Here is a 246,836-nt window from a genome sequence, read left to right as displayed (position 1 = left end):
TCACCAATAGCAGTCAGGCTTACACTTTAACACAGGCACATCAGCCTAAATATTCTTCATGTAGCTTTGGGACAACAGCATGAAGTGGTAGCAAAAGAACTGGAGCTGATGGCAATGGTTTGTTTTGGATAAATGACTGATCAAAGCCTGAAGCAACACCACACAGCATATAGTGATGCAGCGTATGAAGACATCGTATCTCTGATTTGACAAAGTTGCTTTCAACAACTGTTTTTCTGGTTCTTTAAAAGCATTTCATTTCATTATCCCTTACCAAACTCCATCAGGTTACTGGAAAAACCTATCCACAGCCTGTTCTGAAGCTCACAGAAGATAATAGTTGCCACTGGGTCTGCTGCCTCTTCAGATATTTTTTTTCCTACATGGGAAGGCTGTTTTTGAGGTTTTGGTTACACTGTCTTTTCAAATACTAAAATGACACAAGTTCAAAGAGCTTGACTTGAATACAAAAGTCTGTGCTGCTAAGCACTTCCCCACAATTTTATAATTTCCTAATTAATGCAGGGGCTAACTCGCGTGGTGTCACGACTAAGCCATGGAGGGATGGAATGATTATTGTGAGAGAAATGTTGGAGTCCTGTTTCTAGCATTAACTAATGTAGTTACCGTACCCACAAAAAATTCTTCTCAATGAGTTGTTATTTCAGACTGGTGAGCTCATAGCTGTCTGCTTGGCAAAGCTCAGCTCTGACTTCTTCATACAAAATAAGATTGCTGCCAGGTTTTTCTGCCTCAGACCTGAGCTTCCAAGAAAGCTCCATTTTGCAGAACAAGAGGGACACTTCCATCGGTAGCATTTCCTTCTGTCTTTGACAAGCTTCTCAAGAGGACTCAGAGCCTGCCTTTTTTGGTCTAGCAAGTCATACAAGTTTAAAGCCTAAGGATTTCCTGGAAATATAGTGTTTGCATCTGGTTTAGGGTGTGTTTTCAAGCCAGATCATGGGTAGGATTCAAATGTAGATATGATGGCACAGAAATGTCATAAGCTGTTCTTGTCAGATTTTGGTCCCAAATGCTGGGAAATTGATACCTATCATCTTGAATTGTAATAGCCATGTGAGATTATCTGTGTCCATGTAATTTCTGCCATCTTGGACCAGACTCTTATTAGAGTGGTCATTCTTGTGAAATTTCAGTTGCATCCTTAGGGAAGACAGGTTCTTTCCAGTTTTGAATCTGATCCAGAACCCTAACTGGTGTGTATCTGGATTTTGAATACAAACCCCTTGTTTTTCTGACCCACCACTATTCAGAGGTTGTGATTTATGGCTCTGGTTTTGACCCAGCTCTGAGGAAAAACCTATAGAATTCTTTTGTACAACACACTGGTTTATATCCAGCTGAGTTAGGAGCTGAACTTGCTGCCCGCTGAAACTCTCATTTCGTGGGTGTGTGTGAGTGCGAGAAAGAGGTTGCTGGTTTATGTGTTGCATATTGTGTGTGTGTATGCATGCACTATATTTATATAATAATTTGTTGTGAAGGGTTACTGTTGCATGACCTCTGTTTACAACTTATGCCCATATTTGGAAACAAATTGCCGAAGCTCTGAAAAGCAGATGGGTCTAAAGGATGAGCTGCTAGTCTGAATGGCACTGAAATAGTTAAGTCATGGGCCATGAAAGAAGGATGGGCAAAGTCTAAGTGTCCTTGAAGAGGACTGCTGTGCAGGCATCCTCCAAAATCCACATGCCACTGACTTGTGATGATTTGTGGGATCTGTCTGTAGCAGTTATGAATTTTAGTTGATATTATGAAGTTGTTACTCATGGGCGGTGAGTAAACCCCCGCTTTGGGGAGGCTAGCCCGGTGGCTGTGCCCCTTCCACCCGAGGCTCCGTCCCTCTGCATGCTTGAGCCTCGAACCCTCCCTCCATAACAGGAGGACTGGAGGAGTCCTGGTCTGTCCACTCACAGCCACCATGGAGGACAGCCACCATGGCCTCCTCTCCCAGGCCCCCGAGCACCTGTCCGGGCCCAGCCACATGGACCGAGCTATCACCACCACCCTGAACTGCTGATCCTCCTTGACCTGCTGGGCCAACCCGGCCACACTGGTCCAAGCCCCCGTTCCTCCCCAAGCCACTGGGCTGACCCTGGCCATGCTGGGCCCAGCCGCCACGGCCTCACTCCCCTGTCAGACCCTCCCGCCCACCACTGGCTCGCCGCATTTCCTCCTCGCTCCCCTGCCCCCGAGGAGGAGGAGTGCGCCAAGCGGCAGCAGGCAAGCAGCAGCAGTGTAGGCCATGGGGGTTGCTGGGAAGGGGCAGGGTCACCACTGCCCAGGTGTCCCGCGGCAGGTCCGCGGCAGCTGCACCAGGGAAGGTTTAGCCTTCCCCAGCCTATTATACCTGCCGCCCATGTTGTTACTATGAAAATTGCTATAGCATGAATGCTTCTATTTCTGTGTATTCACCATGACCTACAAGCCTGAAATCCATGTTTCTGCCAGACCAGCAGGACTATCTGCACCTGAATAAGTCTTACCTGGAGAGAACTAAAGAGTGACTGCATCCTACTAGAAATCAGTTCTCTCCACCTTCCCTCTGCAAGGGCTTGTGTCAGGGAAAATGAAAAATCCCCAAACACAGAAATAAGACAGCAGGGTGCTGTTGCTAGCTTTTAAAAACCACAGAAGGGGAGAGGCACAGGAACTTTGGACAAAAGAGAGGGGTAGGGGTAGACAGGCTAGTGTCAGAGAAGAGCTGGGGGAGAAGGTTTCATGTTTCAGAAACCAAGCTATGCACTGCAGCAGATGGACACTAGATGGCCCCGGAGTTCAGCCCAAAGAATGCTCTGGATACTCCTGAGGGCATTCTGCACCAAAAAATTAAAAATTCTGCGCACAATATTTTAAAATTACGCAAGTTTTATTTGTCAATAAATAAATGCAGAGTTTCCAGCATGGCAGTGTGGAGCACAGGCCACTGGCTGCATGAAGGTGGAATATTACCCTGCAGCCCCCCACCCATCACTTACCACCGGGACATGGACTCAGCGGTGAGGCTGCACCTGACCCTTACACAGCAGAAGACCTGGGCCTGCCCCAGAAACATCCTGGGGCCCTGCCCCTCTACGCCAGGTGCACCAGGTGTGGGGCAGGTAGGCTCAACCAGGCAGGATCCAAGTGTAGAGGGGCTCAGTGTGGGGGGATCCAGGTGTGGGGTGAGAGGATCCGGTGTGGGACAATCTGGATGCAGGCAGCTCAGTGCAGGGAGGTCTAGGTGTGGGGGGATCTGGATGCACAGAGGCTCGGGGGGTTCCAGGTGCAGGGGCAATGGGACTCTACAGGGGCTTGTTGAGGCCTGTGAAGGGGTCTAGTTTTGGGGGGCCTCAGTGGGGGGCGGGGGTTCTGGGTGCTAGGGGATTGGGGCTTGGTGGAATGGGGATCTGGGTGCAGCTAGTTGGCTGTCAGTGGCATGGGGGTCTGGATGTGGGGGCTCACAGTGGGGCAGGGGGTGGGTCATCAGGGTGGGAGTTTGAGTGCAGGGAACTCAGTGGAGGTGGTCTGGGTGCAGGGGTGGGGATCTGGAGGCATGGGTTCTGGGTGCAGACGGGCTCAAGATGGAGGGGTTAAGGTTCAGTGGAGTGGGGTTTGGGTATGGAGGGCTAGGAGGGTTCTGGTTGTACCCGGTGAGGCTTGGCAGTGGTGTCTGGGTGTGGGAGGTCCAGATGCAGAGGTGTTGGGTGGATGCTGGAGCAGCTCCCCGTACAGTGATCCCTCTCCCCACAGCTGAGGAGTGATGGGGGCAGGAAGCAGGGGAAGATGCTGAGCTTCCTACAGCTGGGGGAGGTTTCTGGGGGTGGGTCTGACACAGCCCCAGCCACTCCTTACAGGGGAAGAGGAAGTCCTGTCCTCTCCTGACTCCAGTCCAGCTGGGACTAGCAGCTGATCCTGGCTCAGGGTAGGAGCCACTAGCTGGGGTGTCCCCAGTCCCGCAGTGATTTACCTTTCCACCTGCTGCTCTGGATGCCTGAAATGTTGTGACTGCACGGCTAGGGAGTGGTGCGTGACTGCTCTTGCACCTTCCCTTTGCTTCTCTGTCAGAAAGTCATTTTTCTGTGGGGAAGCAAAGAAATCTGCAGGGGGACATGAATTCTGCCCATGCGCAGTGGCGCAAAATTCCCCCAGGAGTATCTGGAGTGGTGAGGAAACTGAGGCAGGGAAATGCCGTGGTTTAGGGTTTATTATTTTTGTATAGATCTGTGTATTTCTTTTGTGGTTAAGTAAAGAGCAATAATGTGTTATGCTTCTGCTCAAAGCATCTGTGTATTCTATGCTACACCTACTAGGTGGCCCCTTGAAGGGGTAAAACAGAAGGCCCATGCCTTCGAGTGGAGTTCTAGGGTGTGTTGGAGCAATGGGGGTGGGGGAGTGGGCAGTCTGAGGGGCCAGCACTAGTTTCAGGAACTGGGGCAGTGGGTTGTTTCGTCTAGGCTGTTAGGAGTGGGTGCCAGATATATCTGCACCCCAAGAGTGTGCTCAGAAAACAACAAAGGGATCCAATTAGTGTGAACAGTGGGAACCCAAGGAATACATCCGCTCACAAGGAACAACTCTACCATTACCGTGTGGCCAAACAATTGGAGAAATAGGGGACACATGGGCACTAGGAATTGAGGGTACAGAGTCAATGAGACACAGTCTGAATGGGTTAAGCAAGCGTTTAAAAAATAAAACTCCTACTCAGCTACAGGGTCACAGAGCACAGCCAGTTCATGCCAAAATGAACTACTTAGGGTAATGTTTTTCCACCATGATTCCAGGTGGTACATTCTGAGCTTTGAAAATCAGGTGACACTAACTGAAAACACTTGCAGCAGAATTAATGAGTCCATTTTTCATCCGTTTCTCCTTTGAATCTTGTAGGCAACTGCAGAGAACAGAATAGAAGGACATTTAGGAGGCGAAAGAGAATTTTAAACCAAGAGGCACAATTTTGTCAGACAAGTTGTTTGATGAGGGAAATCAATGGCAGAATGAGTTTTGGTTTTTTAATTTATTTATGTAACAAATCCCTCTATCAGGCAATCAGTAACACAACACATACACAATATTGATTAGAGCTGTGAATGGGTTTTGGATGAAAAACAGGCTGATTTCTTTGAAAGGATCTCCAAGGTCTGTAAGCCTGAACCTGATTTCATGGGATCCCTTGGCCTGCGCCACTTCCCGCAGCCCCCATTGGCCTGGAGCGGCAAACCGCAGCCAGTGGGAGCCACAATCGGCCGAACTTGTGGACGCGGCAGGTAAACAAACCGTCCCGGCCCACCAGGGGCTTTCCCTGAACAAGCGGCAGACCGGCTTTGAGAACCACTGCCTTAGAAGATCCCCAGTCCCTTAATTTTTTTTATATTTACCATGTGCCAAATTTTGTAACGCATAAAGCTGTCCATTGTCATGTATTATGTACTGTGTTGTGTTAGTGAGTACAGTGCTCCAATAAACACAGTGGCTATTGATTCGATGGTGCTTGCAGGGAGGACTTACTGTCGGGTATTGCAGTTTGCAGTGCAGTGGTTAGAGTTGTGTCTGGGGTGGGGAGGAGAAGAAGAAGGAACTGTTGGAGGTTGTGGGAGGAGGGAAACCAGCCCCAACAAGATGTTGGAACCCACATTCCCCCAGCTCACAGTGAGGAGTCAGGACTTGAGCACTTCCTTTCTTTCTCCCCTGTTGTTGTGTCTGTAGAGTGGGACTATTACCCCACCCCTCCTAAACCCCCAGCAGAACAGACCATGTGTCTGCGGACAAACCTGGCAGGTCTCAGTGGTCTGCAGGAGGTCAGGATCTTCTGTGTAGCGGTCTTGTGCCTTTATACCAGCTGCAAGCCCCAGGCCCATGAACCTGGTCCCCGGCAGTTCAGTTCCATTAGCGCTCCTATGTTAGCAATTGCCCCCAGCTGCAGCTGCCCCGAGTCGTCTGGGAGGTGAGTGTACAGAAAAGACAACACATCGGTAATGTGTCTGATTATCAGTGATGCTGACAGCCCCCGTTCACTTATGCAGGAAGCCCACTTCTACTAGCCCATGTAGAACCAGGCCCTTGGTGTCTCAAGCTGTGCTCCCAACAGTTGCGGCCCCTTCTGGAAATGGGATGCCTTCCTTGTTCAGGTCCTACAGTAAATTAGCGGGAGGACTGGATCAGAATCCATGTGTCCTGATTCCCTATTCCACACTCTCAATACTAAAGAGACTAGACTCTGCTATTGCTACACTCATTAGCCTGAATAATTATTCTAAGATGCAAATTTCCCCCTTTCTGGAAATTAATGAAGTACTGCATTTAACTACTCCTGTTTTTGGAGTATATTTATTTTCAGATGCAAGGGGGACCAATCTGAAGCGCTTTGGAGGGCAGTATTTATAAATGAAGCCGTCAGGTTGGTAAGCGCAAGGTGTAATACTGCCTTGTATTTTACGGCTCTTTGCAAAGTACACTGAATCCTTTAGATTTCTTTTTTCTCAAGTGCAAATGCTTCAGTGCTCTTAAAAATAAATCTAAAAATGCAATCAATGCCTGAAACCAGACCTCAGCAAACAGCGCCTGTAAACAGTGGAGACAATATTTTGGTTAGAAAACAAGTTTTTGTTTTTGAGCATCTGAAGGGTTATTATAAACATGAAGATATTTTTTTGGAAAAGATCATGAGAGTGCCCTAAATTACTGCTGTCATTGCAGGTCCTGTATGAATTGAATAAGCAGCCCTACAATCTGTGTTAGAGAAGATTCCTTCTCACCATGTCTAGTGGACTGATCACAAGGCTGGAGTACCAGTCTCAGCTCTGACATTCACTCCTCCTCCTGTGATTCTGGATAAATCCACTGATATATCTGCTTTGGTTTTCCTATTTGCGAAAAGAGATGATAACTCCCATTGACATCAATGAGAGCTTTTCCATTGACTTCAATGGCCTTCAGATCAGGCCTCTACTCTATCTACCCAGTCCTCATTTCCATGTATGTACTTCCCAGAGGTGTTGTGGAGATTAATTAGTAGAGCATTTCCCCCTCCCCTCCCTATTATCCCTGGTTTGCTGAAATTTTGAAATTCAGAAAATGTTGACCAATTAATTATTAATTTTGTGAAGTGTTTTGAAGATGGAAGAATGCTATATGAGAGCTAGGCACTATTATTACCTTTCCAAATTATTCTGCAGTTTTTGAATGTAGTGGACAAAACTATCCTTCACTTTGTGTATAAATTCTGAATATTTCTATTTTCATCTAACCTGATTGGCTGAGATGGGTAGTTCTTCTAACTGTTTGATTTACTATATGTAGCTTTTAGTTATGACGCAGTGCATTTATTTCAGTACACTGCAGTATTCCATCCAGTATGGAATAAATTACATTTCATAGCACTATTGGTTATTTGAGAAGTGTTAGGCCAAATTCTGCAGAGCTCCCATTTGAGCTCATGGTCTATATTCTGCTTTCATGTATACAGGTGTAAATCCTGAGGAACCCCACTGACTTCAATAGAGTTATTCTGGATTTCCACTGATGTAACTGAGAACAAAATTTGGCCCAGTGAAGTTATGCCAGGGAATCTCTATAAGGAAGAGGAGAAACCTTCCTTGAAACCTCTATAAGGAAGAGGAGAATGAGGTCAATGGTATCTTTAGTTCACTCATGATGTCTGCTTTCTGGCACTGGATTAATGAAAATGCACAGCTAGCCAACACCACATGCTATGTGTAGAGTGTGGTTAACTTTCTCTTGTTAAATGCACAGGAAGTATTTGTTTCTTGGGCTGTTAAACTGGCTTTCTGTAATTTAATCTCCAGTATGAACACTTCAGTTTCCTATGCTGCTTCATTACCAATCCCTTCTTTTTGAGGTATAGAAAACTAAATGTATCCTTCATCTCTGGTTGTTTCTTCTGAGTGTTCTTTTTGAGTCTTTAATAGCTCTGTGTTTTTTCTGTATTTTCCATTAAAAATAAATAAATAAAGGCCAAACCTTTGTTTTCTCAAGCCTGAGGCTATCTGGGGGCCCATATAGAGCATCCTAAGAGCTGCTCTAAATTACTTTGGCAGTCCTATTCTGCCAGGTGGGGATTGCTGGGAATGCACTGCACTCTGGTCATGTCCCTGGCCCACCTTTGACATGTCACCTAGGGTGGCAGGCGAGGAGGAGGAGACTGGAAGCAGGTGGTGTAGAGGTGTCTATGTCAATATAATGCCACCCAGGGATTTGCCCATTGTAGGGAAATCCCCCCGCTGCCCCTTTATGGGGCCTGAGGCTCTGGCCCAGAATTTGGAGTAAATGGATTGGTGTGTCAGTCCTGATGATGCTCTTAATGGGATACCTGGCTTTAGGAATGAATGTGATCATTTAATATCTCTAAACAGAGAGACTTTGTATTAATAAGACTCTAGATCCCTGTCATGATGACAAGTGCAGTATAGTACCAGAATACGGGTTTTGCCAAATTTTTCACAGGTATTGAAAAATTAATAAAGAGAAAATGTGAGAGATACAAACCTCCTCTTTTCCCCCACTCCTCTAGATTATCTTGGCCTTTGGGTAAATCTCTTTCCAGCTGGAAAAATTACCATTCTTCAGCCACTTGTTATTTTTTATTTTTGAGCCTGGTTTCTAGCCAACACTTTTGCTCCCTTTCTTTTCTCTCCCTTTCCTTCCTTTCTCGAGTTAATATTCTCCAACATGGAATTGCATCAAATGCTTTTCATAAACCTATCAGCTTACTTTTTCTGCAAGACTGTCATTAATTTTAATAGGAGTCATGTGGCCAGATCCGCGTACATAGCTTTGAAGATGGACTCCTCAGGCCTGGCCCATCACTGCTTTTCATTTGTCTACCATGTGGCAGACAGTGATATATTTCTGAAGCAACCATCAAAGTACAGTAGATACTGTGATCTCTCTCTCATTAATATTTCAAGGTGCTTTTCTTTAATAGTTCCCTTACCCTCCATCATGGCTCCTCCTGACATCTCACAGCTTTGCTGTAGCTGACATTGCTGTGATCAATGGATTTTTTTTTTTTTTTGAAGAACTAGGGATTGTGTGGGTTTTGTGCCTGATATCCCAATTACCACCACCAAGCGAATGACTGATTTTTTTTAAACAGAATGGAACAAATTCTGACCTGCTGTCAGAAGGTTCAACTCCATTGAACTCAATGAAAAGTTGTACCTGCTTATACCAGGTCTGAATCTGAGTTGCTTAAAACATGAAATAACAGAAGGAGAGCATTTAAACTCATGCATGTGAAGAATGCCCCTCTGTGCTAGGATATCTGAGGCACAACTCACTGGCAGCCTCTGTCCTTTTTATCTATGAAGTTGCATAGAGCTCCCTTCCTCCAGAGCTCCTGGTCCTGCTGCTGAAATGTGTCATCTCTTGTACTAGCATTGACAGTGGACAATCTGCTCCTTTGTGTAGCCTTCCCTCAGCCTTTGTTCCTTTACTGTCCTTCTCTGGCCAAGCACCAGAAGCTGCTAAGGTTCTGTGCTACAGATCTTCCTAGCAGTTCTCATCCCTGCTTTGTTATGCTGCGTGCATGCTGCCTGGCTTATATATGCCCCGGCGGTCTTTGGGCTTGATAGGCACCTGTGGGAGGACGTTAGGAAGAGGGAAGATGTTTTTGGTGAAGCTCAGGAGATGAGAGTTCGGTCCCTAATTCTGCCTCAGACTCTCTTATGTGACTCTTGGCAAGTCCCTTGACTTCCGTGCTTTGTTCTCCATCTGGAAATGGAGATGATGATACTTCCCTGGCTCACAGACTAAACTCATTATCAGTTGTGAAGGCTAAAAAAATCTCACAAGTGCCAAGTCCCCAGTGACTGTCAGTGGCCCTTAAGTGCCTAAGTGCTTTGGTATCCTTTGAGAGAAGGTGCTGTAGCTGTGTGAAGTTGGACTTATTTGATTGTTTTACCTGTTGTCGGTCAGGAGAGGTTTGGGGGGCCAGATGCCAAGTGGGGAGCAAGCTGGATGGGGCCACACATACCTTTATCCATAGGCCTTGCAAAACCTATGCCTGGCTCCTGCGTAACCCCCCAACTACCTTGTTCTTTTTTACAAAAAAACAAAAAACACAGCTGGCAATTCTCCTTTGGTCTGGTTCCCTGGTTGCCACTTGGCCCCAGACCACTCAGCGTATTTACTGGCCTACTTTTAAACACTGATGCCCTATCAATACTTTCTATTCCTCAGGAAATGGACCTGTCACCACAGAACAGATAAAAGCATCAGATAAGAGACTCCGCTCACTTTTATCCTCCTCTCTAATTCATGCTTGTACCTATGTTCTGAGCTGCTGGTGCTTTGTCCTCCTTATCCGTGTCCAGTCCCCATTGCTATCTATCTGTTCCTAAAGGTTAACTTTTCCCTGATAGGAAACATCATTCCAGTGGAGAAAAATTGGGATTGAAAATGTGATTGAGGTATTTAAAATTATGAAGAGAATAGTATGAATCCTAGGGTTGGGTTGGGGTTTTTTTTCATTTTTTTCGAGAGGCCCTCAGATACTATGGTGCTGCAGGTTACACAAGTATGTAGACAGATTTAGGCCGTTTAATTTATCTATTTTAGTCTATATAAAAAGGTTTTTATACTGCACTCATCCTTATAGTATCTGAACACCTGCTAGTAGTGCATTAAGCAATGTGACTGCATTCCTGTCACATGTTGTTTGTTCGCTCATCCTCTCCTAGAGGTATGATGCCAAGGAATCACTTGAAATGATAGACAAGCACATTTAGAACAAATAAAAGGGAACACTATTTTATGGTTTATATAGCTATCTGTGGAACTCTCTGGTGCAGGACAACATCTAGTCTAACACTGGAGCTGGATTTCTTTCAAAAGGGCTGGATAACTTTCCAAATGCTGATAACATTTGTAACTGTGGAAGGTGACAAGGGTAATCAAACCTTGGGCTCCAGGCTGATCACAGCTGGGGATCAGGAAGGAATTTTCTCTTCATAGAATGTTTGGGTGGGTATTATTAGGTGCTTTGGCTTTTCTCTGAAATATCAGGTATTGACTGTAGCTGGTGGTAGCAGTCTAGACTAGATGGGGAAATAGTCTGATGTGATATAGTACATCCTAGTTGAACCTGTTTAATCTTCTACCTTCCTTGTAATGCAAGTATGGAGCCCTGCCTTTGGGCCTGATGCTCTAACTCTTACTTAAGCAAAACTGGGGTGAGAGAAGGCTGCAATATCGGGGCTCCTACTGGTAGCTATAATATTCTCTGCATCTCAGCAACAACACTCAGGATTTCTTCTTGCTTGTCTAATCTGTTCAACTGGGGCATACTTCTGTGGATCTCACAGTCCTTTCTGTCCCCAGACAGTGATTTCTTTCATGAGGAAGAAATGCAGAGTCATATTTGTGAATGCAAATGGGTGAGAGAGCTTATTTACAGTGCAGGGTCCACCAACCAGGTTTCTTCCAACAGCTGCACCACAGCAATACATACAGAGCTGTGACTGGCAAGTAGCACACAGACATGCACACCGCCAAGAGAAACGACGTTAGAGGCCTGCTCTAATCTGCCAGTGACCAGGGAGTGCATAGTTGAGGTTTTACCTGCTTTCCATGGGCCAGATCTTGGGAAGGGCCAAGCATTTCCTTCAAGGAGCTGAGCACCCTCCACACTGACCTATTCTGCACCTTGGCTGGAGCTTTGCAGCAGACGTACAAAGATTTGCAGTATTCTGAAACCTTGTCAGTCCCAAGGATACCAGGATGATTTTTAGTCCCTTGGAAGTTGATATAAATTCTGCTATTGACGTAAGTGGGAGTAAGATTCAGTCCTCAGCCTGTGTTATCATTAACTGGAGATGGGCCAAAGCAAAAATCTGGATCCAGACATTCCTGAACTTGGAACTGAATCCAAACTTTGCAACTTGGGTCCATCTTTAGCCTTAGCATCCAGTGTCCATCTAGCGGCAGATAAGACCAGCTGGTACCATCCCTTTCTGTGGGTAGTGTTTGTATGTGTCTGGGTGCCAGCTCTCTAGAACAGTGGTCTCCAAAGTTTTTGGATCGTGCACCCCCACAGTGTCGCCGAAGAAGGGAGAGGGGAAGACCTGCCGCAGACATGCAGAGCTGCCGCCGAAGAAAAAAAAAGGTGGAGTGCCGTCTGGCGGTGCTCCTCATGCCGCACACCCCCTAGGATCCTCTGGCGCACCCCCTGTGGTGTACGCACCCCTCTTTGGAGACCATTGCTCTAGATGTTGTGCAGATAATGGAAGAAGTCTTTCAAGCACCTGTGGACCAGAGTTGGTGTAAAAGCACAGGGCCTCCATGCAGATGGTTCTGGCCTCCCACGGATCCTTGTCAATTCTCTAGGACAGGGGTGGGCAAACTTTTTGGCCGAGGGCCACCTCAGGGTTGCGAAACTGTATAGAGGGCCGGGTAGGGAAGGCTGTGCTTCCCCAAACAGCCTGGCCCCCACCCCCTATCTGCCCCCACCCACGCCCCGCCCCCTGACTGCCCCCCTCAAAACCCCGACCCATCCAACCCCCCCTGCTCCTTGTTGCCTGACAGCCCCCTCCCAGGACCCCCCGCCCCTAACTGCCCCCTGGGACTCCACCCCCAACCCTCCCTGCTCCCTGTCCCCCGACTGCCCCGACCCCTATCCACACCCCTGCCCCCTGACAGGCCCCCCAGGACTCCCATGCCTATCCAACCCCACCCCATTCCCCGTCCCCTGACAGCCCCCGCCAGAACCTCCTACCTATCCAACCCCCACCATTCCCCATCCCCTGACAGCCCCTCCAGAACCTCTGCCCCATCCAACCATCCCCTTACCATGCCGCTCAGAGCGGCAGGACTAGCAGCCACGCCGCCTGGCCAGAGCCAGCCGCATTGCTCGCGCGATGGCACGACTGTGGGGGGGGGGCTCCCAAGCTGGGAGCTCAAGGGCCGGGCAGGACGGTCCCGCGGGCCATAGTTCACCCACCTCTGCTCTTGGGTTATGGGCAAGCCCTATATAACTGGTCTATGGGGGAGCAAATCCCCACTCTCCCACTGTGTAACTAGAGGCGACTAGTGAGGATCTTTTCACAGCATTGAGATTTCCTCTTTAGAGTCCTTCTCCCATGGATTTTATCACCTGTCCTGCTTTTAGGTGGCTATTCTTTGCATTTCCCTGCAGAGACCTCTCCATCCCAGGCCCTGGTTCCCTCTGACTGAGGAGACATTTCCACCTTTCTGATATCCAGGGTGGAGTAAACAAGCCACACACACCACAGTGAGTGAGTAGGAAGCAGTTAGCGCTAGAGCTGGGAGAATTTCTCTTTTCAGTGAATAGTAAATTAGCTGAAAAATGCACTGGGGGGTAGGGGGGTACCAAAACTATTTGTAAATTTGGGTGAAATCTGGCGAATAGTTTGGGCTGGAGAAAAAATTCAGAAATGTCTAAATAGCTTGTTTTGACACTTCACTTCGAAACACCATTTTCTTAGTAGCCTTAGCACTCCTTATTCAACACCTGCTAACAGAAGAGCCCTATCTCCTTGTTACACTCCAGTAGTGGACCAGTTGATGGTATAATGGTAGCCTTTAGTCTGGAATACAGTAGAACTCTAGATACGTCCCTGACATGCTACTGTACCCTAGGAGAGAATGACAGCTAGGTGCCATGCTCCAGTGAACAATGATGCTTTAAAGCCAGTCAATATTCGAAGCTGGGCAGTGTTCCCTTCGCTGCGCTCTGGGGAGCGGTGCAGCCTTTTCAAACCTATTGGCTTTCTCCTCCCAACCTCCACAGGTTCATATATCTGAAAAGTTGGGGCTGCCCCCTCCATATGGCCATTGGAAGGCTGTAACGTACGGCCCTGAAACCCAGCAAGGTGATGTACTGCAGGCTGCACCATGACATACCTGAAGCATGACGTGTTGAAGTCAGTCAGCTGCTTGACTGGAAGATGTCTCCTGGCAATTATTCCAAGTTTTGGAACGCTCTCTGCAAAATATTGCATACTCTCTTTTCAACCCCTGGAGCTGGCTGCAACATGCTGGCTGCTAGGTCTGGAGGACCCAGTGCTGCCTTTCCATGAATAGGTTGTTTGCAATCCTCAGCCTGCAGCAATTACAAAATATTCAATTTGCTGATTTTGGGAGAAGCAGAGGGTTTTGCAGAAAATCCCCACTAACCCCCTTGACCGTGTCTAGGTACCTCATGTGAAAATAAAAGCTAGCCTTGTCTCCCCTAATGTTTTATAGCAAGATCACTAGCTCGAGCTTGTGGTTGGTGATTACGTAGCCATAGAGTGACTAAGCTGATGATTGGTAAGTATCTTTTTAGTTCAGATAGTTATATATCTCCAACTGCCCCTCTACTTAGCACCTGTTAGGTCCGTTTCATTCATTCATTCATCCATGGTTGTGCTTGTTCCTGCAAAGTATTCTCGAGCTGATGGCAGCTGTATTTTGGAAAAGGCATGCTAATTATTTGTAAGGCATCTGCACAAGACCAAAAGCCACTGATGCCTCAAATAAATAAAACACAACCCCCTTCCTGTGTACCTGTTGATATATTTAAAAAGTCCCTTATCATGCATTAATTAAAGTCCTAGCTTTCCTTACACCCAGAACATATCTGTGTTCTGGAAAGGAAGAAGTTATGATTTGAAAGTGAAAGCATTTCCTAATGCAGCTCCCATGCAGACACTCTCTTTATTACCCCTTTCGCCTCTCTGTCTGAAGCACAATTTACTGTCTGCTCTTGCATTCCTTTACTTCACATTTGGAGTTTGAAGTAGTTCTCTCCTCCAGGTGCTATATTTGTTTTTGTCTTCTGGAAGTATATTGTAAAACCGCCCTGTACATTCTTTTACCCCATACAGCTCTGAGGGATACAAATCTTCTTGTTTCTGGCTTCTTTGAGGATATGTGCAGCTGCCATCGCTGTCTGTGAAAAATCAGGAAGAGCCTTTTGATGGTTATTATATATCAGCATGTTTTCCTTTGGAAGAGTTATTTGTTCAATCTAAACAAACCTACCCATACCCTGTAAAAGGACACTGTCAGGTTAGAAATCCTGGGCCAGATCCTCAGCTGGTATAAACTAGCATTAATGTCAATACCATGCTGATTTACACCAGCTGAGGAACTGGTCCCATATATTCTTAAGTGAACCATCTCCTTTTATTATTAATAACACCTTTAATTATTAAAACTGAATATTAAAAAAATCTCATTTATTTTCCTTAATATAGGTTGTTTGTTTACTTGTTCCAAATAAACAGAAGCCACATTTACTTTTGTTTGTAGTCAGTTTCTTAATTCTGTAATATTTGGGTTGCAAACTGCAGTGTTTGTGGTTTTTTTAAAATTATTTTTAATACAGTATAGCCTATGACATTTTGGATTAAATTGTTATAGAAAGCAAAACAGTTTAAAAATCAAAACCATTTGTAAGAATATTTTTCCTAGAGAGAGTCTCACAAAAATCTTGATGAAAGAATTGAATGTACACAAAGCTCAGGTGCATCGTGTTAATCACATACAGCAAATACCATTGTTCAAATTGACATAAAGATAATCCTGAAATAGATATTCAGTAACAGTCCGCTGTATCAAAAGAATAACAGAATTCTGTTGGATCAGTATTGAAGCCAATATCTCTATTGACTTGAACTATCTTATTTTAGAAACAAGAAAAGGTTTTGCATTACAATAATCACAAGTACAAAGCTTTTGATCTTTAATTTAAACTAGGAAAGAAACAAAACAGAAGCAGAAAACCAAACACAGCAAATTCTGTCTCAGGCAGAAACTGCTTCCTCTCCCCTCAACCCCTTGCCATCTAGAAAGTGTGTGTGTGGGAATGTGTACATAATTGTTCTGCGTTTTTCCCAGACAAACTGTAAAACCCACTTTATATTATGAGAATCTAAATGTTACACTTGTGGTATTATAAGATGTACGAGATTGACCTATAGATTTCAATATTGAACTTTCATTAGGTAGATGCATTTTTTTGATAACTGGAGGGAACATTCAAACTATTGCAAAAACTACAAAAACCAGAAATGTAATGAGTTTGGTATCTCCAAATACCAAAGGTCCAGGGGGCGTGATCCAAAGCAGAGTCAATGGAAAGTCTCCCATGGATTTTGGATTAGGTTCAATATGTGGAGATTAGAAACTTTAATGAGGTTTTCTAGATTGTTCTGGTTTTTGGTATTCTTTAATTAGAACACCTGCTAATATTTCAGGGGGAGATTTCCACTGAAAATCAGTGGGAGTTGGGTGCAGGAGATGTTCAATTTCCAGAGCCAAAAATATCTTTTCAGTGTCCTGAAATTTCTTCCTGCCTTTTTCCACTTGATTATTCATCTAAGCGGTTTTATTGGTTAATGTCTCATTTAGGCATTAAAGGAAACAAACCATCCCTCAAGAGCTTTGATAAAGGTAGCTATTGACTTATTAACATAGTTAACTGGTTCAGAGGTCAACAAAAGCCCTGGTCCTTCCAACACTTGCAAATGTGATTGACTTTACTCCCATGAGTCATCCCTGTGAAGTTAAGCATGCACGTAAGTGTTTTCAGGACCAGGATCAAATTTTATCTGCATTTTGAATGGTCTCTAATGTAGGAGTAGTTGATGGAGAACATGGGGAGGACTGGTGCAGAAGGGAAGGGGCCTGGAGTGAAGTGGCTGATGTCCCTATGGTTCAATTTCACCTGGGGATTCCCTTACATAGGGAGCCAGTTTTTGGCCTCTAGTACACAGCAGATGTGAGCGGAGGATCACAGACCTCATTTGGATGGGCTACCTGTGGGATATTGATGCCATTTTAATGTTTGCTTCTGAGATGTGACCTGTGCCCACGGAGCTTAATGACATTGAATACATTGGCCTGGATCTATTGTTAATAAATGTAAATCTTTCATACCAAAGTACTCTGAGAAATGGAATGGACACCCAAGAAGAACATCCTTAGGGCCAAGCTCTGGAAGGCTGTCTCTGCAGCTGAAACAGGTCACTGCACGGAGGAGGGGAAGGATTTGAGGAGGCCATAGTGGGGCTCTCATGCCAGTTCATAGCTCATATCTGTGTGGTGTCCCTCTGCAACAGGATTTGGGGGATGGGCAGGAGAGGGGCCAGTGCATCTGCTATGAAGATCCATTGGCCATATCCTGCTCCCTCTAGAGCAGGGGCACAATGCCTGCAGTGGCTGTTTGAGACTCCTCCTTAAGATGTGGATAGTATTACTATATTCAGCCATTCTTCATTACAGATTAAGATGGTATTTTGCCAGTTATATATTAAGGAGATGGCTCTTTGGGAGCCAGTTAATCTCATCTTTCCCTCTATACCGAGCCCTGCCTGCCACAGATGCACCTCCTGCTATGACAATCTGTGCAATAATAGAAAAGAAAGAGCCAAGAGTGTCTGAGAGATTTCTCCACCTTGTGCCAAAACAATGACCCCCTCCCCCCGTGCATTTCTATTTATGAATCATGCTCTCTTTTGTTTACAAGGCCACTTAAGTTTCTACGTTTTGCTGCTGCCAGTGAAACACATCAACTAAAAGCTGCTGAAGAACATGAAACATGGCTTTTTGAAGAAATGTACTTGCATTCCTTTTCTGTGAGGTTACACTCTTGTATGGCTGCCCAGCCTGGGGAGTGTGTCTGTTCTTGTTGGCTCAATGCTCTAACAATCCTTCATTCACGTAATCCCCTGTGATCTACTTGAGACCCAAACTCTCTCTCCTTCAGGATTATCCTGAGATCTGGAGGGATACACTTAAAGGTGAAGAGTTGAAATGAAAACCAAGTTATGCTCAGCATTATGGCCTTAATTCAGCAAAACGTTGAAGTCCAAGTGAAAAGTTAAGCACATGCTTAAAAACCTCATGACTTCCATGGAATTTATGCATGTACTCATGTATGTTTTGTTGAATTGGAGCCTGTGAGTTGATGCCCGCACCCACTAGGCAAGGGGGTTATCAGTGGTGAAATAATAGGTTTTGTGAAATCCATTGGCATTACCTGGCTAGCTGAATGTGTCTCATAATGCATCACTCTCTCTGACACCATAGACACCCTGGGACTAATGGTACTGTGTCTGTAACTTCACAGAAGAATGGATTCTGAGCTGTCTTAGAAAACCAGGCAGGAATGCTGTATTTCTCAAAGAACAAAGCGAATTTTAAAGGAGATGAATTGTTCTTTACCTGAGTCCCCTCCACACCCTGGTGAGTAAGGGCATTCAGCCCACAGAGCGGGACTTCACTCGCTTTTCCTTGCTGTTCACCTTGACAGGTGCAGTGAACGTCATTTGACTTGCTGTATTACTGTGTAGACCGATGCTTCAGCTACTGAGTTGGGAGTTGAGGAATTGTGATTAATCAACATTTGATAATATTATTTACTCCCCCCAATGGGGAAGGATAGTTTTGTAGCTGAAGTAAAGGACTGGGAATCAGGAGATCTGGATTCTACTCCCAACCCTGCCACAGAGTTCTCGTGAGACACCATGTAAATAACATAACCTCTCTTGGCTTTGGTTTCCCATGTGTAAAACCTCATTTAGGTGCAGTTAGAGTTATTATTTGGGTAGTGTGCCGAGACCCCTACATAGAATGTGGTATAGCACTGATATTTCTGAAAAATGTGCAAGATTCCTCTGACTTACAGTAGTTGCTTCCAGTTAATTCTCTACTTGCTCTTGGAAAAGTCTTCTCCCTGGGTTTCAGAAGTTAGCCGTGTTTTGATATCTCTTCCTTTAGGAAACAAAAATTCTCTTCTAGTTTCTTTCCACTTTATAGTGTCCTAGTCAAGATTCGTCTTTGGTTTACAGGGAGATGTGCCAGTTGGTTGTTTAGGGATTTTTAAAATTCTGGCAGCAGCCGCACACCCCTAATGAAAAGACAGGAATAAATGACTTGTCTGTTCTTTATTTACCACTTGCTATGGGAATTCAAAACCAAATTAATATTTGGCTCATATTAGGATGCTATTGCTTTTTTTTTTTTGGTTACTTTCAGGAGGACTAGGTGTACACCAGAAATAAACACAATAATTAATCAGGACAGCATGTTAGCCACTGGGCCTGTCTCTCCTCTCACACAGGTGAAGTTACTCCTGATTGACATCATTCATATGAAAGATAAATCAGGCCCTCTATAAATGCGCCATCTGTATAATCCAAACTGTTTGGAGCCCTCATTAGCTTGAACAGGTCATATGAAACAGAAGTTACCTAGCTCTGTACCTACCCTTTCCTCTGAAGCTCTACCCTCTGTTAGTTTATCTTAAACTATCATAATTAGAATTATATATTAAAAACCCTTCTGTTACCAAATAACACTGTAGATTATTAAAACTGAAATCATTTTTAAAATCAAATTTACTTTTCAATAGTGACACTCATTTTAGTATTTTATACTTTGCTAAAGTTGGGTTGTGAAACTAAGCCAGTCAGTTTTCAGGAATCACTTGTAAAATTCTCTGGCCTTTGTTATGCAGGAGCTCAGACCAGATGATGATAATCGTCTTTTCTGCCTCAAAATATATATATCCAGGGGTTTCACTCTCTGCATGCAGGGACTGATCCAAAGTCCACTGAAGTCAATAGAAAGACTCCCATTGACTCCAGTGGGTTTTAGTCAGATTCACAGTTAGCTCCACATTCTGCTCCTGTATGTTAGTGCAGTGGAGAGCAATGCTTAAATGGAATAAAAACCTGGCTTTAGTTTAACTATTGGCTTGAATAAAATTATGAAACATTTCTGTTGCTCTAAAGTTTTATAAAACCCTTCCCCTTCCTCCAGAATCGCACAGAGTCCCTACTGTGGTGGGCTCTGTGCCATGCAGGTATTATAGACCTTCTATGGCACCTCCTCAACTCCTGCCCTCTGCAGCATTGGTTCTGCTGCTGGAGGGCACTGTGCACCCATTTGGGAGTGGCAGGATTTGTCCCACATGCTTTTTAAGCTCACCTGTGCCAAGTGGCTTACCCAAATCTGCAAGCTCAATGAATGTGGGGCAAATTATGGATTTGAGCATGCAAACAGATTACGTGACTGCACATCCAAATACCCCTTTGCTCCTGGAATTATCTGATTTGTGTGGGCCAAGGACAATTTGTTCAGTCACATACACAATTTGTGGATACAGGGGGGCTGTGCACAAGTCTTGTGGGCATAACTTGGGTGAGCGACTTTGACTATTTATAACCGTTTTCTCTACATTAGATCAGAACATGTAGAGAAACACTTCAAATGTAGCCTTCTTCAGTACTCCATTGCAAACAGGAAGGACCCTGTATAGCTATTTATTTCAACAGCTAACCTGCCACAAATGCTTCATCCCTGGCTCATAGTCTCTTAGGAGATGAACAAGATGATCAAATGGAGCATTTCCACCACTAGCTTCTACAGCATGATTGTCAAAGGACCTCATTACGGGCCTGATACAAAATCCATAGACGTCAATGGAGACTTTCCATTGAATATACAGTACAACCTCAGAGTTAGGAACACCTCGGGAATGGAGGTTGCTGGTAACTCTGAAATGTTTGTAACTCTGAGCAAAACATTATGGTTGTTCTTTCAAAAGTTAACAACTGAACATTGACTTAAGACAGCTTTGAAAGTTTACTATGCAGAAGAAAAATGCTGCTTTCCCTTTATTTTTTAGTAGTTTACGTTTAACGCAGTAGCATACTGTATTTGCTTTATTTATTTATTTATTTAATTTGTCTTTTTTTTTTTTGTCTCTGCTGCTGCCTGATTGTGTATTCTGGTTCCAAATGAGGTGTGTGGTTGACTGGTCAGTTCGTAACTCTGTTGTTCGTAACTCTGAGGTTCTACTGTAGTGGCCTTTGTATACAGCTCTAGGGTCTCAACCCTGCTTCTGTTTAAATGAATAGTAAAAAGCCAGTTAACTTAATTTGTGCCGGATTAGGCTTTTGGTTAACTGTTCCACTATTTGATCTTTACTGTGAAAGGTCTAAGAACCTTTAAAGCAGTCATGTAAAGAAAGAGAAGCTGCTCTTACCGTTGTCTTCTATTTTGGAAAACCAGTTGCCTAATGTTAATCTGCTTTCCAGTATAATATTTTAAAACTACAGTGAACTCCATCAGTAAAAGCTCTTCCTACAAGCCTACCCAAGTGAAAGAGTTAGGGAATATTAAATGCAGTAGGAAAACTACTGCAGGTCACTTGTGTTCGATTTTTCTATTGCATGTGTTATAATGCTGCATGGAAACTGGGAGGCTAAAAGGCACACAGTGTTCCTTCTGCCCGACAGTACCTTTCCTGCAGTGGTGAAAAACAGCAAAATATTCTGCTGTGCTCCTCCGACACCACACCTGAGGTAAATAAACTGTAAATAATTTGAGAATTCAAAATAGGGTGCTAAAGGAGTGAAAAGCTGATGGAATTTTTTATAACTTCATTTTTTTTTTTGCAGGGGGAGGGGCAGAATTGCCAAAACGTAAATTAACACACGCAAAACCTAAGTTTAAAGAGACATCAGGCTAAAAATACTATACAGTATTTATAGCAGCAAGTTTCCTTACCTCTGTCAGGAATATGTTAATTAAATCTGTGAATGTTTTAAATGGCTTGCTTACTTTCACCATCTGTGATACTTAGGGCTGGGTTTTGTTTTTCTTTTTGTGGATGGGGAGGTTGTACTTCACTTAGCTTGGACAGTGAGGGCTGAACTACATAGCAAAGTTAGGTTGGTATAAGCTACGTTGTAAATTGAAACCAGTATAGTTGATGCTGATATAACTCCCCATGTAGACGGACACTCTTATTCCAGTGTAAGAGCAGCATTTTTGGTTTAGATTTCAATTCTTGGGAAGGGGTTTTAGTTAAACTGAAAAAAAGTCATTCAGACTCGATAAGAGTGTCTATGTTGGGGAGTTATACCAGTACAACTGTACTGATGTAACTGGTAACATTTCCCATGTGGACCAGGCCTGAAAGTACAGTATCAGTTTCTCTTTTGTGACTTGTAAGCCCTGCAAGAGAATGTTTAACAAAACCTTTCTGTTAACCAAATCTAGATTTGGACTTTAAAATCTCCCTTTTAATTCAAGGATGAATGACCTGACTTAACCGCAGTGTTAAAACTTCTACCCTTATTGATAGTCACAAGCAGAGCAGGTTACTACTTGAATTGAGGGAATTGTCTGTCAGATGTCTGATATCAGTGCCCTGGACAGAACTACCATAGTCAGAGTGGGCCTGTTTCTGTTGTACTAAATGGGAGTTTTGCCATTGACTTCAACAAGAGCATCATCAGCCCTGTTATCACCATAGCCTGAACGCATTGAAGGCTGATCCAAAACCCTTGATGTCAATGGGAACCGTTTGAAAGGGGAAAATGGTAGTCCAGGGTTTTTCACCTTTGCTCTGCACTGTTCCCCATTCTTGTGAGACCCATGATCCCATCTTCCAGTATTTCTTGCTTTACTTCAATCCCTAGCTCCTGGAGCCATTTCATTATCGTGCACAAGTTTTAGTGTTATGGTTTGGGGTGCAATCCAGTCAGTGAGGGGTTGTGTCACCACTTGCCTGCAACCTTGGGTGCCTTACAATTAGGGCTGTCGATTAATTGCAGTTAACTCATACGATTAACTCAAAAAAATTAATTGTGATTAAAAAAATGAATCACGATGAATCGCAGTTTTAATCTCACTGTTAAACAATAGAATACCAATTGAAAGTTATTAAATATTTTTGGATGTTTTTCTACATTTTCAAATATGTTGATTTCAATTAAAACACAGAATACAAAGTGTACACTACTAACTTTATATTATTATTTTTTATTAAAAATATTTGCACTGTAAAAATGATAAACAAAAGAAATGGTATTTTTCAGTTCACCTCAAACAAGTACTGTAGTGCAATCTCTTTATCGTGAAAGTGCGCCTTACAAATGTAGATTTTTTTTTGCTACATAACTGCACTCAAAGCAATGCAAAATTTTAGAGCCTACTCAGAGCCTACTCAGTCCTACTTCTTGTTCAACCAATCACTAAGACAAACGAGTTTGTTTACATTTACGGGAGATAATGCTGCCAGCTTCTTATTTACAGTGCCACCAGAAAGTGAAAGCAGACATTCACATGGGACTTTTGTAGCTAGCATTGCAAGGCATTTACGTGCCAGATACGCTAAACCAGGGGTAGGCAACCTATGGCACGTGAGCTCATTTTCAGTGGCACTCACACTGCCCAGGTCCTGACCACTGGTCCTGGGGGCTCCACTCCTGGCCTGGGGTACTGGCCGCTGGCCCCCTGCCAGCTGGGGTTCCGTCCGCCGGCCCCGCTCTGCCCACTGCCGGCCTCGGGTCCCAGACACTGGTCTGGGGGCTCTGCTACCAGCCTGGGGCTCGGCAGCCACCCCCAGCTGTGGCTCACTGGCCCCAGCCTGGGGCAGTGAGGGGTGCAGGCAGGGGCAAGAGGGGGTGCAGCTCAGCAACTCCACCTTAAAAATTGTTCCAGCACCACTGTACTGGGATATTTTTAAGTCTTGATTTGCTGCTTACATCACTATCACGCCATTTGGAACAGCACACTGTGTTTGACTTTGAGATTAGAATGTACATGCAAGAACTGGAATCAGAATTTTCTGACCGATTCAAGATTTCCAGTGATTTGGCCCAGTGCTTTCTTTTCTAATTAAACCTGAAAAGTTCAATGAAAGCAACTTTGATTTGTCTGTATTTCAGTGGATGGGTACTGAAGATTTCGAAATGCAGCTCATTCAGTTAAAAAGCTCAGCATGGTGGGCATCAAAGTTTGGAGATTTGCGGAGTGTACTTTAAACTACCAAGAGAGATCATGGGGCCTCTATTCTGACCTGCTGGATGCCTCTGCCAGTGAAATTTAACTGTTTGAAGAAAATTGCATTTGCAATGCTTTCAGCATTTGGATCCACATACTTGTGGTATTTTCACACATGAAATCTGTCCTCTGTCCCTCTCAGAGCCGGTTAACAATTGATCACTCAGAAGCCTGTGTGCAGCTTAAAGTATCCAAATACGTGCCAGACATTGGAAAACTCAGCAAGGAAAAGCAAGGGCAAGGATCACACTAAACTGATGAAGTGCGCTGTAGCTCACCAAAGCTTATGCTCAAATAAATTTGTTAGTCTCCAAGGTGCCACAAGTACTCCTTTTCTTTTTGCGGATACAGACTAACACGGCTGTTAATCTGAAACCTGTCACTAAACTGATAAGATCTGCATTTTAATTTAATTTTAAATGAAGCTTCTTAAACATTTTAAAAACCATATTTACTTTACATGCAACAATAATTCAGTTATATATTATAGACTTATAGAAAGAGACTTTTTAAAAATGTTAACATGTATTTCTGGCACACGAAACCTTAGATTAGAGTGAATAAATGAAGGCTTGGCATACCACTTCTGGAAGGTTGCCAACCCCTGTGCTAAACATGCTTTGGCCACAGTTCCAGAGGACATGTTTCCATGCTGATGACACTTGTTAAAAAAATAATGCATAATTAAATTTGTGACTGAACTCCTTGGGGGAGAATTGTATGTCTTCTGCTCTGTTTTACCTGCATTCTGCCATATATTTTGTTTTATAGCGTCTCTGATGATGACTCAGCACGTGTTCATTTTAAGAACACTTTCGCTGCAGATTTGACAAAAGGCAAAGAAGGTACTAATGTGAGATTTCTAAAGATAGCTACAGCACTTGACCCAAGGTTTAAGAATCTGAGGTGCCTTCCAAAATCTGAGGGGGACAAGGCATGGAGCATGCTTTCCGAAGTGTTAAAAGAGCAACACTCCGATGCAGAAACTACAAAACTTGAACCACCAAAAAAAGAAAATCATTTGACTCAGATGATGAAAATGAACGTGCGTCGGCCTGCTCTGCTTTGGATCGTTATCGAGAAGAATCCGTCAGCATGGACACACGTCCTCTGGAATAGTGGATGAAGCATAAAGGGACAGATGAATCTTTAGCGCATCTGGCTTGTAAACATCTTGTGACGCCGGCTGCAACAGTGCCATGTGAACTCCTGTTCTCACTTTCAGGTGACATTGTGAACAAGAACGAGGCAGCATTATCTCCTGCAAATGTAAACAAATGTCTGAGTGACTGGCTGAACAAGAAATAGGACTGAGTGGACTTGTAGGTGCTAAAGTTTTACAATGTTTTACTTTTGAATGCAATTATTTTTTGTACATAATTCTATATTTGTAAGTTCAACTTTCATGATAAAGAGATTGCACTATAGTACTTGTATTAGGTGAATTGAAAAATACTATTTATTTTGTTTTTTACAGTGCAAATATTTGTAATAAAAATAAATATAAAGTGAGCACTGTACACTTTGTATTCTGTGTTGTAATTGAAATCATTATATTGGAAAATGTAGAAAACATCCAAAACTATTTAAATAAATGGTATTCTATTATTGTTTAACATTGTGATTAATCGTGATTAATTTTTTTAATCACTTGACAGCCCTGTTTACAATGCTTTGCTGCTGTAGCTGCCAGCCTGGGACTCTAATAACCAGCCTACCAGAATACAGGTCACACCCTGATGTGTCTGTGTGCTAAACTGCTGAACCAGGGCTGTCCTCTCCCTAGCTGCATGTCCACTGCTCCACAGCCCCACTTTGGCTTCCACAAGACTTGGTTACAACCAGCAAGGGGACCCAACATATTCTTAGGCCTGAATTCCCCCCGAACCATGTGCTCTGCAAATGTCCAGCCCTCTCCTGGGCAGCTCAGAGAAATAATGGACTTTCATTGTGTCTGCCTGAAGAGCGGGATGGTCAGACAATCAAATACACATTCCATTGTCTGGGTAAGATCTGTTTACCAACTTTCCTTCATATGCCTGGTTTAAACACACTTTATTAATAATTCCAGCATATATCCACAACTCTTAATACACACTACATCCATACATCACCCAAGGATATTAATGATCAGTGAGCTATTAGTTTTCAAATGATATCTCATAAGTCATATTTTGTAGTAAAATTATTATAATAGTTTGTAGGGTATGAATGACCAGTGCTTATGGTCACACTCAGCTTACTGAAAAAAGAAAAGGAGTACTTGTGGCACCTTAGAGACTAACAAATTTATTTGAGCATAAGCTTTCGTGAGCTACAGCTCACTTCATCGGATGCATCCGATGAAGTGAGCCTTAGCTCACGAAAGCTTATGCTTTCACGAAAGCTTTCACAAAAGCTTAGTCTCTAAGGTGCCACAAGTACTCCTTTTCTTTTTGCGAATACAGACTAACACGGCTGCTACTCTGAAACTCAGCTTACTGTCTTTTTTTAAATGAAAATTTCTAGCCCTCGTGGTTGCAGAGAAAATCTTGAAAACATGACCAGCGTGCATCCTAGAGGCTGAGAAACCAGAAGAACAAGTTTCTTATTTTTTTTTTTAAACATCTCATGGCTTATCAGCCAATCTCATGGTTTTGGGGGGCTCAAATCATGATTTTTGAATGTCTGGGATTGGCAATATTGTATAGGTTATTCTACTACAGTTTAGGTAAATCAAAGGACAGGAATGGCTAAAATGGCCCAGCGAGTTCATCAACATGGCTCTAGGCCACTCTGCTCTTTCATACAGCGATGCAAGCCATGCAGATTACAGGTCCCAGCATGCAGTGCTCCATCTCTAGCTAAGCAGCTCTGTCAGCCTGACCAATTGGATCAGGATGGGGCATTGTATGCTGGGAACTATAGCTCTGTGCCAGCATGGCCATATTAACAATGGAGTTAGGGACTCTTGCCATCTGCTCCATGGGATGCAAATCTGGTGGAATTCCTGGAAACTTGTTTTAATACAGCACTCGGGCAGAATCTGGGTGCCCCTGATTTAGGATCTGTAGCTACCTGTAGGGTTTGATTTTGTTTTTACTACTTTACACGAGCAGGGGGCAGTCCAGTCACCATTCTTAATATGACCTTATTGCTGGTCACCATTGAACTTTAATGAGGAATGTGTGCTGTCTACATACAGGGTGTGAACTGTGCTGAAATTTTGAATTTAGAAGTTGTCTGTCATTCATGAAACTCCATTGAAAGCTGGGGTCAGGGCAACACCAATACGCCCAAGCAAATGCTGCTTTAAAAAAAAATCAAGCTGTTTTCTCAGTGTCAGTTTTCAAAAGAGGCTTGTTTAGTGCAGAGCTGCATTCAGGATGAGTTTTTAAAATGTCAATAGTTTGAGCACAAAGAAGGCTCCTCTACAGTGGAGAATATTGTGTGTAACCGAAGTGTCAGGACTGGCTAGTGTGAAACTGTGCATCCTCACAATGAGTCCTCTGTCACTTGCATTTATCCCTGCACCACCACAGAGCATTATAATAAATTAGTCCATGTTTGTCTAGACAGACCAAGTACAGCATACACTTTTCGCACATTGCCCTGTCAATGTGCCTCAACCCTCTTCTGGCAGGAACCATTTCTGTAAGGGAGAGTATAGCCCATTCGCCATGGCCATTCAGTGCACCACCTCAGACAGCCAGTTAGGGAGCAAATGATGGTGGTGTTTTTCGTGATGTGGACACCTCTGTGATCTTGGAATTGGACTGAGACTATCAGACTCCTTTCCCTTATGCCACGGAAAACAATGAGAGAGTAACCTCTAAGTTAGAATTGGAGAGTTGAGATTAAAAGGCTCTGAATTGTATTACCAATCTGCAACCTACTGGATGTCCGATTCTCCCCTGAAAGGTGACTGTGGCAGAGATTGTCCGTGTGATTACAGAAAAGCAGAGTTCGTAAGGGAAATCATGACACTCCTTTTGTGGCTCAGTGCACATGGCTGCCAGTAGAAACCTGTGTTGGTATTTTGTTTGGTTTTTATGCAATGGTTGTCATAAAATAGTCAACATTTCCCCACAGTTTCCAGACAGCAATATTGGAGACATCACAGTCACTTCTTATCCCAAGGACAGATGCATACTGCTGCAGTAAGATACCACTGTATGGAAACAATGGTGAATGCTGACTTTTAATGGTGTTAAATGTAAATAGTTCCGAGAACAATAACAAAAATAGCTGTTGGGAATGGCCTATTTTTGAAGCTCTAAACTGGAAAAAGTAAAGGTTTGCCAAATTGCTAGTCACCGAGCATGTGTGATCCAAGAAGTGACTAACTTTGTTGTGTTTGAGAGTTTAAGGCTTATAAATACCACTGGATGGACACACCTGGAGACTGAAATCCTTTATCTGAGCCAAATCCTTGTCTCAGTGAAGTCACTGGCAAAACTCCAATGGGAACAGGATTTAGCCCCTAACCCACAGAGTAGGTACAGCATGGGCTCCAGCTATGCAGGCTTCCCTCTAGTGACCTCTCTGGTGACCTAGAGATTCCACCAGCTTCCATTCCATTTCACCCCTCAGCCTCCCTTTGGCGAGTGCCAGCTAGTGCAGCCTTTTATGGAGGCTTTTGTGAAGAGGACGCTTGTCCAGTAGAACTGGACTGAGATCACAAATACATTTTTGTCACATAAACTGGTGTTTGTGTTGATCGCAGTGTTTTCTGAAAGACTGCAGAAATTAGTGTAGCACAAGTCAAGTGTTTATTTTCAAAAAGTGCTCCATCTTGGCTCAACCCAGAGCACTGCATGCTGAACATGTAGTCTGTGTGTGCTGTGTCTCTCTTCAAAATGAGGACAGTTATGGAGCTCTTTGTAGAATTCCATAGGCTCCTGCAGTTGCATCTCTACACTAACAGACAGTATGATCAGACTTCTGTCTCCATGCTTGGACTGGAACAAGCAAGGAGGAACTATTGATATAAGTGTGAACTAGCTGCTAATGGGAGAGTTGCTGTAACTCTGTAAAAACAGCCTATGTGTCTGTCTGCTTAACCCAAAAGGACGCCTGTTCAGCTAGTCAGCATTCATTCCTGGGGGAGCTGCTTTTCCAACCGCCAAGAACAGTCCTCATGTCTGTAGATCAACATCTGGCAAAGGGAACATTCCCTCGTATTAATTATTTTTAAAGGAAATTGCTTTTCCTTTGTTAATGACTGTCTCAGTCTCCTCCTACTTCCTTCACTTTGCTCTCCCCGTGATGCTGACATTTTGGGGTTGTGTAGTTCTCAGGGCTGAGTGGAGAAAGAGTCCACACTCGGCATTGGCGTAATATGAGAGAGCATCCCCAGAGTAATAAAGGATCTGGCCCGACACCAGAGCCAGAGCTTCAACTCCCCTCTCCAAACTACAAGCAAACCCTCTCCTTCTCCTTTTCATGTAATCAGCAGGATAGAAAAATTGGGGGATGTTGTCAAAGGCACAAAGGGGAGTTAGGTACCTACCCAACCTGTCTTGAGCATGTTATGTGCCTAACTCTCCCTTGAAAACCTCCCCCGTCATCATGATTAACTAGGGCCTTGTAAAACATGATGGGAGGCACACTTGGAAGCTCTTTGGGGAAGGCATGTCTTTTTGTTCTATGTCTATACGGTGCCTAGTACAATGAGGTCCTGTCCCACGATTGGGGCTCCTAAGTGCTACTGCAACACAAATGATTGCTAATGCAGGGACACTAAAAAGAGTGCCCTGATGTTTTAGGAATGTGGATTGTAAATGTTAGACAACCCTTGAAGTTATTGGTGCAGCAGGCTAAAACCACTACTTTCTTCTGTTACAGGCCGTGGCTTTTTATATTCATTGTGGGCAACCAGGAGCACCAATAAGACTCCTAGGACTGGCACTGGGCTAATTCATTTTCTTTCTTTCTTTCTTTCTTTCTTTCTTTCTTTCTTTCTTTCTTTCTTTCTTTCTTTCTTTCTTTCTTTCTTTCTTTCTTTCTTTCTTTCTTTCTTTCTTTCTTTCTTTCTTCAGGAATAAATGTCCCATAAATAAATAATGCTGTCCTGAGGCTATTTAATTCTTTTCCAGCTTATTTAGCAATAATTACAGAAGTCTGTATCCTTGATTTTCCTCTCACTCAAACCAGGTAAATCTGCTGGAAACAAAAGCTTCACTGGTATGGAACCAGTGTAAACAAGAGGAGAATAAGACCCTGTTTATGTCTCATAAGATCATATAATATTGTAAGAAAAAATACCTAAGACCTTGTCCTGAAAGATCTCAAAGAGCTGCACAAATTAAATATGGAGGGCACAGATCCTTAGAAGGTTCAACAGGGTGAAGTCCATGGAGCTATGCTAAATTACACAACTGAGGATCTACCCAGTACAGTGCCCCTGAAATGTGTCTGCCTCTGGGACCACGGTAGTGCTCAGCACGCTGCATGGCTGTGAGGATAGGGAATATTTTGTCCAATGCCAGTGGGCAAATCCCAGCTCTTAGGAAAAGTGCTGTGGGATCCTTAATGTTACTGTGAATCTGTCAGGACTCCAGTCTGTAAGGTTTCCTGCAAAGGACCCAATCATAGCAAATTGCATTTGGAAATAGAGTAATAGGGAAGTGGTGCTCATCTTAGGGAGCATGAAGGGCTGAATCCACCCTGCTGAGAACTGATTCCAGTTGGGGTTTTTTTTATACCTGATTCTTGCAACATGGGAGCACACATGCAACCTCAGAAAAGTTGGTGGCAGAAACAGTTGAAGAAGCCGCTGGCCTTCTCCTATGGACTCCTGAGCTCTGGGACCATCCCACCTTACAGGGTCCTAGATCCAGGGCTCCAGCCTGAGCCCTAATGTCTACACTGCAATTAAACAGCTGCGGAGTCTGAGCCTTTAGCCTGGGCCAGCTGTCAGTTTTTAATTGCAGGGTAGACATACCCGGACAGGTGCTGCAGAGACACAATCCCACGAGGGAAATCCTAAGGGATGGTTGCATGGATTTGTGTGTATGTCTCTTGCCAGGATTTGGAACTATACATACACTCCCAGTGCAGATTATATGAGCTCCTGGCAGGCCTAATGTGTCCTGGGTTAGGGCAGGAGGAAAGTTACGGGGGTGCCAGCCAACATACAGGTGCACTTTACTATTTATACACAATGTATGTCCACCCATTTGAGGGCATTTCTTTGTCAAGAAAGAATTTGGTCTTACCCTGTCCAGCCTGTGCCTGCTATTCAGATTCTACGTTAATGGGATTCTTTGTGCCCTTATTTCTCCAGGGCAGCCACTGACCATAACGTTGATAACACCACAGAGATGCTCAGAGAGTGGCTGAAGAATGTGCAAAAACTGTATCACTATGTGGAGTGGAGGCCGATGGAGGAGCCTCAGTGAGTATCATGGCCAGTGATTTCCTGAATAGTTTGGGGGTTTCAATATCAAGATTATAGAAATCTTTAAACCAATGGTGGTTTAAACAAATGATTGTTGCAGGATTTACATTCAGATTCTTTAAGGGCCTGTCTCAGCAAAGCACTTCAGCACATCTTTAACTTCAGGGGGAATACTCATGTGTTTAAAGTTAAGGACTTTGGCTGATGGGGACCTATCAGCAGAAAGCAGTTCTATTCAGTCATTTCCCATCTGAGCCTGCCTTCCTTGCACACCCAAAAATTCTCAGTGAAAGATACAATGAATTAACGATTGGTTCCTTATTTTCCAGGAGACTCAGGGAAACATGCTTCATCTCCCCATCCCTGGTCAAAACTCTGTTCCTGGCTTTCAATATTCAGTACTTTTCCATCCAGGGAATTAGTGCAAGACCCAGGAAGGATATCTTGAGGGAAACTATCATTTACTTAGAATCATAGAACCGTAGAATCATAGAACCATAGAATTATAGAAGATTAGGGTTGGGAGAGACCTCAGGAGGTCATCTAGTCCAACCCCCTGCTCAAAGCAGGACCAACCCCAACTAAATCATCCCAGCCAGTGCTTTGTCCAGCCAGGCCTTAAAAACCACCAAGGATGGAGATTCCACTATCTCCCTAGGTAACCCATTCCAGTGCTTCACCACCTTCCTAGTGAAACAGTTTTTCCTAATATCCAACCTAGACGTCCCCCACTGTAACTTGAGACCATTGCTTCTTGTTCTGCCTTCTGCCACCATTTTGAACAGCCTAGCTCCATCCTCTTTGGAACCCCCCTTCAGGTAGTTGAAGGCTGCTATCAAATCCCCCCCCCCCCACACACACACACTCTTCTCTTCTGCAGATTAAATAAGCCCAGTTCCCTCAGCCTCTTCTCATAAATCATGTGCCCCAGGCCTCTAATAATTTTGGTTGCCCTCTGCTGGACTCTCTCCAATTTCTCCACATCCTTTCTGTAGTGGGGGGCCCAAAACTGGACACAATACTTCAGATGTGGCCTCACCAGTGCCAAATGGAGGGGAATAATCACTTCCCTCGATCTGCTGGCAATGCTCCTACTAATGCAGCCCAATATGCAGTTAGCCTTCTTGGCAACAAGGGCACACTGCTGACTCATATCCAGCTTCTCGTCCACTGTAACCCCTAGGTCCTTTTCTGCAGAACTGCTGCTTATCCAGTTGGTCCCCAGCCTGTAGCAGTGCATGGGATTCTTCCATCCTAAGTGTGGGACTCTGTACTTGTCCTTGTTGAACCTCATCAGATTTCTTTTGGCCCAATCCTCCAATTTGTATAGGTCACTCTGGACTCTATCCCTACCCTCCAGCGTATCTACCTCTCCCGCAAGCTTAGTGTCATCTGTGAACTTGCTGAGGGTGCAATCCATCCCAACATCCAGGTCATTAATGAAGATGTTGAACAAAACCGGCCTCAGGACCAACCCCTAGGGCACTCCGCTTGATACTGGCTGCCAACTAGACATCGAGCCATTGATCACTATCCGTTGAGCTCGATGATCTAGCCAGCTTTCTATCCGCCTTATAGTTCACTCATCCAATCCATACTTTTTTAACTTGCTGGCAAGAATACTGTGAGAGACCATATCGAAAGCTTTGCTTAATTCAAGATGTATCACATCCACCGCTTTCCCCATATTCACAGAGCCATTTCCCCATATTCTCATCATAGAAGGCAATCAGGTTGGTCAGGCATGACTTGCCCTTGGTGAATCCATGTTGACTGTTCCTAATCACCTTCCTCTCCTCCAAGTGCTTCAAAATGGATTCCTTGAGGACCTGCTCCATGATTTTTCCAGGGACCGGGGTGAGGCTGAGGCTGACCAGTCTGTAGTTCCCCCGGATTCTCCTTCTTCCCTTTTTTAAAGATGGGCACTACATTAGCCTTTTTCCAGTTATCCGGGACCTCCCCTGATTGCCATGAGTTTTCAAAGATAATGGCCAATGGCTCTGCAATCACATCAGCCAACTCCCTTAGCACCCTCAGATGCATTAGATCCAGACCCATGGACTTGTGCATGTCCAGCTTTTCTAAATAGTCCTTCACCTGTTCTTTCACCACTGAGGGCTGCTCACCTCCTCCCCACACTGTGCAGCCCAGTGCTGCAGCCTGGGAACTAACCTTGTCTGTGAAGACCGAGGCAAAAAAAACACCTTAGCTTTTTCCACATCATCTGTCACTAGGTTGCTTCCCCCATTCAGTAAGGGTTCCACACTTTCCCTGACCACCTTCTTGTTGCTAACATAACTGTAGAAACCCTTCTTGTTACTCTTCACATCTCTTGCTAACTGCAACTCCAATTGTGCTTTGGCCTTCCTGATTATACCCCTGCATGCTTGAGCAATATTTTTATAGTCCTCCCTAGTCATCTGTCCAAGTTTTCACTTCTTGTAGGCTTCTTTTTTGTGTTTAAGCTCACCAAAGATTTCTATGTTAAGCCAAGCTGGTCGCCTGCCATATTTGCTATTCTTTCTGCACATTGGGATGGTTTGTTCCTCCGCCCTCAATAAGGCTTCGTTAAAATACAGCCAGCTCTCCTGGACTCCTTTCCCCCTCATATTAGCCTCCCAGGGATCCTGGCCATCAGTTCCCTGAGGGAGACAAAATCTGCTTTTCTGATGTCCAGGGTCTGTATTCTGCTGCTCTCCTTTCTTCCTTTTGTCAGGATCCTGAACTTGACCATCTCTTGGTCACCGCTGCCCAGGGTGTTACCCAATTCTACTTCCCCTACCCGTTCTTCCCTGTTTGTGAGCAGCAGGTCAAGAGGAGCCCAGCCCCTAGTTGGTTCCTCCAGCACTTGCACCAGGAAGTTGTCCCCAACACTCTCCAAAAACTTCCTGGATTGTCTGTGCACTGCTGTATTGCTCTCCCAGCAGATGTCAGTGTGATTGAAGTCTCCCATGTGATTTGGAAACTTCTGTTAGTTGTCTGAAGAAAGCCTCGTCTACCTCATCCTCCTGGTCTGCTGGTCTATACCAGATGCCCACCACGACATCACCCTTGTTGCTCTCGCTTCTAAACTTAACTCAAAGACTTTTAACAGGCTTTTCTCCAGTTTCATACTGGAGTTCTGAGCAATCATACTGCTCCCTTACATACAGCGAAACTCCTCCATCTTTTCTCCCCCACCTGTCCTTCCTGAACAGTTTATATGTATCCATGACAGTGCTCCAGTCATGTGAGTTACCCCACCAGGTCTGTTATTCCAATCACATCATAGTTCCTTGACTGTGCCAGGACTTCCAATTCTTCCTGCTTCTTTCCCAGGCCTCTTGTGTTCATGTACAGGCACCTAAGATAACCAGCCGATTGCCCAACTTTCTCAGTATAAATCAGGAGGCCTCCCTGGTTTCACCCTTATACTTGTGTTTCCTCCCAGTGTCCCACTTCCCCACTTACCTCCGGGCTTAAGTCACCATCTGCTGGTGAACCTAATTTAAAGTCCTCCTCACTAAATTAGCAAGCCTGCCTGCGAAGATGCTCTTCCCTCTCTTTGTTAGGTGGATTCCATCTCTTCCTAGCAATCCTTCTTCCTGGAACAATATCCCATGGTTGAAGCAAAGCCCTCTCTCCTACACCACCTGTGTAACCACGCATTTACTTCCACTATTCGATGGTCCCTACCTGGGCCTTTTTCTTCAACAGGGAGGATGGACGAGAACACGACTTGCGCCTCAAACTCCTTTATCCTTCTTCCCAGAGCCATGTAGTCTGCTGTGACCCGCTCAAGGTCATTCTTGGCGGTATCATTGATGCCCAGATGGAGGAGTAGGAAGGGGTAGCGGTCCAAGGGCTTGATTAGTCTTGGCAGACATTCCGTCAAATCCTGAATTCTAGCTCCAGGCGAGCAGCACACTTCTCGAGTTTCCCAGTCTGGATGGCAGATGGATGACTCTGTCCCTCTTAGGAGGGAACCCCTGATCACCACCGCCCGTCTCCTCCTCTTGGGAGTGGTGGTCGTGGAACCCCCATCCCTAGGACAATGCATTCCATGCCTTCCGGTTGATGGAGTTTCCTTCCGGTGCCTTCCCTCAGATGACTCTTCTAAACCATTCTCCATCATAGTACTTAAGTTGGTACTTAAAGGGACACTGTTGAGTTTAAAAAAGATCATAGAAATGTAGTGCAGGAAGGGACCTCGAGAGGTCATCTGGTCCAAGCCCCTGCACTGAGGCAGAAACACATAAACACAGACCATCCTTGACAGGTGTTTGGCCAACATGTTTTTAAAAGCCTCCAATGATGGGGATTCTACAGTCTCTCTTAGAAACCTATTCCAGAGCTTAACTAACCTTAGAGTTAAAAAGTTTTTCCTAACATCTAACCTAAATCTCCCTTGCTGCTGATTAAACCCATTACTACTTGTCTTTACTTTTTGTCCTACCTTTTTTAACATCCATATTAAAGAATAAAAATCTTCACCTATTAACAAGATTTCAGATTATGAAAGTGAGAGGATTTTTAAAAATCTAATTTAATTTCCATCCTTTGTGCTGTCTTTTTTTTTACTTTTTTGCATTTACAAGGACACCAAATTCACATTTGTATGCAATCACTTTCTCATTCAGGGTCTTATTAGGGTTTCTTTCTTTCTCCCATATCCTCATCAGTAAGGAAGATTCTGCTATCAGAACACAAACTCCAAGCCTCAGAACAATTATGCATATGTGTAACTTGACTCACAAAATTAGTCCCATTAAGTTCAGTGTTAAGGGTTAGTTTGTTGGGATGGGGCCTTAGGTAACAATGGCTAATGAGGTACAAGCCATGAAAGAATCCAGATCGCTCTCCATGAGCTGTGTTGGTTCTGCTGGGTGTAGGGGAGTAATGTGAACAGATGTGACTCTTAATATCTAGCAGGGAGTAGCTATATGAGGTCAGATCCTCAGCTGGTATAAATCAACATCATTGCACTGACTTCAGTGGAATGACACTGGTTTACACCAGCAGAGCATCTGGCCTACTGAATGAGAAGCTGTTTTTGACATCACCCCTTTTTCACCATAGCCATGTGTGAGGCAGGAAACGCTGAAGCACAGTGTGTTCTTTACAGCCTTGTGTACAAACTCCAGGAATAAACTTGGAATTGCTTTTCCTCAGAACCTGCCTTTTTATTTCTGGTCTCCTACCGCCTGGGTCAGTTGAGGTGACTGTCTGTTTTCCTTTTATGCTGAAGTTAGAAGGGCAATGTAATGACCAGGGGTGCTGCAGCATGGACGAGGCCAGGAGACAGTAACTGTTTTTCTTTCATAGGTCTTACCCCGATGAAATTGGGCCAAAACACTGGCCGAGCTCCAGGTTTACCCATGTGATGAAACTCAGGCAGGCAGCTCTGCGAACTGCAAGAGAAAAGTGGTCAGACTACATCATGGTAAAACAGAGGTTTGGTTTATTAACTACAGTTGGGCAGAACATTTTCAGGCAGTCATTCTGCAGCCATGCTCGGAGTGGGGGAAGTGGGCAGAAACAAACCATCTCTGAACTCTGATGAGTCCCCCAAATGGCTGCCAAAAGTTCCTCCCTTCTAAAAGAAGAGCTCTTTGTTTGCTCTGAATTCGGCTTGAAAAACACCTGTGGCATCAGCTGATCTGATCAGCAACAGACAGTGTGTATGAGGCCCCAGTACTGCAATTAGATCTATGTGCAGAGCCCCGCTGAGTATAATGGGGCTCGGCATGGGCCCAAGGATCCACCCACAGAAACCGGACTATGTTTGCCGGGGAATGTAGTCCTGCTGGTGCTGGGTGCCTTTTTTAGAATCCTGCTGGCTATCAGTGAAGTTTGGTGACACCAAAAAGAAGTTTGGCAGAACAGCATGGAAGGGTGGGATCCGAGCCACTTTACAGCAGTGATCAACAGTCTTGCTGTATCAGACTCCAAGTGGGTGGGGTGTGTCTGGTCTCAGGAACCACTGCTGCTATCTCTCCACATAGCACATAACATCCAGCGTGGGCGTTGGCAATGCAAGTCTCCCCCATGGTCTCCTTTAGGGGAAGAAGCAAGTTCAGTCTCTCTTCCCATTTAGTGGCCTTTCCACAGAAGCTGCTAATTAGTGCCACTGCTGGATGTGGTATTTTTATAGTGGATGCTTGTCTACTGGGAAATAGACTGAGCCCATCAACTCCTTTCACACGGGCTCTCAGTAGCCATGAGATGGTAACAACTTACAGTTACTGTCAACCTAGGTTGGATTCAGACCAGTGACTTAAAGGCAAAAGTGTCCCTAGCCCATTGCTAATCTCGCGAGCCATTCAACTACTGCCTCCCCTAGGAAGGGACATTGTAAAAGTTTATTACTTTATCTGGTGTTGAAAAAGTCCTTTCTCCCTTTTCCTTCTCTAGTTTGTAGACGCAGATAACTTGCTCACCAATCCAGAGACCCTGAACCTGATGATAGCAGAGAACAAGACCGTGGTGGCACCAATGCTGGAGTCTCGCTCTCTCTATTCTAATTTCTGGTGTGGCATCTCCCCTCAGGCAAGTCACATCTTCCGTGGGGTTAGTGAACAGCGTTGAGGGGGCTGCCGCATGTGTGAGCTTTCTCTGGAGTGTTGTATTAATTTAGGTGGAATATAGGGGCCCAAAGATGTAAACATAACCCAGTTACTGTCCAGCATTAAACAAGATTTGGTGTTTGGTCTACAGTGATCTCAGCCACGATGGCAAACACACCATTAAAATCTTTTTAACTGTTTATTAAAAATACAAAAAAGAAGGAAAAACAGTTAAAGCATTTGAAATGTAAAGTGTTAAGTGAGGCTTTCATTTTAACAACAACCCTTGTTCCCTTTCTCTTGAGCTGGAGAGAGTTTTAGAAGTAAACCCCTCTTGTTTGACCATCTCTTAGATCAGTGGTGGGCAACCTGCGGCCCACGGACTGCACAGCGTAATCTGCTGGTGGGCCGCAAGACAGTTTGTTTACATTTGCACGGCCGCCTGCGTCTCCCAGTGGCCACAGTTCGCTGTTCGCGGTCAATGGGAGCTGTGAGAAGTGGCGACCAGCATGTCCCTGCAGCCCGTGCTGCTTCCTGCAGCTCCCATTGGCTGGGAATGGTGAACCGTGGCCACTGGGAGCTGCAGGTGGCCATGCAAATGTAAACAAACTGTCTGACGGCCTGCCAGCAGATTACCCTGATGGGCCGCAGGTTGCCCACCACTGCCTTAGATGGTATCAGAGATGGCGATAACTGGCCTTTTGGGGAAAAAAGAAGAAGGCAGTTGAGCGGGGATGGAGATTCTGCTGCTGTTGCTGCTGCAGTCCAATCCCATTTCATCCCAGGTGGTCTCTAGGGTTCTGCTGGAGCTGGTAAAAGTGGTGATGTTATCTGGCTCCCTCTCTCTTTAGTTTGGTCTGGTCAGGACATCTCAGGATCAAAGTGATGGAGACACAGGGACCTGGGAAACGGGGGGGGGTGTCAGCTATGATGGTGAAGCTCGCTCCAGTAGCTGCCATCTCTTCTTCCATATTCTCCCCACCAAAGTCTCTTTCTTTAAAGACCCAAAAAGGGAGTGACGGGTGGAATAGTCCATCTCCTCATTATTTTGTCCACCAATTAGGCCTAGTTTCTGACATGCCAATTTTGGTTCATTGATTTCTTGTTTCTACCGAGCATGATTTTAACACAGTCTGTAAACCATATGAGAAGGCCCTTTTTGTCTGGACTAATTCAGTCTCTCTCTCTCTCTGGTTTTCATACATTTTCCCATAACCTTTGTTATTATAGGTTGTTGTGCTGTCTTAAGAACTTTTGCATCCTTTTGACAGTAAACTCACTATTAGGGTAAATTTGGAGGCCTTGTTATTACAATAGGGCTCTGCTCACACCCCATTTGGCCGAGTTATTACAACAGGGCTTCACTCACCCCACATTTGCCTGTGATGCTGTGGGGCCCACGTCAATTTTGCTGTCCTCCTGAGTTGCCTAGCAGTGCAGGCTGCTCTCTATTCTGAAGGGATGCTGCTCCACCTCAGATTCAAATCAGGCTGATTTGAGCATTAGACAGCCACCTAAGCTTGCTCCTTCCTCAGGGGCAGAGTTGCAAACCTCATTATGGTAGGAGACCCCGGAGGTAAATCAGGGGACGTGTCAGTCAGTTTTTCAGGATCCTTGGAATAAATGGGGGAGGGAAAGCTTTTAGGGAATCCTTTCCTGAGCTAGTGCTGTTCTGACTCTCTCTGGCTTGGAATCTTTCCTCCTTCCTCTGCCTCTGAGCCTTGCCCCACCTCCTTCTGTTGCTGGGTCCTGCTCTCCTGCTTCATGGTGGGGAGCAGCATGGGGTCAACCAGCTGCAAAAGCCATTAGAGTCTTGGCATGGCAGGCAGAGGACAATTGGGGTGGGTGGGGATGTGCTTGGGGATTATGAGGGTTTTTATCCATGTGGGACTAGGTGGCTCTTTGAATACTCCTGAAGGGCTGGGATCTCAGAGGAACAATAAGCAGGTGTGTGTGGTGGGGGAGGAGGTGGGGGCGGGGCAGGGAAGAGTTCTCATTAATCAGCCAGGAGCATGAAGGCCTGCGGAGACAGGTGGGGCTGATATGAAGGAAGGAAATAGAGAGATAAGAGCAGAGTTAACTCAGCGGCCATCCATTATTGTAGACGTCAGAGAACTTGGCTGCTGCTCCCTGGGGTTCTTGGTGCTGACCCCAAGCGGATGTTACAGTGTTCAATGTCATCAACATTTTGAGGGGCTGGGGTTGTGTTATCATCAAACGACAGCAGTGAACAAAGTGGCGTATAGCCTGGATGTAGAAAAGGCGAAATCCTGAGAAGACTGATCATGTTTTATGGGTGAGGTTGTTTGTAACCAAAAAATGCTGTGTAATGGCCCAATCCCACCAAGTACGTAAGAAAACACCAGTACACCCGCAGCTGCACTGATGTCTATGGGAGGTGATTCCTTGTGTTCTGTGTAATCTGGATGAAGTTAAATACCACGGATACATAATTTTAGGCTGGGTTTTCCAGTATTCTGGCACAAATCAATTAAGAATGTACTCTTCTCCATACACTACTCCATTGTGTGAGCATGTCTGCTTGCGCTTCGACCAGATTTATACAGTGCCGTATTCCAGTAACTGATTTAGAGAGGAGAATCAAGCCCTGTTCTGTTCACGGCACTCCTAATAATTTATTCCCTATCTATACTTTGGTATATATTACTAACAAAAATATTGCACACTCTAGAAATTATTATATTTTTAGGGCCATAAGGAGGTTGAGAGATTCCAAAGTTGATAAATGTCTCCTTGTCTGTAAATGAGTTTTGCAAGAGGATTAATTAAACAGAAACATCTTCAGATCCAGAGAAGATCATTTAATTTCAGGTTCTTTAATTGCTCTGACTCATACATATAAATATCTCCAATTCTATACTCCTGCCCTTACCCAACTCTTCGTTTTAATATTTTGAAGAGCCATCCAGAAATTCATTATTAATTTTATTGGTGCTATAGGGAAAAGAAGTGTAGAAAGAACTTCCTGCTCTTCCTTACTCTGTGGCCAGTCTGGCAACTCCTTATTCTCCCAGTGACAGGCCAGACTAAAGACTACTGATTTAAGTAAAAAATTGCAGGATAGCATCCTAAACTTCTTCAATTCTTGAGTTTGCTGTTAGGAATTGTTATTAGTAAACGTATGGATAAAGAAAGTTTAAAAATGCATGAGAATGCTGGTGGTAGCATCCCTTTAAGCCTTCGGAAAGAAGGGATCAGATTCACAGCTGACATCAGCATTGCTCGGTTGACTTTAATAGATCACAGCCAGTTTCTACCAGCAGAGGATTTGGCACAGAATGCTACAACTCTGACAACAAGTTTCCAGTTTTCCATCATTATTGATGTTAGCTGCGAAAAGACAGTAAAGAAAAGAAAAACAAGATGAAAATATGATCTACAGACTTCCTGGTAAATAATGGTTAGAGTGAAAACAAAACATCCACTTTTTTTTTCCTGGCCACTCCTAGTTTTTGCACTTCTAGCCGAACGGTTTCACACTCCTTCTGGTCCGTTTTCTTCTGGGGACAAGTGCAGGAATAGCAGCTAGAACAAGTATTGAAAAGCAGGGTGCAGCAGCAACAAGTGCAGAGCACAACATCTAACTTGTCAGGAAAATAACTGTTATTTGGCAGCAAAACTGACAGCTGGAGCCTTTCCTGATGATGCACGACTTATATGCAGAGCGAGAGAAAAGGCACTGTAAGATGTTTGCTGAACTTCCGTCTGTTGCTGGGATACTTGTGGAACATTCAGGAATTAGGGTTGTTGTTGTTTTATTTTATGATTATTATTTTATTTTAAGAAGATCAGAATTTGCTATGGATCCACACCAGTCCTTGTCATTGTTCAGCCATCTGATCAATGTATTAGGACTGCCTCAGCCTGAGTATTAGGTCGTTATTTCCATCACTGATTGTGTTAGTAGCATTACACGGGCAAAGGCCAGATTTAAGCCACCACAACCCAGGTTGTGAGCCCACAATGATGGAAGGTCCACCTGGGAGGGGAACACAGTAATATTCTAATCAAGCACCTTTCCTAGGCAAACTCCTTTGGTGAAGCCCCCTGGAATTCCAAGTGGACATGAAAGCTGTTCTGCCCTGGGGTGAATCCACCCTCTGGTACAGCTAGCCCAGAGATGCAGGAAGAAGACAAATTGAATACACTCAGTTTCTAGTGGGAGGAATCTGTCTCATTGTGACAAAAAGCCTGTTCTAGTTGCTATTGAGACAATGGGAAAATTCCCATAGACTTCAATGGATGCAGTATCAAGACCAGCGTTGTGTCTGTCTGACAGCTCTGCAACAGAAAGGGGATTTGATTTTTAAGGGGATTGCCGTAAAAGGGGAAGGGCCTGATACTGTGAGCTGCTTAGTATCCTCTTCTCCCATTGACTTCAGTGGAAGTTGAGGGTGCTCAGCACTTTGCAGGATTAGTCTTGGAGATGTGTGTGCAAATGTAGGTTTCAGAGAGTCAGGGAGTAATACCTGACCAGGCTGGCTTCGAAGCTTTTCCGCCCAGGAGTTTTGTGGTGGTACAGCTCAGGTCTCCGTTAGCTGCTGAAAAGGGAAGATGGGTTCATGCTGTAAGGTTTGGGGGTACTTGTATCCAGGGGTTTGGGTCAGCCCATTAGAAAGAGTGGAGCAATTTGGGAAATTCAGTTCCAAGTGCAGATGTCAAACAGCCCCAAAGATTGGGAATGAGAGGACCTGGGATTTTGGCACTGGTCAGGCTCTCTTGAAAAGAGTCAGTAGGCTAGTCATTTGAAATGTCTCACGGTAATAAAGTGCTGGCTCTTCGCATTTCAGGGCTATTACAGAAAGACACCGGATTACTCCCTGATCAGGGAATGGAAGAGGTTGGGCTGTTTTGCTGTTCCGATGGTTCATTCCACATTCCTCATTGACCTGAGGAAAGAGGCCTCAGACAAGCTGATGTTTTACCCCCCACACCAGGACTACACCTGGACCTTTGATGACATCATTGTCTTTGCCTTCTCAAGCCGCCAGGCAGGTATGTTGGTGAGCTCACAGGCTGGGAAGGCTGATCGGTGGAGATGTGCAGATTCCCTTCAGTTCAGAGGTTAATACTTAAAGGCAGTGGGTTGAATTCTACCCTCACTTACATCCCTAAAATGCAGCAGACTTTAGTAACATTTGGTCAATGTGTTTTTCTGCGATTGTATTTCTCAGAAACCTTTTTTAAATTGGGAGTCTCCTCTCTGGACTCTTGGTTGTCACACAGCTGTGCCTGACTGTGACTAACTTTAAGGCTGCTTCTGAATGGCCTGAAGTCTTTTATTCTAGTGACCACTGTCTCCCCTCTTCTCCCTTATCCCATCCCTTTAACTTTCCTGTATGAAACTGTACTGACAGCTTCAGAGACCTTAATCCACAGAACAAGTATGGCCCTGGACAGCAGCTGTCCAAGCCTGCCCTATGCTGCCAGTGGGCCTCAGCTCTATCTTCTCCCGTTCATGCTCCTTCTCCTCTTCTTGCGCTTTCCTCACCACCAGTTCTTTCCCAGGCACCAAGCCTCTTCTCTGTCCTATTTCAGCTCCAATCAGGTACCAGAAATGGTTCCATGTGACCTAAGTGTCCTATCAGAGGTAACAAACTATGGTCAATGAACAGCTCATTCATGGTTGATGGGGCAAGGCTTATCTGTTGACATGATTCCCTGAGTAATTTCAAATCACAGATAAATCCAAGGAGACCACAAGCTGCTTGGGGATCATGGACAACCAAAAAAATACCAACGGACCAACCCATTCATTCACCCACCTTTAATAATACCAGTATGACCTACTTCACAAGGAAGTTGTGACTATTAATTAGTGCTTTGAGAATGGGAAGCACACTGAGATCCTTAGGTGGATGTTGCTATGTAAGTACCAAGCATGATTAGTATGTTTGTCACGTGGAGATTTACAGTGCTCTGTGTGCATGATCTCGGTTAAAGTCACTAGGATTTGTACTGCCAAATGTCTGGTCACCAAATGAAAATTCACTCCCTGGGCATCACTTGTCTCCTCCCTGAGATTATATTTGGAGGAATCCTCGAAATGGCCTTATTGCTTGACTCTCTCCTTCCTGTTAGAAGTGCTGAGTTGAGTAACTGACAGAGCTCTTCTCTAATATGTCTCTAAGCCATTGGGTATGGGAGGCTCCCCCCACTGACAGGTTTTCCCTGTGTGCATCTGTAACAAGGCCGCCTGGAGGGGGGCAGTTTGCCCAAGGAACTCCAGCGGACCTGCAAACTGTGTGGTGTTGCAACCTGGTGCATGGGGTTGCAGGATCATTCAGATTTGATCCGGCCCTCCCTCTGTCATGATGGAAGGACAGCTGGGCCAAATCTGAGTGACTGGCATTGCAACCTGGTGCACGAGGTTGCAGCATCATTCAGGTTTGGCCCAGCAACCCATCCATCATGACAGGGGGTGGCCAGGCCAAATCTGAGCACCACTGCACCCCCGTGTCCCAGAAGTGAGGAACTGGGCCAAGCCCCACAGGATGAGAGCTGCCACTGCAGGGTAGGCTCACTCGCCAACCCTACCACCCCTGGGCCTATCTTCAGTGTTTATGGAACGGTGGGAGGCCGCAGTTTCAGATTTTGCTCCACATCCCCAAAAAGCTCTGTACTGGGACCTTACATCCTGGCTCCCACGATGAAACAGAACAAGCACTTGTTTTTAAATCTCCTGAGGTGTCAGAACACTGGAAGTGCAGCAACGCAGGTGGCTCTGCATTTAATCAGTGAAAATAATTAGAGCTGTCTGAGCTTTTTGTTCTGCAACCTCAAATTGCACAAAATCTACCCAATTTCAGTATTCACAGGAACTTGAATCTCAGCCAAGTTTCACTGCAATGTTCTTTTCAAGTTTGTATGTAGGTTGTAACATGGTTGACCACACACAGTTTCTACATTCACATACAGGATCAAATTCAGCTCTGCAAATTCCCATCAAAGTTAACTGCTAATGCCAGGGCTGAGCCTGGCCCTCAGGTCCTAGCCATCAGGGTGTGCTATAAGCAGGGCTGCAACACAGTCTCTGAGCTTGCAATGGAATCTGCACAGTTCTTGTGCACTGTACATGGAACTGCCTGACTGTTTTGGTGTAACTGGATTAACCAGTTCTCCAGCCTATCAGGCCTTTGTATGAGAGGACATCCCAAAGCGCAGGGGCTCCTGTAAAACACACATCAGCACGTGAGCAAATACATGGTAGTATGCACAGACTTTCCCACAATACACCTGAAACAAGCCTTGTGTTTGTGTGGCTAGGCCAGTCCAAAAGACACGCAGTTGTACTAGGAAAAATGCCTGCCTTGTGGATGAGCTTAATGGTAGTAGCTGTGCCCATATCAAATGAGCATGTCGGAGCCTGGGTATATTTACAGGTGACACGGAAAGGGGAAAAAACTAGGGTTGTGCAGGTGTGTGCTCGCTCTCTCTTTAGATTAATCCAATATTTTCTAATTATTTAGTCTTAGAAATATCAAACCATCAAATCTGATCTGCCTTGTTTTTGCTGGAGAACTCCTGAGGGAGTTTTCCCTAGCCCTTAATTGAAGGCGCAGGGTGCTGATGTTTTAACAAAGAGAGTTATTCTCCTAAGTGTTCAAGTTAACATAAACCACCAACCTTCACCCCCCCACACCTCCCAAAAATTTTTAAATCACCTGAATACTTTCCCATCTCAGTCAGTTTCTCTCATGCCATAAGCCTGCCACTTCTCCAGTCATCCATAGGGTCTTGAAGATAGTTAAGACCCTGAATTTCTAATGTAAAACTCCTGTGGGAAAAGTTCTCTAGCTGGCCCTATTTAGACCTTCTTTCTGCTTTATAACGAAGTAAAACAGGGCAGCCCCGCAGTTCTTTTTGTGTTTCACATCCCCCTTAACCCCTTTCTAATTGTAATGTGGATGAGCCCAGGATCTTCACAGTGGAACCTGTTTCAGGCAACATAGGGCAGCTTACAATGTAATTTTGAATCCATGTGCAACTCAGAGGTTTCTGCAAGATTTCACTTCCTCTTTTTTCCTGCTGCGGGGGCCTACATTACTTGACTACAGATAATGTGATAAAGGCAAGAGATGTCTGAAATGCTTCCCAGAACCTTGTTGCTTCCCTCTTTTCCTGTCTGTGACAATGATTTACTGGATTCTCTTGGTTACAGGACCATAGACAATCTGACAATGCCCCAGTGCAGTGAGCTCTAGCTAAAGGACAAAGCATACTGGATAAGATGCTCAGCTGGTGTATACTCGTGTTGATCCATGGACTGCAATGGAGCTAGGCCAAATTACCTGAAGATCTGGCTGCATGGGAATTTCAGGACCCTAAAGATAGGTTTTGTGAATGGAGAGATTAGTGGGGAGGAGACATACACATCCAGCGACAGTCTCCAGGAGACACTGTGAGAAGGGAACTGAGAGGCTTTTCATGGGCTCATGGGCTTCTTGGAAAAGAAATTTGGTCAGGAAGAAACTCACTTCGCTCCTTGCACTGGGGAGGCCCTAATCACAGCCACTCAGTAGGAATGTTCATTACTTTTTGAAAGGACAGTCTCCTACTCAGCATGACTGTCAGCTTAATGATGTGGAGTCAAGTTTCATTTATCTTCAAGAGCTGTGCTGGGAAATCAATGTCTGGCATAGAAGGCCAGCGGTTAGAGCCAGGAGAACAGCATGCTTTAGCATAAGGGCTGGGATTGTCCAGTCAGCATTTTGAATGCCCAGGTCAGATGAATGGGCATATTCCTGCCTTGAAACACTCAGAGCATAGCAGAAAGGGAGTTCCATGTGTAGTTTCCATTAATGTTAATGAGATCTGCTCTGTTAAATAATGGGAGGAGCGTTGTCTAGTTGTTTGAGCTGAACTGTGGGCATCTGGGCTCCTGATTTCTTTCCCTGGCTCTGCCCCAGACTAGCTTTATGATTTGGTGGGGTGGGAGGTGGAGCTTGCGGGGGACACAAAGTCACCAACTCTCCGTGTTCAGTTTCCCTTTCCGCAAATGTCTCCAATAGTGACACCCAAGTCACAAGGCTCTTCTGAGACTTCATTCATTAGCCCTTGTAAAGTGTCCTGAGAGCCTCCTATGGAATGCTGTATACAAGCATGAAATAGCCTACTACTGCTGTCACTAAAGATGACAATAATGAATCCCTTCTGAGTGGAGAATATACAGTACCTTTAACAGCAGAGTAGTGCTACCCCAGAGAGGACTCTTTATTTAATGATTGGTGACAATCATGAGTAGCAAAACTATGCAAGGCAGAGTCTGGATTAAAGGATCTCTTTGGAAAGGTTGGGTTTTTTTGTTTGTTTGTTTTTGAATAGCTGCCGGCATTTTTCATAGCTACTAGTGTGTTGAAAAGGGGGTGTCTTGGGCCCAACAGGGGATAAGATATTAATGAAACCTTGTTCACTGTTACAGCATTGAACAGTGAAGTGTCATCTGGGGTTTTGTGTCAAGTTATTGCCGGCAACTCCCATTGTAACTGTCACAGTTCCAGGGTAACTGTGCCTGTATTCCCCCGTCTGTGGTCCACTTTAGGAGTGCCCAGTCAGTCTTCAGTTTTCTAGCTGTCACCTGTCACTGGGTAGGGACCCGTGTCTCACTCCCTTCTGACTGGAGGGTTTTAAACCTGCACAGCTCCCTGCCTTACACTGGGATATGCCCAGCAAGCCAGTCTGCCTAACAGCCAGCACCTGTGCATTGCTTTCTCTCTGAGGGCTATGACCAGTGTATTGCCAGCAGTTACAAGTAACCATACAGCTCTTTCTAAGCACGCACCGTTAGTCTGACAGTAAAAGCATTACAGAGAGAACGTATAAAAACCCATAAAAGTTCCTAGACGCATGCTAAAAGTGTAGACTGAGCCTGAGTCATCCTAATCACTCCCCCACTGTTTTAGTTCCTGAAGGATCTGGGGTAACCCGCCCCTAGGGCGTAGTCAGTAGAACACAGTCATATGTACAATCCCTGGCCCACAGTGATGCAGTAAACTTAAAACAGTATGTCCCCCCCAGTTGCAATATCTGTCACAGTGACAATCATTATTAATCATTATTATTTATTTATTATTATATTTTACTCATTATTCATTTGTATTACCATAGCATCTAGGTGCCTCAGTCACAGATTAGGACCCCCATGTGCTAGGCACTGTACAAGCACAGAACAAAAAGACGGTCCCTGCCCCCAGGAGGTTACAATCTAAGTACAGGACAAGAGACAACAGATGGATACAGGCAGACGGGGAGTACAAGGAAACAGTGAGACGGCATTGGTCAGCATGACAGGCAGGGCTCCCAGCACACCAGCAGCCTAGCTGTCATCAAGCGTTTTGTAGGCACCATGGCAAAGGAAAGTTATGAGGCGGGATTTGCAGGTGGATAATGAGGTAAATTTTGCGATTTTCATGGAGAAATGCCTGCCAAGCATGTGGGGCAGCACAGAAGAAAGCACAAAGATGCTCGTTTGAACATTTATGGGCTTTCATTAAAGTTATAGCAAAAGAAGGAAAAGCAGTTAAAGCATCTGAAATGTAAAATATTAAGTGAGGCTTTGTTCTTAATGGTATCCCTTTTCCCTTCCCTTCAGCTGTATGGGGCTTTTAAGGGACAAACCCCTGTTTGACAGTCTTTTAGATGGAATTAAAGATGGTATGAAATTTGTTTGGAGTGGAGGAGGGAAGAAGTTAGTTGAGATGGTCTGAAGCTGTTGTTATTGTGAAGTCCTATTCTGTTTTCTTTTACACTTTTCTGTCTACACTAGCGACCTTACAGTGGCACAGCTGAACCGATGCAACTGTGCTGCAAGATCGCTTGTGTAGCCGCTCTGTGCCGGCGGGAGAGAGCGCTTCCATGGACATGACATAACACCACCTCCAACACGCGGCAGTAGCTATGTCAGCAGGAGAAGCTCTCCCACCGACACAGCTCTGTGCACACCACTGGTGCTGGTGAAACTTATGTTTTTTTAACACCCCTGAGCAACATAAGTTTTGCTGACAAAACAAGACAAACACCAGGGAAGCAAAGCAAAGTCAGGTAATGCAGGTTCTGCCATTGGTGGCTGATTTCCATTTGCAGGCAGGCTGCTGGAGAAACACAGGCCCAGCATACAGTCTGATTAGCCACTGTGGCAAATTTATACTGGTGTGTAACTGCCTCTCTGGTCACAGGCTCATTGCAGTGTTGCACCAGATGGAGTTGTCTTGACTGGCTGAGCCCGACTCTTTAGTGTGAAGATAAAAGGAAAGAGAGAGGCAAGGGGAGAAATAAGCTGGGGAAGGAAAAGAACAGATGAGGCAAGGGGATCAGGATCCTGAAGGTCCAGTGGTGTCATGGGGGGCGGGGGGGCATGATGGTAAAGCTCATTCCATCCAGTCCATGCATCCCCCTTTCTCCCACTGAGTGACCCCTCCAGAAAAGCCATGTCCAGGAAGGTTTGACAGCCCCATCTCAATAGCATTAACCAATGAGACCACAGTGTGATGATTTTTAATTATTAACATTTTCTTCTAGAACTTTTCAGTGCATTGTCAGGCCGCCCTGTGACTTCCCCAACAGCTTGGCAGCTCCCATAGCATGGCTCTTTTACTTAAACAATCCAGTTTGTACCAGTCTATTTGTCTCCATTTGTTACCTCGGACAGCTTGTATGTTGTTCCTCCAGGATGTGCAGCTTGGGTTAGTAGCTTGGGTTAGGCTCCTTCCTGGGGTGATAACTCTGGTTACTTCACTAGAGTCACCATAAGAATGACTTCTGCCCAGGCCAAGCATAACACTGGCCATCACTGCATTGCTAATAATAATAATGCCTACATCTATGTGTTTCTCATATTTTCTCAGTGGCAGTGTTTGTTTTTATCCCACATAACAGGAATTGGAGGGATATTTCCCCACAAAGTGCTACCATTTCAAGGTAGATAAGAACTTTTTCCTTTGTTAAGAGAGATTGTTTGGAACAACAGAGAGCTGCACAGCTGAAAGCAGGGCCGGCTCTAGGCACCAGCAAACCAAGCATGTGCTTGGGGCAGCACAGGTCCAGGGGCGGCATTCTGGCCACCCTTTTTTTTTGCTTGGGCAGTTGCACTCTCAGAACTTGGGGCAGCAAAAAACCTAGAGTCGGCTCTGGTTGAAAGCCTGTTAAACAATGGAGGGAAAGGAGTGTTGATCGGTGAGCCAGATAAGATTGGCTGATTAGATCAGTGTCAAATCCATTAATGTCAGTGGGCAGTATTATTTTACTCTTCCATTTGCCTTAATGACTCCTGAGAGTGGAATGTGGTTTGGCAAGGAATCCAGTCACTATTTACTTGTGGAGAGGAGTTTATAATGGCAGAAACATAACAGTCACGAAAGCAGACCATTCCACTTGACTGAAAATCCTAGGGATTATGGCTAGCCACTAATAATCTAAAACATTGACATGCCAGGTTGTAGCTGCTTTTAATTTATTTTTCAGGTCTGAGCTTGTTTTTTAAAAATCAGAGCTGGAAATATATCAAGTTTCAATTTTTCCATTGTTGTGAGTGTCTGGATTTCAACATCCTTCAGGCAACAGGTAATTGTCAAAGGGCACAGTCAAACCCCACTGAAAGCAATGGACTTTTTTGTTGGCTTCACTGCCCTTTGGATCAAGCCCTACCTCTCTAAAGCAAGGTCTTCATTTTGATACACAGAGATGTATTCACAGCTTATTGCCTAATGAGTTAGTGATGACACTGGGCCATATCGTAGTCCCATTAAAGTCTCTAACAAACTCCCATTGAATCCAGTGGAACCAGGCTTTTGCTCATAGTGAATTGCTAGAGAATCTAAAGTGAATGAAATCATCAATGTATTTGTTTTCCCCTGACCTTGAGATCTAATATGAGGTTGGAGGTTGGTGCATTCTCTCCCACCCCCCAATTTGAGATCCTTATCAGAGGATAAGGAAACCTATGAGCAGGACAAAGCTGTGCAACCTTTTATTATATTTTGTTAATTAAAAAGCATCTTAGTATTCTCCACTTGCTTGTTTCTCTCGATATAGAATACTCTTTGGGCTCTTCCTTTTCCCTCCACTGTTTGGCAAGTTCTTGGCTATGGTAAGAAGTGGAACCTGGATAATAATATGCTTAGCACTTCTGTGGCATTTTTCATCCATAGCTCTCAAAGTGCTTTACAAACACTGATAAGTATCATCATCTCTTGTTTTACACATGCGAGAAACTTAGGCTCAAAGAGACTAATAGCAAAGTGCAAAATGTCACAAAGCAAGTCATTTGCTGAGTCAGGAATGGAATTCAAGTCTGTACCCAGTCAGTGCTGCTTTACAGCTTAATAATGCCTGATAATGCTCTGTCAAACCATTTCTGCCCTTGGCTGACCACATGCTGCTCCCACTGAAGTCAATGGATCAAATTCTGCTCTTGTTTACACTGTGTCCTTTTGGAGTAAGTCAGTAGAGTTGCTCTGGATTTACACCAGTATAACAAAGTAGAATTTGGCCAAGCCAGGGCAGAATGTGGAGCCTTGCCTATATGGGGAGACTTCGGTCGAGCTGTGTATTTTTCCATGCTTGTCTTTGCCAGTGGTTCTGTGCAGTTTCCCAAGTGCAGTCCAGGGCAGAGGGGAGGATGGAGTCCCCTCACCAGCTATACATATTGAATGCTCAGAATTACTGATTTGCTTCATACCAAGCTGCTTTATCCCAGGGAAGAAATCGTAACCGTGCAGACTGATAACAACAGAGCCTTTGTGCACTGTCAATGGGGAGTGCTGTTCCGTGGGTGGAAATGCCTGCAGCCTGGAAGCACTTCTGATACTTGGACATTCCCCTGCTTCTTGGGCCATATTTTCCCCCCAGGCTTGGACATTATTACTAAACTCTCGGACTCGCCCTCAGAGGCCTTCAATATGGGATCCTCTTACTTTGCTGCCGCCTTGCCATTTGAAAGTATCTCTCCTGTATGTTTAGACATTGGGGCCCCATCCTGCTGCCCTTGCTCACATCAGTCCCTTTGACTGTGAGTAAAGGCAGCAGGATCATGCTCAGGTTTTGGAACCAAGGGTTCACAGTAGAGAATGGATGATATTTTGTGAAAAATGAAAATGTGTTTTTAGAAGAGATGCCAGTGCCAGGTGTGGGCTGCAGAATCCCCACTGATATCTCCCACCACCACTCCCTAATGTATTTTGCCCCCATTCTAACCAAGGACTTTTTATTTAGCATAGTCCATTGGAGATGTAAGTCTGTTTGAGACTTCAGCTCTGCTCTGCTCTTTGGTTCTGATCCAAAGCCAATGGAGTGACTCCCATTCGACTTTGGTGGTCACTGAATCAAGTTCTCACACTGGCCAGAACACACAGCAAGCAGTTCACTTGGGGTTTTGGGGAGCAGAGAGCTCTTTATGCCTCACCACCTTTGATCTGTTTGGGGGGGCATAGATTGGTTTTGATAGGAGTCACCACTGTCCATTGCTCTAGGGCTGGTCTCTACAGTGTGTGGGGTCGTGAGAGTGAAATGAGGGGTGTGAAAGTGAGAAGGATCACTCCTCTGGGCTCTGAGATGGGCTCCCCCCCAGGAGAGAACAACAGGCTGGCAACTTAAAAGACCGTAAAATCTGTTTTTATGGGATGTGGAGAAATTGGTTGCCTAGAAGTTGGTCATTAGCTAAATATTAAACAAAATTATACTAGAAACTGCACTGATGGTTTTTAAGTGGTTGCTTAAGAGGGGAGACCTGTTGGGGCTGGGGTCCATAGCGTGGGTTTCACTATAGCCAAATAACCATCCTTTTTTCCACTTACAAAGCCAACAAGCAGCCTGGTAAATTACCTGATTCTGTTTCCATTTTCTCTTTATTCCCAGGCATTCAAATGTACATCTGCAACAGAGAACGCTATGGCTTCCTCCCGGTGCCACTGAAATTGCACCAGACACTACAGGAAGATGTGGAGAACTTCATTCATGTGACAATTGAGGCAATGAGTAAGTCAGAGCCTGCCCCATCTCTGCAGAACCATCCTTGGGATGCCAAGTACTTTCTTGTTGAATGGTGGCCCTTTGCCACCTGCCTCAGTGTTGCGTCTGTGCTTGACCTGCAGAGCGACAAGGTGTGGGAGGTAATATCTTTTACTGGACCAACTTCTGCTGGTGTGAGAGAGACAAGCTTTTGAGCTACACAGAGTTCTTCCTCAGGTCTGGGAAAGGTACTCTGAGCATCACAGCTAAAGATAAGATCAAACAGATAGTTTAGCATCAGTAGTTAGCATGTATTCTAATCTAAGGGACCGTTCAAGGTGAAGTGAAATGCATTAGGTAAAATGTTCACTGGAGTTCTGTAAAAGTGTTGTTGGAAGTGTGGGGGAGAGTTTGCTCATCAGATGCCCAGCTGTGTTCTTGGGAGCTGGAGGGAGCAGCATCCTATGCTAAGAAGGTCCTTAAAGACTGGATTAAAAATCATTGCTGAGATGGTCAAAGCCACCTAAAGGGATCTGGGCATTAAAAATTAATGGGAGCTGGGTTTCCAAATCCCTCCTTTATCATCCTCATGTGATGGCTGTGTTCCTAGTGGTATCACAGTTGGTTAATAGGAGCTGGTTACAGGGCTGGGATCCCCCCAGTTTGCACCAGTCACCGGGAGAATCTTGGTGCTGGAACTAGAGGTGAGCCCTGCCAGGGCTTGTGCAAAATCTCCTTCTCTTTTATTGATCAATGTATTTAACACAATATTACACAATAACAAATAAAGGAAGCCAACCTGCCAGGGAAATTCCAGACTGATGATTAGATTAGATGCAATCGTCAGTCTCCTCCCAGCCAGAGGAACAGTGATTTGGATTGGCTGCTGAGCAGCTCAGGCAAGACTCAAATCAATGGCATGAAGGCGCTTGGTGGAGCTGTGCTGCCCCGGAGGTCAATGCATAGGTTTGGTGGGGCAACCAGTTGTGCGAGGTCATGGATCTAGTGGCATGGTACTTCCATGTGGATCCCATAGGTCTATGGTGTTCAGGACACCTTGCTCCCTGCCCACTTCACATCATCTTACCCCCGCCTCTTGACGAGGCACAATTTCCTTAAAACTCCGTGGGGCTGTCCTCAGGGAGTTCTCAACCCCCTCTGTCCGAGTCCTGAAGGTTGGTCAGCAGTGGGGAGGAGCAATCTGGCCCCAAAATCATTATTAGAGCTGCGGGTTTTACTGGTTTTTTTGCCTATAAGTCCCTCACCTCCTCCTCCCCCGATAAGTCACCACAGCAACAGGAAAGCTCCACCAGCAGCAAACCCCCTCCCCCCCCACCAGACCGTTATTTAAATTTTGCCAGAGCTGAAACGTGAGCTCCTCTGTCATCCCAGCCGGAAAGACGTGCTCCAGCATGTGCATTGATACACTGTTCTCGTGGGTGTTTGCAGTCCCATGGCGTCTGGCTTTCTGCCTCTCGAGGCGCTCCTCTGGCACATGACGCTGATTAGGTCGCAGCATCACACGCCACATCTAGTGCCTCTCTGTGCCAGGGGAAGCAGTGAAAAGTGATGGCAATGAATTTGGCTGGGTTTCTTTGCCACTAGGCAGTTCAGTAACCAGTCACTGTGGATGTTTCTATTCTCTTCCAGTTGATCATCCTCCAATCGAGCCCTCGCAATACGTCTCCATTCCCTCAAAACACCCAGACAAGATGGGATTTGATGAGGTAGGTGTGGTGGGTTGTTACCTCCAGGGTGCAGTCTGGGAGCTGTCGGAACCGCTGTGCCCGCTAACAATTCAGCGGAGTTGGCCTCTCTCACACTGCTCTGCTAATGATACCCAGTCAGCCTCTCCAGGCCCTGTTATCACCCATCATGACAGCAGGTGGCGCCACACACCCAGCTGAATTACCTGAGTGCTTTCCCTAAGCCACTCATGGACAAACAGGAGGCCCCCAGCCAACTTCCCAGCTCCCTAGCCTTGCACCCCTACTGGAGTATAAACCCAGAATTATATCGTCTTGCACTGCACAGGGGTCTGTATGATGCAAGCTCATTAATTAACTAGCTCCCGCCTTGATGTGGGGAAGATATGCAGCACCCTTTGTTTACAGAGCTAGGATTCCCAAACCCTTCACTCAAAAACTCACTGGTTAAGATAAAACATAAAACAAGTTTATTAACTACAGAAAGATAGATTTTAAGTGATAGTAAACAGATCAAAGCAGATTACCCGGCAAATAAATAAAAGCGCAAACTGAGACTAATATACTAGATAGATAGGATTTGAATTAGCAAAATCTCACCCTGACTGATGATACAAGCAGGCTTACAGATTCTTGAGGGATCAGCTGCATCTGCTTTGCAGCTTGGGTCCTCTTTCCCCATTCCAAGGCCTTTGTCTTCCAGAGGTTCTTTCAGGTGTTCAGTTGTGGGAGAGTGAAGACAAATGATGATGACACTCCCCACCTTATATAATTTCTACATATGGCAGGAACCCTTTGTTCCAAGCTAAGTTCCCAGCCCAGTTTGTGGGAAAATACGGGTACCAAAATGGAGTTCAGTGTCATGTGGTCTGGTCACATGCCCTTGCATGCCTTGCTGAGTCATAGCAACCATTGCTCATAGGCTGACTGAAACATCCCCAGATGAGGACAGATCTTTTCCATGGTCCATTGTCTTTGCTGATGGGCCATTAGCACTGTCTAGCTTCTTCACTGTTGTACCTGAAAGGCTAGCTATGGGTGTTTCCAACTTCACAACATCTTTCAATAACACATACACAGTAAAACTTCATAACTTCACATACAATGATAGCACATACAATACAATAAGATATTAATGTTTGGTAGAGTAAGACTTTTAGAATGATACCTCACAAGCTATACTTTGTACAAAACATATCATAATTATATGACAGTGGTGAATATGGGTTTACCATGGTATAGTGCCTGTATGTACTTTTATTTTGTTGTGTGGACATGTGCATCATATAGGAAGCCTTGTCACTCCCACCACAGATAAGGCTGCAAATCAGTTTTCATTTCTATCCCGTCTTCACATGTTCATCAAAACTTTCCAAAACATTGATATGTTGGGTTGAAATTTTCCATGGGATGGATCCTGGTGTCTTTACTTGACTAAAACTCCCCCTGATCCAATGGGGATCCTTTTGAGGCATCCACATGTGAATTTTGATTCCTGCTTTCATAAGAGCTGAGCAGCTGTACTTGATGTCAGTAGGAGCTGTGGGTGCTCAGCATCTTTGGACATCAAGCCTTGAGGTGCCTGATCTCAGATGTCCCAAGTTTGAAAAACTTGGCTGAATCCAACGTCCAGGGATACCAGTGGGAATCTTTCCAGTTACTTAAATGGTCATTAAATCAGGCCAGGCGTGATTTGGCTTCACTTCCCGTCACCTCCTGCAACCACTAAGCTTTACTCTTTCTGTAGGTTAGGATTCCTATGGATAGGTCTCTCCATCCTAGGGTTAGGATTCTTATTAGTAGGCCATTTGGAGTTAGGGATAGGGTTCCTACGGGTAGGGCTCCCAGCCCTAGGGTTAGGGTTCCTATGCATAGGCCACTTGGGGTTAGGGTTCCTAGAGGTAGGGCTCCCCGTCCTATGGTTAAGGTTCCTATGGGTAGGCCGCTTGGAGTTAGGGTTCCTGTGGGTAGGGCTCCCCCCCCGGGTTAGAGTTCCTATGGGTAGGGCTCACCACACTAGGGTTAGTGTTCCTAGGAGGAGGACACTTGGAACTAGGTTTATGGTTCCTAAGGGTAGGGTACTTGGAGCTAGGCTTAGGGTTGCTAGGGGTAGTACACTTGGAGCTAGGGTTAAGGTTTCTATGGGTAGGGTTCCCCGCTTGCGGGTTAGGGTTTCTGTGGTTAGGATACTTGGAAGAAATGTTTGGGTTGCTATGGGCAGTGCTCTCTGCCCTAGGTTTAGGGTTTCTATGGGTAGAGCTCCCCACCCTAGGGTTAGGGTTCCTCTGGGTAGGATACTTGGAGATAGCTTCATTATTCCCGAAGAACTTTAGCACTTACGGGTTTTTTAAAATTTCTCCTGCTTTCCATTAAGAAGCAAGGACACTGTTTTGATGACCTCGCAAAGCTGTTAGAGATGGTGACTGAAGAGAGTCAGGTGTTTAAACTGTAAATACACAGCACTTTGGATCACTTGGGTTATGATGGGGTCTGTATGTAGTCACTGAATATTCTATATTGTTTGTCCTAATCTTCTTTTCCTGTTTGGGAGCCACATTTCCTCTGTGGCCTTTTTGTTTTGATTTTACTCAAGACAGCTGGGAACATGTTTGAAGCAGAACCCAGGAAGTTTGGTGCATAAATCATCCCTCTAGAAACTCCTGCCCCTGTAGTGCTAGAGCTGGCTAGCCACAGTCAGAGGCAAAGTTTCAGCAGAAAGAGACTGGGGAGGAAGAATTCCAGAGAGAGACTGTGCTGTGAATAAACTGGGTTTACATTTTGTGTAGAGCCAAAAAAACCTGCATAGGACGCGTAGTGCCTGCGTGTGTAGCTGCCAGAGACAGTAATATAATCCCAGAGGGAGCTACTAAAATTGGAGGAGCCTTGTTTTTTGTCTTTAAGACGTTTTGTTTTCTTGGGTTGGTCTGGAGTTTCTATTTATATGGCTTGTGTCATGAAGTGCGGATTCTGTGTGACTGTTTGTTTGGCCATCTATGTTTGGAGTCGTGTGTGTTTCTGGGCTGTTTCTTGTGGTTGCACTTAAATTGCCTGATATTTTATTAGTATTACTGCCTTTGCACCAAGCTGGCTCTCAGTCTGGTTTTTATTTGGCCAAGGTTTGTTCCTCAGGCTGAACTTGTTCTTGCCTGCCTGAGGACAGAAACATGGCCCTGACATTCTGTGTTTTACCAAGGAATGTGTGTGCCTGGCGGGTCCTGCAGTCTGCCCTCGACCAGGCAAAATATGTCTGCTTAGCTTGGGCTAAGTGTTGCCCTCAGATCTGTTTTCCGGCCCAGAATGTATCTTAGGAGCACACCTATGATTCTGATTGAATCAGCAGAAAATTTCCAGGATCTGCAGTAATTAAAGGTACCCTGCATTGCAGAACCTGCTTCCACTTGTGTCCAGTTCTTAGGGTGATAGGCATATTGGTAATCCCAAAGATAGATGCAGCATTTGGTAAAGATCTGTGCTCTTTACCACATGCCAACCTCATCCTCCCTTTGAATACAAAAGGGATATATTGTACTGGGTAGAGATTGGCCCAAACAAAAGGTTGGATCCAAACATCAGTGTGCTGGGGAAGTTCAGATCCAGCTCCAAACTGCACAACTGGCCCCTGGCCCTTGCTTTCTAATTCCATATACAACTGTGCATTCAAAGACCATTATGGTTGCAAAGTGAAGCATTTAAAAGTCAGGAAATGCCAAAGTTCATGTTGCCCACACAACCTTGACTCTGCCTCCTGTGTATTTATATTACCCTCCGGTTTCTAATTACTCAGATACAGTTTTCTCATCCAGGCCCCTCCCTCACGCAGTGTTGATGGTGCCTGGAGAATGTGGCACTGTTCATTTAGTTTTTTATTCTCACTGCTCAATGTATGAAGCCCTGCTGCATTCACTGTGCATCGTCCTACCTGGAATCCTCAGCTGTCCAGTTAGGGGTAGAGCTCTGCTGAGCTCTCTGGGACCTGAACCCAAACTGAGCACAGCTGACCCGAATCCAACCTGAGAGTGTTGAGTCGTTTTTAGAACTGACCCAGCCCTGATTACCCCACGAACCTGGGTCAACTTTATGTCCCTGCCAGATTTCAGGTTTCTGCTCCAAATTGGTGAGGTGCTAGAATTGATCCAAAAAAATCAGATTTTGTAGGTTTCTTTTAACAAGGCAAAAGTGCTTTCTTCCCACTGCCCCCCTACACACATATACACACACACATACACACTCTTCATTTTTGAAAATCATTGAACATTCTTTCCTCAATCTTCCCATAAAAATCAGCAGCTGGACTGAACAAATATTCTGAATTTCAGCTCAAAAGATAAATGTCTGACAAATTTATAGTAATCCAAAAACAACGATCTTAAATGGAAATGCTCCTGGAGCTCTAACAGGGTTCAAAACCTGCTGAGCTCCGGCACAGGCTTGTATCTGGACTTTGCACTGAGCCAGAGTGTTCTGATGTCCTTCTTTCTTAACCCAGATTTTCATGATTAACCTGAAGCGTCGGAAAGACAGGCGGGATCGAATGCTGCGAACGCTCTATGAGCAGGAGATTGCAGTCAATATAGTAGAGGCTGTGGATGGCAAGTGAGTCTTTGGAAAGATCTGGTTCTGCATAGCAGAACTGTTGATTAGAAGTGCTACCTTGATTAATTTCAGACAATTCTCTTTGATGCCCTGTGATTATGAGTTATCATTTTTAATGTACTATTTGGTGCAGTTTTGCAAAAAAAAAGTTTTCATGCTGTTATTTTATTCTTCTCTTACTCTGATCAGTCTCCATTAGAGATCTGGTAAGATAGTTTAGGCCCAGAAGTAAAGTGTTCTTCAAGGCAAAGTTCTATGAATAGAAACATTGTCATAAAATTAAATAGGGGTATGACAATGAAAACATTTTTGTGGCATTTACATGTTCCCTTGCAATATGTCCAACCCCACTATGCTACATTATAGTAATGTAAACACTGAGAAAGTTTTCTTTTAGTTGTAACTCTCAAAGCAATGTACAAAATCTCCATTTTACACACGGGGAAACTGAGGCACTGAGGTCAAGGTTGGGGTTTACTAAAGGAGTCAGGTGCCCAAATCCCATTTGAAAGTCCCAGGCTGAGTGACTTTCCCAAGGCTGCTCAGGAAGTCAGTGGCACAGTTAGAAACAGATCTTGGGTCTCCTGGGGTCTCTCTGCCTTAGTGGCCTCTCTAGTGCTAGGGCATTAGAACTTGACCGTGAAACTGACCATAAGCAAATATAATACTGACTGCGCTCGTGCTGTTGTTCAAGGTGAGAGAAATAAAAAAGCAAACAAAATCCCACCATGGTGGAAAGTGAGCTCGGTGTTCTCTAGCCTTCCAGTTTGACGATAGCTGAAGTGTTATTAACAATATTACAATGACCCTTTTAAGACTGCACTTTCTTGAAACTGTTGGGGGTGAGAACCCTAAAAAATCTCTTATGTTCAGCATGATTTAGATCAAATTAAACTGCATTCAGCTACAAATACACAGCCTATTTTGGGAACTTCCCTAACTCAGGGAAGTCTTTTCACTGCTAAACAATTTCACTGGTTTTGTGCCTGAGTGAAAAATAGTAACATCTATAGAAGTTCTTAATACTGAAAGCAGCTCTCTCTTTCCTCAGGGCATTGAATACAAGCCAGCTGAAAGCTCTGAATATTGACATGCTACCTGGTTACCAGGATCCTTATTCTTCCAGGCCACTAACCAGGGGGGAAATTGGCTGCTTTCTTAGCCACTATTATATCTGGAAAGAGGTAAATAATGTCTGTGCGCTGGTGGGTGTATTACACTTGGATGCTGTGGGGGGGAAGCAATGTTTTATTTTTAGATAGTCTCTCTTATTTTGGTGTGAATTGTCCAGGGTCTTAGTAAAGGTTACGATTTTCAGAAACAGGATCAGCAGTTAGGCTCTTAAGTTCACACCTTGGCACATAAGCAACCTGATTTTCAAGAGTGCTGAGACTTGAGCAGCTCCTATTATGCTGTCAGTTTGCAAACAGCTCCCAGTCTGTGTCACATGTCTGGACTGTGGTCATGACCTTTTTCACAAAACCCATAGCCAGCCTGTTTGGGGCAATGTTGTGCTTGGGGAGAAAAAAAAAAAAGCGAAGAAATGTTGTTGCAGGATTTCACCTATGAGTTTTTTTCTGATTCTAAACCTGTGTAGAATTGAATGGCACCAATTTTGATGACCTTCATACTGATCAAAGAGCAGGGGGGCTCAGTCCTGCTCCCAGTGGGGTCCTCGGCATAGCTTCAGAGGGTGCAGAACTGGCCCTTCAATAGCATATGGGCCATTTCAGTCCCATTTGAAAACATCCCTTTCAGGTGGTGAACAGAGAGCTGGAGAAGACTCTCGTTATTGAAGACGACGTGCGCTTTGAGCATCAGTTTAAAAGGAAGCTCATGAAACTGATGGACGATATAGAGCAAGTCCAGCTAGACTGGGAGCTCATGTAAGTAGTCTTGTCCCAAGAGCTTTCACTGCCCTAAACCAGCTGGAAACTCTCTCCCCTGCTCTCACATGCACGGAGCATTTCAATAACATGGATGTACCCTCATAATAATCAGACAGGGCTGCCTGCAGGGAATGCAGCATGGAGGAATAAAATTCCAAAGAATCAATAATGGGGGATAATTTTAAAGGAGCTGGAGTAGTTAAAACCTCCATCAAATGAAGCACATTGCGGGTACTCTTTAATAAACAGGTGCCCACAGTGATATAGCCATGGCCTCCCAATAACCCTGGTCCCCCACTCTGAACTAATTCCCATGACACAGGGTGCATGTTCTCACTGTGAGAACAGGGTATTTGAACCCTTTTGTTTAGTCATTTAAATACATACTCATTCTCACAAAGAGAAGCAAGAGGAGAATGGCACCGTCTAGCCAGCAAACAGACTGAGCTGGAAATCTTTGTCCTGTTTCTGAAAACAATTCCACGTTCACTGCCAAGGGAGCAGAGTTTTCAAACTGGCCAGCTGAAGAAGGGGGAGAAGACCTTCTAGGGGGCTCCTCCCCCAGGCAGTTTTTATAATCCTCCGGCTGTTTGGTGCTTTCTGGCACTCAGGTTGTGTGGGTCCCTGGATCAGTGCCTGTGACAGTCCAAAAGCAAAACGTTTTCTCTTCAGATGTATTGTTATAAGGGATAAGCCGTCTCTGGTGGCACTGATTTATCTGGGCTTCATCCAGAGAAGGGATATGGCTGGGGAATTACCCCAACCCTCCTGTCTGTAGGATGATGGAGTTTTAACAAGAGGCTCCTGAGAGGCCTCCAGCACCTCACTGGGTACGCACCATAGCGAATTCAAATCCTTGCTTGGGTCAGGATGGCGCATTGGTTTTGGGACCTGTAGTCTCCTTGGACTGCAACTCTGGGTTAAAAACACAGGCAGTTGTGGCACTGGAGAATTCCAGGAGAAGCATTTGACTTGTAGGTGCACTTTGGACCTGATCCATGGTCCAGTGATGTCAATGGAAAAACTCCCACTGACTTAAAAGGCCTTTGCTCAGCCCTGGTTGAAGTGGGAATGCCTGATGTCCCAGTTCCAGTATAATTGCACTGCAGAGCTGATCATGGAAACAGGCCTTAGTTTTCACTGCGGTGGGTTTTTCTCCCCTCCAGCTACATTGGTCGGAAAAGGATGCAGGTGCAGCGCCCCGAGAAGGCAGTTCCTAATGTAATGAACCTTGTGGAAGCAGATTACTCTTACTGGACCCTGGGGTATGCAATCTCCTTTGAAGGGGCTCAGAAATTAATTGGGGCTGAACCTTTTAGCAAGATGCTGCCGGTCGATGAATTCCTGCCGATCATGTACAACAAGCACCCTGTGTAAGTAAAAACCCTTCCTTGCTTGGAAAGCCAGCTGGCTTTGCGTGAGCTGTACCTTGCTAACTGATCTTAAACTGGACGTTGCGTTGCTGTTTGTACAGTGCATCTCCATAGCATAACCTAGTAGGCGGAGCAGAGGACTGGATATTATGATTCTTGGATATTGCCAGTGCTGCTGGAGATGTTGAGCAAATCTCCGGACCTTTCTGTGCCTGAATTTATGTAATAATATCCTACCTCGGAGTGGTCTTTTGGGATTCATAAATTCATACTTTTGAAGCAGCTAGTAATCTCTGATTGGAAGTAACTATATAGGTGTATTATTATGATTATGTAGATAGTGTCTACTTTGGAATACCTTACCTGGCATAGGCCTGGGAAAGATCTCTGTGCAACTCAGAGCCTTTCTTTTCAAAACCCTGCTTTTAGGGCCTTTTCAGAATCTACATGGCACCTTCCTACTTCGCTGTGTTGCAGAATCCAGGGTTTTCATTTCAAAGGTGTGTGGGGCAGGGAGAAGTCACATCTTTTAACCAGCTCCCAGCCAGACTTATCAACATTGTCTCTCTCTTTGCGGGGAAAGCTCTGCAAGGCTCTCCCTCAGAGCCCCGGAAAGTGATGTGGGTCTCAAGATACGGGAGGAATCTGTTTTCAAGGGTGGATCGCCTTGTTTTGTAAGAAAACAAGGGTTTTTCTTAATTCTCACCTAAAGCTCCCCCTAACCTTGTTTCCAGAGTCTAGTTACCCATTATGACATCTCCCCAAAAGAATTTGGGGAGCCACATCATTGGTCCCTGCTTCCAACAGGTACTGCAGTGTCCCTCTGACAGTTGTCTTCTAGTCCTGTATACAGTCTTAGTGATCCTCTGATAACATATCTGAGACAGGCCTTTGTTCTCCTCTAACACCCAGTTCTCCTAATTGGCCACACCACTTACTCTGTGGTAGCAGGGTACACTCTTCGGCCTCATCTGCATCAGTAGCAGCTTCTCTGGTGGTAGGGACGCTGGGAGCACTAATGCAGACAGGCTGCCATTGACTAACCATTGGGTTGCCCAGAACAGGTCTAGATGGGATTGGAAGTTGTGGCGCTTAAAACGCCAGTGGCCAGTTGACCACTTTGCAAGCAATGGCAAAGTAAGTCATGTGCGGTAGCGATGCCATAGAGGGAGATTTTAAGACAACTGCTAGTATAGACAAAGCCTTTGTTATTTCTTGGCCTAACTTTGCTCCCATTGGAGTTGATGGGAGCATTACCATTGATTTCAGTGGGAGCAGAGTTAGGCCACCCCTGAACTCATCTAAAAATCGCACCCCAACAGTGCAAATAAGAAATGATACAGGGGCCCAGCAGTTGAATTCCAAATGCCAACTCACATATCCAGGTATCTCTGCAAGACTGGGGCTACAGTCCCAGTAGAATTTCCAGATGGATCCGGTATGCTTCCTGTCCTGTTCTCTCATAGAGTGTTGCTATTCAAATAGCTGCAGGGTCCTGCTTCAGAGGTGGTTGCTCCCTAGTGGCAGGTGAAGTGCATGGTTTCTGAAATACTTTGTCATTCTTTAGGATCCTTTATGTTATTGTATAAAAATCACTTTTCCAAAAGGACTAATAGTGTCCTCACTGTTCAGTTCATCTCAAGCCTTCAATCATTTGCCCAGGTTTCACCCTGCGAGGAGCATCTAACTCTACTGACTAGTCCTAGCTCAGTAGATTGGCTCATAACCCATGGAAAGGCAAAGCAAACACAGTGGTGCTGAGCAAGACTTATTTCTGCTAATGATATTTGTTTTCCTTTCTTTAGAGAGAAGTACAAGGAGTACTATGAGTCCAGAGACTTGAAGGCCTTCTCAGCAGAGCCCTTGCTTGTTTATCCCACCCATTACACAGGGCAGCCGGGTTATCTCAGTGACACAGAGACATCCACCATCTGGGACAATGAGACCATGTCGACTGACTGGGACAGAGCCCATTCCTGGAAGTCCCGGCAACAGGGCCAGATCCACAGTGATGCCCAGAACAAAGATGCCTTGGCCCCCCAGCCATCTCTCGATGCGTCGTTGTCCAGGGATGAGCTATGACTGCCCCCCTTGCTAAGTGACTCTGACAACAACAGCAGAACCTGCCTCACAATTTAGCTTTCATCTAGAAGCTTCTAGAGACGTCAGTGTGGTCTCCTTCTCGCCGTCTTTAGTGGCAAAGCAAATTGATTGGATATGACTGACTTAACCTAACCAATCTCTATTTTTTGGGAAAGGGAGTGGGGGGAGGGGCTTGAACCAGAACGTTCCAGATTGGCAGAAAAAAAAAGACTTCTAAAAAGCGTATCGTAAACTCCAGTCCATTCTCACAAGGGTTCGTAACTTTGAAACCTCTGTGGAGTGGCGAGTTGGCTCCATGGCGCACTGAGTTGACACTAGTAATTACAAAATGTCCTTGAATGACGTCTTTCTACAGTTCCTGGTGTAGAATACTGTATTTATAAAGATTAATATATATAGGGGTTCTGAGGTGGACACGTGTAAGTCCTTTCCAGATAGTTGTCACTGTGCTGCTGCATAACATTAACTGTTGTTGATTTGCGTTTTTTTAACCCCATTCTCTGAGAGAAGCTGCAAGTGTGTGTGTGTGTGTGTGTGTGTTTTAAAGGATCACTGTCAAGATCACGACTTCAAAAATGGCCTCATCTGTGTTGCTATCTACACCTCTTCCATAACATGAGTCCCCACTTCACATTGCAATACAAAATAGTTTCAGGAGTCCTCTCTCCTACGTTTCAATACACCCCTCCCATCCCATCTAGCCATAAGGAAAGAGAGGATGGTCACAGTCTCCTGAGATGTGTCTGCAACCTCCTAAACTGACACCTTAGCTGTTTGTTTTAATAATCTATTTTAAAATCCATTGTGCTTTTTGCCACTTATGCTCTTCGTTTTCTTTTTCTTTTTTTTTTTTAATTTGTTTCATTCACACTGAACAGTGAAACTAAATCAGCCAGCGCTACTTCCTGTTAATGGTCAGTTTCACTTCCTGTTTCTTGGCTACAAACCTTTTGGGTTTCCTTCCCAATTAATATAATAAAAAACTATTTCAGTTTCCTCACTGATAGGTTTGGGCCTAAACTACTTGACAGTGTCCCTTTAAAAAGAAAACCATGAAAATGTTAATGGTGTCAAGTCTGCTGTTCTTTGTTGGATGGCTGCATTAGAATTGTATATTGCAGGACAAAAAAGGCAACTTGCCTTTTATATATTTTTAAATGTGAGGAGTGAGCTTGTTCTGTTTTGGATGAGTTCTGATATACTCAGTATTGGGTAAGATGTCAGCATAGTAAGTCATGTTGTTGTTTTTTAAAGTGTCCCATAAGGCAGGTGATCGTGTGCTACACTTCTTAGATTTAGCTGATGTAGATTTAGATCTTTTTCTGTACAACACAAAGTTGGGGGGAAAAAAAATCCTCCTGGCCTAAAATCTAAAGAGATTGTTTCACTTTCTGGATGAGCTGTACATTGGAGCGTGTGGTTGGTTTTCGTTTTTTTAATAATTGCTGATAATGTTGTGCTCTCTCCTAAAGAAGACATGTTACTGTCTATCAGCAGGTCTGATAATACATAGAACTGGATGCAAGATGATTAGCTGTGTGGAGTCTCAATTTACATGGAGCTCTTGGACTGAGAATGCTGGGTGAGCAGGGCTGGGGGTCTGCCATGCTGCTTTGGGGCATTTTCACAGTCGTGTGGAAATAAGGCACAAAAAGATAACAAAGAGACACAAATGTAACCCTTCTGCCCGTCAGAGTTGGCAGCAACAAGGGCTGGGTTCAATATCTAGGGGATCCATTCCAATAACACAATGCAAACCAGCTCGAGCCCCCACCCAGTGACCTGGGACAAATATATACCTCCCCCGCTGGGCGCCTCCAAGAGGCAATATTTCCCCTCTCGCAAGCACATAGTCTGAGTGTAGCAAAAAGCCTTTTAATAACAGAGAGAAACAATGTGGCATTATGTTGGGGAAACACCACCAACAGGATTCATAACACAACCCATGAGCAAACAAAAAAAACCCACCCCAAGCAAATTGGGGCATGTCCTTTCCCTTTGGTTCTTGAGTCCAGCAACCCCAAAGTCCCAAAAGTCCAATGACCCAAAAGTCTCTGTCCCTGGTCAGGGCAGCCCCAGAGTTCGAAAGTTTATCTGCAGAGCTTTACCTCCCAACCTGGGTGGAGATGGGATGGGGGTAAGAGGCACCTTACATGATCTGACACTGACCGCCCCATAGCTCCATAGCTTTGCTCTGCCAGCTGCCCCACGAACTCCTTCGCTCAGCTCCGCGGCCCACAAGCAGCTCCTGCCATCCACAAACTGCTCCGCGTCGAACTGCTTCACCAGCCAGTCCACAAGGCACTCCAGCCGCCCCGCAAACTGCTCCACAATATATCTTCAGGCTCCCCCACTACTTAACACAACACTCAGTGATTTCAGCTCTTAGGTGAATTCAGCTTGTAGTAGGGTGCTGGTGCACTGTCAGCCCAAAGTGAGCTCAGCAGCCTATAACTAGACTTCTAATGAAATCAAAATTAGCTCTGATATTCCACGGTGGAGAGAGGAGGAAGTGCAATTAGCATGTAAGGCCCTCACCAAGGGGCCCATGCCACCAAGTATTAATACTTGTCCCCAGCCTCTCTCCATTCACACAGTTTTGGAACCCATGACCCTTGCCTAGCGAGTGCTACTTAGTTGATGGCGAGTCCCTCCATCATAATAAAAGGCCATGTACAGTTCCAAGCACAGTTCCCATAATCAGGGTAATAACAATTTATTCTTCCTGCCCCAATAACAGAGACACTGGGGATCCCACAGCAGCCAAAGTGACCGTTTGGGCAGCTATGGTCTCATTCTAGGCGTGGTGGGTGTGTCTATGCAAATGAGATCAGCCCCTGAAGTTCTTTTCCACAACTTGCCACACCTCACCACCAGATGTCAGGGTGGAGCTCATCCTGACACTGCTTACACAAAGATCATAGCTACAACATTTTGGAGCCTGATCTGACTCTCAGTGGGACGCTTGCACTTAACCAACTCCATCATGGATTTAAGATTTTGTGAGCCTGTTCCCCTGGCCCCTAACCACAAACACATGATCCACAACTACCCTATGTGGTGCAGCCTTGTCAACACCCCAAGCTGAAGAAAGGCATGAAACTAGGCTCATGTGGAATAAGGATTGTGGGTCATCCTTGGGCCATAGTGAATTATTTGGGGTTTTTTCCCCTAATACTTAATTTGTAATGAAATAGGTGCCAGAGCTCAAGCAATTAGATGCTGGGGCTTGAGCAATTTTTTTGCATTCATAACTGATGCAGCAAGCCCAGAGGTGCCAGGGCTACGAACTACCAAGCCCTGGCACAAATTAAGTGTTGTTTTGCCCTTTTTAAAAAGCCTCCATTCCCATAATCAGGTCTTTATTCTCCAGCCCACAGGGCAGACCTGACCTCCATTTTGAGCCTGGCTGGCCAGCAGGTGGCACTGTTCAGCGAGACAATGCTTGCCTTCTGATCTGCTTTTTTAAAAGCACCATTTGAAAAATATAAACACGCAGAACATGGTGGTGCTGCAGCTCATCGGAAGGGGCTTTGCTTTGACCCACGGAAGTCAATACGAATCTTGACATGGACTTCAGTGTGGGAGCAGGAGCAGGCCTTTTGTGCAAGCCCACTTGGAGAACATCAGTTTTAAAGTAGCCAGGGCTAGAAAGGGAAAACTGTGCAAGAATTCAGGTTCTTTCACATTTCATTATGGATGTGAACACAGTGTCACAAAGATTTCACATGCTTCCCTCAGAAACGGGGCAGGTTTTGAGTATAGGACTAGGTGGCTTCGCCCAGGAAGCATATGGAAATGCTGATATTAGCATGCTTCTCATTGTGAAAATAGCCATTTCTCTTCAATTCAGCGGTAACACTGCTTTAGACGGGAGCAATCCCTGGAAACCACAAGGGGAAGGACACTTTGCAGACGGAAAGTCCCCGGTTTGGCACATCTCCATTGTACCTGTTCAGTATTTGCATAAGTGTGTGTGTGTGTATATGGGGGTAGATGAGGGTTCTTGGGGCTAGGTAGCAGAGAAGAGAAAGCAACTGTCAGAGAGGTGGAACGGTGCTCTAAGCATTAGCTCTGATAACATGGTCACCGCTGAAATAGGCAGCATTGGTCCTTGTTGCTCACAGAGAAGGAGCATGGCCATGAAGCCAGCTGGCTGGGACATAGTCTCCAGAAGGGAGGGTTACCAACCCTCCCGGATTGGCTGGGAGTCTCCCAGCATCGGCATTGAGCTCCCAGAGGCTACTGAAACCAATCTGGGAGATTTTAATAGGCCGCTAAAAGGCCAGCGGTGCAGAGGGGCTAAGGCAGGCTCCCTACCTGTCCTGGCTCCGCGCCACTCCTGGAAGTGGCATGTCCAGCTCCTAGGTGGAGGGGCGGCCAAGGGGGGGTCTCTCTCCACACACTGCCCCCATCCCGAGCGCCGACTCCACAGCTCCATTGGTCAGGAACCCCCAGCACGCACACACCCCTAGCCACCCCCTCCCTACACCCTGAGCTACTCCCCTGCCTTCACACAGCACCTAGCTACCCCCTTCCTTGCACCCTGAGCTACCCCCCCACCCCTGCACAGCCCCAAGCTACCCCCCTGCCTGCACACAGCCCCAAGCTACCCCCCTCTCTGAACTCTCAGCTACCCCCCCGCCTGCACACAGCCCCAAGCTACCCCCTTCCCTGAAGCCTGAGCTTCCCCCGCCCCCGGCCTGCACACAGCCCCTCACTACCCCTTGAGCAGTTTTCAAACTTTTTTAGCTGCATTCACTGCTTTGAGTAAAAGTTTTTGGTTGCATTTCCCCCCAACCCAGAAAGGCTGGGTGGCCTGCAGAGGTGAGTCAGGGGGTGGAGATGCCGCTCCCTCTCTGGACCCTGCTGTGCGGAGCTGGCTTGATCCCTGCCGGCCCTTTGCCCCCCCCCCGAAATAGAAGTCAAACTATGCCTATGTCCCAGGCCCCCCGCCCCGCCCCTGGTCTGGAGCCCCGAGTCCACCCACCTGATCCCCTGCTGGGCCCTCAGAAAGAAAAAGGTTCCGAACCCCTGCTGTAAAGCACACTTGCTTTCTTGCGTGCTACTGTTCTTTGGCTGTGTTTGGCTGCCGTGAGCTTATTACACTGGTCGCTGCTGCAGGGGTTCCCAAAGCTGGCCGCAACACAGACTCTGGGGTGGTCCGCTGGCAGGCGTGACAGTTGAAGGGGGGGGCAGATGTAGAGGGTGTCCCAGAGGGTGTCCCTGCCAAGCCCAGGAGTCCCCTGCCCCCCCCGATACATGGCATTCCTACACCTCACCCCCCAACTGCCTCATCCCCCTCTGAAACACCATTAATGCTGCTTCTGCCCTCCCCCACAATGAGCTGGCTTTGTGAGCCATCTTGGATCAAACCCCACCCCACACACTTCTGCCCCAGGGGGTGTCTCTGGGGCTGAGCCCCTGAGCTAACTGGGGTAACCGGTTCAGTTTCCTTTCTCAGTGTCTCCCCCCCCAGCTCGTGGGGGAGGGGGAGGTGCTCTCCGCCTGCTGCAGGAGACCTGGGCAAGCTGGTGCTGTGGCGGTCCCAGGGCTGAGCAGAATGTGCCACGCCTGCCACCGGTGAGAGGCAACACCACTGGCCCTCAGCCACCCCTCCTCCCTCTGTGTCACCTTGCTGATGGTAAGGAGGGACATGGTGCTTTGGCTCGATCTGGGGCAGGGTAAAGTCAGGGAGTTTGCCTTAATTCTGCAAGGGAAGGGGTGCGGGTAGGGTTGCCAACTTTCTAATCCCTGAAAAAACAAACACCCCTGCCCCACCCCCATCTCTCTCTCTCCCTCCTTCCCCCACCCCATTGCTCTGTTTCCCCATCCCCTGGGACTCACCTGCAGAGCTGAGCTGGGAGGAGCTGATGCGGAGCCTGTCTGCCCGATTGCCTCACCCCAGAACTTGGGGCACAGTGGGGTGGGAGGTCCCTGGAGTGAGGGAGCTGGGGCAATCAGGGCACAGGCGGGGTGGGGTGTTGGTCCCTGGAGTGGGGAAATTGGGGCACAGCAAGGTTGGTTGGTCCCTGGAGCGAGAGGCCAGGGAGGGGAAATTGGGGCACAGCAGGGCGAAGGCAGGGGGTCCCTGGAGCAAGGGGCTGGGGAAATCAGGGCACATTGGGGCAGGGGCAGACAGGTTACCCCCAGACGGCCCCACTACTTACTTTGGAGCCAGCCAGTTCTCTCCGTCAGGCTGGGGGCAGGAAGAGCAGCAGCTCCTAAACAGATCTGCTCCTCCAGGCTCCACTACAGCTGCTGCTCTTCCTGCCCCCACCCCCGGTGGCAGAGGCTGGTTACTGCAGGTAACCAGATGTTTAGCATCTGGTCAGGATGCCTGGCAACTCTGGGTGCTGGGCATCATGGGGCACACTGCCAGTGGGGAGGAGGGGTGGCACCTGCGCTCAGGCCCAGCTCTGAAGGGCCAGGCTCAGAAGGGCAGTAGAATGATGTACCCCATGAGTACTGGCCCCCTGTTGGTACATATAGTATCCATGTATATAATAATTAGTAATTTTCCTCACAAGGTGTTAATAGTGGACTGTTGTGCTTATTGCCACTGCACAGGTGTGCCACAGGAGAAAGATGTTTGGGAACCCCTGGTCTCTGCCCCAGGCTGGGGATGAGGAGACAAGGAGTGTAAGATTGCTTGTTACATTTTGGCAGGTGAGGCTTCTGCTTGGCAGGCAACGTGTGTCACAGCCTCAGCTGTATAGAACAGACCTTGTTTCTGAAGAAAGGAAATCAGATGGGGGCCCAGGTGGTTAAGACGGCGCTCTCAGCTTGGTGCAGCGCAATCTCAGTTAAGCACATCTGTTGAATGGTGTAGCTGCTTGAGTAGGTAAAGTAAGGTCAGAGTATTTTATTAAAAACAAAACTTTTACTGATCCATCAAGAATGTTTTCAGTTCCTTTCATTACTATGCAGTGAATGATGCAGGGGCAGTAAATGCCAGTTTCAGAAAAAGGAAAGAAAAAGTTTTGCATAATTTCATGAGTCTTATTTTATTAGCTAGATGCCTCAGTGTGGCCCCACCTCTTCTCCCTGCAAAATGAAACTGATTCTTCCCCACAAACTGCTACTTTCCAAACTTACTTACGAGCAGACTAGGAGCAGGAACATCCTGCTGTGACACTGCATTCCCACTTCTATTATAAACACTTTTCTCCCCCTTCCCTTTTGCAGTTGCTCATTACTTTCAAATGAATTCCTTTCTAGAGGCAGTTGTTCATGCTTTGGCTTAACCAGAGGTAAAGGCTTTTTGGAAAGAAGGTGCAAATTTAATGCACTTGTTTTTTATTATACATATCTAAGAGGAAAAAAACACGTGTCTGGCTGTAAGTCAAAAAATAGCTGAAGCTAGTAACTTCAAACGTGGCATGTTTTTGGAGATCTCATTGCAGCCCATTATTATTGGACATGTTAAGAACATGCTGAGTCCTGCACACCACAAATATCAAGACAGCCCCTGCCCTTAAGAGCTTACAGCTCTGATAATTTTTAATGAGCTCTGTGTAGGCACAGGGGTTCACCTCTGCTAAGCTGGTTGCAGCATTACAGCCAAAGAAAACTTTGATTGGGGGTGGGTGCAGTAGTGTTTTGTGGTTGTGTTTTTCATAATCAGACTAAACTTGATCTGAATTTTGAAGTAGCTCTCAGTTCAACACAACCCCCTTCCCCGCCCCCCCCCAGACAACTTTGGAGGTAAAAAAGGGGCAGGAGCGGAGGTGGACTGTCATGGGGACAGAAGAAAAAGGGGCTGGAGCTTTACAAAGTGCCACATCTCTCTCATGTACCAAAATGGATTCCTGCCTGGAGTCCATATGCTGCTTCATGCATCTTTATATATATCCTTCCCTCATCTTACTCCAAGGACTGAGAAAAACATTTAATGAACACATTAGAAGCAAGAGGAAGGGCAAGGACGTGGTAGGCCTATTACTCAATTGGGGGGGGGGGGGGGGAGTGCTAAATGACTTTTTTCTTCCAGTTTTCACCAAAAAGGTTAATAGCAATTGGACGTCTAACATAGTGAATGCTAGTGAAAATGAGGTAGGATCAGAGGCTAAAATAGGGAAAGAATAAGTTAAAAATTACATAGATAAGTTAGGTTTCAGAGTAGCAGCCATGTTAGTCTGTATCCGCAAAAAGAAAAGGAGTACTTGTGGCACCTTAGAGACTAACAAATTTATTTGAGCGTAAGCTTTCATGAGCTACAGCTCACTTGATCGGATGCATGTAGTGGAAAATACAGTGGGGAGATTTTATATACACAGAGAACACGAAACAATGGGTGTTACCTGATCACTCTTGTTACAGTCTGTATGGTAAGGTGAGCTATTACCAGCAGGAGAGAAAACAAAAAACAAACAAAAAAAAACCCCCAAAACCTTTTGTAGTGATAATCAAGGTGGGCCATTTCCAGCAGTTGACAAGAACATGTGAGGAACAGTGGGGGGAGGGGGTGGAATAAAATAGTTTTACTTTGTGTAATGACACATCCACTCCCAGTCTTTATTCAAGCCTAATTTAATGGTGTCCAGTTTGCAAATTAATTCCAATTCCGCAGTCTCTCGTTGGAGTTTGTTTTTGAAGTTTTTTTGTTGAAGAATTGCAACTTTTAGGTCTATAATCGAGTGACCAGAGAGAGTGAAGTGTTCTCCAACTGGTTTTTGAATGTTATAATTCCAATGTGATCTACGCCATCATGTGCCAGCAATGCCCCTCTGCCATGTACATTGGCCAAACCGGAGAGTCTTTACGTAAAAGAATAAATGGACACAAATCAGACGTCAAGAATTATAACTTTCAAAAACCAGTCGGCGAATACTTCAATCTCTCTGGTCATCGATTATAGACCTAAAAGTTGCAATTCTTCAACAAAAAAACTTCAAAAACAGACTCCAACGAGAGACTGCTGAATTGGAATTAATTTGCAAACTGGACACCATTAAAATAGGCTTGAATAAAGACTGGGAGTGGATGTGTCATTACACAAAGTAAAACTATTTCCCCATGTTTATTCCCCCCCGCCCGCAACTGTTCCTCACACGTTCTTGTCAACTGCTGGAAATGGCCTACCTTGATTATCACTACAAAAGGTTGTTTTTGTTTTGTTTTTTTCTCTCTCTCCTGCTGGTAATTGCTCACGTAACCTGATCACTCTCGTTACAGTGTGTATGGTAACACCCATTGTTTCATGTTCTCTGTGTATATAAAATCTCCCCACTGTATTTTCCATCTGATGAAATGAGCTGTAGCTCACGAAAGCTTTTGCTCAAATAAATTGGTTAGTCTCTAAAGTGCCACAAGTACTCCTTTAGATAAGTTAGATGTCTTCACATCACCAGGGCTTGATGAAATACATACTACAATACTCAAGAAGCTGATTGAAGAGATATCTGAGCCATAAGTAATTATCTTCAAAAAGTCATGGAAGACGGGTGAGATTCCAGAGAAGTGGAAAAGGGCAAATATAATGCCAACCTATAAAAAGAGGGAATTACAGACCAGTCAGTTTAACTTCATTACACAGAAAGATAATGGAGCAAATAATTAATCAATCTATTTGCAAACACCTAGAAGATAATAAGATAAGCAACAGCATGGATTTGTCTTGAACACAATGTGTTCAAACCAACCAAATAGCTTTCTTTGACAGGTTAACAAACCTTGTGGAGGGGCAAATGGTAGATGTGAAACAGTATCAAAAGCCTTACTAAAATCAAGATATATCACGTGACCTCATAAATAAACTAGGGAAATACAACCAAGATGGAGCTACTGTAAGGTGGGTGCATAACTGGTTGGAAAACCATTCCCAGAGAGTAGTTCACGGTCAAGCTGGAAGGGCATATCAAGTGGGGTCCTGCAGGGATCGGTCCTAGGTCCCGTTCTCTTCATTAATGATTTAGATAATGGCATACAGAGTACGCTTACTAAGTTTGCGAATGATACAAAGTGCTTTGGAGGATAGGATTAAAATTCAAAATGATCTGGACAAACTGGAGAAATAGTCTGAGGTAAACAGGATGAAATTCAATAAGGACAAATGCAAAGTACTCCACTGAGAATGGAACAATCAGTTGCACACATACAAAATGAGAAATGACTGCCTAGGAAGGAGTACTGTGGAAAGGGATCTGGAAGTCATAGTGGACCACAAGCTAAATCTGAGTCAGTGTAAAACTGTTGCAAAAAAAAGTGAACATCCTTCTGGGTTGTATTAGCAGGAGTGCTGTAAGCAAGACATGAGAAATAATTCTTCCACTCTGCTCCATGCGGATTAGGCCTCAACTGGAGTATAGTGTCCAGTTCTGGGCACCACATTTCAGGAAAGATATGGACAAGTTAGAGAAAGTCCAGAGGAAAGCAGCAAAAATGTAGAAACATGACCTATGAGGAAAGACTGAAAAAACTGGGTTTGTTTAGTCTGGAGAAGTGAAGACTGAGAGGGGAACATGATAACAGTTTTCAAGTATATAAAAGGTTGTTACAAGGAGGAGGAAGAAAAATTGTTCTTGTTAACCTCTGAGGACAGGGCAAGAAGCAATGGGCTTAAATTGCACCAAGTGGGGTTTAGATTGGACATTAGGAAAAACTTCCTAACTGTCATGGTAGTCAAACACTTGAATAAATTGCCTAAGGAGGCTGTGAAATCTCCAGTGATGGAGATTCCACAAAGAGCAGGTTAAACAAGCACCTCTCAGGGATGATCTAGATAATACTTAGTTCTGCCATGGGGACTGGACTAGATAACCTATTGAGTTCCTTTTCAGTTCAATGATTCTGTGAAAGGGCTTTGGCTGCTCTAATGGAAGTAGCTGGGTCTCAGCTTCCCTAAGGCTCCTGCTTGTGTACTAGTCTCTAGCAAGGAACAATCCAGTAGCTCAGAGGTAAGATACTCATTTTCTGTGCCTATTTTCCAAACAGCTTTCGTGCTGGGTGGAAAAAGGGAAGGAGAAATAAATCACGAACATGTATGTTTTCCCCATTTCTGTCAAAATTTTCGACAAGAATTTTCCAAGCCGCTTTGGAGCACCGAAAAGACGCGCTGGTGTCATTCAGCAGTTGAGTTATCCGAAGAGCATTTTTAGATTGTTCTCTTTCAAATGATTTGTTTTTCCACTGTGCTATAGATGTCTGATCTAGACCCTTAACAGCTGTTGAATATTCCAGGGCCAGCTAGGTAACACACACAAGCTAATGCCTAATGGTCTGATTTCAGTGAAATATTAATGGAAGCTAGAACCAGAGGTTTGACGAAGAATCAGCAGAAGGAGAACTGCAAAAACATTTTGTTCATGAGAAATTACTTTTAAAATTGACCATCTTAAATAAATGAAACCATTTTTATCCAACAGCAATTTCTTTCCCTGTAAGAAAGGAAAAGACGTTCAACAACATAACCTTGGCACTATAAAATCCAGATTCGCAGCTCTTTATATTGTGTGGGTGAGGGGCTATGCATTATATACCATACTGTAAAACTCACCAACACATTTATGCATTGCCTTTACTGAAGTACAAAGGAAACTGAACTTTAGTTCTGTTGTAAACCTGACCCAACACCAGACACATCTAAGGCTCAGTTCAAAACTGGACCTATTCATCCCCGAAACACAAATACAACTTGAATTTAAGATACCCAGACCTAGAGAATGAGCTGCCTTTTAAATGGGAATAATAATTCTTTTCATAGTAAAGACCCAACACCATTTAAGACATTTATTGGTACATCATGGCTATTTGGTAATTGAATCTAGGCCCAGCTTTGACAATCAGTGCTACAGAACTGGTAAAACATGCTCCAGACTTGTATAAAATTCAAGATCTGAGTTTATTTTAACCAACCCTAGTATTCTGAAAAGACAATCTGTTCTGTGAGTGTTGCTTACAATCCAATGTGTCATTTATGGCTTTCAATTAAAATCTTTTATGTGACCTTTTAATTACGCATGTGTTCTGAAGGGAGACTTGTATCTTCAAGTTAAGAAATGCGTCATTTAAAGTTTCACAGAGAATAGCAGCTATGGGAGCCTTTACAGAAGGTTAAATTCTTTATTCCATCTGGAAGGATGTACCATATCAGGAAACTATTCAATTAATAGAAGCATATAAGAGAGGGCAGTGGTTGAAGATTATGTATAATAATGCTACAAGTTTATAAGATCTGTGGTAACTTTGGGCACTGAGTAATAAACATGTCTGTCTTATGCCACTTTTAAAACACAAGGTAATATAGTTGCTCTCACTGAATCAATGTGAATTAATGTAGAGTTCTGCACCTGAAGAGGGATTGCACATTACAAAGAAGTATATCAGTGAATTTGGAGAACTTGCAACTGTGCATGCAAAAGGCCTTGATTCCTGTTAAACAGATTAGGTAAGCATAAGGAAGAACACACCGTAGTGGCATTAAGATGTGAACAAAGTCTAGAGAAGTAATGTTGGTTGAGTTTCCTTGCCTTGCTCATGAACAAAATATGACATTCATCCAAAAGCAACTGTGGCCCATTTTCTGGCTTTGAACAACTGCAAAAACTATTTGTCAGTTCTGTGAAACCAACCTACGTGCACACAATTTCATTCTTCCTTGTGTCTCTAGACTAGCATTTTGGGAGGGTCTCAACCCTTCTTTCTTCTTCACAGACGTGAACGCCTCCTGGAGGCAACACTTATCAGACAGGGTGAAGAATTACCAGCCATCAGCTCATCCACACTCTTTGGAAATTAGTGTTCTCATTCAGCTGATGGCTGCTCGGATCCTCCCGCTTGATTCAGGTGGAATTTATTTGCAACAGTTTTCTTCTCCAATGTATAAAAATAAATTTAAAGTTCTTGTTCTAGGTAATACTGGCACAAAGGAGAATCTGCTTTCCAAGGAGGAGATTTAGCTTATGTGGAATTCTTAAGACAAGGTTGGTTGGCAATTCCATTTTTCCCTGTATATGTGACCTCACCTTCCTAGGCCAATGTGCAAAATATATTTCCATAGTGACTGTCCCATAAGTCTCTCTCTCTCGATGTTCATCTCTATCTATATCTATAGTGAACGCACACTTTGCATTCCAGTCTCAAATCTTTCCATGACACCTTCATCTTCCATGACTTTGTAATACTGGATGGTATCAAAGGAATTTTCTTTTTTCTAAACCGAATCTCCTTTGTGTTAGCTCATTCTCTTCAAAGTGTGATTTTGCTGTGTCTGTTAGTCCAGCACCCCCTTTTGGCAGTTCTGGGAAGTGTCAAGCTAGATAGGCTCCGCATCTTCACTTGCCCATCGAGGGAGTTTTTTTTCCGTAGGATGAAGTCAAAGTTGACCTGGCTGTTCATGGCATAAAATACATTAGCAGTGTCAGGGATGACTAACTCTGCAAAGAGAGGAAACAAAGTCAGTGGTGATGTGCTCTACTATTGATAATACAGTTACCAGCATGAAAAGAAATCTCATGTGGGCAAATCCGGCTGCAATGCCCATATGCGACTCTGATTTGGCAGCAGTGCATTTTGTCCTCTCAGACTTTCCCCTTGTGAACAGGGACATGTTATGATGACAAAAAAGCTATATTAAAAAACATTATTTAGGTCGCAAAGTCAAGCCCTTGGAAAGTTGTAAAACTGGCATTTACTAGTTGCCCATGCAACTATAATTCAGATTCCAGTGAGGGGGGGAAATTGGACGTGATCATGTAACTGAAGACTAGCATGGTGCAGATGAGCAAGGGGTCTGAAATAGGGTTACAGCATAGGCAACTGTAAGGCACTTGACAGCTAGGAAATGTGATTGTCCTTGCAATCTTAAAGTGCTTTTAGTGCATTTTGTATGTGTGTAGTTTGGTAGGCTTTGGGTGTTCTTATGAATAGAATTTGGTTTTACCTTTTATGTGCAACTATAACCACCCCCTCCCCAGCTGCAGAAATGTCCAGTGATTTTGATAGACCCCCTTCCCCCCTGCCCTCACCCCCCACAAAAAAATAAAATAAACCCCCAGACACTCTTAAGGCCCAATCCTGCAAACATTAGATGAGTAAAGCGAAGCATGTGCGTATGTGGTTTGTAGGCTCTGGGCCTGGCCCTCCCACTGCAGTTCTGTCTGACTATTGAAACTGTATTTCTCAGAGTGAGCACTGCATCACCTCCAGCTGCTGCCACTCTCAACACATACCACCACCACTAATGCATTTCATTGCAGGGAGATCTACTAGAAAAGAGAACCAGGGCGGTGTCACTGTAAAATAATATACTAATAGGAAAGAAAGCTTTCCAGGCTGACTACATTAGGGACTTCCCTCATAGTCTACCAGCCTGTCCCAGTTTTGGGTACTAAGAGGTAACCATGTCATTACTACCCCGTTAGGCACATATGTGGTGGTCATCCCACCAGTGTGGATGTAGATGTTGGAAATGGAGCCGTTTTCCTACATGCTGTAATGTTTAAATGTTATCAGCATCCAAATGGGAAAAAAGTCATGAAAAATCACAAAAAGGGCCATAATGCAGACTTTAATTTTGACCAAAATTGGCAGAAACCTTCTAAATAAATTGATAATGCACCAATGCACTCAAAATAGTACTGCTTTGAAAAGTTTGGGACATATTTAGCCCCTGATGATTTGTGTGCATTTTCCTGTCCTTTTTTGCCTTCAGTTAGAATAAAAGGCTGTAGTCACACGACAGCAAGAGCTTGTTTGCGCCATGTAATACCTCAAAATATCTGTCATCATTTATTAGAATGGACTGATGTGAGCGAAGATTTTTTTTGTCTGCTATTTTTATGACTCTGTGCAGATAATAAGCCCCCCTACCCCTTAATTACAAAACATATTTTTTACATTATCTATTCGGCCAGAGACATAAGCCTAGAGCACACGTGGTATAACTGTAATTATCATCTTACTGTCACTGAATGCAGTGACAATACATGTAAACTATTTCTACAACAGTAATGATTCGTAGTAGGAGGACTATAGAATATCCTATGTGAATATATTGTGTAAATAACAAAGTATTACTGTGTACTCTTATATAACTCTTGCATATAACTATGACCTACTGAAGGTCTCATGCAATACTCACCAGAGCTATATTTATTCTCAAAACCAGTCTCAGTAATTTGCAGATAGCTGAACCATTTCCACTCCCCTTCAGAATCTGTGTCTGATGCGTTCAGTGCTCTTCTGCTACACTCATCACTGTCACAACCGAGTGCATTGCAGCACACCAAATCTTTGTGGTGGTATTTGCATCTCTTTGTTGCACAGATACTTTCCCAGCTATGCTGCACAAAGGCTCCTGCTGAAAACTGCTCATGCTGTAGGTACTGGGAGCAAGCTTATAAATGACAGCATGCAGCTCGGTTACTGACACCCCACAGCTGATATTTCGCACATGTTCTTGGGATGGGAAGGAATCACTTCTCTTTTGCACAAAGCTGGGGGTGGGGGGGAGTAGTATTCACATGGCATGTATCTCAGACCAACACACAGCTCCAAAACCCAGTAATTCAAGCATTATTAGACTTTCCTGTTGGTTCTACAACATGGTGCTGCTGTGAGAGAGATCTGGAATGCCAACAGGTGCAACAGAAACATGAAGGCTGAAGTAACATGTCTGTTTAAAGGCAAAGGTTCAAAGTGCTCTTACGTTCACAAGTAAGGAGTCTCCTGACAGGAGGAACAGCTTTTGCTTGTAACCATTAGCCCAGTGGTTAGAGTACTCACATGGGATGGGGTAGACTCTAGTTCAACCCGCACCCCCCCCCACCCCGCCTGATGTGAAGGGATTTGAATAGGGATCTGCCCTTTCTCATGTGAGTGCCCCAGTCCCTGAACTAAGGGCTATTCAGGTGTCGGCGGCTTTTCATCTCTTGTTGAAGCTGTTCCATTTTAATTAAATAGTAACTGGGCCACAGGGAGCATGAGACTCCCTCTACAGTCCCCTATTTAGGTGTTCACCCAGGTTCTGCGAGAGTCTGGTTCAAATCTATTTTCACTGCACGTGCGATGTGGTGAAACCCACCAGCAAGGTATATGTAATGACCAGGTGTCAATCTCTGTCCACACGCCATGATCCAGTCACTGCGAAAGTTTGCAATGTTAGATTTAGTCTTTGAATTTGATATCATCTGCAAGCATTGCTTGGTAACGCTGTAAACAGAGTGGGGGCTCCAAATGTCTTGCATTTGGACATTCCCCCTGTGGGCTCTCTCACCAGATTTGATTGATTCTTCATTTGCATAATTGTCACCAACAACAGCAGTGTATTGACATTGCATTCTGACGATAGTGTGCAGCAGCTGATCAGACAGCTCTCCAAAAGTTTTGTACTTGCCAATATCATTGCACATCAGCAGTAGAAGCATCCTGAGTTTAAGAATAGCTGATGTTGGCTCATCAGATGCTGGTGGCTCAACCATTGACAGATTTTTCTCCAGCCAAGACAGCGTGTTGCTCTTTTGGATCTTTCTTAGAGATCCACCCAAGTTGAAGAGGGAAAGTGGGACAGGTGCCAGCTTATGCCTCATCAAACACTGGATATCAACATCTCTGGACTGGGCAAAAACTGTCAGCTTGCTGAATATCTGATGATCAATAGTTATCACTTGTGCTGATTGCTTCTTTTGTTTGATTGTTTTGTTGAGACTACCAAATGATTTCAGATTATGCCTTTCTATGGGCTAAAAGAGGTCTTCTTTAGCCCTTTGCAGACATCTGGTTATGAACAGCTTAATTTATTGTGTGCCAGTCTCTCTGATCATGCACAAACCTTCTGCACTTTCAGGTGGGCCCACAGTAGATGTTGCAGTGTTCAAAAGTGACTGTTGTGTGGGCTTGTTCCAGGTTCAATGTTAAAAAGATCTGTCATTCTTTCAGGCACAACTTTTTAATACCTTGGACAGCAATTTAATCGGCAGCCATGTGTTTTGTGGTAGCTTCTTTGTGGAGATGGAAGGCTGTATTCCACACCTTTGTTTTGTCACAGCTGTTACAGCTGCCTTAAAACGTGCAGTCAGGTAATCCTTGGTCAGAGCCTTATCTTTGGTGCAAAGATGCTGATGGTTCCTACAGTCCTTGTTCAGAGATTGCTCAATGACCATGTCACGGTGTAAGTACCCCACCGAAGAGTCTGGCAGTCTGGTACACTGCTTCCTATCAACTTGGGCACAATATATAGCTGGCTTCTCCTCCTCCAGAGATCTGGCTTCTGCTACATTTACACAACCCATCTGGCATAATTCATATGACTACACTGTCATAGTGGGATCATCTCTGCAAAGGTTTCAAGCTCCATGGACTTGTTTTTGCCTCTCTTTGCTGCTATGTAATCCATCCGTGGTTGCGAGCAATGTGTTACCTAGTTTTCCCAGGATGGAAACGTATCTGAACAGTTTTTCCCTTGGGTAACATAAGTGTCCATGAGCTGGTACAATGCTTGGGCGCTGTTCATCAAGTCTGCCAGAGCATTCTGTGCTTCCACTCTGTTTTCTCTGTGTGCCTGTGCCACATCTTCAAAAGCTTCAATGTGTGTTCGAGCTTCCTCCAAGAGGTGACTCTTCTCATCTTCTGGGAGAACATCAATGTTCAAGGAATTGCCAAGTGCCACCCATTTCAAGCAAGTCATCACCTCATTCATAAGTTTATGGATTCTAATGCCATGGTTATATGCTTTCCCTCTTAGAGCATGGCTGAAGCACCATAAATGCTGTATCACCCATCAAATTTGCTGCATGATGCATGCCTCCCATCTCAAGGTGGTCATTGTCAAATCTGTTTTGATTCCTCCATTTAAATCAACAGTGCTTTGCAGTAGATTTGCAGCTTCACCATACACGACATAGGTCCAGTTTTGGCCCAGAGAGTGGAATATATCCTGAAAATATTTCATCTTGGTGTGCCCGGTGTTAATATCAGTTGCCAGTGAAGGAGTCATTGGACAATAGCCAATATTCATAAAATGTAAACTAGCAGCCAATTTTTTTTCTCAGATCACTCCATGCTACAAAGAATGACAAGTATTGTGATAAATTACATGGTACAAACAAGCTCATACTGTTGTATGACTGCAGACTTTTGCTTTAACTGATGGCAAAAATGTATGTGAAAATGCATAAAGTATATCACATGGGGCTAAATATTTCCCAAATTTTCCAAAACAGTACTACTTTAAGTACATAGCTTCTAAATACACTTGATAATGCAGCTCTCTGCCAGTTTTGGTCAAAATCAGACTACGTTTCTTAGAGTTGTGGCCCTTTTTGCAATTTAACAATTTTTTCGGATTGGATACCTGAAAATGTTCATACATTATGTGATACAGAAAAATGGCACCACTTCCACCATCTACATCCACCCTGTTGATGATCACTAGATAGGTGCCTAGGCTGTGATAGCAACGAAATTTTTCTAGCTGATGGGTTACCCATCATTAACAAGACACTTTTTTAAATCTGGCTGGTAGACTATCAATAAATAGCTTCCCTGCATGGCAGCCCAAGAGATCTCTGCAGCAGCTGAGACTAAATGCAATTTCACAGTCCTAAATAAATCATTCCCTCTTTTGCATAGTCATGAAGTGTCCCATTAGGTTTGCCCTGTGCAGGGAGGAAGGGGCGGGCTGGAATGCCTCCAACAGATAATAATGAAAAGGCTCTCAGAGAGAGCTGCTTTTTCATGCCAGGTATACATCCTTGGGTCTGCATGGCAAGACTGAATGATCCTAGGGAATGAGGCAGAGCTTTGCTAATACAGTGATTTCCTGACAGGGAGGTTATGGTTAGAAATGTGAGAGCACAGCACTCACATCTTGGGTCATTATCCTTCTGTTACAGTTCAAATCGGCTCAATTTACAGAAAAAGCTTGTTTGGATCTAACTACCAGACCCAGAACTCCACCTAGCATTTGACAAATCTGGCTGGGTTCTTTCTGCCTCTTACATCCATCGCCCAGAATAAGGGTTCAGAACCAGAGCTTAGATGACAAGTTTGTAGAAGATTCATCAGGCAGAAGAGAATCCAGTTTGTTCTTTCGCACTTGAATGGGCTTTTCAGGGATTACAGGAGTAACATCTTACTTTTAATTCAGCACATTAATAGGACAGGATTCATAGAGAGCTAGCAGGGGCATTAAGCTGACACTAGTGGAATTACATGCTTCAAATTTAGGCACATACCAAGTACCTTGCTGCATCAGGCTCTAAGCACGAAGGTATAAAAACCATTTTTACGTCATCCCCATACTGACTCTAAACTTTAGAGTCAGATGGCTTTAGCCATCTGATTTTCTAGTAATAATAATACAAAATAATGATCTTATATGGAAAAGGATCTTAATCTGCTTTACCAATAGATTCACAAACTGCATACAGTAGAGAAATCATTTCAGTGATCATTGAAGCATAGCCTTGTTTCGGGTGAAGCACATCTATTAACAGTGTGCAGCCATAATGCACAGCAATTAAGAACAGGAAGTAAAGTATATTGTGCCCCTTTGAAACTGCTGGGAATTTAGGCAGGCTGAAAGCACCTAGTACTGGCCACTGTGAGAGACAGGACAGTAGACTAGACAGACCTCCGGATAGTCTGTTGGAGTGTGGCAACTCTTATGTTCCTGCATGGAGGCTTTGCTTTGCACGTGCCTATCTGATTTGTCGTGCTCACTACTTCATGGATCCGTATTATATATGAAGGCAGGTAAGCTGCGCTCAACTCCACTCTGTACCATGGCAGGGAATCAAAGGAGAGTGAAGTCAGATGGCCAGAAGGTGAGGGTGCAGGGTGAGGAAATACCTGTATGCTAACCCTCTGTGGGAAATGGTCTGTGGATAAAAAGGAACCAGGCCTGGCTGAGTGAGGGGGAGCCAGGGAGCAGCTGCTCTCTGTGCTGTACTGCAAGAGAATTTTCATTGCAAATTGCTGCAGAGACCACTGCTGTTCAAGACAGGACAAACTTCCCCGCGGTAGCTTGCACATGCCATTGAAGATGGTAGGGACCACATAGCTGGTGGAGTCCAGTTAATGGGAAACTGCCATGCTGTCAGTACAGGGGCAGGCTGGGAGGAGTATGCAGCTAGGCAAATCACATGTCCAGAGATCTCAGGGAAATGGCCCGGTGTTCCCTGTGTTTTTTTCGGCAGCATGGAATCTGCATGCTACACTCCCAGCTCTTTGTTCATTCCCCTGTGGCCCTGACTTCACGTCTCTTTACACTCTGAAGCTGGGATCTTGGACTGTACATCATCCTGTTCTGCACTTGCTCATATCCAAAGCGGAGGACAGGCCTATAGTGATCAATGAATCAATCACAGATCTACTGAAACTGTCTGTCAGAAGAAAAATCCACTGTGTTTCTGTAGTTCCTTCATATTCACTTTCTTCCTACAAAATCTGAAGAGCTTTTTAAGCAGCAAGCATCGCTGTTTTCTTACCTTTGTCCTCAGCGATGACCTGAACAAGTTCGTAATCCTCGACTGGGTCAGCCTCCAGGTTGTGTTTTGACATAGCTCTCTGAATGACAGCCGGAGTCTTGTCTTGGCTAGTCAACTGGAAAAAAAAATTTGCAATGAGGGTTTTTTCTTCTTCACTTTACTTGTTATCTAAACATTGTAACTGATGTATAAAAGTCTGCTTTGAATTCATCACTTGGTCTGGGGGTGAGTTTCCCAAAGCACTAAGAAACTATTGCCTCTTAGGAATTAGATAGTAGCTATTAGTGGGCACAAAAATGTGCTACTTACGACTTTTATGCAGGAAGATAGATACTGCACCAACTGTGAGATCAGTAAACAACATAATCAGCTCCCTTGAGCAAATGTGTTGAGAGATGAGGTGTCATTTGTACTTGGCTTAAAATTTCTACATAAATAATTTCTCCATCTGTTGCTCATAGGCAGCAATTAATTTGGAATCTAATGGGGTAAATACTTGCTTCGAAACCTTGTGAAGAGTTTTGGCCTTGTATCTAGTCTGCAGTCTGCTGTGGAAGTGTCACTTGTTCTGAACTAACCTAGGGCCGCATCTCAAGCACACTGAAATCAGCAGAAAAATTCCCAGGCCCATAGTTCATAGCTCTTTGCAGCACCTGAGGGATCAATTCCTTTAAAAAAAAAAAAAAAAAGTGTCCTGCAAGCTGCAAAATATTTATTTGATTCACTCATTCAAAACAAACAAACAAAAAACAAAACAAAACATGGAGTGTTTGTTCCATGGCTTGTGGGTGAGGCATAGGTGAGGTATGTAAAGAAGTCAACATAGGAAAATGGCCCAGCCCAGAGAAACAGGATAGCATGGTCAATAGTGACATTTACATCATTATACATGCTTTGTTGTATATGCTGCCACCAATCCTAGAGCCTCTAAGTCTTGTCAGTCCCTGATATAAGAGACCACCAAGAAGACTGCTCTCTTCTATGGGTTCGTCCTCACTGCCCACAGGATCGGGGGTAGTGATCGATCTATCGGGGATCGATTTACCATGTCTTGTCTAGAGGCGATAAATAGATCCCTGTACTCCGCCTGTACTCGGCAGGAGGAGTAAGCGGAATCGACGGGGGAGCCGCCGTGGTCGACTCGCCGCCGTGAGGACGGCCAGATAAGTCGAACTAAGATACTTCGACTTCAGCTATGCGAATTGCTTAGCTGAAGTTGTGTATCTCAGTTCAACAACTCTGCCCCGCTAGTGTAGCTCAGGCCTTAGTCTATAGCTGTGTGAGATCATTCAATCAGCTGGGATCCCCTGGACATAACAGAGTCCCAATCATGACCACTCTGCTGCAAGCTGGAATGAGGGAGTGATGAAGAAGTGACTTCAGCAGTCCTGTGCCATCAGAGCATTGCTTAGATCCATTAGCTTTGTTACCACTTTGTGCCAGCAGCAGCTACAGGGCTGCGCATCTGGTTCATGGTCTATATCTTGACAGTTTCCCTTTAAAGGGAAATGTTTCACAGAGGATCATCTACACCTGGATGAGAGGGATTCCAAATGGAGCTATAGGATGGAAGCATTGCTGCACACTTGCTGATAGTTTTCATTATAGAGGGAACATTGCTCAGTTCAAAAGCTTGTAAGACCTTCCATTGTACAGTCACTAGTTTTAGGGGGTATTGAGAAAAAAAATTCCCTCCAGGCAGAAAGTTGGCACATGCAATCTCAGTCAAACCTGACACATTCCTCATTTGAGTTTAGAACCTCAAGTATAAAAATTTGTTACTTGTATCTTCCATCCCCAAAACTAACAGCAGAAGTGGTTAACATTTTTCATTTGGAGAAAACTGGGATAAATTTGGACATTTTTCAAAATGAAATTGAGAAAAATATTCTGATATTCTCAGTATTTTTCCATTTTTTAAATTTTCATTCTCAATGTTCCTTTATTGTTTTTATTTATGATTTGAGGAGAAAGGGGGGTTCCATTTTCCATTTTGGTTTTCTACCTTCATGACTTTCTTTCCATTGCCAGTTTTGACTTGTCCACTCAATCGTGTGGTGAGATTTTTTTCAATATCAAAAATATTTATTTTTAAAAATTTTAGTCTTTGATATTGAAAAAAATGTTTTTATTACAAATTTGTGAAAATCTCTGGGGAAATTTTTGATAAACTAAAAATAGATCAGTTTCCAAAACCCATACAACAAAACCCTGTTTGAAATTTTCATGAAACTTATTTTGATTTTTCAACTAATTCTAATAAATACAAATAAAACTTTGAATTTGGGACAAAGATTATGATTAAAATCCAAATCTCATAATGATGGATGCATTAGAGATAGATTAGATACGACAGAAGGATATTGTATCATACCACCACCTTACAATTATACGCCCTTTGAGATCCCTATATAGTTAAGTACCAGGTATTATTAAATAACATCTTTCACTCAAAAGAACTGAAACTCAAGAGGGATGTGGGGGGGGAGGAATGGGTGTGTGGAGCAGTGGGGGTGTCCACTACTAAAATGCAGCTACCTCTAAAAGTGGAATGCAGTGCACGTTTACCAGTAGCATTACACAACAATTTGGGACAAGCAATGAACTGAAGCCAACCGAAACCCCAGGGGGATTTCAGAAGATGGAACATATTGTGAAGATTGGTGTGCACGAATCAAGGACATGATGTGGCCCTTAGCATTTAAAATCTTAGCTGCTTTGATTTGCACCAAGGCTGAGACCTTGCATATAATTGGTTACCCTGAACAAAAACATCTCAGTACTAATAAAAACATTTAACTCCTCCACATCACTGACCATGATACTCTTGTACATGTTGCCATTGTTGTCTTCTATGCTGATCCGGATGATGCACATGTCTTCGTTCTGCTGGTTGTAAACAGGAGGCAATACTGTTGAGGTAATGGATGTGACGGAGATGGAGCGCTTGTGGATCTTGGGATTGGAGGTTAAGGAAGGAGGGGGTGAGATAGTGTTGGTTAAAGATGACACCCCTGAGGAAGATGTGTCCATGGAATGGATGGAGGAACAAGAGGAGGAGGATTCAGAGAGCTAAGTAATGAAAAATAAATTAAGAAAAAAACAACATACAATTAGAAACATGACCATGGAATTTTCATTTCTGGGGTGGGGGAGGGGGGAGAGAGGCACAATCAGGAATTCAGTTACTGTAAAGTCCATGCCCGGTTTCTAAAGTTCTTAGTGGCATTCTCACCTCTGCAGGTAGTAATCTGACAATTTACTATTCACATTAAAAACTTTCCCACCCGCCAACCCTATCCTGTCTGGGTGCTGCTGGACTCCACTACTAAGAACACTTTCTGTTTTCTGCTGCTCTTTGGAGAACAGACCAGCAGGTGGGAGCAGATACAACAAACCAAAGAAAGTTGTGGGATGCCAGACTGCAGAAGGAAACTGGTTTAGGAAGAAGCTCCCGAAGAGCAGGGGTAGGTCAGCAGAAATCAAAGGGAAGTGGGCTCTTTTATTAGGTGAAACACAAACAGTCAAATATCCCCAAAACACCCTTTTCCTCACTGGCAACTCATCCTTTGATTTGAGGGTAGCAGCCTGGTGCACTTAATCTCTCTGATTAGCTGCTGTCACATCTAATGAGCACAGCAGTGGGTGAGAACAGGACTAACTACACACACACTATATTTACAAAGGTCAAGAGGATAACTGTTCTGGTATAGAACAGAGTTCCCATGACCATCGTGGGCCATAAGCAGCACAAGGCAGGCTAGGGGCACAGACACCAGGAGTGGAATGCACATGTGCAATCACTCGAAGAACTCTTACACAGAAATAAGAGAGTCCACACAAGGGCTTGCACCAGTTTGACTGAAGCCGTTTAATTAAACAGGTGCAAGTCTGTGTGTAGACAAGGCGTCACTGTTGGTTTTTCCCTTCTCCAATTCCCCTCTGATTGGCTTCTCATTTTGATACTTTCTTCTCTCCTCCTGCCATATTGGTGGAGTCTCCCCTGGGCCTGCAGCATGGGCAGTATCTACCTTATTATGAATCATTTACACACACCTTTTTGTGTCAGTGCAGCTACCCACTTCCACACATCCCCAGCTTCCCCTGCACAGTGCCTTAGGCTTTGTCTTCACTGCCAAAAACCGGTGCAGTTTTACAGAAGAAGAAGAACACATGCACATTAGCTATCCTGCTGTAAAATCCTAGTGGAGACAAGACATTGCAGTTTTACCGCATGGTGAACTAGGTAAGGTCAACCACAAGCAGGGGGATAGTGTTTACGTCACCTAGCCTCCCTCATGGTAAAAACCACAGAAACCTTCTCTCTACTAGGATTTTACAGCAGTGTAGTTAATGTGGGTGAGCAGTGTAAAAAAACCTGCCTTTTCTGAAGTGAGGACACAGCCATTTTCACCATGCTGACCACTGAAGGCAGCTGCTTCCAGAAGAGGCAACTCTGTAGCAGAATCAGGGGCTCAACAGAAAATCCAACCACCCTAAGGCTAAGTGCAGATGAGCTCATTCAATCTGAGATGTTCCAGGAGGAAATGCTTGTTGCTGGTTCCATTTGCCTCCACAGGGCTTTGCCTCCCTGTTTTTTTTTTAAAAAAGGAGAATGGAAATCTTCTAAGCCCTTCCTCTCACTGCCATTATCCCATCCACTGGGCCTCAGGAACACCGCAAGCAATCTGATATTTGCACACACACACTTCAGTCTGTTGGTCCCACTGCCAGGAAGCCAATAACCTCCCAGCATAAACATGCCATTACAGACAGCTCCGTCACTCCCACAACTGGTGTCTTGAGAGAGACAGATCTAGCAGTGTGTTGTTAAATGGCCACATGACTACCGAAAAACCCCTCCGGACCCCACAAGAAAAGCTGACCCCAAGAAATTAAAAATGGTTCCCCCTGTGTACATGCTACAGATCTGGCAACACCCAAAAGCTGCTCATAAAAGGAATTGTATAAAAAGCCTGACCTGGATCTTTTCTACTTTCATCACATCTATTTTTAAGGATACTCCCATTCCTTGAAAGTAGTGTCTTGGTCAGTTATAACAGTAGACATGAGTGTGCAATGCAACTGACAATTCAGCTTTTGCTTATACTAGGAAGGGTCAACTATTCATCAGGGGTATTCATGCTGCAAGCCTTCTGAACTAAGTGTCTAGACTGTACCTTTTTCTGAGGCTCATCAGGAGTGTCTATGGGGGTGATACAGACTTCTTCACCCTCAGAGTGGTTCGACTCACACGATGATACACTGACAGAATCCATGCTTTCACCAGAGCTCCCACTTGGAGTAGATTTGGGCTGCTCTTTGGTTGGTGTGCTATTAGTGATCACATCTGCTCCCAGAAACAGTCTGGCAAGAACACAAAATATACCAAGTAAATAATACAACTACAGAATGTTGCTGGACTGAGCAAAGAGATGACGCTTGATTCATATGTCCACTGTGTTATTTTGTTTCTCAAGTGGTCTGGTGTCCTGGTTCCATCCACAATACATGTAAGATTTGCCATAAGAATTCCTTAAACAGCAACACATTAGTACCCCAATAATATATAATACACACACACACACACTCCCACCACAGAGCCAGATTCAGGGGTAATGTACTACGTGGGGTAAGTTAGACTCCATTACACTTATTCAAATTCCCTTAGACTCACTGACCAATGAGTGATTAATTTGGTGTAACTTACACACCAATGAGCCGGAAAAAGGTAAATTAAAGTAAGGGGCGGCCTACTTCAGCTCACACATTTCTATACTCTCCTGTTAATTGCTTTTCTTGCTTCTTTTCTGACCTCTCTGACATGTAAATTACATCATCTTAGAATCTCTTGCACTCAGACTCGGGGGATAGAGGGGGGGCAAAATTCAGAAGAGAGATTAAGCGTTAAGATACGTCAGTGAGTGGGTGGGAGTCTAACCTAACAAAGGACTCAAACTAAGCCTACAAAGGCCAAATTCATTCCTTGTGCGACTTTAATGACTTCAACAGGGTTGCACCAGAGATTAATTTCTCCCTAAGACTCTAAATGGGTATAATTTATACATACAATTAGAAGTCCAGAAGAAGGTGTAAATTATGTGACTTTATATTCTTTGAGATTCACTTAAACTCACCTCTGAGTTTGGGTCTAAGTCAGTCTAAGGAGTCTAGAGGGAACCTAATTTGGTATAACAATATGTTGAAGAGGTGAGGCAAATTAAGTTGGTGCTGACAAGGCATCTCATCAGCGGACAGAACCCAGAACGGTGCCATGTAACATCCAGAGAAGAATTATGCCAAGCACTATTATAGTATTAATTTGCAAAATATATTCAGGTTGCAGGTACCACAAGTTTTAAAACAAAGATTACACAGCAAACACAAATACCTCAGCCTAACTATCCTATGCTAATTTACAATACAAGAGCTACACTGAAATATGGTGGGAAATAGAAGGATAAACCCAGACTCAACAGTGACACTTACCATACACAGTTTAGGCACAGTGCCAGGGAGAAAGAGTTAGAGAGACAACTCAATTCAGACACAGCAGCTACCGTCTCCAACTCTGCTATTCCCACACCTCTTCATAACCAACTCAAAGGGACAAAACCAAACACAAATACCTTCCTGTCCAAACAGCTACCCTGATCTTATGATGATCAGAATTGACATACTCAGCCATCAAGAGTCTATTGCTAAGGATCCTAGATTGCCACAGAGCTTGCATGGAATTTATGTTTGTCCACTGTTCTGAGGCACCCAGGGGAAAGACTAAGGCAGAAAATGAGGAGTTAATAGCCAGGTTTCAATCTTCATATTAATTCTGATGTTGGCTGTAAAATTCATCTTCTCCTCTTGTCCTGACCATGTCACCCCTCCACAAATATTTTCCTGTCTTCTCTCATATCACGCTCACCTTTGAGACTCTACACATTTTTGCTGAGCCCCCTTGATTTCTGCCCCCATTCACCCCTGTTTTCCCTACATTCCTTCAGATCCTCTCTCTTTATTGTCTCCTTTCCCTAATCTTTGTCTCTTTAGTCAACTCTTGGCTTCATGCTCTTTCTCCCCTCCCCACAATCTTGTGCTTGAATTGCTAAGCAATGTTTCATATTCACCTGTCTGAACTAGACTGAACAGGTGACTGGGTAGATAGTACATACCTACCTTACAGGCTGATTTTAGGGCTGTCAGCTGTCCAATTGCACAAACCCAAACACCCTTCCCCGGCCCCCTGTCCCTTCCCGAGGCCTTGCCCCTGCCCCAGCACTTCTGAGGCCCCATTCCCGCTCACTCCATCCCCCCTCCCCAATCACTTTCACCAGGCTCTGGGCTGGGGCCGAGGGGTTTGGAGTGTGGGAAGGGGCTCTGGGCTGAGCTTGGGGCAGGGGTGCAGGAGGGGGTGTAGGCTCTGGGAGGGAGTTTGGGTGCAAAAGGGAGCTCAGGGGGTTGGGTGCAAAAGGGGCAGGGGTGTGGGCTCTGGAAGGGAGTTTGGGTATGGGAGGGGGCTCAGGGCTGGGGGTTAGGGTGCAGGAGGGGTGAAGGGTCCAGGTGGCGCTTACCTTGGGCAGCTCCCGAAAGTGACCAGCATGTCTAGCTCCTAGGCTCAGGGGCAGCCAGGTGGCTCAGTGCACTGCCCCTGCCTGCAGGCACTGCTCCTGCAGCTCCCATTGGCCATGGTTCCTGGCCAATAGGAGCTGCAGCTCAGGGTAGGGTGTGAGGGCAGCACATGGAGACTTTATATATATTTATTTTCGGTGGCTCTAATTTGCATGTTACAATTCTGCAGGAAATTTTTGCACACACAATAAATTAAACCAACTGTGGGCCACAGTCTGATCTCATTTACTTCGCTTTTGCACAGGTGTAATTCCATTGTATTTGGTGATGTTATTCCTGAACAACATCAGCGTCATTGAGTTTATAAGTGGGCCCTAAATTTGTTACTTCTCCTATACCCCAAAAAGGCTGGTAACCACTGAATGATTTGTTTCTAATCTTTTTCAGCTGTAGTCATTGTAAGTATTACCTGGAACAATAATTTAGTAAACAATTTCAGATGTAATTATGAACTTTTAGCTGACAATATCCCTTTAACGTGATCAGATTCCCTGCCAAGCTCCTCGTCTGGTGGAATACATTTTTCTTGTTTGATTTATTCAGGTCATTCCTCTACTAATTCAGCAGATGCCATGACCCCTTCTGGCATACTCACAAGCTGAGTCTCTTCACCATACTCTTCCGAGGTTTCGGTGACGTAGTGTTAGTGTCAGCAGCTGCTTCTATCTCACATGACAGGCCATAACTACGCAACAGGGAAGATTTGTTTACTTGAGAGAGTTAAATATCATTTTATTATCATGCAATATGCCCGCAATATGCCTCAGACTAGCAATAATTTAAAAAGAGAGAGATATTCAGTTACTCCAGCTTCAACAAGAGGTTACCGCAATACAGCACAGAGAAACAAACATCAGCCTGCACGCATTTTACCTTGAGGAAAGGAGTATTTGCTTTTTTTTACAATAGTTTAAAAAGAACTTAAATGTGTTTTTCTGATCATATTAACTATTATCATAATAGCAATCTAAGAAAAGGGATTATACAGTGCAGGACAGGACTGAACACCGTCACTCTGTGTGAGTTGAAATTGGTGTCCTTTCACGATGAATTTTATAGTACTGTGATTTATCGTAGGTTCACACCTCTAGGTAATACTGAGTGTATATGTAAGCACACACACAGACCGACAGACATACAGATCAGACACAACACACTGTAACATTTTAAAGTTGAAAACCAAATTACCAATCTCAAAACTAAATCCTGCAAAGTGTTAACCAAGTTTTCACCAGCTGTGTATTAAAAGGCACACATACATGCTGTATCCTTGATTTACAGTCTATTTAAATACTATGAGACTATCTAAGCCAGATATAGCTCATACACATAGATGGGAGGCTGGACATGAAAAACATGCTCCCTTCAGCGCATTGATAGTCTCACCTCTCCTCCTCTGTTAATAGCCGCTGTCTCCTGAACCATCGGATGAATTTTTGGTCTGGCGTCATGCAATAGCTATTACAGGAAGATTGCAAGAGCTTAATTTGGGCGATTACTTCAAACTCCTGAGGAAACAAATAATCAAATAGGAATTTTAATTAGAAACCAAAACAAAGCCAAATACAGACTCATTCACATACAAAGTAAGGATAAGTGGGCAGAACACATGCACCAATAATCACAGGACAAACTAAAGACTGCTTCATTCTTAACTGAATACCCAGGCAATTTTAGACATCACAAAGCAGTTTTTCAACAACAAAAATCTGGCTTTTGTTTTCCTGAACAGGTTTTGGTTTTTGCAGGTTTCAACAAAGCTCCACAGGTTAAAATATGGAAAAATAGGACAATCTTCCAACACCAGGAACTCTGCCTTTCAGTATAACTGATTTTGAGAGAGACAAACTCTAATGTGAGTTTAGCACTGGCATTAGATGCCAGAATGAGAGTGTTGCACACTGAAGTCATAGACTAGGGACATCATGGAAAACAGCAGTGAAAGCTTCCCTACTCTGTCCCACTCACATACCTCATCCCTGACCCAGATGGATCACCCTTAGAGGGAGTTCATTCTCTGTGCTTATTTGGACCTTACATTGCTGAGACTACAAACAAGGGTGTCCATAGTGATGACCGATGAAGCAGTCTGTCTTCCACTGCCTTGTACATTGTGCAGCCATTTATACTTGTGTAACATGAGTGTGTTATGCTACTTCTGGTGTGAATGAATGGAGAATTCGGATTTGGTATGGTTTTACACATGCTTTGCTGAGGTGTAAATTACAGCACAGGGTAGAAGGCAGGGCAGACTCAGCAACTAGGAACTGGACTGAGACTACCCATCAACCATCAGATGGCAATAACTTTCATTTGCTTCCAGTCTGGGCTGAACTGGGCTGGTGACATAGTCACAGGAGCTTTTGTGCCCCACTATCAATACCCTGAGCCACCCAGTCATAAATAAAAGGGAAGTTTAAAATGTGGTTTATGGAGCTGGGAATCAGTTAAGAGTAAGGAAATGGGCCCTATCACAGCAAAATCAAAGTCTGCACTGAGTCCCTGAAAAGATTTGCCTTTGGTTTGTCTTTATTCAGACAGATATGACCCAAGCATGTTGTCTTCTACGCGGCTTTTCTTTACCTCTTTATCTGTGCAACCAATGCAGGGCAGACTGAAAGGGCAGGCTGAGAGCATTTATTTCTCCGCCCCATATCACCCTTTCATTCTCCCCTGCATCCTTTCTTTGGATCCAATGAAGCAGATTAATGCAGCAAACTAAGGAAGTTTATGAGACTCATGCTACGCTTTCTAAAAAGCGAGCTTCACTTACTAGCAGGTCTGTTCTGCTGTTGATAAATTGGATTTATGAGATAACAGACTTCTTCCACTGATGCTCATGGGCAGTGAACATACAGTCCCCATGCATAAATGTTCTGTATACTGCCTAGTGCTTAGGACTTCCTTTCCCCTGTAGCACCCATCTAATTAATGGCAGTCCTTCCTTCACGCCCCACCCTCTTCAGGCTTGCGTGGACTCACACATATAGCGCTTTACTGTTCTATCCTTATTTGCAGGTAACTCCCATTGAAGTCAATGGTCTTTGGGAATGCACCAAGGGAAAAGAGTAAGTCCCTAAAGCAGAGATAGGCAACCTTTGGCACACGGCCCATCAGGGAAATCTGCTGGCGGGCTGGGACAGTTTGTTTACCTGCAACGTCCGCAGGTTTGGCCAATCACAGCTCCCACTGGCCGCGGTTTGCCATTCCAGGCCAATGGTTGCTGCGGGAAGCAGCGTGGGCTGAGGGATTTCCCTGATGGGCCGTGCGCCAAAGGTTGCCGATCCCTGTCTTAAAGTAAAGTACAAGCAGGATTCTGTACAACAGGGTGGCAGCAAAATGCTAGTCATGGAAGAAGTTCAGACTTACCCGTCTCCTCTTCTCAAAGTTTATCAGCCCACCCTGTATGAAGCAAAGAAAACAGGGATCACTGAAGAATCCAAAGTGAATATATTCAACAGCAGTGTAAAAAGTCAAAGATTGGAAGAAATATGGAATTCAATCATATGGTCTCTTTGAGCAAGGACCTTCTAGAGACCTGAGTTTTCTGATTGCATGCTAGTCCCTACTGGAGATCTGTCTCTGGACTGAATGGCAGTTTGATTAAGAAGGAAATTCCAATTTTGGAACAGGTATAGCATGTTTCAGGTCTGGCAGATGTGTGCTGACAGAACTCTGTGTGTGTGTGAGAAATCTGCTTAAATTCTGCCAGCACTATAAGTGGCTCAAGCCAGTGCTCCCAAACCTTGAGTTTGTAAGAGCCAAGTGAACACACATGGATACGTGTACACACACAACTGGCAAACAAACCCAGTACAGAATTAAGTTTTGTGTGTATTCTGAGTCATAGCTGCTTCCTTTAGATCATCCTTGCAAAACTATCAAGAAAATTTACCAGCCCAGCCAAAAACATTCTAACTCATCCTCACTACAAACACCAAAATATTCAAACTTGAATACCTAAAGTGTAGCTCCTAATTCCATATTTAAGCACCCAAAAAAGTGTGCTGATTTTCAAAGGTGTTCAGTATTTGCAGCTCCCAATGACTTCCCTGGGATTTGAGGGGTTTAAAACTTCTGAAAATCAGACCATTTTTATACAGGTGCCTAAATAAGGATTTAGGAGCCTAACTTCAAACAGCCAAGTTTCAAAATGCTGGCCCTAGAGTGCAAGATATTCTCCTGCAAATCACCCCCCACATTCTCTCTCATTGCTCTTTGGTCACACTCACCTGGCCACACATGTCCCATTCACTCATAATTCATCTGTGATTTGTCCAGTTCTCTCATTCGCCGCCAGATCCATCCATTCTATTCACCTTTGAAATGCTATGGAACCTTTGCCCCCTGGTCAGGATCTCTTGGTCCTGTCCTTCCCTGCCTACACTAAGGTTGGCCAGCTGAAGAGGAGGGAGAATCCTTCCCCACGAAGAACTTCAGTGCTCAAATGATTACAAAATGAGCTAAGACCATGTTGAAGAACTTAACTTCTCAAGCTGAAGAGCTGAACTTAAGACAAAATTGTGGTATTGAGTTTCCCAACACAGAAGGTGGAAGTTTATTTTTTTTAAAAAGTTTTAATTAAAATAAAATAATAAAAACTTTTATACTCTCATTAGGGTTTTTTCAAGCAAAATATAAATTTTGAGCATAAAGTACCACACTTAAGAATGCCCTAGTAAATAAGCTCCATTATTAAATTTAGTAGAGATCTTTTTTTCCTAATAAAAATATTGCTCATCCTCCCCATCTATAACTTTTGACATTGCAAACTCCTCTATAAGTCTGTGAATGTTTCATACGAGAATGTGACAAAAGCGAAACATACAGAACCATCAAGATTTGTCCTTAGTGGTGGCTAGTAAATTTGCTGGCCCAATTATCACAACTGCAGGGAGAGGGGTTAGAATTCAAGAAGCTGCACAAACCTACCTCTATATAGTCCTGCAGCGCTGTGTCAAGCATGGTCAGGTCTGTAAGAAAGGTGCCAAGGTAGGGGACTGTACCCTGCATGACTCCCTGCAGACAATCAGAACAGTGTCTGGTTAATTGTCAGAGAGAGGCTATGAATTCAAGCCGCTACATTATGATATAAAATATTATACAGAGAGTAGTCAGCTGAAAGCCTGCAGTAAAATTCTGGGTCTGATTCTGTTCCATTTAAATCAATAGGAATTTTGCCGTTGACTTCAATGGGAGTGGGATGGGGCCATTGTTATTCAAATGAACAACTGGATTTTGAAGAGTGGATATATTCAGGGCCTCTGCAACACTAGTTCCTGCACACAGAATTCCTACTGCTGTCCTACAGGAGGAATGAGTGTAAAATATGCTAAAAGGAGCACAAAAGCCAGCATCCCACAGCTCCCTTCAGACTGTGCAGATGGCTCCTAACGCCTTGTGTAAACAGCCTTTTTCTATGGCTCATCTCGGTGGGTCTTTGCTTTTTAATGAAGTTATAAAATTGTGTGATTACATTCCTTCCAAGCTGGGTACGTCCTCCTTGGGATAATCACTGTGTTCTAATTAACTCAGGACTCAACTTTCAATCTTCTGAAGTCTTCTACCTTATTTGGAGTCAGGGTTGATTCTACATCAGTGAGAAAAAAATTCTCACTGCTACTAAAACCAGCAAAAAGATTCATATATCTGCCAGTCAACAAAAATGAAAGCCAGCTTTTGCTTCCATTTCCTCCAGTTTCCAGATCTCTCCTCCTAGTCAGTTTGTCTGAGAAAGCTGTTTGTTTCAGCAAACATTCCAGTTTCATCAGGGTAAAAAGCAGTTTTCACTGGCAAAAATGGAAACAGGCACGTCTTATGGAATCATCTCCTATAAAAATCCGTCCAAATTCCATAAAAATTAAGCGGATCTCTCAAAAATCCTGGGAGTGCCTGTGTGTTTCATGAACTCACTGAAGTGAATGACAATTTCCCCTTGACCAGAACTAATTTTCCCGTAATATCATAAAATGTTTGGTTTTTTGCAGTAAACATTTTACCAAGTAAAAATTGGTTATTTTCACACAGCTTTGTTTAAAGGGTAATAGCGATTGCTACTGGAGTCTGAATAAGAGCTCCCTTTCTTCCTTAGGAAAGACAACCAGCCAGTCAGAGGCTATGGATATCTGCCTACAGCCATCAATCATTTATTGCTGTCTCATGCGGCGGTTTGAATAAATTTCGGAAAGTCTTGAAATTAAGGCCCAAGTCCTCAGTCCTATATCCAATCCTGAGAAGCTGGCCTGGGCACTGGGTAGATGGAGGTGGAAGTGAAGGAAGTAGCTCTAGGCACCCTTGTTTACTCCTGCTGTGGACAGACAAGTGGCGATTGGTGCAACAGCAAACACTCTGACACCACCACTTCTCCTCCAACTCCTGCAGTCTTTTACAGCCATCAGCACGTCCTTATTTCAGGCATTTGATAGATACTTCTGTTTTGTAAATACACTTCCTGTGGCATTTTAGTAAATTTATGGAGTTTTTGGATCACAGGACAGCTGGGATTCTCAAATTATCTGCTCAGTGACAGGCTGGGTGACCAGATGTCCCGATTTTATAGGGACAGTCCCAATATTTGGGGCTTAGTCTCATATAGGTGCCTATTACCACCCCCACCCCCCATCTCCTGTCCCGATTTTTCACATTTGCTCTCTGGTCACCCTTGTGACAGCTTAGAGAGACAAGGTGGGGGAGGTGATCTCTTTTATTGGACCACATTCTGCTGGTGAGAGACACACACTTTTGAGCTTACACAGAGCTCTATTTCAGGGCTGGGAAACTGGAAGAAGAGTTCTGCATAAGCTCCAAAACTTGTCTCTCCCCCTAACTGAAGTTGGTCCTATAAAACATATTACCTCACCCACCTTGTCTCCCTAATATCCTGTGACCTGACATGGCTACACCACCACTGCATACAATGATGCTGTTACAGCTTGGCAGTTCAGCTCCCACCATATAATATCTGTACAGTACATAAAGATGTATTACAAACTCCTGTTCATGTTCTGGTTTATACTGTAATGTCTGTTTATAGAAATATATGCAGAAAGGCTATTTTAGGTCATGTGTAAAAAGGAACAGAGTTAAGGCTGAGTGTTCAATCTTCACTGTTAAGTTTCTTGACACGGTGTACTTGATTGCTCACCCTCACTGTTGTATTGACTCTAGGGTTTTTGCATGGTATAATGCATGTTTTGCAATTTTTAAGTGTATAATGTGCTATGTGCTCTTTTTCTTAAAATGCATTTCTGGATTTTGTTTCTATGTATAATTCACTACAGATGGGATTATCCCAAGTATAAATTCAGAGAAAAGAGAGAACAGCATGCTGCACACACCATATCTTTCTGGAGCTGAAGCCGCCTCTGGGTCCTTTTCTGGTTCTCTTTCACACTACTGTCCAGATTTGCAAACTTGGATGTTCCTTCCTATGGAGTGAATGAAAGGGCAATTAATGGGGGACATTATTGGTAGCATTGAAATACATGAAATTTCACACAACTGAGCCCAATCCACACTGCCCTGAGGTTCAGAAATGTGAGCTTAACTTTTTTGCTTGTTTCAAAAAAAAACCAAAAAAACAAAAAACAAAACATTTATGCTTCTGCACTTCTGGGGTTTGTTGGAAACAATTGTACCAAATTCCCACAAGGAAGTTTGTCTGCAAAACAGTCCTGGCCCAGGCGAAGCTTAGAAGAACCACAAATCAACTGACACTTTCAAATTCAAGAAGCTTGAATATGCATCATATATTTCATCCGAACCCAGCTTCTGGGTTTTTGTCCTTAGACCTCTAACTTATTTCACAATCAGCAGTTTTACAAATAAACATCTCCCCCTCTGTTATGTAACACAATGGTGTTTTTCTTTTTTTATACAGTGACTCTATGATATGATGACTAACCTTTACGGTTTTCTGAGTAATAAGGAGACATTCATGAAATAAAAGTGTTTGTTTTAGATTTGCACAATTCGAGGCTGAGGGATTTAGGTTTTCCAATAACTGTATGAATGGGAGCCACATTTCATAACAGTTCCGTAGCCTTTGCCTTATGGCATTAATTTATTTCTGAGATTATGACCCCCATTTTCTAGTGAATCCCAAAACAACAATAAATAATAATTTGCATTTGTAAAGCTCCTTTTGTAGGATCTCAAGGTACTTTATAAATGTTAATTAATCAAGACTCCCAACATTCCTACCAGATAGATGAGTAATACAACACCTATTTTATAGCTGGGGAAAACAAGGAGTTTTAGTGACTTGCCCAGGCCATATAACAGTAAGTTGCAGAGACAGAAATGACAGGTTTCAGAGTAACAGCCGTGTATTTGCAAAAACAACCTGTATTTGCAAAAAGAAAAGGAGTACTTGTGGCACCTTAGAGACTATGCCCAGGCCATATAACAGTAAGTTGCAGAGACAGAAATGACAGGTTTCAGAGTAACAGCCGTGTATTTGCAAAAACAACCTGTATTTGCAAAAAGAAAAGGAGTACTTGTGGCACCTTAGAGACTAACCAATTTATTTGACAAAATTGCAAAAACAACCTGTATTTGCAAAAAGAAAAGGAGTACTTGTGGCACCTTAGAGACTAACCAATTTATTTGAGCATAAACTGTAGCTCACGAAAGCTTATGCTCAAATAAATTGGTTAGTCTCTAAGGTGCCACAAGTACTCCTTTTCTTTTAGAGACAGAAATGGAACTTAGTAGCCTGGACTCCCATAAGAATGGCCATACTGGGTCAGACCAAAGGTCCATCTAGCCCAGAATCCTGACTTCCGACAGTGGCCAATGCCAGGTGCCCCAGGGGGAATGAACAGAACAGGTAATCATCAAGTGATCCATCCCCTGTAGTCCACTCCCAGCTTCTGGCAAACAAACAGAGGCTAGAGACACCATTCCTGCCACCCTGGCTAATAGCCATTGATGGACCTATCCTCCATGAATTTATTTAGTTCTTTTTTGAACCCTGTTATATTCTTGGCCTTCACAACATCCTCTGGCAAAGAGTTCCACAGGTCCTCCATTTTGTGTGAAGAAATACTTCCTTTTATTTGTTTTAAACCTGCTGCCTATTAATTTCATTTTGGTAACCTCTAGTACTTGTGTTATGAGAAGGCGTAAATAACATTTCCTTATTTACTTTGTCCATACCAGTCATGATTTTATAGACCTCTATCATATCCCCCTTATTTATTTGACAAAATTTTGTTTATTCTCAAATAAATTTTCCAAACCAAAAAGTCCCAATCTTATTAATCCCTTCTCATATGGAAGGTGTTCCATACCCCTAATCATTTGTGTTGCACTTTTCTTAAGCTTTTCCAATTCCAATATATCTTTTTTGAGATGGTACGACCACATCTGCACACAGTATTCAAGATATGGGCATACCATGGATTTATATAGAGGCAACATGATATTTTCTGTCTTTATTATCTATCCCTTTCTTAATGATTCCCAATATTCTGTCAGCTTTATTGACCGCCACTGCACATTCAGTGGATGTTTTCAGATCTCTCTCTCCTTGGTGGTAACAGCTAATTTAGACCCCATCATTTTATATGTATAGTTGGGATTATGCTTTCCAATGTGCATTGCTTTGCATTTATCAACATTGAATTTCATTTGCCATTTTGTTACCCAGTCACCCAGTTTTGTGAGATCCCTTTGTAGCTCGTCACAGTCTGTTTTGGACTTAACTATCTTTAGCAGTTTTGTATCATCTGCAAATTTTATCACCTCACTGTTTACCCCTTTTACTAGATAATTTATCAGTATAGGAGTGATCCCAGTACAGACCCCTGGGGGACACCACTATTTACCTCTCTCCATCCTGAAAATGGACCATTTATTCCTATCCTTTGTTTCCTATCTTCTAACCAGTTACCGATCCATGAGAGGACCTTCCCTCTTAGCCTATGACAGCTTACTTTGCTTAAGAGCCTTGGGTGAGGGACCTTGTCAAAGGCTTTCTGAAAATCTAAGTACACTATATCCACTGAATCCCCCTTGTCCACATGCTTGTCGACCCCCTCAATGAATTCTAGTAGATTGGTGAGGCATGATTTCCCTTTACAAAAGCCATGTTGATTCTTCCCCAACAAATTATGTTCATCTATGTGTCTGATAATTCTATATTTTCAATCAATTTGCCTGGTACTGAAGTCAGGCTTATTGGCCTGTAATTGCCAGGATCACCTCTGGAGCCCTTTTAAAAATTGGTATCACATTGGTTATTCTCTCATCATTTGGTACAGAAGCTGATTTAAATAAGCTACAAACCACAGAAGAAATACTCATGCACATGGTGCAGCAGGCTTGTAGTGCTCTAGATTTTAGAGATGGAAAGACCTCTTGGTTCACCCACCAAGCCACTTCTGGCTTATTCCATACAGTACTGTGACAGAGCGTTGGGCAACAGTAGCTGTACCAGCACTCTGAGCACTGACCAACAATTATGTCAATTATGTCTAACTGGTGAGTCTTGCCCACATACTCAGGGTCTAGCTGATCATCATATTTGGGGTTGGGAAGGAATTTTCTTCCAGGGCAGATTGGCAGAGTCCTTGGGTTTTTTCGCCTTCCTCTGCAGCGTGGGGCACGGGTCACTTGCTGGAGGATTCTCTGCCCCTTCAAGTCTTTAAACCATGATTTGAGGACTTCAATAGCTCAGACAGAGGTTAGGGGTTTGTTACAGGAGGGGGTGGGTGAGACTCTGTGGCCTGCGTTGTGCAGGAGGTCAGGCTAGACGATCATAATGGTCCCTTCTGACCTTAAAGTCTATGATTCTATGATCACCCTCAGAATAAACCTGAGGGGTAATGCTGTGCCTAACTGATAGGCTGGGATGGGCTGAGCAGAGCCCAAAAGGCTAATGAGTTCATTAGATTAGAAAATAGAAAAGGCACAGGAAGGAGATGCTGAGGGAAGCAGAGAGAGACTGGCAGGCTTTTGCAAGTCAGAGCCAGGAGAGATCTCGCAGGGGAAAATCCTTTCTGTCTCCACACTTCTTGGCTGAGTGAACCAAGGACAGTATGCTTGTAAACACAATGCTGCACAAGTGATGGGGAGAACACTAATAAATTGTTCAAGGTGTTTGAACAGAAGAAGGTCTCCCAGCAGTTTGTATCTAGAAAAGAGACAGGAGAGAGATGCTGCCCTGTCAAAAGTATATTCAGCTGTTTTGATCCACTCCAGCTTTAGATGTCTCAAGCGATGAGTCTGCTACAACTTCCTTGGGAAGACTATTCAAGGATGTGGCAGTCCTCACAATTAGGAAAGAGAGAGTTCCAGGCTTCATCTGAAGCAAGTCTTGGGGTTGTCACGAGTGGAACGAAGTTAATAGAACAGATGCGCAAGATCATCATAAGCTCATTTCATTGTCTTCAGAATGGTTTGCAGAGTAAGAGCTGGCAGGATCCAATAGGTCTGTTCTCAGGGATGTTTAACATTTAGTTAATTAAACTGCTCTGGATAGATATGGACTCCACTCAATATTTATTACCGCTTCACCTGCTGTAAAATGTTTTCATAAATGGCTCATAAATAGCTACTGCCCACCAAGTTTGAATAAAATCACCCGCCACCGCTGAACCTTTGCCCAAAACTCAGTGCTTGACACGATAATGCTGAGGTGAACGATAAACTCCTGGACAGACTAGATATAGACTGGATAGAAACAGAGTGAATTAGACAGAGCTCAGAGAAAACTAACTGAACTTTCCCTTAGTTTCTAGAAGGTTCATACCAACATGTTTCCCTGCCAGTATCTCTCATTTTTAGGGACCTCTGAACTTTTGGGGTTTATCCGGTCTGACAGCAGAATTCCCAGACTACTGCAGCATAGACTGTTCTGTGGCATTTCTGGCCACACACACAGCAGGAAGCCTGCTCCTTCCAGATTCCCAGCCCTGTTTTGTAGTTCCAAGAAGGTGGGGATAGTTTGGACGAACATCTTGGATGAAATCCTCAGCTGGAGTAAACTGGCATCACTCCCACTGCAGTCAAAGAGCTATGACAATTTACAGCTGCTGAGAATCTGGTCTCTGTATTTTTTTATGCTCGTCAGTACCGAACCTTTCTAGATGAATTTATGACTAATGGAAAGGCTATCTAGAACAGCTGTATTTGTGGGAAGTACTTCTGCATCCTTTGCCGTTGTGCTATTTTGCAACTTCTTTGAGCTGCGCTCCTCAGTGAGACAACAGGTACCTCAACACCTTCTAGAGCACCTGTTCACTAGTAGACAAATCCCATAATCCATCCCAACCTTCCATTTGTGTATGGCCTCAGTGCAAGTGGAACCAATGCAATTCTGCTGTGCCAGGGCAGAAAGGTCACACAGGAAGCAGGCATGCACACTCCTTGCATGTCACAGAACTGTGCTCTGTAAGGCTCCCTACAATGGAGCCGGGGGGTGGGTTTGGGCAACTGGTTAGGGAGAGGGCGGAGTTCAACACTGACACAGCTCATAACTCTTGGTCTCAGCCTCATTCTCACCTTCATTAGCAGCTCTCTACTAGTCAGATAATTGTCATGGTCTGAGAAGATATCGGACAGCTCTTCAAACATCAGCATCCTGTCCCTAGGCAGAAGAGGAATTAAGTCAATTATTGATTACAAAGCACCCTAAATCAAGCCTACATCATTATTATCCAGTTTTCCACAGCGATGAAGGACTAGACAACAATCAAACATGTAAAAGGTGGGTCAGCACTGAGACCCATCCACTGAGGTGCTGAGCCTCCTCAACTCCTATTGCTGCTGGCTTAGCATTTTGCAAGATTGCATAACCATGAAAAGTAATCCTTTCTGTTGATGATGTTCTCCGTGGTAAGGTTGTATGGTGCCAAAATAGGGATATGCGTGCCGTCCAGTGCTCCACTGCAGCCTGGGAATCCCATTGCTTCAGATCCATCCACTATGTCCTGCACGTTGCCGAGAGTCACAGTCGTAATGGTCTTGCACGCACAACAGCCCCCAGAGTGGATTTTCCAACTCCAAAATGATTGCCCACTGACCGGTAACAATCTGGCATTGCAAGTTTCCACAGTGCGATTGCTGCTTGCTTCTTTGCTGTCAGTGCAGCTCTCCTCTTGGTGTCCTTGCTCTGGAGGGTTGGGTTGAGCTCAGCACACAGATCCAGGAACGTGGCCTTGAGTATCCGAAAGTTCTGAAGCCGCTGCTCATCATCCCAAGTCTGCGTTATGATGCAATCCCACCAGTCAGTGCTTGTTTCTCGGGCCCAGAAGCGGTGCTCCAACATCGGCAGCTACCCTGTGAATGCCACCAATCACCTTGATTTGCTTCTTGCTATGTCCCACAGCAATCTGTCCTCCAAGAAATCGTCATGTTCCATGCTGATTAGTTTTTTTCTTACGGCTCTGCAAATACCAGAGGATTGTGCGTCCTGTGCTTGCGATGCTTATGACAGTAGTGCAGAGCTGTGCAGGCTCCATGCTTCTGTCAGAAATGGGGGACAGTGAGGACGGCTGCGTGGGTTTGTGGGATTTTTAAAAAAGGCACGAAAATTATGAGATCTAGGTAACATTATGGAACGGAGACAGTTGCATGCTGGGAAACTGACCTCTTGCTCCCAGTCACCCTTGCATGACTCACATCTGCCCCACCGTGCTTTGCCAAAAACTTCCCAAAAGACAGTGGATTGGATGGTGGGGGGATGCACACTAGGCTATCTACCCATGGTGCACATCACCGTGCATCGACACAAGCACTCTTGGTGAGCATGCACATTGCTAACGCAGGAAGCCAAGTACGCACGCTCACAAACAATATACTAATTGTGGCGGTCTTATGCCGACATTATTTGGGTCAGCAAAAGTTTGTACTATAGACATGCCCTAAGCATAACTGTACTTTGTTTTTGTTGTGGGCCAGTCATAGCGGAAAGGATATAAAAGGACAGTGGGAGGATTACTTTGGAACAGACGCCCAGGTCTTCTTTAACCGGTAGATGGAGTTGGACTGTAGTGCTGAAACAATGGCCCTCAAAGAGGAAAAATTCTTCAGGATCCTACATTCCTGTAAAGGGAGGGATTAAAAAATAAAGGGGAGTTAAAGATCAATATTACAAGTGAGCTGGCGATTTCCTGTTTTTCTAATCTCACAGCTGCAGTGAATTCTTACTACTCTATAGGCAGCTGTACAAACATAGGGCATCAAAAATGGCTCCTCTCTCCCTCCCCACCTACCAAAACCTTTATAGATTTTGGCACTTAATCCTTGTTTTCTTCACTTTCATGTTTTTTTTTATAGCTTCCAGCTCTTCTAGTAAAAATACTAGTGGAGGTGGGTCTTTGAAGTCAAGCTAAAGAAAACAAACTTTATCCTATTAACAAGCACTTTATAATTACCATCTCCCCCTGCCGGGGAAAGTTGGGGCCTGCCTATTTGCAAGTGGAATTTAAAACGATAAACCTTGCCAAACTAAGTGACAATTTAAAAATACACACAAAAGATCAACATATTCCGGCGAGTACATTGTTTAAGGTAAGAGCTCACAAACCTCTCCATAGGGGGGAGCACATCTGAATAGAGAGACGGGCTCAAAGACATCTCCCTCCCTTTTGTGATCACACCACATCTTTGTGGCAATTATAAGAGAGGCTTATATGGAAGCAAGGAGGAGGTGGAGAAAGAACAAGCAGCCTGTGACCAACCCGCTCTCCGAAGAACTCATGAAAGTGTGTCCACAGCCCAGCAGTTCATGCACGCACATGCAAACACCACTTGCTCTGCTAGTCTCCAATATTAACATTAAAAGTCACATTTTTAACGTTACTCTAACGTTATTCATGTTTATGAGCATGAGCTGTGTACAACTTTAGATGCTGTTTAAGAATTTACCTTATGTTAATATCAGAGAGTAACAGAGCATATGGTGATGGCATTTGGGCTAGGTTTGTACTAAGGTTGGTATCAAAAGACTGTAGTTGGGGCCAAAGCCATTATTCAAAAGTTCAGGGTCAGACCTGATGACACCAAAAGCTTGAAAGCTATTCTTGTACGATTTCTGGCACCTTGCGCCAAAATCTCACAAAACAGCTTTCTCACAAGATCTTTGGCAACAGTAGAAAACAGGCTTCTTCTTGGTTTGGGCTCAGCTCAGAACCCAAACCATAGGGGATGGTTTGGATCCAGAAATCTGATCCTGAAACACCCTGCTCTCCAAACGTGAAAGAGGTTGGGATAGTAGGTGCCAGTGTGGGCCCATCTTTAGTTTACAGCTTCCACTGTATTTAAGAAAAACATCAGGACTCCCATTATAGGTCCATGTTTTCAGATGTTTATTTTATTCACTGCAGGCTAAACTTTAGCCAACATTTTTCTGCCTCAAGTATTTTTTTAAGAATTGCTTTGCCTCTTTTTAAGTGACACAAACATAAAACAATCAGAAGCTTTCCTGTACCTGAAATACTCAAAAATAACCTTCATTTCAAAAAAGGAATTTTAATAGGCAATTAGTGATTCCTTTTTTATTTTTGAAGAAAATATTTAATGTAGAAAATTGGCCATTCTTGCTCAGTAATTTTAGCTCCGAAGTGGAGTTTGAAGTGCTGGCCGTTAGAAAAAACATATAATTTTTTAGTGACTAATTCCACTTTAACGGGCAGATTCCCAAGCACAGGCACCTAAATATGCAAAACATTCATTTGTGCATGCAAAATAAGCAATTCCATTTAGAAGTAGGTAACTGTTTGAGTAGCTAGCCATTCTGCCTGTGCAATTACTTGACTGAGTGTGCACATGCATTCTTCATGGGTTCAGCTAGGGCTGCAGTATTTAATTTTGTGTGTGAATTTAGGCCTGGTGAAAGATACTGGATTGACAGTCCTGGAGGCTGAAGTCCAAAGATCAGATACTATGTGGGCAGTGACAGTCCAGACTTCCCCTGCCACTCCTACTACCCTCTCTGTATGCACCCCCTGTCCTTGAGGGATCACCCCTAGGAATGAGAAAATAGCTTAATCTCCATACAATGCTTCACCTCTACTTCCAAACAAGGGTGTCCGTTAATACCTTTTGATGATGGTTTTTGTGATCCACACCTGTGTACCAGAGAACAAGACTGATACCATCAAAGTCATTTCACACTGGCCATCAAAGAACCATCAGATGATAACAGAAATTGGTCAACTACTGATTTAGGCTGAATTAGAATTGCCAATGTAGAGGTGAAAGACACTACTTCCCATACTAATACCCAGCCCTTATGTGCACTTTTCATCAGTCAAGCTCAAAGTGCTTTACAAAGGAGTGATCATTAGCCCTGTTTTACAGGTGGGGAAACGGAGGCACAGAAAGCTGAAGCAACTTGCCCAGAGTCAGCCAGCAGAGTTCCCTGAGCCATCCATTCCCACCTGTCTAGATGCCTATACTAACAATTTTACTTCTAGAGGCATAAAAACATATTAAGATTGGAAAACTCAATATTTGTCCTGATTTTTTAAGTATTGCTTATTTTGTATCTCTTTGCAAGAATCCACGATTCTTTAATGTACGTTAGATTTATTTTTAAAGGAACACTGAAGCATTAAAACAAAACTATCTCAGTGCCAGCAGCCCAGCCCTCATGAGCACAGTTCATGAAGCATCCAACAGAAGATACAATCTAGGAAACTCGGGTCGCTAAAGGAACTCAGACAAAATGATATCATGCAAACAAGTGAGAAACATATGGAATCAATTACTAAGGAAAGCAACTGAAGCAAAGAGTAAAAAGGAGTTTGAGAGACACATGGGGTATGGAGAAAAAGCCAGGAAACAGGATTAAGATGAAGCAAAGAAAGGGCAGGCATCTTGAACCAGACGGCCTGTTCTAACATTTCTTCTGTTCTTTTGAGTAAATCTGTAACTACAAACTAGTGAGCATGCCCACTGGACACAGAAAATGATTCAGTAAGCAAATATATTGCAGTGTCAAGGGTTATTCAAAACCACAATTCTATGAGCAATAACTTAATTTTTCTGCTTTTTCCCCAAAATACTTTTACTATTACTATTATCAATTTTGCATCTGATCATTTACCTGTCTTCCCATTTACTTTACTTTGAAATATGTTTGTGTTTAAGTAAGAAAAATATCTAGTTCGGTGATTTCATGTTTTAAGTTTATGGGATTTATAAATGGGAAGGAAAGAAATTACAATTACCTGTTGAAGACGAATTATTTCTAAGGGATTTCGTATTTCTGGTAGCTGATACATAGAATCTCACTTGCATTTGATTCCTTCAAAATCGTTTCCATTTGCTCAGAAGCCCAGTTTCCCATTTGAAACAGGAGAAACACAAACTGGGATTAAAGCAAAGGACACAGGAAGCACCTTTTACTGTTTTACTCATATTTCTTTGCCCAGCCCTTGAATGTTGTATCCAGTTCTATTTGCCCCATCTCATAAAAGGATATAGTGGAACTAGAAAAGGTTCAGAGAAGGGCAAGCAATGGCTTCCATACAAGGAGAGACTAAAAAGATTAGGGCTCTTCAGATTAGAAAAGTGATGACGGGGGGGAGTGCGGGGGAGGGGGAGAATTTGATATAGGTCTATAAAATGATGACTGGTATAGAAAAAGTGAATAGAGAAGTGTTATTTACCCTTTCACACAATACAAAAAACAGGGGTTACCCGAAGACATGAACAGGCAGCAGGTTTAATACAAACAAGGGAAAGTACTTTTTCCACATAACACACAGTTAACCTGTGGAACTCACTGCCATAGTTTTTGCCATCACAACATCCTATAACTGGGTTGAAAAAAAGTGGATAAATTCTTGGAAAATAGGTCCATCAATGGCTATTAGCTACGATGATCAGGGATGCAACCCCACGTCCAAGGCAACTCTAAACCTCTGACTGCCAGAAGCTGGGATGAGAAGACAGGGTTGGAGGACTCCAACTGCCCCGTTTTGAACACTCCCCTGTGAAGTTCTGGTACTGGCCACTGTCAGAGACAGGATACTAGGCTTGATAGACCATTGGTCTGATCCAATATGGCCATTCTTATGTTCTTATGATATTTAAAGATTATCCCTGAATCATCTCACACAGTTTACTCAGAAGTCATGAAGCATCAAGAGGGATGCAATCATTCCAGGATAGTTGATAAATGAGTATTAATAAATTTAGGCCTTGGAGGTCCACTGGTCTATTAATAACACAGAGTACTACCATATGGAAAGGCCCTCGCTTAGAATGGAGCTTGGTTTCTCACCCCTACTCCGCACCCTCATGGCATCAAGGACTAAGAGAGAATGCTGCAGAATTATTGCACTGAGTCTCTCAAAGGGAGAACACCTGTCACTGTCCATTGACCCCCTCTGACTGACCGAGGCTCTAGAGGGAGCTTCATCCAGACCCGGCCTGTCCCAGATTATGGGGCAGGTTATCAGCACTGTGGAGGTCTTTAATAAAAGGGGTGAAGAGGAGTAAAAGGGCAGAAAAATTAACGGATATTGGAGAACTCCCCTCTCAAAACAACAAATGGGACAAACTTTCAAATAAGGATGCAACAAGGGGACACAAAAATGAGCATGCATCCTCTTCACTCATTAACATTTGACTGTGTGTAAGCAAAACACATATCTGAGTGAGCAAATGGGCTACAGAAGCAACCACCCAGTCTATGTGGGGTTTTGTGGGCACCATCATTGACCTTAGTACATTCTTGTTACACTTTCCTTGGGAAATGTGGCCTAATGCATCTAACTTTAAGAGGACCTCACCAGAATTCCACTTCCTTCAAGAAGGTTAGACATTTTTCTTTCCTAGGGAAGATTAATTGTTTGACTTTGCAAACCTCTCTCACCATAATAATAGCACTGACACAGACTTCCTACCTTCGAAGCACATGCATCATCCACGTATTAACACTCACAATGCTGTGATAAGGCAGCATTAACAACCCCATTTTCAGGATTGGGAAATGCAGGATCTTGCCCAAGGCCACCAAAGGAATTAGTATGAAAAATAACCTGTGGACGAAGCACATGACCCGACCTCCCAAACAACCATTAACTGAAACAGGACAGAACGAATGCTTTACATGTGCAATATGAATCCACTTCTCAATGATCTTGGCTCTCTGCTGTGTTTTGAGGTCCTTGCCCTTCAGGATGGTGCTGACGACACATTTGGTAACTGCGTTGAACTGAGAGATGGTAGCTCTGATGGTAGGTGCCAAGTGTTTGTTTTCTTTCTTATCCCTCCGAGACCAGATGCATCCCAAGCAGTGGTGTGGCACCACTTTCTTAAAGAGCTTCTAGAACAAGAAAGAGGTTTGTAAATCAACAGGGCTCTCAGAGATTTCTGTTGTTAATATGTAGAAATACATCTTTTTACAGTATGCTGGATCTCAAACTGAGAGTGTCTTAACGGATAAATGCTCATTTTCTCCGGTATGAAAATTTACTCTGCTCCATATATACTTGAGGACAAAATGGAAATGTACCATGGTCAGCTAAAAAGTACTTAGAACATTTAGCTGGTTTGAGCCAACGGAAGGCTGCACACGGCTGGGTCTCGGGGAGGGGAAGCCGGGCAGTTGCCCTGGATGCCGTCTTCCAGGGGTGCTGTACCACTGTCACGTTCAGCTGGGTTCCCCATGCTGATTGACCAGCCTTCTTCTCTTTGGTTCACTGAATGACCGTTTGTGCGTGTTTGGGGTAGGGGTTAAATGTTTTCCACCCTGGCTGGCAAAAAGGTAAGGGGGGGGGAGGAAACATGTCTTGTGTACACACATAACATATACAGTAGGAGTATATTTATGTACACACACACACACACACACCCCCTTTATCTGCATATCAAAATATACCAATACTATTCACAAGAACAGACTAATATGAGCTTAGTAATTATAGATGTCTATGTAAGAGTGAGATATAGTCACAACAGGTATCAGATATTAAACATATACTATGCTATCCTTGATCTTTGCAAAAAGGCCATGAAGTAGCAATATATATTCATACACACGCAATTTTAAAAATGCTTGGCTGAATGAAACAATCCAACTGGTTGAAATAGGATCAGGTAACCTAAAAGAGTTTTGTGTTGCTGCCCTGATAAGGCTAGCAGCTTTTTGGAACACTTCATTTGTATTGGTTAACATGAGTTAAAAGAAAAATTAAAAACAACAACACGAAGTACCCTGGCATTTTCTCCAGTAGCTTTTCCCCCTAAATGTACACAGTACTTACTGCATCCATGTATGTTAACTGCTCTGCCACACGGTCTTCTGGGAAAAAAGAGAACTCTTCTGGCCCACCAGTCTCCATTCCCTCTTCCTCATCAAGGCTGAAAGTAAAGGTGCTATGGAACCCATCTGTACAGCATGGAAAACATAATATCACTTGGTAAAATACATGTGCTAAACAGTACATTAAAGCCATTGTTTATTATTACCATTATTTATCTGTATTATAGTGGAGCCTACAGATCCTAACAGATGTCAGGGCTCTATTGTGCTAGGCATTGTAGCGAGACACAAAATGGAAGAGAGTCCTTCCTCTGAAGGATTTACAACCAACACAGACAAGACTTGCAGGTATAAAAATTTCTCCCTCCTATAGCAGAACCCCATTAATCCACCCTTTGATAGTCAGTACACTTATAATCTAAAAAATCAAACTATGAAAAGGGCCAGATTGTGTCCCACATTCAGTGCATAGGGACATTTCCTCGCTAGCATACTCTCCTTCCTGGGGTCCTATAGAAGTCCTGGTGTGGATCAAGCTGGGGAGAAGAGACAGTAACCCAATATGAAAAGGAGTACTTGTGGCACCTTAGAGACTAACCAATTTATTTGAGCATAAGCTTTCGTGAGCTACAGCTCACTTCATCGGATGCATACTGTGGAAAATACAGAAGATGTTTGTTTTTATATACACAAATCATGAAAAAATGGGTATTTATCACTACAAAAGGTTTTCTCTCTCCCCACCCCACTCTCCTGCTGGTAATAGCTTATGTAAAGTGATCACTCTCCTTACAATGTGTATGATAACTGGAAATGGCCCACCTTGATTAGAGGACTCTCCAGGTTTGGGGGGAAAACCATGGTTTATTCCACCACGGAAACTTTCCCCACCACTCAAGGATTAGGGAGGATCTCACCTAAAGGATCCATGAAGATATTTCATTCTCCCTAAGTCCCCATCCCATGGATTTTACTGCAGGAAGAGGAGATCTAGTCCAAAAAAATACAGAAATTGGTGGACTCTCCCATCTCTCAACAAAGATTTAACAGCAAAGCTGTTGTAATGAGGTCTGGATTATTAAGGCTTGACAAAATATACAATACATTTCAGAGTATCTCTAAAGTATTTCATATCAAATTACAACTAAGCAATTGTCAAAATAACAAAAGGACATTATGTGATGGTTCTTCCTTTTCCCCAAAAATGTTTGTTTTCTCTTTGTTCACTACCTTGCAAACTCTAGTAATTCACATCAGGTCTCCCAGTCATTAGCACAAGACTCTACGGTAACAAATTAGAACTATTGGAAGGTAGAAACAGGAATCCAGACACACCAATTTATTGACAGAGCTAAAGGAGGTATGTGGAAATGTCTGCCGCAGCCTTATCTGCAGATATTTTATAAAAATAAACACATGGAAATGGATTTTCATTAGGGTTGTCAAGTGATTAAAAAAATTAATCGTGATTAATTGCACTGTTAAACAATAATAGAATACCATTTATTTAAATAGTTTTGGATGTTTTCTACATTTTCAAATATATTGATTTCACTTACAACACAGAATACAAAGTGTAGAGTGTTCACTTCATATTTATTTTTATTACAAATATTTTCACTATAAAAACAAAAGAAATAGTATTTTTCAATTCACCTAACACAAGTACAGTAGTGCAAACTCTTTATCATGAAAATTGAACTTATAAACATAGAATTATGTACAAAAAAAACGGCATTCAAAAATAAAACAATGTAACTTTAGAGCCTACAAGTCCACTCAGTCCTACTTCTTGATCAGCCAATCACTCAGACAAACAAGTTTGTTTACATTTGCAGGAGAGAATGCTGCCCTATTCTTATTTACAGTATCACCTGAAAGTGAGAACAAGTGTTCGCATGGCACTGTTGTTGTAGCCGGTGTCACAAGATATTTACATGCCAGATGCATTAAAGATTCAGATGTCTCTTCATGCTTCAACCACCATGCCAGAGGACATGTTTTCATGCTCATGACGGGTTCTGCTCGACAATGATCCAAAGCAGTGAGGACTGACGCACGTTCACTTTCATCATCCGAGTCAGATGCCACCTGCAGAAGGTTGATTTTCATTTTTGGTGGTTTGGGTTCTGTAGTTTCTGCATTGGAATGTTGCTCTTTTAAGACTTCTGAAAACATGCTCTACACTTTGTCCCTCTCAGATTTTGGAAGGCACTTCAGATTCTTCCACCTTGTGTTGAGTGCTGTAGCTATATTTAGAAATCTCACATTGGTACTTTCTTTCTGGATCATCATGATGACCGAGACTGTTATAACATGAAATATATGGCAGAATGCAGGTAAAACACAGAGTAGGAGACATACAATTCTCCCCCAAGGAGTTCAGTCACAAATTTAATTAATGCATTTTTTTTTTTAATGAGCATCATCAGCATGGAAGCATGTCCTCCAGAATGGTGGCCGAAACATGAAGGAGCATATGAATGTTTAGCATATCTGGCACGTAAAGACCTTGCAATGACAGCTACAAAAGTGCCATGCAAATGCCTGTTTTCACTTTTAGGTGACATTGTAAATAAGAAGCAGGCAGCATTATCTCCCATAAATGTAAACAAACTTGTTTTTTTAGCGATTGGCGGCACAAGAAGTAGGACTGAGTGGACTTGTAGGCGCTAAAGTTTTACACTGTATTGTTTTTGAGTGCAGTTATGTAACAAAAAAAATCTACATTTGTAAATTGCACTTTCACGATAAAGAGATTGCACTACAGTACTTGTATGAGGTGAACTGAAAAATACTGTTACTTTTGTTTGCCATTTTTACAGTGCAAATATTTGTAATAAAAAAATAAAGTGAGCACTGTCTACTTTGTATACTGTGTTGTAATTGAAATCAATATATTTGAAAATATAGAACATTCAAAAATATTCAATATATTTCAATTGGTATTCTATTGTTTAACAGTGCATTTAAAACTGTGATAAATCGCGTTTAATTTTTTTAAGTCAATCGCGTGAGTTAACTGCTATTAATTGACAGCCCTAATTTTCATTACAACAGTTTATGAAAATCACCTCTCTCTCCTCTTTTTTTGAGCATGCTGTCCCATGCTGGAATCCTCCCACTGCCTTTCTGCATCCTAAATCATCAGATTCAACTCCATGACACCCACAAGATCTTAAAAAATCTTGTCTTCAACTCTGTTCTCATTTCCTTTACACACCTTCCTCCCCCCCTCAAGTCTTTTCCTTTACAGCCACCTTTATCTCCTTTTTCCACTCTCATTTTCACACCTTCTCTCACGTTGTCCCTACATTTTAAGCAATCTCCCAGTCCCCATCTGCGAAGAACACTCTCCTTCTTCAAATCCTTCTTTAACACCCATCTCTCTAAACCTGCTATTCTCTTCCTGACATCACTAGTAATCTCCATACACTCCTTCTCCTGAATTGCTGTCCTGTGCTTGCCTGGTTGCGTATTTTTAAGTTGCAAGCTCTTTGGGGCAGAGAACATGTAGTCTCTATGGCCACGATCTGGCAGTCTAATCCACAAAGGGTGGACCTGTGCAAAGCCCCATAGAGGTCTGCTCATATCAATCAGATTGCCAGATCCGGGTCTACATTTGTAAAGTTCATGTCAATGTATAGCATTAGATAATAATCATTGTTATAATTTAATGCTATCATATATTCAAATCTGAACTCTGAAATGAATTATTATTTCAGTTTTACATAAGGTGAGCAGACATAGAACGGACAGGGAATAAAATGAGTCACCACTATAAAGCAGCTCTCATCAGACCCTCAGAATAACTTGTTAATTTTTATTAACTGCCTTTATCCTTGCAGCATTCAAGTAATTTTATTCTCATTCAAGTGAAGTGCCTGTGACTCAAGTAGGAACCTTTTCAAGTGTTACTTCAGGAAATTAGTGCAGGAGCTGAGTGCCTGGGAACTTCTGCTCCTTTTGGACAACAGTTGGATCTAAAAAATAGAGCCTTTGGGCTTTCATTGTTTGGCCTGCTAGAACCAAATCCAGGAAAGATCATCATTAGACACATATTAGCAACACTGTAGACTTCCTTTTTTCTTATGAGGAAAACATTTGGATTTTACGCAATAGGCCTTTTTATACAGATTTAAATGCATAAATTCATTTGGCATTGTGTCTGATTATGCAATAATTCCTCATTTCTGAAACATCCAGCAGGTAATGTTTGTGAGATGAAATGCTACTTTTTTGTTGTTTGCCTTCTTCCATGTGTCATTTCCTTTCACTCATCTATCTGTCAAAGATGGACACTGAATCTGGTTTGCACATTGCACAAATTCCGGTAACTTTCTAGTTATGCTAATTATGTCACAGGAAACTTTCTAACTGGGGTACGGCCTACGTGCCAGGTTTGACACTACATAGCATTTGTGTGTTACTACAGCTCACTATTGTTTCAGTGGATCTTTGACCTGGTAAAGTAAAATTTTCCTCTGTCCTTGGATGTCAGCAGCTTGTCACTTAAATAGGAAAAAACAGCCACAGGCATTTCCTTTGACATGGGGGTAACTGGGAAGAGAAGCTTTCATGACAAATAGGCTTGTGACTGAAGCTGCATTTGGTCACAGCATAGTAACATTTGATGGGATTTTTAATGAATTAATTTAATGAGAAAACTAATTAAAGAGCAGCTGTGGTTTTACTCTGAAGACAGAGAATGCAATTGCAATTAACTACATGGCTGCTTCAGCAACTTCTGTGCACTGGCAGAGTTCTTAGAAATACAGGAGTTCCCAAATTTCGATCAGAATTACTAGACATATGATTCCACACTGCATGTTTGTATTTCATCCCCTATGGTAGATACAATCTCTGTGAGATTCAACAAGCAAACAGCTAAGCAAGACTCCAGTGGGCCTGATTCTACATCCATTGTAACCCCACTGGTTTCAGTGGAGTCACTCTTGACCTACATCAAAATCATACACCCTGTAAAATTTACCCTGAAAATTCAGTTCTTCAGGATCGTCTGGGAGATTAGGCAATAATAGCAGTGCAAAAATGTAACTTACTCTCATTTTTCACTTCTTGCTTTTGAAGCTGCTCCAAGAGGTTTTGTGCCCTTCTCTCCGGGTCAGAGCCTGGCATGATCCTTTTAAGGTAATCCAGCAATTTCTGCAAACAAGGGTAATTGGGTGGCTCTCGGAAGTCTTCAGAGCATTGGTCAAGCCAGGCTCTCAAGATTGAGGCTATTGCACTGAAAAGAAGTACATTGGAAAAGGTTGATTGATTATATATGGTATATAAAAAATCCACTTGTCATTTATACCTGTGTAAAGAGGGTACAGAATAAGTGTAATATATTACCACAGCTGTTAGTGAACAGCAAGTTCTGATTTGGTGGCATTTTTGCACGAGCTTTATTGTAATCTCATTTACACAGATTTTTACCACTGACTACGGTGGTGTTATATACAGCACTGTAAACAGGTGCTCAACCACTCCCCAAAGACGCAAGACAGTGGCGAATCAGATCCATTATTTTTAGCAGCACCAAAACCCGCCTATCTAATCCAGTATCTCTATCAAACAAGGTACCATTAGGCATGAGTGAAATGGTTCAGATAATAATAGAAACATCCTTGCTCCAAACATGCACAACCTTCACCCAAAATACAAACCAAATAGTTTTTTTCTTGTTTATTAATAATTTTCTTGCACCTTTATACTTCTGTGTTTGCACCACTTTTTGCACTGTTTCTCTTTCAGTTTAGCAGACACAAGAAATGCAGATTGTTTGGATAAGCTTCAACTAAGCATGCAAAATAAACCCAAATGCTAAAGCTTCTGAGGTCTATCACCCTCTGTTCTATGTTCTAGCCATACTCCATGTTCTTTCTCTATATAGCCAATATATTTTTAAGACTATGCTGACTTTCTATTTTACAAACATTTCCATATTTTCAACTAATGTTTCCTCCATTCCCTTCTATAATATGGCAAGCATCCTGCTTTTCTGGTCAGAAAGAGTGCTTTGAAAGCTGACAGTAATATTACTTGGTTAGAGCAGCCAGCAGGGGTAACTCTAGAATTACAAGAGCACAGCTGCACAAAACATTAACAACTAAGGATGAAAACATGCAAAACTCTCTTGGTTTGGGGCTTCATTACAAACTCAAAACATAGACCGTACAACTCAGGTGGTTCACTTCGGATCAAATCCTGCCATCTTTACAGTCAACAATCCCTTTGATTAACGACTGAGTAAGGACTTCAGGATCTACGCTCTTTGTGGTTATCAGCTTTATTCTTCTGAACAGCTTGGGCTCTTCCATTTCACCATTAATATTTTTCATTAAACAAGCTCATTCATTCCTCAGTCAGAGATTAGTTTAAAAGTTACTTTTATTTAAAATACAGATGTTCCTGCTTCTATGTCCCTACTGCATTTTAAAGAGATGTCTTGCTGTTTTGGAGATACCAGTGTCTTAACCTACTTTAACAACAAACAACTAGTCTGTTGAATTTCAGGGGGCAGGGTAAGTTGACCTTTCAGACTTCTACCCATCTGGGGATGAGTTGCAAGTGAGAGCTCATTTATAGCTCTGAGAAGGGGTTGTTGTTTTCTTTTATGTAGTGCTAATACCGTTCAACACATTTTTTATATTTAGTGCCATTGATGACGGGCACTTTCATACACTAAAAAATAAACAGAGTTTAACACAAGCCCAATCTCTCAGAGTGGAGTTGAAAAGTTCACAGTCGTTACAGACACTGATTTTGCCAGCAAAATAATTTCAGTCAAGAGGGGAAAAAAAAAAAAAAAAGTACATTGTGCAGACAGCGGCTGTATCCCACTGACCTCCTATCGGCTGATTAAACAATCAGTGTATTAGGGAGGGAAGCATTCTGAAGAAAGGCTGGACAAGTGCCCAAATCTTGTAGCAGCTTTATGTTTGATGTCCCTGGGAAGAAACTCCCTGTACTTGATAGGCCAAGAAACAGATAGGAATGTGAGACTTCCAAGATCTCAGACAGGAAAGCAACATCATAGAATCCATTCTTTATGGGGGGGATTGCAAGCCATAAATCTTTGTCTGTCCCCACATTGTATACTGCAGTGGTTCTCAACCCAGCAGTCTGGGGCCGCCTGGGGGTCCACGGGCAGGTTTCAGGGGGTCGCCAAGCAGGACCGGTGTTAGACTTGCTGGGGCCCAGGGCAGAAAGCTGAAGCCCCATTGTCTGGGAATGAAGCCCAGGGCCCTGAGCCCTGCCACCTGGGGCTGAAGCAGTAGCCTGAGTAACTCAGCTTCGCAGGGGCCTCTGTGTTGTGGGGCCCCTGACAATTGTCCTGCTTGATACCCCCTAATGCTGGCCCTGGCTTTTATATGCAGAAAACCATTTATTATGGCACAGGTGGGCCATGGAGTTTTTATGGTATGTCGGGAGGGAGGGGGGCTCAGAAAGAAAAAGGTTGAGAACCCCGGTATACTGTACTGCATATTTTGTGGGCTGCCACAGAACGTTGGATTTTAAATTCCTGTCTTGAGAGCCACACAATGTGGGCTCTGTTCAGTAGTGCTTTCAAGTGGTCATTCACTAGCCTAGAGGTTCTCCTTGCTCCACTGGTATGAACCCTGTCCCTAAAATTTTAAATCCCTCACTCAGCCCATTGTTGGGTGGGAAGAGAGCTGTAGTTTTGTCACCTTTCAAAATGGGTCCACAGGACACCACTCATCACCTCACATTATGCCCCCCCAATGCAATGCAATATCCCAATGCTGTGACACGCTATGAAGTTATTGCAGAGGCCCCAAAAGATTTGATTATAACCAGTGAGCAGAGCTAGGAGGACAGGGAGCACATGGAAAACCAGAGGGAGAGAGTCCCTCATATCTCTTAACAGCAACTCCATCAATTGATTTTGGAGTGGCACTGATAATCTACAAGATGAGCTCTGCCCCAATCCTCCTTGACTGGAAGGATAACTACGATGTGGGGCCTTGACGGAGCAGGTGCTGATGCAGAGGTCAAGCAGAGGAATCCTTAGGTCCAGATGGGAATTTTGAGAACCTCTCTCTGCAAAGATAGCCACACAGCATTTTTCTTACCCCAACTGGTATTAAAGAAAGAGTTTGGGCATCTTAGTGCCTTGGTTGGGGTTAAAAATTCTGCCAAGTCCACCACTACTGTCCCCAGGATGAGAAATTTTTATGAACATAAACTATGCTTTCAGCTCTGCGCAGCATCAAGTATATTTGCAAAAGGGGCTATATGAGATGGTTGACTAGTTTCTTACTGAATCAGCCAGACAGGAAGCATTTGTTCCTATGACCTCCCCTTTCCTAAATCCATGCTACATACCAACAGCCGAACTGTGCTTTGCAAAGGCCAGTCCCACCGTTTTCCTTTCACATGATTTCCAAGATTTCCCTCGCAAATGAAGTTAACCCAACCCTACTGTCTCAGTTTTACCTTGTCTAAAGTAATATGGGAATCACGTTGTTTGCTACTTTCAAATCCTCAGGAACATCTCCTGAAGCCAGGGAAAACCTTGCACAAACATCAACCAAGGTTCACAGATTTCCTTCCCACAGTATCTGGATCTTTAAGTACACCAAACCCTTTTATAAGCAATGCAGTTGCTATCTGTAGAATGTCTTGCTCCTCTTCTCTTGCCCCTGCAAGACATTTACTTGGGTAGATTCATTGTTTGGTAGGAGATCCCCACCTTCTTCCCTTTAAAAGACAGGTGAGAAGTCACTGTTTGAACAGCTCTGCTGGTTCTTCTTCATGTTAATTGGGGTGCCTCTCACAGTTTCTATTTGCTCCCCTAGTGATTCCTTTTACTTGGTTCTGCTTGTTTTCAAAACTCTCCCACTTCTCCAGTCCTCATACTGCCCTCCATGTGACTCTACACTTCTCCTCACTTAACCACATTGGTTTCTGGGGTTTTTTTTTGTTTTTTTAAAGCTTAACTGTCTTTACTGGAATAAATGTTGATTGTACCTTCCCCAAATGAATCTTTAATACTTCCTACTATGGATTTCCCAGGCATGAGAGAATTCCAGACAATTTTCTTTCAATCGTCTCTCATTTCTTCAACGTCTGTTTCCCTGAAGTCCAGTGTTTTGGCACTATTATTATTACTTATACAGCACTGTAACTGCACATGGTGCTTTCCAGCTGAAATAATAAGCTCAACAGGTAACAAAAGACAAATTCTCTGTCACAAAGATCTAAAGACACAAAAAGTATCAATAGTGTATTACAGATATCCTTCCCCCACCCCAAGCATTCTATAACAATAGCCCAAAACATTGCAACATTGGTACTGCAGGTTCTAGTGTTTTGGATAATTAACATGGAATACTATAGTACTTTATTAGAGTTGAACCTCTAGGAATGTCACATGGTCATTATTACTGAGAGGCTTTGTGGAAGCCTCCTGTGCAGCAGGAGAAGGAGGAATTAGACATGAACTTGATGCCTGATTCATTTCCTGCATCAGATTCCAAGTTCCTTTTATAGTTCTAGCTAAAGCAGATTCAGTTGGATTTGACATTAGCTGAGTAAACAAAGGCACCAAGCAGTTAGAGGTGTTTTCATTCACTTTTGCTCCTTGTCGCTTAACAGATACAGAGGGGATGTCGCGAACTGCTAAACTGAAATCAATTTTAGGATGAAAAGTACAGTCTTCTCCGTTTCCATCTTCCTGGATGTGGCTTCAAAGAAACTCTACTGTGCTCCAGTTCATTTGGGATTCAAACCTCAATCCTCTGTCATGCTGGTGCAGCAGTAATGTTTGGGGATATGGGAGAAGAGAACTGTTTGGGGGCTTCCAGTGGGTGTGAAGCTCACTGATTCTCTGCATTAGAAAAGTGAGCTTGTATATTTCCTAAACTTCAGTTAGTCTGGTTGAGACACGCAACCTCCAATTTTATAGCACCCTTAATGTGGTTTCACCATGCTGCAAAGTAAAATCAAATAATTAAAATAAATAAAGCTAACTAAAAATGCCTACTAAATATCTGATATCACAATCAGGAAGCTGATTTTCTGACTTGGAAGCTCTCTTTTCAGTATCTTTGAGAAACAGAACTTTGGACAGGGTTTACTGAAGCTCTTAGCTTTTCTATTTTGCCTCAAGAGCATCCATGTAAATAACGGATTCTAATGCAATTCACTTTCTTTACTGTGTAACATATGTGAAACATTTCCATTATTAGATTTTGTTTGCTCTGTCTATTGATACCCTTTGAATAGTAATTTCACTGGCTAAATATATGAGGCGTTTCTATGTACAGGTAAGAATATAACTTCATATTGTTTACAGACAACATTCTCTGGTATCTCTCCAAACCAGATTACTCAATGAAATGCCTAACCTGACTCAGCATTTCTCTGTGGACATACGCAAGTATCAGGACACTGAATAAATATGACCAAATCAGTGGCTTTGTGGCAATCTATTAACATTAAACTTGTTCCCCTTTACTGCAAACATTGCAAATGAACCTCTAAATTTAGACTAGACACTTCTAATCTGCAGTGCAGAAGCCTGATTCACGATTTATACGAACTTTACTACGAGTCTTTCAAGTTGATGGCTAGATTCTACGCACCTTCAGCTGGAGTGTATAATGTGCCACTTACCAATCACTCCCAGTGTCACAACCCTAGCAGTGAACCACAGGCACATGATCTCAGCACTACATTTGACCCTGACAACTGGTAAAAGGTTCTCCAGTATCCATTTAAAGCACCGATCTGCAGCACACACAAGCAGATGCAACACTTTGTCCTGCAAAGACTTTTCTATTCTCTATCTATCCTGAATGAGCTCTGGCCAACTCTAAATGCTTGCTATCTTAAGTATGAGAAATATTCAGTTTCTTTAATGCATTGCCTCTTGAACACATTTGGGACCACACCCATATGCCTAAATAGTTGTCAAAAAGCTAACTGGTCTATCGTGTAAACTTTTAGGCATTCAATACTATCATAAAAAGAAAAGGAGTACTTGTGGCACCTTAGAGACTAACCAATTTATTTGAGCATAAGCTTTCATGAGCTACAGCTCACTTCATAGGATGCAAGATGTACTATCATACTGTCATACCTTTATTAAGCTTTCTTATTTCTTCTCTTAGTTCTACTCTTGATATGATTTTTATTTTGCCTTGCTTCATGTATTCTATCCTGAACTGATGTACTCCTTATTTGCCCAGCACAATACACAACAGTGTGGGACAGGGTTGTTATGACCCAAAATGCCAGAGCAAACCTCTATTTAAAAAAAAAAAAAAAAAAAAAGAACCATGAGATCTTTAATAGCCTTGGAGAGCAGACAGGCCATTATTTTTTAAAAGTCTGATCCTAAAGTTGTTTTTAAAATCAAAACTCTTATGTAGCATATTTGTACAAAACCAGCGGAAGTGTGGTTTTAAATTTTATGATGAGGGACTAAAATCCCAGACATAAGTTTGAACTGTCACAATAGGAGGCTGGTAAAATATATGAGAAAGAAAAAATGTGTTGACTATATGATTCCCTGTGAGAGACTGTCCACAGAGAAATGTTGAGACAGGTTATTTCTAGCCACCAACACTACCACTTATTATTATTATTTCTTTCATCATTACAAAAATGTGAGCATAAGATCTACTGGCTTGCTCTTCTATGAGAAATGAGTTATGAAATCATATCTAAATTAGAATTGCAAGCCAAGAGAAAGTCTGAGTTACCAGTACCACGTGTTATACAAGATGACCAGAAAGCTATCCACTTCCTAGAATCTATCATTCAAGTTAGAGGAAAGTAGCCAGAGCAGCCAAGGGGGACGCAGTGGGAAATGGTGAGGAATGAGTGTGAATTTGTACTTATAAAGCATCTGTGTAAAGCATGTATACATATTATAGATTTATTAATCTGATGCATTTCGTTATAAATTTTTGCATGAAACTTTCTGTAAATTAATAATAAAAAAAAGAATGTGGATAAAATTCAGACATGCTGTAAGAAGTTGCCACTCCCATGGAGGTCTTGGGATCAAATTCAGCAGTGCTGGAAATGTCAGTGTAAGTTAGTTACGTGCTGGATGTAGATTCATTGGAAGACGTATTTAAGTGATAAAGCAGTGCAACTTGCACCAATTTAGCATTAAGGGGCTGTGCAAAAGTGCATTAATCACGTATCAAGAGGGAAGAAGCTACGGGTGTAGCAGGAAAAACAAATAGCAGGAAGGTGTCTGATAAAGTGTGCAAGGCAGTACTGCTTAAAAAAACCCCACAAGACATGCTCTTGTTAATTGCTACTTCTGTTGCTCTTACACTTCCACACACTTGACATGCAATTGACTGTCATTTTGCACATATGTTGAATGACAATATCAGTGAAATACCTCACTATTGTCACCTATTTTCTCTTAAATTTACATCCAGGGTCAAATTTTACTCTTACATAGGTATAAATCCAGAGTGACTCCACAAAGACATTGGAGTCTCTCTTGATTTACATTGGTGAAAGTATCTTCTCCATTTTTTGTTCTCGCCTCTTTCCCTCTTATGCTTTCAATTTTTTCCTTATATTTTTTCCTTTCATCTTGGTATATTTTTCAAGCACATTTTCAATATCTGTTTTTCCTTGGTACCAATGTTTCCAATGGTACATTTTAAAATTCACCACTTCTGAGTAACACCCCCATCTCAAACTCATGCTGACAAAACCCCTATGCTACACCACACCACTACGTATTCCCTATACTTCACATATATATATTTGGTCCTCAGCTGTTTATTTTCCCATGAAACTCACTCAGATCCATCATCTGTTTTGCAACAAGATCTTGCTTTAGCTCAAGTTTTATGGCTGGGTTGACCCAAACACAGAAAGGTCAAGTGGCTTGCCCAAAATCATTAGGGATTCAATGGCTCAGCTTGGATTGGAGCCCAGGACCCTTTGGCCTTCAGCCATTTTCTCTACCCACCACATTTTACTGCCGTCTCTGTATTTCTGACATATTTAAAAACTACCACATGTGCTTGAATGAGTGCTTTATGACAGAATGGGAGGACAATACAGCTAGATCTATTTTCCCTCAAGCAGAGAGGAATCAGGGACCCAAGCTGCTGTGTTGAACCCAGTACGAATGCCTTTACAGCCAGTCCATTTCTTCTTCCAAACTCTCAAACCTATAATGGTTCGCTCTTAATTTCTGACCTCATTTATTTAAAGGTGATCAGCAAGTGTATAACTAAAAATGACTGCAGGATAATACTTTGTCTTTGAGTAAAGCCTTCTATTGAGGATCTCATAGTATTTTACAAACATTAATTAAGTATAACTACACTCCTGTAAGATAAGTTTTATTACTGGTATTTTTCAGATGGGGAAACTGTAAGGCCCAGAGAGGTTAAGTAATTTGCCTAAGGTCACCAAGCAAATCAGGGGTGGTCTACACTAGAAAATTAGATTGACCCAGCTGTGTTGCTCCAGGGTGTGAAAATCCACACTCCTGAGGAATATAGTTAAGCCCACCTAAGTCCCCAGGTAGATGGTGCTACGTTGACAGAAAAATTCTTCCATCAGCCTAGCTCCCACCTCTTGGGGAGGTGGATTTCCTATGCTGATGAGAGAACCCTCCCATTAGCATAGGCAGTGTCTATGCTGAGGCACTACAGAGGCACAGTTACAGTTCTGTAGCATTTCACATGTAGACAAACCCTCAGTTTAAGTCTTGATTTCCAAAGCATGTTCCCTAACCACTAACCCACATTCCGTCCCTGTTAAACCCGCACAGCAAAGGGCAGCAGGGTATGGAGCCCACTGTCAAACTTACAGTTTGAGTAGGGTTTATACCATCTCAAGTCCAGATTCGCCAACTCAGTTTCAGTAAGATGCCCCACAACATGCTATGCTGTTACATCACAACCAGCACAGAGACCCAATAGATTAAGGAGCTGGGCTGTGGTGGGGTTGGCGTGTCAGGTGAGTAGTGGTGCTTTAGAATATAATGTTGTTTTGAAAAACTATGCCATACTATATAAAACCACCTACCTGTGTCTTAGGAAGAGATAATGCTGGAATAGGGAATGCAAACCCCACCTCCTCCCCACTCCCAAAAACCCCAACTTCAGTTAAAATGTTATTTCTAGCAGGAAAACATACTAGAGTACGAGCTTGGAAGACTGGTTATGCTGTATATGGGATGTGATTGGAAAGGAGTGTTGGACTTATTTTTTCAAAACAAGCTGAAGAACTTGAAAGCTGCGTGGACTCCTTTCTTCAGTTATGCCGCACACAAACCAGCACAATGAAATTAAGAAACGTTTAATAATGCTCCCATGGATGGAATTTGTGACAGTATTATGGGGAAGTTGACAGCACTGACACCTTGTACAGAGCTGAAAGGAATCAAAGGTCTTTACTCATGGTAATAAATACAAACATCCAGCTATTTTATGCTGCCATTGCAGATGCAAATTGTAGATCATTCAGGTGTCCAAGTACAAATACTGTGACCTAAGATTCATTCTACTCTTGACTCTTAAAGATAAATAATATTTCACATGCAATAAAAGAGAGAGAAAGATAACTATTCTTTTACATTTAATATTTTTAAATAAATAGCTTCACCATTTTGCACACAACATCCCATCCCGTCAAAACTTAAAAATGACTTTAGAATTATGTACAGAGCCTGGGACAAGCAAGCCCTCATCTCCACTTGGGGTCTCGAGGCACTACCGCAATACAATATAAAATCAATAATAAAGAATAATCATATATTTTTGTGGATAAGAAAAGCAAGGGAAACAAACATGCTTAGTTTCTCACTATAATGTGTTGGCCACCACATGAAACATGTCTGATCTGTTCTGGGAAAGTTCCCCTGCCTCCCTCAGAGATTTGATGTTTGTATTATCTGTTAGAGTTATGACAGAGTTATTGCTTTGTGTTATCAAAACGAGTATGGATTGCTGCGTATTTTCAAAGGAAAAGAGGATTATGTTGACCACATCCTTTCTCAATATCCAATCCTGACTGAGGTTTTGCTGTACAGCATAAAGCCACACTTACTTCCTGAGCACGGTTTTGGACTCTGAGGAATTCTGGCTCCCATCTTCTTCACAGTTTGAGGTCTCCAGGTTTCCATACCTATACAACAAGACGGATATTTCAGGCTGTTGCTAAAAATCAAGCCTAAATAATAAGGACTCAAAGGTTATAAGGACTCAGTTTCCACCTAATGGAATATTGGTGTATTATAATTATTGCAATAATTTTAAAAGCTTTCTTATCTTGGACTAGAAATGAAAATATAAGACATTATATACACATCCGTTTATGTCTGGCTACTTGTATTACTCAGGCATCTGTGGCCATTCGCACAGAGTGAATGGAGCAAAGGCGTATACTGGATCTGTTTTTAAGTGTGCGGTCTCAAGCCATATAGGAAGTATGAAGTATTAATATAGACACAGTGAGCTTTCTAATTTGTGTACACAAAGTAGATATCAAGTAGATTAGGGTCCATGGCTCACAGTGGAATGGTGACGAGGAAGATGCTGCTTCTGCATTTGTATAGATAAGAGGTGAGATTTTAATGTCTTCCACAATGATGGAGGTCATTTCAGCAATGTAAATGAGATACAGCGTTTGGGTATATGGGAGTTGTTTACAGAACCTTAATTTCAAATACCTTGGTTTTCATTTTTTGTTTGGTAATTACTACAACATTCTATCAACAATGCTTTAAATTAATGTGATATGTTGTTACAAGCTTAAGTCTATCTTGAGGCATTTTATCTAGGAATCTCCTTTGTTTTTAGAAAGGAAGTATCAAAACACTGACATTGACATGTACGTGATGTATGTTATTGTGAACTGTCATTTTTATCTCCTTGAACTTGACTGATTCATTTGTAGTCTCCCAAATGGCTGTGGCAACATGTCTCTACCATGGGTGAGATGGGAATATGGTTGGGAATGTGACCTCTAGTGATTCAAGTAGGGAAGTGTGAGTAAGGATACCTAGGTTCTATTCTCAGGCCTACCATTGACTAGTGATAGGATCCTGTACACATCTGTTAGGCCAGCATTTTCAGAAGCGGCCTCTAATTTTAGGTTCCCACTTTCTATACCTTAAGCCTGATTTTCAGAGGTGCTCACCTCGAGTTGTGTGTGCTCAACACTTCTCAAAAATCAGACCCACACATGGTCAGGCTAGTGAAGCCCCCTATTCAAGCAACATCAGTGTTAGTTATATCCCTGGCTTACACCGAGGCTGAAAGGTAAGTAATTTATCTACATCAGAGCAATCCAGTAAAGCTACCAATTCTGCACCATTAAAGCCAATGGGAATTTTGTGTCTGATTCAGCTGGAAAAGGAGAAAGCCCATAATGTTTGTAAAGATGCTTGGATAAAAGAAGGGCAAGTATTATTAATTCATGGGGGAAAGGTTTATTACTTTTGGCACTTTTCTGGTACTGGATGTTAGTGCTATAACATGGCTTTATGCACTTCCCAGGTGTTCCAGGACTATACTGCATTTTACACCTACTAAGTATGGAGGCTGGTTCTTCACACTCACAACAGCAGCACCTCCAGACTCAATTTCACAACTCATCAGTGTAACATGATCATCACCTGTAATCAGATGTCATGAAGACTGAGGTTCTTACTTTGGTTTACTAAAATTTTCCTTTTAGTACTAGCTGCCCTGGGTAGACTGTAACACTGCAGAAGTGCAGAAGGAAGATATCTTCTAGGACAGAGAGATAACCAACCTCGATTAGTACAGGACTCAAGGACTGCTTTGTAATACTGTTGAGGGCATCAACTAAAGTAAAAACGGGGTTTTACATAGTGAGGTTAGAAAGCAAAAGAGCGATTTGACAGATTACAGCGGTAGCTGGGAGAACATGCCACTGGGTAACATGGAAGGATTTGGAAGAAAAGAGACCTGCCTCTAAATCCCTTTACCTCCAACCTCACAAGTGGTATGGGTTTAATACGACTTCAAGAAAAGAGGGCCACATACTGAATCATCAACACATCTTTCTACAGCACCTATACATGAAGATTTCTTATCAAAGTACTGATCCACCCTCCCCTCCTGCTAAGGGATAGGCTGTGACTGGCCCTTGTGCAGGGGGACTTTGCAATGCGATTACCCTGGTCTCTTGTGTGCTCCATGCAAAGGCCTGTCCCAGCCTCTGAGCTTGCAAGAGAATTGAGACTGTTTTCTGTTGATCCTCAGTGTTGCATATTACCACAAAAGGGACAGGGAAGAGTCAAGGCCTGGCCTTGATTCCCTCTACATTCTCCTTTTACTCCACTGGCACAGGTTGACCCTTGGCTTGTAAGAGCCTTATGGATGAGAGCATAAATTGGTGTGGTTCCAGGCAGAGACAATTGTTGTAAAAATCCAGACTCTTAAGAGAGATCTGGCTACAGCTGTAAGTTTGAGAATCTTGGCCAAGATTTTCAGAAGTTACTAACAATTTTGAGTGCCTTAATATCTAGGAGCCGAACTTGAGATGCTTTAGAAGGGCCTGATTTTCAGAGGGCAGGTACTCAACACTTTGTGAAAACCATGCCACTTGAAGATGTCTCAAGATGGGCACCCAAAAACTGAGGAACCCAAAATCATCAATCATTTTGAAAAGTGAGCCAACTTGTTTCTCTAAGATGCAGCCAATGAAAAATAGAGACTTATTCATCCAACCACCTTAAAGGAGAATGATAATGCTGTGAAAGAGTATGAAGAGAGGAGCAAACTCTGCTCCTTCATCTATCTGAAGATTTTACATCAAGGCCACGATGATGCTGTGAAGGTCAACTGTTGGCATTTAAGCCTAAGAAATCCTCCCAAAACCAGCCAGCTGCTATCTGCTACACGGTAAAAAGTATGTTTGAGCATTATTATCCATACTAGTAAAAATTACTTGCTCTTCTATAGCACATTTCATCTGAGAACGTCAAAGCACTTTACAAATAGTAATGAGTTAAGTCTCAACAACCCTGCAAGGCAGCTGTAGTGTTGTCGTCATCCTTGCTTTACCGATGGAGAAACTAAGGCACAGAGAGGGTAAGTGACTCAAGGCACAGAGAGGGTAAGTTACTCAAGCTCTCATAGCAAGTCTGTGACAAAGCTGGAAATAGAATCCTGATCTCCTGAACCCCCAGTCCTCTACTCTAACTGCTAAATTACACCGTGCTTCTTACTCTATGTCTATACCCATGTTAGTGTTGAAACTTTCTGAAATCTCACCACTCCACCTTATCAGTCTCGGACAGAAGGCAAAAACCATGCACAAAACTCTGCAGACTCTTACATTCTTTAAAGTCTAAATCCTTCTCAATTATACCATTACAACTCCACTGCATCAATGGGATTGCACAAGTGAGAGAGAGCACAGAATTTGATCCTCTGAATGAGCTTTTAGATATCAGTTCAAGTATATTAATTTTGCTTAGAACTGTCATGCTTTCACTGACTAAATTCTAACATATGCAAAAAAATAAGCATCGCTAAACTGATAAGTGCAGATTCTGATACTCTTACCCATGCTGAATAGCACTTTATTCCGTGAGCGGTGCCCCTGAAGTCTATGCAACCATTCATGGCGTGTCACCACCACTGGTGTATAATTTGATACATATCCTTTTTTATAAGTGTGCCTTCTTTCTGAGTCTCTGCTATCTAAGTCTTCCCCACTGAATCCTACTTGGCCTCTCATAGTTCTCAGAGTTACCCTCAATCCTCATTTCCAGTATTTCCAGCATCTGCAATTCAAAATAAATACTAATAACTCTATTTGCTATACCACCTAACGATTTATTGCAGCAATGAAATAAGACAGTACCCTGAAATAAGCCTTACCCTGAATATATTCCCAAATATATTTCAATTAATTCCATTTTTTTTTAAAAAAAAAAGTACGGTATGCTGAATTTTACCCATATTCATTAACTTCAGTCAGAATTTGGTCCTATATCACAAAGTTATTACAATGACAGGTGATAACTGCCACCATAGTTGTCAATCTCAGCTAGCAGCTGTGAAAAGAGCTTGGAGAATGAACTTTGCTCTTCCCTACCCCTAGGGGTGAGCTCTCCAGAACAGGGGCCAGGCACACTGATGGGGCAGCGTGCAGGGAGCTTGCCCTGTTTGCTGCCCAAGTTCTGTGAATAAAGAGAGGAAGGATTTCACTGTCCAGTGCCATTGGGCACCCTACACCAGAAGTAATTTCACTAAAAAGTATATTTTAAAAGTAAAATGGGGAGGGGGAAAAAACCTTTAATATGCAAATGATTTGAAAAGGCAAAAACTTTCCCTGCAAGCAGTGGCTAAGATAACTTCAGTTCTGAATGGCAGCAAATAATTACCTATAGATATTGATTGGGTTTTATAATTCACCATTAATTCTTTCAACAAAATTGAATAAGCAGTGGAACAGTGTCATTATTCCAGTTCTAGAAATCCTCCTTACATGAAATGTTAGCTAAACACAGACAGAATGTCAAGCATGCACATCTAAATCCCATTAGTGAAACAAATGTTGAACTTAACAATCAAATAGCAATACAAGCAGGCAATTATCCATAACAAAACAGAATACCACATAACACTACATTGGTTTCCAAATCACAGCCTGTCTCACTATGAAAGGGCTTTGGACGTACAACAGAACATTAAATATGGGTGAGGAGGAGTTTACAATGCCTGTAACATACAGAATAGCATTGCTGCAGACTTCCACTACTCTGCCCTCATCAGGTCCTGGACAAAGATCTAGTCACTGAATAGCGTTGTATCAATGCTTTGCATACAAAAAGAGACATGAGAAACAAAAGGATCCCACAGCCCATGGAACTTTTCAACCTTGTCCAGTGTTTGGAAGGTTATATACTTCATGCAGAGGGACTAAATGAACCAATGAAACCAGAATGTGATTCACAGTATTTAAGTTTTAAATGCTGAACAATGGAATAAGAAATGTACCCTATCCACTGAAGTTTTTTGGGGGGTGTGGGAGAAGGGGAACTACTGTTTAACCACTTAATGGTTAGGGAATCATAAAAAGTGTGGCCCTTAGTGTGGATCCCAAACAAACATAGAAACATATATATATATATATATACATACACACACAGAGTGATGAGCTGCCAAAATCTTAACGGGTTCCCCCCTCACCCCACAAGGGGGTCGTTGCCCACCCCCACCCCCTGGGACTCCTGCCCCATCCAACCCCCCCACGTTCCTTGACGCTCCCCCCAGGACCTCTGCCCCATCCACCCTCCTCCCCTGCTCCCTGACTGCCCCCAGAACCGGGCAGGAGGGTCTCGTGGGCCAACGTAGTGGGTACCCACCCCACCCCTAAGAGCCAGAGGCACCTGCGGGGGGCGAGGTGGGGAGTCCCGGTGGTTCTTATCTGGTGTAGCTCCCAGAAAGCATCCAGCAGGTCCCTCTGGCTCCTAGGGGCGGGGGAGCGTAGCTAGGGCAGGAGCAGGGCAAGCGGCCGCTCCCCCCACTGATCACATCAAAAGTGGCGCCTTAGGCACAGACTGGGAGCACCCACGGGGAAAATTGGCCCCAGCTCACCTCACCTCAGCCTCCTCCCCTGAACCCACCGCCCTGCTCTGCTTCTCCGTGCCCCCACCGCCCCCCGCAGCTTCCCGCGAATCAGCTGTTCGTCAGGAAGCCGGGGAGGACTGAGAAGCAGGCCGCGGCTCCCTGCTCAGGCCAAGGGTGGTGGAGGTGAGCTGGAGCGGAGAGCAGTTCCCCTGCACCTCCCCCGCCCCGGGTTACCTGCTGCGGCGTGGGCAGCCCTCCTCGCGCCCTCCCCCACCCGAGCTCACCTCCGCTCTGCCTCCTTGGGCCTGAGCGGGAAGCCGCTGCTTGCTTCTCAGCCTGCCCCGGCTTCCCGTGCAAACAGCTGATTTGCGGGAAGCCTGGGGGGGTGGAGAAGCAGAGTGGGGTGGCACGTTCAGGGGAGGAGGCGGAGGCGGAGCGGAGGTGAGCTGGGGCCAGGGCGCGTTCAGGGGAGGAGGCAGAGTGGAGGTGAGGTGAGCTGGGGCCGGGGTGGGGCGGGGAGCTGCTGGTGGATGCTCTGCACCCACCAAATTTTCCCCTTGGGTGCTCCAGGGCTGGAGCACCCATGAAGTCGGCACCTAAGTCACCACTTTTGGCCAGTTAAATTTAGAAGCCCTTTTAGAACCGATTGTCCCTCGCGGAACAACCGGTTCTAAAAGGCCTTCTAAATTTAACAACCTGTTCTAGCGAACCGGCTCCAGCTCACCAGTGTGTGTGTGTGTGTAAAAATAAATATGCTTCTTTCATTCACTAAGGATCCTAATACACTTTCAAACTATATAAAATACTACCCTACTGAAATGCAGTCACTTCGGAAGTGGAAGGAGGAAACCAGCCAGTATCCCGCAAAACAATATAGAAGGAAAAAATATTTTGGCAAATGACACTGAGCCAAATCCCTTTTCTTAAGAAAAGTGACTTGGGATCCTTAATGTCCATTCAAAGTAACAGTACTACAGGGTTGAAGAATCTAGAGGCCCACCCACTGTTTATTATTCCCATACAAAAAAATTGTCAAAATGCTGCCTGAGAACTTGGTTTGATTTTGATCGAACTGAAATTGGCTTAATATATTTTGATATGTGATGCTGACAATTTGTGTTTTAACAGTTATAAAGCTTTAACTTTGTGAATCTAAACATCTACTGTCATTAAATAATTGTCTGACCTCCCCCCCCCCAGTTCCTACAACTGTGAAAATGTAAATCGAAAAAACAGAATAAAATGCTTAAAACCCATAATTTTGCACAACTATGAAAATGTAAATCAATAAACACTGGAAAAATACATAATAAACATCCGCCAAAATGATTACAAAAAAAAAATTGAATTCTGTCAAACCAACCCTATATGTATGTCTTGGACCATGTAAGTGTAACCAGTGATACACTGAAAAGGTGATTTGTGGATCAGAATCGTTACTGGAATGCATAAGGCCAATTTTCACATCCATAATGCCAATAACCGAATGGATGGACCTATCATCAAAGTCCTAGAAGTTCCCATAGAAAATATTATCCACCCGTTTTCTATAGTACCAGAAAGTTCAAGCCAGCAGGGCTTCCCTCTTGAGCAACTTAAGAGGAGAAGGGAAGCCCTGCTGCTCAGAAGCTCCTGTGGCCAGCAGGCCAGAAGCCACACTGTTCCTGTGCACCTGCTAAAACATGCAAGCTGGGAGTCCTACTTCTCAGACCGTGTGAAGTAGCCAGCAGAGGAACTCCCCTATGGCTTCATCCTGCAAGGTGCAGAGCACTCATCTGAAGGGCTGAGTGTCCTTAATTCCCATCAAGCACTCACTGGGTAGCTGAGGAGGTGCAGTGCTAGGCAAGGTGCCTGTCCTGCTCCGTTTCTAAGTTCAGTGGGAGCACAGTTCTGATTCTTTGGGCTCTGCTGGCCAGACACTATTATTTCTCTCTCAAAAGAGCTCACAATAAACATTTTACACAGCAGAATTTGACAGTCAAACTGGAGGAATAATTTTCTTTTTATTCATCAGCTTCTGCTGAGCAAACAGATACCATTATGATGAAAAAATGCTAGTAACTTGGGCAGAGAGTTTCAAAGCCATTAGGGCAGTATTTCTCAACCTTTTTATACCAGGCACCAGCTTGCTGCCTTCTAAACTACATCAGGGAGATCTCAGGGACTGGTGCCAGTCCACAGACTGATTGTTGGGAAACACTGCTCTAGGGGATTCAGGTACCTAACACCTATTAATTTTAAGAGATGGAGACATCAAATTCCTTTTAGGTAGCTTTGAAAATCAAACCTTTGTTTTTATTTTTTTAATGCACTTGCCTAGGCACAAGATTTTGTTTAGATCTACTTCAACCTAAAGGGTCACAAGAAAGCCTTTGGAAATTGGAGGGATCCAAAAAAAATTAAGACTCAAATTTCTTAAGTATAACACAAAAACTCCCTTTAGCTCCTAAAGTATTGAATGGATTTACATGTAATCTTCCACATTTTAAATTTCACTCAAAGAGTACATGGTAAAACCTTGGCTATGATTAATATTTATTTTCACACCTGCTAAAGAGGCTAATCTAAAGCCTATTCAAGTCGGTGGGAGATTTTCCCAAAGGATTTAAACCCTGCCTTTAACTGAAAAGTCGAAAACTGCCTTTGAGTGTATTACATATTTTTCAAAAATCTGACATCTATATTTTTACAGCAATTGCATGTTTGAATGAAAAACTAAAAATTAAAATTAAAATTTACACATTTTAAAAGTTAGATTTGAAACTAACGTTTCTGATTTGTCTTATACTCTGTGCAATGCTATTCATTTCAGCAGTGTAAATGATGGCAGAATTTGCTCCTGAGAGTTTTTCCTATTCTAATGCACAGATGCAAATTGCCAATTCATTTTCAGTTTTTGCAGTTCTTACATCTGACTTTTTCTTCCCAAGTCGATGTCCCATGTGCCTCCTGCTGTGAGAAGATTGAGCCCATGTGTGTTTTGGTTTTGGGGGACCCCCTCCTGAGAGCAGGATCCTGCTTTCCTATGTCATGCGGAGAGGATTAAAAGGAGCATAAATTACATGTGGCTATTTGTGCTTTCAGCCATATATGGAGAAAAAACAATCGATTCCCCCATGTCCATATACGAAATGAAGAGTACAATGCGTAGTCTGGAAAGCCTTAATAAGATTCTGTACAACTTGTTTCTTAATGTTGGTAAGGCAAAGTAACACCCATATTTTAAATCAGTGGGGTGTCTTAGGACAGAGGTTCTCAAAATGTGGTCTGTGAGCACCATTCAGGTTGTCCGCAGATAGTTCCCTCTAAGGTGCGTGCCTGGGCGGCCGCACACAAAAAAATGAAGGGCCACCCACCTAATTAGTGGAGCCATGCCTGCGTGGGAGAACTGGGGGAATTGGGACATGCCGGGCTGTGGCGGCCAGAGAAAGGTGATTTTCCGCAGCTCCAAGGCTGCGACTGCTGGGGAGAGACGGCCCTCCTTCCCAGCCCCAGGTTGGGGGCTGCCGCGGTGGGGAGGGGGACAGAGAGAGAGAGAGACACCCCCCACCTCCTTCCCAGCCTGGGGGCTGTTGCGGCAGGGGAGAGAGGGCACATCCATTGCATTAGAAAGGTAAGACTACCGATATTAGAATAGAGTTGTGTGCTTTTATTTGTAGAACAAAAAATGTTTATTATTATTAAGTTCTTTTTAATATAGCGCTTTTATCCAAAGCACTTTACAATAGTTAGCTAATGGTACAAACAACATTTGGATCAATCGTTAAGTGGTCCGCCGAGACCCTCAGCAATTTGCAAGTGGTCCGTGAAAAAAAAAGTTTGAGAACCACTGCCTTAGGAAAAGCCTGGGTTGGGAAAAGATGGATAAACCTGGATTTTTTCAGTTTCTCACGGAGAAGATCACAAAATAATCTCCTCAAGCTGCAGGTTAATTTAACCAAAGCACAAGTTATTTTGAACTTTCTGCACATATATCAAAATACCTTTTCTGACTTGTCACTTCTCTGGCATCAGCTTTCTTTATTGTTTTCCCATTCACAGCATCAAGCATAGCTTACAGGAATGGGTTTCAGCATAAATGGGTTTCTTGCCTATTTCTTGTTAACCAGAACACATTTTTTCATACCCAGAATTCAGATCATGCTTATAATACATCAAACATGATACCATGCAGACCATGTCTGATATATGAACCATATCCACTCCCACAAACATACCATTCCTGCAGGCAAAAATTATTTTCTACAAGTGTAAAATTCACCTCCCAACCTGGGGCCAGGTCGTAGAGCTGCATCCTACCTGTAGCACTTGTACAAGGTATTTTGACTGATGGATCCAACAATCTCAGATCAAGTAGCCCGTTACCTGGCTTGGTCCCATCACCATTTTTTATAGGACCAGGGAAGAGCACAGACAGAACAGTGACACTCCCTGCACAGCTACTCCACCTACAGTTCCCCTCCCCCATTTCTACCACCCAAGGTAAACGTAGGGCTTAAGTGATTGTGGGTATGTCTACACTGCAATTAAACACCCATGGCTGGCCCATATCAACTGACTCAGGCAGCAGGGCCCAGGTGAGTGCGGATTCTTCCATCAACCTAGCACTGTCTACACCAGAGGTTAGGTTGGCTTCCCTACACTGCTCAGGGGTGTCGATTTTTCTTACCCCTGAGAGACATAGTTGGGTTGACCTAAATTTTTAGTGTAGACCAGGATTTATTGACATGAGGAGGTGCCATTAACTTTAATTCATCCACTTGCCTGAGTGAGGGTTGCAGGATCTGACTCATGTTTTCCAGCACCAAGTGCAACGGGGTCTCAATGGGTGATAGGGCTTCTAGGTGCTACTGTAATACAAAATTATCTAAGAAAGAGAGAAAGCCCAGCCCTCTGAGGTGCTGCAAGCCCTTGGCTCCCACTGACTTTCAAAGCGTTGAGGCACCTCACAGAAGTAGGCTCCCACTGTATTTTTCACCTTAGCTAACAGAAGACACAGCAGTGACCAAAGTGTTAGAGACCGGGGTGTGCGTGGTCTTGCCTAATGGTCAGGGCAGGAGTCTGCCCTATTGGTTGGAACAGAGATAACCCGGCCTAGTAGCCAGACCCTGATCAGGAGCCAAGTTTCCAAGTACAAGGAGTGAGCCAGAGCCATGGTCAGAGGCCAAATATCAAGTTGAGAGAGTGAGATGGTATCAAGAGCCAGGAATCAGGAGCCAAGGGTCAGAGAATCATCCAGAACAGGGGCAGGAGTCAGGAGCAGCAACTAGGAACTGGGAGCCAGGAACAAGGAGCTGGAGGCCGGAGCAGAAGTCAGGTGCCAGGACCAGAAGAAGCAAAGAAGGACCCGAGAGCAGGAGCAGGACACAGAGCTGTGGCAGTGGAAGAATATTGTGCAGCCAGGGACCCAGGCCTTATGCAGGGTTTAATGATGTGCCTACTGGAGTCTTCAGCCAACCAGTCATTAGCTGAACCAGCTGAGGACACTGAGCTGGGTCTGGGTTCAACTGCAGGTCCCTGACAATAAGGGGCTCATTTTTAGAAGTGGGCTCAAATGCTTCACATGCAACATGGGTAACTGCTTATCTACCTATTTGCACAGTCAAATGAAAATGTGGGTCATTTAAACAGAGCTCACACAAAATGTACATGCTCAAATTTAAAAGCTACCTAAAGATTTAGCCCTGTATACAAAATATATCCTTTAATTTTCTTCCCCTCCTGCCCACCACTTCCTCCTTTTTTTCTTTTTTACTGAAGCATGGATGAGACAATTTTATGCTGGTGGCAAAAGACTGGTATAAAATATACTAAAACACAAGAGTTATGGTCAGTCTAACACTAAGATTACAAGTTGAAATGCTCAAAAGCAAGGATATGAAAATATTAAGGACTTCACGGTAATGTTAATTCAGCCCCACTGCACAAAGTGTACATTTTAGGGGATAGCTTTAGCAACAAACATTAATATATTAGGCTGTGATTTTTAGAGGAAGCTTAGGGAGTTAGGTGCCCAATGGAATTTGGGTATCTCACTCCTTTAGGTGACATTGAAAATCCCTGCTATAATGTACACATTTACAAAGCAACATAGAAATAGAAGCCACAACCCTGATGTGTTAACTTTACCATGAGAAACTTACTTTTTTCCATTTCCTAACCTTTGTGAATCTAAAGTCATAACCTCAACATTACATTAATGTGCATTGCTTAGACTTTAATTTCCTTGGGTGCATCTCTGCTCAGGAAAAAAGCCCGAGAGCAATCCGGGAGAGCCTACAAGCTTTCCTGGTAAAGCAAGGGTCTCCAAATGATTCTTTGTGATTCCATTAAATAAAAAGAAAAGGAGTACTTGTGGCACCTTAGAGACTAACAAATTTATCTGAGCATAAGCTTTCGTGAGCTACAGCTCACTTCATCAGACGCATTCCACACAAGTACTCCTTTTCTTTTTGTGAATACAGACTAACACGGCTGCTACTCTGAAACCTGTCATTAAATAAATGTAGCTTATTGGAGTTTGATCATTTTTAATGGTTAAAAACCAAACACCCAAAAACCACCAACCAAAACCTTGGCTGATGGCTTTGGTATGGTCTGTTCTTGCAAAGGATTATCCCCCGATTCCCATCTGTCAGGGTTCCTTCCCCACTCTGAACTCTAGGGTACAGATGTGGGGACCTAAACCTCCTAAGCTCACTTTTACCAGCTTAGGTTAAAACTTCCCCGAAGTACAAACTATTTTACCTTTTGCCCTTGGACTTTATCACTGCCACCACCAAACGTGTAACTGGTATATTACTGGGAAAGCGTCCATTTGGAAACGTCTTTCCCCCCAAAATCCTCCCCACCCTTACACCCCCTTTCCTGGGGAAGGCTTGATAAAAATCCTCACCAATTTGCATAGGTGAACACAGACCCAAACCCTTGGATCTTAAGAACAATGAAAAAGCAATCAGATTCTTAAAAGAAGAATTTTAATAGAAGTAAAAAGAATCACCTCTGTAAAATCAGGATAGTAAATACCTTACAGGGTAATTAGATTCAAAACATAGAGAATCCCTCTAGGCAAAACCTTAAGTTACAAAAAGACCCAAAAACAGGAATCTACATTCCATTCAGCACAGCTTATTTTCTCAGCTATTTAAAGGAATCAGAATCTAACGCATATCTAGCTAGATTACTTACTAAGTTCTAAGACTCCATTCCTGTTCTGTCCCTGGCAAAAGCATCACACAGACAGAGAGACAGAGACAGAGAGGCTTTGTTTCTCCCTCCCCCCAGCTTTTGAAAGTATCTTGTCTCCTCATTGGTCATTTTGGTCAGGTGCCAGTGAGGTTATCCTAGCTTCTTAACCCCTTACAGGTGAAAGGTTTTTCCTCTGGCCAGGAGGGATTTTTAAAGGTGTTTACCCTTCCCTTTATATTTATGACACCATCCCTGAGCTTAGAGTTCTTAAATCCCCAGCTGAAGGGCATTAAATTTTACTGTATTCATTTTAGTACTCATGAAAGTGCTGGACTGACAACTTTGGAGACTGATGTTCCCTACTGAACCACAAAACAGGAACAGCACGAGCAACCCCAGTGCAGGCCTCCACCTTACCACCCCGCAACCATCCCCAGCTAACGTGCCTCAATCAACCCTGACTTAGACACCCCAGAGATGACCAGTCCTTGGTCAACATTACAAACAATGGTGCCAATCTGTGCCAGTTGTGTCACTATGTTTTCAGATGACGAAACTCATGTAGTAGGAATGAGTAGAGAGCGACTTATAATGAAAACTATGTCCTTAGCAGTTGCCCCCTTCTACAACAATTTCCTAATGTATCAGTCGTCCTTATCTGCTCATTTTCTATAGTCACCTATGGCATGAATCACAAGAAATTGCAGGGAATATACAAATCTAGCAGAATGCCCAGCAATAAGGGGCTAATCCAGCCTTCTTTTGTGTGGCCTCAGATGAGCCTTTGGTGGTGGAACAGAAGCAGTTTTGGCTGCAGAAGGGCTGAAACTGGTTATAGTCAGGTTACCCATGGCAAGCACAACCTGTGAACAGGACAGACTACCAGTCCATGAGAGTCCCCTGCACAGTAGAATGCAGTAGGCAAAAACAGGGCAAGGGTGTCTGTAGTTCTCAGGCGGCACATAAGGGCCTGCAGAGTTTACTCCAGCTATCAGGCCGTGCTATTCTCCAGAGAGCTGCATTGCAGTCTGGGACTGATTCCTTCCTCCCAACCCCAGCACGGTGGAGCAGTGGGTTCTGAATTTGCCCCTCAGTGCACGATTGTTTTTACACATTGGTAAGTTACAAATGTGCAGTATGTGAACTGGGAAGAGAACGAAGGTAACACAAAGAACAAGAAGAACAGGAGTACTTGTGCCACCTTAGAGCCTAACAAATTTATTAGAGTATAAGCTTTCGTGGGCTACAGCCCACTTCATCGGATACATAGAAGGGAACATATAGTAAGAAGATATATATATCACACACATGCAGAGAAGTTGGAAGTTTCCGTACAAACTTTAAGAGGCTAATTAGTTTGTGACTTTGTCCTCACCCACAACTATTTCACATTTGGGGACAATATATACTTTCAAGTCAGCGGCACTGCTATGGGAACCCGCATGGCCCCACAGTATGCCAAAATTTTTATGGCTGACTTAGAACAACGCTTCCTAAGCTCTTGTCCCCTAACGCCCCTACTCTACTTGCTCTACATTGATGACATCATCATCATCTGGACCCATGGAAAAGAAGCCCTTGAGGAACTCCACCATGATTTCAACAATTTCCATCCCACCATCAACCTGAACCGAGACCAATCCACACAAGCGGTCCATTTCCTGGACACTACTGTGCTAATAAGCGATCGTCACAGAAACTACCATCCTATACCGGAAACTTACTGACCGCTATACTTACCTACATGCCTCCAGCTTCCATCCAAGACACACCACACGATCCACTGTCTACAGCCAAGCTCTAAGATACAACCACATTTGCTTCAATCCCTCAGACAGACAAACACCTACAAGATCTCTATCAAGCATTCTTAAAACTACAATACCCACCTGCTGAAGTGAAGAAACAGATTGACAGAGCCAGAAGAGTACCCAGAAGTCACCTACTACAGGACAGGCCCAACAAAGAAAAATAACAGAACGCCACTAGCTGTCACCTTCAGCCCCCAACTAAAACCTCTCCAGCACATCAAAGATTTACAACTTATCCTGAAAAATGATCCCTCACTCTCACAGATCTTGAGAGACTGACCAGTCCTCGCTTACAGACAGCCCCCCAACCTGAAGCAAATACTCTCCAGCAACCACACACCACACAACAAAAACACTAACCCAGGAACCTATCCTTGCAACAAAGCCCGATGCCAACTCTGTCCACATATTTATTCAAGTGACACCATCATAGGACCTAACCACATTAGCCACGCCATCAGGGGCTTGTTCACCTGCACATCTACCAATGTGATATATGCCATCATGTGCCAGCAATGCCCCTCTGCCATGTACATTGGCCAAACTGAACAGTCTCTACGCAAAAGAATAAATGGACACAAATCTGACACCAGGAATCATAACATTCAAAAACCGGTAGGAGAACACTTCAACCTCTCCGGCCACTCAGTAAAAGATTTAAGAGTGGCAATTTTGCAACAGAAAAGCTTCAAAAACAGACTCCAACGAGAAACTGCTGAGCTTGAATTAATATGCAAACTAGATACCATTAACTTGGGTTTGAATAGAGACTGGGAGTGGCTGGGTCATTACACATATTGAATCTATTTCCCTAAGTTAAGTATCCTCACACCTTCTTGTCAACTGTCTAAATGGGCCATCTAGATTATCACTACAAAAGTTTTTTTCTCCTGCTGATAATAGCTCATCTTAACTAATTAGCCTCTTACAATTTGTATGGAAACTTCCAACTTCTGTGCATGTGTATATATATATCTTCTTACTATATGTTCTATTCTATACATCTGATGAAGTGAGCTGTAGCTCATGAAAGCTTATGCTCTAATAAATTTGTTGGTCTCTAAGGTGCCACAAGTACTCCTGTTCTTTTTGTGGATACTGACTAACATGGCTGCTACTCTGAAACAAAGAACAAGGATGGTTTTGTGGTAAAGACACTAGATTTGAACATAGAAGACCTAGGTTAAATTTCCAAACTTCCTGTGTGAGTGGGCAAGTCACTTAATCTCCCTGTGCCTCAGTTTTCCCCCTATTAAAATGGGCATAATAATCCCTTTCTGTCTTGCCTCTTTAGAATGTAAGCTCCTCAGGCCAGGGGCTGTCTCTTAGTGTGTGTCTGTACAGTGTGTAGCACAACAGAGCCATGATCTCAACAGCACCTAAATGACAACTACAAAGAAATAAAAGAGTTGGAGCAACCAAATTAAAAACCCATGCAACAAGGGGAACACACACATCTCCTGGACTCTTAAAGGCAGAAATACCATATATACTCGTTCATAAACCGAATATTTTTGGTAAAAAAGTGAAGCATCAAAGAGCAGGGGTCAGCTCAAACAGGTCTACACCAAAATTTGATTATTTTAAACTCTATGAAATAATTGAATTGAATATCTAATACATTGTTGTTTTGTTTACCTGAAGCGTCTGCAGGCATGGAGCCCCTCAGTTTCCCTGTGGCTGCAGTTCGCCGTTCCCAGCCAATGGGAGCTGCGGGAAGTGGCACACCACTTCCCGCAGCTCCCTGTGGCTGGGAATGGGGAACCGTGGCCACTGGGAGCTGAGGGGCTCTGTGCCTGTGAACGCTCTAGGTAACCAAAACATCCCAACTCACCAGCGGCTTACCCCGACGGGCCGGGAGCCAAAGTTTGCCAACCCCTGAAATATAGGGTCGGCTTATGAAAGGGTCACACAGTTTTTACTATTTTTAACTATCCATCTTGGGGGGGGGGGTGTAGGCTTATAAATGAACAGACTAATGAATGAGTATACAAGGCATGTATTTTATTTCAAATCAACCCATTTTTTAGCTAGAATTGTGTCATCTGGCTTGAAGCCCTCTTTGACTGGTTGATTTGGATTAATGTACCCACTGGTAACTTCTAATTGTTCATAGCACAAAAGGCAATCTTCTTTTGTACATATCTGATTAATACAGGAGAATGTAAAAGACATGGAAGAGAGTACAGTTTGGGAACCAGGAGGCAAGTCAAAAGCAACTGTACTGTCAGGGAAATAGTGTTTAAAATAGATGCTTTTAAATAAAGTCAAGTTGAATTTTTAAATACTTATTTTAGTAATTCCAACCATTTTATAATTTTTTAAAAAGTTCCTGCTGATAGAAATATTTCCCTATAAAATAGTTATATGCCATAGAAGTTTCATTATGGGATGTGACACAACAAACAAGCCAATCTATATGCATATACCCAGTTCGTTCACTCTCTAAATCTTTTTGGCAATTCATGTGCTTATGGGTGAGAGATTCTCAAGGCGCACCTCTTTAATGTCCCTCATTTTGAGAGTCGTCACTCCTTGGAGCTCCGAAGTTCCCTACATTCCACACAAAAGTGGTGTCCCCTCATGTTTATTGTTGAAAATTATTTACATCAGAAGCAAAGAATCATGAAACTGAGGTTATGGAAAGAGTTTCTCACACTAAAGGAAAGACTCCTATAGCATTTTTAGTTCTCTGCATGAATAACATTTGTGTTCTCCTCATTGTCGGTTTTGGTCACCCATTGTGTCTCACCTTTGGATCTTGGCAGATTGACAGGGGCATTCTCAAGTCTAAAGCTAACCTTGTTTTCTTCTTCCCCAGTGTGGCTTCTCTTTCACCACTCCTACATGTTACATGGCTTTTATGCTCCTACAGTTCTTGTACTCGAACAGTACTTTGTATCATAAGAGTCACACAGGGCCTGTCTTCTAAGCACTTTAGCATCATTATTAATGAAGTCACACAACAGTCCTGTGAGATAAGCATTATTATACCCATTTTCCAGATGGGGAAACTGAAGCATGGAAAATGTGTATGTCTTGCCCAGTACCACATAGGAAGTCAGTGGGATAGCCAAGACTAGAAAACCAGGCGTCCCAACTCCCAGTATCCTGCTCTAATTACTAGACAATGCTATAGCCTTTCTGTACATCACTTGATTTTGACAACATGCTAACTAAATAAGCACAAGAAATAAAATGTCCCTCTATCCCTTTGGAGATCCAGTGATAAATAGAGAGAGGAAAAAAACTGCTGAGATGGCAAAATGATTACACTATGGTGATGTTAACAACTTAAAGTACTCCTACCCAAAAAGCCATTCTTAACTTATAAGCAGAATAAAGAGCATGGAATGTTACAGACTGATAACTGATGTTGGTTATGTATGGACCAATCACCTTACTAACTCCACCTAAACCTGGATTCTTTTGAGATTAAATGGTTTTCTACCTTAGATTTTGTATTCTGGAACCACTGAGCTCTCCAAAAAAAAAAAAAACCAGTGCCTGTGTCATGGCTTCCCTCAAAAATCAAAAAGGCCAATCTGCTGTCCTTTCATGACAGGAAATAAGGATGAGTATTCTGGCACAGTGTAGTAGGTATGGAACAGGCTTGTATGCTCATGCATAGTCTATGTCTTGACACAGCAATGGCCCCTTCTGTGTAGCCTGCATACAGGAGACTATGCACAGGGATACTAATGGCTTGAATTCAGTGACAACTCTGACTTTGGTTGGTTATGCCACTTTCCCTACAGTGGTCACAATCTGGTTCTTTAGTAGCCCAAACTAGCCATCTCTCCCTATTTGGCGGCGATGGCATTATGAAGTGAGGAGGAGAGACATTTATCAACTCAGTGGTTAAGCTGAAATACAGTACTGAATTTTCCAAGCTTGTAGGAATCATCACTGATTTTGAAATATCTAAATATCATGTAGCATTTCAAATACAACTTCAATACATTTGAGCTAATTCCTTTCAATGCTCCTCGTCATGCACATGACATGATAGTTTTCCATATCATTATTTTCTCTATAGCTACCCACCCACTAACTCTTACCTTTCGAGGAGACGTTCCAGTACTTCTTTAGTAGAGGCAAAGCCCCTATATGTTGACAGAAAGATGCTAATGTAGGTAAAGTCATTGTCCCCAAAAGCCGTCAGCAGGTTCTCCACAAGTTTCTCCAGAGTACCAGCTTTTATTGTTCTGATCTTACATGTTTCGTACTGGCTGACGGTATGTCCTGGAGGCAATTGGTCCCCTTCAACCTGTGAAATAAAGAATCAAAAGCATGGGAGAAACCAAATACCCCAAATGAGAAGAATTACCACACCAAACAACAAGTTAAACTATGCTTTTTGGGTAAGGGATAAATGACAGCATGCCTTCAATTCCTGAAATATTCTGTCATTTTTGATAACCATTGAACTCTAGAAGATGGGTCTATTGATGCAACACTTTAGAATTGTTTACCCTTTTAAAAATAATTTCTTTGATATCCTTCACCTGATGTTTCAGTAGCTGAGTGTAGTCAAACCACCACACGTTATGATGCCATTAGATCTTACAATCTAAACCAGATTAGTACTGGGATAAGAGACCTGTAAGAAACATCTAGGTATGAGAGGAAGTAATACTGGGGATTCAGTGGCTCTCATATTTCTAAATCAGTATTAAAATCAATACCTACAGCCGGGTGTTTAGAGCACGGACGCAGGGGGTGGAAATTATGTGCAGAAGGTGCCAAGTTTAGACGAGATGTAAAACTGACGTCCTGAACACTTGTGGTCATCCAACATTCCATAATGCTTTTTGCAAAAGGAGGGTGTTAACTCCAGTGTCCTAGTCAAATCCCAAATGTATCATTACATTCTGTCGCTATTTCTCGTTGTTTCAATAAGATGCAATATTTCTCAGCATATCTACATTTTTGTATAGTATTTTTGTGTACGGTTTAGAGCCTGATCTAATGTCTGTTGAAGTCAATGGGAAGAGTTGTAGAGTTGATTATATGTCAGTAATGGAAAATGATCCCTGAGAATAGTTCATATACTTGTTTGTAAAGATATCTGAGATTACAAGTGCTATATAAATGAAAGATATAAATGCAAACACTAATAAATAAAATATAATAGTAATGACTGCATCAATTTGATGAGAATTTCCCTTTTTTGCTTTTAAATTGCCCAATTTTAAGGAAGAATTGTATTAGAGGCTATTGGCATAAAAAGGCAGAGAGCAGGAGAGAGGAGACTTCAGCAAGGTGTATAGTTTTTTCTTTTTTAAAAAAACCCTTTGTGCCAGTGTAACTGGGGTACTGTAGATTCAACTTGGGGAATGTATGCTGAAGTGTATCTCCTCAGTTACCTTGCAATGAATGGTGTCATCCAGCCTACCTACAGCTAATATCAATAAACTTTCATGAATGGGAAAAAAAGCGGTTTCCTTGGAGAGAAGTAGATGGTTCATACCTGTCTGTGAGAGTCTGCAATCCCAGATGGGAAGAAAAGTGTTAACAATCCCCAGCAAGCAACATATTCTGACTTGTGTAAATTAACAATTGAAATACAGTTTGAATAAATGAAAATAGCTCTTTTAAATATAAAGTTAGTTTTATATAGATACAAGATGTGTACAATTTAGGGTAGGAAAAATGTATATATTGAAGAGTAATGGGATCATGCAAAGGAAAATTTAGGATATCAAGAAACATTTCTTGACCACAAGGTCTATTAGACTGTAGTATGATCTCCCACAAGAAGTGGTGGAAGCCCCATTGTTTAGACATTGTAATTCTAATTTAAAATTAGACTGGATGGAGCACTAATAAATATGTTGTAGGGAATAACCACGCACTGACCAAGGATGGTCTAAATGAGCTAATTAGTCTCATCTATCATTAATTTTTGCTACCGTCTCAAGACGGAATAGGAGGAGTTCAAGCCATTTCCATTGCACTTCAGAATTAGGACATTGAATAGTTTGTTTACTGGTAGCTTTCAGACACTAGCTTACACATGACATTCCACTGATACTTAACCTTGAGATGGAGACAGTGTCTCACAGCTGGTTTCCCCACACCCAGCCTCTCTCCCCTGAGCTAACAGCAATATAATATCACCACAGCTGCTTCTCCTTTCCCCATCTGTCCCTCTGTGAAATTCTGTAATTTTTGTTAAATAACTGTTTTTTTTTATCTGAATTCAACATTTGTGAAAGGTGCCAGAGTCTGGGGTCCTCAATCTACAGAGCAGGTGCAACTTGAATAGCAGAAGTACAAATTTCTGCATGTTGCTTTGGCAACATAGTTCAACCTTCCCGGAAAGGACCACCTCTAGGAGTTAGAAGGAAGTTCAATCTCCATGCTCAGCCAATCACTGGTCTCTCTGACGAGACTGCCAAATAAAGCACTTGTTAATGGCAACTATGAAGGCGCTTTCTGAGACACAAACACCTGGCACTGGACTGAAGCCACCAAACAGCCATAAGATGTTTGTGACTTTTGGTAACTACCAGCTTGGACTGGATTCAAACTAGCAAGACACAAACAAAGGCTTGTTAGTCAATTATCAATTTCCAGTCACTTTGTCCCACACACAGTTTTGTGATCTTTAAAATTCTTTTAGAAAACTGCAAGCCTGAGTCTGGCTTCTCTGAGGTAGCCAACTGCTGTTGTGTCCACACGTGATGCTTTGAGGAAGAAACTCTCGTGACTGAGTTTCCAACATAGGTTTCCCGTCTAGAATTCTTCACCAAAATGGCTGCCACCATTCTTAGAGCACAGTCAACCACCTCTGCATCTACTTTATGAATAGCTCTGAGGACCATATATTGTCTTCAATCTATTTGTGGCACTACTATGGACAGCAGTAAGAGAAATGCGTGCGTCTTAAGGTCAGCGTACGGCTTGAAGTGCTTGAGGGCTGGTACTCTTCTCCTCCATTGATGCAGACCATCCAATGGGACTCTAAGGGCTCCTTTGTCCATTCAACCAACCAACAACATATTATGTTGTGTTTGTTCATATCACCCCACTTGCTATACTTTGATATCATAACGACACATAGGCTGGCAAAAACAATCAATGCAGTCCAACAAACTTTTTCACAGACAGATTTTCTCTCAGCTGTTTAGTGCAGGGAGTTTTAGTTAAACAAGTTTTATCAAAACCAAACCATAATAGGGCTCTATAAAGAAAAAAAAAAAAGGTGAGGCCAGACCTGCTCTGCTACAACCAAGATGTCCTTTATAGAGGCAAATGCTATGTGCCGAGTGCTTGTCTACACACAAAAATGCACTCATTTACCAGTTTATTTAAAATTGTCCAAACTAATATCAGTTTAAAACTAATTATATCATCTTAGTTTGCCTCTGTACATTTACAGTTTCAACGCCAGATTTAAATTGTTAGTTTATGTAATGCAGTAGTGCCTAGAAGCCCCAGTTAAGGACCAGAACTCCATTGTGCTAGACACTGTACAAAAACTGAACAAAAAGATAGTCCCTGATTTAGAAGTGTCCACATGCAAAGTTCCACCCATTTAACTAAATCTAACTTTAAAACACACCTTTAGTTAAATCAGCACAACTGTATGTGTAGATCAGGCCTGACTCACTCAAGTAGTCCTGTTGGCTTTAACGGGACTACTTGTGCAACTAAGTCAAGCACTATTTGGAGACCAATCCAACACCCATTGACTTTAATGGGATGCTGAATCAGACTTTTATCTGCTAACTTGGTGTGGGGATCTTCTTCCTATAAGGCTGCTTGAGTTAGCCTGATACTTTAGTTCTCTTCTCATCTGCTTCTCAGATCATTTTTACAGGGCTCAGAGTGCTGACCCCACTTTGTACAAGTATTGGCAATATAGTGATAGATATCCGTGGAACTGTATTCACTCCTATTTACAAGAAGAAACTCCTTTCTTTTTTCTTGATAGTGTAGCTGGCTAGGAAGGATGACTGTTGTCTGGGAGTCAGGCCAGGAAAGTGGGAGTTAGGGCTTTAGGTCCTGGCTCTGCCAACAATTAATTGTGTGGCCAGGGCTAGTCAGTTATGGACAGATTGTGTCATTAAGGTACAGCCCTCAGTACCGGGGAGATGTAGGGCCACACTGCTCCAGTAGGAACTCTGGGAGGTAAGGTAGCTCAGGGAGGCACAATATCTCCCAGAGCTCCCTGGCATGGGAGGAGAACATATGCCGGGCATTCTTTCCAGAGGGTGCAGTATATGCTTCCCTTTGAGGCCAGACAGCTACATAGCCCTGTTTTCTCCCCACCCACTTTGAGGTGGTCTACAACTGTGTCTAGCTACTTTGCAGGGGGCTACAGGCAAGGGAAGGCTCCTTGCACCTTACTCACTCAGCTCTTATATGCAAAACCAGTCATAATCCAGCCCTTAGCCTCTGTATATCTCAGTTTACCCATATGTAAAATGGGTATAATACCTAGCATACCTCTGATGCTATATAAATAATCAGTGATTAGACAGTCATAGGATACAAGTATTATTTGCACACACCAGCCTAAATAGGAAAGTAATTAAAATATCATTTAAATATTTGTCAAGTCACTGTCACTAATTGTTAATCTTGATCCATTTTGCCTTTGTAGCTACTTTGCTTCAAAATCAGAGACCAATGTTATAATAAAGGATCCAACTAGCAATTTTTCTTCAGATCTCTTTTATATATAGGTTTGGTCACTGTCGTGTTTTAGACTATGGAGACTAACAGAAGATTTTACATATATATATATTTTACTTCACTAACTTAAAACAATCCAGCCAGTTTGAAGACTTACTAATGATGAACAATCAATCTTAAGAAGTTGTAAGAAACCAATTTGGGAACAAACTGTGGATTTGTATCATTCAGTGATAGGTACATGCAGGGTGAGAAGATAAATGGAAAATCTTTAGTTTGCTAAATTTCCCCTTAAGTGGCTTTAATCCCCACTGCAAATCATTTTTACATTTATAATATAGACTTTAATATTTTTTTTTTATAAATCACTTAAAAACTAAATCCTTCCTTCAGTTTGAGAAAATGAGCATTATCTGAAATCTTACTTTAAAGCAGCTGCATCTCACTTGTGAATGAGGACACTTCTTTTGTTTTAGCATATGCTTTGGGCCTGTAGACCAAGGAACAACACGCCTTCCCTCTTACATTAAAATATCATTAGCTGCTCTTATACAGATGATTCAGGCAGGGAACCAAAACAGTGATGATCAATAATTTCTACATCCCTAAAGTCCATGGAAAATTATTTATTATCATCATTTATTTCCAGTAGCATCCCACAATGTGCTAGGCTTTCTAAACTGCAAACAAAGCACAATCCTTGACCCAAGGAGCTTGTTATCCAAGGTCTTAATCTTGCAAATTGCTCCATGTGGCTGGATACCTCTGGAGGAGTCCCGCTGACTTCTCCTTGTTTGGAGTAGTTTACAGGAAGAGCAACAGAGGGTAATGAGAAAGGATACATAGATAAGGAGAGGGTCAAGGGAGTTAATAACCACATCTTGATAATACATAAGGTAATGCTAATATTATAAACAGATTAGGACCTTATTGTGAACTCACTGGCATGAAGTGCCTACACCATGGATAGCAGTATGGAGCAGAACCTAGTCTCAAGTGCACTGGTGTCAATACAACCCCATTGAAATAAATGGAGTTACACCACTGTAACTTGAAGATTTTGACCCACAAAAATCTCAGAATTGCCATTTATGAACCTTTTGTGATTGAAAAAGTATGCGATTTGCCGTGGCACTCTACAACCCCACTCAGAAAAGGCATAAAGCAACACGTTATTACTACTATTATTTTTGTAAGTAAAAAAATTTTCTAAGCAAAACTTAATTTTGTGAATAAACTAAAACAAGCAATTTGCATGTAAAAAAAAAATCGAACCTCCTTTTTGATACTTCGCTGTTAAAGTTTTGATTTTTCAAATCAGCTATTAATTATTTAACACAGTTCCCTTCACTTCATTAAGAGGAACTTGTGCTTCATTGTATTTAACTTAACATTATTTTGTATCTAGCAGAATTTTTTTCCTTTTACATTAAAGTTAAGGCCATATTCTACTCTTATTCCACACGCAAAGCTCCCATTCACGTCAGCATGCAGATGAAGAGGAGAATCTGGCTCTAAGACTGAAACGCACACAAAAATACACTTTAATTGTAACTTGCCCAAGACATCATACTGCAAGAATGCTAACAAAAAAACGCTGACAACCCAAAATTGAGTTTGCCAGCAAAAGAGCAAGCTGCTAGAAATCATTTTAAGGGACTTTTAGGGACTGTTTTTATTTGCATTATTTCAGCAACTCTGCCTTGAAGTTTAAAAGGAAAAAAGACTTGGCAGACAAGAGTTCAATAACACAGACTTACAGAATAAGACATTGTGGGCTGAGCTAGCATGCTAACAGGAAACTGCTCAATCTGGATTTAATCAGAGATCATCTCTTTACTGACATGACCAGGGTACCCAAAAGCATGAGGAGTTTTTATGTTTGCTTTGGGCCAGCTGTCTGCCTATGAGAATACTGTATCTACTGCTTTTAAAAAGGAGCCTCTGAAGCGATTACAGACATATGACATCCCTTAAAGTCACTGGAGGGCACATGCCAATTCTGAAATTTCAGTTTTAAAAAGTTTACCTCAATGTTTCCTTCAATATGAATGTCTAATGGCTTGGTTTTCAAAGATGCTGAGCACCTCAGGCTTGCATTAACTTAACTGGGATTCATGGGACCCCAACAACTCTGAAAATCAGGCCATATGTCTCTATTTCACAGTGACTTCCTCCAATCAAAAGAATTCTAGCACTGATATTTTGTGCATGTGCTTGATTAGCAAACAGCTTCCTACCACCTAAGGAGAATATCTCAACACCAGACAAAACTACCTAAGAGTAAACTGAGATATATCCTTTATTCATCAGAATAGGTAGCTATTAAACTGATGTGTTTCTAACAATCTCTATCAACCCCTTGGAATGGTATGTACTGTGAAGGGCCAATCCAGTTTTAATGCTGCATTCTTAGGGCTTTATAGCACACAACTTCATCCATACGTACAACTCCCACACACAACAATGATGCTCCATGTGGATTGAAAGTCCCTTAGGTTAACATCCTGTGAGATGCTGAGCTCCCTCAACTCATGCGGACTTCAAAGAGAGTAGTAATAGGGCGATTGGCATATAACATCAACATAAAGGTCACCCACAGAACAGAGTTTGGTTGCATTGTCATTTACAATTGAGGCCTTCACCCTGCTGCTACTGCCATCATGCAGGCAGATGTCTGCACCTGCATGGAGCCCCACTGACTTAACTGGGCTCCATGTAGGTACAGGGATCCACCACACAGCTAGCTGCAGGACTGGGGACTTAGACTGTAAACTCTTTGGGGCAATGATTTTGCCAGTTTCTCTTTTAGCGAAGAACCCAACACACACCTTCTGAACTCAATAAACAGTAATAATACAGAACCATACTCAGAGTGTCCTAAATTACAATGCGTTTGTTACTAGGACAGCAGGAAATGTATAGGCAAATGTGACAGCCATTATGAGTTCAATAACAGATCACACAGCCTATTATTATATTAGAGCCTTTCTGCCTCCCCCCGTTGAGGTTACTGGCCAGGAAGCTGAGGTTATCTACTGCTCCTTCCACAAAATACCAGAGAAGCTTTAATTTCCACAAAGACACCACCACAGACAGACAGAAAGGAAAGCAGCACCTAGGCCAGGGGTCGCCAACCTGTGGCTCCAGAGCCACATGCGGCTCTTCAGAAGTTAATATGCGGCTCCTTGTAATAAGCACTGGCTCTGGGGCTGAAGCTACAGGCGCCAAACTTTCCAATTTGCCGGGGTGCTCACTGCTCAACCCCTGGCTCTGCCACAGGCCCTGCCCCCACTCCATCCCTTCCCGCCCTTGAGCTTGCTATGCCCTCGCTCCTCCCCCCCCCAGAGCCTCCTGCACACCATGAACCAGATGATCGGGAGGTGTGGGAAGGGAGGGGGAGGCACTGATCGGCAGGGCTGCCGGTGGGTGGGAGGCGCTGGGAGCGGTGGTGTGGGGCCGATGAGGGGCTGCTGACATATTACTGTGGCTCTTTGGCAATGTACGTTGGTAAATTCTGGCTCCTTCTCAGGCTCAGGTTGGCCACCCCTGACCTAGGCTATACCAGCACACTACAATTTAAGCATTTGGTATGTGCCCAAGTCATGGTATAGGACTTGAATCCACAATCTTGTGGGCCAAACACAAGACTGCTACCCATCAAACTATAATGGCATTATAAAGGAATGGTATATTGATGTCGCTCAGTTAATGGTGTATATTAGTAGCAAGGAATACTGAAAAACTTAAAAGGACATCACCAACTGAAATTTGCTCAATATCTACATGATGTTACACCAAGCTTTTACCAAAACAAAGACCTATAGAAGGTTTTCACTATTTAAAATATATGCCTTTGGAAACAACTGTTTTGAAACAAAGAAACAGTCCCCTGCAGCGTCTGCAACCCAAACAGGTAGCACTTGGACTCTGAAAGTGAAACTGACTGTGAACAAAAGTGAAATTGATTAAATTTATTTTCAATATCCAAGTTGAAATATTGAAAGAAAACAAACCGGATAAACAGTGACAAGTAAACTGGATTTTAAATATTCTTCCAGTTTAATTATTTAAAATGTTAACATCTAAGAAGATTTGTTTGATTAAAAAGATATGGGGTAGAATTTTCAAATGTGATTAACTCTGAAGACCCATTTTCAACTGTGACTTAGGCACATAGGAACCTAACTGTCATTGACTTGCGTTGAGGCTATTAAGTACCTATGTCACTTTTGACAATGGGACTCAGATACTTTTGAAAATTTTACCCATGGTCTTTAAATTGACAGTGCACCTTTAAATATAGGATATTTAGCACATTTGTACAGTAACTACTTTCATCTTTAGACATGCTGAGAATAAATCGTCCCACCATTTTTTTAAAACCATCAAAAGCACAACATTCGGAAGTGCAAACAGACCTGCCACTTGCCTTGGGAGAACAAAGGAAATCTATGGCACATTTAGTCTAAAACTTCACAGACAGATTCATAAATTCATATGTTGCTTAGAGAAATGTTAAAAGGGACCTACATGGAAAAATACAGCTTTGTAAACTGTCATGAAGAGAGATTAAACCCAAGACAAAAGTAAAGAAAAAAAATAATATAACTGAATTGCCCAGCAAAGTGTGTAAGAACAGGAACTTCCAACCAACAACTCCTCAAGCACTGTACTAGGTAACACACACACCTCACTTCAGTCAATTTTTTTTCCAAAGAATTACTTTAAAGATAATTAATTAACAAGAAATTAACAGGTACATATTTCAGAGTAACAGCCGTGTTAGTCTGTATTCGCAAAAAGAAAAGGGGTACTTGTGGCACCTTAGAGACTAACCAATTTATTTGAGCATAAGCTTTCGTGAGCTACAGCTCACTTCATCGGATGCATACTGTGGAAAGTACAGAAGATCTTTTTATACACACAAACCATGGAAAAATGGGTGTTTACCACTACAAAAGGTTTTCTCTCCCCCCACCCCACTCTCCTGCTGGTAATAGCTTATCTAAAGTGATCACTCTCCTTACAATGTGTATGATAATCAAATTGGGCCATTTCCAGCACAAATCAAGCGTTTAACAAGAAGCTCGGGGGAGGGGGGAGGGGGCGGGGGAAACAAGGGGAAATAGGTTACCTTGCATAATGACTTAGCCACTCCCCGTCTCTATTCAAACCTAAGTTAATTGTATCCAATTTGCAAATGAATTCCAATTCAACAGTCTCTCACTGGAGTCTGGTTTTGAAGTTTTTCTGTTGTAATATCGCAACTTTCATGTCTGTAACAGGTACATAGGGCTTTTCATTCCAGAAGGATCTAAATATGCTTCATAAACTGCATATTGAGTTGCTTGTCCTCTGAAACTAAGTGTGTAAAACTTTTGCTTACAGGTATGGCTAGTGGCAATCTACAGCAGCAGCTGACAATCTGACTGTAACTGACTCAAACCAGCATAGGTATTGTTGACCCAACCTGCCAACTGGAGCTTCTGAGGAGATATGGGGATCATCATTTCATGCAACAGGAAGCAGCTATTCTGCCCTGGTAACAACACAGTGTATTTTAGGAGAGAAGATCAAGACTCATGTCAGAGTAGCAGCCGTGATAGTCTGTATCCGCAAAAAGAAAAGGAGGACTTGTGGCACCTTAGAGACTAACAAATTTATTCGAGCATAAGCTTTCGTGAGCTACAGCTCACCTCATCGGATGAATGCAGGGGAGCTATAAAGTGCATTTTCTTGATGAAGACTGAGTTGACCGAAGAAAATTACAGGGGGGTGGGATCTACAATGAAGAGGGATAATATTGAGTAGTAACTAATCGCAAGGAGTTTTATTAAACTCATGTCAAGTGTTCTTAAGCCTAAAGCCTAGTACGGATAAGCTAAAAATCTTACAGGCCTCAGTCTATAGGTCTTGCATTACAGCCATGTTTTATTTATATACCAAATACACACTCCTCACTCCTAAATAGTTGTCAGTCTTGTATTCTATAAGCCTATCGTAATTACACAAGAGATTCTGAAATTTACATATTGAGGATCTGGCAGAAGACAGAAGTTAAAGTGGGGCAGGGGCTACTTTAACTCACAGTGTACTTTCTTATACCTTCTTCTGAAGTTATGAAAAGTTAGCAAACTTCAGAGGTGATGTCTGAGGGAGTCTATGAATCTCACCACATATTAAGTGGTGGGGGCCATTGTCTGGAAGAGGTGTATGGCCCCTTTAAGTGCTAGAGAGCCAGAATAACTTCCTGTGGCAGCTTCAGACTAGGTCAGCATCCCTGACCCATCCCCCAGATGACAGGAGGAGAAGGGGGATTATTTAGGTCCCTTCCAGTGCAGGAAAAGCCCTCTTTTACCTGGACCAGGTGGAGCAGCACCAACCCTCCCACCCATGGAAGTAATTAAATGGCAGGTTGTGTCATGATCCACTGTGGGTGTTAGGCTAGTTGCACCTTTCCTGGGGTGCTGGGAAGGAATTTTTTCCCTCACCATCAGATTGGCCAAGGCAAGGTGGGGTTGGGTTATTTTTTTTGCTTTGCTTTTTGCCTTCCCCACAACAGGTTTGGGGCTTAGTTGGGGCAAACATGAAACACAGGTTAGGCTATAATGTCCAACTCTTTATGTAAGCTTGGGGCGGATGTCCAGTGCAGGTACTCCAGAGGGAAGGGATATGGTGATCAGATAAAATGGATTGGTACAGGATATAAAAGAGGTAATCCTTTATAAGGAGGGAAGTTTGGGGCTCCTATGACTGGTACAGCATGGTATCAACCTCCCTCCCCCCCACACACTTTATAGCTCCCCTCAATGCTTAGCGAGTTGGCTGGGGGGCCAGGCTGGGTAAAGGGGAGGGCTGAGAGCAGCCTCCACCACGTATATGTAAATTATTATGGAATTACATGAACTGTATGCTTTTATCTGCCAGGTACTCCCAGACACATTTAAGAAATAAGTTGCAGCTTAATTAAACCACATCCAGTGTCTCCAGTCCTTCTAGCATAGCTGGACAATCTAAGGGAGTCTAAATAAGTAAACAAACAAAAGTGGCTGGGATTTTCGGAAGTGCCTATGCAATTCCCATTAAAATAAATAGAAATGGGGTGTCCAAATTTTCTAGATGGCTTTGAAAATCTCAGCCAAGTCTACTTAGACTCAACTATGAATTTGACCCATTTTTTGCAAGCTTCTATGCAGCTAAGGAGTGCACACTATTTCACTCATGGTGACGGACGTCCTCTGAGAATGGACAGGTTCATTATGCAGTACAGAAGCTTTTCAAAACAACTGTAGATGCACTGATCACTCAGTCCCAGCCTTTATCTCTAGCTGTCTCGTGTGATTTACATATTTACCTTCCCTTTGCTTCCAAAAGAGTGTGAAACTTCCTAAGTCTTTCCTACAAAAACTAAACTAAACTTAAATAAAAAATCCCTCATCATTCTGATTCTTGCCTAGCTTCTCACAAGGACTTTCACCCACCTCTCCAATCCAACTCTCTGCCCTCACTGAACCAAGACAACTGGATCTGAAAGATCAGCATGGGTCATTTCTCTTTCTTTGATTTCACAGTTCTATCAGATTTAATAATTCAACAGTTAACCTGTACCCCATTTTCTCTCTCACACACATACTTTTTCCCCCATTGCGAATATTAAAATTGTACATGCTAAAGGAAGCAAAAATATAAAAGGAACATTGCCTACAAGATGTAATTATAAAATCCTCGTGGGCCAATTCTGGGGCTGGTGCCTCTGTAAGCAAGACACAAGTTACAACCATCCCGCATATGCAAATATTTTTGGGGTGGTGGGAGATTAAAGTACAGTGATGCTTGAACAAAAGAAAGTGTAAAATAAACCAGGTAGGAGTGTGTTAACCATTGGCATTTCACACCTCTCCAGAAGTAAGTCTTCAAAAAGAGATTTACTAGAAAGATTTTTCCAAATCAACTGTGCAAATCAAACATACACATTTAGCTTTCCTTGAGTATGTTTTTGAGAGCCCTTCCATACCCTAAAAATTTAGGCATTCAAGATTAGTGCACCCTTGAAAATTTGGGCCTGTCATGGTTCCTTCCCCACTCTGAACTCTAGGGTACAGATGTGGGGACCCGCATGAAAGACCCCCTAAACTTATTCTTACCAGCTTAGGTTAAAAACTTTGTACCTAAGGTACAAACTTTGCCTTGTCCTTGAACAGTATGCTGCTACCACCAAGCGTTTTAAACAAAAAACAGGGAAAGAGACCACTTGGAGACATCTTCCCCCAAAATATCCCCCCAAGTCCTACACCTCCTTTCCTGGGGAAGGCTTGATAATAATCCTCACCAATTTGTACAGGTGAACACAGACCCAAACCCTTGGATCTTAAGAACAATGAAAAATCAATCAGATTCTTAAAAGAAGAATTTTAATTAAAGAAAAGGTAAAAGAATGACCTCTGTAAAATCAGGACGGAAAATACTTTACAGAGTATTCAGATTTAAAACACAGAGGATCCCCCTCTGGGCAAAGCCTTAAAGTTACAGAAAACAGGAATAAACCTCCCTCTTAACACAGGGAAAATTCACATAAAACAAAAGATAAACTAATCTGCCTTGCCTGGCTTACCTATACTGGTTGCAATATTGGAGACTTGGATTAGGATGGGTTGGAGAAGATGGATTTCTGTCTGGCCTCTCTCAGTCCCAAGAGAGAACAAACATGTAAACAAAGAGCACAAACAAAAGCCTTCCCCCCCCCCCACAAGATTTGAAAGTATCTTGTTCCCTTATTGGTCCTTTGGGTCAGGTGCCAGCTAGGTTAGCTGAGCTTCTTAACCCTTTACAGGTAACAGGATGTTGCCTCTGTAACAGGAGGGATTTTATAGCACTGTATACAGAAAGGTGGTTACCTTTCCCTTTATATTTATGACAGGGCCTAACTCCTTGCTGTTTTATGGCTTCATGTTGTTCCCATTGCAGCCAATAGAAAAATTCCTATTAATTACAATGACAGTAGGATTGGGCTCTTAGGCTGTGGGCCTGAGCATCTCCTGAAGGTGCCAAGTGCTCTCTCAGGAGGCATTCGGCACTTTGCAGAATGGGGGCCTTCATTCCCAATCTCAAATTCAATCTCACAGATAATGAGGATCCCCAACCTAACCCCTACTTCCAGATTCTTTTCATTTTAACAAGCAGATGAATGAAGTTACAAGTGGTGACTGCAAAACAGCTGTGTCCATGCCCTGATCTCAGAGATCATACGGACTCTGGGCCAATGTCCAAACTCACCCCTTCAATGAGGTTTGGCTTTATTGGTAACTTAAAAACAACAGAACAACACACATTTCATCCTGATTCCTTCCCAAGCTTGGCTGTTCTTACGATTTCCCTCCAAGACCACCTCTGCATAACTAGTCTGGAGCTTAATATATAGGGTTTTAGCACCTGAACGATCTCAACAGAAGAATCCTGAATTCCTACAGGGCGTCAGCGTCTGCTACTGCTACAGTGACAAAAAAGACTGAGTACAGAATACCATCAGACCCCTTCCTGACAGGATGAGAAGGCAGGCCAGGAAATGGGGATACATTAAAAAGGCCCATAAAGGAGGCAATAGCACAAATCCAACTACCCTAAATGAACAAGAAAATAAACTGACAAAAACATACATATCTTTTAAAATAAAACATTAGTCTTTACAATACCACCATAATGCTTTTTCATAATACACTTAGATATGCATTATGTGCTGCAAAGGAAGACTATACAATATGTCATGTGAATAACTGACGAGGTTGCTTAAATGGGAAACATATAAATTGCACCAATTTAGCAGCAAGTCTAAATAATGTACATTACTAGTAATCTTGCTTCCTTACTTTAATCACTTACACAGTCTGAAGAGCTGATCTGGAAACACCAGTTAGCCTTATTCCCTTTTGGTCTTTCCAGAACCACATTGTCTGTATTAGAAAGATCCTGCATGGAAGAATTATAGAAACTACATAAAGAAATACCATTTAGTTAATCTAATCCTATCACTGCAGCATAGTTTCCCACGGCACATTTTCTGGTGTTTTATCTAATCTAGTTTTAGAAGTCCCCTGTGATAGAATTTTCATGCCTTCAAGACATCCACATCACCACCCGCCAGCTGCTAAAATCATCATCCTAGCCTGTCAATCTGCTTGTGTTACACCCATCTTTGAAATTGTACACTGGCTTCTTCTCCATGCCATTTAGTTTTTCTTATGCTCATCTTCAAATCTTTGCATAATCTTGCCCATTTACAGTCTCACCTATCGCACCGCCCTTAACCTTTCAATGTAGCAATGATGCCAGCTTCAGTACCCCATTAGTCCACTTCTCCCTCAGCTATCCCCATCTCGTTTCCTGTACCTCCCCATACAGATGAACTGCCCTGCCGGAGCTCACTCCATGAGACCTTTCCACATTCAAATCCCTCCTGAAGACTCATTTGTATCACCATGCCACAAGAAGTGAGTCAACTTCACCGTGCTGGGCACATGCCTTTACTGACTAACTGTGGTATCTTACTGTTTTGTCCCCTTCTCTTTCCTCCCTAATCTCCACCTGTTTGTTTTGTTCCTCCTTCATTCTACCATTGTCTCAAATTAGACTTGAATCTTTTCAGTGCAAGGATCATGTCTTATCTGTATTGTGAAATAGCTGGCACACTACTTGATGCTGTAAAATAATAAAATAAGTAATCCCCCTAGCTCATCTGCAATCCCGCACCCCCCCTGTCTTGAGGGAAACCTTCATTAGAAACTCTGCCAGGTGACTGATCCACTGTGCTACTCTACTGGTTTTATCAGAGGAGTGAACACCATGGTCCTAGACATCAGCATTTCCCAGAACTGGCTTTTCTGAAATCAATCCCCTTGTCCAGCTGCACTCCATGAATTCATGCCTTCCCAAACTGCATTAAGCAAGCTCGTTCTCAGTGATTCCAAAGTTCTCCATAATCCTCACCTTCTCAACCTGCTCAGATGTTGCAGATTACACGGTGCATACACAGAGTGGAGATTTTTCAGGGACTGGTCCTGCTCTCCTTCCTCCCGCAAAACTTCCACTGGAGGAGGTTGCTCATAATTTACATACAGAAACAGAAACTAAATTTGTCAAAGTGGAATTCTAATCTCTTAACCACATTCAACATTTGTTCACAGGGATGGTTTTCCCCCAGATCTGCACTCTCCTGTTTGGTCACAGGAATTATCAATACAGCAAATATAGTCAGTTGGTTTTAATGTGGCAAAATCACTTCATTGTATGAAAATAAAAGGTCAACATCATGAAAAACAAGATTCATGTGTAGTCAAAAGGAGTAAGGCTTTTTTTTGTTTTTTTTTAGTAGTAGTAATTATATTTTTGGGTTCTCAAAAACTGCAATACCTTCCCCCATAAAAAGAAAAGTTAACAACATTTTTCTCTCCAGGAATGTGATTTAACTTAATTATTAAACTAATAATCACTTCCTGTGCACTTGCTAGAAACAAAGAATGACTGTGGGAGACAGTAAACAATACTGCTGAACTTGAAATGGATTTAAAGATGCTGCAAACAATAATTCTATTGCAGAACTACTGCATATAAACATATTACATAAGTCTACATAGCTTTATTTACTCTCATTGGATCTGTGGCTTTGTTTTCATATTACAAAGCTTATTTAAACAGTACACAGCATTGTATGGCACAGAATGAAAAAAAAAATCATATTGACTCAAGAAATCAGAGAAAACTGCTATTGAATCCAATGTAAATAATCATGCAGGAGTGAGAGATTTTCACTGTCTGCATCACTTAACTACTAATCCATCTCCCCAAGACTTAGACTTTGTCTACATGAGAAAATTGCACTAGTTTAATGTAAATCGGTTAACCTGGTTAAGGCAGCGATGAACTTTGTGTAGACACTCTTATTTTAAGAGTGGCTTATTTAACTTTAGCTCAAACTACTTAAGCTAAATCACACATACGCATGTGATAGCATCAAATGGGGATGTAAAACAAGTATAGCTTACATACAAAGCAATTAACATGAGGGAGTAAGACAAAGCAAGTGCTCCCCCAGGGTGTTCTTACATCTTCCTGTTCAATATTTTTTTAAATGTCACAACAGGAGCTGGCACCCGGTGTTCTTCTCTTCTCTGCTCTAGCTCTTCTTGCCAATCAATGTTTTTCTAAACAGAGAATTGTTTTTGCATAGAGAGGAATGAAAGTCTTGTGGCTTGAGTAAGTGCGCAAGAGTTCATTCACATTTTGTACAGCAAATGCAGCCAGCACGCTGACAGCCCAGCCAGCATCAATCTGGAGCACTCAATGGGAGAAAAGAACTGGGATTTAAAAATGCAAGGAACTTGATTTCCAAATGGAGTGCATTATTAGTACTTATCATTTGTTTCCAACAGCACCCACATTAGCTGCTGTATCGAAATACAAGACACCATCTCTGTGCTGAAGAGCTTCCAGTCTGAAAAGGCAAATGGACAAAGAGTAAGGGCAGGAGGTACAACCCAGAAAGAAAGTGGTCCAAGTGATGAATGGCTGTCTTCACAATAAAATATTTGCTGTGTGTATTTGTTTCTATTGGATACTTAAACTGTCCTCCAACTGCTCCCCTGCATGCCATTATTCAAATAATGTTTCATACACATTGCAGAAGTAATGAAACTGTGTAATCTGGGTTAATTCAGAAAGATGCAAAGAACTGTATCTGTACTAGGATAACACTGCAGCCCAAAAGTCTCATCAGCTCCTCTAATGACCTTATATACAGGTGAATACAACATTCAGCTGCCTTTTGGAGCAGCTCATTCAGGAGGACACTACTCTGGATTTAGAATATGTGACAGTAGTTATTATATAAGTTTTAATGCTGGGGTAACGGCATTGGGGCTCTCTGAAGAGTTGAAACAGAGGCTCTACAAAGTGGGCTGACTTATACCTACTTCCTGGTACATGGCTATTATGAAGCTTAGTTAAGGCTGGCAAATCATTTTGAGATCATTGGATGAAAGATGCTACTATATATAACTGAAATATATAATATTTATTATATTATTATTACACCTGAACAAACAGAGAACCCATGAACTGTCCAAGAAGAAAGAAAAAGCTGCTGGATATATATTTTAAGCTAATGGTGAGGAGAAAAGAACAGGCACAAGAATGGAACCTCCATGGAAGAGCTGTAATATGCATATGAGAAAGAAAGGAAAAACCAATACTTGGACGTTAAACTGCTCCCCAGAGCAAAGAAAAAATGGATGAAAGCATGGAATATAACAACGTCACACAGAGGAAGTGTTTGAAATGCCGACACCTTATTGTTGTCTTTATGGTTCAGGGGGTAGCATTCTTGGCTCTGGCCCATGAGGCTGAGGGTACAGATCCCATACTAGCACTTGAATGCATCCCAAATGCTGACACAGCAGCCCCCTTCCAGGAAAGTACTATCCTGTGTATGTTAAACTATGCCCTTTTGCTCAACTCCAGTGGGGTCTGCGTGAAAGTCAAAGGGCAGTTTTTAGAAAGAGTGGGGGGATCAATCTCAGCGCCTTTGCCAGAATCCTTCCCCTTAACAAAACAGGTTCTAATATTCAAGACTAGGCCTGTGTGTGAGCTTTGGAGTGTATTTACCTACACAGTCACTGCACTACTAGTATACACAATAGAGTTTCATAGTGCGGATCAAGAAAATTTTGCCGCGGTACAGAACTACTTGTTATAACATATGAACTGCATAAGACTTCTTTCTCAGAGGCATGTACACTATGCCATGATAATAAAATATAATACTTGGATCCAAGGATCTCAAAGTAGTTTACAAAGATGGGTAAGCTTATCATAGATGAGGAAACGAAAGCACGGAGAAGTCAGATAGCTTGTTCAAGGCAACACAGTGAGTCCATAGTAGTTGGACTCTAGGCCTCTTGACTCCTAGATCATGATGAGTATTTAGTTTAGATGACACAGTTTGAGTATTCATGTTCTCCATAAATTTGCATAGTAAGTAATTAATATATAATGTATTTAAGAGAATAAAATATACAGTTTATTCTTAATGAACATTGGTAATACTTATGTCACTTTATTTTTTAAATGATAGGAGATGTAAAGATGCAGGAGGAAGCATTTTGGAATGACAGCTATAATCTCATTTGTGCCTCCTGCCAGCAATGAACACCTTACTAGTGCAAGACTCTGCCCCTACAGAGCTGACTGCAAAATCAGGGCTTTAGTTTGCACATCAGTATCACATTAGGACCAAAAAAGCCTATCAGGCCTTAGCCATAGTTGTTTGATGGAGCAAAAGGTCAGTGCTACAATGCAAAATGGCAGACGTTTTCACACCCAGGTGGGAACTACCAAATTTGCCAATTTCACTTTACTTGCAAAAGCAGTCATCAAAATCAAAGGACAGCCTCATTCTGATGAGTTAGGAGAATGAGCAACAGATGGCTTATGCAATTAAATGTAGAGAAATGTAAGAGGCTAGCAGGAAAATCTGTTAAAAGTATTACCCTCAAAGGTTGGACACTACTGAACACAGATCAGGGGAAAGAACTGAGGGGTTAAAGTAGGCAGAACATTAAATCTTTCGGCACAATGCTTAGAAGCAGTAACAAAAAGCAAACAATTCTGCAGTGTATAAATAAAGGGTATTGAACACAAGTCAAAGGACATTATTCTTCCATTTCATAAGGGCCTGATGAGGCCACATGTAGAATGCTATGCTCAGTTCTAGCTGCCTTTTTATTTTTTTAATAAGGGCTATTATGTAGCTGGGTAGAGTAAAGCAAAGAGCAAGCCACATGACTCCTAGATACATGCAAACCTACACAGAACAGTATGAGATATAGCCTGTTTTGCAGAAAGAAAATAATACAGGACCTATTTCAGTGGAGCTGGGTACTCACAGGTCTCATTGACTAGAAATGAGGTTGCAGGTGCTCAGCACTTCTGAAAAACAGGGCCCACAGGGAAATCAAAAATGATGTTATAATAAGGTCCTAACACAGGGGTGGGCAAACTTTTTGGCCTGAAAGCCACATCGGCATTGCAAAACTGTATGGAGGGTTGGGTAGGGAAGGCTGTGCCTCCCCAAAGAGCCTGGCCCCCACCCCCTATCCGCCCCTCCCACTTCCCGCCCTCCTCAGAACTCCCGACCCATCCAATGCTCCTTGTCCCCTGACCACCCCCTCCCAGGACTCCACCCCCTATCCAACCCCTCCTTCTCCCTGTCCCCTGACTGCTCCAACCCCTATCCACATCCCCACTCGCAGACAGGCACCCCCAGGACCGCACCCCATCCAACCCCCCCACTCCCTGTCCCCTGACTGCCCCGATCCCTATTCACACCCCCACCCCCAGACAGGCCCCCCCCCCGGGACTTCCACGCCTATCCAAACCCCCCTGCTCCCTGTCCCCTGACTGCCCCCTGGGACCCTTTGCCCCTTATCCAACCCCCACCCCCACCCACCCCCCGGCAAAGCCCCACTGCCTGGCAGGAGTGCAGGCCAGAGCGCTGGCGTCGCACTGAGGCTGCAGGGGAGGGGGGGAAGCAGGGGAGGGGCTGGGGGCTAGCCTCCCTGGCCGGGAGCTCTGGGGCCAGGCAGGACAGTCTGGATGTGGCCCGCGGGCCATAGTTTGCCCACCTCTGTCCTAACATCTACTGGTCACTAAAGTTCTCATGGCTCTTTTCATGAGTTTAGAGGTATTAGCCATGGTGTCCTGTCAAATTCTACTGTGAGTAACTGTAATCTGTCTACTAAATTCTGACCGCAGACAAACTGGAAGAAGAAACTGATGAACATAGGCACAAAGTAATTGACACATCACTGTCCACACTGTCTCAGACAATGGACAGAACCAGATGCTTCAGAGGAAGGTACAAGAATTCTCATAATAGACTTGTGGAATAACCTGCCCATTGGGAAAGAGTCTTCCTAGACCCAGGAATTTGTGGTTGTTTTATGCCCTGAAGCATGAAAGTTTCTCTCTTCTAATCTTATCTAATGTAACTGTGATTGTTCTCATTATCCACATAAATATCTATTTCTTCTTGAATCCTTCTAAGCTGTACAGTTATGTCTTCCAGCAATGTGTCCGCCAGGTTAATGATGGCTAGTATAAAAATGTATTTCCATTTTAAAAATTATCACTTTTCAATTCCATTGAACATCCCCTCGATATTAGGAAAACAAGAGCAGCCAACTTACCTTCCCGATGCCATTCATTATTTTAATATACCTTTCTCATGCCCTCTTATTCATCTCTACTGTAAGGCCCCAATCCTGCAAAGGCTTATACTTGTGCTTATAGTTCAATTAACAAGACTTTATGGAGGTCAGGGCCTAAATTAAATAATCCTAATAATTTCAGTCTTTTCATTTGAAAGTCTCTCCAGGCCTCTAACCGTTTTCATTTCTCATCTCTGGACTCTTCTGTTTGTGTTACATCTTTTTGAGATGGTGTGATAAGATCTAAACACAATTTATCTAATAGCATTACAATATTTTTATGTTTTCTTGCCCCAGTCCTTTATAGAACCTAACATTTGCTTTGTTTTCATGACTATTGCTGCACAGTGAGTAAATATTTTGATAGAACTGTCCACAATGAAGCCCAGGTCTTTTTCCTGAGGGTTACAGTTAATTCACTTCCTGTCCTAAAATGTATCATTGTCATGTTGTGCATTATTAAATAGTTGTTGCTTTCCATATATGGTACACTCCCATTTATCCAAATGGCCTGGGGGACAACCAAGAGTTTTGGATTACCAGGCATTTGGATAAACAGAAGTGCAATTAACTAAGAGCTACACTGGGGACACACTGTGGATTCAGATAACTAGGATTGTCGGATACTGAAATTATACTGCATACGTCACATATGTGGAGAAGATACTCATGATAAACTCATGATAGAGTCATGAAATAAATAATACTTTGCATCTTTCACAACTAATCCATCTCCCCCAGGACTTACACTAACATTTCAAATCCCTCAGAAACTTCAAAGAGCTTCCCCCCCCCCTTTTTTTTTTTAAAACCAAGCTACCCCAGAAATATTTCCTCCTCCCCAACAAAACGTAACCCAGCACAAACACCCAGGTAACAATGTCACTCATAAATTACATGCCCAAACCAAACGTATGCTTATGAAACCTTTATATCACATCACACCATAAGATTTTCTAGTTAGTCTGTCCAGTCAATATTTGTGGCAGTGCTTCGAAAAGCATTTGGATGATAGGTGTTGTAAAAATGTCAGATCACTATCATTTTAATTGGATATAAGAACATAAGAACAACCATACCGGGTCAGACTAATGGTTCACCTAGCCCAACATCCTGTCTTCCAACACTGGCCCATGCCAGGTGCTTCATATGGAATAAACAGAATATGCAAACATCGTTGTCCACACCCAGCTTCTGACAGTGAGAGCCTAGGGGCATGGGGTTGCACCCCTGATCATCTTGACTAACAGCCATTGTGGATCTATCCTCCATGAACAGACCTTATTCTTTTTTTAACCCAGTTATACTTTTGGCCTTCACAACATCCCTTAGCAACAAGTTCCACAGGTTGAATGTGCTCGTACTTCCTTTTTTTGTTTTAAACCTGTTCCTATTAACTTCATAAGGTGACCCCTGGTTCTTGTGTTATGTGAAGGGATAACTTTCTTATTCACTTTCTCCACACCATTCATGATTTTACAGACCTCTTATATCCCCCTTTAGTCAAGCTAAGAAGTCCCAGTCTTTTTAATCTCTGCTCTTATGGAAGCTGTTCCATACCCCTAATCATTTTTGTTGCCCTTCTCCATACCTTTTCCAACTCTAATATATCTTTTTAGAGATGGGATGACTAGAACTGCAGACAGTATTCAAGGTCTGGAGTACCATGGATTTGTATAATGGCATTATGATATGTTCGGTCTCATTTATCCCTTTCCTAATAGATCCTAACATTGTTAGCTTTTTTGACTGCTGCTCCATATTGAGCAGATGTTTTCAGAGAACTAACCACAAATGACTCCAAGTTCTCCTCTTTGGCAGGTAACAGCTAATTTAGACCCTATCATTTTGTATGGCTAGTTGGGATTATGATCTCCAAAGTGCATTAATCAACACTGAATTTCATCTGCCATTTTGTTGCCCAATCACCCAGTTTTGTGAGATCCCTTTGTAACTCTTTGCAATCTGCTTTGGACTTAACTATCTTGAGTAATTTTGCATCATCTGCAAACTTTGCCACCTCACTGTTTACCACTTTTTCCACATCATTTATGAGCAGGAATCCTAGTTTTCTGTGATAAAAACCCAAAATTCTCTGATTAAAAAAACCTATAAAAATCGACGTTTTTCCAGTTACTGATCCATGAGAGGACCTTCCGTCTTACCCCATGACTGCTTACTTTGCTTAAGAGCCTATGGTGAGAGACCTTGCCAAAGGCTTTCTGAAAGTCCAACTGCACTATATCCACTGGATCACCCTTGTTCACATGTCTGTTGACTCCCTCAAAGAATTCAAATAGACTGGTGAGCCATGATCATCCTTTACAAAAGTCTTGTTGACTCTTCTGCAACAAATCATGCTCATTTATGTTCCTGGTAATTCTGTTCTTTCCTATGTTCTTTTACTTCACTTCCAGTCCCTAAATTATTGATAGTACAGTGCTGTGTTGCGTTAAGCAGCAGCTATGTGAAGTAAAGTGATTGCTATATGTAGTATCTTGATTTCCATGGCCCAAATCCAGAAGTCCTTATTGAATATTTTGTTCAGTCTTCACTCAAGCAATGCTCCCAGTTTTCAGTATGAGTTTTGCCTGAGAATGGCTAAGTAAAACCAGAATAAGGACTTCACAGTTTGGCCCTAAATGTATTTCTATATGTATCAGTGACTTCTATATCTATTTCTGTGATATGCTTTGAGGTTTACAAAAGGGGCTTTATATAAACACATAAAGCTCATGTTAGCCTTTAAAGGATAGACACTACAGGCCTAATCCTGCACCAGTGAAGTTAATGGCTGTGTTGTCCTGTTGTCCTGTTGACCAGTCAGAACTGGTCCCAAGCAGATGTAATGCACATTGCCTGCATTTCCCTCTTGATTTCAGACTATTAGAATACTTTTGTAGTAGAGTATTTATTTGGCAAGTAGATTTCTAAAGCAGTAATGAAAAATACAAGTTGAAAGCCTGCATTTCTAGATTGTCACTGAACATATTTTTAATTAACTTTACAAAGGCTAAATTTAAAACCAAGTGTGGCTAACATATCCACCGTACAGCAGTCTGTTCCTTAAATGAAAACACCAAAAAAACCCAACTGTTAACTAATGGTTACTCCAGGTCTCCTCTCTTTACAATGCCTCAATGCAGCTCATATGTTGCTTCTCTGAGGCTTTCCAATGACACATAACCACACTGCTTGCCAACACTCCTTTAACCCTAATGGTGACCTACATCTTATAACATTCAGAACAAAAATGGTAATTTCCTTTCAGCATGAACTAATTTGTTATTTCTTCAGTTTATCTGATCTTGAAAGAAATAACATCACTAAATTTTACCCTGCTAGTTAACAGCAACACAATTATTACTGCAGATCACCTGAGAAAGACACTGCAACTAAGTGAGAACCCACTGTCCTCCTGAGAATGATACTGCAGGCAGGTGAGCACCGCAGATTTCCTGAGAAAGATACCAGTGAAGTTCAATTATTGTGTAAGGTTCTGTTATTTTCTTGTGTATCACAGATATGCTTGAAGTATGTCACAAGCAATTCTCTCAAGTCAGACTGACAGTCAAATCTCTAACATGACAATTACTCCTTTACAGGCACTTCTGATGCAAGAATTACACAATGACAATTTAAAAGCTTAGTAGGTGATCATTCTGGATGGTGACAAGATGTTCATCTTCTATGGTAAGGCCTCCTTTTCTCGCTTTTTGATGGCTTGTTCTTTGGGGTCATGGGGAGGGAAGAAATAGGAAAGAAGTCTTTGTGCGCCCCAGAACATAGGGAGCATAGCGACAGCTAGTGCAAGATGTCCTTATATAGTCAAACAAGGAGGGTGGTGTCCTGCTCATCCCCAAGACAGTCCCATAGAAAAGAAGGCAGAAGGGGAAACATCTCTCTCACTATAGACAATAACCCAGCATGGTGTCTGCTGGGATAATGCCTGCCAGATCCCTGGGAACTATTCTGCTGCTTTTGCCAAACACATCATTAGAACTGCTCCCACCAGTTCCTGCCTTCAGTTGTGCAGTGGGGGGGGGACAGACCACAGAAATCTGAGCTGCCTTAGTCAGAAGTGGCCCAGATGCAACAGTAAGCCAGTGACAAAACAAATGCCAAGCCCTTGCCTGCTGAGTGGGCTAGGAAGCTGCACTTAACAAGAAGTTCAGTGACCTAAGATAAAAGGACATCTTGAAACTGGCAGAAAGTCTGTCAAAGGGTAAAGTGGGCTCTGATAAAGTCTGTCCACAGGTGACTTGAAGGTTTAGGTGCTCCTGAAGTTTTGGTGGCTCTATGTTCCATTTAAGTCTTAATCTATTCCTGGCAGGCAGAGGCTGGAAAGACAAAAATCCAGTCTAAAAATATAACTTATTTTCAAAGATCTTTTTCAAGACCCCAATGGGAGGGTTGCTCCCAAGGCTATAAATGTGGCTAGGGACCCAGACAGAGGGAACCACACCTGGAGTAAAAAGTTAGATTAACGTTCCAATGATGTTTTTCTGTTTACCCAATATAACCTCATTGGCAATGCATGTGACTGAAGCTGTGCTTAGAAGCCAAGCAAGGCATTATATCCAGCTTTCTGTGTGTGAAGCAATTAATTGTAATCCAGTTTTGAAACAAAAATATGAGATTCTCAGAAAATATATTTACCAAATACTCCACAGCCCTTCAGATCCAACACAAAACTGCAAGCGGCCAAGTCTGTATTAAGCTACCCTCCCACTGCAGTTTAATGTTTATTTCAGTTATATGTTAGCATCTAAAAGAGGAGCAATTCAACAACATCAGAGAGACCCCCAGACAGGTTGATCCAAAACATAAAAACCCCACAGGACAAAAGCTTAATTATGGTGAAAAACAAAGCAAAAAGAAATAGTCACATCTCTGAAACCTCACACTTTGGAAGTAAACAAAGCCATAAAGCTGACTGAATGTGCTACTGAAATTGATCTCACTGGTCAGTTATTTATTTAGCAGGTTCCCAGTCTTCTTAAGGCACATCTGAGATCCTTTGTAAGAACCGCTATTACAGTACACTAGTCTGTATCTCCCATCAAGAAATGGAGAAATTATTATTTGAAAGTTGTCTCTCAAAGCTTAGCTATCATTTGTAAGGTGCAGGAAGTCAGCTTCACACAGTTTCTATCTTCAGCCTTCCTCTCTGATTTCAGTTTCTAGCTCTCTCGTCTGCCACTCATCCTCGATAACTTCAGCTCCACGTTAATGCCCCATGTGACCCCTTAGCTGCACATTTCCTAGCCTGCACGTCTTCATTTAACCTGTAGCCCTGGCTCGGTTCTCCCACTTACCAAAAGAGCCCATCACTTGACTTGGTCTTCACCAAGCACAGCTCTGTCTCTTGTCTCTGGTGCCACAGGCACCAACTTTCCAAAGTGCCAGGGGGTACTCTGCCTCAGGCCCTGCCCCCACTCCACCCTTTCCCCCAAAGCCCCACCTCCACCCCACCTCTTCCCACCCACTTCCACCCCCTCCTTGCACGCTGCAAAACAGCTGATTGCACTGGGTGAGAGGCACAGGGAGGGGGAGAGAGGGGCTGATTTGTGGGGCCTGCCGGCCAGTGGGAAACACTGGGGGGAGCTGATGGAGTCTGCCGGCGGGTGCTCAGCACCCACAATTTTCCCCGTGGATGCTCCAGGCCCAGAATACCCATGGAATCGGTGCCTATGTCTGTTGCTGATTTCCCCTTCTCTGCCATTACCTCGTGCCTTTCAGCACTGCCCATCAGTCCCCCACACTATGCTGGTCACTCAGCCTTTACTTTCAGTCCATTAGCATTGCTGATTTCTCATTTGCTCTCAGACTTCTCCTCCCTCCCCTTTCTTTCATTTATATGGCTGTTGATTCTCTCCACACTTCACTCTCCTCCACTCTTGACTCTTTTGCCCTTCTCTCCCATTGCAAAGTCTGCCCTACCAACCACCAGCCCAGCCTCACCCCCAATATCCACTTCATTTGCTTCGGCTCTCACGCTGCAGAATGACTCTGGCGGAAATCCTGTGTCAGGTCAACTTCCTCTACTACGGGTTTCAGAGTAACAGCCGTGTTAGTCTGTATTCGCAAAAAGAAAAGGAGTACTTGTGGCACCTTAGAGACTAACCAATTTATTTGAGCATAAGCTTTCGTGAGCTACAGCTCACTTCATCAGATGCATATCGTGGAAACTGCAGCAGACTTTATATATACACAGAGAATATGAAACAATACCTCCTCCCACCCCACTGTCCTGTTGGTAATAGCTTATCTAAAGTGATCATCAGGTGGGCCATTTCTGGATGCTGGAAATGGCCCACCTGATGATCACTTTAGATAAGCTATTACCAGCAGGACAGTGGGGTGGGAGGAGGTATTGTTTCATATTCTCTGTGTATATATAAAGTCTGCTGCAGTTTCCACGATATGCATCTGATGAAGTGAGCTGTAGCTCACGAAAGCTTATGCTCAAATAAATTGGTTAGTCTCTAAGGTGCCACAAGTACTCCTTTTCTTTCCTCTACTACAAAATTCTGTTCTCTTCTCCTTCAGTTCTGCCATCTTCCTAGGTAAGTAACTCTACTTCTCCAACTTAACTGGATCACACACCCGCAATCCCAGTCACCTTTTCACCACCTTTCACTCACTCCTCAAACCCTCCCTTTCTCCAGCCTCCACTTCTTTCTCGGAAAAGAAAACTGACAAAATACAATGGGAGCTTCCTCCTCCCTGCGGCTTGCTTTTCCTTCCCCACCCCCACAACTCTCTCTCCTTCTTCTCCCCATCACAGAAGCTTCTCACCTGCTCTCCTCCTCTAACACCTCTACTTGCCCTAGAAACCCTATCCCACCTCCTGGTCTTCTTCACACCACTCTTGTCCTCTCCCTTACTCTTCCCCTTAACGTCTCACTCCTGTCTGGCTCTATTCAGCTGGCAATACAAGCATGCTTTAGTCTCTGCTATCACAAAAAACCACCCTTGACTCCACTTGCCTCTCTAAGCTCATTGAATGTGTTGTTTACAGTTGCTGTCTGGCGTTCCTCTCGTCCACTTCCACCCTAGGCCCTCTCCAATCTGGCTTCCACCCCTTGCACTCCACTAAAACCACTCTTGTCAAAGTCTCCAATGACCTCTTCTTAGCCAAAGCTCAGAACCAGTACTCCATCCTCATCCTCCTTGACCTCTCAGCTGCCTCCAACACCACCAACCATACTCTTCTTCTTGACTCTGTCCTCCTACCTTTAATCCCTCCAACAGCCAATCCTCCTCACCCGCTCTCCAAACCTTATCTCTGGGTAATCTCCTCTGCAAACACAAACTCAACTACCATCTCTATGCTCACAGCTTTCAGATCTACCTTTCTACTCCAGAGCGCCTCCTTCTGCCCAAACTAAAATCATGCGGATCTCTAGGAATCAGCTTAAACTCAACATGTCTAAAACAGTGTTCTTAATCTCCTCTCCCCTCCAAGTCCACCCTGCTACCTCCTTTTTCAATCTCTGTGAACAATATCACCATACTGCCTGACATGCAGGCCTGTAACCTGAGTGCCATTTTCAGCTTGGACTTCTCTCTGCCTCTCCACATCTTGACTTCCAGGCTAAGTGTAAATTTTGCAGATTCTTTCTGTATAACATCTTTAAGATATAAGCTTTCCTATCCAGAACACAGATGAAACTCTCATCCAGGCTCTCATCATATTGCATCTCGGTTACTGCAGCATCCTTTTCTCCGGTGTTGACAAATGTAATCTTACCCCATTCAGACCCATTTAGAATGCTACTGCAAAGATCATTTTTCTAGACTGTCACTTTGAATATATCTCCTCTCTCTCTACCTCCATCCATTGGCACGCCCTCCTCTATTGCATCAAACATAGCTACTTGTCTTTACTTTGAAGCCCGTCCCCACTCCACCCATCATCTCTCATTGACTATTGAGAGGTTGACTCCCACCTCCCATTGGCCCATGACACCAGCCTCCACAGCCCAATTGTTACATTTTCAAACAAGCATCTTCGTGCTTTCCCATGCTGCCCCTCATGCCTGGGAGGAGCTACCCATAAACATCCATAAAACAGTTAAGCTGCTGGTATGCAGAGAGTACTGCATATCATGTGGACCAGTACGGTCTCATTGTTTCCTTGTAGTCCTCCCATCTGTCTGTATCCAACTGTTGTCTTATATATAGACTGAAAGCTCTTTGGGGCAGGAGCAGGTGTTTCTACAGCGTCTAGCACTACAGGATCCTGGTCCATGACTAGGGTTCCTTGGCATTATGGTAACAGAAATAATTAACAACAACAGGTTTTTAAACCACTTAAAACTAAATCCAGTGAATCAAACTGATGATCTTATGGGGGTTTATCATGTTACAGCTAGCTTTCATAACATTGCCTTTGGTGAAGGATACCTTCTTAAACACAGCCTTCTGCTAAAACAAAAGCTGAGTGGTTGGCTGTTTATATACCAGACTCCTGTTTTCACAAAGGTTTATTACTGCTATAAGCATTTGACTCTTGGCAGACCTTTGCTCACATGGCCTCAGCCAAGGAATCTTTTTTATTATTATTATTATTATCACAAAAATTTGAAACACCACAAATTAGTTAGAGTTATAGGGATGCAAAGTGTTAAGATGCTTAACTGATACCCTATGACTGACCTTTTTGCAGACCGCTCAGTTGTAATGGGTCCAGTGGGACGGGTGTCTTTGGATGCTCTCTTAGGGTGGGGAATTTTGTTTAAAAAAAGAAGTTTAAATATGAAAGGCTGAAACAGACAGAATGGACTAGATTCATACACAGTCTCACTCTGTTGTCTTTTGTGTCATTACAATAGAGATGAATTTGTCCAAGATTTCAAGCCTGTCAATACTCAATGGTACTTTTTTAAGCGTAAAATTCTGATATAATTGAAATAAACAAGCAGATTTCTAATTCACTGACATTTTCAGAATGAATTCTGCAGCGCTCTCTTCAACATGGTAAACAATAATGTACATTTTTACCTAGTGCCTGTCATCTAAAAGGATTACAAAGCACTTTATACACACAGCACCACTGAAAAGCAGCTACTTTGGGGTCACTGGGTCAAACTACTACTCTGATGAAAAATGCCACAAGATATTTAATATCCATGCACAGTAGACAGGCCTTCAGTTTTTAAAGTCACAAAGGAAAGATACCTACCCCACTGCAATAAACTACAAGGAACCCAAATTTCTCTTTCTTAGGAGGATGAAGGGCTGAGTAGACCTTTACAGGATTTGCACTGGTAGTACCAGGGAGCCTAGACACTCTCCAGCTTGACTTTTTTTAAAGGAAAAATCATTTAATCATAAAGAGTTCCTTTATTTTCCAGACTAAAGCCCACATCCTGTTGCTGGATATGTATGCATTACTCTCCCATTGTCTTCAGTTTGGCCCTGAATCAGCAACCCACACATGTAGGACACACTCATTAGAAAGAAAGAACTCCAACACTGGGAAACCCAGTGGGTTTTTGGAAGTAATTCATTTTATACAAACCATTGAAAAAGTTAAACACGCAGAGTAAGAAAACCACATCAGCTCCAGATTTCAAAGTAAAGCAAAACAAAACTCATGACACTTGTAAAAAACAGTTCTGCTTTTCATGGCAGAATTGCTGATGGAGTGCACATTAATTACCAGTGCTCCAGCATAAGGGCTGTTTATTGATCAGGGGACCAGTAATGTTCCCACTGAAGTCAACAGCAAGAGCAGGCTCAGGCTCCATCCACATAAAGGACTTAAAATATTTTAAGTTCTGAAGTGCTTACAGGGAACAAACAGGCTGTGGGACTGTTCTGATTTTAAAATAATTGTGCAGGATTATTGCTCAGAAAAGGTGCCAGCCTGACAGCCCAGGAGACTGATTTTATCCATTTATGAACAGAACAGCTGCAGACTTTCTAACATGCGGCCTCCCTGCCCACAAATATACCTCAATCCTGACCTGGAGGGACCAGTTCTATCCCACAATAAAAGAATAGCTCATTTTCCATGATGCTTCAGTCCTTGACCTCTCCCTATAATCAAAGTAGTATACCATCTCCTGCCAGTTGTGGTGGTGGTCTCTGTACCATGGACACCTGTGCACTGATTACAGGTCTGAGCGCCCCATACATGGACACTACTGAACAGTCGGGACTCCAATCTGAAGAGTGCTTCAACTGTGGTGACTACATCTGTGGGACACAATCTCACTCCAAATGTTTTTGACCTGTGGCAAAACTACCATCTGTGCAATTAACAGGAGCTCAAAATACATTCAGATATTTTCCCCCTAACCCTGCTATAAACAGGAGGCAGAGATGGGAAATCTGCCACTCATCAAAGGAAGCAGATTTGAAATAATCTGTTCTGCTTAGAACTCTGTGTACTTCTTGGAAATAGGGAAAAGGGAAATTCTGAACACTATCTGTATGCAGGGCAAAGTTTGCTTATCTTTCTAGACTGTGTTTTCAGTACTGCTGTCTCGCATGTTGCTTTATGCCATGATACTTGACAAGAAATCTATTTGATTTAAATCTCAAAGTAGCCCTAAGAGTCTTTAAATTATTGACCTTATATGGATTGAGGAAAGATGTTTTTCAAAAACTGGTAAATAAAACTGATCTAGAATGTGTATTGTGCCTTTCATTCTGAAGGAACTTTACAAATAGATAAAAATATGGGCCAGATCCTCAAGCAGTGTACTGACATAGTTCCATTGGCTTTAATGGAGTGATGGCATTTGATGCCAATGGAGGGTCTGACCTTATGGAAGTTTAGAGCACACAGCACCTTGCAGTATTTGGCCTTCTATATAGGCCTTGTTTCACCCACCACTAAGGCACCACCTGTCTTTGGGATGAAACACTGCACTTGTGTAACAGCACACAGCAACACTGCACAACTGTGTAGGACAGAAAGGGAAGATGAAAGGTGTATGCAACTGAAAAAGCAGTGAAATTATAGCCCAGTTCTGCTTCCATTGTAATTAATGGGAGTTTTTCCATTGACTTCAAAGGGTGCTGGACTGGGTTCTCAGGTAGGCAGAATGTAGGTACTATAGTTAGTGTGTGTCCAGGGGCCTGATCCTGAGGGATACCACTCTTAGTGAAATGATTGCGAGTGCTCAGTAATTTTCAGGATCAGACCCTGGACTAAAATCCTTACACCTGCAAAAAGTACTATGAGATCCATGACCGCAACTGATCAAATCCTAGTTTTATATATCATCCAGAAGATTAAGAGTTGAACACAACAGAACTTTTTTCAGGCAATGCAGATACAGAGTTGTTCTTTAATGTTAAAACCAGTCTCTGCTAAAAGTTAATAACATAACTATGCCGTGGAATTCAGCTCTTTGGACCAGGGCTCCAAAGTCTACAAGTAATTTCTCAAGATGCCACTGTGCCGGTTTTACTCACCCCTAGCCATCTTGCTCCTTTATTGGCAGCCTGTTGAATCTGCACTCTTTTGAGGGTGACATGGTAAACAGCTCCTTCCTCTACCTCTTCACCCCCGTCCTGAATTGAGCTCTGCCATGGAAGGGGAGAAAAAAAAAAGAGAAAGGAAAAAAAAAAAGGTACTTTTCCCCCCTTCTCTGCTAACCATAATCTGTACCAGCTGCTATACTCCTTATTGCAGAGCTCAGCGCACAAGATGGGCTGTATAAAGTAAATATAAGAATCAAAGCATTACAGGACACTTTTCGATTGAGGGAATGCTGAGATACTCTTGGCAAGCTGCCATTTCCTATGGTATCAGGATACCCTGACTTTCCATTTAGTTCTTTTTCCTAGACTTGCACATATTTTAAATAGTTTTGTTGTCTTTTTTGAAGGAAATGATTCCATTCTGATTAGTAAACTTTTTTAAAAGCAATTAATCTCTTTGGTTTTCCTTTATGGAAGGAATTATACTTTAAAACAGAGGAATTACATAGGTTGAGATCATTTAAACTAAAAACTAAAAAATTATTTAAAATACAGTTGTCTATTTCTTTTGACATGAGGGACTAAAAGCACTTCTGTTTTGCTTTTTAATATTATTTCAGGCTACAAAACCTTCACAGGGCTAAGACTAGGAAAGTTACGAATATCAGAAAGCAGAAGCAGCACCATATCATCACACTAAAACTTTAATTGAAACATAACCTGAAATAATTCTCCATTTTATATTTCCTAATCTAAAGAACAAAATATAAAAACAAAGACAAACCACTATTGCTGAGCCAGGAAAAAAAAATCCTGAATTCATCCTCAAGGACTCATCTAACTTCCCTTTCTCAAATGTTTCCCTCTTCTGTGACACTCCACAAACAGACACAGAAAGTCAATTACTTTGCAGATAAGCATCATTTTAAAAGCAGTAATGCACACTGAGAGGTAATAATAAGGAACAATGAGAAAGAGACTTTAAAAGTGGGTCTCAAGAGATTGCAGACACAAAAAGTTGCACACAAATATGTCATCAGTGTGCCAGATTCACTCAGAAAGAATACAATCCAGTCCTGAAATAGGGATTCTCCATCTAGGAAGTCTTTAGAGAAGTCAGGGAGCTCTAGTTACCATTTTAGCTTTCCAAAGCAATTTCATTCTCAGTTTCCTCTTCAGGACATCGACGGGGCATGATGGATCCTGTTCTGAAGCAAATAGCTTTTACAATCCTCTCACATACTTTCTCAACTCAGTAGACACCACTCTGCCTCTATTGCTTGGGTTCTGCAGTCAATTCATGACCACAAAGAACTGTGTAAGTGGTGTGCCGGGGGAGAGAGAGAGAGAGAGAGACTCCTCCCCCCCACGCACACACAGTGATGTAAGGTTTTCCTGTTTATGCTTATAAATTTAAACTCCCCTTTCTAAGCTCCACCATATATAAAAAGTTATTATAAAATAATCTTTCAGTGCTTAAAGACCCTTCAACATTGTGCTAAGCCTCTGAAGTTTATCTTAGTTTCCTGACATATACTAGGTACCAAAGTAATTCCCCCACCCCCCTTAACTATAAGAGACAAAGAGAGGGGAGTGGTGAAGGGGGAGGGTTAAATAAACTGCTATTATCCACTTGCGTAGACTTCTTTGAATAATCTAATCAGAGTGACTCCAGCCAGGCATTAACAATGTAAAGCTGCAATACCAATAGAGGAGTAAGTTTATCTTTCAGAAGCACAAAAATGGTACCTCAATATTCTAAAAGCCTTTAGAATTGAAAACCATTCAGAATTGAAACATTCAAAAAGGGTTTAATAGTGCACTGATCTGATGGCAGAACTGAAGATCATGACTTTCTGAAAACTTCACTTAAAAGACTTAAATATAACACATTCTCACTTCAGCAAAATGAGACTCAGGAGTTTCCAATCAAATAAGAGAGGTTCTTTTCTTTCCCTATTAAGAAAACTTGAAGTTTTTCAGTGGTGATTCTAGCTATGTTCATGGGAATCCTGCAGTATTATTTACTTACCCAACTCAATAAGTGTAAAATGCACTTTACAGAACAAGTATAAAATGACAGGATCACTGCCTTGAAAAAATGACCGTCTCACTCAGGATGATGTGATACACAGTTCAGCTCTCTGGACACAAGGAGATGTAGAAACCTCATGGACGACAGAAAATTAAGCCAAACTTGGAGCTTTTTGCCCAAACTGTTTTCAAATTATGAGATGGCAAAAAATTACCTGGAGTCCTTTTGGAGGCTCTCATCACATTAGTTCTTAGTCCATTTTCAAAATCAGTAATGTACATGAAAGTGTCACAAGCAATTCACAAACATGGGTTGCTTTTTAAACGAAAAAGGCCACATTTTTTTAAGTGTCAAAAAATCAAGTAGGCTGAAGAGTTCTGGTTGTGAATATATATCAGTGACATAAGGGGGGAAAACTAACAGTGTTCTAGTTTAAAAAACTAATAATCAAAAATTAGGATGTTCAAAGCTAAGATTGCACATTAAATATCTCCAGAAGTTCGAAAGTATGGCTCAGGATAGCTCAAACTATTGTTAGTATATCATCCATACCATCTATGCCTCTCCCAATGATATAAAACCTTACTGTTATGCACTGCACATCTTCAACCTTTGCAATACAAACCACTCACTCTCATTCTGTTTACCCATGCCTGGCACACTAATGAACACCAGCCACCCAATACCGCATGTAAGAGCCATCTACCCCAAAGATCAGTTCTAGCTCTTCCAGTTCACCTTCTCTTTGTAAGCCACCTTCCCACTATTAACCAAGAAAACACAACATTTTCACATCTTATCCTCTACATACAATCCATAAACAACACTGGCCTGTACCTACCATTCCATTATATGCCACAAAGCCCTAATTACCCTCACCACCTTCTCTACATAGACTAGAAACCCCTGCAGAGTTATTCTTTTTTATGATTTGTATTATCATAGCACCTAAGAGCACTAGTCATGAACTGGGAACCTGTGGTTGGCACTGTACAAACACGACTTACTATTCTTCATAATGACAGGTTTCAGAGTAGCAGCCGTGTCAGTCTGTATTCACAAAAAGAAAAGGAGTATTTGTAGCACCTTAGAGACTAACAAATTTATTTGAACTTGTGGGTCCAAGCCACCTCAACCTCCACATTCAATCAGATATCCAATCTGAACCTTGCCACTGTATAAATAATAGGCACAGACACGAATGTGCCTCATCTAACGATCTCAAAGTACTTTACTGACACTAATTAAGTTCTCTTCAGACCATCTCAGTGAGGCAAGTAAATAGTATAGTATTAGTGACCCTTTTTCAGATCAATAAACTGAAGCACACAGAAATCAATGTCACAGGATCACTCATTGAGATAGTAACAGAGCCAAACACGGAATAAAGGCACACCGACCCCTGCTCTAACTACTGGTAGACTTACTTATACATATTGATGTTATTAACTGTTAGGGCAAGCATGGTGCTAACACACGGAGACTATCACTTGCAGCTGCTAACAACAGGAAACAAGGAACATTATTTTAAGCTATGAAACTAAGACTGAAACGTATTGCCATGGTTGAACTGATTTGACTATTTTTCAGGCTGTGTGTGTGTTTATTTTTTGGTTGTGCAATACCAAAATGATCCAGGATATGTCCTATGCTATATCAGATAATGTCTCTCTGTGTGTTATAAGTGACTACTAAGTCTGGTATCCTACAAATTTAGAACTATGTTTTCAGCTCAGCTAGCCTGTAAAATTGCACCTAAAATTTTGCATGCTGAAAGTGGCACATAATTTTTCACATTCAAAATTTTCTACATGCAAACACCTGGATCTGTGTTGAATACATAAAACTGAAATAAGCAATTTTATAAACTGGTTCTAAAAAATTGGCTAATTAAGAAGCAAAATATAACAGGTTATCATGTGAAGAGGGGAGGATTCATGCTGCCAAGAGTAAAACACCAAGTCTGGACAATTATTTATTATCAAAAAGATGAGTTCTTGGTCAACTGTCCAGTTGACGGTACACTGAGGTATGATGTTCCAGCACCAGAGTTAGCAGTCACCAAAGAGGCAATTACTTCTAATCCATTGTGTTTTCATTGCAAGAAATTGGCAACAAGTTGATGCAAAAAAGAAGAAAGCAACTCATATTTGACCGTATCTTTCTCCTATTTAAATCAGTGACAAAACTCCCCATTGATACCCAGTGACAAAGACTGGGGCCTTTGTGATTGCCTGGCCAGTGAAAGCCAAGCTCAGCACTTTGCACTCAAAATAGGGTTCAGAGTAGCAGCCGTGTTAGTCTGTATTCGCAAAAAGAAAAGGAGTACTTGTGGCACCTTAGAGACTAACAAATTTATTTGAGCATAAGCTTTCGTGAGCTACAGCTCACTTCATGGGTGTAATCCCTCCTCCTGTGCATGTCTGTGAATCCTACTGGTTGCCAATATCTGAAAGAAATGGGGGGGGGAGGGGGAAGCGGTTAGGCAGGAATGTCAGTAAGCACTTCCACATCCAGATAGCAGGTGAGGCAGACAGCCACCCTTGTAATTGATTCAACTGGCCATTATTTATTTGGTCATGATTTTGACAGATCCATGGATTTACTTATTAGCAAGGGTCAGGATGGCCATTCTAGAAGTGTGGAAGAGGTTCTTCAATGAAACTGTAAAGGGCTCACAGAGCTGATTATTTTGTAAATTGTTATTTTTAATTATGTAATGTGCCAAGATGCTTCAGTAATTGATACGGATATAATTTCTAAACAAACAAACCATACATAAATAAATCAACCAGTAGAAGGGAGGATAATATTCAAGTATGCATTGAGCCTTTTCTTTGTTTGCCAAATTATTATGGCTTGCTTTTTATAACAGCAGTTTGCATTTATACATCACCTTGCATCCTGAAGAACTGTAAATTGCTTCACAGAAATACAGCCACCTCTGGGGTGCCAGGCAGCAACCCATACCACTGCAGACAGAACACTTCATAACAGTGTGGGAAAGGGAAATTTTTGGTCAAGGGCAGCACAGTGTCATGGGATCTAATATCAACGCAAAACAGACAGAAACTCTTTTAAGGACTGATTCAAAGAAAACCAACACCACACAATAATCTGCATAGAACTAAATTTATCTACTTTGCAAAGATGAAGGATTAACTGGACTCTCCTAGATTTGAACCTGTAATTTCACAGAGTCTAATTATGTCAGATCTTGGCAGGCTTATTATCAGATACAACTGCTATTTAGGTTAGCATGTAAGAGCATGTACATATCATGCCAACCCCCTTCTCTGCCAACCTGTTTCTTTCCCTGATGAGGCTGGGAATATTGAGGTATAGACATCCAGCTCTTTCCAGCATCATCCATCTCTCACTGTCATAGGCACTAAATTCACTCATATTTAAATACATTTTCAAAGCAGTAGATTTCTGAGTGAGTCTTGGAAGTGAAGTGTGTGCAGCCAAAGGGAAGTAGGGAATAGGACAGAGTATATTTGTTCCCTAGTACTCTCAGTCAGCTGACCCTGAGGGGAAGTGTCAAGATCAGCTTGGAGGAAGAAGTTACATTCCACAATAAGAGTTATCGCTTTGTAGGGAAGAGGGAAAATGGAAAACAAGATAAAAATACAATAGTCTTATCTGGAAATCTTTAATGTTTACTTGATCAGAACTGAGACTTTAATTAGACTTTTGTTTATCTATCTCCTTAAATCAATTTAAATAATTCTTTTTAGTTTTTAAAATTATTTCCCCAAACTAGTTTAGTAGCTATGAAAAAATTAAAACGACCATGGCCAAGCCTAATCAAAATGTAACATGGAGCCTGGAACAACCAACTCATTTGATCTTACATTTGTCCCTACCTAAGGCCCCAATTTAGCAAAGAATTTAAATACGTGCTTAAAGTTAATTATGTGCTTAACACTCAATGGAACTTAAGCCCACGCATAAGTATTTTGCTGAATTGCACCCTAGATCCTGAAGTCAATGGAATTGAGGGAGCTCAACACCTGGTGGGATTATACCCTCTATCCACCACTACAGAGAGATGCTCATGGCCACCTATAAAGTGGCACAGGCAGAAGAGAAATCTTCCCTATCTAGGAAATTGTAAGTCCCCATCATTGTGGTATCTGACAACCTATCCAAGGTGAGGAGCAGAGATCAGAATGCATATACAATACCAAGAGGATCCAGGCTCTGATTAATATAAAGGATGATCCATAAAGATCTCAGGGACTGATGGTAATACAGAAAAGAATAACTATTCTGAGCCAGCTGCAGCTTGGGTTACTACAACTATTATTTTGTAGTTCCAGCAAGGTTTAATAATTATTAGTTAAACAAGATTTGCCATGATCTATACTGGCTGGTCAGCCAGGGTCAGCAATGTGTTAACTAATTTGACTTTCCATAATTGTGTTCAAACACGATAATATTTTCTAGTGAAGACAAGACGTGTTTCTGCCACTTCTGCTATATACATTATATATGTTTCTGCTAATGACTCTCTCTGTGCATTCTTTCACCCTTGCAAGGAGAATGAACCATAAATCCACTTGTGAGTACAAACTCAACCTTTTCACTGTGTGACACTTTAAAATATAGTTAACCCTGGAAAGTTCCGAAGCTGTGAACCATGGATCACTGGTGTGGTTCATGAAGCCCTTACGGATAGTCCACAAAGAACTGAGAGAGTTACATAGTGCTGACCCCTCCTCATTTTTAGTTGTTGCTATAGCGAGCATCCAGGTTCTTCATTGAAAAGACAAGTCAAAACACCTATAACAGTACCTGAAAACAAGGAGGAACCAACTTTGCTGACTAACAGGGGCCACTCCTGCCTAACAGGAGAGGAAAGAGGACCATCTTCAGGGACCAGAATGATCAGCCTCTAGCCGAAGAATGTCCAGGAGAGCAAGGGAAAAAGGAACAAGGTAGCCAGACTCTAGGCAGTAGATCAGGGGTTGGCAACCTTTGAGAAGTGGCACGCCAAGTCTTCATTAATTTAAGGTTTCCTGTGCCAGTAATAAATTTTACATTTACAGGGGCCCCCTGACGGAACCTCAGACTGGCAGCGGGCTAAGTGGGCCGGCGGCCAGGACCCTAGCTGGCAGGGGGCTGGGCGGCTGGAACACCGGACCAGCAGCGAGGTGAGCGGGGCTGGTGGCTGGTATCCCAGGCCGGCAGCAGGCTGAGTGGGACTGATGGCCGGGACCCCAGCTGACAAGGGGCCAGCGGCCGGAACCCGAGACCAGCAGTGGGCTGAGCAGGGTGGCGGACAGAACCCCAGACCGGCGGCAGCGGGCTGCTGGCCCCACTCAGCCTGCTGCCAGCTGGGGCTTCTGTTCACCCAGGCAGGCAGCGGGCTGAGTGGGATCGGCGGCTGGGACCCTGGCTGGCAGCAGCGTCCCAGTAAAAATCAGCTATTTCCATGCCAGATTTTAGCACTCCATATGTTTTATGGAAATATGCTCATGAGTGTGAATATGATGTAACTGGAATATGCATTATGCAAAAGGTCTATTGTAAGGTATCATAACAAAGGTTATAACCTACTGAATACATTCCTCCTATTTGTATGCATGTATCATTCTTGTATCTGAAGCTAGAAATATGAAATATAACTCTGAGGTCCTATTGTAATTATATGCAAAGTGTGGGCCATCAATGGTGGTTCAGAATCTTGATGGCTCCCACTGACTAGGACAATTGGTTGTAAATGGTTTATTTATCTGCAAGCCTTCCTGTGTACATGTGGGCCAACTGAACGAAAGCTTATGCTCAAATAAATTGGTTAGTCTCTAAGGTGCCACAAGTACTCCTTTTCTTTTAACCGAAGGATGGAGACTAGGGGTCTTACAGTGACGTGTGACCATGATACTGGAATCCATTTTAATTCTTGTACTTTTCCATTGATGAGGCGGGGGTAGGGACAAGCACAGACAAAAGATTCCTGCCTTGTGCCAAAGCTATAAAAGGGGGCGGAGCAGGACAAAAGGGGCTGCCAGTCATAAGAAAACCCATGCTTACCACCTGAGATGTCTGCTGGAACTAACAAGGACTGTACCAGGGGAAAGGATTGGGCCCAGACTAAGAAGGAGTTTAGTTCCAATAAGCTTCTTTCAGACATCTCTCAGGGTGAGATATTACCTGTAATCAGTTTCTTAATGTATTAGGCTTAGACTTGCATGTTTTTGCTTTATTTTGCTTGGTGACTTACTTTGTTCTGTCTGTTATTACTTGAAACCACTTAAATCCTACTTTTTATACTTAATAAAATCACTTTTGTTTATTAATAGAATCAGAGTAAGTGATTAATACCTGGGGGAGTGAACACCTATGCATCTCTCTCTATCAGTGTTATAGAGGATGGACAATTTATGAATTTACCCTGTATAAGCTTTATACAGAGTAAAAAGGATTTATTTGGGGTTAAGGCTCCCAGAAAGGCTGAACACTGGGTGCTGGGAAAGTCCCTGTTAACTGAGAAGCCCCTGGGCTGAATGAATCTCAGTTTCAGTGAACTGCAGAGAGGCGTGGCCCAACTTCTGGGTCTGTGCTGGAACTAACTGGAGTGTCTAACTCAGCAAGACAGGAGTTGAGGGGTGCCTGTTCCAGCAGGGGGGTTGTTCTCAGTGGTATCCCAGCTCATCAAGTGACAGTCTCGAGGGGAGTTTCTGTGACCGAATCCGTCACACAGTGCAATAGAGAATTAGGCCCTATGTCATCCAGAGTGAATACTCATCAGCTCAGACAATTATCTTTCAAATGAATGACATCCAGTACACCCACAATGGATCGATTGGAAAAAAACTGCTGGGATCAAAAATTACATGATTTTCAGGCCATTAAGTGTATTCATCAAAATGAAAATCAGCTTACAGGAAAGGCAAAAAAACTGCTTCCAGCATTTCAATTCCAGACAGTGAGCACTGTACTACCAACTATGGGGCTGATTCTTCAATGCCTGGAACCTTCCTTGCTGAGTCATTTACACCTGTGAAAGCTGAGGGTAAAATGCTACCAAAGCAGAATGGTAGGTGTGACGTTGCACTCTATATGATTTTATAAAAATATGCTAATGGGCGTGAATATAATGTAACTGGAATATGCTTCATGCAAAAAGTCTCTTGTAAGGTATCATTACAAAGCTTATAATCTACGGAGTGTGGTCATCCTATCTGTATAAATGTATCACTCTTGTATCTGAAACTTGAAATATGAAATATGACTCTGAGGGCCTATTGTAATTATGCAAAGTGTGGGCCATTAATGGTGGCTGGGAATCTTGATAGCTCCCATCAGCCAGGACAAATGACTGTAGATGGCTCTATTTGCAGGCAGGCCTTCCTGTGAGTCAGGCTAGGAGGAATGAAGACTTGGAGTCTCACAGGAAATGTGACGATGTCACCTGGTACTGAAATCCATCTTAAACCTGGTGCTTTTCCATTTAGAAGGAGGGCGGACCCAGAGAGACAAAGGATTCCTGCCTTGTGCCAAAGCCATATAGGGGGTGAACAAAGTGGGTGGCCATCATGAGAAATCCCTTAGCTACCACCTGAGCTGGAACAAGGGCTGTACCAGGGGAAAGGATTGTGCCCAGATTAGGAAGGTGTCCAGTCTGTGAAAGAAACTTACTGAAACATCTCTGAGGGTGAGATTTTATCTGTATTCAGTTTCTTACTGTATTAGACATAGACTTGCGTGTTCTGTTTTATTTTACTTGGTAATTCACTTTGTTCTGTCTGCTATTATTTGGGACCACTTAAATCCTACTTTCTGTATTTAATAAAATCACTTTTTACTTATTAATTAACCCAGAGTATGTATTAATACCTGGGGTAGGGGGGGCAAACAGCTGTGCATCTCTCTCTATCAGTGTTATAGAGGGCGAACAATTCATGAGTTTACTCTGTATAAGCTTTATACAGGGTAAAACGGATTTATTTGGGGTTTGGACCCCTTTGGGAGTTGGGCATCTGAGTGTTAAAGGCAGGAACACTTCTTAAGTTACTTTCAGCTAAGTTTGCAGCTTTGGGGCACGTAGTTCAGACCCTGGGTCTGTGTTGGAGCAGACTGGCGTGTCTGGCTCAGCAAGACAGGGTGCTGTAGTCTCAAGCTGCCAGGGAAAGCAGGGGCAGAAGCAGTCTTGGCACATCAGGTGGCAGTCCCAAGGGGGTTTCTGTGATCAAACCCATCACAGTAGGTTTTATATCCACTTTACAATCAATTGGCGAGATTTAAATGACTATACCTGGGAAAAACTAGGTCCTATGAACCCACTAGATTCAGGGCTAGGCCTAAGGGCTTTGCCAGCCATGACAGAAAAACATAGTGGAGCCGTCACTCCCGGACAACAATGGAGCAAAAAGAAAAAAGCAGTGTGGCACCCCCTCGCCCAAAAGCTGGTATACAGGGCAACTTTCCAACTCACCTGCCCCTAAAACTAGCCCTGACCAGATCAACCCTTCTTGTGAAGCTAGTAGGTAGCAGAAGCCTTCAAATCATTAAAGAATTCCCAAGCATGATTGTAAAATGCCAAAGGAAATACAGTAAAAAGAAAAGGAGTACTTGTGGCACCTTAGAGACTAACCAATTTATTTGAGCATAAGCTTTCGTGAGCTACAGCTCACTTCATCAGATGCATATTGTGGAAACTGTATGGAGTTTGGAAATCTAGGCAGTTTCCACGATATGCATCTGATGAAGTGAGCTGTAGCTCATGAAAGCTTATGCTCAAATAAATTGGTTAGTCTCTAAGGTGCCACAAGTACTCCTTTTCTTTTTGCGAATACAGACTAACACGGCTGTTACTCTGAAAGGAAATACAGTATATATTCCCTACACAAAACTATGTTACCAGAACATTAAGGTTGCATAGTTAAGAGCTCTAAATCAGGAAATACCAAAGTTAAGAATGAACATGCAACCTTAGCACTACCACTTTTTCAAATTTATGTGACAGAGACTACAGTTACACGGGCATGCACTGTGTCTCAGTGTACACAATATAATAGGATATACTTTTCCTGCATGTGTAGCACCTCGTACTACTGTATAAGGAGTTTCACTTGCCAGGACTTTGAAACAATGCTGCTTGCAAAAACAACACACGCACACACAAAAGGGGGAAACAACATTGTTAAACTTCATAATCTGGAATGGTTTCTCTAGAAACACTGGATTATTCTAGTCTATGCACTTTAGGAAGTACCCAGGATGAAGTCCCTCTCCTGTGAGCCATATAAACTATGCAGCCACTAAGGTGTGTCAGAGTGGAACTCTTTCTGATGCACATTACAAAGTGCACAGGAATCCTCTCTTACCTCCTCCACTCCTTACAAGACCCACAGAACCTCTCTTCTGTCCTGTTGGGACTTACAATATCTGTAAGAGCAGAGGCAAGAGCTCCTAGGAGCCCTTGTGCACAGTGGCTGAGATATTACAGAGTGTTTAAGAATCTTCCCTCACGCCGATGAAACTTACAAGGTCTGCAGCCCTTTTTACAGCTCCAGGTGTCCCCACCTCTTCACAGAAGTATCTCTCACTACTTTTTACTACCTAATTGGCCATGCATGCATGCATGCATTTACAGCAAATCCTCTCTCAGATGCAGCCTTTACAAGCTTTAAAGACAGATCTAAAGTGCATGATCTGTACATGATTTTCTAAGGCTCATAATTGGGTCAAATCAAAGCCAAAAGCTCTAAAGCACTTCCCCACAATTAGGGCTATTTCCATGTCAGATTTTAGCACACAGCCCCCAGCCTCTTAGGCTGTAGAGCTGTTCAAAAGAAGGGAGCAAAAAAATAAAATAAAAAATAATAAAAAAAATTCTCTCTCCTCATATTCACAAATGGATTAAATGTTTTGCTCAAACTTCCCAAAAAAACTTTCTTTGACTAGAGTCCAAAGGCCTGATTCTCCTCTCATTTGCACCATTTTAAAAGTTTGTTTATACTTTGCAGACTTTTAGCAGATACAAAGAAAAGTCATTGTTACATTTCAGTTTGATGATAGGTAACTCAATTGACAACAGCGGAGCTCCTCTCAATTTACACTGCTGAGAGACCAGAATCCACCTCCATGACAGGAAAAATCCAACTACCCCAAAATTAGTATTTTCTGGAATATGATGGCTGAATGAAAACAGGAGGCTAATATAACCTGGAAACCTTTACATCACTATAACAGTGGTCGCCACGACACCGCTGTTACATCACAACACAAAGCAAAAACGAACACGCTGTCATGGACATGCTCCACTCTCAGTAATTTCTTCATAAAAAAACAATTGTTTTCAAAAGAGGATAAAATATTTCTCTCATAAAAGTCAGCCGTTTTGTGAAACTCCAAACTGATTCACAGATTTTCCTTTTTAAATGTCTTTGGTCAAATTAGTGGATTTCAGCTCTTGTGAGATATTGATATAACTGGAGTGACACCTCGGCTAGACGTCACAGACAGAATCACACCTGACAGGGACTTACAGATTCTTCAGCTTTTTGTTTCAGTCAAATCTAAGTGAGCCAGGAATTACATACACATGCACCATCTTGTTTGCTTTTCATTCTCAGGTTAAAAAAAAACAAAACAAAACTTTTATAGTCATATTTGTTAGTGTTTCTTAGTTGTGCTACCTGTTGTCTTTTGGGAGAAGTTTAAAAAATAAATCCAGCATTTAAACATCTCCATCCTCCCACCTTAGTTTCATTTGGTTCTTGCTCTCCCTTTTCATCTGATGTTCTGTAGCACAAATCTCTGCTACTTACTAGGCATCTTTGTTATCTTCAGTTATGAGCCCCACCCTTTCCCTCAGTGTCTCTCTTCGAGATACTCTTCCCTCCCTTTCTGATTTATCCTCTTTCATTTTTTAGGCCTTGATGCTTAGCCCCCACTGCTTTCTATTTTGCAGCAATGTTTTAGCCTACTCTGTACACACATGCTTTTAGTTTCCCTATTGCTCAGTATGCTTCTTGTGCATGCATTTGGACCAGGTTACAATCTGGTTTTATATAGTGCCTTTCATACCCTGGATATCCCAAAGCACTTTATAAAACAAAGTACTAGATACTGCAGGCCAGATCCTCAGGACTGTCCCTTCTGCCACCAGCACAACCCGGGAAAGAACAGCACAAACATGGCTCTAAGTCTTTGTAGCGCCCTGATCCTTGAACGGCCAGGCTGGTGCCAATGACCGATGCAGAGTGGCCTCAGGGCTGCTCTTAGTTGTGCTGGCTGCAACAGCCTCCAGGGGGCATTCCAACAGCCATGGACTGCAGAAGTACAGCAATGCTCTGGCTATACCCCCTTTTCTCCTACTTATACCCCACGCATGTTGGGCTGTGAGGGAATGGCCAATTTTAGGGCACTGGAGGATTCCTCTGTGCAGTGGGAGGACTGAGCTGATGTCATAAACCAGCTTTAAGTCTGCTTTGTGCTGCCAGAGTAGCAAGCAGATTTAACCAGACCAATGATTTAGCCCTAGATGTGCAGTGACTGTTCAGACTTTGGAACCGCGCAAGGCTTGAACAAATTTCCTGAACTTCTGGGTCTCTTGTTCTTTGCGATAAGGTTCTTTTTCTCTCAAAAATCTAATAACCTAAAAATTGCTCAGATTTTTAGAGAGCATTTCCCCAGAAAACAACAAGAGAGCCAACAGTCCACCAACCCTCTCCTCATCTCACTACTGACCCAAGAAGCAATAGCCAGGTGTGTATTTCTAGGAGAAGAGAGAGAAAGGGGACTTTACTCATTTCTCCTCCTCCTCCTTCCTTTTTGAGGAAGAACTGGGTTCTCCATCCTCTCCTCCGCCCACTAAAGCAAGGTAAGATATCACTAAGGCATCCACACCAGATTTCCTCCTCCATCCCAAAAGAACATCCTATTGTCAAGTCCGACACAAATATATTGTAATATTAAAAGACATCTTTATGGGATAGCATACTACTGAAAAAGAAAAAGCTTTCTTGTGGTGAAGCAAGCAGTTCCTCCTTTTACTTGCAAAGTTGAGTTCGGGGGGAGAGGGGGAGCTTATTCATGGTTTGCGACCCAAACCGGCCTCTGATACAAGTACCCGTTTAAAGAGTAACTTCCAACATACTGTTTCCTTCTCTGTACACCTCCTCTGGGATTTTTTCCTCCTCATTCAAGTAATGATTAATACTCCAAACAGCAGCAAGGACAAACACATTCGCTGTGGTGAAAACCACGGCAAAGAAATCGTTAAAATCTTTGAAAAGTCCTCATCTTCCTTAATTGCTCCCCTAATTCCCTGGTAGTCTAGCAGACCTACCAATTCCCTTGTGAGCTTCTTGCTTTTTGATAAACTTACAAAGCTGGCAGGTTTCAGAGTAACAGCCGTGTTAGTCTGTATTCGCAAAAAGAAAAGGAGGACTTGTGGCACCTTAGAGACTAACCAATTTATTAGAGCATAAAGCTGGCAGGGGGTTGGGGTGGGGTATGTCTTTGGCTGTTTGCTTCTAAAACACCCTTCTAATTTCCATTTTATATGCCATACTTTATATTCTTGTTTATTGGCTTTCCACAGGTTTGATTTCAATTTTCTAAAGGAATATTCAGTTTGAATAACCTTGTGAAACTTCCTACTTAATTATAATGTTTTTCTTCTTGCCCTCCTGCTTCCCATTTTCACTTGGGGTATGCATGCCTTCTATGACTGTTATGGTATGGTTACGTAGCATCCATGCTGACTAAGGATTTTGATTTCCTTAATTTTGATTTTAGGGTCTTTTTGACTAGCCTCATTTTTTCTTTAATTCCCCTTTCTAAAATTTAGTATAACAGTGCTAGGTTTATCACAATTATTCCCCAAAGGATGCTGAACTTAGTAATTACATCGTGGCACTATCAGTACCTTTCACTCTATCTGGGGCATCTCTCTGCTCTTGAATAGACTTTTGCCAGTTAGCTCTGTCTTTATATCTTAACTAGCTCAAAGCAAAAGGACTTTGCCCCTCCCACCCATTCAACTGCAATCAGTTGGCTTGTCTTTAGTTTGACTCATTCACTTTGAAGACACACAGATTTCAAAAGAGGCCCATTCAATAATTTAGTTTTATTACTTCTAAAGAGACTAGTTCCAGAGATTAGTTTTATTAGCTGCCCCTAGAACAGCTACTGCCCTAAGAATTAGTTAATAGCTTCTAAAATATCTATTTCAAAGATCAAGATTTAAGTCCCGAAATTAACTCTGCATCTTAGGTTCAAAAGGTTTAATTACAGAATTAAAGTATCATCTTGTGAATTGTTTAGGTGTAGGGAACAGCCCAGAACCACAAAGCAAAGCTGAGCCATATGCTACCGCCACCTTCTTGTCCCCTAAGACAGCCGGAATCAACCCTTCAATAATAGGGAGCAACTGATAATCAACCATTACTTTATTTTGTGGTTTCTATTATAGTTAAGAGAGACCACACAGGTTGAACTCTTCCGTGGGATGTTCCAATAGGAAGGCCAACCATTCAGAAATCCAGCATTTTGAGAGTTCTGCCAGGTGACAATCTTAGAAAAATAAGAGGGCTTCAAAATATCAGGGAATCCATAACCCTGCAGTTAGATTCCATAACTTCCTCCCCAGGTCACACCATTCTTAAAATGGACCTGGAGAAGGCACTCACAACCTGTGAATCAGAATGAGCACCCTAAACCCAATTCTGTTCTCAGTTACAATTATGTAAATCCACTGAAGTCAATGGAGTCTCACTGGTGTAACTGAAAGCAGGATTTAGGGCTCAGTCCAACTACCCTTGAAGTCAACAGAAAGGCTCTAATATTCCAGCTGGATTGGGACCTCACCCTTTCTTTTTCTTGGAGTTCAACCAGAAGCAGCATCTTCTTCTGCTTCACTGGAACAAAGTGGACAACATTAAAGTGAAATAAGAATTCATTACTTATCAGCATGCCCCTTTGGATATATTTTGCAGCATTCATTCTACCCCATTTCATCCCATCCTGTAAAACTTTATTACCTCCTTGTAGCCCTGCTCCAGAGCTGAACACAACATTATGCACCATTATATCAGAGCTCCCCATTCTTTACAATTTTCTTTTGAGCACTGCTCCTTGCTCTCCCCTTCAAATCTAAACAATGGAACTAAAAAGACATACAGAACAAACAACATTTAAATTAATATACTGCTCTCTACAACCACATAACTCTGTTTTATCTGCTGCTCATTTCCTAACTGAAACTTCAGGGCTTTATTGATTATCATGATTCTGAATAAAACTATAGATCTATTAAATTAGACTTGGCAAAAAGGGCAAAGCAATAACAATTTGTCACCTCCAGTTGATTTACCTCCTCCATCTCTAAAGTATCCCATATTCGGGTATAGTGGTCCATACATCAGTGCCGTGTACTCTCCAGCTTAGTGGGAGCTTTGGTTCCAGATGCTGCTTGTGCAGTCTTCTATTAAATCTCTGCAGAACCAGATACTTGTAGGAGGAATTCTGTATCTGTGTGAAAGAAATAAGGGAGAGGTGTTTTAAATACAAACAGTAACATGTTTCCTTATATGTTCTCATGGTCTCTTTCTTATGAGATTAATCCATTGAATATAGTCATTGTATAGATAAGGAGGCAGGCACATGTAATATTTGTTAGTTACATAGAAAGCCACTGGTCAGAGTGGATGGCATAGTGGAGTAAGTCTCAAATCTCCCTTTCCAACCCTCCCAATTCCCCTCTTTCTCTGTCATTGTTGAAGGAACCATTAACCACTTTGCCACTAGGGCCTGCAACCTGGGTGTCCACATCGTGCAGCTTCTTCCTCCATAAGGGTATGTTTAGATTAGGAAAACAGGTTGGGAACACATTTTAAAACAAGATCCGGTCTAGACTAGGAAGGTAGGTTGAACACCTATCAAGTCCAGCCTTCTCTTTCTGTCCACACTGCTAGAACTCCTACTCAGGCCCTTGTCTCTCATCTCGACTACTGCAAACTCCTCCTCTCTGGCCTCCCTAGCACCAGACATCACCCCTCCTCCAGTCCATTCAAAATGCAGCTGCTAAAATGGTCTTCCTTGATCATTGTTCTGAACACATCCCCTCTCTGAATCCCTCCACTGGCTACCATTTTCTGCTGCACTGAATTCAACCATCGAGTATTCACCTATAAGGCCCTCACAACTCTGCTACTCCCTACTGATTCGCTCTTTTTGAGACCTCCAACCCCTGTAGCCTCATCCACTCTACCAATGATGCCAGGCTTGATCTTTGATTGGTCTGCTTCTCCAACCATTATATTCATAGTTTCTTCTCTGCCACCATTATGCATGGAACACCTACTTTGAACTAGCTGATAAAACCACTATACTTCCTTCTTCAGATCTCTCTTCAAGATCTACTTCTACTGTGATGCATACAAGAGATCACCAATTCATAATGGCTAGGTAAAGGGCCAGTGGGGACTGCTAATGTTTATTTCTGTTAAAAACAAAAGTTGAAATGACTTAGAACAATCAAGTTATGCATCTAGCCCATCTAAATGCATGTTCTCATTTCTGTTACTTTGTTTCTCTGTCCCACATCCCTCCTGGTTGCTACGCATCCTTGCCACATCTTGACTTTCATTAGATTGAAAGTGCTTTGGGACAGGGGTTGTGCCTTCCTATGTATTTGTAAAGCTTCTAGCACAACGAGGTCCCAATTCTGACTAGCACTGATAATAAATAACAACAACAATATGGGTCCACAGGGTCAAATCCCATCAACTCAATCTTTTGCCCTTCTGACATAGGCTAACTGAATATTATGCAGACCAATGAGTTTGGATCCTTGGATGAGACTTCACAAACTTTGGTCCCATCTGCTTGGCTAAGCTATTAACAGATCCAATTGTACTTTTGGGAAGAGTATGCCCAAGTGTTCTTAGCTTCTTGTCACTTGTGCTCTTTGCTGTTTGGCAGCTGCATTACAGTCCTGTAGTAAGTATGTACATAGGACCAAATCTGATGAGGTTCAATAAGGATAAGTGCAGGGTCCTGCACTTAGGATGGAAGAACCCAATGCACAGCTACAGACTAGGGACCGAATGGCTAGGCAGCAGTTCTGCGGAAAAGGACCTAGGGGTGACAGTGGACGAGAAGCTGGATATGAGTCAGCAGTGTGCCCTTGTTGCCAAGAAGGCCAATGGCATTTTGGGATGTATAAGTAGGGGCATAGCGAGCAGATCGAGGGACGTGATCGTTCCCCTCTATTCGACATTGGTGAGGCCTCATCTGGAGTACTGTGTCCAGTTTTGGGCCCCACACTTCAAGAAGGATGTGGATAAATTGGAGAGAGTCCAGCGAAGGGCAACAAAAATGATTGGGGAACTGGAACACATGAGTTATGAGGAGAGGCTGAGGGAGCTGGGATTGTTTAGCCTGCAGAAGAGAAGAATGAGGGGGGATTTGATAGCTGCTTTCAACTACCTGAAAGGGGGTTCCAAAGAGGATGGCTCTAGACTGTTCTCAATGGTAGCAGATGACAGAACGAGGAGTAATGGTCTCAAGTTGCAGTGGGGAAGGTTTAGATTGGATATTAGGAAAAACTTTTTCACTAAGAGGGTGGTGAAACACTGGAATGCGTTACCTAGGGAGGTGGTAGAATCTCCTTCCTTAGAGGTTTTTAAGGTCAGGCTTGACAAAGCCCTGGCTGGGATGATTTAACTGGGAATTGGTCCTGGTTTGAGCAGGGGGTTGGACTAGATGACCTTCTGGGGTCCCTTCCAACCCTGATATTCTATGATTCTATGAAATCCGGTTCATCTTTAGTACACAAGTACTCCTATGGACTTCAGCAGAATTACTTGCAAGTGACAAGTTTTGAACCACGGTTTGTACACATGTTAGCGTCCTTTGGGATTAAGTTGTTTATTATTATTGACACATTTGTGTTCGGATGCCAAAATATTCATTTGAGGATGTTAGTTTCTATTTCCAGCCATATGACATCTATTTTTAATTCCACATTAAATAAAGACACACAGAAACAAAAGACAGGAAGGTGCACAATGCTAGAGGCACCGTACAAATACAGGAAGTTGACCATGCTTTGAACGTTCACCTTATTCCTGAACAGTTGAACCATCCTTAAGATCCAGCCAAAGACCAAAAAGCAAAACTAAACCCAAAAGGAAACATTGTAGAGGGAAATCCTTCTGTGTTCAGATACCATGATGATGGGAGATGTTAGAGAGAATCCAAATTTGGAATAGTAGGTAGCACAAAAAATGAGATGTATAATGATATAATAAAAATAGAAAGCGGACTGAGGGATAGCTACACATACAACCATAACAGAAACATCAAGAATAATTGTTTGCCTGGGAATAAAATTAAAAATCATAAAATACCCTAATGTATTATAAGAACATTTGTCTACTAAAAAGGACAATGGCAAGTACCTATGTTAGGTATTTCCAGGGTGCCCTTTACTGTAATAGATGAGCACAGAAATGGAACATTTCAGGCAGCTGAAGCCCCAAAGTGATCTGGTGAGGAATGCCCTTTGGATTTAAAACATTTATTCAAAAATAACAATTATAAACCCCACCAGTATTAGCAAAAGGTTAAAAAACATATCACACAGCATGAGAGAATCGACAGTGTTTTGTGTTGATTTTTACAAGCAGCGGTTGGCCAACTAGGAGAGCACTAGCTAGCAAATCAACCCTATTCTCAGGGCTGAGGAGACATTACTAAAGATATGAGATGAAATCTGGAAATTTTATATGCAAAACAGAACTCCAGCTGAAGTCAATGAAAGTTTTGCCTGAGTAAAAACATGGAGTACCAACTTCAGAATCAGGCCCATGTTGAATGATGCTGTCTCATAAACACACACGGAAGAGTAAAAGCAAAATCCTGATTATTTTTTTTCTCCAGGGATCAAGTAGAAAAGTACCAGACAAATGGAGAATGAAATATTAGTGTTAGGAGAATATTATAAACAATAAACTCTTTGCCACAAAATATCATTGTGGCCAAGAGCTCAGTAGGATTCAAAAAAAGGATTAGTCATTTATGTGGACAATGAGAACATGCACGGTTACATTAGAGAGGATTTTTTTTTAAAGTAGTAGTAAATAAACCCTCCTGCTTCAGGGCATGTGCAAACCACTATGACAGTAGTTAGGAAGAAACTTTTCCAGGAGCAGGTTATTCCATAACTTTTGGCTACTGCTTTTCTGCACCTTCCTCTGAAGCAGCCGACTGTCAAACCCTAGATACTGCACCGCTTGTCTGATCTGGTGTAGCCCTTCTATAATTCTGGATGAAAAAAATTCTGACAAGACTACAGAAAAAAGGGACTTGGTGGTGGGAGGGATAGCACACTGATTTGAACACTGGCCTGCTAAACCCAAGGTTGTGAGTTCAATCCTTGAGGGGGCCATTTAGGGATCTGGGGCAAAAACTGGGGATTGGTCCTGCTTTGAGCAGGGGGTTGGACTAGATGACCTCCTGAGGTCCCTTCCAACTCTGATATTCTGTGATTCTGTGGTGTTCTTTAAAAGTGAAGTAACATTAAAAATGAAATTAACACAAAATCTTTCTGCTCACGCAGAAATGTCTGAGTCACTTGCAGGGATAATAGATATGCTCTTGCCAGATCCTGGTGGCCAAAATGCATTAAAATAAACTATTATTCCAGCAGGCTAATAGTAGGTGTTCCATGCTGCTATATAGGAGGCACATGATTTTCTCCCCTTTTTTAGTACTGGTGAGCAGACCCAGACTGGAAGCCTTGGAGGCGTTAAGTCCTCAAGTCACAGGAAAGATACACAGCATAGACTGATGCAATGCAAGCTTCGCCATAATGCCTTGCCAATACGCCTCAACTCTTACCTGAAACTGCCAACTTGAAGAGGACAGTTCAGTCCCTAAACCCTCTGCTGAGATTGCCAATAAAAGTGCCAGATAGTATTACCTGTAGTGATGGGTTTTGTGATGTGGACTTCTGTCCACTGAGGACTGGAATTAAACCACCAAATCCATTTCACGCTGGCCACCAAACTGCCATCATGTGGTAACAGCTTTCGGTTATTAAGGAGTTATTCTGGATTAAAACCAGGAAGCTAGAGGTGAAGAGGCACTGTATCCCACCGTAAACACCATTCAGTTACTTTTTATGGTTTGTTTTCTTAAGCTTTATTTGTGGAGCAAGGGAGAAGCAAAGAAATCACTGCACTTTTTTGCTTTAAAAAGTTGGTTTAGACACGCAGTACACCAAGACCAGATGTGCATTTATCGCTATAACGTAGCCTGATGTGTAAGTCAATAATTTGGCAACCTCCTTAGAGAAGGAATTTGCTTATTTTTTGTTCCACTAGCTGGTCCAAAACCATTTCCAAAGTTGCACAATCCTTCTCCAACTTAGTCTCTCTGTTGAGAAGCAATACTCAAAACAGAGATTTGTGGGGGGAGGAGGGCAGAAGCAGGTCTCTTCTGGTTACGTGGTTAAGTGCTAAAAAGCAAGAGTTTAGAAGAGAGAAAACACTCTGCTTGCTTTCTGAGGCAGGTTTCTCTCTTTTCCAAGGGGACTCCAGTCTTCATACATTCCTCCCTTTCCCCCCCATGATAGTATTTGGCAGGAGCTTTTAATTAAAAAACAGCCAGACTGCGTTTGTGCTACCCCAATGAACCTCTCTTGGGAAACGATGTTCTTTGCTCAGCAATTCCTGCTCAGAGCGCTGAGTGCCAACAAAAGGAAAACAGCTGGAATGACTTCCTATCCTTCCTATTCTCCATTCAGGCCTGGTGGCCTAGTAACAATTATTTTTTTATTTTTTTCAAGACAGGGGCTAAAATAACAAGGATTCATTCAGGCTTTAAAGAAAGACATGATGCCTTTTGTAAAACATTATTTATGGCTCATTTCTTAAATAAATGCATTAAAAGTCTAATGCTAATACAGATCTAATAGATTAAGGGCCTGATTCAGCTGCCCTGAAGGCAGTAGAAAGGTTCCTGTCAACTTCAAGGGGAATTGGATTGTGTGTTTAATGACTGATCGATTAATAAACTGGATCATATATTTGTTTGTATATGAACAGCACCTAGAACCAAACCTGACTGGAACCTCTAGGCACTACTGTAAAGTAAAAATTAAACAATAATGTCATGTGACTGGCCTATGCACTATGTCATCACCGACTTGCAAATCTGTGCTGCAGAGATGCAAATATACATAATTACTAATTCAAATTTGCATCGGACAAAACACAAATAAATGATGGGTGCCATGTTGTCAAATTTCACAATTTTATTGCATGTGTTAGGTCATCTCATGTTTTCCTAAAAGCCCCAGCTGAAGTTATTACCTGAAAAATCATAAGGGGGGGAAGGGAGAGAGAGAGATAAGATTCTAGACCTCATAATTGTGGAGAAAAGTTTGAAAACATGAACGCTGAAGACTCCCACACCAGAAGGCAAACAAAAAACACAACATATATTATTTTTAAAACCACATGATTTTTAAGGCAATCATGTGAGTCAAAATCCTTTTGGGGAAGAAAAGTAAGAGAGGTTCCACTGACACAGTGATCGGGGTCTTCTACAGACCCTCAGAATCCAATTTGGACACGGATAGAGACCTCTTTCATATTTTTAATGAAATAAATAATACTGGGAGTTGTGTGATTATGGGAAAATTTTATTTCCCAGATATAGATTGGAGAACAAGTGCTACTAATAATAGTAGGGCCCAGATAGAAATCCGACAGATTTCTTCACCAGTCGCTGAACCAACAAGAGGTGATGCCATTTTAGATTTAGTATTGGTAAGAAGCGACCAAGGACCTCAAAGAAGAGCTGGTTGTATAAGACAATCTTGCTTCAAGTGATCATGACTTAGTTCAGTTTAAACTAAATGGAAGAATAAACAAAAATATGTCTGCAACTAAGGCCCTTAACATAAGAACAGCCAGACTGAGTCAGACCAGAGGTCCATCTAGCCCAGTATCCTGTCTTCTGACAGTGGCCAATGCCACATGCTTCAAAGGGAATGAACAGAACAGGCAATCACTGAGTGATCCATAACCTGATGTCCACGCCCAGTCTCTGTTTGCCAGAAGCTAGGGACACCCAGAGCATTGGGGTGCATCCTTGACCATCTTGGCTAATAACCATTGAACTTGATCTTTAAAAAACTAAGGGAATTAGCTAGGGAAGGGGACTAAATGGAAGAGCTCAAGCATCTGAATGTGAAGGAGGCTTGGAATTATGGTGTCAAAGTTGAAGAAACTATCTGAAGCCTGCATCCCAAGCAAGGCGGAAAATTCAAAGGGAAGGGGTGCAGACCAAACTGGATTAACAAGCATCTCAGATAGGTTATTAAGAGAAAGAAATGAAAGCAGGGATGGATCAGCAAGGAAAGCTACTTCTTGGAGGTCAGAAAGCGTAGAGAAAAAATGAGAATTTCCAAAAGCCAAGCAGAGCTGGACCTTGCAAAGGAAATAGAAACCAATAGTAAAAGGTTTTTTAAACATAAAAAGAAAAAGAAAACAGGGAAAGAAAAAGTGGGATGACTAAACACTGAGGATGGGGTGGAGATTAATGATAATGTAGGTATGGTGCAACACCTAAAAACTTAGGCAAAAAATTCATTTAATAAGAGTAATGAGGAGTTTGGGGACAGTGGCAGGGTGGCTAATGGGAACAAGGTATGGAAGCAGAAATTACAACATCCAAGGTGGAAGCCAAACTCAAACAGCTTAATGAGACCAAATCTATGGGCCCCGGATAATCTCCATCCAAGAATATTAAAGGAACTGGAATATGAAATTGCAAGCCCAACAGCAAGGATTTTTAATGAATCTGTAAACTCAAGGGTTGTGCCCTATGACTGGAGAATTGTAAATACAGTGTCTATATTTAAGAAAGGGGAGAAAATGATGCGGGAAACTACGGGCCTGTTAGTTTGACCTCAATGTATACAAGGTCTTAGGAGAAATTTTGAAAAAGAGAGTAGTTACAGACATAGAGGTAAACAGTAACTGGGATAAAATACTACATGGTTTTACAAAATGTAGAACATTCCAGTCAACTTGATCTCTTTCTTTGAGAAGATAATCGATTTTTTAGCAAATAAAATGCAATAGATCTAACCTATCTGGATTTCAGTAAAGCATTTTATATAGGTCCACATAGGAAATTATTATTTAAATTGGAGAAGATGAAGATTAATACAAGAATTGAAAGGTGGGTAAGGAACTCGTTAAAGGGGATACTGCAACAGTCATGCTTCAAGGTGACCTGTCAGGCTGGAGGCAGGCTTCTAGTGGAGTTCCTCAAGAATCAGTCTTAGGATCAATCTTATTTATCATTTCCATTCACGACCTTGGCACAAAAAGTGATAATGTGCTAATAAAATTTATGGATAGCACAAAGTTGGGAGGTATTGCCAATACAAAGGAGGACCAGAATATCATACAAGAAGATTTGATGACCTTGAAAATGGAAGTAATAGAAACAGGATGAAATTTATTTAGTGCAAAGTCATGCCTTTAGGGACTAACAACAAGAATTTTTGCTATACAACAGAGATGTATCAGTTGGAAGCAACAGAGGAGAAGAAAGATCTGGCTGTATTGGTCAATCACAGGATGACTATGAGCCGCCAATGTGATGTGGCCATGAAAAAGGCTAATGCAATCCTAGGATGCATCAGGCAAGGTATTTCCAGTAGAAATAGGGAAGTGGTATTACCATTACAGAAGATACTAGTAAGACCTCATCAGGAACACTGCAGGCAATTCTGATTTCCCACATTTAAGAAAAATTAATTCAAAGTGGAACAGATACAGAGAAAGGCTACTAGGATGATCAGAGGAATGGAAAACTCACCTTATGAGGGGAGGCTTAAGAAGCTTGACTTGTTTAGCCTAACAAAACAAAAGTTGAAGGGAGATATGATTGCTTTCTAAATACCTCAGAGGCGTTATTTAAGTTAAGATCCAATATTGGCACAAGAACAAATGGATATAAACTGTCAGTCAGCAAATTTAGGTTTGAAGTTAAACTAAAGTTTCTAATCATTGGAGGTGTGAAGTTCTGGAACAGCTTTCCAAGGAGAGTAGTGGGAGCAAAAAATCTAACTAGTTTCAAGACTGAGCTTGATAATAATATAATGAGATTGCCTACCATGGCATATGACCCATCTGCGACTGCTATTAGTAAATATCTTCAACAGCTGGAGATGGGACGCTAGATGGAGAGGGCTCAGAGTTACTACAGAAAATTCTTTCCCAGGTCTATGACTCTGTGCTCAGGGTCTAACTGACTGCCATTTTTGGGATTGGGAATTTTTCCCCAGATCAGATCTGCAGTGACCCTTGTGTTCTTTTTTTTGGCCTTCCTCTGCAGAGTGTGGCAGCATTCATTTGCTGATTTGAACTAAATTAAATGATGGATTCTCTTTAACTTGAAGTATTTAAACCAAGATTTGAGGATTTCAGTAACTCAGCCAGAGGTTATGGGCCTATTACAGGAATGGATGGGTCAAGTAGGGTTGCCAGGTGTCCGGTTTTCAAAAGGGATCCTGGCGGCTCCAGTCAGCACTGCCGACCAGGCCGTTAAAAGTCTGGTTGACGGTGCTGCAGGGCTAAGGCAGACTATCCCTACCTGTCCTGGCACCGCAGTGCATCCTGGAAGCAGCCAGCAGGTTTGGCTGCTAGGCGGGGAGGCCACAGGGCTCTGTGCGCAGCCCCCACCCCCAGCACCAGCTCCACACTCCCCTTGGCCATGGTTCCTGGCCAATGGGAGCTGGGGGGGTGGTGTCTACGTGTGAGAGCAGTGTGTGGGGCCTCCTGGGCAGCCCACCTAGGAGATGGACCTGCTTGCTGCTTCCAAGATGCAGCACGGAGCCAGGACAGGCAGGGAGCTTGTCTCAGCCCCGCGGGGCCACTGACTGGGAGCCGCCCGAGGTAAGCCTGCACCCCAACCCCAGCCCTGACCTCCTCCCCAACCCAGAGCCTCCTCCTGTACCCCAACCCCTGCCCCAGCCAAGAGCATCCTCCCACACCCTGAACCCCTCATCCCCACCACCACCTGAGCCCGCACCCCCAGCGCACAGCCCATACCCTCTTCTGCACCCCAACCCCCTGACTCAACTCACAGCCCCCTCCCGCACTCCGAATCCCTCGGCCCCATCCCCCCCAGCCTGGAACACCCTCCTACACCCCAAACCCTTCATCCCCGGTCCCACCCCAGAGCCTGCAACCCCTCAAACATCCCAATGTAGTGAGCGGGGTGGGGGTGCCTTGGAGAAGTGGCGGGGCTAGGATGTTCAGTTTTGTGTGATTAAAATTTGGCAACCCTAGGGTCAAGTTCTGTGGCCTGCGATGTGCAGGAATAGGAGTTGAGAGTCATGCTGTCAGAGGTTTTTCCTCAGGTCTAAATGGAAAAACAGAGGGCTGCGTATAGTTTGATGGAGCCTAGAAGGAGACAGAAACAATGAGCAGAAACACCACAGAAGCATACAGAAAAGGCAGCAAGAAAACCCCAGAGATAGCCAAGAAGGTGATCCTGAGAAAAAGCTAAGAGATAGAGCTTTTGGGAAGACTGCTTACTAGAAAGAGTCGGGGAACTGCGAGCAAAGAAACTCTCTCCTGTTGTTTGTTTCCTACAGCGTTCAGGGAAACAGGACTTTATGTACATTCTTTGTAAATAAATAGGATTGTATAAAAAAAATACTTGACTCCATCATCAATTTTTCCTACTAACAGAGACAATCTGCAAGACGCTGATTATTGGCTAAGCGCTCAGGTCAAAAGGGGTAACAATAGTGAGTACAATACAAGGGGGAAAGTGGTCTGCTGGTTAGGGCTGAGGATTGGGAATCAGGACTTTGCCACTGACCTACTGTGTGACTCTGAGAAAGTCACATGACCTTCCTGTCCCTAAATGTATCCATTATTAAAGGATGGGTAATACCTCCCCATCTCAGATGGGTACTGTGAAGCTTACTTAAGGCCAGATCATGGTTCTTCACCCACTACCCCGGCTCTGCCTCCAAACCAACCAACCTAGCAGTGCCTTTTTAAAGATCCCCTTCAGGGCTGTTGTTGATTTGTGTTCAGACCCTATGCAGGAGGGAGTTTCCTTCTGTGCTCTCCACCCTTATGCACCCAGGCAGGGCTAGGCACAATGTTCTTATTCATTATTTGTATTATGGTAGTGTCCAAAGGGCACAATCAAGCTCAAAGCCCCTAGGGCTAGGCACTGTACAAAGACATATGACAGCATGGCCTCTGCCCCAAAGAGCTTACCCTTAATGTTTGTAGAGTGCTCTGAAATACTAAGACAGAAGGTACAATAGATACCAAATTTTTTTTCTTCCAAGCAACTTCCTACAGAACACCGCTACAGCTATTACAATTCAAACCATGTGGGTAATCTAATTCATCTATGACTCAGTGCATGATGCCTGATTCATAACAGAATAAAGCTACACACTTGCAATAAATTTAAAAGCGGATTTATATTTATTATCTATTTGTGTTTATGAACATGGCTCACTTTCATGTATTTTCATTTTAATCAGTCATTTTGCTTAACCAGTTTAACTTTACTTGGCCGTGTTTCACTGTACTACAAATATAGAGATTCCATGTGAAATTTCATCTGCCAAACCCAGATGAAAGAAAAGGCCCCTCCTCAAAAGCTTCAGAGTTGGATGAGGAGAAACACTGTCAAGGGCTGGTATGGTGGATTATGGGAAAAGGCCCTTCATCAAAGACCTGCTGATGTGGATGGAGGGAAAGAAAGAGGAGAAAAACACATGCAAAATTTTAAAAATGGTCTTATCCTGCAATCCAGGTGCAAGAAGTGTAGGAGCTGAAATGATGTGTCAGAGTTACAGTAATACAGAGCAGGAATATCCTCTGTCCTGTGCACTGAAAGTGATATACCATCCCTGTGCAGACTAGGAAACTGAGAGGCAGCAAAATATTCCATCTGGTGCATTCCAGACTGGTACCAAAATGGAGATGCTGTATTTCACAAATTGAGCTATCAAGCACTTGTATATAAAAAGGGGCCAATTAGACGGCAGCCACATCTGTAAAAACTTTAACCCTTAACCTTAGGAAAACATAATCTAGGATAAAACAGACACACACAAGTCATTCTCTGTTGCCTTTGAAAATGCTGTTATGGATTACCCAAGGTATTATGAAGAGCTGATGAGAAACCCAGACATAGCCCTACTGAAGCATTTGAAATCTTAAAGAAAAAGAAGTACATTCCAGTTCTTAAAGCATTTAATATATCACAGCTAGACCCTTCTCTCATACTAAGAGGAAAACAGTCATGGCTTCTTTGCAGACAGTATGAGGTGACTGTCTAACAATTTTTTCATCAAATGTATTTTAGTTTTCCTTTGAATGGAATTTAGTTTTACAATGTACTTTTCATGCTGAAGTGTATCAACGCACCATGTACATAACACTGAATTACATACAGTTATGCACTGACTTTGTAGGGAAACCACAGCAGCACAAAGCACTCCCCATAAACTCATACACAGTCTTGGACACCACAGCTTGTTTTATTTTTACAATTAATAACACTCAGCACTTCTAAGACACCTTTCATTAGAAGATCGCAAAGCACTTTACAAACATTATTAGTGAATTAAGCTTCCTGACCCTCCTGAAAAGAAAGGAACTATTTAAAAGATCTACTCATTGCCAGAGGATGCTATGAAGGCCAAAACTCTATGAGGGTTCAAAAAAGAATTAGATGAGTTCATGGAGATTGGGTCCATCAATGGCTACTAGCCAAGATTGTCAGGGATGCAACACTATGCTCTGAGTATCCCTAAACCTCTGAATGCCAGAAGTTGGGACTGGATGATAGGGGTCAGATCACTTAACAATTGCCTTGTTCTGTTCATTCCCTTTCAAGCATCTGGCATCAGCCATTGCCAGACGACAGGATACTGGGCTAGTTGGACCAGTGGCCTGACCCAGTATGGCCATTCTTATGTTGATCTCTCAAGTACATGAAGATATCGGCCCTGCTACTTGCATAAGGGGATATGCTCCCTGCCCCACCTTCCCCTTCCATTTTGTGGGGTACAGCTTTAGCAGGCCGTGCTGCATATGTAACCTCTACTAACAATAGTGAGAATTATGAATTTAAGTCACTATGCACAGCATTGTAAACAAGCCCCCAGAAGTCTGCAGTACAATTGTCTGGAAGGAATCAGGCTGTGTATTTTGTACACAAATAGCTGAAAACATGTAAATGTAATATACAGCGGTTAGCAACATGCTGATTAATACAAGACTCACAAAAGCATATAAGTGGGGGAAATAAATCTTTTCACCTCTATGGTCTGAGCACATTCAAAGCCAGAGCTGCAACAATCATGATTAGTGAGCTTTGATCAAGGATTAGATACTTATATGAATAAGAATCATATCTGCAGCACACTATCTAAAATGAAAATTATATGAGCTAACAAAGCTCCTGCTACAGGGCAGAACCTGACCAGATGATAGGATAGTACTGCACAATACAGTGAATTATGGAAGGCTATAGGAGTCTTTGAAGCATCTGAAACTGGTCACTGTTGCAGATCTGATACTGATCTAGGCAGGCTACTGATTTGTTCTGCAATAGCTGTTCTTATTTCCGAAGGCCAAATTTGGAGGGGAGGGGGTGAGCATGGTAGGATGCCAGAGAGATCTGCATCCTGTATCTGCTATGAGCACATATTCAGTAGAGTTGCCGTACTGACATAGGCAATGATAAGAATTGGCCTATGGAAGGAATTGCAGTCTGTATGTTTTGGAGCAGGATGGTCTTGTGGCTCAGACACAAATCTGGGAGTTGGACTACCTAAATTCTGTTCCTAGCCTAAAGAAAAGGAGGAGTACTTGTGGCACCTTAGAGACTAACCAATTTATTTGAGCATAAGCTTTCGTGAGCTACAGCTCACTTCATCGGATGCATACTGTGGAAAGTATAGAAGATCTTTTTATATACACAAAGCATGAAAAAATGGGTGTTTACCTTCAGCCCCCAACTAAAACCCCTCCAACGCATTATTAAGGATCTACAACCTATCCTGAAGGATGACCCAACACTCTCACAAATCTTGGGAGACAGCCCTCCAACCTGAAGCAAATACTCACCAGCAACCACATACCACACAACAGAACCACTACCCAGGAACCTATCCTTGCAACAAAGCCCGTTGCCAACTGTGCCCACATATCTATTCAGGGGACACCATCACAGGGCCTAATAACATCAGCCACACTATCAGAGGCTCGTTCACCTGCACATCCACCAGTGTGATGTATGCCATCATGTGCCAGCAATGCCCCTCTGCCATGTACATTGGTCAAACTGGACAGTCTCTATGTAAAAGAATAAATGGACACAAATCAGATGTCAAGAATTATAACATTCACAAACCAGTCGGAGAACACTTCAATCTCTCTGGTCATGCGATTACAGACATGAAAGTTGCTATATTACAACAAAAAAACTTCAAAACCAGACTCCAGCGAGAGACTGTTGAACTGGAATTCATTTGCAAATTGGATACAATTAACTTAGGCTTGAATAGAGACTGGGAGTGGCTAAGTCATTATGCAAGGTAACCTATTTCCCCTTGTTTTTTCCTACCCCCCCCCCACCCCAGAGGTTCTTGTTAAACCCTGGATTTGTGCTGGAAATAGCCCACCTTGATCATCGCACACATTGTAAGGAGAGTGATCACTTTAGATAAGCTATTACCAGCAGGAGAGTGGGGTGGGGAGAGAGAAAACCTTTTGTAGTGGTAAACACTCATTTTTTCATGCTTTGTGTGTATAAAAAGATCTTCTATATTTTCTACAGTATGCATCCGATGAAGTGAGCTGTAGCTCACGAAAGCTTATGCTCAAATAAATTGGTTAGTCTCTAAGGTGCCACAAGTACTCCTTTTCTTTTTGCGAATGCAGACTAACACGGCTGTTACTCTGAAACCTGTTCCTAGCCTAGTCCCTAATTCACTGGGCAACAAATATTTGCCAGGCTATTACCTGTGCCTCAGTTTTCCTCCTGTAAAATGAAGATAAGAGGACCTGATTCTCAATTACACTAAGCCCCTAGATACTGCTCAGACTAGTATAAAGGGGCCTTAGTATAAATGAGAATCAGGCCTAACATATACCTAGCTCAGAGTGGTGTTGTGCAGTATAACTCATTAATGTGTGTAAAACGTATTAGGATCCTTGGACGAAAGGTGCTATAGCAGTATGGAGGATAGTTATTCTTGAAGAATTTTTTATTTTAAACACATCTAGAAATAGGGAACCTGATTCAGAAGTAAGATACCTTTTACCCCAATCTTTGTCGATTTCTAGACCTGAAGAATCAATGGTTTTGGAGTTTCTGAAATGTTTGGGTAGAAATACCAAAACACCAAAAGAGAGGCTGTTCTTGTGATATTTTTAACACAACCAGAAGCAAACCCAAGAAGTCTGATTTGAACAAATAACTTTGGTCTTTATTTGATCTGCATCTGAACTCTGAACCTTGTGAGATCAACCCACCAACACTAAACATGACACCAAGCTGAAAGCACAGGAACTGACAGATTTGGCAAAGAAACGACATATGTAATTCAATGAGGTCATGAAATTCTCACTGTGTAAGACTGGCATATGATAGGAGTTTAAAGATGAAGTCCATTATTCCGTTGATATAATTTAAGCTGTTGTTCCACAGGAACCAGAATAAATATTTTTTATTTGTGTTTATGTTTTCACTGTCTTTTTCGCCTCAGCCGTCTCACTGGATTGTCACCAGCAAGGAATAATATCAGGAGAAGCCGAGGTCTCTTGTTATTTCAGATCCACAAATGTCTCCACATTTCGTTTTTTGAAAAGCCATGATAAATACTAACACAAATTCTAGAACTGGCACATGCTACAAACAGGATATTCAGTCGATTTCTTGTTGAAATTTACTGCACATCGAAGTAATTAATAAACTCAGCTTGTGCACATAACAACAAGCAGGATTAGTGAGCTTTGATCAAGGATATCTTCATGTACTTGAGGGATCAACATAAGAATGGCGATACTGGGTCAGGCCACTGGTCCAACTAGCCCAGTATCCTGTCGTCTGGCAATGGCTGATGCCAGATGCTTGAAAGGGAATGAACAGAACAAGGCAATTGTAGCCCATATAGCAGTCTTCCGTGCAACAGGCAAAAATACAATCCATTCTCTTGTCAGCTGTTAAAAGGGCACACAGCCACTTCACACCACCCATACTAAGGGCATCACTCTATCAGATTAAGATCATGAGATAACCAAAGATAACAGTTAACCTTTTGCTAAACTGAAAGACAACAGCCATGTTCTGAAATCGTGTCTTCCTGGCAGTTCTCCAAACATGCTTTATTTTCAGTGACTAAAACAACACTAACCAACAGCAGAAACTAGATGTAAAAAAAAAAAACCACTCACATTCTAGTATAGGTCCAACAAAAATCCTGAATTTTCTTACTTTCTACCAAACACTCATCTCTGTATACTGCAATAATGCAAGCCAGTTAAATAAGGAAACGTTCTCTCTCTGTCTTATTTACTCTCCTTCCAGTTCCTTAATAAGTAGATTAGACGTAGGCCTGTATTGAAACACCAAACCTACGCCTCACTGAGCTGTACAAAAATTTGGATTTGGCAGCCCTAACTTTTGCTTCCTATCAGTTTTGAATCCATAACAGGATTTTCTCTCTACTTCCCTAAACACCAAGTTTCTCAAACAGCATCTTCTGACGGATTGTATCAAAAGCATTTTTAAATCTCTAAATAATTCTAGCTCCTGGTTCTCCAGTGCCCACTCTTGTAAATAATTTCAAGAAGTTAGAGAGGCAGTTGGAGAGGCAGAGAGTGGATCAGTTGATGTACACAAGCTCATAGCTGGCATGTTTAACCATCTCTGGGGGCTTGCTGACAGGGTGTTCCCCGAGAGGAGCTCCTGGCTGTGGTATCCCCTTTCTCCTTGGCACAACACTGACAGAGTGTGTTGATGCAACATGGCCTATGTGTTTATTCAGGCTCTCTATGTGGGGTTAGTTTGGGGTTTTTTTTGGGTAGGTGGGGTTGTCCTTTTGTTTGCACTAGCTAATGTTGGTTTGCCGGATTTATAGTATTGATGAATTCAAGTTTGATCTTGGTTTTACTTCACTGATTTAAAAAGAACTGTCCTGATTTAAACCAATGTGAGACAAGAATTATACCTAATATTCTTGAATTGTTTTTGTAACTATTCATAAGAACATAAGCATGGCCATACTGGGTCAGACCAAAGGTCCATCCAGTCCAGTATCTTGTCTGCAGACAGTGGCCAATGCCAGGTGCCCCAGAGGGAATGAACCTAACAGGTAATGATCAAGTGATTTCTCTCCTGCCATCCATCTCCACCCTCTGACAAACAGAGGCTAGGGACAACATTCCTTACCCATCCTGGCTAATAACCATTAATAGACTTAACCTCCATGAATTTATCCAGTTCTCTTCTAAACCCTGTTACAGTCCTAGGCTTCACAACCTCCTCAGGCAAGAAGTTCCACAGGCTGACTGTGCGCTGAGTGAAGATGAACTTCCTTTTATTTGTTTTAAACCTGCTACCCATTAATTTCATTTGGTGGCCCCTAGTTCTTATATTATGGGAACAAGTAAATAACTTTTCCTTATTCACTTTCTCCACACCACTCATGATTTTATATACCTCTAGCATATCTCCCCTTAGTCTCCTCTTTTCCAAGCTGAAAAGTCCTAGCCTCACATGGGACCTGTTCCAAACCCTTAATCATTTTAGTTGCCCTTTTCTGAACCTTTTCTAATACCAGTATATCTTTTTGGAGATGAGGGGATCACATCTGTACGCAGTATTCAAGATGTGGGCGTACCATGGATTTATATAAGGGCAATAAGATATTCTCCATCTTATTCTCTATCCCTTTTTTAATGATTCCTAACATCCCGTTTGCTTTTTTGACTGCCGCTGCACACTGCGGGGACGTCTTCAGAGAACTATCCACGATGACTCCAAGATCTTTCTCCTGATTAGTTGTAGCTAAATTAGCCCCCATCATATTGTATGTACAGCTGGGGTTATTTTTTCCAATGTGTATTACTTTACATTTATCCACATTAAATTTCATTTGCCATTTTGTTGCCCAATCACTTAGTTTTGGGAGATCTTTTTGAAGTTCTTCAGTCTGCTTTGGTCTTAACTATCTTGAGCAGTTTAGTATCATCTGCAAACTTTGCCACCTCGCTGCTTACCCCTTTCTCCAGATCATTTATGAATAAGTTGAATAGGATTGATCTTAGGACTGATCCTTGGGGAACACCACTAGTTATCCCTCTCCATTCTGAAAATTTACCATTTATTTCTACCCTTTGTTCCCTGTCTTTTAACCAGTTCTCAATCCATGAAAGGATCTTCCCTCTTATCCCATGACAACTTAATTTACGTAAGAGCCTTTGGTGAGGGACCTTGTCAAAGGCTTTCTGGAAATCTAAATACACTATGTCCACTGGATCCCCCTTGTCCACATGTTTGTTGACCCCCTCAAAGAACTCTAATAGATTAGTAAGACATGATCTCCCTTTACAGAAACCATGTTGACTTTTGCGCAACAATTTATGTTCTTCCACGTGTCTGACAATTTTATTCTTTACTATTGTTTCAGCTAATTTGCCCGGTACTGACATTAGACTTACCGGCCTGTACTTGCCAGGATCATCTCTAGAGCCCTTCTTAAATATTGGCGTTACACTAGCTATCTTCCAGTCATTGGGTACAGTAGCTGATTTAAAGGACAGGTTACAAACCATTATTAATAGTTCCACAATTTCACTTTTGAGTTCTTTCAGAACTCTTAGGTGAATGCCATCTGGTCCAAGTGACTTGTTACTGTTAAGTTTCTCAATTAATTCCAAAATCTCCTCTACTGACACTTCAATCTGTGACAATTCCTCAGATTTGTCACCTACAAAAGACGGCTCAGGTTTGGGAATCTCCCTAACACCCTCAGTCATGAAGACTGAAGCAATGAATTCATTTAGTTTCTCTGCGATTACTTTATCGTCTTTAAGTGATCCTTTTGTATCTCGATTGTCCAGGGGCCCCACTGGTTGTTCAGCAGGCTTCCTGCTTCTGATGTACTTAAAAAACATTTTGTTATTACCTTTTGAGTTTTTGGCTAGCTGTTCTTCAAACTCCTTTTTGGCTTTTCTTATTACATTTTTACATTTAATTTGGCAGTGTTTACGCGTATATTTACTTCACAAGGATTTGACTTCCACTTTTTAAAAGATGCCTATTATCTCTCACTGCTGCGTTTACATGGTTGTTAAGCCACTGTGGCTCTTTTTTAGTTCTTTTACTGTGTTTTTTAATTTGGGGTATACATTTAAGTTGAGCCTCTATTATGGTGTCTTTGAAAAGTGTCCATGCATCTTGCAGGGATTTCACTCTAGTCACTTGTACCTTTTAATTTCTGTTTAACTAACCTCATTTTTGCATAGTTCCCCTTTCTGAAATTAAATGCCACCGTGTTGGGCTGTTGAGGTGTTCTTCCCAAATAAATTAATATATTCCCCAGGTCTTTACAACTTCTGCCTCTGAACATATGCACCATAGGGGCACTGGGTTATCATAGGCTGAGAGGGAAATCTGACCTAAAGAAGTCAGTTTCAGTTAAACTGAACATTGATAATTTATATAAGTTAGGAGGAGCTTCTCATCCTGTGACTTGAGCCATCACCTTATTGAGCAGGAGCTGGGCGGAGTAAAGGATACACCTTACCCTTTTATGACCAAATTAAAAGCAACAAACAGCAAACAAACACTCTTAACCCAAAACAAAATCCGGTCTGCTCCATCCTGTCTCCTTAGGGAAGGTCACCTCTCACTTAAACTTCCTAGTGGTATCTCTATTGCCCACTATTTGAGCAATCAGTTCCTCCTACAGCATATAGAAATTCACAACTTTGTTCATCTTATAAACTACTGCTTATATAGGACAATTTCTGCCTTTTTATTTTACTAGTCTTTCAAAGCTGGAATACTTTATCTTCCATTTTCTCAGGTTCAATCCCTTTGCACAGCTAGAGGCAATTGCCATCTATTTGTTTAAAAAAAAACTTTGTTCATTATTCTTCCAGTATTGAACAGAAATCATGTGGCAAACAGTTTCAACTCAGCCAATAATTTAATGTATTTATTGGTTTCTATAATGTGCTCAATTGCAATTTCAGAGCCCATGTACATAACTCTAAAAACCTCGGGGCCAGATTCTGATATCAGGTTAAACACAGAGTAACTTCATCAGGTGACCTACTCTGTATTTTCCCTGCAGTGGCCAAGATGAGAATATGGCCCCAGAATGTATACAAGAAAGGACAAATTGCTAACCAAATTACCAGCACCACCCTCAAGCAAAATCCAGAGTAAAAAGAAGAGTCTTGTGCAATTCAATTTATGATTCCATATTGTTCCTAGAGCATTTATTATACTTGGCCAGAAATAGGACACTGACAAATAATTCATCAATTTAGCACTCGGACTCCCAAGCCACTAGCACACATCATTGTTCGGCAATCCCCATTTAAATAACTGTGCACAAGTTCAGTAAATTCTTTGTACAGCTTTCAATTGCTGTCATTTCATTTTAGATATCACTAGCCGAATATAGAGTACAAGACAGCTTTTTTTTGTAAGGTAAAAATAAAAAATATATATCCATAGTTCTGATCTTTACCAACCACAGATGTGACACATAGGGCTGGCCCGAAAACAAAAATTCACTTTTGCAAAAAGTTTGAGGTTTCGGCATTTGCTTTCATTCTGCATCAGAACAAAAACTAGACCTTTAAAAATTTAAAGTAGAGAAATATTCACCTCAGAATAGCTAATATGCCATTGGCGAGACACTCACCTAGGATGCGGGAGATGCTGATCAGCACCAGCTGAGCACTCAAACCACCCAGCTATTGGCTATTCTGGGGAATAGGGGTCTCTCTAAATGCCATCCAGAACCTGAGAAGCCTTCCTGACAAATTTTTTGTTGAAACTAATAAGTTTCACCTTTGACAAATCAGCATTTTCTGATGAAAAAGCATTTTATTGAAAAATTCCCAACCAGCTCTAGTGACATCACTTATGGATACTGTTTTCAATAAAGAGAAAGCAGAACATCCTAAATTAATATACACATATGGATTGATAAGGCTAAGCAACACTTTGGTGGAACCAACACACATTCAGGGTCTGATTCTGATCACATACCTCATTTACGCCAGAGTGACTCCATTGACTTTAATGGAGTTATTTTTGATTTATACTGGTATGAATAAGAGAATCAGACTCAGTATCTTTAGTGATATGAAGCAAACTACTCTCCCTCCACCGGCAAACGGATGTCAACAGGGGCTAGATCCTCAACCAAATCAATTAAAAAGAAATGTGCGTGTGTGTGTGTATATATATATATATGCAATAGTCCCAGATACATAATGTGCCCATCGATGTCACAGTGGGGAGGATAAGCCTATCTGTGTAGCAACAGATCTTCCAGCCCCACCTTCCTTACACTGGTACACAGGGAACTATGCTGGAGTTGACAGCGTGAGAGTGGCAATACACCGCCCACCAGTGTGGAAAAATAAAAATGTTGGCAACTCCCTAGCATTACAAAAATATCATGGGCACTTTAATGTTCATACAGCATGGAGAGGGCTGAGGTTTTTAAGATCTGGGTGGTTTGTAATGGGAGTCTCACATTATTTGGTGCTTTTGTTAGAGTTCCAGATGGTAGAATCAGGTTACTACATAATAAGCTCAGCTTTCCTTTAAAAAAACAAAAAACAAGAAAACCCCAAAAGATAATTTTATAGCCCTTGTGGCTAAAGAGAAAAGCATGAAAATGTGAAACCTGAACATTCCAACACCAGAAGAAAAAGAAACTACTCCCCTGCTGTTTATTTTTTAAATCTCATGATTTTTCTAGTGCCTGATTTGTGATTTTTGAATGCTTGGGTATGGCAATACTGCTAGAGCAAAATGCATAGAACTAAATTTATTTATGTTGAGAGGATGCAGAATCCTGAAATTTGAACTTGTGATTCAGGGTATCTGGCTTCTGGCTTCCATTTACACACTTTCAACCAAACATACATTGAGCCAAATTCATCTCTAAGGTAAACCAGGTATGAATTTAGCTAGCTTTCTACAGTATTTATTACTGTTCTTAGATGTCTGTTCTCATCCCACGTACAACAAACAAACTAGCTTTAGCAGGCATTACTACTTTGGTCTCCAATCCTGCAAAGACGTACACATGTGCTTAACTTTATGCCCAAGAGTAGTCCCAATGACATCAGTTTGTTCTTTTGTTCTTTTATAGGACCAGAGCCTTGATCAGAATTTTTATGAGCAAATAAAACGTGCCTTAGAAATAGTGATTTCTTCACTACACTGACTTATTATCTCTCTTCAGGCTCCCATTCCTCACTGAACCTTCCTAGGTGATCTTTGGTTCAAATACATATATGTTACCTTTTTCAAGTCCATAGGCTACGGAGCTCTCTCTCTTAGGAGGACAAAACACTGGGTGGAGGGAACAGCCTGTTTCTTTAAAAGGAAAAAAAATTAGTGCAAGTTGCAATGATTTTAAAACTATGTTAAAAAGTTAGTTACGGAGATTATCCCATAATAGCTAAATTACTGGGAGGCTAAATGGTGGGCTGCACCAGTTTTTCATTCTACGCATCCGATTTGAAAATCGTGGTGTAATTCATCAGTGAAAATGTATTTAGTATCTTTACCCCAGTCTCCACCATCAATTTCATAAAAACCACCGGACAGTTCAGTATCATTAGCAGAGTCTGCTCAAAGGAAGGCCAGCACTGAAATATTTGGGGCAATGTAGATGAGGATCAAGAAGCTTTGGTGTTCCTGGTTAAAGACAAAGCTGTTTCCTATTTTTGCATGCTCTGAATTCACAAACCCTGCACTCTGGCTTTCACTTTTCACCAGCCCCCAACAATATTTTCATCAGTTGTCTATTGCTGCTACAAATACCAAAATAGGCGATGCCAGGTCATCTTCCCTTTGTTACAGTCTCCACTGTTCACCACAATATTGGGATCAAGGGGCCTGATTCTGATTTCACTTATTCCAGTGTACATTGGGAATAACTCCACTGAAGTCAGTGAAATTACACTTGTGTAAAAACAGTGAGACACAAACACCAGAACACATGGGACTTGCGGGCACTTTGCAGGATCCAGCCCCAAGTCTCCAAATGAAACTAAAGCATTAAATCAAAAACAGCTTTGGATCATATCCTGCTTCTCCCTCCCCGCCCCCATATTTAAAGTCTTAAGATAGAACAGAAACATTAAGTTTCTGATTGTTTAAGGACCACATGACTCTTCTGTACTTTGAACTCAGATAAACTTATTACTGAATGAAGTCATGTGTAAAATGCTTTCCAGTAGAGATTATTTTGAACCAGGCAGTGCTAAGAAATGCTACAGAATTTCAATGCTCAGAGATTTCAGCAGAAAAAAAAAAGGGAGGGGGGCATTCTTGTACAAAGTGCATTACTTAGAGGGGGAATACTAGATCCCCCTTATGTAAATATATTTGTACTAGAGACAGCAAACTTTGGCTTTTTAATTTGGCTAATTAATGGAGAAAAATCATTATCACACTTCTGGAACTATATCTATACTTTAGATAAATGTTTGCCAAGTTCTATATAAACCCTTAATCCGTGTATTTCCTTCGATGCAAAAGAAAATCTCGATAAATCATGTTATCCTTATTTTAAGTAAATAAAACCAATATCAGTAATTACACTCAAAATTGGCAAACTTGGGATAGATTGGGGTGTAAGGAGCTTCATAGATTCTGAAGAGGTACATGATTGCATCTAGTATTTGGAGAAGATGTAAAAGTGAGGTCCTGACCAGTTGGTATATTTCTCTCAAGAACAAGAACATATGGCCTATGTCTTGGCCAAATTCCAACTTGAGTAATTATATGCTGACCACTTAAATTCACCCTGTAGTTTTAATTGAATACAGTAATTCTCTTCACTTCCTTCCATAAACAGTTGTATAGTGCTGTTGTGCACCATTAAATGGCAACTGCTGTCTGCCCCAGAGATGGCTGCATTTCAGGCGTAGATGAAGGGATTCCTATATAGAGAGAATACATGTTTGTGTTGTGGTTTAAAGGTTTTACTGGAATGAGTTTGGAATGCCTAGCAAATGCCCTGCCTATCACTGTATTATGTCAGGATGATGCTTTTTGTATGGAATATGGGTACATTGCATAAATGATTTTTTTAGACACTTGGCAGATTTCACACACACCCCAGCCCCCGCAAAAAATTAAAGACCCACTCTCCACACTGCTGCAGCCCAAAACTCCTGTGTTCCTCCTGCAGATGGAAAACTCCCCCATTGACCAATACAGGGTTAAGTCCATAAGGAAAGCAGATAAGTAGAAGAGAGGGTGCTGGAAGCGCTCTTGGCTAAACACAGGGGCAGCCAGACAAAACAAAAGACTTCTGAGGGTCCTTATTGTTCCCTAAGCCTGTGCACTGGTTAATTGTTATGAATAAACAGAATGAAGCTAATAAAATATTTATACTCCTACAGTGTAATCTAAGGAACTCAGAGCACATTACAGATATTAATTTGTTGGCTCACAACCCCTTGCCTCTGCAAGGTGCTGTATATAAGTACTATATCCCCATTCTACAGAAGGGGAAACAGATACAGAACTATAGAACCAAACCCTGGGCCCTTAGTCAGGCAAATGTCCCATTGGAATCAATAGCATTTTTTCCTGAGTAAAGATTGCAAAATTCGGCTTTAAGGCTAACAAAAATGATTACTGATTTGGGGTGCCTCAGGTTAAGTGTCCAATTTGATACACATTGAGTCTGACTTTCACAAGTGTTGAGCACCCACAGCACCCATTAACTGCAACTAGAGTTCTGAGTGCTTAGCACTTACAAAATAAAATAAAATAAATAAATAAATAAATAATCAGACCCACAGTGTCTCAAATTAGGCTCCCAGAATCAGAAGCCACTGTCTCTGTAAGCAATCCAGCCCAGTGGCACACTCAGAGGGGCAATGCTGGGGATAGTGCCCCCTCACCAATCTGTATTTTAACCACTAAACCATTTGCTAATGTTTATAAAGTGCTTTGAGGATGAGATGTGCTAGGTAAGTGCTCCGTGTTATTGACTACAGCTGTACACTTGACAAGAATTTCTTTTTGTGGAGAGTTCCACAAGGTCACCAGCTGCTTCATCCACCAGACCTGGACATTTAAGAAAGTTAAATAGAGCTTATACAACTAAATTGGCATCTAGCCTTTCTTTTTCTTTTTTCAACAATTTAAACAACAAGGCACAGAAGCTGACTTGTCCTGAGAACCTGCTGAGTGGTCAGTTTTGTTCCATTTTGCTTAAGTGTTTTTTGATGTTTTTTGCCACCCTTCCTCTTTTGACCCACATTCCTCCACTATGAGAATAGTGTATGTGGCAAATGAGAAGCAGAGCTCTGCTGTATTCACTGATTCATTTGGAGTCCGCTCCCCTGTCGGTTCCACTCTTCTTACTTGGCAGGGGATTTAAATTGATGAGAATGCTGCAACCTGAAGCACTACAGTACAGGATCCTTGTCATTTTAAGCCCCTGCAGGCTCATAAGGACAGAGCTGGCAGGGAAGCAGAGGGCAGATGCACATATGCACTCAGGTCACATGCACACAGTCCCATTTAAACCCAGAGTCTTTGACAGGTTACCCTGGGGCTCCCAGCTCCTCAGTTAGGATACTGCAGCACTAATCTGGGAGGCTGGAAGATTTGCTGTTGTTGTATCAGAGCTACATAGAGTTTTAGGGGAAGAGGTCAGTCTCTTTGGCAGCACCTTGTTAAATGTCATAATAAGGTTATAAGATGGGTGAGGTTATATCTTTTATTGGACCAATAAAAAAAATTAATTCCGCCACCTTGTATATCTAACATCCTGGGACCAACATGGGTGAAACAACACTGCATACACAGAATAAAGTTGGCATGGCTACAACAACACTGCAAACAGAGAATAAAGTTCAAACCATTCTTATGGCCAGTTAGTATAAAATGCTGAACACCACGTGTGTGCTATGCTGCCATCCTGTGGCCAGTCTGGCTGCTCATGGAGGGCAACAGTAACACACACCTTTCTCCAAATGCTTCACCTTTTTTCTATTTGCTAGTATTGGCAAACTACAGGAGGTCTGGAGAGGTGCAGATAAGCCCCTCAAAAGGTGTTTATCCAAACTCTGAGGATTTTTTCTTCCTCAGAACCACTCTTTTTTATTATGAGTACTATTTACCATTTAAGCACCAATGTGCTCATCAGTGTAGAAGACAGATAGAGAGTCCTTGCCCTGATGAAATTACAGTGATCAAGACAGACACATACAAGACTGAACACAATAGGACACTCAGTGTGAATATTTTCAACATCACACGGACAGTGTTTGTGGGCTTCAGGAAGAGATCCTTTAGGACAAGCGTGGGCAAACAAAGGCCCGTAGGCCAGATCCAGCCTGTCAAGGCTTTGGATCCGGCCTGCGGGATTGCCAGCCCCGTGGGGCAGCGGGGCTAAGGCAGGCTCCTTACCTGCCCTGACCCCGAGCCACTCCCAGAAGCAGCTGGCACCACGTCCCTGCGGCCTCTGGGGGAGGGGTTAGTAGAGGGCTCCATGCGCTGCCCTCGCCTGTAGGCACTACGCCCTGCAGCTCCCCTTGGCCTAGAACGGGGAACCACAGCCAATGGGAGCTTCGGGGGAGGTACCCGCAGGCAAGGGCAGCGCACAGAGCCCTCCGCCTCCCCCTCCCCCGGGAGCTGCAGGGACATGGTGCTGGCTGCTTCCGGAAGCGGCGCGGGGCCAGGGCAGGCAGGCAGGCAGCCTGCCTTAGGCCTGTTGCACGCTACTGCCACCCTGGAGCCGCTAAAAGTAAGTGGCACCGGGCCACAGCCCACACCCTGGACCCTCCTGCACCCCAACCCCCTGCCGCACCCCACACCCCTCCTGCACCCCAACCCCCTGCCCTGAGCCCCCTGCCGCACCCCAACCCCCTGCCCTGAGCCCCCTTCCACACCCCAACCCCCTACTCTGAGTCCCCTGCTGCAGCCCGCACCCCAAGCCACTGTCCTGAGCCCCCAACCCTCTACCCTGAGTCTCCTCCCACACTCCACACCCCCTCCTGCACCCCAACCCCCTGCCCTGAGCCCCCTCCCACACTCTGCACCCCCTCCCACACCCCAACCCCCTGCCCCAGCCCTACATTCATGACCCTGCATACAATTTCCCCACCCAGATGCGGCCCTTGGGCCAAAAAGTTTGCCCACCCCTACTTTAGGAGAACCCCAAATGAGAAGCAGATGGAACAATCTCCTGAAGCAGGTCCTCATGCACAGGAAAGAGCAAGGAATTTGGCAAAAAGACAGGAGTGTGACAAGGAAACAAAAGGAGTAGTGAAGCTCGAGTCAGCGGAGCAAAGAGGATTTGCAGGAACGCAATAAGAGCCAAAATGCAGGTGGAAGGAGGAAAGCCAAGCAGGGCCTTGAAAGCAATGATGGGAAATTTAAACTTGAATCAGTGGGAAAGGGGGAGCCCGCTGGAGCTTTTTGAAAAGGAAGTGATAGGGTCCAACTGAAAAAGGAAAATAATTAGCCAGAGCATCTTTAAGTCAAATCTTGTTTACCTTACACAAAACTCCTATTAACTCCAATTTGGAGTTTTTTGAGAGTATGATTAGCATGATTTGGCCCACTGTATATCAGACTGCTTACACACTTATTAAAGATCCAACGATCATAAACCTACGCAAGGACTTTAGCAAAATCAAGATTGAAGCAGGGACTATTTTGTGTTACGTGTATGCACAATACCTAAAACAATGGTGCCTCTTTGTCGGATTGGCTCTACAGATGAATAATAAATAGTTACTTGGTATCAATATGCCAAATAAATATTTTGGTTTGTTATACCTGTGCACTTTTTATCCCCTCCCCCTCAAAAAAAAAAACCCAAAAAAACCCCCACGTGTACCAAAATATCTGAAAAAAATTAAGGGAACTTAATAAATGAAGAGAGAAAATGAAATACTGACAGGCAAAGGAAAGAAAGCTAAACACAGCAGACTGTTTGAAATACAAACAAATGAAAAAGTCTCATTTGTGTCTGCGTATCCTAGCATTTGGCAATTGCAAACATCAACATGAGGTTGCCTTTAGAGTCTTCACCACGACTGTAGTAGGGTTGTCACACCTCAGTAAAGTTATACAACAAAATTACAAGCTGGTCTATGGAGACAAGGGGAAAACAACAGGTTTTTTTTTTTCCAATTGAACAAATGATCTTAACGCCCACCCCCTGAAGTTTGTAATATTTATTAGACTAAAATGGGAATCAACAACTGGACTTAGGAAAGCCTGTGAAGTAGACTACATATACATTGACTACTATCCTGGCCTGGAGATGTATTGATGGTAATTATACTTTTTTTTAAACTATTTGATTGTGCTCAGATTGTATACAGCAAATCTAGTGATCCAATTTCTGAAAAGTATGCAATGCTTTTTATATATATATATATATATATATATATACACACACACACTTTGTACTTTTGTGGGAGGGGAGGTAGTAGCAGGAAGAGACATTTTCTGATTAATTTATTTTAAACACAGAAAGCAGGCCTGCAAAAACAAGGACAATCTGAAACTCATATTGCCAACTTGCCCTCTCTTCACTTGAAGCTGCAATCCACAAAGCTTTCTTGTCTGTACTTGTGCACCAGCATATTCGTTGGAGACGAATATGCATTATAATGTTTGCTGTGTAAGTGCAAAGGAAATGGGAGAGATAAATTATTAGTTTCTTTTTTCTTCTTTCAGGACTGTCAATTACAGAAATATGAGTGGGGAGATTTTCCAGTACAATATGAACCCAGAAAGGGAAACTTTGTTCCAGGAATATCTGGCAAATCAAGGAACAGTAGTAAAGCCCTATTATTGGCAGACACTGAGCAAAAGCTGTGCCAAATGCCCCTATCATATACGGACAGGTGAAGAAGCAAGAGTCCCTTATATGGAATTTCATAAGGCCTTTGGATTCCCATATGGGCTAATGAGTCATCAAAACAAACACCTTATATTCTATGAACTGAGGAGCTTCTCTGGGACATTAGTCCAAAAGGGCCATGCAACCAACTGCATTAAGTATAACATCCACCCAGAGTCCATGTTATTTGAGATGGGTGGCTATCTGGATGCACTTACATATGACTATGACAGCATCAGGTACATAATTCTTTATTCCAACTACTCTCCTTGTAATGAAGCTGAGCACTGCTGTATAAGCAAGATCTACAACTTCTTGACAAAGTACCCAGACATTACCCTCTGTATTTATTTCTCTCAGCTTTATCACACGGAGGATGATTTCCCCGTGTCCATATGGAACTGTGAAGCTTTACGAAGCCTTGCCAGCTTGTGGCCTCATGTGACTTTGAACCCATTATGTGGTGGGGTCTGGCATTCCCTCCTTTGCAATTTTGTGAGTGGTATGCCAGAAGCAACCCTTTATCATCCAATTTTACCTGCAAGAGCATTAGCTGACCAACAAAATTCACATAAAATTAACAACATAACAGGAATTAAATCTTACTTAATGAAAGCATCTCCCCAGGCAATATATGAAAATCTAAAACCCCAGCAGAATTTGCAGCAAGACTATTTTGCTAACACACCCTCTCATCAACTTTCACAAATGATGAACGGCAGATTGCCACCACTGATGAGTCACAGCCATTTGGTGCCTTTCACAAGCAAGTTTCTGCCTTTTGGGGGGCAACATTTATATCCCAAACCTAAAAATATTGTAAGGCATTTAAAGATGCCCAAAGAGTTATTTAATTATACCAATCATTCCCAAACCTTTTCCCATGGAAGACCTGTTCAGGTGGTAGAAATCACTGAACAACTTTTAAGCAGCAAGACCACAGATACCAAAGGGCAAAAAAAAAAAAAAAAAAAATCCATCTCTTATGAAAGTTAATACACAGAGGGACTGGATGGTTCAGAGAACTGTGATGCTGAGGATATGGAAACTTTCACCTTTAGAACACTCGTTTAAATCCAGTCTAGGCCAGTAATGATGAAAATTCAGTACCTGCCCATGACTTTTAGTGACTTACAATAAATGAAGTTGACGGTCTCAATCTGATTTTTACTGGAGAGGTGTCCACATCATATAAGACGTCAGCATAACTAGTATCCTTGTTGGAAGCCCCGGCACAAGGCAAGGATGAAAAGGACAATATAGATCAAACACTGCCTGAATCCCTAGAAGTGGTTCCTTCAGGTAAGGGTGGACATACATGGGGGAACACTACACTCCCACTACTTGTCTTGTGAATAAAAAAGCCTTTACCCTCCAAGGTTGCCACCTCTCATCAGCCAGAAGTTCATGTAATATGATTTTTAAATTAGATTTTAAAAATATATAAGATTAGAAATATATAAAAAATGAAATTGAGTGAACACCAAAGAGATCTCTTTCCTATCAAGTTTAAAAAGGTGGTGCTGATAGCATATAGAGTATGAAAAGTGAGTTGTTTTATAGATCAGTGCTTTCACTGTTGTAATACAAAATATTTGTTACGAATATTTAAAGTGTTTTAGTTGCAGCGTTCTATAGCAAAGCTGGTAACTTCTGATCTCTAGCAAAAGGGGCTTTGAGTGATGTTACAGAAACCTTAACCAAAAAAATACCAATTAATTCTGCAAAACCAATTCTCCCACTCCTTTTTTATTTTTGTGACCTTGATCTTGCAAGGTGCTGAGTGATTTCACTTCAGGAAATTCAGGGGGACAACTCACTTGCATGAATCTTTGCAGGGTTAAGGTCACAGTATGAGAACTCCGTACTTCTAAATCTTAGTAACATGCAATCCTCTGGGGCCCTCTTCAATCCCGATTGAGTTTTTCCATTGACTTCAGTGGGAGTTGGACTGGAATTTTAAATTGAACTTCTTAATGTATATACAATTATTTAAAAAATGAACACATTTATTTAAAGGAATGCATGATAAAAATCTTATTTAAAAAGATTATCTGTTATTAATACCTTAGACGATTAAAATGGAGTGTTTTTTAAAATGTACTATGTCTGTATTACTTTCTGCATTTCACTCAGCTTGAACAGTAGAAGTTGGCTAGTCAGTTTCACTTTTGGTTTAAAGTCAATTTTAATTTCCCCTTGTTATGGATTAGCACAAGGCTTTTGAGTTTGGGTTCCCAGCACCAGAGGACAAAGTTTAATGTCCTAGAATAATATATTGTTTTGAGTATTAGGAAAGCATTATGATTCATATTAGATTCTGTAAAATCCTTTTTTGTAAATCCCAGATTTTGAACTCAAACTACTTACCAATGTCTATTTAACATACAATACTAATATAATTTATACCTCAAATCTGATTTCAATATGTATTAAGGACTATTGATTAAAATGTTTATATCAATATAAAGGAAGGGATTACTGTTTGAAAATAAGAGTAGGAACAGGGAGTCAAGTTTTTGGGGTTTTGGCCTCAACTCTGTTACTGATTCATCATATGACTATGAGTAAAACTCACTATAGCCCAAATTCTTGTAGTTACCTCGATTTTTTAAGAGCCTGATTTTGGATACTTTGGGCTAGCAACACCAAGCATGCCTGCTCAAAAAGGAGACAAGTGAAATTGAAAACCTGCCCACCTAGAAACTGCAGCAGCCAAAATCAAGGGGCACTGCTGAAAGTTTGGACACTTCCGTGCCTCAGTTTCCCCGTCTACAAAATGGGGCTGTGAGCGCTAACCCTTCTCCCGAGCAGCTGGGTGGGGTGAATGAATTCGTCAGCACCCGGAAGCACTCGGGGCGCCCCACTGGAAAGCGCTGGAGAAGCATTGCAGGAAGGGAGACAGGCCTCGGGAGCAGTAACCTCCTTCCTGCCGTAGCCCCTGAGGACAGACGGGGGACGGGCCACACCGGGGCTGCCAGAGATAAGCCGCACCCCGTACACCGGTGCGTACCGGGGGCTCACACCCACCCGGCGTGCAGAGGCTCAGCCTAGCCCAGCGGGGCCGGATCGGGGGCTTCGCGCCGCACCGCGCCCCCTCAGAGGCCACGACGCCCCCATAGAGCGCCGCCTGGCTACCAGAGACCGCTCCTATGGTAACAGTCCTCCTCACGCCGGGAGAACACGTGACCACCTCCTGCCGACCAATAGCAACAGCTCACCTGCTCCTCCCCAGACCCTGCCTTCCTCCGCCCACTTGAGGGTTGCCTTCTCTACGCCTCCGCGCAAGGCCTGCCGGATGCCGCAAGAGAAAGAGGAAGTCTGTTCAGAACACATGCGCAGAAGGGGGAGGTGCGGAATTTAAAACACGCATGTGTAAAAAGAGACTCGCAGTTGTGTTGCGCATGCGCCCACCCACAAACGGCGAGCGCGTATGGCTATTACGTAGGAAGAGAGTGTCGATCGAGCGCGATCTTTCCTACTGCGCGTGAGCGGAAGTGAGAGGCGGAAGGAACTCTGCTCCTTGCGCATGCGCAGTGTTGCTCGCTGTGGGCAGTAGGGGGCGGGCACCGCCTTGCGGAGGGGAGCGGACGAGAGGCGCCGGTAGGTTCTGGGGCGATGGCGAAGAGCACGGTGTCCTCTGCGCGCTTCCGCCGCGTGGATGTGGATGAATATGACGAGAACAAATTCGTGGACGAGGAGGATGGAGGCGACGGCCAGGCCGGGCCCGACGAGAGCGAGGTGGACTCGTGCCTGCGGCAATATCCTTCCGCCAACGCCGGAGAAAGAGTCCTGGCCCCTGGCGCTGAGGCCAGGAGCGCGAGGGGAGGAGGGGGCTGGCCCCCTGCCCTGCCCGGTTCCGTGCCGAGCCCCGGGGCGGGGAGTGGTCCCCAGCCCTCGACTGAGCCTACCAGGCTTGTAGGATGCCCAGGGCACAGGAAGGGGGATGGGGCTCGCCTGTGCCACCCTGCATTGAGTGTGCCAGGGTCTTGCTGGCCTGGAAAGTTACTGTCTAGGGGAAGGGGGAGAGGATCCTCCATGTCCAGTGCTCAGATTCACCACAGCCCTCTCTCTCTCTCGAACTGGTCTCCCCTGTACATCTGTGGCTCCCTAGGGGCAGGCTTCAGGTTGGGCAAGGACAGCCAATAGCACCTAGCCCCACAGAATGAAATAAATAACTGTTGTCTTTGAGTGTAAGTGCAGGAGTAGGAAACACACAGATTAAAACCCAGGTGTTATGTTCTTAAACAATAGATTTTCAATTAAATGTGTTCCAAACAATGTAAAACTTCCTAGCGTGTCTCTGTCTAATCCCTGGCTTGAGCACCATGCTATCCATGGAGACAGTTGCCCCTCTACAATTGTATTTATATATGTTAATATTAGTCAGCTTTTTTTTATTTCCAGTTCTCTGGGGCGGGAAGACACTTGAGGATGTGGTCTTGTCTGTCCTCACAAGAGCAGGAGGGAGGAGCAAAGAGAAAGCCCTGCCCTCAAACCCCTTTTCTTAGGCTTCAGGGTTGGAGGAAGTGTGCACTCTGTGTGGTTTTCCTTTTATGGGAATAATTGCACCCAGTCCGTGACAATCTAATTGCTTTTCACTTCCACATATTAAAGCATTTCTCTTCAGGAGTGCCTTTTCAAGGCGAGGCTGAACCACGTAGGATTAATGACAGGTTTCAGAGTAGCAGCCGTGGTAGTCTGTATTCGCAAAAAGAAAAGGAGTACTCGTGGCACCATAGAGATTAACCAATTTATTTGAGCATAAGCTTTCATGAGCTACAGCTCACTTCAACGGATGCATTCAGTGGAAAATACAGTGAGGAGATTTATATACACACAGAACATGAAAAAATGGGTGTTCATCATGCACACTGTAAGGAGAAAAGGAGTACTTGGGTTTTGTGATTCAGTTTTGGCAGTTCCTGGAGGTGGGGGGAAAAAAAACCTGAAAGGCAAATTTCTGTGCTCAAAACTGTGAAACCCTTTAAGAAAATTCAAGTGGGAGCTGCTTAGCTTCCTTTTCTGTACAGTCAGCAGGAAGCCTGAATTACCTGTGTCTCTAGAGCATGTTTTGTGCTCCTTCTGGTTCATGACAGTGATGAAGGCAGTCTTGGAATCTTGTTGTTCTATAATGAACTCTATCTGTGGTGCATATTAGTCATGTCACTTAATGCACGACTGGGAGGTTTTTAGATACCACAGTGGTGGATGCAGTATAAGAATCTGAATAGAAAACTCTCTTGAATCATAATCAACTACAGTGTGATGAATTGACTGACAGATTGACCTTTCTTTTCAATGTTTAGTTTGAGGTCCTGACTGATGGTATTTTTCCAATTTATGGGCCACAGATGTTCCCACTAACAGTTTATTTCAGCAATCACATCATTCTGTATTTTGCAAACAGCCGTGCTATAGCTTGTTGCATGATATTTTGCCATTATGTGTGGTGTTTGAAGATAGAATGGGTGGAATGTCTAAATGTTTCTATTATTTGGATCCTTGTTCTGTGATTGGTGCTCTCCAGTACTGAAAACTGGACCACCTTAGTACTGTCCCATTGCTTTTAGTAATTGGCTAGTATTTGTTACCTTACGTTGCACTCACTGAAGTGTTCAATATGGAAGATGTTCTCTCAGCAACTCCATAGCTGATATTCCAAGTAATGAACAAGTTCCATGTGAACCCCACTGTATTGTGACTAGCTCTGCTGCTTTCCAAGTCCTTGTTTCCCCATCTTTCCTTAACCATTGTTCACAGGGAACATGATGGCTGCATTGCAGGCAGCCCTGAAGAATCCTCCAACCAACACCAAGAACCAAGCAGTAAAGGTGAAGTAATCAATAACTCTCACATTTATATGCCATGCTGTGAATTTTCCTAATTCTTTGTCCTCTATAGATTTCTCACTTCCCCTCTCGAGACTTATTAAGCTCTTCCCTTTTGCCAAACTATACTCTGCCAAAGTAGGCCCATGAAAAAGGCCCCAAAACAGTAGGCACTGATTGGCTACTGTGTTGAGTCCATAATTCTAGCTAACAATAAGAACTTAGAAAGTATAAGCACTCCCAGGATAGAGCTTTGACTATACTGTGCACACATACTTGCCTGTTGGATAAGGCTCCCAAAAACTAGTTTTGAGTGTTACGGATGCCCAAAGCAGACTGAACGATGCACAGATAAACTATAGGAATCTACCATACTGTAGCCACCCACACAGCTCTGTTTAAAGTGGAGTTCTGCTCTAAGCATTCACTCTGTAAGAATATATCTGTGGGATTCCATGTTTGTTTGTGACACTAGACCAAATTTCCCAGTAAAGATTGCTTCCCCCAACTGCCAGCCCTACAAATTTACTTGGGATTGTGAGAATCACTTAACGATCTTGCTAGCAAGGGCATCATCAAGTAAGAAATTCTGCAGGTAATTTTGCCCTTTTTTTACATCTGTGACAATGTTTCCTTCACTAGAATTGCACTGGTATCATTGAAGGTATAATACAAAGACATTAGGGTTGCATAGGGGCTACTGTAACTTAATTCTGAAGTAGGGGGCAAATAAATCTAAGTTGCTCTTCCACAGTTAAGTTGCTTCTGCAGGGCTAACTGTAGTAAAGTATTAAAACTTCTGACAGTGAAATACACGACACAGTACACATGGGGCAGATCGGCTGTACAAAGTAGTGCCATTGTACAAAGTGTTTTTCCACTTGGAAAAAAGACTTAAAATATGACTGGTGTCCCAAAGCCTTGTGAAAACCTGCAGACCTGGCAGCTCTGTCTCGCGAGCTTGTTCTTGGCATCATTCTTCTTTTAGAATAAGAGCCTCCCACCAAATCACTGTTGCTACTACATATCTGAGAAGGCTCACTAAATCAAATGGCTGCAGGATGTGTCTGCTTACTGGGAAAGATAATGGCTATAATTCCTTTGGGAAGCAACTGCAGACAGTACTTGCTCAGTGGGATTATACACAGGAGGAATCCATTCTAACAGTTAAGGTTTCTTTTATTGCTGAACAGAGGAAGAAAATTACTTTTTGGGGGCGGGGGAGAAGAGGTTGATACTTACAGAACGGGTGATGATAGGACCTAGCCATGCTACACAAATTCTTGATCCTGAAATGGCATCAAGGTCAGTTCTCAAAAACAGTTACCTGAAACATTTGGTGCTAGTAGTTGTATTTCAGCATGGATGTGACAGTTCAGCTGCTTTTAACTGTGGCTTCAAATGTTTGGGTTGGCCTCTGTAGATTAAGCAGTCATATTACCAGGAACTATTTCATGCTGGTAATGCTGACCGGGCCTTAAAGATGTTTTCCAAAGATTTTGTAAAACATTGCGTACACAGAATTAAAGCAGTAGTTATAATACAGTAGTCAATGGGGGAAGAGAGGGAGTAAAGCTAAGGTATCAGACAGTGCTGAGTAGGGATACTTCTGAAATTTGGGAGCAGACTCCTTTAAGATCACTTCTGTTCCACAGCAGTGCTGTCCATCTAGACAAAATGTAAAATAAGAGGAGGCTTAGGTTGTGAGAGGAAAGCCAATCAAACCCTTAGTCTTCTTAGTTCAAAATAAGTTGGAACTTTCCAGTCCATAACACATTAACAGTGATAAAGTTCAGTATAGCCCTTATACAGTACTATGGGTGGAGTCCTGCAAACAAAAGCCAAGCTTGGTGAGCAGAGATAGAAACCTAGAAGAGAACAAGCTTGTTACAAAGCCAGTGAAGAAAATGAGTGTCTCTTTTTTGAGACTAGCTTCCTTTGCCCAACTGGGGATGCGCTACCTGTTTAACTTATCTAAAACTTAATTTCAAATTAATTACATATGTTAGCTGTAAATTGAAATTCATTTAGAATTACAGATCTGTGTAGCAAAGTCAGTTGAGGTCATGCTGTCATAGGGCAGAGGTGGACATCTGTTCTACAGTTTGCTTGACAACTTGGTGTGTGTATGAGCTGCCTTAACAGAACATTTTTGCATTGTTAAAAATAGAAATGTTCTGCCTCCGAGAGCTGAGAGATCATTAACGTTTGGCCGCAGACCATGTGAGTATGGATCAGCTCAGTTCCAGGTTGTGACTTTTTCCCTCGTTTACAGGATCGTGCAGAAAGCATTGTCCTGAAAGTCCTCATCTCTTTCAAAGCCAATGATATTGAAAAGGCAGTACAATCTCTGGACAAGAATGGAGTTGATCTGCTAATGAAATACATCTACAAGGGATTTGAGAGCCCCTCTGACAACAGCAGTGCTGTGTTACTGCAGTGGCATGAAAAGGTGTGTTGATCGTCTGTCACTTTTGGCCTGATAATTTGCGTTAGCAGAGACCCTTACATCCAGGACTCTGTCTTGAGTCCAACAAGAATCATCCTTTGTGACAAAGTGCCTCCTCTGCCTTGGTGGGTCCTGCGGTTATTGGCGGATTTGCTCGCCTCTGAGATTCACAGCAGCCCTTGCTTGTGGCTCAAACCTGCCATTCACTCAGCTAACCTCATCACTGGCCAGCATAGAGAAAAAGAAGGAGAATAATCCCCACAGTCTCTGGGGTGGGACCTTTCCCTCTGGTAGGACCCACAGGTCAAACACTCCTCCAAGAGGGGGGAGGGGGATCGGGGGAACCCAGGCCTGCCCTCTACTCCGGGTTCCAGCCCAGGACCCTGTGGATCACAGCTGTCTACAGTGTTTCGTGTAACAGCTGTGTGACAGCTACAACTCCCTGGGCTACTTCCCCATGGCCCCTTCCCAACACCTTCCTTATCCTCACTGCAGGACCTTCCTCCTCATGCCAGGTGGCGTTTGTACTCCTCAGTGGTCCAGCAGCACACCTTCTCACTCCCTACTCCTTGCGTGCCCCTCACTGACTGAAGTGAGGTCCTTTTTAAACCAGGTGCCCTGATTAGCCTGCCTGCCTTAATTGGTTCCAGCATGTTCCTGATTGTTCTGGAACTGCCCCTGTTATCTTACCCAGGGAAAAGGGACCTGCTTAATCTGGGGCTAATATATCTCCCTTTGATCACTCTTCTGTAGCCATCTGGCCCGACCCTGTCACACCTTCTTCCCCTTAAAATTCCAGTGTTCGTATTGCAACAGTTGGGATGGGAAGGACAAGGTTCCCCAGGGAACCATGTGAAATTAATACACACTTCCTACTGCATATTGATGCATGCAGACTTTAGAGGTGAAGTTTGATCATGTATTAGGTAAAAATGAAAATGAGCCATTACATACTTCCTAAAAACTGTCGTCTTGCACCGAGGCAATATAATCTAAAGGTCAAAGCTGGGGACTTAGCTGGGAATAGAACCCAAGAGTCCTGACTCCCCCAGTGACTCTGGCTTGTGCCAGTTATCTAATGCCTGAATCCATTTCCACATCTATAAAATGAATGAAGTAATGCTTTCCTATTGCAGAATGCTGACGTTTAGTGTCTGTAGAACACTCTGAGATGTTCAAATGAAACGTACTGAAGTCCAAGTAGTAATTGTTTGTCTCTGGTTATTGTGGCTTTATATTAACTGTTACTTCTCTGTTTTCAGGCTCTCGCTGCTGGAGGTGTAGGGTCCATTGTCCGTGTCTTGACTGCCAGAAAAACGGTTTAAGTTCAGCAGCCAGTGACTGCCTGCCGTGGGTGTGCAAAATGCTGGTACAATGACCAAAACAACCAAATGCCACTGCTGCCCTGGGGGTAGCATCTGTCTCTCAGCTTGCCTTCTTGCTTCCTCTCTCATATCTATGACAAAATATGCATATCTGAGTTCCTTTTGCTGTTCGGGTAATAATAGAGGTGCCATTTTATTTCTAATAGGAGTATTTGGTACTCTCAAAAGCATTTCAGTGACATATACACAAGTCTTTGTGTAAGATGATTTACATTCATGTATTATCATGCCAGATTTTGACTTGACTTTCCAAGCAGATACTGAGGGACTCAGGGCAGTGTCTTAATTCTTTAGCTAACCAGGCAGTGTTCAATGTAAGCTGTATGTTTTAAAAGATGGTGCAGCTATTAATGGAAACTGGACTATGCTTCTCCTGTTCAAACTCTGAACCCTACAGCAGCAAGTACAGTAGAAGAACAAGCTCTGGCTCAAAAGAACCAGAATATCCATCCAGTGAGTTGAGTATTTTTTCCTATCTCACCTTTATGGTTTATCTCTGTTTCCTTTGATCATTCAAGTCTTGGGTCCACAATGGGAGAGTCACACTGTTGCAGAATTGTCTGAGGCATCACAACACAGTTGTATGACATATTTAAGGATGACGGTCCATTTCCCCTGGGCTTTAACCTAGTGAAGCTTTCCTTTTTTGGACCTGAGATCCTGATGAGGAAAAATAGAAGGGGCTGTTATACAGTTAAATCCCATTGCAGCATGTTGGGGCGGGGCAGGGGGGCAAAAAGTGATTGTAGCTAACACAATGTAGTAGCTGCCTTTTAGTAATCTGAGAAATGCAGACTGGTGCCTAATGTGTCCATTGCAAAGCCCCTTGATCAGTGTTCAGGTACATGGGATCCAGAAGAGATTAATTTCTGATCCTAATAGGTACGCACTCCATGTTATATTTCAGTACAAAGTGACTTGGGTGAATCAAGTCAAGTCCCCAAAAAAGACAGGTGCTTTTTAAAATAAAAATTTTCCAAAGGCCCAGTGCACCCCAGCCCAGGGATAACCTTGAATGTGTATGACCAGGAGCAAGGCCAGCCTGTGTCTTACATTCACATTTTACACCAGTTTAGGAGGAACTCGTGAAAATCTTTGCTGTTTTTTGATACTTGCTTTTTTTTGTAAAATTATAAAGATCAGATAATAAATTGTCACTGAATATTTATTTAATGTTTCAAATTCCTTGGTGTTAATTGTTCTGATAGCTTTATTTCTGAATTTGGGAAATTCACACAGTAACAGAAGGATTGAGGAAGGAAAAAAGCCGAAATAGTCACCTGACTTCTGCTCTTCACCTCCAGTCTTTTTCCTGCCAAGGTTGTTTCCGCAGCAGCACTTTGCACGTGTAAGTAATCATAGGCCTGGATCATATTGTAGCAGTCTTGAATGCTCTACCTAAATCAAGATATGTGGACACCAACACTATTCAAAAATGTAGCTGTGTTTTCCAACTTCATTGGGTCCTTTTTTGCACACGGACATATCAGTAAGAACAATGAAGAGATTTTTAAACTCATTCCCCCACCCTACTTTCCTTATGAAAATGATTAGCTAGGAAAGGAAAAAAACAATAGCTCCTGAAGTCTCATTCTTGTTAGTTCCTGCTTTTTTTTTTTTTTCTTACATTTTTTTTAAGTGCTGAAAACTTTGTGGCTACTTCATGTCTAAGTGAATTCATTTGAATATTTTCATCCTGGCCTAATTCCCAAAGAAATATTCCATCACTGAGCAGTGGATTGCATGGTCACTTTGAAGTGCTTATGCATAGACTAGTTGCTCTCTGAATAGGACTTAGGCCATTTCAGTGAGTAATGATTTTGGGTGTATCCATTTTTTTGGTGCCCAACTTGACTGTTTTAAAGGGGCCTAATTTTTCAAAGGCAGACACTTTGACAGTCAAGGGTCAAAGATGCCTTAAGTGAGGCAACCAAAGTTACGAGTCACTTTTGAAATGTGCATCTAGCATCTACAGTTTTCTTACCAGTATTAAGTTCACATTTAGTTGTGAATTGGAGTTTGCGGGGAGAAGTCATGAATGTACATGTAAGGATGAGGAATAGTGACATTTGTTCCACTAGGAAAAAAGCTTTCTAAGCTATATTATTTGCATTGAGTGAATAAGTCCAATTTGTTAGCATTGTCAGTGTTTGCTCCACAGTGGTCTCTGCAGTAACTAATTACAGCTCTTCATATAACTTCGCTCCCTCCATACGAGCTCCATTGCTCTGGTTGGGGAGTGTGGGATCACAACCTGCACTCAAGCAGTTACCTATTTATTCTGCCTTTTCTGAAGTCAGTCTGAGGCACCCAGCAGTGATTTGCCCCACTGCTAGTATCCACCACCTAATTCAGGTAGTCTTAAACAAAACCAAGATGTATTGACAAATTACAGAAAGAAAAAACAAACGAGGGCTAGGGACAAAATACTTTGCTAGTCAAACACTACAGAAAATTTTGGTAATTTGGGCCAAGTTCATGTTGCACAGTGTTAAGATAAAATATGGGAAAATCAGGTTTCTCTCTCCCAGCCTAAAGTCTGTTTCCTTTTCCCAGTTCCGTGTGTCTCACAAAGAAAAGGTATTAACTAAATCCTCTTACCACTTATGGGGATCAGTTCTCTGCCCTATTTAACATACACAAAAACAAACATCCTACCAGCATGATGTACTACATATTTTATCTGCCTTTCAGTCCCAACCAGGTCTGGACAATAGACATTATTCCCATTTCCACTAGTTCATGTACTGTCAGTCTCTTGCTCATTTTAGTGATGAGATACATTATTTAGGCATGACTGCAGTACATTTGATTCATAGAAATCTATAAACCATATCCAGTTATAGCTGTCTTTAAGGTCTATGTGAGGAGCTGCATAAGGAAGCTTATTACTGAAAGAACACTGCTCTTCCTAGGTCATGGTGTTAATAAAGAAGAAAAACCCAGTACTGAAATTACTCAGCCTGCATTTGAGTGGTTTAGAGAGGAAGAAGATATAAAGCATGACAAGGTCACACTAGTCCTGATATGCAGAAGATGATTTCAAAATTCCAGCTGTACTGAGTAATAAGAGAGCCGGGGTAATAAATGACTGGTTTTAATGTGGCATCAGGCTAGGATAATTCATAGCGCGTTGCTCTGTGAATGGCCCCAAAACAAGCTCTATTAACAGAGAAATAATTGTTTAGTTTGTCTACTTCCTGTAATGTTCAGTTTTACTTACAATGACTATCTACTACCATGCACTACTTAGCCTGTAAAGAAGCCAAGGCCTTTCACATTGCCTTATACACAGATTTTTCTATGGGATCTCCCTGTACTCCTGCAACATGTCCACCTTTTACAAAAGGCAGAACTACTCTAGCAAATAGGGAAACCTGCGTAGGCATTCATAGGCTTTTAGGGTTATCACCTTTTCAGCAGGGCAAATATGAATCAAGCCCAGTCCCTTAAGGTAACGCTCACTCTTCCCAAAGTGGATAATTCTAATCACATCTATACAAGGTTAGCTGGCAGACTCATCTCTCCTAATATGTCCTCCACCTCGCTTTCTATTCCTGCTGTCCCCTGTTCATACTTCTTCTCCTCCTCCAGCTAGTTCCCATCTCTTTTGATGCCTTTTCTTCACTATCCCTCTTTGCCCTTTCTCAAAGTAAGGTCCATCATACCTGATTCTGCCATTCCTTCCTCCTTCTAGCTAATGTTACTGGTGCCTCACTTTCTTCCATCCTAAATTCAAAGACCTGATTATGATCTAGCAGGCAGTGACTCTGAAAAAGGTTTGGGGGGGATCCTTGTAGATAATCAGCTGAACATGAGTTCCGACTGTGATGCTGTGGCCAAAAGAGCGAATGCATCCTGGGATGCCTAAACCGGAATCTTGAGTAGAAGCAGAAAGGTTATTTTACTTCTGTATTTTGCACTGGTATGACAACTTCTGGAATGCTGTGTTCAGTTCTGGAGCCCACAATTCAAGAAGGATGTTAATAAATTAGGGTTCAAAAAAGAGCCACAAGAATGATTAAAGGATTAGAAAACACACTTTATAGTGATAGATTCAAAGAGCTGAATCTATTTAGATTAACAAAAAAAAGGTTAAGAGGTGACTTGATTACAATCTGAGTATCTACATGGGGAGCAAATATTTAGCAATGGGCTCTTCAGTCTAACCGAGAGGGGTATAACATGATTCAGTGTGCGGAAGTTGAAGCTAGACACATTCAGACTGGAAATAAGGTGTACGTTTTTAACGGTAAGAGTAATTAACTATTGGAACAATTTACTAAGGGTCGTGGTGAATTCTCTGTTACTCACAATTTTAAAATTGAGATTGGATATTTTTCTAAAAGATCTGCTCTAGGAATAATTTTGGGTACGTTCTATGCTATACAGGAGGTCAGACTAGATCAGGGGTTCTCAAACTGGGGGTCGTGAGGTTATTACACTGGGGGTCGTGAGCTGTCAACCTCCACCCCAAACCCTGCTTTGCCTCCAGCATTTATAATAGTGTTAAATATATTTTAAAAGTGTTTTTAATTTGTAAGGTGGATCGCACTCAGAGGCTTGCTATGTGGAAGGGGTCACCAGTACAAAACTTTGAGAACCACTGGACTAGATGATCACACTGGTCTTCCTGGCCTTGGAATCTATGAACTGAGCTAGGCACTGTACACACATCTTTGAAATCAACTGATGCTAGAATGTGTCAGCTGCCTTCAGGTGGCACTAGATATTCCAAGGCAGCAAGGACAGCTACATCTCGATGCCATGGATTGATTGCTATAAATATCTATGTGTCTTCTGGATGTGATGTGTTAAGTAAAAGAAGATGCGTATAGATGTACGTGAGTATAGGATAAACAGTAAATGGGTAGAGTTGTGACAATTATTTGAATATTGCACATTTCATCTATGTAGGGCACAGAAGTTCCAGTCATTAGAAGAGGGGGAAATAATCTCAAATTAAAAAATATATATTCCTGGTGTCCTGAAACAAATAAGAGAACCAGTTGATTCAGAGAAGAGAGAATCTGCTAGAATCCAACAGAGGAAATAAGGTTTATTTTCTTTCAGAAATTCTATAGTGATGTTTAACTTCAACAACATTTTCTCACCGCTAAATGAGGGTCGAGGATTTATTAAGACACAATGTATACAATGATCACTTTGCGCACCACTGAAATACAGCCACCTCTGAGGTGAAAGACAGCAGCTGTTAACAATGCAAAGCAACATTTTAGTTACAGGAATTAGAGAATACTCTTTTCAACTGAAATTGCAGGGGGTATTTAGCTACATAAAATATTATTAACCTGATAACCCAAGAGAGTGGGTTTATCATTCTCTGCTCTTATGGAAAGTCCTAAACGTAAGGAATTAAAATTAATAGGAGCTTTTAAAAACTGAGTTGGCACTTCAGAAATGAAAACGCTGCTTTGAGGGGAATTCTAGGGCATGTCTGATGTGCTCTTCATTTTCTGAGACCCATGGCTGAAATGTCTGCAGGCCTGGGCACAATTCAATTGTCGGAGTAGAATTTGTTGCCTGATTTCCCTTCCTCCAGAATTCAGGCATATTCCTAAGGGCCTGGGCAGCAGCCCCTCCATGCATCTCCACAAAGATCCTTCCAGAAGCCTTTCACAATGGAAAGAAGGAAAGGGAGCTTCACCAGCACCCCATCAATAAACCAGATAATTCCACCCTCTGTATCATACAATGTAACCAACTTACCAGCTGTGTGTACAGCCCTCTGCCCATCTTCAGATCTAGAACAAGATCACTCAGTAGGGTATCCCAGCATGTGTCCTCTCCCCCAGTAACTACAACCCAATGTTGGCACACTTCCCTGCAATATGTCCTACCACTGGTATGCTCTGTTCCCCTCTAGTGCTGTGCTGTGCCTCCAAGAAAATGCTGCTGATCACGTTTCTCTCATGATTTAAAGACTTTCTGGTAGAAGGAATATTGTCAAGTTAGAGGGCAGCACAGGGGCTAACAAGTCTGGAGTAGAAGTCCCAGCATTGCCGGTGACTCTTAGGCAAGTCACTGAACTGCTCTGTGCTTCCTATTTCTCCAGCAGTGAACTAGGGAATCACACACACCTGTCTGACATGAACAGGCAGTTATGGTGCTAGGCTGGGACTGGAGAGACTAGAGTCATGTTCCCTTCTCCACTGCAGACTTCCTGTGTGACCTTGGGCAAATCACTCAATCTCTCTGTGCTAGGGATCCCCAGCGGTACAATGGAGATAATAGCATCTCCCTACCTTACAGGAGTGTTGTGAGGATAACTACACTGAAGAGTGTGAGGTGCTCAGACACTATGGTAAGGGGCTATAGAAATACATAAGATAGGTCTCACAGGGCTGGTTAGAAGGCCCAATCAGAAAGTGCTTGCTGGTTCTTGGATGAAGACAGTCATGGATAGGTGAAGTGGTGCTATTCTTTTCTCCCTTTGGCTCTGCCATCTCCTCCTTTTAGTACACAATGACATGAATGCGGGTAACCTTACCTGGGAGTGTCTGAATGGCTTTGGATGCTAGTCGTTGGGAAAGGATGGTTGCATAGTCACGAATTGTCAGGTGAGCTGCAGCTGTGGAGCAGCTCTTTCCAATACAGCAGTGAGGATTCTTCTGGGCGGAGACCACAATTGCATCACACTGTGCCACCCTGATGCCGTCCATGGCTGTGTCACCCATGGGGATGGCTAGCAGGAGGAAAAGGGCAAAAAGCAACTGATTAGTTGTGGGGGGCCAGACAGTAACCACACCGATCAATAATATTCTAGTCAGAGAAGCTGAACCTTTCTCAGTCTCTGTAAATCTGCATTGAACTGTGCAGCTGTGCAAAACAGGGAAAGGTGATCCATCGCTGTAGCTGAGAGAGGCCAGTTCACTGACTAGTACAGCGCAGAGAGCGGATAGCCATAACTTCATCCTGTGGCTGAAGTGTATCCTGGAATCAAATAAGAAGCTCTGAGTTCTACAGTGTGGCCTAGCTCTTCCATCTTATCAATGGAATTGCAGCCTGTAAAGTCTATAAGGCCAAACATGCAATGTATTAGCTTGAGCTGTGCGGCAAAGACACCTGGTACATGCGGGAGTCTGTGGTTGCTACAGGCCGAATTGCCCTACAGTCTGCAGTTTAAGCAAATTAGGCATGGCCTTGGGGGTGCCTGGCAAGTTGTTTCATGTGACCTTTGGGTGGACAAATGCCGTGCACTCTTGCTTTCTATGCAGTGGAATTGTTGGGATTTATGCATTGCCCCATATAGCATCAGGAAATGCCTGACTGATCGCCAGTAGTATTGGATGGGACCCTAATAAGGCTACTTTTTCCCCTCCAGCAAAGGCAGAATTCTACTGCTTCAAGACTGGTTGTGAGGGAAAGGGAGAGAACACATGCTTTATGGGTAGCTGAGTCCTTCCCTCAAACCAGCTAATCAAAATGGGGGAAAGGGAGAGTAATCACTTTCTTTAAAAACCAGTCAGAATATTTGTGGGAACCGGAGGCCTGCGGGCCACACAGTCGTCTTGTTTATTAGATTGACAGCAAAAGCACAAAGGGAAATGAATTGAACGAATTATTTATTATTTGTATTGCGGTACCCCCTTGGCGCCCCAGTCATGGACTAGGACCCCATTGTGCGAGGCTCTGTGCAGATACAGAACTAAAAGACACTCCCTGCCTGCACCAAAAAAATTACAATCTAATTACATTTGGCACGTACTGGCTAGTTCAGGGGCTTTGGGGATACGGAGTCTTTCACTCTAGATCACTAAATCAAACAGAGGCAAGATCAGTACTTATCATCTACTGACTGTTTGAGGGCACATCTGAAATGAATTTGTGGCTCTCAATCCAGTTCCTAGTGAACACGTGTCCAAATCACAAAAGCCATCATCCTAGTTGACCCCCCCACTTCTAGCTAGAGCTGGAGTGGGCAAACCTTTTGGCCCGAGGGCCACATCTGGGTATGGAAATTGTATGGTGGGCCATGAATGCTCATGAAATTGGGGGTTGGGGTGTGGGAGGGGGTGAGGGCTCCAGCTGGGGGTGCGGGCTCTGGGGTGGGGCCAGAAATTAGGAGTTCAGGGTGCGGAAGGGGGCTCCAGGCTGGGGAAGAGGGTTGGAGAGTGGGTGAGGGCTCTGGGGGTGGGGCCAGAAATGAGTTGAGGGAGTGGGAGGGGGCTCTGGGCTGGGGCAGGGGTTTGGGGTATGGGTGGGGGAGTGAGGGGTGCGGGCTCTAGGGTGCAGGAGGAGGCTCTGGGCTGGGATCGAGGGGTTTGGAGGGCAGGACAGGGATCAGGGCTGGGGCAGGGGGTCGGGGTGCGGAAAGGGTCAGGGGTGCAGGCTCTGGGCAGCGCTTACCTCAGGCAGCTCCTGGAAGCAGCCCGGGGGAGCTGCAGGAGCCGCGCGGAGCAGGACAGGAGCTTGTGGGCCTCATTAAAACGTCTGAAGGTCTGGATGCAGCCCCGGGCCGTAGTTTGCCCACCCCGGGATAGAGCCATCAAGGACTGAAGGGATTACGGATACTGAACTATGTTCTCTCCATTCACCCCTATAAACAGTCCATTCAGAATAGGTTGACTCATAGTAGATTAGGTTTGGAGGAGACCTCAGGCAGTCATCTAGTCAAATCCCCTGCTCAAAGCAGGACCGACCCCAACTAAATGATCCCAGTCAGGGATTTGTCAAGCTGAGCCTTAAAAACCTCTAAGGATGGAGATTCCACTAGCTCCCTAGGTAACCCATTCCAGTGCTTCACCACCCTCCTAGTGAAATAGTTTTTCCTACATGGCAGGTGGGACAAGACCGCCTTTGGTTGCTCTGGAGTTTTTCAAAGCAAAACATGGGTGATGACATTCTGCTCTTACTCAGTCCCTGCTGTACCTATTCTATGGATCTTCAGATCTCCAGGCTGTCCACACGGCACCTTTCCCAAGCACTGAGTTCACTGTAACATGAACAAGATGCACACTTTGTAACGGGGATGTCATAAACATAAAGGGAAGGGTAAACCCCTTTGAAATCCCTCCTGGCCAGGGGAAAGCTCCTCTCACCTGTAAAGGGTTAAGAAGCTAAAGGTAACCTCGCTGGCACCTGACCAAAATGACCAATGAGGAGACAAGATACTTTCAAAAGCTGGGAGGAGGGAGAGAAACAAAGGGTCTGTGTCTGTCTGTAGTCGTTTTGGCCAGGGACAGAACAGGAATGGAGTCTTAGAACTTTTAGTAAGTAATCTAGCTAGGAAGGTGTTAGATTATGATTTCTTTAAATGGCTGAGAAAAGAATTGTGCTGAATAGAATAACTATTTCTGTCTGTGTATCTTAAGGTTTTGCCTAGAGGGGTTCTCTATGTTTTTGAATCTAATTACCCTGTAAGATATCTACCATCCTGATTTTACAGGGGGGATTTCTTTATTTCTATTTACTTCTATTTTTTATTAAAAGTCTTCTTGTAAAACACTGAATGCTTTTTCATTGTTCTCAGATCCAAGGGTTTGGGTCTGTGGTCACCTATGCAAATTGGTGAGGCTTTTTATCCAACATTTCCCAGGAAAGGGGGGGTGCAAGTGTTGGGAGGATTGTTCATTGTTCTTAAGATCCAAGGGTCTGGGTCTGTAGTCACCTAAGCAAATTGGTGAGGCTTTTTACCAAACCTTGTCCAGGAAGTGGGGTGCAAGGTTTTGGGAAGTATTTTGGGGGGAAGGACGCGTCCAAACAGCTCTTCCCCAGTAACCAGTATTAGTTTGGTGGTGGTAGCGGCCAGTCCAAGGTGTAATATTTTGTACCTTGGGGAAGTTTTGACCTAAGCTGGTAAAGATAAGCTTAGGAGGTTTTTCATGCAGGTCCCCACATCTGTACCCTAGAGTTCAGAGTGGGGGAGGAACCGTGACAGGGGAACATTTTGATTTTGGGGCTCATCTTTGCTCCCAGGTGGTGCAGATTTTAACTGGCTGACGTGTGCCCATCAGGAACTTCTCTAACACAGCAGTTACAACAACGTAAGCTGTTACAGTGAGAAAGTGACAGAGACAGGAAGTAGTGAGGAGGCACAAAGGGCTAGTAATTATAACTGCTGGGGTGGGAGCTGATTCACTGGATGTAGGCAGCATAGGCGAGGAGGGCTGTGAGATGCACTTTTTCCAAGGAGATTGAGAAAAACTAAAAGGCGGGAGGGAGGGGAAACAGGGCAAGAAAAGGGAACAGGGATGAAAAAAACTGAAAGCCAAAATAGTTTTGGTTTCTGAAAGTTGCCTCAATGCCTTTTTACACTTCCCTTGAAACATCCAGTGTATTGTGAGCAGCTCCGATCGTTGTTGATGTTTGTGGCGCTCTTCTGGGACACACCTATGGCATGGAGCCTTGGTGCTGCCTAGATTGCATGGCACCAGCCCCACTGCAGACTGTGGCAGGCGCACTTCCCACCCTGCTCCCATTGGCCTTAGTGTGTAGAAACTGCCCCTTATCTACTTCCCATCCCACTTCTGCAATGGCTGAGCACAGAACACTGCTTTGCTATCCCTTGTAACAGCCAATGACTAACTCCTCCACCAACTGGAGGTTTCTCTATCAATTCAGGGACAGATGAGGTCCAAGAACTGACAAAGAATCTCAAAGGACCTTGAACATGGCTGGGAAGGTGACCCCGACATTTACCAACAGGGAGAACGGCAGTGCCAGGAGAGCGTAGCAGCACAGCAGTGAGGCTCTGAAGATCCCAGGAGCCGGACACACTGTTGGGCCCTGAGTGCTCAGGCAGCCTACATAGCTACTACTGAGAGCAGAATGTCATATCACCCACATTAAAGTTTTGCTTTAAAAACTCCAGAGCAACCAAAGGAGGCCTTGTCCCCCTGCCAGTGTCTGAACAGGAGCCAGCACAGCTGGCCCCTCACTGCTTGCAGCCATAGTGTGTGATTCAGGGGAGGGGGTGAGTGTCTAGGATGCAATCTTCAAAGTCCATAACACATCCTGATTCAGGCACATCCCACTCCCACCCACAGCCTGCTGCACCTCTGAGATCACAAGCCATTTTCTGCTGTAATTCATTATGCGGAGGCAGAGGGCCCAGTCTGAGGCCTAACCCTTTGCCTTCATGCACAGCAGTAACAGCCAGGCACAGCTTCGTCCTGTTGTAATCAACCTCTCACTGAAGCGAGGAAACAGGATTCTGGTGAATTTGCCCCACTCCATCGCAGATGAAACAATATGTACTGCAGGGAACCTGGGAAAGGCCTTGGAGCTGTGGTTCCCTGATACTAAGGGCTAATGCAGAAAATGATTCACCTGTTGAGGCAGACAATCCATCAACAATCTCTCACACAGGATCCATCGCTCACCTAATTTATAGGTATCCTGGCCAGCAGCAATTGGCCTGAAAGCAGAGAGGATGTTTTCAAAGAAGGCGGCACACTGATCTCAGCCCTTCCTGTTTCTGTAGTAGATAAATTGTGTTTCATGCCATTTACTGTGTATGTATGTTTCAGATGCAACCTTAGAAACGAATGTCCTGTCTCCTCTGCGTAGACACTGAAGAGCCAATTGTTCTTGTTGAGAATAGAGTTATTAGTCCAGGTGTTCCAGACAAAATTCTCCTTTCCCCCTGCACTTTGCTCTGATTGGTTTTCTTCCCATCTGAGAGGTGCCTATATTTCAGCAGTGCTGTAGAGCAACAATTCTACGAGTCCATTTGGCTGGGAGGAGTCAAGGAAAGTAAAATAGGGAGCTCATTCAGATCACAGAAAGGCAGTGGAGTAGGTTTGGGGGTGAAGGTGGTATGGAGTTTGCCCAGTGCTTTGGTACAAAGGGTGCTTTGTGAGCTATTAATCAGCACATCTTGTCAATAATAACTGAGCTCCTAAAGAAGCATGCATTGCTGCACAGCTGGAAGGCCTCGCCCCCAGTCCCACTGAGTCACCTGCTCCCAGGGTGCTTGCATTGTTCTTGGACTCTCCTCTCATGTTCCTCGTATTATTACAGAAGGGGGGTGTTAGTATTATAGAATCAGGGTTACCTGGAGGTGGTTTTAGCCGTAGAGTCTGGCATTTGACTGGGCCCTTACACAGAGAAGGGGATTAATGTGCAAAGTATACACCCTGCATTAGTCTCTCATGTTCATAAGCAAGGCAATCATGCCACCTCACTACGGGGATCCTCTAGGAAGTGCCGCCCCACAGATTTCCATTCTGATCTCTCCCCACAACAAACCAGCCCACTCCTTCTATCACCTCACACCAGTCTCCCTGAACACCCTTCTCACCTGCCCCTTCCCCATTCTACTCCATCCCCCAAATCCCCTTACAACTTCACTAACTACAAGTGGGGCACGTCTGCCTCCCTGTTGGGCCCTACAATCCCCAGCTGAATGGATAGGGCTAAATTCTACAGTGCCCTTTGTCACATGAGATCTCATTGGCTTCAGCAGGGTAGCCCTGGGTGAGCCACTGCAGAATTCGGCCTGTGGAGGGAGGGGAGGGAGCACAAAATCACCTCTCCAAATCAGTCCAGACATTGAAAGCTTCTGTTGTAGATCAAGGGCTGGGCTGCGATTGGTGAAGATTCTGAATCAGGCTGTCATAAATATAAAGGGAAGGGTAAACCCCTTGGAAATCCCTCCTGGCCAGGGGAAAGCTCCTCTCACCTGTAAAGGGTTAAGAAGCTAAAGGTAACCTTGCTGGCACCTGACCAAAATGACCAATGAGGAGACAAGATACTTTCAAAAGCTGGGAGGAGGGAGAGAAACAAAGGGTCTGTGTGTCTGTCTATATTCTGTCTTTGCTGGGAATAGACCAGGAATGGAGTCTTAGAACTTATAGTAAGTAATCTAGCTAGGTAGGTGTTAGATTATGATCTCTTTAAATGGCTGAGAAAAGAACTGTGCTGAATAGAATAACTATTTCTGTCTGTGTATCTTTTTTGTAACTTAAGGTTTTGCCTAGAGGGGTTCTCTATGTTTTTGAAACTAATTACCCTGTAAGGTATCTACCATCCTGATTTTACAGGGGGGATTTCTTTATTTCTATTTACTTCTATTTTTATTAAAAGTAGTCTTGTAAGAAAACTGAATGCTTTTTCATTGTTCTCAGATCCAAGGGTTTGGGTCTGTGGTCACCTATGCAAATTGATGAGGCTTTTTATCCAACATTTCTCAGGAAAGGGGGGGTGCAAGTGTTGGGAGGATTGTTCATTGTTCTTAAGATCCAAGGGTCTGGGTCTGTAGTCACCTAGGCAAATGGGTGAGGCTTTTTACTAAACCTTGTCCAGGAAGTAGGGTGCAAGGTTTTGGGAAGCATTTTGGGGGGAAAGACGCGTCCAAACAGCTCTTCCCCAGTAACCAGTATTAGTTTGGTGGTAGCGGCCAATC

General features: G+C 42.9%; 4 protein-coding genes across 13 annotated transcripts in view; 3 read left to right on the top strand and 1 right to left on the bottom strand.

Moving 5' to 3' along the window:
• The window catches only part of COLGALT2 (collagen beta(1-O)galactosyltransferase 2), an 86,301-nt gene extending 20,391 nt beyond the window's left edge, over window positions 1–65,910 (top strand). For all 3 annotated transcript variants that reach the window (XM_073356651.2, XM_073356652.2, XM_073356653.2), the window contains 11 exons: window positions 31,094–31,204; window positions 36,512–36,629; window positions 37,601–37,735; window positions 42,564–42,768; window positions 52,624–52,743; window positions 54,367–54,443; window positions 58,909–59,015; window positions 60,067–60,199; window positions 60,774–60,901; window positions 62,071–62,277; window positions 64,083–65,910. In XM_073356651.2, the coding sequence (XP_073212752.1) occupies window positions 31,094–31,204; window positions 36,512–36,629; window positions 37,601–37,735; window positions 42,564–42,768; window positions 52,624–52,743; window positions 54,367–54,443; window positions 58,909–59,015; window positions 60,067–60,199; window positions 60,774–60,901; window positions 62,071–62,277; window positions 64,083–64,359 (1,618 nt within the window). In that variant the 3' untranslated portion in view covers window positions 64,360–65,910. The remainder of the gene's footprint in view (window positions 1–31,093; window positions 31,205–36,511; window positions 36,630–37,600; window positions 37,736–42,563; window positions 42,769–52,623; window positions 52,744–54,366; window positions 54,444–58,908; window positions 59,016–60,066; window positions 60,200–60,773; window positions 60,902–62,070; window positions 62,278–64,082) is intronic.
• A 10,519-nt stretch (window positions 65,911–76,429) lies between these two features.
• On the bottom strand, window positions 76,430–227,113 carry RGL1 (ral guanine nucleotide dissociation stimulator like 1). Of its 8 annotated transcripts, none has more exons than XM_073356637.2 (19): window positions 227,024–227,113; window positions 194,937–195,109; window positions 178,576–178,686; window positions 146,296–146,504; window positions 127,732–127,809; window positions 117,723–117,907; window positions 112,661–112,785; window positions 111,505–111,720; window positions 106,381–106,484; window positions 104,943–105,027; window positions 99,773–99,862; window positions 97,368–97,454; window positions 95,805–95,837; window positions 93,822–93,943; window positions 93,031–93,120; window positions 89,990–90,176; window positions 87,627–87,881; window positions 84,810–84,924; window positions 76,430–77,756 (listed from the first exon to the last, which is right to left on the bottom strand). In XM_073356637.2, exons 2-19 carry the CDS (start codon window positions 194,994–194,996, stop codon window positions 77,569–77,571), a joined length of 2,340 nt encoding a protein of 779 aa, XP_073212738.1. In that variant the 5' UTR covers window positions 194,997–195,109; window positions 227,024–227,113; the 3' UTR covers window positions 76,430–77,568. The 8 variants fall into 8 exon arrangements, with proteins under 8 accessions (XP_073212738.1, XP_073212743.1, XP_073212741.1 ...); XM_073356642.2 differs by having other exon boundaries at window positions 194,952–195,109; XM_073356640.1 differs by lacking the exon at window positions 227,024–227,113 and adding an exon at window positions 226,833–226,853.
• On the top strand, window positions 223,683–224,798 carry APOBEC4 (apolipoprotein B mRNA editing enzyme catalytic polypeptide like 4). The gene has a single exon (XM_073358289.1). The coding sequence runs from the start codon at window positions 223,683–223,685 to the stop codon at window positions 224,796–224,798; it is 1,116 nt and encodes a 371-aa protein (XP_073214390.1).
• A 192-nt stretch (window positions 227,114–227,305) lies between the features above and the next one.
• Window positions 227,306–234,635, top strand: ARPC5 (actin related protein 2/3 complex subunit 5). The gene is made up of 4 exons (XM_073356650.2): window positions 227,306–227,564; window positions 229,565–229,636; window positions 231,909–232,085; window positions 233,345–234,635. Exons 1-4 carry the CDS (start codon window positions 227,421–227,423, stop codon window positions 233,405–233,407), a joined length of 456 nt encoding a protein of 151 aa, XP_073212751.1. The 5' UTR covers window positions 227,306–227,420; the 3' UTR covers window positions 233,408–234,635.
• The last annotated feature ends 12,201 nt before the right edge of the window (window positions 234,636–246,836 follow it).

This window comes from Lepidochelys kempii, chromosome 8, assembly GCF_965140285.1.
Source record: "Lepidochelys kempii isolate rLepKem1 chromosome 8, rLepKem1.hap1, whole genome shotgun sequence".
NCBI lineage: Eukaryota > Metazoa > Chordata > Testudines > Cheloniidae > Lepidochelys > Lepidochelys kempii.
Note: the sequence above shows the minus strand (reverse complement) of the source record. Positions and strands in the feature narration are given on the sequence as shown.

What these genes read in the sequence shown, in the direction of transcription:
- RGL1 (XM_073356637.2), bottom strand. Translation starts at nt 194,996, where the DNA reads ATGGACCACTATACCCGAATATGGGATACTTTAGAGATGGAGGAGGTA. An exon ending in CTGGAACGTCTCCTCGAAAG is followed by an intron (nt 127,810 to 146,295) that starts GTAAGAGTTAGT and finishes CTTGTTGTATAG; the next exon opens with GTATGGAAACCTGGAGACCT. An exon ending in ATGGTGAAGAGACTCAGCTT is followed by an intron (nt 90,177 to 93,030) that starts GTGAGTATGCCA and finishes TGTTCTTGCCAG; the next exon opens with ACTGTTTCTGGGAGCAGATG.
- APOBEC4 (XM_073358289.1), top strand. Translation starts at nt 223,683, where the DNA reads ATGAACCCAGAAAGGGAAACTTTGTTCCAGGAATATCTGGCAAATCAA.
- ARPC5 (XM_073356650.2), top strand. Translation starts at nt 227,421, where the DNA reads ATGGCGAAGAGCACGGTGTCCTCTGCGCGCTTCCGCCGCGTGGATGTG. An exon ending in TGGACTCGTGCCTGCGGCAA is followed by an intron (nt 227,565 to 229,564) that starts TATCCTTCCGCC and finishes CCATTGTTCACA; the next exon opens with GGGAACATGATGGCTGCATT. An exon ending in TACTGCAGTGGCATGAAAAG is followed by an intron (nt 232,086 to 233,344) that starts GTGTGTTGATCG and finishes CTCTGTTTTCAG; the next exon opens with GCTCTCGCTGCTGGAGGTGT.